This window comes from Rhamphochromis sp. 'chilingali', assembly GCF_963969265.1.
Source record: "Rhamphochromis sp. 'chilingali' genome assembly, chromosome: 2".
In the NCBI taxonomy this organism is placed as follows: domain Eukaryota; kingdom Metazoa; phylum Chordata; class Actinopteri; order Cichliformes; family Cichlidae; genus Rhamphochromis; species Rhamphochromis sp. 'chilingali'.
This window is the reverse complement of record NC_137930.1, coordinates 23,708,673-23,945,523: the sequence shown is the minus strand read 5'-3', so window position 1 is coordinate 23,945,523 and position 236,851 is coordinate 23,708,673. Positions and strand designations below refer to the sequence as shown.

Genomic DNA, 236,851 nt, shown 5'->3' with positions numbered 1-236,851 from the left:
TCACAGCCTATCACTGTCTGCCAGCAAAGCCACCCCATTCTTTACCTGCTCAATTCATTATCATTTAGTTTATATGCCCCCCCCCTCCCCCCCACAAAAAAAAAGAAAAAGCACACTAAAACAGCAGGTGAGGTAAATGCTGCACCTTTTTTAGGTGTCATCGCCATAAAATTTTGAGTTACTCATTGCAGATGTCCTTTGTGAATATCACAGCTGATCTGAGGCATAATCCACCACTCGACTAGATCATGATAAAGTCCTCTGTCTTACTTACTTTCTCAGATGAAAAAAAAAAAAAGCAGTCCAGGACATCTTCCAATTTTCCACCAGACCACTTGTACTGAGACAGCAGTAATTCACATAAAAAATGATTTGCTATCATCCACAGACCAGTGCTCTCCAGCTGTCTGTCTTATTGATTTATTTATTTATTTTTTATTTATTTTTTTTTTTCTTTTCTAAATGACATCAGAAACAGCAGTATGCGACATTACGTGATGGCAGAGCTTCAGTTCATCCTTTGTCATTTTTTTTTTTTTTTTTAATAAATAGGACAGGGGGAATGAATGAGAGAAAGAGGGGGAGAGAAAGAAAGAAAACCAAAGGGGAGAAGAGACGGTGAGAAGGGGGGGGAAGAGAGAGAAAAAAAAAAAGAACTCCTGGGTCACCTGTATGGAGAAAAAAAACAAACAAACAAAAAAAACAAACAGAGGAGACAGCAAACAACAAAGAGCAACATAATAATAGAGAAAACAAAGCACCATCACAATAAACTAGCTAGTCATAGATATCAATATTTACTAAATAATAAACGATATTGTGCAGCACGCAAGATAGACAGCGCACAGTGTGCTTTGAGGCAGCAGCCAAGAAAGCTTTAGTCCGCGTCTGTGAATACCCATGTGTGCATACCTGTGTGGATCAGCATGCTTGCATTCCAAAGGTTTCTCCATGTAATGATCTGCTAGGGAGTGTGGGGGGGCCACAGCCCCGTCCTCCAGGGTGTGAAGCGGGTATGGAGGAGATCAAAACTCCAGACATCCAGAGGCCCCCAGAACACAAGAGACCATGGAAGACCAACAGAGGGGCAGCCGCGCCACTGTCCCAGTAAGAGCTGAGGAGAGTCCCAGATGAGGGCTCGCCCAGCAGCCGCGGAGCAGAAGTCAGGGGGAGTTGCAGTGACGCGCCCGTGAGCTCCGCCGGCCCCCAGCTGTGCCTGAGTGACCGAGCCCCAGGCCGAGAGGCCGGGGGCACCCCACCTCCAAAGGGGCCCGAGCGAGCCCCAGGCCCCAGGCCCCGACAAGCGGCCGCCAAGGAGTGAGCCGGTGTGTACCCGGACGCCCACCCCCAGACACAAAGAACCACCAACACACCGACACCTGAGGGAGTCCGCCACCGGCAGGGGAAGTGGTGGTGGGTGGAGATAGGCCTCCAAACCTTGGAGGGCCTGAGGTGTCCCCAGAGAGGTGGCGTCTGATACCCAACCTGACATATAGACACAGACATACAGGCACACACAGACACAAACATCCATTCCCACCCTCATGCTCTCATATGCACTCACTCCACACTCAACCAACGTGGAGACAGACATAAAGAGACGTTGTACACACGATCACACTCCCCAAGCGTACTCTACAAACCGGGTCTAGGTACCCTTGCCCCTGGAGGGGGGAATTGCACCCAGACCCAGGTGGTGTTACCCTTTTCCCTGCGGTGGGGGGAGGCAGACCACCCCGACTCCGCAGCAGCAGGGAGGCCCCACACCCCAGACCGCAGTCGGACGGCCAACTCCTCCTACTAGCCCTCCCGCTCCAGCAGGCCGCAGAGAATGGGGGTGGGAGAAGACTCCAAACCTCCCTCCACCCGCTCATTGTAGTGTTGATGCATATGTGTTCTAAGGTGCAATTAAAACCCAGGAGGGCATGGAGCTACCTGCCAAGGAGCAGCAGGTAAGCGCATAGTCCCTCCTGCTAGCCCTCAATGACTAAGTGTATTTAAAATTGAGAGGTGGGCAACGACGTCAGGGGTGAGGTATACACCCTGATGGTAATTTGGACTCCGTGATTGTGCCCACCCCCAAGATCCTATATGTATGTGTAATGAGAGTGTGAATAATGTGAATGTCTAAGTTGTGGGATAAAATTGAGGCAGAGGCAGCCAGAAGGGGACGGGGGGGGGGGGGGTAGCCTCCTCTGCACCCTGGTGACATACCCCCACTCCAAGGCCCTGCATGTGTGGGTGGTTGTGGAGGAGCGGGAAGAGGGAGGCAGCTGGAGATGGGGAGGGAAGGAAGGGAGGGGCAGGTAACCCCTCCCTGGGGCCAGCTCCCCCGCTGACCCCAGTAGGCACTCCCACCCTCCGCGACCCGCCAGGGAAGGGGGGCCCAGGCCCATCAGACCGGGGCCCAGTGCAGTAGCGCCCTCCGGCTCCACAGAGCCCGGGACAGTCCACCCAACCCCACCACAGAGAAAACTGCACCCACCCCACCATCCACACATCTTCCAGACTACATAAGACGGTAAACGCCCAGGCTGAGATCTTCCTCCACCTCTCCTGTATCTCCCCCTCCTGCAGAGAGTTCCTGAAGAGAAGAAAGCTCCTGCAAGATGTGACCATCCCCCCCACCAGTTGAAGAGCCCCCCAGGCGGCTCGACGCACCGGCGGCACCCTGCTCCAGGGCCGGGCCCCCATGCACCCACCCGCCCACAACCCCGGCAACACACCAACCAGGACCCAAGCCCCCGAGGCCCGGCCCGGGCCCCAGCCCAGAGACGGAGCGCCCCCAGAACCTCACGCCCATCCCGGACCCACCCAGGGGCAGCCAGGTTGCCAGGTCAGTAACCCACGTCCGTCAGCACAGACCCTCCCCTAGCCCCGCTGCACGCAGCCACGAGGAAACAGTCACCTGAGAGCCAACAGAGCCCCCAACCGGACGTGACCGCTACCCCGGGTTGAGCCCCCCAAGGAAGATGCCTCCGGGGAACCCCCCGACGCCCTAAGCCTGTCCCTACCCCCTCACCAATCACAACAGTGAAGGCGGGACCAAACTATGACCCCCCACCCCCACTAGGTGATGGAGCTGATAAAAGGGGCCCAGAGCAATTGATCTAATGTGGTGGCAGAGGCTGTGTCAAGACTAATGTAATCTAATAGATAATTTCTATATTGGTTAGAATTAAGATTATTTTTATTTTTCCAGTTCATGAGGACTGTTTTCTTGGCTATGCATAGGGCAGTGAAGATCATATGGGCTATATTCTTTTCTGAAGTGACATTATCTAAGCTGCCCAGTAGACACACTAAGGGGGAAGTTGGAATGTTACATTTCAGACATTTTGATAAGTCTTCACATATCTCGCGCCAAAACTTTTGCACTGGTGGACAGAACCAAAGAGCGTGGATGTAATTGTCTGGTGTATTGCCTTGACAGTGTGAGCAGTTGTTGGAAGATGTAAAGCCCATCTTGAACATCCGATGACCTGTATAGTGCACTCTATGAAGTATTTTGTATTGTATTAATTGCAGACTGGGATTTTTAATTAATTTAAAAGTTTTTAAGCAAATCTGAGACCAGAAGTTTTGGTCTAGGTTGACTGATAAATCTGCTTCCCACTTTGCAGTAGGAAGGGATATTGATTCATCTAATTTAGAAAGTGTTCTGTATATTTTAGATAATAATTTGGGGGATTTAAGAGTAAGAAAATGTGCCGCACTTAGTGGTGTTTGTAATTCAACTTGACTGAGGTTAAATTTCTTTTTTACTATGGATTTAATTTGTTGATATTCTAAAAACCTTGTCTTGTTGATCCCATATTGTTCAACTAGTCTGTCAAATGGAATAAATTCTGTTCCCTCTAATATATGTTCTAAGTATTTAATTCCTTTACAACTCCATTCTGGGAAATTAATCATATTATTGTTTTGTAATATGTCAGGGTTATTCCAGATAGGTGTACGTTTGCATGGGATTAATGAAGACTCCGTTATTTTTAGAAACTCCCACCATGCTGTTAGAGAAAAGCTGATGTTGATACTTTTAAAGCATTCATGTCTTTTGATGTTTGAGCTAATAAATGGTAGGTCTGAAATCTCTAGATCCTTGCATAGTGCCTGTTCAACATCTAGCCAGGGCTCAACTAAGAAGGTATGTTTTAACCATTCTGAGATGAACTGAAGCCTGTTGGCTAAGAAGTATTGGTGAAAATTAGGCAGATCTAATCCTCCTCTATCCTTGGTTCTTTGTAGCGTTTTTAAGCTAATACGCGGGGGTTTATCTTTCCAAAGGAATTTGGAAATATATGAATATAAAATATATGAAATATATGAATATATGAATCCAGAGATCTGAACCAATCTTATTGATTTAAGAGAACCCCTCGCTATCATTGATCTTTCATATTGCATAGTCTTTCACAGTCTACAGCTTGTCCTTCTCTAATCTAACACATCTGCATCTTTGAAGTGTGTTTCTTTTAACAGTAAGGCAATCATCCTTGCCTCGTTGTCATTTCACGTAATCCTTTGTTAGTGAAAAACCTGTCGTGTGCAATTTCATTTAAAATATACACATCAGTGGAGTATCTACTGAAATCACTCATGTGGCTCTTCCAGAGGAGCCTTCGTTTTTATGTCTCAGAGATCAACAGATTATGCTTAATACAACATTTTCATGAAATTTAAAAAAAAAAAAAGCAAAAGAAAATCAAAGCAACATCCATATATATATATATATATATATATATATATATATATATATATATATATATATATATATATATATATATATATATATATATATATATATATACATATACGTACATACATATATCCCTCTCATTTTTGTAAATATCTTGTTATATCTTTTAATGGGACAATATTGAATATATGACACTTTGATACAATGTAAAGCAGTCAGTGTGCAGCTTGTTTAACAGTGTAAATTTGGTGTCCCCTCTAAATAACTCAACACACAGCCATTACTGCCTAAACCGCTGTCAACAAAAGTGAGTACACCCCTTAGTGAAAATGCCCAAATTGTGCCCAATTAGCCATTTTCCCTCCTTCGTGTCATGTGACAAGTTAGTTTTACAAGGTCTCAGGTGTAAATGGGGAACAGGTGTGTTGAATTTGGTGTTATTGCTCTCACACACTCTCATACTGGTCTCTGGAAGTCTAACATGGCACATCATGGCAAAGAATTCTCCGAGGATCTGAAAAAAACAGAATTGTTACTCTACATAAAGATGGCCTAGGCTATAAGAAGTTTGCCAACACCCTGAAACTGAGCTGCAGCACGGTGGTCGAGACCATACAGCAGTTTAACAGGACAGGTTCCACTCAGAATAAACCTCGCCATGATCGACCAAAGAAGTTGAGTGCACGTGCTCAGTGTCATATCCAGAGGTTGTGTTTTGAAAATAGATGTATGAGTGCTGCCAGCATTGCTGCAGAGGTTGAAGATGTGGAGGGTCAGCCTGTCAGTGCTCAGACCGTACGCCACTCACTGCATCACATGGCTGTCCTCCAAGAAGGAAGCCTCTTCTAAAGATAATGCATAAGAAAGCCTGCAAACAGTTTGCTGAAGACAAGCAGACTAAGGACATGGATTACCTGTGGTCTGATGAGACCAAGACAAACCTATTTGGTTCAGATGGGTCAGGGGTGTGTGGCAGCAACCAGGTGAGGAGTACAAAGACAAGTGTGTCTTGCCTACAGTCAAGCACGGTGGTAGGATGTCATTGTTTGGGCTGCATGAGTGCTGCTGGCACTGGGGAGCTACAGTAAATTGAGGGAATGGATTTGTGGATGGCAACATGTACTGTGACATATTGAAGCAGAGCATGATCCCCTCCCTTCAGAAACCTGGCCACAGGACAGTATTCCAACATGATAACGACCCGAAACATGCCTCCATAAAGACCAGTGTCTTGCTAAATAAACTGAGGGTAAAGGTACTTGACTGCCCAAGCATGTCTCCAGACTTAAACCCTATTGAGCATCTGTGGGGCATCCTCAAATGGAAAGTGGGGGAGCGCAAGGTCTCTAACATCCACCAGCTCCATGATGTCATCAGGGAGGAGTGGAAGAGGATTCCAGTGGCACCCTGTGAAACTCTAGTGAACTCCATGCCCTTGTTGCCAATTTTTTTCCCCCTAAAATAATCTTCACTATCACTATCCACTGTAGATATGAAAACTATTACAGCTGTTGAGTCTGGATAGGAGTGCAAAGAGGCAGACTGATATAAACGTACAAGTCAATCAATGTGGATTTTGCAAAATCCATGAACAAAACTAATGAAGTCCTACACACAGTTTAATAAAGTAAAGAACATAAAACCAAGTAAGCAAACAGAATGGTAACCATATGACAAGACAAATTCTCGGGGGAAGGACTATTTATACACATGAGATAATCAAGGAATTGAAATACTAAGGAATGAATGAGAATCAGAATCAAAATATTAAACAAAACTAAGAACCAAATAGTAAACAAAAATTCAAGCCATAAAAACACAAGATCCTGGTACCACGTCAGGGATCATGACAAAGAAAAGTATGGTGCAGGATTTCAGAGAGGGTTTGGTCACAAATCCAAACATGATTATTAGTCAGTTAGCAGATGGCGCAAAACTTTGTGAATGGGACGGAGATGGATTTTTTTAAAAGCTCACAAACCTAGAGAGTGCTCTTTAAACCAAACACCTATTAAATCTTAATCTTACATCTTGACCAAACCTTGTCTCAATTTGTTCCAGTTTGTTTAAAAAAAAAACATGAATATATGCAGGCCTATTTCAAGTTATAAGTGACCAGATTTAATATTTGATACTGACAGATGAATTTGAGTTAGTGTGAGAGAATGACGCTGCTGAGCTCTTTAAATGTGAATTATGATGGATGAGGCCTTTTAATGTTTAAAATGAATTTGATGACATTTATTGACATTTACAAGGTTGTGAATTTTGGGAAATTACTTTGACTTTACTACACTTAAGGGTACAGAATGCCAGCTGTATTAATCTGTGAGCCAAGACTAATGTGTCTTTTTCTGTGGGCTTCTTTCCATATTTCAGATCTTAAACTTGCAACAGATTGCACATAAGCATTAAATAAGTCTAAACCGCAAATTTCACTCAAGGAGTTTTTTCTGTATTTTGTCTACAGGCTGAATAGAGAAATTGCTTCACTGCTGAATGACAGTAAGAGCTGCTGTGGCACAAAGAGTCTGTACCCACCTGATATACACACATCTTTTCAGTGTGACAGCATGTGTTGCCTGCAGGCTCCTTCATTTTTACTGAACTGCTTTTAACTTCCAGCCGTTAACTTCAGCCTGAATTAACCCTCCTACAGTGAACTCATTACTCAGTCCGTCCACTTAAGTGGCCTTTCTGGATTCAAACCCCAAGTGACCATTTACCCTCTCTCACCCATTTGAGCCTCAGCACACCAACTACCATAGACATTTTCAGTGTTTGGAGACCTTCCTCCGCTGGGTTTGCCACATGTTTAATCATCAGGTGTCATTCATCTACCATGACATTCATTTGAAAATAAGCACCAAATAAATATCCAGTACTACAGCAAAACATAATGACAGTAGCAGCAAAAGAAAAAAAAAGAGGATGAGGATGTAATAAATAAGCCACATCAGCTAAATAAATTAGTTTTCTCTGCTTTGACCCAGACAGCAAAGTCCAGCTCAAACATGTGCAGACGTCAATACTTCAGCAGCTGTTGATAAAACAGCACGTGGGGGTGTGAAATGGTGTTGCTGAAAGATTTCATGTGTAGGAAATAAATCACCTACTTAAGAATAACATCAAAATAAAAGTATTTCCTGTAGTCCAGGTACACTGAAAAGGGACATGAATTTATTGATTCTAAAAGAAATATTACCAAATTCCTCGATAACATCAGCAAAGTCTTGATGCTGCTCTGCATTTTTATTTGTTTAATCAATTAGTGAACAGATCATAAACGCTGTAGAGTGCCATTAAATATTAGAGAGTGCGGGGGTGTGGGGACATTAACATTCAGGAATTTTCCATGATGTTGCTGCTGTAATCACTGCAAAATGCGTGCAACACACCTAAGACTGCTTGCAGATTTTTGAAGAAAATACTTTCAATTTGTCAGTTTTTAAAGAAATTTTATATTAATATTATGTTTTTTCTTGGGTACTTTTATTCAAGACTTTTATTTGTGACAAGAAAAAAAGAAATCAAGGTCTGATCAACAGGGGAACAGGTGCATGAAGATGGGGTGTGACACCATCAAAGGAGACTGTACTGTCAAAAATGACATCAAGACTTACAATTTGCTTGAAAACAGCTGGTAGAGAGAGGAGAGCAGCATTTGGCTTTAAATGGATATAAACCTGGGTGTCATCAGCATAGCAGAGCTGCCCCTAATTAGTGCCTCACTCTGGCCAGCTTGGACTGATCATTTTTTGCTTAAATAAACATTTTTCATTTAATCAGAGAGGACGTGAACCAGTTAAGCACAACCTGAATCAACAGCTTACTAGTGTTGTTTCCATTCCTGTTACTTATTTGGTATTATTTTTGAAAAGCATTAATAATATACAATCCTGCATCTCATGATTTGAGTGATGATTCATTGTTTTACTTATTATTCAATAGATATACAGTACCGTCAAGGGTTTTAAACACACCCATCAATGGGTGGGTTTGTTTTGTGTTGTGTGGTAAAACCACCGCCTGGATTTAACTAAGTAACTGAAAGTATACCACTGAATAATGACTGGAGTTATTAATATACATTGCTGACAACAGATTATTTAATTATGTTTGAATGCATACCTGGTGGGTTGAAAAAGATTTTACTCGATTTCAGGAGGGCCACATTATTAGCCTGCATCAAGTAAATGGAAAATCGAAGGAGGGTGCTGAACTAAATATTGGATTAAGAGCTTATCAGTGCATTATTAAAACTTGGAAGAATCATTTTGAACTGGCAGATTCAAAGAAGAGATGTGCTCTGGAAAAAAATCTTGAAATTGTAAAAAGTCAACTGTAAAAATCACAGCGAAGTCACAGCCAAGCGAAGAGACTCAGAGGATTGGAAATTTGAGAATATCTGGGATGTGCTGGAGAAGACTTTACACAGCGGCCCAATTCTCCAATCGCGATGGCAGATCTTGGTGAAACAAGCTTGTGACATTGCATCAGCTAATTGAAACGATGCCACAGCGAATGTGTGCCACCATGAAAGCTAAAGTCTGTCTAATGAAATATTCAAGTGTACAACTTTTATTGACAGGTCAGTGTATTTATATTAGATATTATGCAAATAAAAAGTCAAAAAAGGAGGGAAAAGTAGGTTATTGTGCCATGCTAAAATAAAATTATAAGTATAATCCCCCATTTTCCATAGACTTCCATAAACATTGCATATGCCTTACACAAGTATATATTTATATACATAAAAATTGAATACTGTGTTAGTCCATGGACTAGATATAAATTTTCACTGTCCTCCCTCGCCATATTTATTCATGTGTCTTTGGTACTTTGCAAACGCTTTTTGCATTTTTTCCCATGTTTTATGTTTATACTTCTTTATTCAGTGACCCTGATTAATGCAATAACAGCCGCATTATTTTAACGTTCATCAACCTGTCTCGCAGTATCCCCTCAGGGTCTGTGGATCATGGTGGAAAACTGCACCATGCATCTAGACAAGAATTCAGCTATCAGTGTGGTTTTGTATTCAGTGACTCTACTTTAGTTTCCAAGGGATACACTGCTCTTAAACCTGAAGCACATCTCAGATCATAATAGCAAGACTACAGTACATTTATGAGAGTTTAAATAATCCATAATTTTGCTGTGTTGTTTAGAAATACGAGAACTGACTTTCTGAGATAAATAGGAGATTTCTCTCTTCTTTGTTTCCATGGTCTCCAATATTTCTTTATTCAATGAGTGCAATTGGGAACAGAATGTAAAACTGGACTCTATCGTTGCTAAAAATACAACAGCCAGCACTATATGCAGAAATTTGTATCCAGTTTGCACATCTATCAGACAAAGACAAATCACTGAAAACTGGGGCAATCTGTGTTTATAGGTAAATGCGTTATTTTACATACTCGGGTCAGATAAATAGATGTTTCTACTGAGCTGCATTGTTTTATAACACTACCACTGCACTATGACAAATCAGAAACCTTTTTAATTCTACCCGTTGCAGCTTTGTGCACAAACAGGCCATTCAAACAAGTCCCTCTTTGAGAATCGCAACATGAAAAAGGGTTAAAACTTTCCACAGATTCAAGGTTTAACGATTTTTTTTCACGCCTTTTATGATAGTTTAATAGTCTAACAAGTGCAATTTATTCTTTTGTCACAAACTGATGAATTACAAGACTTTCCTTGAAACTCAGAAAGCCGGGACCCTTTGTGGCGAATACAAAGTATCAGTTAAGGTCATTGTTGAGTGCTTAGAATCTATTTAATATATGAGCATTTGCCAAGACTCTGACCAACTGTTATACCAGGAAATATCTTCATCTCATAGATTTTCTCACATCTTTTATTAATTTCCCACACCTTTACACAAATATGCACATGAAACTATGTTTTCTAAAGTAAAGAGTGAATAGTAACCCTGTTCTGCACTGTTTATTACTTCATCTGAAACACACACGCACACTTCTGCGGTCACACACACCACCTTTAAGTGCATGTGATGAAGGCTACTAAATTGCTTCTACAGTATGGCAGAGATGAATGTAATTATTGCTGCCCATAATCTATACACACAAACACACTGAGGCTGAGCAGTACAGTGCAGCAAGAAGGGTCTGCTGACAAACACCCACAGAGAAGAAAACATATTACATTACATTGTGTATTGTGATACATTAATTGCAATGAAATGCCCACACAGTCTTTGGTGCTCAGCGGGGCATTTCACAACCTTTTCCTGCAGCCGCACAGAGGCACACGTTCAACGCAGACTTCTGTCCTAATTAAACCCCCGCACTACCCACCTCTGCTCTGTTCAGCTGGCATGTGCAGCTGAGGCTAATTCATTTCAATACCGAGACAAAACATCTATAAGAGTTTACAAAAAAGAAAAAAAAAAAGCACAGGAAATTGGTGCCAGCAGTGTTGAATGCTGCTCATATTTCAGATGGTGGTGCCACCCAGAGCGCATAATAACGCTGGAAATACCAGAAAAGGTCACCGATTCGGCTCCAGGAGAGAAAGGTCAGCTTTCATATTCAAATATTTAAAGATGATCTACACATTTATTTTCAGCGAGTGAAACTTAAGAAGAAGAAAAAATCTGTGCAAATCCTGCTGCTTCTAGAGGGGCTCCTGTCAGACTGAGAGTCTGTCTTCAGACTATAGATGGCAAAGCTTTACCTTGTGTCCTGACTTTTCACTTTGACTAAATGCTGCGCCCCGTTGGCAGCCTGTAGAAACAGCAATAGCTGCCTCCCAGCATCACCTGCACGGAGAGCAACTTTGCTTCAAGCGGTGCTACGTGGCATCCCCTTCCCAGTGACTTTATAAATAATGTAAATATTATAAAATGTGCCCCCGTCTGACAAAGAAAAAGAGCAAGTGCTGCTATTAATCCAAATCCTCCTTGTCGAGTGTCACTGCAGCGACTTCTTAATCACACCAACAGAGAGCCCGGGGAGGGAAATGAAATGCATCAGTGCCACTGCAGCTGAAAATGACAATCAGCTAGTTCAGCGATGCCTCTGATCATCAGGCATATCAATGAGGTGGAAAGAAATAGAGAGAGAGGGAGGAAGATACCGCTCCACAGTCATTGGCACGAATGTAGGTCAGTCAGCTGCAATTGAAGAAGTTTCATCAAAGATTTAGGCGACTTCCGGATTGATTGGGATCAAATCAGATCATGTAAAGAGGTTAGCACGAGTCCCCATAACATGTATGTGAGAAGACCAGCAGCATTGCAGAAAAGAAGCATTTATCCAGAGGCACAAAGCATATATTACAGAGTACAGCTCAATAGTTTAAGTACTGAATATTAATTGTTATATAATTAGGGTTTTTCTTTTGATTAACACAGAAGCGGTGCTCGGGACACTAAAAAGTGAAGCTACTGCTGCTTTGACTGACACAAAAATAAGACCGAAACATTTCTGATAAGAAAGCCGAGGAAGCACAAAGGAGAAAAAGCCTGCGCTCAAAAACCCGGCGTGGTGGGTTGTGCGTCTCTTCACTCTACAGGGGAAACAATTACAGAAACAAATAACTCTTTCAACGCGCACACAAACCCTTTAATGACTGTTTAAAGTTGGATGTGTCATTTAAATCCGCCAGCATGCATATTTGGGGTTTATGTTTTTATTTTTTTGCACAGCAACCAAGCTGCAATAGTTTCGCACTTTGAGATTAAAGCTGAGACAATGTAGATTAGACAGACATGTTTGTAATGGACGGTAAAAATAGCATGATGTAAGATGGAGGGCTTTCCAGACAACACAGCCTGCACAGAATACTTTTGATCCCTTTCCTCTAACTCAACAACCTGCAATCCCGTCTTTGCACAGCATCCCTGTCATTACCGTCATTATCACTTTACCCCCGGCTAGAAAAAAAAAGGAGGCTGGAGATGGGGAGACGGGGGAGGAGGGCGAGACAGCAAGAAAACAACAGAGCGAAGGAGGAAAAAACATCACATCATGGCATCCAAATGCATTTCATTAAAGTGAGTGATTTCTACAGCACACGCATGAGTAAGATTTGAAGTCGAAAGGGTGAAAAGTGGAAAATATGAAAACCACAAGAATGATGTATGCTTCTGGATATGTAGCCTCAAATGAAATGCATAGCACATGCATGTGATGTGATGTGTGGGTTTCTGCTACTGTGTTGTGTGCTCATCTGTCACAATGGGATTGTGATGCTTCATTGTGTCCCTGATGTACATTTGAACAAGTACAAGGCATTAGCGCTTTAAATTAAACCACCCTTAAGAAGAAAACCTGACCAAGTGTGAAAATCGTCGCCGAGATTTGTTCGTGTGTTGATTGATGCCATTGTTTTAAGTTTCAATGGAGCAGAAACAGAAACGTTTTCTCCCTTTTAAGCCCGTGGCATCCGTCTCAGCGCTGAGCTGTCTTATTTTTTAAAAACATGTGATGTTTGCCCACGCTGTTTCCCAGACATTTTCATAACGACATCTGTCCAGAGTGGAAAGAAAAATCTCAATTCAGCCACAAAAAATTTATTTGTTTTCTTTTTCATCTTCTTTGCATTTGGCAAACAAAACTATGCATCACAGCCTACATCTGCCGAGTGGAACAGACAAGGCAGCAACTCAATTACTGTCATTTTAAAAATCTTGACATTATCCAATTAAAGTCTACACTCACTGGCCACTTTATTAGGTACAACTTGTACCTTACTTTTTGGCTAATTTTTCATGGGACCGATTCAACAAGGTGCTAAAAACATTCCTCAACCAACTGTTGTCATAAAAGGATGGACGTGGTCAGCAACAACACTCAGGTAGGCTGTGCATGGCATTAAAACGAGGCTCAGTTGGGCCCAAAGTGTTACAAGAAACTATCCTCCGTACCATTACGCCACCAGCAACCTGAAATTTGTGTGGTTGATACAAGGCAGGATGGATCCATGCTTTGATGTTGTTTACACCAGATTCTGGCCCTATGATCCAAATATCACAGCAGAAACCAAGTCTTAGCTGAACAATTGTCCAATTTTGGTGAACCGGCGCAAATTGTAGCCTCTGTTTCCTGTTCTTAGCTGACATCAGTGGGATCTGTGTGGTCTTTGCTTGCTGTAGCCTTCAAGATGCTTCAAGAGATGCTCTTCTGCATGCTGTGATTGTAACACGTGGTTACCTGATTTACTGCTCCCTTCCTTACGCTCAAAGCAGTCTGATCGTTTTCCTCTGCTATCAGCAAGACATTTTCACCCAGAGGACTGCTGCTCGCTGGATATTTTCTCTTTTTCAGATCATTCTCTGTAAACCCTAGAGGTGGTTGTGTGGTGAAAATCTGAAACACTCACACCAGCCCGTCTGACATCAACAACTATGCTATGTTCAAAATCACTTAAACCATATTTCTTCCCCATTCTGATGCTCTGTTTGAACTTCAGCAGGTCGTCTTGATCATGTCTGCATCTTTAACTGCTTTGAGGTGCTGCCAAGGAAGCTCTTTTTTTCCTACTGCTACACATCCAACCAGTCCTCACTGGGTTGTTTTACTTTACGTACTCTGAAGCTTCACCTTTTTAAACTTTAGCCAGCTCAGTGTTTACATATTAAAAGAGCGCTGCCTACTAGCTCTTACATTAGTAGCCAAGGAAACAGCAAGTATAAACCTGAATCAGAGCTTTAGAGAAGAAATGTGCCTGTTATCTTAAAAAAGTGATATTTAATAACCCGATCCTTTTACATTTAAGCTGAAAAGGCTTTTAAAGAGGAATTGGAAATGCCTCGTCACGATTGACCTGATTGAGTCTTTTATGGCTTTTTACGACTGTAGTGTTGGGCTTTGCAACGTTTCACTGCTGCACATTTGTTGCTACTGCAAATAAATAAAAGCGCACTTCTAAAAAAGTGGCATGGAGCACTGGTTCGCAGCTCCTTGACAAGAATATGTCAGTGACTCGTATAATTTGCAGCTTATTCATATTCCTCCTGGATTCTCGCATTGCTTTTAAGGTCCCGACATTGTCTGTCATCCTCCCCCCTCTGAGTTTCTCACTGTCATCTTCACAGTCTTCACAGAAAAGGCTGTGTAATGCAATCTGTAAACGTGTTAGACATTTTTGCCAATAACAAGCACTCTGATGACTGCCTAACAATGTTGTTTACATTTTAATTGTTGCACTCTGGCACCGTAATGGAGAGGCTTCCTTTTTGTGTGTGTATGTGTCATGTTTCACGTCTTTTGTTGTCAGGTCTTTAACTAAGCTGCGAAGCGTGAGCTTTTTTGAATTTACCACACTGGTGAGAGATCTGTCAGCAGTGCTGGAAGTTCCTGCCAGCACTTTAAATCATTCAAGCCTTTCAAGACTTTCTGTCATCTTTGCACTTCTGTCCGCCCTGAGGTCAAACGCAACAATAACTCACCTGCAAACTTGGCCTCAGAGCGTTGAATCTTGTCATTTATTGCCTAAACAAAGACAGTCTATCCGGGCTCGACGTAGTAAAAGTTCCTGTTATCAGAAATATTTCTGCCAGAAACACTGAGTTAGTCATAAGTTTGCTCTGGCGCTGAAGGTCGACCAGAAGAACGGACCCGTTTAAGCTGTCGGAAGCAGAAAAAAATAGAAAAATCTGTCACTTGATTCTTCATCTGATGCTTGTGAAGCATTAACACCACCTCTTGTAGATGAATGAAGTCTTGGTGACATTTCTTTTTTCTTTCTAATTAACTTAATGTGACCCACTCGTACTATGTAATAAAACTGCATTTGAGCTAGAGCCTCCTATGGTCTTTTCCATTACTCGTAGCCCCTGACATAGACATCATCATGCTGTTTTCTGGCATTTTACCCAAAACTGCATCATCTGCTGGATCATGCTGCTCTAGCTGAACATTATGCCTCCTTCTGAAATTGTTCACTAGAGGGTGCCGTGCACAAATTTGGTGCAGAGAGTGGCAGTATGGAGCCACTACCCTAATATACCTATCGCACTCCTTACGGACTCATGATATAAATATTTTTATCCACTTGTATTATCATCATTGCTAAACAAATATGTGTTCTAGCAATTTCTATTAAAGCCTGAGGTTTTTTATTATTATTATCTTTATTTATTTTGCCTTTTTCAGTTTTATTACACACTCTGCAGGCTTTCATTTATAGCAGGTGTGGTTAAACTTTACATAGAAGGGAAGTAAAGCACTTTATTCTCACGTCCTGCTGGAAATACTGTTATTTTGCTTGTGACGTGATGTGTCGCAGTCATATCAGAGTTTCGATTGGCCCAAACATGGCTGGCAGTAGAGACACAACTGCTCATTTTATAGGTTCCTATGAGTATATCCACAGTTTGTTTGTTTTTTGGTATTATAGAAGAATTTTATAATTTATAGCGAAATATTATTGTGAGACCCTTTATACTGAATGAACTGCTGGAACCCTGGATGGTGTTTTAGTGGCAATTCACATCACAAATAAATAACATAAGTGGAAATTACAAAATAGGTTTATTCATATAAACAGCTACAAAATTCTACTAAACAGGGAGTTTTCTTTTTTTGTTGTTCAGGAGGAGGCAAAGTGTATTGTTACACTGTTTCACAAAAGTATTATCAAATGACATACAAACAAATAAGTTAATCTGTATTCTTCACAAAGCTCTTCTGAGTTTATAGAGCTCCCTCTGTCTGTAAGAGGAGGCACAGCTATCCTGAGATTCACAGGGTTGTTTTTTTTTTATTTGTTCAAACTTACATGACCTTCCAAGAATATAGTTTCTATGTGTATCCATCATTGTGTATTTATTTGTCCCACACCCTCCTACAAAGGGAAGTCCCAAATGGCTTCTTATTTACACGCTGCGGAGCTGTGAAGACTGAGACTAACGCTGCATAGATGAGTCATTCACACCACCAGAAACATGACTCTTTTCTTCTTTTCTTTTTTCATTTCAGGGCTCCCAAAGTGACAGAGTCTTTCCCCTCGCCGGAGTATGGGAGAGAGGAACGTTTCGTGTTGGCATAGGAGGCGTACAGGGGGGCAGAGGAGGTTGAGGAAGAGGAAAAGCGGGGCAGGGTGGACGTAGAGGAAGGGAAGCCTGGGGCCGGCCTCTCGGGAGGGTAACAGGCCGGAGAGGAAGACCTGCCCCTGCTTTGTAGGCTGCTGCTGCTATTCTGCAGAGGAGAGCTGGAGGTTTTTGGACCATGTGTGAGAGAAGATGTTGACGAGCTGGAGAGAGGTGAGGTCCTGATGTTGTAACCTAGGACGCCCGTACTCATGAGAAACTCCCTGGAGCCGTAGGCTGGCGGAGTTGGTCCCCGGGAGCCCAGAGGTCGAATGTTGTCCGGTGGTAAACTTCTCCTGCTTGGGATGTCATAGATCCCCATATCAGGGCTGAAGAGCGCCTGGGTCCTCACCTGGCGACGGAGCATCCTCTCCCGCTCCTCCAGCTCCCGTCTCTCATGAATAGAAGCCATGATGGCTTTTGAAAAGTTATCATAGCGCGCAGCAGCAGACAGCGGAGGTGTCATGTCTGGAGGAATGAGATCCCGAAGACTACCTCGAGGACTCTGAGAAGCAGCATCTCGCATCGCCAAACCCAAAGGTGGGACATCTCGCGACATTACGCTTTGGGATGCAAGGTCTCTTGGCAACAGCCCTTGGAAAGCAGGAGAAGGGACTCTTTGAATAAAACCTTGGAAAGAAGGCGAGGCATCCCTGGAGGTTAGACCCTGCAAAGAAGGTGAGGGATCTCGAGGCTGAGGAGACTGTCTGCTGATGCCCATAAACACGGGACTGTATGTGCGAGGATGCGACCGCTGCAGGTTCCCGTCTGTGCCCAGGGTCATAAAGTGATGGGGGTAGCTGACTGGAGGGGCCCCTCTCTGAGCCATGGCCTGAGGGTCTGTAGGAATGACATTATCATAGGAGATGCTGCTGCTGCTGGTGTTGTGGTTGGCCAGCAGGCTGGAAGAGGACAGGATGCCAGGCCGGGGACTGGATTCCAAATTGTCAGCATGCATGGCTGGCAGCTGGGATTTGCTGCCACTGCGACTGGTGTGTTTCAGGGTGAGAGAACGGGAGTTCAGCGGCAGAGAGTTGAGCTGCAGCGAGCTGGAGACAGCGCTGGTCTGGAGGGAAGGCTGGACAGGCAGGCTGGCCTGTTGGCTGCATCTCACAGGGCTTCCTTTAGACTCAGAGTGGAGGTCAGGACCTTTGTTGCTCCCTTGCTGATCTGACGTCTTCAGCAACTTAAGCACAACAATACAAAACAGACAGCAGAGTCTTTCAGACACAAATCAAAACCAAAACTTATATACTGAGGAATAAACTCTGAAAGTCACCTGTTCTGGAGGAACAGGCGATGATCCTCTGGATATAGCCTCAAGGACAGGTCGTAGCTGTGGCACGGTGGGAATAGATGCAGGAAGGACGGTTTTATTATGATGCCCCGGATCTAAACAAGAAGTCAGCTTCAGATTAATGGCATGCAACAGCAAACGTATGGAATAAAACCGCCAATGCATCTGAGCAAAGATGGCTTAAAGGAGTTCTTGGTTTTTCATCATCAACAAATCCCATGGAAAAAAATAAAAAACAAACCAACAGTGCATTAGTTTGTCTCTAAATACTTTCCATAATCTCTCTAAAGCACACACGCCAAAAGCCCTCTGATAGATAATATAGATGTAAACCTATGAAAAGTGGGTCACAAGTTTCCATTTTACCGATTTCGAAAACCAAAAGTACTTCCAATAACAGAAGATGTATCTTTTTAAAAAAGACTTGATAAAAAAAAAACCTTTTAAGATGTAATTATTGCACATTTGGTGCAGTAATCATTGCAGTTTGCACAGGAAGAAGAGTATGAGCCCACAATCCAACAGTACATGTTTATTTATCAAATTATAATTAAGTCCTCAAAGTGTCCCTCTTTTCTCTTACTTAATTAAAAAAAATGTTACAAAAAATGTGGCCGCTTCACTTTACAGATGCATGCTTATCACAGGATATAAGCATATGTGTCATTTTAAATTACCATCCATGGCAGCTACTTGGCTCTTCAACAGACCGTGGTCTGGTTTCGGAGGCAGCGGCGGTGGAGTTTTCGGTTGTTTGATGTCTGACAGCTTGACAGCTCCGGTTGAGGTTTGCTGGCAGAAGAAAAAAAAAGCCAGAGACATGAGAGATATAGCTCATACATCATATATCACTTGATAAGTGTGTGAAAATATTAAGCTCTTCGTGCTTACCTTATTCTGGAGACTCTGTATCCCGTTGCCTCTGACTTTCACTGGCATCTGCCTTTCAATTTCTGGCCTCAAAAACGGAGGCTGAATGTGGATGACTGCTTTCCTACAGGGCCTTGCTGTGTACCTGGTGTCCCAGGACAAAGACAGACAGCAAAACAAAGTTAGTTTAAAGGTTTAAATTAAGCAGAAGATGTAGGAGGAGAACGTTTCTTACTTTGGAGAAATGGGACTGCAAACTAGATGCTCCAAGTTGTTACAGCAGCCACGTGTAAAAGGGTTTACTCCTCCCTGAAACTTTCCAGTTACCTGTGAAAATATGAGGAAGTATATTAGAGTTTTTACGTGTATACATACAGTACTGTGCAAAAGTCATACATTTTGCTATGAAAATGGGAAATAGCTGCAGTGATTTATTGAAATGTGCAAACCTACATGGAAGCACAGTCTTCAGTAATAGTTCCCCAGGACTCTGAAGGACATCAAAGCTTTTGTTCTGCTCTCTGTCAACATGATCCCACACTGCTTCAGTAATGTTGAGGTCCACTGAAGAGGCCGATCCATAACTGATAGCGTTCAGTTGTGTGCTTTTATATCAAGCTATACTTTTATAGTAATAGCAGTGTGTTTTTGTCATGCTGAACAGTAAAGATTATTCCCAACACCAGCAACTGAAATACAGCCCAAACCACGACAGAGCCTCCACCGTGTTTTGCAGACAGCTGTAGACACTCAGTCTTGTTCCTCTCTCCTGACCTCCACACATATTGACAATTTAAACAACTTCTCATGTGGATTCATCACTCCATCAGCCACTGATTTCTAGTCTAGTTCTTGTGTAATTTGGCATACCTCAGCCTTTTCACCTTGTTTCTCTTCCTTAAGAATGGCTTCTTGAAAGCCAGCCTTGCACTGAGACCATTTCTGATGAGGCTTCAGTGAACAGCAAATGGATCAGCTGAAGGGTCAGATGCATCTCTCAGGTCCTGTGTCAGTGCTTTGCTATATTTTCACCTATTTCATACGGACCTGACTTTATGATACTTAATACTCCATCTGCTGTAAGTAGTTTTTAGACTTGCCTCTTCTGTACTTCTATACTATTTTATGCTTGTCAAACTGTGTTATCTTTGGCATTTTTCATAGACTCGGCTAAAGAAATGGGAACAAATGATGTGCATTTGCCACAAGCTGCTAGTAACAAAGCACAGATACAGTTTAAAACTGATTCTTTGCCAAGTTGTCTGTCTTATGTAGATAGTTAGGTGCTTTTTTACACTTGGACAATTTATAGGTCATTGTTCAGTGGCTTAACAATATTTTTTAAAAGAAACATTCCTCTGGAAATAGTCAGTTAAAAGCCCTGGACTGAAAATAATTGAAGACAATCAGCCCTTGTCCAAAGGGAAAGTTTGAAAGACCCTCAGAAAACATGGAGAACTATTGCTTCAAGACAACTTTAAAAATTAAAATTCTGGCTCCTTGGAAGTAAATGACTTTTGCACAGAATTGTACAATACAACATCATTAAGTCCTTCAGTTTCATTCATATGCTTCTATGTTCCCAACAGTAATGTACATGTATGGAAAAAACTGACTTGTTCATTGGTGGTTCGTCCTCTGGATACCAGATACAAGTGGAATCCAGTGAGACCGAGGACAGGGATCAGAAACAGCCCCGATATACTGATCACTACCAAACTGGGAAAAGCAATGATAAGGAAAACTACTTCTAGTTAGAATCAGTTAGACAAAATAGTCAAAATATGCAAGCAAAGATAGCTGCACACATATATTGAGTGTGCATAAGGATACGTGACAGTGCAGTGCAGCTTCCATAATTCATCCATGTGGTGCAGCACGTATATGAGGCCAAAAGTGAAGACACCAATCATGTGAAAAGTCAGTGACAAGAGAAACAGAAAGAAGTAGCGGTAGTTTCGCCTCCCGATGCAGTTGTTCACCCAGGGACAGTGATGATCAAAGTCCTGAAAGATTGAGAAAGGGGGAAAAATACTAAAAATCAGTTTTTCGCTGGTATGGTGTAGAACAGTTTGTATGTATGTAGCATGAAACAGTATCCCGTACTGCAGCATTTATGGCTTAAGCTAATTTGCGATGCTGATTCAAAACAGGGCCTTTAAAATGCAAAAAGCACACAAGTACACCGAAAATTCTATAAAACACGAGCTACACAACAGAAATATAAAGACACAAAGCTCACAGCACAATAAAAACACAGAAAATGAGAGAAAAAATAAAAAAGGCAGCTATAGAACAGTAATACCTGCTGTGCTTTGTAAACACATACTTTTCAGTAGATGCTGTCTGAGCCCGTTTTTCAAATTGTATTTCTACTGAGTCCACAAAGGATCTGAGGAAAGGATTAACCTGATTAATGAGATCTCTCCCTCTCTCTCTCCAACACCCTCTGCCCATCATTCACCCTGCAGAAATCCCCCTTATTGACTTTCCTCCTGACACACTGCTACACTCACTCAGAAGCAACAACTCATTTTCCCTCTTGATCTGTCCCTCCGTGCCTTCCACACCCTTATCACACAATTCCTCCATTTCAATTTCCCACCGCATTTGTTTTTGTGTTTTTTGGTTTTTTACCCTCTCAATCATCTAGTTTTTCTTCCGCTCACCTCCACACAGTGATCACAGATGCTGCAGTGGGAGCAGCGTGGAGGTCTGTAGAAATGGCAGGACGCGCACCACTTCATCCGCACCTGGACGCCCTTCACGTTCACGTTCTTGTACAGCGGAGCGCGGAACTCATCATCCTTGTCTTCATCCTCGCTGGCTGGGAAACAAGATGTGAAGTTGCTAAAATAAAACTCCCAAATAAACTAGTGATCTAGTCTGCTGTAAACATAATAAACATGACCCCTTCGCTTTGATTACTAACCCACTGGGAGCACGCCGGCATCCATAAAGGTTGCCATGGTAAAGTTGGCCAGCACGAAAAGGAAAAGGACGGCACAGCATGGCGGCACCGCAGGGCAGATGGTCAGAGCCAGCCACGGGCACCTGAACACAAACACACACATGAGAATATTCATAAACACAATTTCCTGCAGTTGCACTTATGCAAATCCAAATTCCAGCTGTAATAACTGGATGGGTGTTTTTGAGCCCTGCAAGCATGCAACACTTAGAGGTTAATTTTAACGCAGCTATCAAAATTTAAAAAAAAAGAAAACGATTGTAAGGGATCATCTTCATCCCATTTATTGTGATGAGAGCTGTGGATTCCAAAAGTAATTGTTTACAGTGACAGATAAGCATGTATTAGCGTGTGCTCAGCAGTGCCCACAACAGGAGATTAAACGATGGAGGTCTCTCCTTGCACAGAATCCTTCTGCACCTTGTGCCTCGTTACACAGCAGGGTTTGAACGATAGATAACTTTAATTACCGAATAATCTGTCGATGACTTTTGAATCGTTTACTCTTTAAAAAGTCAGAAAATAGAACGACAGCCACCGCGACATCCCTGATCCCAGCACAATGATGTGAAAGTTAGTGTCTATGTGATGAGGCAAAACAAAAAAAGCTGCAGATAATTACCCTACTAACTCATTAAATGTTCAGCCCTCTAACAACAGCCTGCACACTGCTACTAGACAGAGAACTACAATAAAGGGTGGCTCATATGGATATAACTATTAATATTATAACTATAATAAGCAATTAAATGGACAGAAAAAATGTCAAAAGAAGATTTGGCGGATTTAACGTTAAGTTGGATTTTGATCTGTTTAATTGCATAAAATGTTGCAAACTATGAGCGCTACTAACTAATTAAAACCGTTGTGAATGATTCTACTCTACTGCATGAGATTAGAGCGAGAGAGAGACTAATATCCACTGGATTATGTTAGCAGTGTTTGATTGAACATCAGTTGATTGGACTATCTACTCTATGAGTCTTTTGCTTATGGATTTATCAGTATGGGTTCAGATCAATAATAAAATACTATAACATGATGTATCTTTTAGGACTGAAAGGGAAAACGTGTCAAAACAGGTTACGTGATTTATTTATTTATTTCGAACATGACTTCATGGAACATAGTTGATTAAAAACGAAGTCTGATTTAAAGTGAAAACGCCACAAAATTAAGAGTCCTCCAATCCCCAAACCCCCCTCTCAAACCTACCCACCAAACCCACACCCAGGCTGGTTTTAGGGCAGGGGTGGGGGAGGGGTCTCACCCCGCAGGAGGAATGCCTGCTGATGCCATGCCAGCTGCAAACACAGTAATCCCTGGATTATGAACTCTGGATTACAGACAATTTCTGTCAGTCCAGTTCATTGTGGATTCCTCACATCAGATGCTTAACACACAGAATACGCAGTCAAGGCGACCATATATCACACAACATGATACTATATATTCTATAACATGGCATAAAGCCACTACATTTATTGTTGTGAGGGAACTTCTCACAAAACTTGCAATCCTTGTTCAGCGCTTTCAGAGCAAAACACGTCTTTTGAGATATGAAAAAATGCCGCACAATGAAAAGATTTGAATCTTAAAATATAAAAATATGTGAGAAAAACATTAAGGAGCAGAATACGAGCCTCCAGCCCACATAGTTTTTTAGGGATTTGTGTCCAAGTTCTTCTCACATAGTGTGGTCATGTTTCACGTCCTTAAACTGTCATAGTTTATTGGTTACGTTAAGCAGAGTAACACTGCTCATTGTCATTTGCAGTTATCTCTTAAATTACAAGCACAAACCACGTTTTAACCGAAGAGAAGCTAGATATGGACCAGACTGTAATGTGGATGCATCCACCAATTGATCTGAGACCATCTGGACCGCAGGGAGGGACAGTTCATTACGCCGCAGGCCCTACCTAATGAAACAGTCTGGGCAGGGGCGCTATTAAATCACGCAGAACAGTAAGCTGCTCTGCAATCTGCACACTGCGCTCATCCCTGCAGTGGGTCAGTGGCACGGCACTACTGCCAGTAGCCAGGGCTCCTTTTGTGAGCGCTGCAGTTACATAAATGACATCATAATCTGTCAGATTTCTAGAGACAATAGCCGTGCAGAAAATGCCGCTCGTGAATACATTCTCCACACGCAGTGTGAATGCATTTTTGCACCTTTAGCTTGGTGTTTTGAATTTCAGTGAAAAACTTAAAATAGCAATTTATCAATAAAATGTCAGATTAATGGGATCAGTACACTCAAAGGTTTTGGTAGTGCAGCATAAACTTGGTCTAGTATGACCGTGAGAGGCTGAAGGTGATCAGCCAACTTTGAAAAGTCTTTACTGTGTAAGTTATTTAAGCGTTAAGCATATTATAACTGTCTTCGTTTGACTATTGTGAAATAGTCAACTGCTGCTAATAAGCAGATCACATGCAAGATCTTGAGAAATTTAAAACCAGGATTTTTGGAGTTAGGGGCCCATTTAAGCAACTGTAGCTTTTTTAAATGTCAGTATTTGTCAATGCAAAAATGCTTGCATCCTAGCAGACTGGAACACAGCACAAGGGGGATTTCTGCTGCTCTTTCTCATTTCTGCTCTTTGTTGGTGGTCTGGCAGTGTTCAACAATGCACCACACCTTAAACACTGACCCAAACAAAAGTTCACGGTCAGAGGAACAAAAGCAGGAAACCGGTTAACTGGTGAATTTTATCAGGCAAAGGAAGACAAAGGAGCCGCCACGGATATAAAGGTCGTCCTCTGACACTCCCAAAGCCCGACTGGAACCAGAAATGAATGTATGCATGCTGGTACTGCTAATGCTCATAGAGAGCTGCTGACGCTGATAATTGCATGAATATTAGCAGATGAAAGGAGATGTGGCTGCAGGGTAACTGCGATTTCTGGAGAGGAATTTTCATGTCACCTTGCTCTGGTTTAAAAGCTAAAAACACTTTAAAAACATGAACAATGATACTGTGAATGTGCACGTGAGCACACACAAAGGACATAACTTCAAGGGTGCAAGGCCGTCCTGGCTGGTATTCTCTAACTACTGTGTGTTTCCATGATTCACAGGAACCAAAACGATGATGTTATGGCAGATGACAACGATGTCCCTTTGATTCAGTGTTACAGGGGACGGGCTGAACAGAGTGCAGCACCTGTCCATCTCTGCTTTTCGAGGAAAAAATATATGATAAACAAGCTATTTAACCGGCAGTCCACAAAACTCAGTGTCTGCTGTTTATTCCTCAAACAAGAGGTTTCTGCTTAAGGCAGTTGTGAGTGACCTTTAAGTCTGCTTTAGCTGCATGCAGTATGTACGACCGCACAGCTAGAAGAGCATTTTAGACACTTACATTAAATTGCACAAATAATAACAAAATGTTATACTGTTGGTCGGTAAGACAGACATATTGTTTTGTTGTTTATCTAAAGATTGGGATACAGTCTGTGGGATTCAGAGGTCCTGTGGTCAGAATATGTCGATCTCTGTTCTGCAGAAATGTGATAATTAATTAAAAGTGTATGTTATAAGGTCGCTTCAGCTGACTTGCACTCACTTTCAATCACTTGCAGTGTCCTAGTTTTGCTGGTTTGGCATTGCAGTCCCAATTAAGCAGTCTCTTTTCAATCTATCATGTCAGGAGTTCATCGACTTCTTTTTTCTCTCATAGGATATAGATGGTCTGCAGGGATGCTCAAGAGTTTCTGGCCTATGAGCTCTATGTCTCTATACGTCTCAGGCCTGAAGAGTTTTCCCCGTTTGCAACATCTCTGTATTCTAACATTTAAAAACTTCTGAATAAAGGAAATCATTCCACATTAAAACACTCCATAATAAGAATGCAATACAGAGACAATGATCAGCCCCAGCATCAAAAAACACTGAGCATTGCAGTTGATTTTACTTTGATATGCAGCACCCACTTAAACACTGTTGCACCCCACCCACCAATGGGAATGATGCTCCAACAGCACCAACCTCACACAGCTGTACAATGTGACCATAGACTGTATATAAAAGAAGGACATGGCTTCCGTGTGTGAGAGGTGAAGCCAATGCATTTCCCACATCCCATGATGCACTGAATGTTTCTTCTTCACTCAGCTCTTTTCACTGTGTGTGTGTTAATAAAAAACTTTGCATTTAATCATTAGTTATTATTAATCTCTGACTCTCTTCCACAGTGTGTCTTTTGTCCTGTTTTCCTCCCCTCACCCCCAGATGGGAGAGTTGAGGCTGAAATTTATGGTTTTCGGGGGGGTTTTATGGTTAACTCAGTCTTTTCCCGTGTTGTAGTTGTGTGTCTTATTTTGAAAGAAATATTTACGCGTTACCATAGCGACCAGAGAGCATTAAGGGGCAGAGAGGAGGATGTTACTCTCAATGTTGTTGGTGCATTTCAGGAGGATGCTGCTAATAAAGTTACACAATTACACAGTGAATTTGCATTTACTATTATATTTACAAAATACCACAGTGTTTGTCTAGGTCGTATCATTTTATTTAGTTCTATTTATCCGCGACACCTTAATCACCAGTCCGTGAAAATTTTGTCGGACATTAAACCACTCCACGGTGCAAAAAAGGTTGGGGACCGCTGCTTTAAAGAGGGCCTAACTTGTGGGTGACATGGTGCCACTGTATGCCCCTTGTTTTTTAAGTTAGATCTGAGCTAACACACCAAGGCCAAAATGCTCGGCTTGAGGCTTAAAAGCTGGACTTCACAAACCAGTGGGTGGCCTAATGGCAGCTGTGTCTATGTATGTGTATAGACAAATCTCAAAAATTACTCAAGAGCAGAGCCCAGTCTCCTCAACCTCCAACAATCCCAAATCCAATCCAACTGACCATCCACAAGGTGTACCAAAACAAACCAGAGACTCCACTCCTCAACACACATGACCCAAAGGTTCAGCTGTCAATGTTCTGGTGCCAGCACCACAGGATACCCCTAAAGGTCACTTATTCATGCCCTAAATAATTAGATCTCCTTCAGAAGTACAGGAAGAACCGAAAATATTAGGCAGATGGTTTTAATGTTGTGGCTGATCCACCCACACGGATTTCTACAGCTACATCTCTGCAGATTAACCAGATTAAAGGTGCATAGTTTTAAACAGGAGAGCAAGAATTTAATTTTCACATTCTTCTAAAGCAGGGATATTTAAAACATTTCAGTCACATACACAGGAAAAATATTGCAGGAAACTATCAAAGAAAAAGGAATTGCAAAACTATCCCTTCGCATTTACAGTAAACATTTTCACTTATTCGGACTCTTATCTCCAAATAACCTATTGTGAACTCAAAGATTGCAGACTTGGTTTTCCCAGATGGGGGATGACATGACATCAACCAGAGGAATCTAATCTCATACCCCCAATCTGGTGTCAGATTCCAGTGGAAACAGTGCACAGCCTGAGAATAGAGAGAAAAACTAGGGCAGATATGGCTACAGAGATTGAGGGGTCAGAAGGCTGACATATAGCCTATGATGTGGGAGCCTGCAGAAAGTCAATGATGAATATGGAAAAGCTTTATTATTTAGTGCATTAGTATTACTTTGTAGTTCTCTGTGTAGCTTTGAAATGTTTGAACAAATTACACAAATTTATAGTCATCGTTTAAATTGGATTCTCAGGGTATTATAGAATATTATATTCAAATTTGGCTTGGGTGGAGTCTTTTCAGTCTTGGACATAACCTCAATTTCCTCACAAATAGGTCAAAGCCAGTATGACTGAAACATCATCTCTAACATCTCTATTGCATATTTAAAACTATATTTTCTTTAGTTTGTCACATATTGCGAGAAACCTTGCAGTGAATTTCCAGGGCTTTTGCAAGAGGGGTAGCCTCTTTTGATTTCCTTTAGCTAAATTTATGACACATATGGGTCACGGTGACACACTGAGACATGCTGATTGTGGGTGGCTTATCCCGTAAAGTAACTGTGCTCACACTTGGGTCCTTAGGGTGCACCGGGCAGGCGCCCAGACCCAAGTCCAAACTGCCAGCTAACCAGGTCAGATGTTAGCAGCCCCGGCGGGTCTGCCAGCAGAGTGAAGACAGTGCAAAGGAGAGGAAATTTTGCTCTTTTTTTAACAGCTTCTTGGATTTTCAAAATAAAATGTTAATTTAAAAACGGGAGAATAAAAGTGGAGTAAATTGCATTCAGTTTAATAATCTTTAGCTGTGCCAGAGAGGACACTGGGGGTATGTGTGATATTTTTCTAACGCTTAAACAGATCTATTTGATATTTAGTAGCTGTGGATGACAGGTGTCTGAATGCATGGCTCAGCTGAATGATCCGTGCAGTAAAACACCAGTTTCCCGTGACTCTTTCGTACTTACGTGAAGACGAAGAACAGGGAGGAAGAGCCGACCAGGAGGCAGGCGGCCGTGCACACCGGGATGAAGGCGCTGGGTTTCAGCGAGTCGGCGCCGCTGGCGGGCATCCTGTCCTCTCCACGCTCATCAGTGTCTCATACCGACGAAACGCACGGCGAATACACCGCAAAAGTCCCTGCTGGTTTGTTTGCAAAGCCCTTCATAAATCGCAAAACGCCGAGAAACGACAATCATAGTTAAGGGGTGAGGAAGAAGAAAAAAAGCCCGAAAGCTCAAAAAAACAAAATACAAATAAAAGCCCGCAGAGCCGCTCCTCACTCCTGCGTCCCGGTTGGTCTGTCCCGGCCGCCAGCAGCGCACAGATGCCGCCTCTCGTCTGTCCCAAAGGTGGTGCTTTTACTCATCAATGACGTGAAGCACTACTACACTTGGCCGACTGAGACCCCCTGCTGTGATCTCATGAACTACTTCTTTTCCTCCAGTTCTCCCACCATTGTTGCACATGACCACTGCTGCTCATACCAGTGCTTAATAACACCACTGAAATAAGATCGGTGAAGGGTTTGCAGTGATGAAGTTAGTAAGTTATTTACTGGTGCGTGTAAGAAATTCGTTCATTTTCACTTAAAAAATTCACTAAAAAATTCTTTGCCTTGTCTTGAAGGCTTTTCAGGGGTGTTTCCACTAGGCAGGAGAGGGCGTGAGGGAGGGGGTCCCGGAAATCGCAATAATCAGAAATTAATTGTGCCCTGTGTCCTTTTACAGATTTATTACGTTAAAGTGGCAATCATTTTGTATTGATTTGTAAAGTGAAAAAAACAGCATTTAGTCGTTATATCTACGATAAAAATTTGTTTAAAGGACCACATGCGCAAAAGTGTCATTCCACATAATGAGTATGTGTAGGGGCAATTTTCAAAATCGTGCACACTGTATTATTTTAGCTTTGTAACCAATTATCTTAGTTTCTTGCTGAGTAATTTGAGCTATAATAATGCAATTTATCAGCAGATTAATAAAAAAAATACATCTTTAAAAACTGGGGGGAGGGGCTGGTGCCACCTCTACCCCACCAGACACGCCCCTGCTGTGGTTTAACCAGGAAGACCAAGGGATTAGAAGATTTAAGGATGCACAACAGTTATATTTTCAAGATTTAGCAGGCAGAGGCAGAAACTTTGTAAAATTAAAAGGACAATGTTCCTTCTCTAATCGTTAAAAAAAATCATGGAGAAAATCACAAAGTCTAGCTACAGTACAAAAGATGATAATTAGGACACTTTTGTCATGATTTCCTACGCACCAAAGATTAGTGCCGATAAACTCTCAACTGCTGGCAGGAATTCGTTCGGTCAGAGCTCCATTCACATGTCTTTGAACAAGCTTTACTTGGATTGTTGGGAAATTATGCATTTGGTGCCCGGGGATGACTGAGTGTTTCTGTTCTTTGTCTCCATACATGTCAATTATCAGAGGACTCACAGCTTTGGCTGCTGGCCCTTTAATCTCACTGTTTGTTCACTGAACTTTCAGATTTGGCTTTGGATTTACCTCTTTCTGTGTTTTACTCAGATGGCAGTTTCTATAATCTACCAGGGGAAGTTTCCTGGGAAGGCATGACATGAGAAACACACGTCCATCTCAGTGGGACTGCACAATGAAAGCTCCATGGGGTTGGGCCATTTCTCCCCTCCTCTATAAATGTCTAAAGCTAACAGCATCCTCCTCAGATTATATAAAGGTTGTGAAGCTCCCACACTGATCTAAAGGCTGACAAGTTGTTGCCTGATCTTGTGAAACAATGGAAGGGTTGATTGAAGCCATCATCAGAGCACTCATGTTTATTGCAGGGATCCTGGGAAACAACTGGCTGGCTATATGCTCCCTGCCCAGGCACAAATCCAGCATCCGCACAAACGAGGTCCTTTTCATCAATCTGGCCATCTCCAACCTCATCACCAACTACCTGGTGGACCTGCCTGACACCATGGCAGATTTTGCTGGGCGGTGGTTCCTGGGGAAGACCTACTGTGGAGTGTTTTGCTTCTGTGCTGGCCTCTCTGAAACCAGCAGCATCTTTACAACCTTCTTCATCAGTGTTTTCTGGCACCAGAAGCTGGTCGGCTCCCTGAAACGAGGCGGCGCACCGGTGCAGATGGACAGCCTGTGTCTCGTGGGCTGTCTGCTTGCTGGGAGCTGGATGGTGGCTGTGGTCTTCAGCGTCCCACACTTCTTCTTCTTCACACTGGAGGTGGCAAATGACAGCCACGAAGATTGCATAGAGATCCTCCCTAATCCAAATGCTAGGCAAATATATGAAGCAATTTATTTAACCCTGGCTAACGCTTTACCTATGGCTGGGATTGTATTCGCCAGTGCCCAGATTGTCATCACTCTGCTTCAAAACCACCAACGTATAAGGAGTCATAACTCTGATCAAACCAAGGAGATGGTTAAAGAGGAACGAAAGAGATTTGAGAGCAAACGCAACAAGGCATCGGTCAGCATCATCTCTGGTCCAACCACCTCAAAAGATCTCAGAAATTCTACATCTACAAACCACATTTATACAGGTGTGCCTGCTCCTTCCTCTCCAAACCGACAGCCATCGGGCCATAGTCTCCACAATGCTCCCCAGAACTGCAGCGTTGGAGCTCAGCCAAATCTCTCGAGGCCCTCTCAGATACCATCTAAACCCCATCCGAACTCAAGCACTCAGGTGAGAGCGGCCAAGAGCGTGGTGGCTGTAGCCAGCGTGGTGCTGGTATGCTGGCTGACTCATTTGCTTCTGCACATTACTAACAACATCCACACTTCATCAATAGTAGTGGAGGTGTCCAGCTACATCGCAGCCTCCTACACGTGCATCATTCCCTACATCTTCCTGCACGGAGTGAAAAAACTCACTTGCTCATCCAAAAGATAAAAAGACACCCAGCTCTTTCTCTTGAGCCTCAGTGTACTCTCTTTTTACTCAGCTGTCCAACACATTATATCAAACCGCTTCACTGTTTATTCATCTGCATTTATTTATACATTTTATTTCTCCTGCACTATAAAAGGCTAGATCCAAATCGGTCAGCACACCGTTTTACAAAGAGGACAGAGGAGTCAGAACTCAGACCTATTTTAAGCAAATTTTTCGAAGGCTTTGCAATGCCCACAGTTAGAACAAGCTCTCTGGTCATTTCAGAGTGACAGAGTGTGAATAGTTTCACTGTGACTGGTTGTACGCTTAACAGAAGGTACTGTCATCTTTATTGTATCTGAGATTACATCGTCACAAATAAAAGATGGCTTTTTGCTTGTACCAACAGTTTGCCATATGTTCAGTTTGCTACTTTTCAGCTATAAAAACACATATCTGACAATCATGGGTCTAAAACAATCAAATGGAAAATGTTTACACATACTCCAGGAAAACCCTGTATTTGTTCTGGCTTAGGTTTCTACAAAAACATTCAAGCATTAGGAAAACAGATGCAAACCTTCAGACATTTTCCCTCACAGACATTATGCATGGCTTACTATACTGGAGCGTGTGCAAGTATACCAACAAAAATAAACCCAACATCAGGTCAAAATCTGTTTATTTCTCATGAGGCTAAGAATCAAAACACAATTGTGTACTCCAACACACAGCTAATTGTAATTTAGCAATTACTGCCTTGTAGGGTTGATGTTTCTAAGAAAGCATGAGTGAGGGAGTCAATTAAAGATAATTATGTAAACAGTGTCACATCCACCCAAAGCAATTAAATGCCCCTTTCTGCTGATCATTTGTAGAGTTTCACACAGATATATCTCAACCAAGAACACGTGTGTGTCTAGTTCACAGACAACACCTAGTTTCTGTGTAGTGTTTTGAAAACATCCTCAAAAGTTCTGTTTTATTTCATTAAAAATGAGTTTTATTTATTTTTCTTCCAAGTGGGCCAAAGTTTGCAGAGTTAAAAAATCGTTCTGCTTTCAAAACAATCACAAAAAAAGCACTCACACACAATGGCACCGTTAAATCTAACGCCCAAGCAGACAAAACATTCATTGTAAATAATAAAATGAAATGTGTAAATGACTCGTGGCAGAAACGACGGCATTATGGCCAAGTTATGTACATAATTACAACATATAAAACTAAACTGTTTGCAGACAGGCAATAGAACAATCAAAATCATTCCCCTGTGAAGAAATGGCTTCAGTTGGGGACATTTTACCAGAAAAATCAACCATCACATAACTGCATTTCCACTATAACCAATAAGCTGTAAAATTTAAAGGGATTTCATATTTGTGATGAAAAAAGTGTCTTCTCATCTTTAGATATATGACTGTTATTTGCACACAATGCAAATAACAGTCATTCTTTCCAAGGTTGTATTTCTGCATAATGTTTAAACTAACAAAATGTATCAAATAAGTTATAAAAACCTGTCTCTCCAAGCTGCAAAACAAACTGGAGGGGAAAAAAGAGCCAAACTCTACTTTGTAATACAAACGTCATCATCATATTGTCCTTTGCTGACAATGTAAACACACTTTAAATCAGCAGTTTTCACTTAAGGCCAACAGGGCAACACCCACAAGTCACCCGTCTCTTGACCACAGTTACATCAGTGGAGTTTCTCCAGCTTTGCCTGCAGGGACTTGAAGTTGCCGATGGTTTGTTGAAGGACAGAGTTTGGGCTCAGGGACTGCAGCTCCACGAGGTAACCGCAGATGTTGTCAAGACACACGTTAGTGAAGCGACGTCTGCAAAAAACAAAACAAAAACAACTTTGCAATGTTTGGAAATGGGATGCTTCATATAGTCTTAGTGAACTCTGACCTGAATAAATCACAGAGAAATGATCAAAGTGCAAACTAAACATCACACGTGGCCAAACGAGGTGAGGTTTTACATGTTTGTCCACGGTATCTGACTGCCTGCTGGGAGCTGGCATGATGGGCATGATCTGTTGCTTAGAAACAGCAAAAATGCATCACACTGAAGAGGGGGGGGGGGGGGAGGGGGGGGGGGGGTACAAAAAACACTAGTGTGATCAAGATAAGACCTGTATTTAAAGCGTGATCATTTTGCTCCTTTTATGGAACATTTAATACATTTTCTATTTTTGGTGTAAAATTAGAAAATGTATTCACTTACTTAAAAAAAAAAGTTCAGCGTCATTACTCTCTGTTACGCTTTTTAAGTACTTTCTTCCTGTGCTCACAGCATTTAAAATTTAGCTTAAGATTTTATCTAAAGTCTTGAAAATAAACCAAGATCATACTTTCCGGTGTAAATGTCTCGCCAGACTCGTCCCTGGAGAATTTATATTTTAACGTACCAACTACACATGTGCATAGCCAGCCTGCTCGTGCATTGGATCTGCAGCTGTCCTTGTCCAAAATGGAGAATAATCTGGGCCTGAGAGGTTCTCAGTTCTGATCTTCACCCCCAATGAGTAAACAAAAGCATGCCTCTTATGACTTCTTTGTATGTAATCTCGGTTAAAGTTTCACAGGTTCATCTGTAGTACAAGAGAGATTAAGGGATTGTGTTTTAACTGCCTCTGCGCAAACTTAAACTCCCTATTCCAGTACTATTTAATATTAGTGGTTTTTATTGTATATGGTTCATTTTCATGGACTTTTAAATGGCTTTAAACAGTGTGCTTTTTTTCCTTTCAACATCTGTCCAGGGGACAAAAGTTCAACAGAGATTTAACCAACACTGGCACATGTACAGTAATGTTGATGAATGTGTATCGTCTCTAAAAGAAATAAAATAATCAGCTTACACACTGACTGATGGCAACAGTTGTGATAGTAATGCTCACTGGGGACCTTAGGTTAATGCTGTGAACACTACCGCAGCCACTACAGGCCAGGAGCTGAACAGACCGTAATTACCTGTCATAAGTTGGTACCCTGCTGGGGTCTTCTACATATCCTGAGAGAAGTACATGGATACACTCCACTAAATGAAGCGGTTTCCTCAGACGTTGCCAGCAAGGATCCTATGAAAAATTTAGAAACAAACAAACAAAGGGTTGGTTTTTTTGATTCATTGAGATAGGTGGATCATTACTGAACAGACTAAAAGAAAGTTCAGCTTAAAAAGTCACAGGGTACTGCATGTACCCGAGTTTTGAAGAGCTGGTCATAGACTTCCAACAGACGTGGCAACTGCACTCCAATCTCCTGCATAGTGGATGTAACGAATCCCACATCCCAGTTGAGCCGGCAAACCTCCTGCTCCAGGAACTTTACTAGAAACTCTGCAATCACAGGACACATCAGCTCCTTAGCATCGCATACTCAGCAATATGTTCACTCCCGGGTACGTAATTGATTATGTGCATGCATGCAAGTACCGATGATTTATATAAAATTAATAAATGCCTCCATAGGCATGACAAGCTTGAACATGCTGGTTATAAAAAGGAGGATAATTAAACAATTGCCTTAATCACCAACATGACCCTACAGACCTGCACACCAGAGACATGCTGACATAAATGATGCTAAAGGGAACTCCAATTATATTACTGTTGACAAAATTTTAAAGTGCAAGCTGGCAAATTTTAATCAGACTAAAACTCAATGTAATTACAGCTTACCCAAAGGGAAATATCTCGGTGTCCCAGCATAAATCTTTCCAAGCGATACCAGCTTCAGATTAAGAGACCTCATTCTATCTACTGGACTCATGGCCACAGTATCTTCCAGTTCTGAAAGAGAGAAGAGGCATAAGTGAGATATAAAGCATGCAAAAAAATACATAAATATAAAGCAGAAAGGGTGTGTGTGGGTGTGAGAGGGGGGGGGGGGGTGGGGGTGTCCCAGGTTGCATTTTTGCAGGATCTTGACATTTCGCTCACCTTTCTCCAAAATCTCCTGCCACAGCGAGTGCACCAGGATCGGGTCAGAGTGTCCAGCGCAGTGAATGATGGCCAGTTTGCATTCAGACAATTTGAAATGATCGGCAAACTCTCCATAGAGCTATGCAACAAAAACAGTTCCACAAACAAATTTCTATTCACTGTAAAAACAAAACTCTTTATCCATCACCTTTAAATTAGGGCTAGCGTGTTAAAATACTCCTAAAAACACTCTTCTCTGTTCCACAGTTGCACGTTACCTTTGTGATGTCCATTAGTTCCGAGTCCAACTGAGAGATGACATTTTTCACAGAGGGATGATGGGAGTACTGTCTGATCAAGGTTTCCTGTATCTGTACTTGGATACGCACAAGCTATGGCAGACAGGAAGTAGACAGAGCGTGAGCAGAATGTGCTGAATTTCAGGCTAGGATTTCTTTCACTGTAAGCGTTACAACGTCAGGGTTACCTCCATCTTCTCCTCCAGCTCATGGAGGAACTCTCCGTCAGATGCCTGAGCTGAGATAGAGGATGAACTCTTCGCAGACAGGATGGCTCGAGCGATGTACTCCAAACGCTGCTTCAGTGAGATCTCCGTGCTACATGATCAGAGTGCAAACATCAAGGTACTTTTTCTAAATTGTTTTTTAATAAGTTGAATATAACGTATACACTTGCTGAAGGAGGTGGCCAATTTTCCATGTAAATGTGTTGCATGTTGTGGCGTTGGCATTGTACTGCTGTGTCCGAACCTGTGCATGTCGGCGAGGCGGGCCAGTACGTGGGCAGCTTTGCCAAAGTTACGATTCTTCTCGTAGTAGCGCCACAGGAGGTCCATATTATGAACTTTACTCTGGTCCTGCTTGATCATATGCATCAGATGTTCTTCCAAGTATGGAGAATTCACCTGGACCGCAGAGCACAGGGACAAACACGGGTATCATATACTGGTGTGCAATCACCATGACAATGCCAAAAGGCATCTTCAATTTGTTCATACACAAATGTGTGGAGGTGTAAAAAATAAAACTGCAAGAATCAGAGTAAAACAACACTGAATATGCAGTAAAATGTTAGATTTAAACATTTTTCTATTCATTTTTTTTATTATTTTAGGGGAGTTTTTACGTCAAGTGAAAGACATTTTAGGAATCAAACATTTTTTATTTTTTTAAAAAAAAATGTAGTTTCAACTTGCCTTGATAAGTATTTAAATCGGTTTTAATTCTCCTAGTTTTTTTATACACCAGTTGATTTTTATACATCTTCATTTATATATTTTTTTCATAAAACAATTTCTTTGAATGAAATTGAGGTGCAAAAGCTTTGGATGAATCAATAAAAAGGAGATGTGAAACATTCATGAATAAATAGAAAGGTCATTTGGGAAAGCAAATAAATGAGGAGCTTTATTTAAAAATCTAAATAATAATCTACAAACAAATTAAAACTAGAAATTAATTCATTACTTGATTAATTTGAATTTAAAGAAACTATTTTTTCCTTTCATTTGTTCCCTTATAAATTTCAGATTTTCTCAGCACCTGTCTTCCATGTATATTAGCTGTTATGTTTGGGGCAATAAAATCTGGTTGAAAATAGAATCTAAACCATGGGTGGGCAACTCCAGGCCTCGAGGGCCGGTGTCCCAGCAGGTTTTAGATGTGTCCTTGAACCAACACAGCTGATTTAAATGGCTAAATTAGCTCCTGAGGTTCTCCAGAGGCCTGGTAATGAACTAATCATGTGATTCAGGTGTGTTGACCCAAGGTGAGATCTAAAACCTGCAGGACACCGGCCCTCGAGGCCTGGAATTGCCCACCCCTGATCTAAACTGATGTAAGAACCGATGTCTGCCAACTAAAAAGAGAAAGAAAAATGAAAAGGTAAAACAAGCTTTACTGAAACAAAACATTTACGAGCAAGCAGACAGTACCTCGAGCAGCTTGTCAGTCAGGTCGGCCTGAATCAGCCAGTTGTAGAGCGCGATGTGAAACAGCTCGTCCTGAGACCTCTGGGCCAAACCCAGCATCTGCTCAAACTACACAGGAACAGATTTTTTATTAGAAATGAAGATGATACACAGTGCAGCAGAAAGAAATGAGAGAAACTCCTACTCACATGAGCTGTCGCTTCCTCATTGCTGAGCATGTTGGGGTCCGAGGTCATGACAGGAGGACCGGGCTGTTTAGGGACACTGGGGGACTGTGGGGCAGCTTTGCTCTGGTTCACCAGCTCCTGCATGGTGTCTGTGATGCACTTATAACATGAAAGTCTGGAGGTTTAAAAAGCAAAGATAAAGAACGGTGATGACTACATCTCTGATGTGGGTGATTTGTTTAAGGCTTCTTCTACCTTTCCTGGAAGGCCTGCTGTCCCACTCTGTCCTGCTCAGGTTCTCCATTCTTGTAGAAATGAGGCCCTAGCCTCTGTGGATCCTTCTTCTCTGCCGCAGTGAGACACAACTCCAGGATTCCCTCGTAGAAACGCACTGAGAAGATAAGCAGCGTTAGAAAATAAATCTCACGAACAGTATATATATATATATATATATATAAACAGAGATAGTGGAGATGTCTTGCATCTCCTTACCCTGTCTGTACTGGGAGCAAACAAGTGGGAGGTCTGTGTGCTGGCTGATCTGTTGGTAGAGCCGTAAAGACTCTCTCAGTGTTCTCTCTTTATCTGCTTTATTCTGGATCTGCTTGGAGCTCTGCAGCAACTCATTAGCCTGAGTGGGGGACAAGAGCAAATTCAGTGCTGAGACACATGAATCGATGTGGATAAATCAATAACCTCTTAGTACAAGACCTCATTGCCTTAAAAAATACCATGATTATAAGAAATGTGAAAACAAGACGCACACATCAATAAAGTAAGAATGTGATACCCCTGAAGCAGCAATAATCGTAACTATACTTAACACAGAGGTGGAAAAAAAAGGTGTGTGTATGAACCTTGGAGCAAACGCTGTCATCGCTGCTGTACAGCAGCGGACAGATGTCACGCAGGTGATTGCTGATAGCATCCACGGAGGCGTTATCTTTGATATAGACATTAATGAGTCCTGTGATGAGCGCTCCAGATAACTCCTTGCCCCTTATCACAACATCTTTAAAACTTGCTCCCTTCATCTGCTCTTGAAACTCCTGCAAATAACAAGAAATGGCAGAATGACAAAGGAGCACTCCAAAAACAACGGGGAGCTTCAATTGAATACCAGGTTTTACTGCAGGGGTATGAGCATCTGTTTGCAGTGCACATATGCACCTTTGGCAGCTCAGACATAATGAGGCTGAACTGATGATCACAGAGAAGCTTCCAGAGGGCCAGAGTCTGATATGAGCGATGCACTAACTGCTGGATGGCCTGCAGGGACACTTTCTCATAGACTTGAGCCTTGGCTGGAAACGGAAATGACAAAGGAAAAAAAAAAAAAAACTTACACTGTGTTTCCTTTCCCACATTTATATATAGTGTAATAAAAAAAATATTCAGGGGAAAAAATGAAGCCTGTATTCATGACTCACTGTGATATTTCCTCTGGAGTTCCTGCTGAACCTGCTGAGAGCTGGCTCCATCAGGACGCATGAATCCCAGCAGCCTTTGCTGCAGGTTGGCAGGGGAGCTGAAGATAAGAGGAAACAACACAGATGTTATACAAGAGAGATAGGAAACAAGAGTCTGTTGAAGTATATTTTTATCTTTTTAGCATCTACAGATCCTGTTTTGTGCATTAACATCAAAAAGGAAAGTGTCTTGGTTTTTTGAGGGTTTTGAACAGAAGCTAGTTTGAGGGGACGTCTCATCTAAACAGAACTTCATTTGATACCTTTTTCAGTCCTTAATCACCTGAGCTGAACTGTTCTCCGCAGACTAAAACATTCAGCAAAGTTAAACCATCTGTTCATATCCCAGCTGGTGTTACATCATGTATTCTGCTCACTGAACTGAAGGAAATCTTTAATTCTTTTTACATTTATATTATTCTACTCCTTTAATTTGAAGGCAATGTTGCAAAAGATCTAACAACTTTCTGAGGTATCAATACAGCTATTAACTCAAAATAAGAATAAACAAATCTGTAAGGAGCTTCACCTTGCAGCACCGAGAGAGGAGGGACTGAACTGAGAGTTTTTATCCAGAAACTCCTGCAAGCCGCAGAGCTCGTGAAGGACTGACTCCACATCAAATGAATTAACACTGCTTTCCAACTGTGGGGGTAAAGGATGAAAGCTAGTGTTAATTATTAACAACATGTAAGAGATAGGAATAGTTTTATTTACTTAGCGCCATTCAAAATAAAAATCACAAGGAGCTTCACATCAAATAAAAACCACAAAAGAAGGACAATAAGGACAAATAAAATGCTAAATGAATCCACTGAGCTCACAGATTGAATTCTAAACTTGATTGGGAGCAATGAGATCAGTAGAGGTATGACATGGGAACGTTTGGGAGGATCTTCTGTAGATCATCCAAACTGCAGACGATCTACCTGCCTCAGTAAAAGCTCGTTAAAGAGTGAATTACAGGACAGATTTAGAAATAAAACTAATATTTCTCAGCTGACGAAAGCAAGAACAAACCAGGTCCTTAACATGCAAATCCAGTGGCAAGCACCAATCAAGTGTCAAAGACAAGATCTCTAATAAAAGGAAAGCTAATCCAGATTTCGAATGAACCAGGGGGACGGGCTGACAGGGGCACAAATTTTATTTCCATTCAACCGGAGAAAATTATCTTGACATCCAAGATTTTTTTTACAATCCAAACAATTCTGCTGTGAGTAAATGTAACTGTAATGTTACTTACAATACTGACAGTCTGATTCCCTTTGCTGATAGTTTTCTCGACAGCAAGGCTGCCATCCCAAATATTTCTGTTCAGAGTCAGCAGGAAAACAGGAGAGGAAGACATGTGACTCAGCAGTTTAAGGACAACATCAACACACATCAGCAACCAAAGCTTTGAATCAGAGGCTGAGTATTTAAGCTGTGACCCAGAAAAATGTGACAAATGATGACAGGCTTTACTAACCCGAGAATGCGTGCAAAGTAGATGCAAATGCCGTTGTGCTTCCCGGAGAAAATCACCTCAGGGCCAGCTGACATAGGTGTGATGGGGGCAGAGCCAGACTGCATTGATGCAAAGGGTGTGGCCAGTGCTGGGGGTATAATACCTGAAGGGGGCATTAATAATGCACGATGGTAAATATTATAGTTAGCGATTAAAATGATTGTTTTCTTCACGTACAGATCTTGTTTTGCATGATTTGGTCACATCCCACCAGCCAGGTGGACACAGCAAAATGTTTGTTCATTTACCCGGTGCTGGAGAGCTCATCACAGGCCCAACAGTACTGGGTGACGCCAAGGCTGCAGGAAATCTCATCTGTGCTTCTCCTCCATATCTGATCAAAATAGTAAAAAACAGCACTGACTTTAGTTTGTGCACACTGTGAACGACTGGAAATATTTACATATATCAAACCATTAACTGACCTGAAGAAGGCTCTGGTAGCCCATTGTGAAACCTCTCTGTCGCAAGCAGCACTGGAGCAAGCGAGGATTAAGGCTGTGGCACAAGCCTGCTCCTCCTGTACAGAAAACAGTAATGATTCAAAAATATGTTGCATGTGATGAAGGTGTCTGTTTGTCACAAAGGCTGCTAGCTAGTCACATGCATAGGCTTACTGCTACATGGTATGATAAGGGGATTATAAAACATTACACAGTGATTGTCATTGTGATTTTACCCGGTGGAGCTTGAAGAAGCGTTCAATTTCTTCACTTTCCCCTCCAGCACAGCTCACCAGGAGGTGACGGAGCTGATCTACTGGTCTCAGCTTTTGAAAAATATGACTCCCCTGAAGGAGATTTGACACTTTTAGTTGTACAGTTATGATAATGTCTTGTCACACTGTAACAAGATTAAGTTTACGTATGCAACATGAAGCATCATGACAACAATTTTAACCTTTGCAGAGAGGAGGACAAACTTCTGTGGAGGGATGTTGTGCTGCTGGACCACCACAGGAGAACTGGTGATGGGGATATGGTCCTTGTTCAGCGGAGTAAAAAAATTGGCCGGTCGCTCCTCATTAATGGCACAAAGAGCCCAAGAGTGTCCATCTACATTAGACATCATCTGCAATGCAACATGTGCAGCGAACATGACAGATAAACTGATCAGTATCTAACAAAGTGCCAAAGAAAGGGAAAACATACATTTAATTTATTCATTGCATGACTTTTTTTGTGCTAACCTGCGTCTCCATTAAGGGCTTCTTGAATGGAAAGGAGTCGTGATTGATGCACCACAGAATGTCACTGTCCTCTGTCTCAGAAGCAGCCATAAGAAGAACACCTGATAGATTTCAAATGTATTAAAGACAGATGTGGTTCCTTGCCAACGAAGCCCCGGTACGTTACTGAACGAACAAATAAATGATTCAGGATCTGAGTGCCATTTGCTTATTACCTTTGCTGTGTAGTGCCTTATGTACTTTGGAGGGTTTCTGGAGGGTAGAGGAGGCAGAAAAACCTGGAGGAAGGCGAACGTGTACCATAGCTAGTAGGCTAGGTCGCACTGCAACGTTCTTCTGGTGCGGAGGTGCAAAAGGTGTAGTGCTGAAGTAGAGACGCACACCTGCAGAAACACAGTATCAGTACAGACCGATACATAATGCACGTATTCTAGTATTTCATCTCATACTGATTAATATTTCATAACATACCTGCGTGGGTGACGGCAAGAAGATGGCAATCTGAGGACTCTGATCTGTCAATCACAGAGATCTGTACGATGGGTTTGAAGACCGAACGATCTATTGTCCTGAAAATGGAAAAACTGAATTTTTCAAATAGGCAGAGAAAAAAAAAGAAATACTCTCCTCTGAGCGGATAACAACACAAAAAGAAGCTTGATTGATGTTTATTAAACTAAAACATGCCTCGCAATGTTTCCAGCAGCCGCAACAATTGAACTCTGTGACATTGTTGCCACGCGACTCATTCCTTGCCCGTCAGCACCCAGGTCATACACCTGAAAAATATGAAAGTATTTCATTATTTAAAACGACAGGTGATTACTGCACATTTATTGCTTTCCGGGCCGATCAGAAAGATATGTACGCACAAAATGTGCCTCATACCTGAAGGACACCTTTTTCTGAGCGTGTGAAAAGTGTGTTACGAGAGTTATCTATTGCAATCTGCACAATGGGATCTGTGGAGAGAAGCAACAAAATGTTCCAGTCAGCTTTAATCAGGCAGATATATTTCACTCCACCTGGAAACGTGAACCTGCTCCTTACCATCTTCAGAGAAGGAGAACTGAAGAACAGAAGGGATTAGGAAGGACAGAGAGCTCTTAGAGTGGTTGATTTTTCTGCAGCGTTGGCTCAGCCAGCCTGCCTCAGCCTGGTAAGCGATCTCATAGAGGCAGCCGTCCTTCCCCGCCATAAAGATGCGTCCCAGATCTGTGGAGGTGATGGATAGGATGTAGGTGTTGTCTGTGGGGATTGAAAACAGAGGGTCTGGTAGCAGCTGCATCCCACCAGACATGCTGTCATTCAACCCTGAAACAAGAGAGAGACACAAATATGACCCAGATAAACCAGCGTAAGCACATCATGATATCATAGGCACTACTCCCATTACCCAACTCTGACATCCATACAAATATCCTCACACCGATTCTTAAAAGTGTGCTTGTCTGGCATTTGTTGTTATATAGCTGACAATGTAAATGGTAACAAACTGAATACATGCCTTTAAAACAGCTGGATATAATTTAATGTACTGCTGCTTAATACCAGGGTTGCTGCAGGATTTGAGATGGAATGTGTAACTATTAATGTTAAAAGGAAAACCTTTTCTTTTACCTACAAAATATTACAAAAATTCTGATGAGGAATCACTTACCAGCTTGACCTTTGGGGAAACTGAGCCCAAGGATGACCACGTCCACAGAAGTGGCCAATACTAAGAGGTAGTGAATGTGTGGCTGTAAAATCCCTGAGAAAAGAAAAACAGAACCCATAAGAATTACTCAAACAAAAGATGACAAATGCTTTGCGAGTGCCTAGGCGTACCTTGTTTTGGTTTTACTAGGCCGACTGCCAAAATAGTTTCAATCAGGCCATCAAAATAGGCCACGTCTCCTCTGCAAGGAATAAAAAAAGAGAAAAAAAAATGCCTCAACTCCTGGTTTTATCATCAATAAAGACTCAACAAAAATATTATTACTAATAATATTAGCAGAGTTTGTGCACTCGACTTGGTTTGTAAAAGTCAGTCAGTCCTGTTTTATCCAAGAGGTACGCACCCATCTTCGTAATTCCACATAAAGATGTCATTGTCGATTGTAAGCCACGCTCGAGAAATTTCAGGGAAAACTCCCATCATGCAGTTGAACTGCATGTCTACAAGTTGGTTAAGCTGAAACTCGTATTACTTGTGGAACAAACACAAGTGCAATGAACATATTTTCTACTCGATATGTCAGATGAAAATCATTGCATTTGTTTTTCCTGAATGAACGAAAGGATACGGCTGAATTGCTCCACGAGCTCAGGTGGCAGAGGGACTCGGCGGACTGCACTGAGCTCTGGCAGGTTAGGCACACTGAGTAAACCAGGCCCCTGGAGTGGGTAGTCCATATCTGACACCCCGGAGAGGGACGGCATATCTGTGAAGAACAACAGGAAGTCTGTTTATAGTATTAAGTTTTTCTCCATCACTGTAAAATAAGGTAAGCAATATAGTTGTTGAAATATATAAAGATGTTACACTGAAAGGTGTTAAGACAATAATTCATTCTATATCAACTGACCAAATGCATCAAGCTTGGCCGTCTCTGGTTTTCCTGAAGAAAATTCCAGGACTACACTTCCAAATAAGGAAGCTGACAGGCTTTAGCTTTTAGCCTAGTGCATGACACTCACATTGTGAAATTTAAGCTCTCTTAAATACCATCTGTAAAAATATATATTTTTTAAAAGTCATGCTGAGAAAGTGAGGCTGAAGTTATAAACAAAGACACCAAATCTTTGCAAAAAAAAGAAAAAAGAAGAAGAAGTAACAATTAAGTTGTTACGGTGATGTTTTGGCGGGTTTTCTGGGGGGGCGGGTCTGGAATATCAACGAACCATTCATCTGATATGAGTAATTTGGTAGTACAGAAAACACCTCATATACGGAAATCTGTGTTCCAAAAACTATTAAAATTTTCATCAAAATTCACGCTGTCAGAAATATATGTTGAACTTCAGCTACACTTTTGAAATTCCATATTCCTTCAGTCACATCAGCAGATATTTGGCCTAAAATATTTGAACGACTACTTAGCTACTAGGAGAACTACCTACAATATATGAAAATGGCTCCACAGAAAATGGTGTCTTAAAAATGCCCCCTAAACACAAAAACAAACTGATAATAAGGAGCGCAGTTAGCACTGTTGTCTCACAGCAAGAAGGCACCGGGTTCAAATCCAGTGTGGCGTTTGCATGTTCTCCCAGTGTCCCCTGGTACTCCAGCTTCCTCCCACAGTCCAAAGACATGCATGGGGTTAGGTTAATAGGTGATTGCCTAAACTTCTAAAGGTGTAAATGTGAGAGTTAATGGTTGCCTGTCACTATCTGCTAGCCCTTCAACAGACTGGAAACATGTCAAAGGTGTACCCTGGCTTTCGAATTTTTGTCAGGAAGATCAGAGATGGTTAGGCTGAGAATTTTATCCAAAACTTGGTCAAGTGATATGAAATAATTCCAATGTGAACTTTGCATTTCCCTTATCTATCTTTTTAACTACTGAGCAACAGAATAATTTAGCCCCTTAAAATAAAATACCATGATGCAAGCGTAACATAGAGATGCTTCATTTGCTTATAAATCTGTGGAGCAGATTTCGCTTTCCTCCTTTTACAGTTAAATAAAATAATAATAATAACCAAACAAAAAAAGAATCACATATGGAGAATACATTCTTACAATGAGATGATCTACGGGAGTTTAACCAAATATTTTGATAAAGCTTTTTGCCTTAAATCATTTAATTAAAAAAAAAAAACCCTAAGTGCTAAACCTTCACATTTTCATGCTTTTCAACACATCACCCTGAACTTTTTAAACTGTCTCTCTTCACCCAAACACATCCATATTTCCCACAGTCACTCCTGAAATCTGTATTTTACACACACATGAGCAACAACTGCTGCTCAGATCCTCTGTAGGAAAGTTTTGTCCAAAACCTCCTGCAACATTTGCTTTCACCGACATTATCCATCCCAGTTTTTCCTCTACTCTTAGTGTTGCATGAGCTGTAAACAAACAGCTATCATTAGGTCTTTCCTTCGCCTTAGCTTACTGTGTGAGGGGACTCCGAGCAGTTCTGACAGGTCGGGAAAGCATCGGTCATCCTGCAGGTGTCTGTCGATGAGCCGTGAGGAGTTCTCCAGGGCTTCAGCGAGCGCAGCGGCGGGGCTGCTGGGTCCAGCGGGGGACGGCATGGCTGGGCAACCACCGCTCACCTATCCTATCTGCACAAAAAGCAGTTCACAATTAATCGACTGCACAATTTGGCCAGATGCCCTCCGTAAATACCCGAGAGAAATAATCAAGCGATACACCAAAAACTTTAACTTTTTTTTTTCCAGTTGCTGCTAGCTAATGTTAGCTAGTTGACAGAACACCGGTTAGCTTTCTGCTGCCACTATGAACCTATTATTTAGCATACAGCTAACTGCCAGCTAAGAGTGAAATAAAGCATTTAAAAGTGCGGTCATTGCTTTACCCAAATGAAACGATTCCGCGTGTTTCTGGTGTGTTAGGTCAACGAGTTGAGTTGATCAGTTGAGCAGCAAAATTCAAAGAATTACCCCCAATACACATATACAGCTAGCAGCCCGCCAACCTCATGCACAGGAGTAGAGAAAGGGTTATTTCCGGTGTAACTTCTTCTTCGTCTCCTTCAGAGTGTGTTGTACTGCCATCCACCAAAGATACACAAGAAGAGCTGTAAAATATTCCGCAAAATAACCACTTAAACCATTGAAAGACGTGCTGTATTCTGTTTCATCTGCAGTGCTGTTTCAAATAACGATGTTTTCAAATCTACGTATTCAATTGTTCTTGTAAATTTGATTTTTTTTAAACGTGAGACGCTCATTCTACAAAGGTCAGCAGTTTTAGTTTCTCAAGCAGAAACGCAACTTTTATGTTTTATTATGCATTCAAAAAAGGTTTGCAATCAAAAATTAAACCTTCGAGTGTAACATAATGTTTTATTGCAAAAAATAGTGATTAATTATGAATATGTGTAATGTGTGCTGAATCTCATGATACAACGATAAACTAATGACAGATACTAAGTATGGTTTTATTTCAAACAGATCAACATCACTGGCATTATTAAACTAAACACGTCACAAACTCCCTAGACAAAACAAACAAACAAAAAAAAACCCAGTGTGTTTGGGCTATCAAGAAAGGCGTTTTATACAATAGATCATGATATTTTAATAACAAATAATTGATTCAGTGGCATCACGGTGTAGTTTTAAATTTGGTTGGGAGTTAGTTAAGAAACAAACAATAGTTTGTGAAGTTAAATGATTGTTACTCCGTATGTATGGACATTGCTTGTGGCCTCCCCCAGGGGTCAGTGTTGGGCCCCAATTGTTGTTCAAAAGTTACACAGTACATCAATGTGAGGTGTCCACCGTGTTAAAAATGCTAGTTTTTGTTGATGACACTAATATGTTCTTCTCTTGTATTGATTTGTAATATGTACTGGATGAGATGATGATAAATATTTGATCTGAAGATCTGGCTTGATAAAAACAAATTATCATTCAATTTGATCAAAACTAAATTAATGTGATTTGGAAATAGTAGATTCAATACAAATGTAAAGATTCAGAAAAATTGGGCTGATTGTAAGAGTCAAAAACAGATTGCTTGGGATAACAATGTTATTGTACAGTACGATCTACTGTACAATATAAAGCGCCTTGAGGCGACTGCTGTTGTGATTTGGCGCTATATAAATAAAATTGAATTGAATTGAATTGACACATGGCATGTATCTCATGCATGGATTTTGTGGGATTTTCCCACACAACCATCTCTAGGGTTTACAGAGAATGGTCCAAAAAAGACAAAAAAAATCCAGCAAGCGGCAGTTCTCGGGGCAAAAATGCCTTGTTGATCCCAGAGGTCAGATGACAGGCTAGACTGCTTTGAGTCGAAAACAAGGCAACAGTCACCGTAATAGCAACTCCTTACAACCAAGCTGTGCAGAAGAAGATCTCTGAATTCACTGAAATCTGAAGCAGATGAACAGTGGCAGAAGATCACACCAGGTGCCACTCCTGCCAGCTAAACACAGAAAACTGATACTACACTTCACCACAACTCGACAAAAGAAGACTGAAAACATGTTACCTGGTCTGATTAGTTTCAATTTCTTATGGTAAGAATTTAGGGTAAACAACATAAATAAACACCCATCCTGCACTGTATCAACAGTTCAGCCTGCTGGTGCTGTAATGGTGTGAGGGATATTTTCTTGGTACACTTTAGGTCCCTTAGTATCAACTGAGCATAATTTAAGCACCACAGCCTACCTGATTATTGTTGCTGACCATCTATCTCTTTATTATCACAGTGTACCCATCTTTTGATGGCTGCTTTCGCCAGAATAACACAACAGGCCACAAAGCTCAAATAATCTCAAACTGGTTTCTTGAACATGACAGTGAGTTTACTGTACTAAAACGGCCTTCACAGTCACCAGATCTCAATCCAATAGGGCACCTTTGGGATGCAGTGCCAAGAAATCTTCAGCAACTGTGTGACACTGTCAATACGGATCAAAATATCTGAGGAATGTTTCCAGCTCCTTGTTGAATCTTTGCCCCCCCCCCCAAATTAAAGCACTTCTGAAGGCAAAAAGGGGGTAAACTCAGTGGTAGAAAGGTGTACGTAAAAAAACTGCATATACCTATTAGTATGATTATATTTACACTAATACTTATAAAACACACAAGCTTGTTAGACAGGAACAAAGTGCCCACAGCAGATTAAAAATTCGTACCTTTTATGACAAATTTTGCTCAATAAATTGAACGCGGTAACATATTATGAATCATTGACAGATGAGTTTAATCTTTCTGTCACATGGGCTTATGTGCCTTTTTGAAATTAACTTCATAGAATCACTTCTATTTATCTGTGTCAAACACACGGTGGGAAAATAAAAACCAAGCACATTACACGGTCTGATGCCTGCAGGAGAAAAAAACGCAAACAAGGAACAAAGATGTAAGAAAAATTTATTGCAGTATTTATTCCATCAGAAGAGCAGGCGCTCACTCTTTTTTGTTCCTCTGTGCTCTATAACATCAAAAATCTATATTAAAAACAATAATGGCACAGATACTGCACTTGTCTGAACATAAATAAATTATATCAAAGATAGTCCATTATAGAATGAAGGTAATAAACAAAAATGTCTAAACAGGAGAAAAACGAAAGTTAGAAGTTGTGGAAGTTCAGGTCAAGTGAATAAATCCATCTGGTGCTAGTTTAAATTCAAAAACCACTTTATTAAGAACATCATCAATACACTAATTTCCAACATTCACTTTGTTTTTTTTTTTTTACAGAATTATGTTCAGATATAAACACGTTTTTTTTAGTTCATCTATAATACAGTGGGAGTAAAAATCAAACAACCAAGTTGCTGCACAACAGCGAAGGAACTCCCACACAATGTTTTCCTAAACATTTCCTTCTTGTCTTTTTCTTGCCTTTGAACACGTGTGTATTTAGACAGACGTGTTTACAACACTCTTCCACCACCAGGACGTTAATCTAACTTCTGTGTATGTAACATATTGGATCCATAGTGTTGAGCTGTGCAAGATGTTTCACTAATCTCTTTGATTAACTCTTAGTCCCCTCCTTGGCAGCATACAGCGCCCGTAACGTCTGTGCCACTTTGTTCGTGAGCTTCTGTCCGCTTGTCAAAGAGATTTTCTTGCAAATAATGTCCGACTCCTTGATATTGTCAACCCAAGGCACCTTTTTGCGGCCGTCCCGTTTCTTTGCGACAGCCCAGGATCCAGAGTAAGATCCAGTCATCCAGTGTATACTGTAGCCATTTCTGGTCTTCTGGACAACCCTGGCAATCTGCGGTCTGTCTTTGTATTTGCGACAGTAGATGGCTACGATGTCCATTACCTCTACTGTCTCGTTCATGTTACCTGAATCCTCTGCACAGTCTCCACCTTTCCTTGGCTTTCGCTGTGAATGACAGGCAGTGTCAGAAACTCTTATTTATGTGGGGATAATACGTTAATGGATATGCTGTAGATACAATGCACTGTTAAACACTGAAAATCATTCTTCACGTCTGTTGTTTGTAAACATTAATATAAATGTACAGTACAACTTTGTAATATTGGCGGTGTTGAAGTAATCTACTGTAATTTATTTGGTTATGCTTTGCAGGGTTTAAGTACAGTGATCTGCCCTGTGGCTAAGTTCCTGCTGTATAAGTATGCTGCTAATCGAATGCACTTTAAAGCTGATCGTCAGCAAATTTGAGCACCTTTGTAAAAGCAGAGGTTTTAGCTGTTTTCTGCTCTAGAGCATTCAGATGTGTGTTAACATAGCGTCACATAGTGCCATGGACATTCCAGCAAAATCACCCCAAGGTCAGATTGTGCAATCCTTAAGAGAAACTGCAAAAAAATCCAAAAGCTACATCTCAGACTCTACAGGCCAGTAGAAAGTTAAATGTTAAAGTTCATTAGCCAAAAGACTAAACAAGTACTGCTTGTTTAGAAGGGTTCCCAGAAGAAAGCCTCATCTCTCTAAAAAGAACACGGCCGCAGGGCTTAGATTTGCAAAACTGCATCTGAACAAACCACAAGACTCCTGGAACAATGTCCTTTGGACAGATGATGCCAAAGTGGAGATATTTGTTCATAATGCACAGCACCATGTTTGATGAAAACTAAGTGAGGATTTAGGTTTTGCAGCTACAGGATCTGGACACCTTGCCGTCGACAATGAACTCTTCTTTATAACAAAGTATTCTAGAGTCAAATGTGAGGTTGTCTGTCTGGCAGCTGACAGCAGCTTGGCTCAAACTGGGTCATACAACAGGGCGATGATCCTGAGCACATTAGTAGAAAAAGAATGAAAAAGAAAAGAATTGCGGTGCTGTAACGGTCCAGTCAAATTGCAGACCTCAGCCTGACTGAAATGCTGTGCCGGGACCTTAAAAGAGCTGCGTCTAAATGAATGCCTGCAAACCTCAATGAACTGAAGTAATGTTTGGGCCAAAACTCTTTCATAAAAATGTAAGAGGCTGATAAAATCACACAGAGTTATTGCTGTGTTATTGCTAAGTTATTGCTGCTAAAGGTGGTTCTACAAGGTGTTGAATCATGGGGTGTTTTTCACAGGACTCCAGTCTGCTGAAAGCCCTCTTTTACACATGATTTTTATATCTATAATATTTGTCTGACCTCTGTAGAAGTGCTCAAATCATAACACTGTACATACTAACATTACCATAAGCCCCTCTCTACAGAGGAAAATCCAATAAATGTTCAATGGTGTGGGCGTCTTTATGTGTATGCATGCAATAAAAGTCAGTTTGCTTCAATCTGTCATTTTCTGGCACTTTTAACCCAGCATAACAAACACCACCACATATTTCCAGCATTGTAGCAGATACCATGAGGAAAACAAATAAAGTTCTTACAGCAGGGGGATCTTCATCCTCGCTCTCCTCATCATCTGTCTCCACTGGAGCTGCATGATTACTGTGGTTGTGGTTTCGGGGTTTTGGACCCCTCAGCAGTGAAGTAATGGCTTTGTTTCTGGCATTGGCATTTGCTTCACCGTCCTCGTCCTCTTCATCCCGATCCAAATGATCCATTAGAACCTTGAACTAAGAAATTGAAGGCAGAAAAAATGTAATAATGATCATTTCTACCCTGCACGTGTTTTACAAACAAGGACAAACAGTTTCTCGGACAGAAAACCAATAAGACTTCCCGTCATTATTACATGCAGACTAACGGACACAGCTACTGCTTATGTTTCCAAACGGAGACACGAGTATATTGAAAGCTTACATCCAAATACTGTTTTGCAATGTTCTTCTTGGCCTCGTAGCTGAGATCTGTGTTGGCCAGATCACTCCTTAGGTAATCCAGTGTCTGACTAGGGTTGAAGTGCACCTTAGATTTCCTGTTCACTGTCTTGTCATATACTTTGGCAGACTCTGTCGGTGAATACTTCTGGATTTTGCTGTAACACAAACAAAATTGCTCAGTAAAGTGATTTGCATTGCTCACAAAGAGATAATAAAAGATTAACATTTTCTCCGAGGCCCACCTGTCCGAGAAGCCGTACAGATTCTTCAAATGCTGTTTGAGCACCAGCAGCAGCAAAATGCCCTGTGACGCACTAGCAAACTCCAGCAGAGGTTTGGTGTTTTCAGGCAGACGGTCCATCACTGCGTCCTCATCGTCCAGGTCAGAGTCGGAATCGGAACCCTTTTTCCTCTGCACTACATCTTCCTCCTCGTCACTGCTGCTGGATGTGCTGCTGCTTTCATCATCCTTTTCATCATCGTCGTCGTCATCAGAGCTGTAGCTCTTCCTGCGAGAATGCTTCTTCTTTTTCTTTTTCTTATTCATCTTCATCTTCTTTTCATGCCTTATAGGCTCTTTCTGTAAACACTGCACAAATGACAAAAGAAAGGTCAGATATGCATCTTCTCTTGAGCACAGCGACCAAGCATAACAACTGATAAACAAAACTAGACAAAGCTTTGCACCTCTTTAAATGACTGGAGCAAGTTGCTACCAGAGACAGACAGGGTAATGTCTATATGATGCATGATGAAAAGAGGTTCCTCCTGGGTCTGATAAGGGAAGCAGGCCAAGTTATCTGCTATGAACAGCAGCATGTTCACCTCTGTTTTCTGCAGGAGACAAAGTCAAAAACGCACATTTTTAAATAACAAACAGGTGTAATTGCTCTTCTGAGGGCAAATACAGCAACCTAAATATCTCCTGACAAAGGCCAATCGTGCCAAAGTAAAGAGATGAACTTACAGAGCTGTCGTCAAACAGGTTGAGCAGGGAAATTAGAAAAGCCCGTCTATGTTGGCGGTTCCCACGGACCATGGTGTAGAGATGAGAGCAGAGAGCCGAGTCGGAGTCGTCGTGACGGAAACCACGAATGACAGCGTGTTTGGATCCATTTATGGCCTGTTGCACCTGATAAGACATCTTCAGCCCTGCGACAGCCTTCATCTGCAAACCCCCCCCCCAAAAAACAGTGAGATAACTCATTAGGTGGGCACGTTAAATGATGACATTTGAAATACAATTTATTTTTAAAGCCTGAGTTTTTTAAGCAAGGTGTGAGTTAAAAAAACAAAAACAAATTGCAGAATGTAATAATAATATAAAAGTATTAGATGTAAATACATTTATTACACAGAAAGTTCTATTTTCCCACCTTTTTTTACACTTTCACATTTTTCCAGTTGTCAAAAACCACAAGCCAACTCACATGAATAAAGCCTGAGTATTTTTTGTCGATCTCCACCAGCTGCTGATCGGCCTTGTTCTTCATTGTTGGCTCCGGGTCTGTTCCCATAGCGATCAAGTAGGGCACACACTGAAACAACAATTTACAATTTACGAGTATGCAAACTGCAAAACATAAAAAATAAATTTCAAAAACCCACCTAAAAAAATATTCAGAAAATGTAAATAAACCTTATCAGGCTATACTGATGTAAGACTGTGAACACACCTGTACAGGGTGAATGAGGCCCTGACTAAGAGTCAGGGTGATGACACTCAAGGCAAAGTGCCGAACTGTGGACTGCGAGTGGAAGAAGGACTCCAGAACCTGCTTTAAATAAATCTGCATTATGGAGCTGCTCATGCCTGATGAGATGTCCCCCATTTCCTTGAGATCCTCTTGCTTGGCTTTATTCTTCCCTGAAGAAGCAAAAACATCAGCCTGGTGAGTGCGCAGGTGTCACGTTAAGTGGCTGCCATGTTTCACTGCATGTGCATGGATAACAATGGACGTGAGCTGGAACTGTTAAACTCACATTCACGGTCAGCCTCCTGCATTCGAGAGTCCTCCTCCTGCAGGTATGTCTGCAGGTTTTTGAGGACCTGGATCTTCAAATTGACTGAACTGTTCTCGTCCGACAGGATGCTGTTATAAAGAACCTTCAACTCCTGCACAAACATGAGCTCTGGGTGCATGATGAACTGAAACCCTTGGAAGAGAGGAATTGATTTAAAATACAGATTTACAAAGAAAACAAAAGTCAAAGTTAAAAGAAAGCTGTAAACATTAAGTGACACTATAAACACATCTATACGAGCCTTTTCTGAGGTGTAGGATATATACCTAAACCTATGATTGCCTTGATCTGGACCTCCTCCTCTTCGTGAGTAGTGAAATACAGCAGAAGCTCCAACACTTTGTCCTTGATGACAATCTAAGAAACAAAGAGACCCAGCAATCAAAATAGCTCTTGCAGTCTTCATTCACATTCATTCATGCTGGGTACCCTTCATGCTGAAACTCTGCCTCCCAGTCTCAAAACAGGTCGATCTTTCATGAGTTAAGAGAATTTCTTAACAACAACTCCATGGAGCCACTACAACATTCAAGCGAAGGGCCAGGGTTTACCTTGTTAGCACCTTTGAACTCTTCTTGATCGAAATCAAAGTGTCGACACAGAGCCCCCACAGTGAAGAGCGAGCGCAGAAGAGTGGGTTTGTTAGCAGCCAGGGTGGAGCTGGTGGGATCCTCTTGGTGCTGTGTCTTGAGTTTTGCTAACGCTCCTATAAGATAACACAAACAGTCAAGTGAGCTTTAATGTGAAGTAATAAGTCGAACGACTGCATTTCCTTATATAGTTTAGGTTTTCACAGAGCTTTTCATTTCAGGAGAATTTTTATTATCCACCAATTTGTACCTTTTCTGCTTTATTTCACAGTAGAAATGCCTTTGAAACAAAAAACTCAAGCATTAAGTGACAGTTCAGCATAAAGTGGAACACATCACGGTGAGGTTCTCAGAGACAAAAACAAAGACATGAAACAAGTAGGCAACGATTCCTTAGTAACAGTTCACAGACTAGCAACAACCCTTTTAAACCTGTAAAAAGGAGCTCACAACTAACTAGCTTTTGAGAGGAGAAAAAAAATCATAATATCAGCCATCATCCTTTTTCTTTCTGGCTGCTTATGGATCCACAGCAACAGAGGAAAGGCTGTGATCTACTGACTGAAATCATAACATTGTGTTTTGTGCATCAGCTTGGCACAAACTCATAACTGGCTTAAAGTACTGGCTCTATTAATACCTGATATTGATAATTTGTCGATATTTTGTTACTAACATTTATAACAGCCGATGACTGACAATTTAAAAGCAAGCAGGAGAGAGAACAAACACATTTTAACCATGTTGATGTTGGATAGTTTGCCCACCAGAGGGCACTCTGCAACTTCCCTATTGGCAAAGGTTTTCTGAGTCACAAAGAAAACAACCAGCTCGTCTGAGAGTGTGTGTTTGTTTTTAAACTCCACTGTCATATTAGATTAGTAAGGACTCTTAAATAACTAAACACAACAAATGTTTGGGAAATGTGGTTGTGTTTTGTCTTAAAAAAAGAAAAAATCCTTACCATAGTACCGATTAAAACAAGCCCAAACAAACTTGTAGTTGTGTGTGACCTTGTTCACGATAGCACCAAGACAGCTCACACAGTGTTGCACAACCTGGGGAGCACAAAAGGATGTATCAGAACAACTGTCTCACACGCTGTTTGTGGTTTTTAAAGCTACCTCTGAAAGCAGCGAGTTGCAAACGAGACCTACCGTCATGCCGTATTTGATGATAAGCTTCATTAGGTCTTCTTCGATGGTAGTGAGGAAAGTCGCACTCGGGTGTTCCATCAGAGGCACGACCAGCTCCAGGATCTTAGCCACGTTGCATATCACCATGAAGTCGTTCTGACTCTGACAGATGACAGCACAAAAACACATGGCAGCTTCACTGTCCAGGTCCATGTTTAGCTTGCCTGTGAGTATCTCAAACATTCGAAAAATAAAAAAAAACTATCACAGTACTTACATTGCACTTGGTGGTCAGGTAGGGCTGCATAGTCATGGCATGCTTAACCATTAACTCTGCCCTGATTTTACTAAACAGGTAGAGAGTGGTGATGCACGCTACCAGACGACCTGAGCTGACCCCTTTGTCCTCACAATCTGAGACACAAACACAACAGGGTTATTATCTGTAATAAGACTTTTAGAAGCAAATACACACCTATGTTTGTTCTTTTTTTAGCAAAATACATTTACCCGCAAGAGACTCCTCATATTTTAGTATATGTTCCACTAGATTGTCCACTAGCTGAACACAAGCCTTCCCTGCAGGTTTGTACGAAGCATCCTCCTCTGATTTCAGCAGCTAAAAAGAAAAAAAAAAAAGAAAAATGACCCAACACAGTAATTAAAAAGAGTGCCAAATGAAAAAATGCAGACAAGCAGCTTCTGAGACAGCAACAAAGTCAACTAACATTTTGGAGAAGCTGCTCAAACCAGTCGTAGCCTGAGTCTTTACATGCCAACACCTGGAATAAAAAACAAAAAAAACCAAACACACAAGTTAGTTCATTTTACTTATTTAAATAAGATCACTTTTTGTTTTTTTGTTTCTCCCTTTTGTCCTGATAATACACACCACGTCTGTGATGTTCAGGATCTTTCTGGTCATGGCTTCTTTGTCGTGGCTCGGCGTCGGGGAGAACCAGAGTTTCTGGAATGTCTCATTCACCAGTTTCTGCAGAGGAAAAGATGTTTAGTTAGACACACTGTATATGAACGCTACTTCCAACAGTCGACTGTAAAAATGTACATTAAACAAAAACAACAACAAAAACACCAGCCTTGATCCCTTCCTCATCGTTGACCCTCCGGATCATCTTCACGCACATCTCGGTGATCTTGTGGAAGTCTGGCTGCTCTAGACAAATATCCCTCATGATCTTAATGACTCTTTTTCTCACACTGATGCCTGTGTCCTGACAAAGACGAAGGAACAACTGAACATTAGTTTCCTTTTGTTGTGACTTATGGAGTAAATCCAAAAGTATTACCTATCCAGTGTGTGTGTGTGTGTGTGTGTGTGTGTGTGTGTGTGTGTGTGTGTGTGTGTGTGTGTGTGTGTGTGTGTGTATATATATATATATATATATATATATATAAATATATAAAACACTGAAAATGATAGATAAATATAATGGCAAACAGGAAGAATAAGAGAAAATAATAACAGAAATATATTCCTGCAGTTCTTCACTTGATCTTTAGGTGGCACTGTAGGAAAAAAATGTTTTAAACTCTTATGAACTTTTGTATTTTGAATTAAACTTTCCAGGACAAATTTCTCTTTACAAACCCATAAAAGAACACATGTTGTGATTAAAGTAAATCTAGACTTTAGCACATCAATAGGTTAACACTCATGTAGTTAAAGGACTGGAGGAAAGAAGAAGAAGTTACCAGTATCCTTTCAATGAGCATGTCATAGTACTGCTCAATGAGCTCAGGTCGACTTAGCACAAAACGGCCGAGGAGCTCCACAGCAGCCTCTCGCACACTGGTGGAGTTGTCCATGAGGCGACAATGAACCCCACGTTGCATGTCCAGCTTAAAAAAATAAAGAAGGAAAATTAGTTTAGGACAGTGACAGGACAGAACTATAGCTATCAATCTCTGTGGCATCGAGCCATGAGCAGCACGTTAGCAAGGCAGCATTTACAGCTCTGGTGCTCAGTTGCGGACAAATCTGCACAGTCACAACAGCTGAAACACGTTCTGTGTCAGACAAGCTGCAAGAGCCAAGTAGCAGTCGATACTGAATGACCTACCCGTGCCAGGATACTTGGATCTACAGCCACTACTTCAGAGAGACACTTCATAGCTTTAGTTCTGACTGCAATAGCACTCTCTCCCAGCACTCTCAGGATCTAGTTTGAAGCCATAGAGAGAAAAAAATTAATGACAGCTGACACAATATAAACAGTCACTGGTGTTTAAGCTAATTCAAGCTAATGATCATCTTACCTGTGATAAATAAATATCAAAGCTTTGTGCAAACGGCCTCATGGAGGCCAGATATCTAACAATCAGACAGGAGTCGTTGTAGTTTATTGTGTCAGAGTTCATCCTGAAAGAAAAGTCGAGAGGATCGTTTACTATAAGGATGAGAGGACAAACGAGCAATGTGGCGAAGTAGTGTCGTGAGTGAAGCACTATTTACCTCAGGGAACTGAAATGCGATGTTGACGTCTTGACGGCCTTGCGGAGGAATTTCTTCCTTGCCTCCGCCTTCTGCATGATCTCGGCGGTCGAGTCAACATCCCTGGAATGATGGTGACCTTTCAAGTCCTCGTCGTCCTCACTTTGAGACTTCATTGCCTTTTCTGCCTCACTTGTAATGTCCCTGAACCACTGGGCAATATAAAACTTCCTAGCAAACTGGATGAAACAAACACATAAATATATAAGGGCAGAGTATAATACATCTTTTTAAAACACGAAAGCAGTTCCGTAGATTTTAGTTCATGAAAAATCAAGTTAAAAACACACCACCAATGATGGATCCGTCTCAATGTTCTCATCTAGGTAGCCGAGCAAAGCCTTCTGTAGTTTTGGTATCTCGTTGCTGCCTTCAGTCTGTGAAAAAATGCCAAAAGCATTTTAAAAGCAGATCGACATCTTGGTTGGTTTTTTATCTGTTAAACAAATTCTGTTAGTCTACCTCTCTGAGGATGCGGTCAATAGCCTTTTGGTCCATCTTGCTAGTGACAGCATCTTTACGCAGACGGGAAGCGACAGTGCCAAGGTAGTCCAGCGATGCCACCCTAAGTGCCATTTCTGTCTGCTTGTTACTGAACTGGTGCACCTGGAACACAAGACAAGGAGGAGAAATGTCATAAGAAAACCAAACATCTGCAACTTTTTCCTAGTGGGCAGATGACGAGTGGTGACACTCACCAGCAACCGGCCCAGTAAACTCAGGAGCAGCTCAGCAGCAGGCCACTCAGGCTTGTTAACTGTAGACAGCAGGTCATGAACAAAGTTCTCAAACAGCGGCCTGTAATCCTCCTCTCCCTGTTTACTGCCACACCTGAAACATGCAGAGTACTTACAGAATAGCAACACATGCAGTGCAGCTTATTCCACAGAAAAAGATACAACATATAAGGAGTCACAGTCACACAGACATGACAGGTTATAGCAAGAGTAGGAACAATGACTTACTTCTTGAGGAACACAGATAAGAAGTTCTGAGCTGTCCTCATGGCAGTTTCATAAGAGTTTGTAATAAGAACATCTTTATCCACCTAGACAATAAATACCCAATAAAAAACAGTTTTAGCATTTCTTAAAATACATGTTTTGGGTATTTATTGAAGGCAAATATGGTTTTAAAAAATCTATTAAAACCTTAATGTCACCTTCTTATTGTGCTCATCCTCTGTCTCTTTCTCAGAGGGAAGGTGGACCACACACTGGATGAGCTGAAGAACAAGGGCTGTGACCATCTGGATATACAAAGGTTCTCCATCTGAGTCACTGCTGTTCAGCCTGGGGAGTATGAGACATCAGTGTCCTTATGTTACACTGGGGGCCTCAATAAACATCTGATATTGAGCAAATATTTACTCTGGTTGTAGTTACCTGAAATTCCTCAGGCTGCGTTTACTAGTCGGCAGTCTGGCCAGGGAGGTGAAAATCTCTTCAAGAATGAGCTGCCTGTGCTTCTTGTAATGAGAAAACACCTACACGAGAGTCAAACAAGAAACAACCGCATCAAAATACACCAGTCCAGACGTCACACTGAAGCATCCCATCAAAAACTTAATCCAAATCAATTTCAGAAGCACCTATAGTAATACTCACCGCAGTCACTAGTGTGATGGCACATAACTGCAGTTCACTAACATTCTCCACAAAAAATGGTGTAATGCCAAGGGTGGACACCTAAAAGATGGGCACAAAAGCAGTGAGATATGAGTTAACTCAACAGCCAAGGTGACATGAGGACACAAATCTGAGTGATGTGAAGGCAGATTCAAAACTGCACCTGCAGAATTGTGGTGTCAGTAAGCAGCTGGATTTCAAGGAGCTCAGAGATGCTGCTGATGATATCGCACACTTTGTTGTAGAGCAGGACTACCACCTTCTGTTTGTGGGTAGAACATTTGGCTCTCTTGGACTTTGAAGTATGCATGCCACCTGGGTGAGGAAGATCCGATAAATAAACAAGAATAAATTATTTAAACAAAAAACCCCAGAAGTAATATGTTAGAATTTCTCAGATATTCTGACACAATCTTTAGATTCAAATCCAGGGTCTTAACATCAGCTGATAAGAAATACTTGATGTTACAGCCCACAATGTACCGTATGTTACATGGGAGGAACTTTGGTAAAGGTAAATGCATTAGTTTTAGATTTAAAATGATTTGTGGCCAAAAGGAGGACAAGAGAATTTGAAATGTATAAAAAAACTTCTATTAGTCACACCAAAAGTCACTGGCTTTATTATCAAGCACTACCAAAATACCGTAAGAAATTCAAGTAAGTAAAGTTTTAAAAACTCCTAAATGCTAAAATACACACATTTTTTTAATCTCTTGGAAATCATGATTATTGCTGTACGTGTTAAAACAGCTAAAAAGAACGTAATAAAACTGTGGCTGACCTCCGTGGGGATCCACTCTGTAGACTGGGTCATACTGAGGGTACAAAGAGTTTTGCAGATGGAACTTGGTGTACTGCAGCACCCTCTCAATCACATCTTCTATATAAACAGCCTTTGGCATGTGCGGAGACGTCATTATGTTGAGTGCAGTCAAACAAGCATCGGCCGACTTGGTCACTCGCTCCATGATGAGGTTGCGCCACAACCGCTCCTCATCCATGGAGTCATTACCCTATGATTCAGTTTTTTAAAAAAGGAAATAAATTTCACATTTTGTGCCTGAACAGCATAACTAAGATCAGGCTGAGAACTTACATGGTTCATTAGTGTAGAAAGTTTGACGCTGTCCTGAATGTTCCTCTCCAAAATATTCAAAAACTTCACCAGTTTACTAGAAGAAAACTGCAGAAAAAAATAATTGGTTACTTTAACCGTACAGTAGGTGTCATTTAAGGTTGTTTACAATGACAAAATGCTGTCACCATGAGTGTAACAATTTAACACTGCAAGAACATGTCCTTCTCACCTTGTTAGAGATGCCCATAGCTTTAATCTTAGCAGAATCGCTGCCCAGCTCACTCAGCTGCTGCTTTCCAAGTAAGAGCTCTTGAGGTATTTCATCATCATCTGGCACAGAGTTACAATGTCACTATTTTTTAATGTGACACTCGATAAATGTCAAAGAGTCTGAAAACAGCAGAGTAAATCATAACTACCTGCGGCAGTGAGGTCCACATCTTCGAGATTCTCAAGAACGCTGTCAATATTCGATGCAAATCTCTTAAATGTGGAGGAGTCCATCATCTCTGTTAGATTAACGTCATTGAGAACTGATTAATACAAATACATTATGTTTTAATAAAATTAATTATGAATTAATTATAAAAGAATTCAAAGTGCCAGGTCAATACCCTCTGGTGTCAACTTGGAATCATAAATCTTCCTGTTTTTCAGTTTATCCTTTTTCTTCTGCTTTCTGGCAACTAAACACACACACACACAATAGTACCCAAATCAGCAGCAGCAACAACCAACCCTCAAGCCATCAACAGAGAAACAAATTGATGTTGTATTCTACACACCCCAGGAACTGGAATGACCAATTATTTTAAATAACGATAATCTGAATGACAGGACAGCTGTAATCTAATCAAAAAGTGAAAGCACGGGCTTCACTGGCCACCACATTATTTGATTATCCACTTATCCACTGGTAAGCGTATGCAAAAAAAATAAAAATAAAAATCTGACCATCACTCAGGCTCGGTGGGAGAGAGCCTTCATCTGAATCTTCATCTCTCCAGTCGCGCTGACGGCTACCAGACCCTCGGCGAGCGTTATGAAAACCTCCACTTCGACGGTGTTCTCCAGAACCTCTTCTCTCTTCATGCTTCCACGTCTTATCGTGGTCTTTCTTTTTCTTTTTCCTTGCATCTAAAAAAACAACAACAGAGAAGAGTACACGTTGAGACAGCATCTGCATTGTAAAGTTACTGCTTTACATGCAATTAGGGCTATAATTTATAATTAGGTCTAATTTTTAGGAAAAAGTTACATTTTTGTAATTTTGCTTTTGCACACCAACACTGGTGACTTTAACTCAAACAGTCAAGGTGTGACTGAAGTGCACACTTTGAGCTGTAATCCAAGAGGTTTTGTAAAAGTACTGCATTAACTCCATTGTTAGAGGGTCAAAAGTTATTGGACAAACTAATACAAATGTAAAAATAAGGATTGTTTTTAATACTTGAAAAGACTCTGCAGTCTAAAGGTTTTATTGTCATTCTGACAGGTTTTGTTTTGTTTTTCCCGCCTAATGATGGCGTCTTTCTCTCATTACTCTTTGGACCTCATGCTAAGTTCCAATTAAAAGCTACCAAATTCAAGTTAAGTACTTGGGAGTTAGACATTTTATCTGATTCATCTGTCATTAAATAACAAGGGAACGGGCTTCTTCTGGCCACGAACCTGCTTTTATTTCAACTGTCCACTTGCTTTTGAGCCTCTGAAAATAGAGGACTATGTATAAAAATGGCCATAATTCCTAAAAAATTCATGTAATACTTTTGTTAAATACTGGTTTGACTTAAAATGCACAATAGTGGTGCACAAAGAAAACAAAAAAAATGCATCACTGTCAAAATACTGTAAATAAATAAAAGGAAATTCCATCAGAAGTAGAGACAGTAAAGCACTTTGGTAGATTTTACAGAATTCCCATGTGCTCTTCTAAAAACTTGCAATTTTTAAGGCCTAACATTATCACTAATTTAACTGTAATTGAGATTAAACATGCTTCAATAGTGGCCTGGACAAGTGGGCAGCAGACACTTTAACAATATTAAACAAAAACAGATAGAAAAGCAAGTGTAACACACTACAAAGGGATGAACACAATTGCCAGAACACATGCAATGCTCAAGGTCAAAACAGGAACAATTTCAATTAAATTTCTGTGCAACTTTAAGAGGAAGCACATCCACCAGGAGTAATATTTTCTCTTGAACTGAACCATAGCAACAGGTACTGACTATTTCAGGTCCTTATGCAGATCGTGGAAAAAATGAGCAGCATTTTTAGAAGCTACTGTGGGAGCAGAGGCGATACATGATTTCAGTTTTTACACGACTGAGAACATGAGATTATAAAAGGCAGCGATACTCACGCTCATTGTCAGAGTCTTCATCGTCATCCTTGTCTTGGTCATCATCCGAGGCCAACTCAGCATATTTGGATCTCTTGCTAATCATACTGTGGCTTCGCTTGTTTGTCCTCTCACAAAATGACCAGTTCCTGGATCTGGAGCCGTGCGCGTTCCTGCTTTCCTTAATGATCTTTTTCACCTCATCAACGCTGAGTTTTTTAACCACGACAACGGGTTTAGCTCCTTTGTTTAAGTTATCTACCAATGAGACTCTCTCCAGCCTTACTCGCGGTTCGCTCCAGCCTTCTACTAGTTTATTTGGGGGATCTTTATCTTTTCCATCTCGTTTCAATTTAGGAATCACAAAGTTCTTCAGGGTCCCTGACTTGCCACCCAGCAGGTACGAGGGGAATTCGCTCGGTTTGGCCTCAAAGGACTGACGTTTGTCTCCAGCTTGGCACTTAATGTTGCCGTCCTCGCTTGTCTTTTGGTCCTTATTTTGGGGATTTTTAAGGCTGGAATTGCCTGTCCTCTGTCGACTATTGGGGTCAGCTGATTTTTTGCTTCCATCGTGCTTTAGTCTGGTGCTGTCAGGTTTAGTATGCGGGTCAGCTAAGTTTCGACTGCAGTTTTCTCTTAACATCTTCTGTTTCCTGTCCCTGTCCTTGGCTTTGTCTCTCTCTTTCTCTTTTTCTATGTGTCTGTCTTTGTCCCTGTCTCTCTCTTTTTCTATGTTTTTTTCTTTGTCCCTGTCTCTCTCTTTTTCTATGTTTTTTTCTTTGTCCCTGTCTCTCTCTTTCTCTTTGTGTCTGTCTTTGTCCCTGTCTCTCTCCTTCTCTTTTTCTATGTTTCTCTCTTTGTCCCTGTCTCTTGCTCTATCTCTATCCTTGTGTCTTTCTCTGTCCTTATCCCTGTCTCTATCCCTGCCTTTGTCTTCTCCATGTCTCGAGCGCTCTGTCTTGCTCGTGTTTTTTGGGGTGTCGGGTCGGTTTTCAAGCATTCGGTGGCTGTTGTGATTCTTTTCCTCTTTGTGGCGTGACTTTGAATGCTTGTCAAGTTTCTGCCGTGAGGGGTCTGGCCTTCTGTCATCTGACGGTCCCTTGCTGCTGTCACTTTTGTCGTCATGTCTGTGTTTTGATTCACGCTGGCTTTCCTGCTTCTGTTTATACATTTCCGGTTGTCCATCTGAGCCAGACTTCTGGAGAGTGTCAGCATGCTGCTTGATGATCCCAGGTCTGTCATCACCAACCCTTTTGACCTTTCCATCGGGGTTTGACTTCAGACGACGTAGGTGATCCTCACACAGCGGCTGTGATTCCAAGACCACTACAGGCTGTCCTATTACTCTGCCAGCTTGCTGTAGATCGATACTGACCATCAAAGCAGGCCGACTGGCACCATTACTTGCAGCATTCGTCTTCTTGGGTGTCATCTTGCTGACACTGTTGCCCCCATGAATGGCAGCCCCATCATTTGACTCTGTCCCGGGTTCCTGGGGATAGGAGTCTTGTTTCCGTTTCTTCAGCGGCTTGTCTGAAAGAAAGAACACTACAACTTAGCACCTCTACACAAACAACCTAACAGATGAGAAAAACATGCTAAGAAGCACAGGGGAAAAACAAACACAGATTTTCACCTTTGTCCTGAACTTCTTTAGACCATCGTTCTCGGTCACTGGCTGACTCGCGTTCTATCCTCTCAATCTCTGCAAGTGTGTCTATCTCTGTATCATCAAAGGAAACTCTGCCAGTGACACCAGTTTCAATGGTATTTGACCGCACAGCAGCCTGTTGACAGTTTGCTTGATCGTCAGCTCCTAACTTGTTTGGAACTTCCTGGGCAGGTTTTGATAACTGGTTATTATTATTATTATTGATCATAACTGTTTCATGGTCCAATTCCATATGTGCCTCAGGGGGAAGCTCCTCAGATTGATCCACGTCTTGAACCTTTACTCTGGACAGTTTTAAGGTCAGCTTGGTCGAGTCTTTTGGTGAACTAACTATATCGTACAAGGCATTTTTTTCCATCGGATCACTTTCTTCTTTACTCCTCTCCTTATGTTTCTTCTTGCGATCAGACGAGGTGAGGATTTGGTCAGGCGGTGCACCTTGTGGCACATCAGCTGGAGGCGACTGCATTATGAGGGAAGGCCTAGACCCTGCAGAAACACAAAGTATTTGATGGAATTGTGAAGACCACAGATTTAAGCCAAACGTGATTTCTGTAGCAGTGTATTAGGTTTTTTTGCGAAGACACAAAAATGAAGAATTAACTTGTTGCTAAGGCAGCATACTTTGTACAGTCTCTTCACTCCCAGCTGGAGAACATGCCGACTGTGGGGATCTCACTGAAAATGCAGCAGCCTTCATTGGAGAATCATGCTCCTATTGAAACACAAGACATTTCTTATTATTTTAACAGTCAGCTAGATGTAAGAGTCACCAGACACGATACAATATTTTTCTGATTTTTTATATTTTGGGATATCCCGAGTATTGCAATAACACATATTGTGATTTATCACCTTTTTCAACTGCAAATTACATCCTCAAAGTTAACCTTTGTCAATATCTGCTTTATCCAATAATTTACCTTACTTTAGTTGTGACAAAATTAGATTGTTAAGCACACACTGCCATAAATGTTGCCATAAGATGGGCTCAGTCTGCTTTCAGTCTGTGACTGAATGGGATCAAGTTAACTGTCCTGTTTTTACTCATTAGTTGACCCATTAGCTTGCTCTGAATTAGTCGGTAGCATTGTCAAGCTAAATGTGTCTAGTGCTGGGTAGTTTTTTGGTTGAGCTGATTTAATCGAAGTTTGCTCAGCTAGCATCATCTCATCTGCATGAGACGAACCATTTTGTTTATAGTATTTCCAGAGTATTTTAATTTATTAAGTCAAATATCAATATTTGGTCTCCCTGTATTGATGCAATAATGCCATGTAAAATATCCCAACACTGTGCTCTATTTATTTTTTCACCCACGCCTAGTTTGAGCTGAGGTCCAGTTCATGATATCTTGAATTTCCACATTACCTCATTTCCCAGTCTGTGAGCCACGTTCATGTAGTCTTCATCTGAGCCCAGTCTTGCATTGTGATTCGATAAATCAGTTGATAGATGTCCAGAGACTTTGCTGTCATGGATATTTCTCAAGCCACTCGTAACTGAAACGAAAATGAAATTAAAATTCTAGTTAGATATTTGCTCATTTTCTCACCACTTAACGGTGTATATAAGTTAATAATGTTATTAGGGATCAGTTAAGTAATTTGCATACAACCAGCTAGGTCTATCCAAGTCACCATGTGCACTGTTACTGGTTGCTGAAGTACACAAATGCACATAAAACTTCAGTTTGCTATTTTCTGTCGTTACTAAAAGCAATTCGACATGCAGCTTATGTGATACTTTTCTCTTGACCAAACATTACACTCACCTTGCTGAGCGTGTTGGTGTTGGGAATAACTGGGTGGATTGTACTGCATGTAGTCCGCGGGACTCTGGGGTGTGTAGGGACTAGGTATAGGGCTGTTCTGCTGGGGTACAAAGCGTGGCCCTGAACCAGACTGCGGTGATGTAAAGCATCTGCAGATGAGGAAAGCAAAGGAAAAGAAGCCTTAGCTGAGGAATACATGCCTCTGATTTTCATCATCAGACAATACGGTGGCACTGCTTTACCCAGAGGGGCTCTGAGGGACAGTGGTTTGCTGATAGTTTGAGGCTGGACTCCCATGGACCTGATTCTGAGTAATCTTATACTGCTGCACTATTGGCTGCAGCATTACACCTATGAGATAAAGACAACAACAAAAGTTAGACACATATCAAACAAGAAGCTCAGCATGTGCATTTCTCCAGCTAAACCAAGCCTGCCTACTGAGTAGGAATACTGGGTTCACTATATTATAATATAAAGCAGGTTATTTTTCTCATTCCAGGATATTAAGTCTATAATAAGTCTTAGCAAATAAGTATTTTATAAATTATCCTGATCCTGTTTAAACATAATAATATATATTTTCTCTACCACTGAGGCATGAGGAAGAAAGTTGCAACATTAAATATGCAGGATGAAAAACTGTGTTAAAGACAACATTTCAGATGCAAAATAAAGTGAACACTTAATACAACAGGTCTGCTACAATCTTGCCCATCCTTTTCCATTAACCATGCAGGAAAGGTGTCCATTCCAGTCTGCGATCATTTTGAGGGCATGTTTAGTGATGGTGGTTGCATTACACAAAACATGGTTTCACAGTCCTAACAGTGGGGTGATCGTCTCATAATGCAAGTTTGTTTGCAATGTCAGAGCGTTTGGTACTAAACTGCAGGAGCAGCATTATATTTTCAAGTAATGAAAATCAAATCTGACAAAGTGAATTTCAGAGTGACGAAGAAAGAGGTTAGTATGGCGAGAATAAACCAAAGCGGGAGGCTATGTACATTATCATCCATTAGCATTAAATGATGCTTGACTCCACATTTTTACGGGCTGTGAGTGTGGTCATTACCACAAACACTTGTTTACTTTTTCTTGTTTTCATTTTGCATTTGCCACTGTCCTCAATAATGATGCCTAAATGTTTGCTTTAATATTATTATAATATTATTAATAATTGCTACAATTACCACCTGTGACTGTGAGATATTGCGGCTGTTCCTATAATAATAAAACTTTCCCAAGCTAAAGCCAAAGCCAAATATGAAAATGTCTATGGCAATGAGCAATCTAGCCGATGACAACAAAACAAACAGAGCTAGGCTGTTTCTCTCTCTGGCTGTAAATTTTTTTGACAGATCCTATTTATTATTAATTCCAGAGACCCGAATTATATTAGGGTGAATAAACATCAACAGGTATTTTTTAACCTAATGAAGACATCAAAAAATAGTGTTCTGTTTTTGTTTGTTTTTTTAATTATCTGAGTTTATAACCAATATGAAGATAGATTTAAAGGGCTTTTTCACACAAGTCCCAACGAAGAGCTTAACCTCTAATGGGAAGCCAGATTTTGAGACATTTGTCTACCAGATTTATACAGCTACTGCAATCCACTAGAAACAAATGAAAAGATAAAAATTCCCTACTTTAAATAATCAACAGACCTGGATAGAAGAAACAGTCTCTGTAAAAAAAAAAAACTAATTAAAGGATGTGCTAAACAATAAAATTGTATAAAAGATATTTCTTTGGTCCTATAGCTTAGACCTTTAATGTAGTTTCACTTGACAAGCTAAAGATTCCTGGTTTGACCCCAGAAGGAGACACAAAACCCTTTGAGGTTTGCATCTGGCAAATAAAAACAATCAAAAAATTCTGCCAAATTAAACATCCGGAGCTACCCACTGTGGTGAGCCCTTGCAAATAAGGGAACATAGCTTCATTTAAAGACTAGGACTTTAAAGACTAAAGTCTTTAAAGACTTTAAAGACTAGGAGATAAAAGAGCCAGGATCTGTCCAAACAACTAGGTGAAGATGCCTTGTGACTGCCGAAACTGATTTAAGACAATTATTTTATGCACGCTGTAGGCAATTGACTAGAAAGCTGGTCACCAAAACAAAGAATAGCCCTGTTTTTGTTGTTAGTTACGAGACAGCGCAAACCTGGCCATCCCACGACAAACACAAAACTTACTGGACCATTACTGTTGTTGATCAAGTGATTAAGATAACTTCTTCAAATTCCATACAGGGGCTGTTTTTCACTTTCTACAGGCTGATCTATCGGTGCAAAGGGCAAATACACAAGTATCTGTAGTTAACATTAGCATTTGTCCTCACCTTTTGTGCTGAAACAATGTAACCGCCAATGCTCACCCATTAAAACTAAACCTGCATTTATACAAAAACTCGGCAACACACTTGCCAGTGGTTTCCATATTTGTCTTGCCACTCCCTAGTATGTCTTACAAGGGGGGAAAAAACAAAACAAAAAACATCAATGACAGCTCAGTTCTTGTAATCAGCGCGATGCAATCCAGCAGTAACAGTGTGAATAGTTGCACTTTCCTGTAACAGGCTAAAATGCTTATTCTGTGTGGTGTGGTGATTCCAGAGTTTCCTCCTGTGGTGACAATGACTGCAGTGTGGGAATCACACAGGATGAAACAAGGCCTAAGTAGCACATCCAGCAAAAGATATGCTCAGGTGAATAATTAAGCTAAACTAAGGTACCCGCAGAGAGAAAGCATGCAGCAAGATCAACTGCAGAGTCAACAGCAATGTCTCAGTGTCTCCTCCTTACCACCCAGAACCTTGTGCTGGGTTTGCATACTTTTGTCCCTGAAGATTTTGGGATTCCTGGACAGCAAAGTTTGTAGGAGCATTGGCATGTCGCCCTCGGGTTCATCGTTGCCCAAGTTGTCCTTCAACTCTCTGGAAAATAAACATAAGAACAATCTATGTTACAGGTAAGAGCCACCTATTCCCAAAAGCCAGCTACTGTAATGTGCTCACTGGCATTAAATTGGCAATACCCGACTATAGTACTGAGCTAAACAGTCATTACTCTGAAATAACACACTGTCAGGGCAATAGTTTATGTGCAATTCAAAAATAATTTAAGAGTTAAAAAAACAAAAAAACAAAACAGTACTGCAGCGAGGTATGAAAGATCAGCGAGTGAAACTTACATGTGTTCGGTGGAAACCTGGTTAAGGCTATGCGCCAGCTGAGTCACTAGACTCTCGTCTCGACACACCAGCAGGCTGCTGACCTCTTCTGAGATCCTTCCATTGTAGAGGAGGCTCTTAGCAGTGGTGGCAGGTAGGGGAGAAGGCAAAGGAAGCTGGTTCAACACTGAAAGGACAGTTAAAAGAAAATCATGGCATAAAACTGTACAGGGAAACGCCTGTAAGGATGCCCAACTTACATGCACTATGTAGAAGTAATGTAAAAGTAACACTTTGTTTGGCAATGCACTATTTAAATTTGCAGCAACATTCTAATCTGGATAAACAATCCAAAGGTTTCAGAATGTGTATTAAATGCAATGATGCACACAATATATTTTACATATGTTTCTTTTTTTCATTTCTGAAACTGATATAGGGCACATAAATCTATAACCTCTGAATTGACAATAACTAGTATTCAGGCGTTCTTATAACTACATGCCCAGTTAATTTCGGCCTGCTTGGCATTCAAGTAATCACTAGTCTTGCCTCATTTTAGTCTGAATTCTAGTGTTTAAGCTGTGATGATGTTGCACTTACAGTCTGTTAGGCTAGCAATTCCAGCAAGAGTAGTGATGGGAACATGAGGCATGTCACCATTCATGCTGAAGATGAGGTCAAGAGGTCGTGTCAATGCACAGGTTGGTCAATATCACCAATCGTCCTATATGTCACATCGCCAAAGTGCTGCAAAAGACAGAAAAAAAAGTGGCAACAAGACTGAATTAAGAAATGGCCCATTATTTTTACAGACAGCTATAGTGTACTTGCTCTGGGATGGGGATTAGAAATGGTATGAGTTCACGAGTGGGCATTATTACAGTGCCAGCATAACTGAATCTCTGAGGTACACGAGTCACACAGGCCCCACAACAAGCCTGGGCATGGCTTTATCAGTTATTGATTTAAGGCTCTGTTGGAAATGCTACCTTGCTCCCCGGTACAATTTCCCCTTATATATATACACAACTTGAGGATATGCAATCCAGTTGCGAAATTTCAACCTGCTCTAAATCGAAAATACAGTGAGAGCGGAAACACACCGGCAATCAACTACATTAGATCTCAAACGCACGTCGTGCACTGGCAAGTAGACTCGAGTGGTGACAGCTCTCATTTAATCACTCATTTAAAAAAAACACAATAAAGTGACACCGATTGTGTTTCTGTGTGTTGTTTTTGTGTCTCTGGCATCTTGAGCTTGCTTGTCCGTGTTTATACTTTCAGTTTCGCCGACGGAACATACAAAACAAAATCCAAAGGCGATTTAAAAAGAAAAAGCCACTGTTAGCTAATTATGTCTCAAAATTCTTCTTTTGTTTCAGAGCCAGTTAAGATTCCCGGGACTGCCCGGAAACAAAACAGAGACATTAGCTCGTCTTGACAACACTTATAACTACATTAATACTCTGTTGTTATTATTTTTGTTGTTTCATACCCTTGCTATGAGGAAGAGCGGAGCGACGACGTCTGTGAAAGTGACAAAAATGAACTCGCGGTTAGCCGGCTAGCAACAACTGAAGATGTAGCTAATGTATGCTAACTGGCTAGGTGTAGCCTTATCTGTAACTTGCATTAGCTAGCATCACCGGGAGTGCATCAAACCCGGTTAGCCGTGTGCTGCTTATTCGATATCGCTCTTTTTACCGCACGGGTCGCGTATCGCTTTAGATTAGCACTTCGCACTTGCTGTGGCCTTCATCGTCGCATCTCCAGCTATGAAAGTGGACCTCGGACTTGCCTAAGGAAGCGTAACCCCGACCCGACGCCAAGGAGGCAGGGGTACAAAGCACAGACCCCCCATCACAAATCAGAATTACCCCCTCGGCTGATTTCTGTAACGGCTCCCGGTGGCTGTCTGACGGCGGAAAACGCGCAGGGAGGTAAACAATCTGCCCGAAAAGAGGCTGTAACAGTTGAACCTAGCTTATTTACCTCTGGATGTGATGAGAAAGAGAAGTGGTTCTGGTGGAGAGAGGAGGAGGAGGAGGGGGAGGAGCAGGAGTAGGATGGCAGCTGGAGCAGGAGAAGAGTCTCTAGCTCCCTCTCCGTCCCACTGTTCAAACAGCTCCCTCGGAACTGACACATAATCCCTGGCTGGCTTTTCTTTTTTTTTTTACCCCTTCTTTCTCACGGCGGACATATCTGCCGTGAGGGGAGAGGAGCTTGGTTAGAGGCGATGCTAACGAGTATCAGGTCATTTTTCAGGACAAAAAATAAAAAAGGCTGATGGAGGGGAAATCAACAATTTACCCCCTACAGAGTGACCCTTAAGAAAAAGCCTTGAACTAACGCACTGTGTAACCTGTGTTTCATTATTGCTATCACAGAGCTTGTTATAATAATAATAATGTCTAGAGTTTTTTTTAAGCTTTCCCCATTATGCTGCACTTGTTTAAATAAAATGATGTGCTTTTCTGATGACTTTTTATTTTATTTTATATATATATATATATATATATATATATATATATATATATATATATATATATATATATATATATATATATATATATATATTAGGGGTGCAACGATATTCGTATCGATATTGAACCGTTCGATACAGTGCTTTCGGTTCGGTACGCATATGTATCAACAATACAACATTTGTAATTTATTTTATCAACTTTCCTTCCGACGATGCTGTCTGTGTTGAGCGCTCAGTGAATCTGCGTTCGACTACTCCGCCTAGGCTGCACTGTCGAGCGCAGATCCACTGAGCGCTCAACACAGACAGCATAGTCAGAAGGAAGAGCGCAGGGCAAGCTAGCAAGACACATGGACCTCCCCCACCCTCATTCAGATCTGGCGTTTGGAATTATTTTGGTTTTCATGTGACGTATGACCCTGAAGGTAAGCGAGTCATGGACTAAAGTAAAACAGTATGTTGGATGTGCCATGCAATGCTCAATTACATGGGTGGGAGCTAGTGTGTTAGCGCAGTTAGCTCGTTAACGTGTTGGCTGTCTAGCCCCACACACGGGGCGATCGGCGGTAGCTCGTTAACGGAGATTTGCCGTGTTGTGGCGTTAAGGTCATTTCAACGAGATTAACCTGAAAGCACTAGTGGGAACACAACGAATATGACTGCACATTTACACCGACATCATCCTAGTGCAAAGACCAAAACAACAAGCATGCTACTAACTTTAGCGAGTCATTTAGACAGCTGTTAGCACATGATTCTCCTTAGTATAGCTTTTATTTTGGAAAGAGACATTTCTCTGTAATAAACTCTCTTTTCCAAAGATGAGTGATTCCTCAATCAGATACAGGGCTTGCAATATCGCTAGCCCGACGTCCTGGAGCTAGCGATTTTTTTCAGTCGGGCTACCAAAATCTATCTCTGCCCTGCCCGTCGGGCTATTGTAGGAAGGAAAAATATATGTCAATGCTTTTGCATTCTTTCAGAAATGTAGCTGGGTAATTATGTCATTGGCATCTGTGAGCCACTGTCAATATGTGACATATTGAAATCGCGTTTGAATTTGCGCTTGTTTTTTTGCTTTCACTTTGCAATCGTGCGAACTGTGTATAGAGAGCGACAGCACTGATCTGTGAGTGATGATAATTTGCGCACCAATTCCTCTGACATCGTCTTATTAATCGTTAGTTTACTATGCAAACATGACAAGTGAAATCTCCCACAGCAAGCTTAAACATGTGAGAGGTTGATTGCGCAGAGAATCGCTGAGCTTATGTGAGTGCGTGTGTAAAAGCAGCAGGATATATATTTTAGTTCTGCTGAGCCAAATAAGACAGGTCAGGGTGAAGAAGTGACAGCCAGAGAAAAGCTTACCACAAAACGGAGAAGTTATGACAAATCAGACTATAAGGCAAAAAGAAAGTGCAGCTTTATGGTTTCATGGACAAAATAATTTCTGTGGCTGCAATATGACGAACTATATAACCAGGGCTGCACATAAGTGGTCCGCAGGTGCGCATTCGCTGTCAAAATAAAAAAAACAGGCACAAGGGTTAGGGTTAAATTTAAAAACTGTACTTTTGAGTTAAAATATAAATTTATAATTTTAATAAATGAAAAATTAAAAAGGCATGAACATTTTTTTGTATTGAAAAAATATCGAACCGTGACACCAAAGTATCGAACCGAACCGAACCGTGAATTTTGTGTATCGTTGCACCCCTAATATATATATATATATATATATATATATATATATATATATATATATATATATATATATATATCAGTCAATCAACTGACTGCCTCCCACTAAAAATTTAACCACAGCTTGCCCAGAGCTACAAAACTCACCGCCCCCTCTTTAAAATGTTCTCACATGACCCAAACTAATTAGGACTGTAGCGGTTTGGGGACACGTGAGTATATTAAAACATTTATTCACACTACATTACAACGCTACATAATAGGCCAGCAGTAAACCATTTAGCTTCGGTTTGAGACACATTAAGATTTCGTTTCATAAACAGGATTTGGTCTCCCTCTTGTGGAGGAAAAGTCAAGTTATCCCAGATTAAAACAAACAGCCTCCCCTGCGACACTCCCCACAACCTCTCTGTCTCTCTCTAAAACTATCAAAGTTTCTGTTTTCATTTAGTGAGACAAAAAAAAAGATCCCTCCAGCAGCAGTTTGACTTATGAAAACAAACCCAAAACAGTAACAACTACTGTATAATTGAGAATGGGCCAGTGGAATGAGTCCTCTTTTATTTTCCATCTTCTTTTCTGTAAAAACAATAAGAAAAAAAGAAGTTTTAAAATACATTTTATCATAATTACAAAGCAGGAAGAACATATTTACTATCCATCCATCTATTTATTCCACTCCAGGGACAAGTGTGCCAGTCAGACAACCATTCACACTCACATTTGCACCCATATGAGCAATTTAGGATCACCATTTAGCCTAACCCCACTTTGGACTGTGGGAGGAAGCCAGAATACCCAGAGAGAACTCACACAGACACAGAAAGAACGTAGAAAACACAGAAAGCGTTTAGCTCACATTTTACCTTTAATTATATATCTTTAAAAAAATTACTTTTTAGATTTAAACTGTGAAGGGGTTTTTTTTTAGCCAACCATCATTTCTTTATATTTTGTTAGGAAAATTTGATATATTTTCACCAGTTTATTGAAATATGCTAACATATATTAGGCAAAATTAATTCACCACTGGCCAAAATGCAGACCTAAACCATGACAGAGCATCCACTGTGTTTTACAGATGGCTGCAAACACTCACTATTGTACCTCTCTTCTAACCTTACATATTGATGACTATTTGAAACAAAGGTTTCACATTTGGATTCATCACTCCATGAGACCTGCTGTCACTGATTTTTCAGTCCTGTTCTTGTGTAATTTGGCATACTTCAGCCTTTTCTCCCTAGCTCACTTCTTGAATGCCTTCTTGACAGCCACCCTTCACCTGAGACCATTTCTGATGAGGTTTCAGTGAACAGTAGATGGGTCAACTGAAGGACCAGATGCATCATCAGGTCCTGTCTCAAGTCTTTGCTGGATTTTTCCCATTTCTCAAGGACATACCTTTCAAATACTGCTCATCTGCTGTAGATAGCTTTTCAGGCCGATCAATTCTTCATTTGTCCTGCACACCACACTGAGATGTGCCAAGCTTTTAGCTAAGAGCTCTTTGGGAGTCCCCTTTTTAATGCAAAAATGCTGTTTTGCGGCTGTCACACTGTGTTATCTTTGGTGTTTGTTTGGGGTTTTTTTTTTAGATTCATTTGTTTTTAGAAATGAGAACAAGTTATGTGCTTTTGTGACAAGCTGCAAGTAAAAAAGTGCACAAAAAGGTACAATTTAAAATTGGTTGTCTGTAACATGTCCACACAAAATTGGTTCATTGGCGTAGGTGCCTTTTTTACACTTGATGATTTGTAGGTTAAAGAAAAAAACATTCCTATTTAAATTGTTAGGTACAAAGACTAAACTAAAAATAAGTCAAAACACCTTCAGAAAACTGGAGAACTATTCTTTAAGAGTACTTCTTTGAAAATCGCAAGAAAGTCTGGAAGCAAAACATTAAAAAGAAAAAGAAAAGAGTAATAGCTCAAGACTTTTGCATAATATTGTATCTTTGCACTACAGCAGATGAAGAAATTACTTGAGCAGAAGTTTTGTTTTGTTTAGGAGCTGAGATAATCCAGGCAAATACTCCTCACAAATCTAAAACAGTGATACTGGGATCAGAAATGTTTCCTTTTGTTGTTTGTTTGTTTGTTTGTTAGACTTTATGACTGAAATTACTGTTTAGGTTTATAGTATTTATGAAATTCTTATATTACATTGTGGTAATTTGAAGGTATTTTATCTTTTATGATAAAGGCGTGATATCATTGAGATACTTAGCCTGGTATTGTATTGAATTTTTGTATTCCTTTCCTTATATCTATATAATTTCATTAGGATATTTATCAATAATAATGAAGTTGGTATACACACACAAACACACACACAGTCATATGAAAGGCCAGCAGCTGACGCCTGTAGTTTCACGAGTGGATAATAATGTTGCCGTAGGGTTTCACGGTAATTACTCCGCTTCAATGGGTTTAACCATGAGTCTCTAACCCGTGACGGTCATGAGGGGTTTTTGCCCCTCTCTGCTCTCCAGCACACTGAGTTAAGATATTTGAGGAGTGAAGAAACACAGCGCTCTGTGGACCCAATCTTTCTGAGAAGCCAAACCGACCAGAAGAGCTGCTTTCTGAATCCTTTCTCTCAAACTCGGTAAGGTAGCTGGTTTTTCTGTTTGTCTTACTTTTCTATAAAAAGAAGGCTTGTTAAAGGCATGTGGGGCATTGCGCTTTTATGAAAGGCTCAATTTGACATGACATTAATGTGAACTAGAAAAATTTGCATTTCCTGCGAAAATGCAGTGTGGATGCCTTAACGGCTGAAGATATCTGCTGAAAAAAGCTGAAAAAGTTGAAACAAAAAAAAAAAAAAAATGCCCTGAGCAGGATTCGAACCTGGCCCTCCTGATCAAAGGGCAGCTATTTAGCTCACTGAGCCAAACACTTTCTCACAAAGAAAAGGTGGAGAGATTGACAATTGTGCTAGCAGAATTTGGGCAAAAAAAAAAGGGGTGAAAATTCTGCTGAAAAGAGTTCCATCAGCAGAATTTCTGCTGAAAAGAGGTGAATGAGCAGAATTCTGCTGAAAAGAGTTTTTTTCTGAAAACAGCAGAAAAAACTGAAAATTTTGCTGAAAAGAGTTGAATGAGCAGAATTCTGCTGAAAAGAGGTTTTTGCTGAAAAAGAGCTGATAAAGTTTGGATTTGTGCTGAAAAGGGGTTAAAAAAACTGAAAATTGTGCTGAAAAGGGGTGAATAAAATGAAATTTGTGTTGAAAAGAGTTTAAAAAAAGTTTAACTGTTAAGTGAAAGAAATGTTGCCATAAGCTGGATTTGAACCCAGGCCTCCCAGTCTGAGAACGGATGCTTATCTCACTGAGGTAAAGCACAGCTCAGCCCATCATGCAAAATCAGTGACCACATTGATAATGTGTTCCATTCATTTCAATGGTCAAAAGTCATAACACACATCAGCAGAAATAGCAGAATTTTTTAAAGTTTAAACATAGCATTTCTGCTAAAACTTAGTATTTATACTAAATAATATTTTTTTCCTGCCAAATCATAGCATTTGTGCTGGAACACAGAAAGTTCCACCAAATCATACAATTTGTACTAAAACATTATTTATGATTTAGCAGAAACATTGGGACTTGGTAGAAATACTATGATTTACATGAAATACTTTGACTTAGCAGAAGTACTACAATCTAGGAAAAAAGTACTAAAGCATAGCAGAAATTCTATCATTGAGCAGAATTACTAGGATTTAGAAGAAATACTAAGATTTGGCACAAACACTGATGTGGCTCAAGAACCTTTATTGTGCAGTTATACTATGATTTGGAAGAAATACTATACTTTGGCACAAATACTATGATTTGGAAGAAATACTATGTTTTAGCACAAATACTATGATTTGGCTCAAATACTATAACTATCCTCGGTCAGAAGGAGAGGCTGACATCCAGGGATTAGATTACCACAGGTGGAGTTTATTGCGGTCAGATGGATGGTACAGGGAGGTATGGCATACAGTAGGAGGATGTGGAGAGGTGATATGGTGTGGTTTCTATGATTAAGAACAGGGTATGCATTACAACATGCATACAGATTAAAGATTAAGAAAACTGGTAACAAATTCCTCCACTACAAATCAGTCTGATGCCACTTTTTACAGGGTTCCCGTTTACTAAGGCACTACCCAAAAGGCGCCACAAGAGGGCACTCCAACACAAGAGATGACCTATTTACACTGATGCACTTAGTAAACAGCCCCTACTTAGCCACTACATAATACAGTGATATTACAGTATACAAATTCACACGAATACTATGATTTGGCAGAAATACTATGACTGAGTAGTAATACTATAACATAACAGATTTCCTAAAAAAAACTATTAAATTGCAGTAATTCTATGACTTGGCAGAGATACTACGTTTTAGCACAAATACTATAACAACGCAGAAATACTATGACTTAGTAGTAATACTATAACATAACAGTTCAATGTTCTTGCACAAATACCACAATATGGCAGAAATACTATGTTTTAGCACAAATACTGTGATTTGGTATAAATACTATGATTTGGCACACATACTATATTCCGCAGATACACTATAACATAACAGATATGCTACAACTTAGTAGTAATACTATAACATAACAGAATTATTATTTGGGCACAAATACCACGATTTGGCAAAAATACTATGATTGGGTACAAATACTATGATTTGGCAATAATACTGCATTTTAACACAACTACTGAGATTTAATTGAAATACTATGATTTAGAAGAAATACTATTACTCCATACAAATACGATACTTTGGGACAAATACTATGTTTTGGTTCTAATACTATGATGTGCAACAAATACTATGATTTGGCACAAGTACTATGATTTAGTACAAATACTATGATTTGGCAGAAATACTATGCCTTAGTAGTAATACTATGACATAAAAGATATACTATGGTTTTGCAGACATACTATGATTTTGCACAAATACCATGATTTGGCACAAATGCTATGATTTAGCAGAAATACTATGATTGGGTACAAATACTATGATTTGGCAATAATACTGCGTTTTAACAACAACTACTGAGATTTGATTGAAATACTATGATTTAGAAGAAATACTATGACTCCATACAAATACGATGCTTTGGCACAAATACTGTGATTTGGCAGAAATACTATGACTTAGTAGTAATACTATAACATAACAGATTTCCTAAAAAAAAACTCTGAAATTGCAGTAATTCTATGACTTGGCAGAGATACTACGTTTTAGTACAAATACTATAACAATGCAGAAATACTATGACTTAGTAGTAATACTATAACATAACAGTTCAATGTTCTTGCACAAATACCACAATATGGCAGAAATACTATGTTTTACCACAAATACTGTGATTTGGTATAAATACTGCGATTTGGCACACATACTATGATTTGGCAGAAATACTATGCCTTAGTAGTAATACTATAACATAAGAGATATACTATGGTTTTGCAGACATACTATGTTTTTGCACAAATACCATGATTTGGCACAAATGCTATGATTTAGCAGAAATACTATGATTGGGTATAAATACTATGATTGGGCAGAAGTACCATGTTTCAGTACAAATACTATGATTTGGCAGGAATACTCTGGTTTAGCAGAAATACTCTGATTTAGCAGAAGTACTATCTTTTGGTAGAAATTCCTGCTAAAAGGTACTATTTCTGCGTTTTAGCAGAAATACTGTAATTTGGCATAAATACTATAATTTGGGATAAATACTATGATTTGGCACATATAATATATTCAGCACATATATTATAAAATAACAGAAATATTTGGCCCCAAAACCATGATTTTGCACAAATACCATGATTTTGCAAAAATACTATGAATTGGCAGAAATACTATGATTTAGCAGCAATACTATGATTTGGCAAAAGTACTTAGATGTAGTAGAAGTACTTTGCTTTAGCAGAAATACTATGATTGAGGAGTAATACCTAAACATAGGAGAAATATTGATACACAGACACACATACACAGACAGTAAAGGGAACAGGAGCTGTGGAGAGTCTGGGCTTGGTATATGTAGGTCAGTTAAATTAGCTGCACCTGCTGTAGTCAGCCCTTACACACACAGACACAGAGAGAGGTGTGAGTTTTCTTCAGTGTATTTCTGACATTCAGGATTCCCCTCGAACAAATGGCCATAATTTCCTAACCGTAGAGGCTAGAACGGTCATTCAGGCATCGTTTTATTCAGAAGAGATGGGGGAATCTTCAGGTTTTCATAATTCAGAGATAAAACATAAATTCTTAAAGATATATGACTTGTAATACACTGTAACTGAGTAGAGGCGAAGCAAAAACTGCCTTGACTTGCGCTCAAACAACCTTTGGTAACTCTAAATCTATATGGAGCATCAAAATCATTCTTTCACCGTAAGAAACAGCAGGCTTTGGTGAACAGTCATGGAAATTTTCAGGGCTCTGTGGAAATCCATCAAAAAGATATGACGAGAGAAAAAAGTGGTTCATTTCCAGAGATTGAAATCTGATGAAATCTGAGCGAGGGACAAATTTCCTACCCTCAAACAAGTCCAACTCATTTCAGAACGGTAATAGGTGAGAAAGAAATTCTTGAATTGTGAGCGTCAGGAGTGTCTGAACATATACGGGGACAAGCCTCATGTCTTAACTTCGCTTCGTTAAGGAGATATGACAATTTGAAAATGCCTCTCATTAGAGAAATCAAGCGGTGATTTTGAACAAACTCTCCATTGAGTTTATATGGAGAGTTTTCTGACTTTGTGTTACTCTGAGGAGATTTGCAAAATATCTATGAGTCCCACAACAATGATAGTGACATTTTCTGAAAGCCAGCAAAAATACCTACGTTTTGGTGTATAATTTGTGGGGCTTGAGTGGAAATTGAGCGAGTAGCAAGAAGTTGTTTGGACATGAAGAGAAAATTCAAACAGTTTCACTGTCCCCTCTGAGTTAATTGCATAGCAACCATAGCAACGCATGTATTTTCTGAAAAATCACAATTTTGCAACTGAAAACTCAAAGAGGGATAAGATTAAAACGGTAGAAGATCTGAAAAAGCTGAATCATACAGGAATAGCCAAATCATTTGAGAACATTTTAAAGTTTGAATGAAGTTTCTAGGTGAAAGTATGAGGCAGTAGTTAAGTTTCAAAGACAAGAAAGTTTTAGCAGAATTGTGGAAGTTTCCCATTCATTTCAATGGGACAAATTAAAGGAAAAAAGTGTAATATTTTAAAAAGTATAATAGTAATAAACACCAAAAGTCATAGCCGGCATTAGCAGAAAGAGCAGAACAGTTTAGAGTTTGAACGGTGAAAATAGCACAAAAATTGTGGAAGTAGATCCACGGCAAAAAGTGTACGGAAACACCCGGAATAATAAAGAATAAAGAGAAACAGGAACTCAATAGTGTGGATGCCTATTAAGGCATCCACACAATTAAGGAAATGCTAATTAGGGTCTTCTTGATAAGGTTCATTTCACTGCACAGATGTAGGATGCTCAAAGACAACCTTAGTAGCAGTCGATTTCCATTGTATCTACATAATATATATGTGATTTGTATTGATGTGCACTTGAAGTCTGTAAGATAGCATCAGTCAACACAAAGACAGAGAGAATAGACAGATAGAAGAGATGCAGCTAAGTCCGGTGTATACACTGGACAGACACAGAGTGGAAAAAGTAAGTGGTCCAAAGCTTGGAACCCCTACACAGTTACACTTTTGTGTTATTTTAAAAGTTTTAATAATTGTATCAAGACATACTGGCTTTACATTACAGGCTATTAAAGAGTGAGGACTATCTGAACTTAATTTTACCTTATCAAGATTAGGTACAATATAATATTTTCACTTAAAAAATTTGCATGCGGGTAGATAATAATGATTTCACAGTGCAGAGCTAAGCTTTATGGCATTTAATTGTGTCCAGACTATTTGTTTGGCAGTTTATGGACCTCCCTCTGGGATAATATTAGACTACTGCAATTCATTGTATTATGGTCTAGATCAGGCCACCATCCATCGTCTTCAGATGGTTCAAACTGCAGCTGCTCGCCTGCTAACTGGTACCAAACGGAGAGAGCATATAACCCCAGTTTTAGCTTCTTTACACTGGCTTCCTGTCTCCTACAGGATCCAATTTAAACTTTTACTTTTTGTTTTTAAGTCACTTCATGCCCGAGCCCCTCCTTACCTGTCTGAGCTCCTCTCTGCCTATGCTCCAGGAAAAACCACGAGGTCTAGCTCAAAACTAATGTTGGCCATCCCACGGACTAATCTCAAATCCCGTGGTAATAGATCCTTCTCTGTGGCAGGTCCCAGACTTTGGAATAGTCTCCCCTTAAATATTAGATCTGCACAAACACTTGAGCAATTTAAATCATTACTAAAGACACATTTCTATGCCCTGGCTTTTAACACACTATGACCCAAGCATTTTGGTCTTATTTGAATTAGTTTAGTTATTGTTTTAATTCTTTTATTGTCCTATTATTGTTTTTTATTGTTATTATTGTATTACATTGTTGCTTTTTAATGCCATTTTTATATTGTTAAGCACTTTGTGCAGCATCGGCTGTTTGAAACGTGCTATATAAATAAATTTGACCTTGACCTTGACCTTAATATCAAAGCAGTACCTCACATCATAGTCCATTTTCAATTATTATATGGCTATATAGGCTACAATGGGTTTAAATAGTTAGTCATGTGAGCGTATTGTCTATTTGTTCCTTATAAAATTATCCCTTGTTGACTTTCAGCTTGATGTTGTGTAATCGTACACACGGCATGCCTCGTGGGGACTTCAACGTTTATTTTGCCAGCAGCAGGCGAGGAAACGTCAGAGCTGAGGAGTATGTGTCTATTGTCATCTTAAAATCATTGCTATTAAGCTACTGCTGTGCCCAAATTTGTATTGTTGTGAACACTTTAAAACCCATGTGCAAAGAAAAGTTTTTCTCAATTTGAATTGTGTTGTGGACCACAGGGCAGTGGGCATAGCTCTGCTGGTTGTCATCCTTGCAGCACTTCTCATCCTGGGCTGCTGGTACTTCAAGAAAAGGAGTGGCTACAAACTTATCAGAGTGAGACCATCACACTTTATAACTGATTTATGTTATTCTGATTTGTTGTTGGTGAACATCTGTAAAATGTCAAAATGAAAATTCAGTTCACCCTATTTCAAAGAGCATCATGTGTTCAGTTTGTACCCATCTTTTCCCAGCCTGTATCACTATGTTCTCATTTTGTTTCATCACAATGTTCTCATTTTGTTTCATCACAAACCCTCGTACACATTTCTGTAACTTGCAGAGCCCCAGATCAGGATCATCAGGTTATACAGGAAGCCAGTACTCGGAGGCAGGATCTCCAGCAGAAAACAAGATGGCTCTTACTGATTTTGGCAGCTTCCGATCTGTGGTGAGACAATTACTTCAGGAATAATAGCCACATATACAGGATATAGTAATGCCCCGCCCAAAAAAAAAAAATCACAAATCAGTAGGTATTTCATTTAAATTTTGTGCAACCTGATATTCCACACAGAGCCTCAGAGCTTTGAAACATGATGTAGAGCACGTGAAAGCAAAAGCTGTGGATGCCTGAAGCAAGGATTATGTCACCAGACTGGAGGGAGGTATAAAAATGTTTAGTTCCCAGAGATGATGTGTGTATGGTGGAAAAGTGAAAGGAGGATCAGAGCAGCAGTCTTTCAAATATCATGTGGAATCCCGTGTGTGAAAAATTGACATTTTGCATTTGTTGTTATGACACGTCCCTAGGGAAATAAACTTTGGCTTCACTTTTCAACGCTGCATAAACATGTTATTCACATATAACTGAACTGTAGCTTTCATTTTTGTTGTTGTTCCACTTCTCTACAGGTTCCTAATGCACCTCCAGCCTATGAGAAGATTTCCTCTGGGCCTTTGCCACCTCCGTATTCCCCCTGAAGCACTGTGGCTGAAGATGGAAGAGGCAAAGAAAGACAATGAAGAAGGAACTCCAAGCTCACCTTGCTGTTTGAAAATATATAATCTTATGTCCCTAGCAATATAGTGCATTGTAGCCAAATATAGGTGAAACTACTGTATCTCCCACTTTGTAAAATTAAAAACGACAAAAATGAACACAGCTTTAATACTATAGCTTGTTTCAATAAACAGTAAAACACTATTATTGCACATTTCTGAGGATAAGAAAGCAGACACGCTTGTTTGGGACAGTTGCATTGTTTATTTCCATGCAGTATCGTCCAGAATTGTTCCATGAAAATGTACCTAGTAATTTTTTTTATTTTTTGGGGGGGAAAAAAAATCTATATGGTAAAAATAAATAAATGTGACTTTAAAACATTTATATTGGCTCAAATATGTAGTACAAATTTCTCTAGTAGTTTATTTCTAAAAAGTAAAATGCCTCTTTCAAATAGTTACTAGTTGAAAATAAGGACATGACAGACTGGATGCTGATGGATTTTTCCTTTCTTTTCTTTCCAACCTGACAGACAAAAGTAGAGCAAGTTGTAATGATAAATCATAAACAATACTGGGACTGAAATGCTAAACTGCTAAAGCTCAACTTGAAATCTATTTCATCTACCTTCCTGTTGTATCAATTGGTTATAACACTTGCAATTACTCAAGGAAGGGTCTACACATTTGAAATCAGGGCAACCTTAGTAGTGTCCCCCTCCAGAAACTCTTCACAGTATACATTTTTCACCATGTCTGACTGAGCAGGTTTACATGTAAGACAATTAAATCAGAGGATGAAACCTAATGTAGCATAAGTTTAAGTTAGGAGTCAAACTAAAGCTGAAAATGTAGTTCTTTAACCAGGATTAAAACAAGCAAAAATATGTGAACCCTGCTAAAACTAAGCAGCTGAAAAGTGGTGTCTGAGCTTTCACACTCCACTTTAATTGGTTCACTTTGTGTCTGCCGTTGAAGGCTGTAAAGAGGAATCATGTGTTTGTAGTGCTCCAGTGGAACTGTTGGTACAAATCACCAGTGCATCCCGAGGTTCAGTCAGCTCTGCTGAACTGACCGGCCGCTGAACAGTGCTCAAAACAGCCCCATCGGGACTAATGAGCATCTTGGAAGCTACACTTGTATGCAGACCCAGGGCTGAGGTCTCCACAGAGTGTTTTCCAAGTGTCTGATTGGTCAGTACAACAGGTGGATGGATGGTGGTGTTCGTTTTACTCGATGGGATTGTTTGACCTGGAGTGATTATTACAGTTGTGCTGGATGAAGATGTGGTCTCCACAGTTGCTGTTTCAAATGTGTTGACAGTGCTTCCGATGGGTGGAACAGTAGCAACAGGCAGTGCCTGCATTCTAGAGACTCCACTGATGATTGGTGGAACAGCCACAGTTGGCAAAACCTGTGTCCGTGTGCCAGCAGGCACTGTTTGCACGAGTGGGGTCTGTTTTTTGATTGATGTGTTGCTCAGCCCTGAATGCATTAAAACCTGTGGTTGAGCGGTGGTCGGTGCTGCAAATCGGACAGCTGTCTGCTGAGGCTGTATGCCTAGGGTTGTCACTGCAATCACATGCTGGGTAGGAAGAGAACCATGCAAAGCTGGTGTGTCTGCTATTACTGGTGCTACTGGCGAAGAGAGGGGTGCAGGAACTGGTATAACAGGGCTGGGTAGGGTAACAGCTGATGGCCTGGGTACTACAGGCAATGACAGAGGTCCCGACAATCTGGCCAAGGGGGGTGCTACTACAGGTGAAATGGTTGATAAACATTTTGCTTGTGTAGTGGCAGCTAGTCTGACTGTGCCCTGTGCTGATCCAAGACAAGGGGCACTTGTTAACACTGGTACAGTTGGTACACTGTCTAACCTTGCTGTAGGGGAGACCAGAGTGGATGTACCTACTGGAGGTAACGCAAAGTTACCCACGTGTGCAGTTGGCAACCTAGGAAGTGCCGATACTACATTTGTTTTACTGGGTAACAAATTTGAGCCCAGGCCAGGTGTTCCTGTTAGTTTTAGTGACAAGACATTAGGAGTGGTTGCCAGCAACGGTGGAACGACAGCAGGGGTGCTTGCCACAAAGGGAGAACTTACAGCTGTGACACCAGGCAGCCTGGCTGGGGGTTGGGGTAAAACTGGCGCCCTGGGGGCTACCATGGCATGGCTTGCACCTTGAGAAGGTACTGATGGTCCAGTGCTTGTAGGACTGGCAGGAGGCACTTGTTGTGCAGGGCTAGAGATGATAAGGACGTGGCTGCCTGGAGCCAAACCCTGGGGAGGGACTACAAAGCGTGCATTGTTGAGGAGAATTTGTGTGCCAGCAGCAAGTGGCGTAGAGGTGTTAATGACTATTCTCTGCTGGATTGTGCTGGTTGCAGAGGTGGTGAATGGGGTACAGGTGGTTGTTGCAGAGGAGAGAGGGAGTTGGGTTTTATTGCGAGCAAACTGAGATGAAGAGAAGGAGGAGGAGGAAGTGGTTTCTTCACAGATACTCCTCTGACAATCAAGAGTGAGTGTGGAAGTTCGGTCTGGCCTACTCTCCACAGTAGTAGCTGTCTGAACAGGAGTGGTGATGGACACTACGCTTCCTGGGATATTAACATCATTCTTTATCATGTTTCCCTTTGGCTGAGCAGCAGCAGTGTTTATGGATGTATAACAGCCTGTTTGTGACATCAAGGAGGATGCTGGGATTCCCTGGAGGTGAGAGCTGGTGCTGACTGATCCATGAGAGACAAGCTGGGAAGAACTAGTGATGGCATTTAAACTTGTTGCTGGGACCAGTCCAGTGGTAGTGGTGAAGGTTGTTGGACCACATGCATTTGAAACAGACCCTGGTGTGAACTTGGAAGCAGACTGTGACAGGGCATAAGTAGTCTGTCCAGTAGTTGCTTTCCCTGGTAACTGGATTTGAACACCTGGTGAAACATAAAGATGAGAAAAATATTTATTAAATTTGTGGTGGAAAAGGTTTCTTTGATTCCAGCAAATCAAGCACTACAGCAAAGTAGTCAACAATGCGAGTCCAACACATCAGTCTTTTTTCCAAGCCAAACCAACTGTGAAGATGACATCATCATATAGCCATGCTGTCTCTCTCTCTCTCTCTCTCTCTCTCTCTCTCTCTCTCCCTCCCTCTCTCACTCACTCACTCACTCACTCTGAGTAAGAAGGCAGCATGACCAAGACGTGTTGTCCTCAGTTGTTCTGCAAGATAATGCTTTCTACAGAAGACAAGAGCAGCACACATTCCTGTAATCACTATCAAAATCACAGGTAAGTCATTTATCAAACCATCTTCTCTTCTTCTTTTGCCTGCATCCTTTTAAGGCTGCCATAACGAATTATCTTCTTCCCATTCTTTCAAATCAACCCTCTCCGTGCCCTTCTTCACTGCATACATGAACCTTCTCTGTGGTCTTCCTTGTTTTCTCCTGTCCACATGGCAACTCAATCTTGAACATCCTTCGTCCAGTAAATCCACTATCCCTCCTTTGCACATGTCCAAACCATGACCTCAAGTTAATCTGTCTATCACCACTGCAACCAAGAAGGGGTTCAGAGCAGATCCCTGCTCACCAACTTCACTGCTTAAAAAGCTTCACCTGCTCTGCTACATTCGATTTACTTATATGCCAACATTGGATAGTGTGGCATTTCTCCCACTATGAGATACACGTTATACACATAAACTTTACAAAGTTTTCAAAATTGAGCCAACCCAAGACAAACAACAAATAATAATAATAATAAAAAAACAAAAACTCACCTTGGGGCAGGGTGATGTTTTTGCCCTTGGACAATGGCTCCAAGCTGATACTTCTAGCAGGTTTTCCTGGTTTTAATCCCACCTTCAGAGTCTGACTTGATAATGAAGTGGTTGCTCCCTGTCCACTTGCACACGTTGCCATCGCCGGTGCTGAAAGGCTTCCAATGACGGTGGCTGATGATGTCAATGCGGGCTGAGTGACAAACATGAGTCTTGAACTAGGACCTGGCTTCGGGGAGGAGGGTGTCCCTTTGGATGCAGCTACATTTGAGGATGAGGATGAAGATGGAGTAACCAGGATGAATTTGGTAACTTGGGATCCTTCATCTGTAGTGGTGCGTTTCATACCAGTCTTGCTGGTGGCTGCTTGGGAAAACCCTGAGCCACTTTGTAGTGGCACGGCAACACTGCTATTAGCTACTGAAGCTTGAAAATGAGAACCAGCAGCAGGTGTGTGGACTGGCTGAGAAATGTTTGTCACAACTGTAGAACCAGTTGAGCTACTGAGGCCCTGACTTACAGCAACAGCACTGGCTGTAGTTTGACTTTTTGGGCATGTTATACCACTACCAGTGGTTGCAGTGAGCATGGTATTTTTGAGAGAGGAAGGGGTTTTTAACACAGGATGGATCTGCTGCTGGGGTTGGGAAATTGTCATTGCTTGGACAACAGAAGGTGCGGTCTGAGTGGGAGCAGAAGTAGACTGTGTGGCCTTGGACAGAAGGAAGGCTTTAAACTGAGGCGAGATAGTGATGACTGGACTGGTATGTACAGAGCCAAGTGTGTTTTGGTCCGAGGATGTCTGGACCTTGACAATGCCCGTGTTGCCACATCTAGTTGTTACCAGGATTGACTGTGAGTCACGGATGCACACAGTCTTCAGCTCCTGTTTTGGGTCTGTAGGTTTCTCAGGCTCAGTACAAACTGCATTTGAAACTGCTGTGATGGAGGTTGTGTTTGGTGTGGTATCGTGTGAAGCACTAGCTTGGACACTGCATAACTGTGTCTCTTTAGATCCTGCTCTGTTTAGAGCCCCGTGTTGAAGACGAGGTGAAACCGAAGGAGAAGGGGTCTTCACTGTCCTGGCATCTTTTAGGGGCGCCACTTGTTGAACAGGAATTCTGTTTTCAGGAATCCTGAACCCAGGCACATCGGTAGACATACAAAAAGAGCTGGCCACTTTGGAAACTATTGCCTGAAAGCCTTTAGTCTGTTGTTGAGCTAAAGAGCAAGACTTTGCTTCAGTTTTATGAACGAGAAGGTTAGAAGGCAGAATCACTACTTGCTGGACAGTCTTTTCTCCAGTGTCTTGGCCCAGGACGGGCTGAACTGAGATCTTTATTGGGCTATTGTTGTCTTTCCTTACAAGGTGACCCAGTCCCTCAGGCACCTTGTACACCACTTGGACTGGATTTTTAAGTGCAGTCTGTGTTGGTTTGCCTTGTGGAGATTTAGGAAGAACTGCTGCCACAGTGGCCACTTCTGACTGCTCAGGGGCTTTTGTCTGCTGTGGTCCTCGTACCTCAATCTGTTGCTTGTTCTGTTGGGAACTGGATGGAGAACTTTGTGCTTTTGAAAGTTTGGTGTTAGCTACTGCAGTTGTAGGCAGCGAGACCAAAGACCTCTTGCTCGGTTCATCTTCACTGATAACACCTGGGCAATCAGCAGGTCGATTCATTAAGGTCACTTTGTTTCCCACACTCTTAGCCAGCAGGGTGGGGATGGGCGTGTAGCCCTTAGGTAGTCCAATGGTTGGGTGAAGGATGGGGGATCTGGGAGGTGCTGAAGCATGGGCTGTTACCCTTTCTGCCCATGCTGAATCCCTGGATTTATTTGCTGGGTTCAGGTCAGATCTCGACTGTGACCTGGAGTCGGCATAAGCAATTATGCTGCTTACAGTCTGATCTTTTTGCCACAGACCAATTCCTTTCTCTGTACTGGCTTGAGGGTGTTTTAGGTGGTTTGGAGGTACACATGTCACCGTGTTTTCTCCAGTAGACTCAGCCTTAATGTCTCTAGTGCTTTCTGAGAAGAAAATAGAAAAGTCTATTAGAGATATATTGATTTATAAGCTTTACAATTGCCTATGAAGGTTCAATAGGCAGTGACTTTCATGTAGTACAGTCAAATAAGCTAAGAACAGTGTAAACTGACTGCACTACTGCCTACAGAATGAGGAAAATCTTACATTTCAGTAAACAAAACAACGTTAGATTCAAGCGCAATTACCTCCACTCCAGAGACCTCTGGGAACTCTGTTTTCCATGTCTTCCTCTTCTGATCTCCCATAATGATCTGACAGTGAAGGAACCTCCTTCCCTAAATCCCTTTCTTCATCATCATCAGATGATGATGATGATAAATTGCTCTCTTCGCGCTCAAAGTTACTGTACTCTGGGTGCTTCTTGAAATCATCAAATTCCTTCTTCAAACGAAGCCTGACAATAGAAAAACAATGAAAAAAATCAAGACTTCAGTAATGATGCTATATTACAATGAGCTGTTTAAATAAAGTTGTCATCACTATACTTTGTTCTGGACAGACGACCACCAAATGAGCAAACATACCATTAAGACCAGCAATACAAATTAAACAGAAGACAACACCAACAAAACTCAATCATGGTAAACCTTAAATTCAATTTGAATGTATTTGAATAAACACTCACTGGCCAATTTATTAATTGCAGTAGGTTAACTGCTTGTCATCATAAATGGCTAACAAGCCTATCACATGCTTCCAACTCAAAGCATTTAGGCACGTAGACTGAGACAAGATGACCTCTTGAAGTTCAAAAGGAGCATCAGCATAAAGATAAGTCAGGTAAGATTTTTCAGCACAACCCTCTCTAGGGCTTACAAAGAACAGACTAAAAAAGACAAGAGAAAATATCCAGTGAGCAGCAGCTTTCTGATTAATAATGCCTTGTTAATACCAGAAGTCAGAAAACAATTTCCAGATTACTTCAAGATGATAGAAAGGCAACAGTACCTCAAATGGCCATGCCTTACAGCCGAAGTATGAAAAAAAGCATATCTGACTGTAGGGTTTTGCGATATGACGAAATATATTCGACGACGAAATTAAAACATTTATCGTTTCATATTATACCCTACTGTTTGTTTCATGGTGTCGCAAAATACACTGTTTACAGCAATCTGTTTTCATCGTTTGGATGGTCACCGTGTGGATGCAGGCACAGAGAATACCAGCATGGCCAGTCAAGATGGGGCAGAACCAGGCAGCTCCAAACAGAAGGACCTCTGTAGCATGGACATGGTTTGGTTATGAAAAGTCTGACACGGACCAGAAAACTGTACTATTCAAATTATGCCCCACCACAGGCTCAAACACGACAAACCTCTTCTACCACCTACGCAAGAATCATGTGAAAGAGTACGGAGAGAGTTTACGGATGAGAAGCCTACAAATGATACAGGCTCACCAAAATCGACAATAGGTGATTGGAAAAACATTGCCTGATCTGACAATTATTGATTTCTGCTATAAAATATATTATTTCTTATATTATTTTCCTGACACACTTTGAGCCCCTCAGTATCAGTTGAGCATCATTTTAACACCACAGCCCACCTGAATATTATTGCAAACCATCCTTGTATGACCACAGTGATGGTGATGGTTGACAACTGCTTTCAGAAGAATAACACACCAACTACAGAATTCAAATGATCTAACACTGGTTTCCTGAACATGACAGTGAGTTCTCTCTGTACTCAAATGCTTCCACAGTCACCAGATCTCAATCCAACAGAGCACCTGTGGGATGTGGCGGAAAGCGAGATTCACACCATGGACGTGCAACCAACAAGTGTGCAGCAACCGTGTGATGCTATTTCGTCAAAACGCCCAAAATCTCTGAGCAATGTTTATAGCACCTTGTTGCCTTGTTGAAGCTGTGCGATGAAGAATTAAGGAAGCTCTAAAGACAAAAGGGGGTCAAACCTACCTACTGTTGTACCTAATAAAGTGTCCAGTGAGCTTGCATAAATATGAATGAAGAATAAATCCAATTATTGTGTAAGCGTCAAACCTGTTCCTTTGGTGTGCTTTGACAAGCTTGGGTTCCCAGGGTGAGAGCTCATTCAGTAGTCTGATTAGTGTGCTATGGAGGTCTTTCACTGCTTCTCTCCTATAGTACCACCGACCCTGCGAGTTCAAACGTGTAAAGGAAAACTTAAGTGAGTGGGCAACACTGAAATGTGAGGAAACAAACTTTTTTCCCTCTGCTTAATAAAAATGACTGTGACCTACCAATCTCTTTTTAGTGCTCTCCAGGTCATCAAGCTCATCTTCAGTCTTACCGATCAGCTCGCGTAATTCCTCGAGACTGGTGCAGACCAACTATACAAGAGGAAAAAAAGGGCACAGAAAACTGTCAAGGACTAAATCAGGTTTAAAATTAAAATAGGAAAAAACAGACTAACAAAGGAACAAGATCAGAGTGTACAGTGAATCTGACTACCTTGAATGAGGGCTCAGCTGAAAGTTCCTCTTTGATTTTCTTTGAACATTCAGGTTTTTTACCTGTCAGAAATAATTAATACACAAATGATTTTGATGTAATACTGACAGAAGCCACAGGAGCGACATCATTACCAATCTTTTTTCCCCTCACCTGTTTTATGTTTCTTTTTCTTGTCTTTTCTCTTGATTGTTGTGCCAACTTTCCGCAGTGTAGACTTGGCAGCCTCAGCTGGGGACAGCCTCATCCTGTCCACATGCGGTAGCTGCTTGTGCTCTCCTTTTACCCTCAGCAGCTGTTCCCTCCCTCGCTTTTTCTTCCGCTTTTTTTTTTTAGTCCATATTTTGTCATTCGCCCTCTCTTCAGTCGAGTTTTGAGTGCTCTCAGAAGACAGCTGTGTGGCCAGCTCTGATGGACCACAACAGAAGCCACACTCCTCAGATTTAACACTGCTAGTTTTCTTTTTACAACATTCAAAACACGAAGATCTTTGGTGTCCCTGAGTGGGACTTCCTCCCTCCATTTTGACTCCCAACGGTTTAGTTGGAGAGGCCAGATTCACAGATCGAGCTGGAGACCTGCCTGTGTAGCTGTGCTCCCCTACATTCAGACAAGGCTCTTGTGTTTCTGCTTTAATAGTGCGAACCGCACCCAGTGTCAAGCCCGGCTCCTGTTTTATTGTGATTCTCTTTGCTTGTTGCTCCACATCTAAAGTCTCTTGCTTTAAATGAATTCTTACACTACCTCCTTCACTGGGACTGATGTGTGTGTGGCGCAGTGAGTTTGTGTGTATTTTTAAGTCCAGTTTAGAGTCTTCACAAGAGTCTCCATCAGAGGACGCTAATTCAGAAATCTGCTCCAGCGACCACAACTTTAACTTTTTTTGATCTTCTTCTTTCTCGTTTTCCTTTTTGAAAACACTAAATGTCTCTCTTTTCCGTTTTCCCAAATTACCGGTCTCTACAGTGTCCATGGAGACTCCAAAACACCCCCTATCACTTTTATTGCCCTCATCCCGCATGCCATCTGACTCATCCTCCGTACCTGGCTTAAAATCAACTTTTTTCACCCATACCGAAGGAAATGGGAATGCTGGGGGTGTGCTGGGGCTCTGGCGATAGATCCTCAGGTCTGCGCCACAGAAATGTGGGAAATGTATATAGGTATTCTCCTTGCTGTCATAGCCCAAGATAGACTCCCTACATTCGTGGATGGGCTGGGCGAGCACAGCATCCTGTACATCCTTCTGTGTTTCATACACATGATCACATAGCCCCTTCAGAAGCCATACTCGCTGATAGAAGGGCAACAAGTGGAAGGGTTTCTCTTCTAAAGGGCTAACCTCCCCTAGGGTGCTAAAAAACTGGTGGCAAAGTCCCAGCTGTTCAGCGCGACCTGGCTGATCACGGGAGGCACCAATGGTTCGATACCAGCCTAAAACACGCTGCCTTAGCTCCGACTCCCATCGCCTGTAAGGCAACGTAGGCCGGCGGTGCAGTGTGGCCCTCCTCTGTGGAGGCGAGAGCAGGGAAGACATTATTTTGGAGAGGAGCAGGCTGCAACGGGGCATCAGCAAACAACGTTCCAGCTCAAAAAATATGATCTCAGGGAGGTTGAGGGCAGTCTGAGCTAGGCAGAGAAAGTGTCCTATAGCAGGGAGTTCCCAGAGGGTCTGCACAGTGTGGGGAAAAGCCAGTGAAAGCAAGCTCTGCTCCCACTCTTCCACCTCCTTAGCTGACATTTCTTCAGCCTCTTTCTTCTCAAGCTCACGTTGCCTGCAAATGCAAAGGTATAGTTGTGGTTTTAAACTCTGCTTTACCTTTGCACTAAATCATCACAAAACTCAACACGCAACGGAGACTTTTAGTCTTTCCTTTCAGCAATTCACTCACCTCTTCTCCTCCTTGGCCCTCTGTTGCTCCTCTAGCCGCAGGGTCTGCACCATGATCGACTCGTGCCCACCGACAGTGATCGTAGCAAGGCTACGAGGTGTGGATCGCCGCCGCGTGGAGGTGCCCCCCGTGCCCCGTTCCTCCTCTGCCCCAAAACGTCCTTTAGAAGTAACTGCCAAAGTTGTTTTCTCTCGCAGCGTTCTAGTTTGACAAATGGAGAAAGAAAAAAGGAAAACAAAAAGCCGGGTACACCAAAACGAATAAAGTTACTTTGTAAAACCAAATGAACATGGAGTATAATGACACTACTAATGTGATCAAACAGACAAATAATTATTTAAAATGGGATAACTGTAACATGCAAGTACATTTTGTTATTAATAAGCAAATAAATACTAAATAAGATGGTTGAGACATAATTTGCTGTCTCGTTACTTTATAAACATTACTTTTTATTATTATTATTAATTTTAGTTTAGTTTAGTTTAAAATAATATAAACATTACTATTATTATAAATTACTGACTGGAAACTTGTGAAACACCAACTTGTTGAGAATCCAAGTGACAGAAAACACCTTTGGTATGATCGTGATTGCAACTTTACAATACTTTGGACATTTCTCTCCGCAGCAATCTGTTCAAGAGTGTAGTTTCATTATCTTTACCTGGACAGCAGCGTCAGCTTCTGCTCCAGCATAATTTCCAGCTTTTGTGCCTGTTTGGAGATCCAGTGGTCCACACCATGGTAGCGATAACAGTTCTCCAACATCAGTCTGAAGTCCGCAACAAACTCTGTTATGGTCTCGTATTCCTGGCTGACAAACTTCTCCTCCATCCTCCGCAAGCACATCGACTGCCTGAGCTGTGACTGCACCCGACCCTTGACCCCTCCGATACCATGCTGGGCCTCCTGGTGGCCAATGGGATAGAGGAATGGGCTGGTGATCCCTTTGTGCTTATCCAAAAGAAAGCCAGTAAATATCCTATAAGCTTGCTGGACCTCATAGTTCATGTCCTCTTCGAAGGTATTGCTGTTGGTGGAAATGCAGACTTCAGGCAGTGAGAGGTCACTGTTGGAAAACTCTGACATACCATCATTGCTCAGAGCCAGGTGGTCACCTTCTGCAGTGAGATCTCCACTGTCACCAGGGCAGCACAACGCCACCACTGTATCAACGTCACAGGTGCCATTACTGAGCCCCGCTTCTGTTATAACCAAGCCGGTGTTTTCAGCGTTGCTGCACACCCATTTTTGACTTTGTGAAGACATGACGATGTCAGAGGCGAGCTGCTGAGGTGCGGAGTCTCGGTCAGTCACATCTGCTGTGATTTCCTCGGTCATGTCCTCCTGATCCATAGCACTGACGCCTGAAGAGGGTGACAGGTGTCACCTATGGCGACTTCTTATTTTACAAATAACACTCAGTGATGAAAGAATAGACTTGGTCAAATATACAATGCATTTATACAGCCCCCAAAAACCGCAAAATGGGAAAACTGTAAATTAATTTGATGCCCAACATCGCTGAGCTAAGTTTGCTTTCATTTTAAGCGATGTCATGAACAGTGAACACATTATCAGAGACACATGATAAAACGCGGGGGTGTTTACCTCGTAGAATTAGCGGGGTGACTTATCTTACCCTAAATGCCCCATCTTTCAAAACTTTCCCTGCATCAGTGTCTAGCTAACTCGAAGTTAGCTGTTCACACGCTAGCGCAAAATCAAGTCAGAATAACGGTAAGCAAACAAAAGTTTGCTCTGCCTGTTCTTCAACAAAAACTAAAGGGCACCCCCTTATCGCTCCTCGCATCCTGACCACGTGCAAAATAACAACAAAACGAAGTGACCACAGACAGAATTTGGTTGGTTCAACGACATACCTCGCCGTTTTCAGCTCGGCTCCTCAGACGCACCAGGCAGGGCAAGCTTAGCAGCCACGAAGGCTTGCTAGTTCTGCTAGCTTTGCTATTGTTTCCAGCCTAGGGCCTGCAATTGCTGCGTTTGCTCTCCATGGTGAAAATGTTGCAGCGGTTACATGTCCAGGTAAAAAAGTTAAGCGGGCGTATCATGTCGCCATTGCACGGAATGATGTCAGTGACAACTGGACGGCTAACGGAGCATTAGCCGATTGTTTCAAAACGCATAACAGTTCATTGTCACTAGCTACCCAGCTAACCAGCTAGGTTTTCAACTTGACAGCTACTTTATGGCGGGTAAAAATGTACACATTCACTTCAGAGTCAAATATACACCGTGTGGCAGGTATACTATGAACGCTGAGCGCTTACAAAAAGCTAGTAACTGACTCCTCTGGGTTGTTTGAAGACAACTGAAGTCTCCAGTTCGCTTCCACCCTGCGTGCCCTCGATGCAAATGTGCGCAGCTTGACGCAGCTAGCATGTTCCGTGTCACGCCGAACCGTTGTTTTGTTTTGTTTATTTCTTACGAGGGGGGGGAAGGCGGGCACACACATACATTACACACACTCGATGCTGTATCATTGAGCTTTTTAAAAGTATGTCTCTTATCGTCGTGCAAAATGCGAACGCGCTGAGACACTTATCATTACACAAATTAATACACGCGTAAAAATCCACCAACTGATAAAGCCACAATGCACAGAATGACACTGTTTAAAGTTCATTTACACTTAAGGGCTTAAGCGCCTTAAAATAAGTTAGATGAGATATAAAAGAATGTTCGTGTACGACGTAAAGTTCTGCAACGCACACGTCTCACGTTTGGCCGGTAGATGTCGCTAGAGATCAATGTACGGCAGATGAGCGTCACACGCCTGTGATTAGAGTAAATTTCCCTTCTTTTAATCTCTCAGGTCGTCCCTTAACCTCTTTATTAATTACCCCAAATCACATTGTGGCTATACTTGTAATTAGAGTGTGATTTAGCACAACATGTAATACAACTCATAGGTTTACATTAACAAAGCACGTGACATGGAGCCGCAGTAAAATGAGCAACTCTGACAACGAGGAGGTCTCCTGCTGGGACAACTGTTAATTAAGCAATTATGCCACCAGGGAACCGTGCTGCACAGAGACTTCAGCGCAGCTAAAAGGTGGGTTTTCAGTCCAGTATGGGCCCTCATTTTGGCGCAAAATAATGGATGATTATGAGTTATATGACACTTAAGAAATACATTAAGAAAATCCGACTAATATATAAAGCACAAAATACGAAAATATGTGTACTTTCTCCAGTAAATCGTAAAAGGGATATCCAGAAGGTTGGAAATACTGAAGATGGTCAAGAAATTGCTTCCATATGTCTGCAGCATAGTTGCGATACTATGACTGCATTTTAAGTGCCCCGCATGCTTTTGTAGAACATAATGCATGTATTTGATCCCATGTGTCATTAAGTGAAAATATAAATGAAACAAGAAGAGCAATTGGTTTCCTTGCTGGAGCAAGAGCAGCATCTTTCTCAAAGTGATGCAGCTGTAGGCCTTCTTGTGAGAAGGTGGAAGGTTTGACTAAAATTCAATACTGTGAAAAACTCTTGAGTCACCCTTATTTCTTTATATTTTTAAGATGAAACTTAGAATAGGTGCCAAAGTTAACTGATACATATGCAAACATTAATGGAAATTCAGTATGCAAGACAAAAACAGTTGATACAATTCTAAAGAGCTTGAAAGTCAGTATTTTCGTATGACCACCTTTGTTCTTCAGCACAGCAAGAAGCTTTCTTGTCATTTCTTTAAATATTCTTCAGGAATAGTTCTCTAGATTTTTTGAAGACATCTAAAACTCTGTTCTGTCAAGATGGTCCCACTGCTTCAATAATGTTAAAGTCTGGCCTCTGGGGAGGCCAATCTATGACTGATATCGTACCACTGTTTGTTTTTCCAAATATGCTTTTACTGCATTGCTAGTCTGTTTGAGATCATTGTTATGCTCTTGTCAGTCAGTCTTTCTAGACAATATTGTATTGTGGATCAAAATCTGATGGTACTTTTCTGGCTTAATAAATCCATATTAACAAGATCCCCCAAGACTACTGACTGAACTGTGGGCCCAAACACGATAGAACCTCTGCTGTGTTTTAGGTCTTTCCTAATATTGACAACAATTTAAACCACAAATGTCAAATTTGGATTCATCACTCCATGAAACCTGTTGCCACTGACTTTCAGTGCAGTTATTGTGTAATTTGGCATACCTCATCCTTTTCTCCCTGTTTTCCTTATGTAAGAATCATTTCTTGACAGCCACCCTTCCACTGAAATAATTTCTGATGAAACTTTGGCAAACATGGATCAATTGAAGAGCAAAATGTATACTGCACTGCACAAAGTCTGTGCAGGCCAGTCAAGTTCTTCCAGAACTCGCTCATCTCTGTCTTTATGGACCTTGCTTTGTGTGCAACACGAAGAGGCCATCTTCAAACTGTTCTGTCGGCATTGTTTTGGCACAATGCAGAGAGACAAGTACCGCTCTCCTGGCAACTGCCAAACCCAGACTTTTCCATCGGCATGCCAGATGAAGAACCAGGATTTGTCACCCCAGAACATACTGAACAAAAAGAACACACTGTTCTTGAGCCAATCTGAAGGCCATGTGAAGTTTGGAGCTCTGACTCTGCAGAAAGTTGTTGACCTCTGTGCACTATATGCCTCAACATGCACTGACCCCGCTCTGTGATTTTTCATGGCCTACCACGTCATGACTCAGTTGCTGTAGTTCCCAATTGCTTCCGCTTTGTTACATTACCACTAACAGTTGTCTGTGAAATATTCAGATAGAGGAAATTTCATGACTGGACTTGTTGCACAGGTGGCGTCCTATCACAGTGCCATGCTGGAATTCACTGAGCTCTTGAGAGCGACCCATTCTTTCACAAGAAACAGTAGAAGCAGTCTGCATGCCTACGTGCTTCATTATATACACCCGTGACCGTGGAAGTGATTGGAACACCTGAACTCAATGATTTGGATGAGTGAATACTTTTGGGAATTGAATGTATCTCTCAGGTCCTGTGTCAGGTCTTTGCTGGATTTTTTCCCGTTTTTATGGACATGACTTTCATATACTGCTTACCCGCTTTAGATAGTTTCTCACACCTGCTACATCTTCTTTTGTCCTGCACACCATGCTGAGATATGTCAAATTTTCAGCTAATAGCACTCTGGCAAACCCCTTGTTGGTGCAAAAATATAAATTTATGTCTGTCAAGCTGTGCTGTCTTTAGTATTTGTTAATACTTACTAAAAAAGTACAAACAAATGGTGTGTTTTTGTGATAGTCTCCTAGTAACAAAGTGCCTAAAAATTTAAAAAGGGTTCTTTGGTAAGTTGTCTGTTATGTGTAGACACAACACTGGTTCAGCCCTTAAACTAGGCTCAGTATATATAGGGCCTTGGTGGTCGGCACACTGAACGGCATCCAGAGGACGGTCTGTTTATTCAGCCTCACCTCTGGTGCCGGTGCCCACTTCTCAATTTTAAATCGCACATAGACATTGAGGGTTCCTGGGAGGGGCCGAGCTGTCACCAGCTGAAATCAAGAGAGGGTTGTTGGGACCGTGCCTCTCTTTTAAATGCACTCAAGAACAGCACCCATCAAGACCACACATGAGCGGAGTGAGGCATGGAGTCTTCTCACACCCACTTCTCTGTTTGCCGTCTGGGGCAGGGGGCTGGGAAGAGGAACTGGCCGTCTGGTTGGGGTCTGGGCTTCAGGTCTCTGGGCCTGGGTCTGCTCTGGCTTAGCCAGCTGCTGATGGAACCTGTGGGCTCATCACCGGCTGCTGAGTGACCCCCGTTCCAGGGCTCTCCTCACCTTTTTTCTAGGCGTTTGCCCCTGCAGTGGTCCTGCAGACACACGCAGGTGCGCACACAATATTGTATGCTGCTCAATAAAATTTAATATTTCTTATTTACTGTTAGCAATGCATATGTTGGTTGTTGCTGTGGTTTCCAAACTGTGTTTTTGCTTGTTTTTTTCAGCAGGTGGTGAAGCAGATTTTCAGTGTTTTTTCTCTCTCTATCCCTCTTCTTCTCTATTTTCTCTCCCTTTCCTCTGTTAACTTTCTCCCCCCCACTTCTCTTTCTTCTTCTTTTTCTTTTCTGTCCCCCGGTCTTGTCTGGTCTGATTGTAAAAACTCAAAATAAAAACAAACAAACAATATATTTATTAAGCTTTATATTACAGAACAAGCAAACGATAATCGTACAGTTAACATAAGATTTACATTAAACAACATAGTCCCCAAAATAAACAAATATAGATAAAAATAAAATAAAATAAAACCAAATCAAGCATGGGTAAAACAAACAAAACAAGAGCAAATAATAAATACAAAAAAAATACAAAACAACTCAGCACCAAGTATCATTTTCTAAGTTAATTCCCTTCATAATGTCTCAGAAACTCAATTAAAGGTAACCATATTTCTTCAAATATACTCCCTTTGCTCTGACAATATGAGTAAGTCGTTCCAAATCAACACTTGATGCCATCTCCTTCACCCAATCTAATAAAAATCTAATAAAATATGACTATCAAATGGACCAGTATAGCAAAAGCTATAATGGTCCACTTGGAAATATAAATATGTTGGACATCAGTTGTGACTGCTAAAAAAGAAAGAAAAAGAAAACAAAATTAGGCTAAGTTTTTAATTTTTAGATTGGTGTTAAGTGGTTTACTGGGTCATTATAGTTAAATTAAAAAAAATAGAGAGGTAATATGCTAAAATTCTATTACAGCCTGCCCGATGTGGTATTGATGAGCATACTTCTTGAGACTTTGGCTGTCTAAAAATCTTCGAGTAAACTGTTTTCAAAAAGTTCAGTGTTTTTATGGTAATATCTGCACTGATTTGCCCAAATCTTTTCTCTGATATATGCCCTCCATACACCAAAAAAGAAAAAGATGAAAACAAACTATGAAACTAACTAAAACAAAACCTTTTGAATAAAAACTAAACTGAATTTAAAAAAAAAAAAAAAAGTCAAAACAACCTACAAACACATCCCTATGAAAATGGTCAGGTACAAGGAGTGGACTGAAAATGAGTGGAAAAAGCACCGAGTGGCCTCAAGAAAGACCTCTAGACAGCCTGAAGAACTCTTTGCAGTATGGCTCATTGAAGTCTTCAGCGCTGTAGACTTCTTTATAGGACCCTGGTTTAGGCCGAGGAGCATACGTCACACATAGTAACATATAGCCCCCACGTGTTGTTGCTAAACATACCATAAGCTTGTTCGGTGGTCTGTACTTGTGTTATACTGCAAAGGGCCTTTTATGTCACTCCTAAGTCCCTGCTGCGTTATTACGTATTTAAGCCTTTCACGCAAACCCCGCAGTATTATTGTAAGACAGCCAACTTGACCTCGTAAGTACACAATAAGAAGTCAAATTCAAATGGTCCCCCCATTATTTTTAGACTAAAAGGGGGAGCTGTGCCTTTAAAACTGCACACTGTGCTTAACGTTATTTCGCGAGATTTGCTTGGCGCCGCGACCTCATGTGAGGCACCTCCTGCGCGAGCCAGTCAGACGTTACCTCTGCAGAGGAAAACGCAATGAAGCCCTAAAAAACACTGACCATTTAAAAAAAAATCTTTAACCCTGGGGCGGGGGAAAACAATTTGTTGCCCCGAATTACCGTTGTAACTTGTTTATCTGAGGCGTAAGACGGCGGCGCAACGATGTGGATCCAGGTTCGTACTATAGACGGGAAGGAGACACGAACCGTTGATGATCTTTCTAGATTGACAAAAATTGAGTCCTTACGCCTGAAAATACAAGACATCTTCAATGTAAGCCCGCAACAGCAGCGCCTCTTCTACCGAGGGAAACAGGTAAAGCCGTGTTTTTGTTTCACCCCGTCACGCAACAGTCAGTTTTTTGACGCTTGGCGAGAGGGTTACGGGTTGCTCGTTGGAGAGTGAGCGGTCCTCCTCTGAGTGTTGTAGCCGTTTCGGACCCTTGCGAGCTTCCTGTTTTGATAGGAATTCGCCAATAGTTCTTGCGCAAGAGAACCGGGGGTACACCGTGTGCAGCAGTCCTCTGGGACGGCACGGATGCGTGTGCCTCCCCATTTTTGTCCCCCCTCCCCACATTGTTTAGGTTGGTGCTGTGGAGAGCTGCATGCAACAAATGTCCCACCACAGTAGACATGTTTGTTTACATTGCCGCGCGAGAGAATAGGGAAGCTCGCGCTCTGTATCCACATGTAGAACGAAAGTAGTGCTGTGCAAACAAAACAGCCCACATCCCTCACAGATGTGCACCCCATTAACAGTTTTTTTCTTCTTTCTTTCTTTTTTGTACATTTAAGTATCCTGAAAACACGCTCACGTATATCTGCACTGTATTTCTAACTTGGGTGAGTCGTTTTTTCAAGCTTTTATTGATCCTGTGTTGTGTTTGCGCTCGTGGTGGGTTTTAAGGAAGTACAACACGTGCCCTGACATCTAAAAGCAAGTGTAGTGTTTACAATGTGGCGTCACCACGGTACTCTCACTGTACAGTTAGGACAGTGAGGGCTGTCTACTGTAAACATGCCTGCCTGCCTGCCCTGTCTGCCTTGCCTGACACTGTTGTGCACACACTGCGCTCTGTAACATCCAGATTCACACGGAATACAGGCATGTTTTGCATTAGACACAGAACTGGGGTCCAGACTCTGAGCCTGTCCTCAATGCCATATGATTCTGCTTTGCAAGGCATTGATCCAGTATTTATTTAGCCGCTATAAAAGTCTAATACTTATATTATAAATGCACAGTTAATATGGTATATATAGAAATCTGTGTTGGAGTTCATATTAAACAAAGTCTCTTTTATGTGCCCCTTATTACTTCAGCAGTCCAGGCTCTAGAACAAGAGTTTATACCTAAGCTACTAAAATGTTATCTTTTATTATAATTGCACCATTACTTATTTATTACATTAAGACTTTGCTAAATGAATGATAGTAACTGTTTTCTGTAGCGCATGATATGTCAAATGTTAAAGAAAAGCATTAATGTGTATTCTTAAATATTCTCAGGTAAATAAATATGACTTTAACCTTTTAGTGTGTGCTTTTAAATACTATTACAAGTATTATGTAAACAATCTAACATTTACATTGTATGTAATTTAATCTGCCCGCATAGACCACTTTGGCTTTTTATATTGCTTTCATAAAAAAAGGCAAAATGTAACATTTTTTGAGATATAAGTGGAAGCATGGTAATGTAGTATGTCACACCTGATAGCAGCAGTGTTCAAGGGGAAGTGTTACAAAAATAAAGAGCTCAAGACTAATTTGAGATTAAGACAATATCTGATTGGTTTTCAGGCTAGAATATGGCAAGAATATGTGGTAATTGGCTTCGGCTTGCAAGATTTTAGTGCACAATTTATCTATCTTTCATATTAATGAAAAAAAAAGCTCATCATCATCATCACTAGCTTTCCATGAAGACGATCGTGAAAGCTGTAATCAGCTTCCATGAGACAGGCGTGCACATTTGTGTGTGTCATGGCGGACGGTCGCATGCAGCTAGCAGCCTCACAGCCTCACAGCCTGTGCTTATTTCTTTATTTTAATGCATGCTGGCGCATTTTACAATCTACCACACACGCATGCATGCAGACTTTTTGTAGCTGTTGAAGGAGTCTATGCAAAAAGCATTAGGAAAATCTATGACTATCACCTGCGTTTCAAGTCCTGCACGTTTGAGTTCAGGGTCTTAATTATTCTGTCTTGCTTCAAATATATGTGCATAAGACATGAAAGAATCCAAATATAACAGCGTGACCTGCGATATCTGAAGGTGTGTAATGCGTGAAAGATCACTGGCTGTAACTATCAGTAATAAGCAGAGGATGCTTGCTGCTGGCAGGACACTGGTGCCTTGATTTATACTGAGTTTTAGCATAACATTACAAAGCTGATATTAACACAGTGTGAGTCAGCCAGCCGAAAAAGCCCCGAGGAAGCAGGCAGCCTACATGATATGTTGATCTCACTTTGTTTACATTCGTTTTTGCTTCCTTCTTCACATGTGTCAGGCTGTATTATAGGCCGAGGCATTCCTCTGCAAAATGGTCCTCTGTAGTTTCAAGCGGGCCTAACTTTCTTCTTCTTTGTCTAATTAAATGATAACAGGCGCTCGATTCTGACTCATGCGTGTCACAATGGGTTGATTTTATTGTGTCTTTTTTTTGTTGCCGCATATACTGCACGACAGAGTGAAAGGAAACTTCGAGAACTGTAGGCAGATTTTTACAGCCTAGCTCGCCGTTGCGCACTCATTACGGCAGATCAAAGAAGAACAAACTGTTGTGATGGAAAGCGATGGTTGAGTAGTTGCTTTTACACCTCTGCGCCTCTCTGGCTAGTAAACTAATTTCAGTGCTCTTAGCACCTTTTTTCTTTATAAAATCCATAATAGCTACCAAGCACAAAGCAAACTGCTCCTCTTTAAACTGTTTGTGATTTAATCAGGGGTAGTAGATAAAGTATAGTAGTGCTATTTGCTCGATGAACAATTAATGAGCTGTTACATTGCAGTTGTTATGTACTGTCGTAGCTGTGGCTGCAAAAGCTAGGCCTGTGTATTAAATCTGATGCTATGCTTCCTTTATTTCACTGGAAAATAAGTGGAGAGCGTTGATTGGGGGATTTCCATGTGTTAAGTAATGCATGGAATGAGCCAGTGACACGCAACATGCACTGGCTAGTGCCCTTACACGCACAGTGGTGCCTGCGCTCTGTGTTAGGATTTAGACTTGTAGCAGAGCAACTCGGTCTAATTCTCTTTTCAAAATGGCGTCTTGTTTTTCCCTCCAGCTCAGTGCTCACGCTGCCTCACCAGTTCAGACTCAAGCTTGCCCTTGAGTCGGAAGGGTCTCAAGCCAGAAGCTGTGCAACTTTGCCACGGTGTTTTGATGTTTCTTTGTTTGTTTGCATTTTCGCCGAGCGGTCCTAGTGTCTCTGTTTCACTTTGAACGTCTCTAGTCAGTCACATTCGCGAGCAGGCTCACACACACCTTCCACTGGCCGTGCGGCCTTTCTGCTCAGCGCCTACACTCATTTTGCAGCAGGCTTCACATTTACTTAGAGGTTTGACTTTTTCCTCAAGTGGTTTCAAGCTCAGCTTGCATTGCACTTATTTGATTTAAGTATGAAGCTTGTTTTATTTTTTTTCAAAATTTAATACCAAAGCAGCAACATGTTTTATGCGCAAAGAGTCGGGATGTCTTCCACTGTTGCTCTTGCCCTGTTGTCGGGCTATGGTTATTGGCTTGCTCCCATTCACACAGGCGCTCGCCGTGACCTAGATATGGTTACTCTTTGATTACACATGGATTGATGTTTTGCCTGCTCACTTGATGGGTTTTCTTTTGTTATTATTAAGTTGTAGATTTCATAGAAAATTTCAAGGGAAGCTGAGTTTTCTGCAGCCTTGAGTGCACACAGTCACACCCTTCTCCAACTGATAGACTGGACAAAGGGCAAATACAAAGGGAGCCATTAAACTACAACCATAGGCTTGCATGTTTTCACAGCTCTACATCTCCACCTCATGGCACTAAAAAAAGCCTGCTTGGTGAGATCAGATTTCCTACCTGTTTAACGCTGCAATGCAAGCTCTGTTACTTTCAAATAGAGTAATACGTTATTTGAATATGTAGACTAATTTAAAGGCCATTAAACTCTTAACTATGCACAGATGCTTTCTGATAACCACAAAAGATTGTTTTAAAAATGTTTGAAAACACAGAAAAGGCAAAAAACCCCAACAACTTTTGAATTGTAATCAAAGGAGCAACAAGCAAAGAGATTTTCATGTTTATGCAAACTTGTTTAATTTGAATGAATGTGGCCAAAGAGGACTGGTCCTCTTTATAATTTAATGATTAAGTAATTGACCTGCTTTATATAAACGATGCAAAACAGCACAGTGTGACATCTGTTACCTTGCCGGCACACTTCTCGTTAAAACCCGCCGTGCGAGCAGTCACCAGGTTATGAAAAGAGCTGCAAGTGGAAGTAACCTTTGTCACCTTTCTAGGTAATTTGTGCTGGCGAGCAGGGGATTTTTGGTAAATAGATTGGATGACTGTGGGCGGCTTGAAGAATATAAAAGAGCCAAGATGGAAGCCTTTATGTTGCAGGGAAGCAGACACACCCCGTGTCATTGTTTTTGGTAATTTGACCTATTTTGCTCAACTCCTTGCCATCATGGGGCGTGGGTGAAGAAAAAGAAGAAATTGTGCCGGAGCAGGGTGGTCTGCCCGAGCAAGGAGGCTATTTTCTGCCTCATTCTCACCGTCACTTCAGACCTTCTGGTGCTGGTATTAAATGCGCTGCGTTGCTTTCTTGGTCTGTTTATTTGATTCCACCTTTTCATCGTTACACTAAGCAGGTTGCCTAGTTACTTTAATGGCAGAGTGATTCGTGTATTAAAAGCCTTTAAAGTCATACATTGTGATACTGTGTGACAGTACGCTGGTAGAAAAGCGAACGATGGAGTTACCAAATCACTCTCCACCACCACCCCCACACACACCCCGGTTTTTGCTCTTTTATAGGTATTATTGGGTGTATATTCAAAACAATATAAACAGATTAGTTTCACAATGGGAGGTCTGAAACAGAAAAGGGATTGTGGTTTAATATCTCAAGAGTAATGTGAAGAGTGTAGATGTTCAGCATGTTTTTACAGCAGCTACAGGTCTTTGTCTTATCTCGGTTTGATTTTTTCTTTCTTTCTGACATTATACTTTGTGTTTTCTTTGGTATGATAAGCCATTAGTCTTTTAAAGGGCTGTCGAAATTCAGCAGAGAATTTAGCCTTGTTCGTTCGTAGCTGTTAATTTTATTCCATTCGACATTGTGATACACTCACAGGCGAGGGCGCGCGCACGTACACACACACTCTCGTGCAACATCGCCATGCCAAGGATATTTATTATTTTCGACTCTTCGAGCCTTTTGAGAAATCTTCAAGTCAAATGTTTCGGGTTAATCTAAAGCTTTGCCGTGATGTGCGGTCGTGACTAAAGTCAGTCTCCCCCTGGAACAGTAAATGACATTTCAGTGAGTCACACAATGAAGATATCAGAAGCAAGTGTTTTTAAATACTGCCGCGGTTATTGTGGGGAATAAAATGTCATGTCCTTAGTCAACGTTAACGGCATGCTGTCAAATACATCTCGTCCTCCTTGAATGTATAAAGCCCTTTTTCTTTCACCCCCAACATTTGCTGGGTTAGTTGCTTGTTCTTTGTTTTGGGGATTATTCATGTGAGTATGACTGAAGTCAGGACTGTAACATCTCGCAGCGAGAGGCTGATCACACTAATAGTAATGAAGCCGCTGTGGAAAGCAGGTAGAAGCAGCCCAGATATCATTTGTGCGTTTGGTGCAGTGCAATTCTGCTGTATGTTGTTCTCCTTCTCTGTCTGTCTGTCTGTCTGGGTGATTTTCCATCTCTCTGCCCCGCACTTCTCAGCAGTGAGGCTGCCTCTTTGCAGGTTCTGCCTGCAGTCCTAATGCATATTTTTTGGGGGGAGGTTTTTCTGTTTGTTTTGTGTACTTTTCTTGGTTTAATGCAGTATCAAGTCGCAAAAGATGGACAGACAGACAGACAAGGCAGCGGACGATAGGCAATTACTGAGGCTAAATCGAAGACCGAGCTTAGGCAGGGAGACAGAGAAAATGCTGATATAGACTACCACAGAAAGATAGACAGGTAAGCATAACAACCACTGTATGGCTGTATTTGCACCACTGCTTCTCTGATCTAAATTTCATGAGACTATTAAAAAAAAAACCACACAAAAAAAAAAAGCATGCACGGATGGGGAAATTGTGATTGCTCCCTCTACTGCTCGGCTGCTACACGTCCAAGCGTTCTCCACCTCATTGTCAAATAACGAAAACGAGAGAGCAAAGGAGAGAGAGAGTGGCGGCCATGCTTGTCTCCCCGGCACAATGGGCTTGTGGGGTTGAGCGCTGAAATGAATAGCTGATGTCTGCAATGAGTTGGCGTGTCCACCATAAGCTTCACTCCTAAGGCAGTGGCTGCACTGTATGCTTAACAGTAGATCGTATGTGGTAGAAGAGTGTATTTGGATTTGTAATGGGCCCTCATGTGTTTTTTTTTGTTACTTGTGTTTTTTTGTTTCTTGTCCCCCCTCCCAGAGGGGAGGGAAAAACATTTGCTGAAGCTCATATGCCACATTGCCTGTTAGGGCCATGCTGGTGATGATGATGATGATGGTGGTGGCGCTAGTTGTAGGTTGGTTGACAGTGATTTTATATATGATTCAGAGTCATCGGGGTGGGGTGGGGTAGGGGGTGCTCTCTTTCGGTTGTCATGGCAACCCAGTCATTTCTTTCCCCCCAGCTACATCTGCTATCACTTTAATTCATGCACCCAGATCTCTTATTTATTTTTTCTTGAGAAAAACTGCTGCGGATGCTAGAGAGCGGCGCCCGCATTTCAGCACATATCCCATTGTCATCGTCAGCAGCGATAGGTGCTAATTGTTACAAATGTTTTTTTTTTTTTCCTTTTCCTCTACGCTCAGAACAATCAGTGAAACACTTAACTTGTACGTGTAGCTAATTGCATTCAATCAGTAGCAGAAAATTGCCCAATTTAAGAACAGAGAGTAAATGTTGTTGCTGCGTCTTTGAGCACCGCGTGCTTTTTGAATTTAAAAGCACGTGAACGTATCGGAAGTGCCGCGTGTGTTTTAATTTCCTCTCTCGAGTGCCGTAACAGTGTGTGTTCTACTCACTGTGCTCAGTGTTGTATTCTGGTGTTGTTTGTCCTTGACAAGCAGCCTCTTGTATTTGTCTGAGGGCACTCTGCAGTGCAGCGGTGGTTATTTCATTTTACACAGATGTCCATTTAGAAAGAAATGTAGAACAAAAGTAAAAAAGTGATGGTTTGTTATGGATTTAAAATGAGCTACAGTATTGCTAATGCACAGTTTAGTAGTGGTTGGAATAATCCTATTTATAAAAGTTAAAATATGTTGGTAAACTATTATTATTTCAAATGTATTATTGTCTTAGCAACATTTTAATAGCTTGTGTTTATTTATAGGCAGTGAAAATGATTGATTGCAGTGTTGTATACAGCAGTGGTTTTCTGCGTCTGTACATCTTTGCCTGTTAATGTTAAAGAGTGAGATTTTCATTTGTATTCATTTAGATGGAGGATGGCCAGACACTGTTTGACTACAACGTGGGTCTCAATGACATTGTTCAGCTGCTGATTCGCTCACAGACCGACCATCCAGACAGCCCTGCCACCAAGGACTCCTCGGGTGTTGGATGTAGTTCCATTTCTCCCCCCGATTCTAAGTGTGAAAGCCACAACTCCTCGGCTCTCGTCTCCCCCGCTGCTATGGAAACCACCAGTATAGACAATGACAGCAGCTTCAGTACCAGCACTGTTAATGAAACCAAGCCAGACGCCAGCATTACCAGTAACGCAACCAAAAATGGGTTCAAGTCCTGCAGCCCTGCGCAGGACACTCAGTCACCCACGTCCAGCAGGAACACACTAGTCGATCCAGGAATTGGCATGTACAAGGTGAGGATGACGGATGTAAATATTTTGGAAATGTTTGCATGGTTTTGTATTTGAGTGGCTGTTCTGGCTCTAGGCCAGCTTACAGAGAGTTTAGTGCCCTATAAGCTAACTCACTGCCAGAGACACTTGGGCAGGTTCTCCTGTTTATGTGGTTGTCAAATCAAATTAGAGACTAAATGTGTCTCTGCTCTTTCACTGCTGCTGAAAACGTCAGATTGCATGGCAATGATGACGTCAGTGTCATTTTGAGCATTAAATGTTGGCCGGTTGCAGTCATGTAATTAAGCCTGCCTGATGAAAGTAACCTGAAGAAAAATGGGTAGAAACATTTGATTTAAGCACTCCTTTTTTCTTACCAGTCATCTTTTACATTCCCTATTGTCTTATGTATTAGCACATCTGCTTAGATATAATATTCCAGCCACAAATTACCCTAAACTTTCTCATATGTAACCATATTCTGGTGTGTTGACACTTAGTTTTTTCCTCGCTCTTCAAGTGTTTGTAGGTCTGATACCCTAATTGCTTTGGGTATAAGCTTCACGTTGCTTACCTTGTCAGGATAGCAACCACACATAAGAAACAGGTTTATACAACTGGGTCACTAACCAGCTTAAAAATTATAAATAGAAAGTCAAAGCCCATACTGGGTATGGATGAGTCTGGCTGAGAATTATATCTGTGGGACTGGACTCAGTTTGATGCGTACAGTCCCGTCCAGCATGCAGGAAAATCAATAATCAAGTAGATGAGCTGCAAATTGTGCTACTGACTTGACTGGATTTTAAGGCCACGTGCATTCACAGTCTCTAAGCATTCAGCACAGACATGGTGTTGACAAATAAACACGAGTAGAATAAATTAATGAATACTTGTGAAATATTTCTGCACAAAAGCATTAAAAATAAACAAAATTAGCACGAACGTGACACACAGGTATAAGTGGTTTGCATGTTTAAACTCATTCAATATGGAAAATTTCAAATCTTTTGTCTTCTTGGACTGTTGTGCAATTTTAAGGTTTAATATGTGACATTTCCAGATTAAGATATCAAGTAATTACTAGACCAGAGTTTTTTCAATTCAACATAGTCAGGTTTTCTTTGTGTTAGCTGGCTTGACAGACCCTAAAACCCCAGTTTAATGGGTATCACAATGATAGTTATCAACTTTCTTTGTTAAACCAGGCTTTCTGCTTCAAGCTCCCATTTTTTTCAGTGTATTTGGATCAACTAAGCACTGCCTAGTCCAATCACAGATGTCATCAGAGGAATAGGTGATAGAGATCTATGAAGAATATAAAAAATATGACAGTAAAATGCAAGATTGGTGCTGTAACTGAGGCATGATGGTAGGCCTAATACTGCAGAAAATTGTTTATTTGATCATTACAAGCTTACATAGTGGTGAAATAAATATATTAATATATTCATTTTTCCACTCATGGAACTCATGAGTGCTGTTTATTTCTAACGTGACAGCTGCACATTAAACTGCAAACTAAGGTTGGGCGATTGGACGAATATATTGAATATCGATCGTTTTTACAAGCGCGGTTTATTTATTTATTTATCCATGGGTAAGTTTGCTAATGATGTCGGTTGAAGCTAACAGAAGCATTCAACAGAAATAATGTTTTAATGGCACCCTCCTTCAGCTGCGAGCAGATGCACACCTCAGAGTGCACCCAAATGCAGCAGCGATTCGTTTACTCAAACTCATAAGAAAAAGAAAGCACGGCAGTAGCCCATGTTCAGAAAAAAGAAAAGCATTTTATTTAAATAGAAAAACAGATTGGTGGGGAGAGAAACAAAGAGAAAATGGCTTCTTTTTTCCACTATAACCGTGTTTACAGGCTGTTCCAGTGTTTATCTGTCTTACATACTTGACCAAACAACATATAAGTTAAAAATCAAAATGTCTCTTCCAGTGAACAAAAAAACCCCTCAGACGTAAAGTTAAGTCTTTTGTGCGATTTGACGCATCTCAAATAAATAAATAAATACATGAATAATCTAAAAAGTAGCTATATTAATACTGAAATAAACAAGAAAAGAAGGTAAAATATTCCCTCCAAACAAAACTTATAAATTCTTTGACAGGAAAACAAGCATGTTTACTTTATCAGGTTTTAGCAGCGGTTAACAATATTACCAGCAGTGTTGAAGACAGTGCTTGTGGCTGGTATACACAGATATTTCCGTGTCATGTGTGATATCAATGGGAAACGTATTTCATGCATTTTCCACCAAGCCAGTGGATCGTCTTCGACTTCCTCGCTGAGGTAACAGTCCGTTATCTGCGCCTTCTCCTCCAGTGTGCAATTTGGCAATTAGCTTGTCCATGTTTGGTCTTCTTCTGTGTTCTAAACGCGCAAATCAAAAAGTCTGCACATGCGCGAATATATCACCTATCGTTGGTTATTGAACTGACGATTGTTGGTTGGAAAATTTGTACATATCGTCCAACCTTACTGCTTACAATTAATAGTTACGTAGCGTAATGAAAAGGAGACATGGGAATTGCTTCATTTTTTCCTAGATAAAATAAATTTTATTTGACTGAAAGGCCACCAGTCAAATAAAATTGGAGATAAATAGCCTAAAAATATAATTAATCAACTCCAGTAGTGTTCTAAAAAAGCCAGACACAGTTTGTACCACTCTTAACTTTACTGCTGGACGTTATTCCATGGTGCTAAATGTGTGATACAGCCACTAGGAAAAATGTATATTCCCCCAACTGGTTGGTGAATGGTTGTTAGCGGTTGCTGGCTGTCGCCACACGAAATTCGTTGCAGAGGTTGCTGCATAAACAGCCTTCATCTGACTGCTTTGGCACTGTGAGGGACCAAGCAGCCAAGGCATAGAGGACACAGGCAAAAAATATCTTCAAAAAGGGTTTTCTTTAATTTAACCTAGAGCTGGGCGATATGAGATTTTTTCATATCACGATATGTTTTTTTCATTTCAGGCGATAACGATATCTATCACGATATAAGCCAAATAACTATATTTGTAAGATTTAAATGTGCCGTTGCTCACAAGTAAAATGTGAAATAATCAGCAGCTTGTTTTTAAATATTTATTTCCCATAATAAGTTCAACAGGGTAGATGTACTTAAGGAACATGAGACTTTTTCAGATAAATAAAGGCAAATATTGCAAACTACACAAAAGGCAGCCGCTAAAGCGTTTAAGTTTCAAAATAGAACAAATGAAACAGACTAAATTGTCAATTCCACTTAGAAACAAAATATTAATTCTAAAAATAAATCTTAGTTTGTTTTACAGAAGAACAGACAAAACTGACTAACTTTTGTCAATATCAAATAAACTGAGAACTAAAAGGAAATTCTCAATCTCTCCTTGTTGTATAGCTTAGCTTTTCAAACAGTTTTAACAGTTACTTTAGTCTGACAAAAGCCGAATGACGAATTAGCGCTTCCAGTCAGAGACTGAGGCTACGTCCACACGTACACGGGTATTTTTGAAAACGGAGATTTTCCGTTTTCGTTTTAAAAAATAATCCGTCCACACATAAAGGCAGAAATGAAGGAAAACGCTGCTATGAACATGCCAAAGCAGCAGGTGGCGCTAGATTCCTAACCGTGCAGAAATGTTGGCCAATCAGAAGTCTAGAAGCCTCGGTGGGAAAAAGTAAACAAAGCTGCGGCATAGAAGCAGAACCGAGTCGTATGTGTGGAGGGACAGTAACTGTGTGTATATGTAAGCATTTAAACACTGCAGAGAGTAGAATTAACAGTAACAGTATTGTAGAAATTCATTTCACCGAAACAATAACGTGGCGCACAGTGTGACGCATGCACCAGTTTATTGTATTTCCAGACTTGCTTTCGGCACAATTTACAGTGCACGCTACTCTGTTTTTTGTCAGACTTGAAATAGCCGAAATACCTTCACACTACGGAACTTCTATGGCTCTTCCGTTCGACAATCTCTCCGGCGTTGGAACCATCATCGGTTTTCTCTTCGGTCACGCTCGGTTGATTTTTCTAGTCGGCACACTCATTTCCTCCATTATGCGCTGGCTCCATTACCCGCTGGCTGCTTCCCAAACAAACACACGTGCAGCTTGGCACTTGTTCTGTACTTAGCAAGTCACGCGACATGACTGCGGCTGTGATTGGTTCAGCTCTGCGCTACTGAATTTGGATCGGCTGACCTTTTTTTTTTTTTTTTTTTTTTTTTTTAAGAGGACAAGAGCGGCGAGGTCTATCGCGATAGCTTAATTTCTCTATCGAGTAAAAGTTATATCGCGATACATATCGTTATCGTTCTATCGCCCAGCTCTAATTTAACCCTCAAAAAAGTTAAAAAATGACAAAATTCAAAAACATAATTAGCAGGCCCATAAAAGAGGTCAACTAAATATAACTCCACGAAAAGTAATTTCCAGAAACTTAAACAAACAAAGTGAGACACAACTTAACTCGCAAACTGACCTAATTACAAAGACACATGAGGGTAGCTTTTATAATGGTTTGGCAAAACCATTTACACATAGTAGGGGGAAACAAAAACACACACTAATATTAACTAAGCACAGAATAACCTAACTAAACCTAAAACACCCCTACTCCTGGTAAGCCCATGGTTGGTCCTGCTGAGCAGGCATTTTGTTCCCGGAGTCCTCAGCCACGCCTTTTGCCCAGACAGGAAACAGCCACCGCCCAAACCCAGGGAACTCAAAGAAAGAGAAACATAATTAATATAACAAAACATTTTAGAAAAACCACACAATGCTACTATGTGCGCGCCTCGTAATATCAGTGTTAGGTTTAACCAAATGATTAATGAATTATATTAATGAAGAAAACTGCAAAGCAAACTAATAAAGTGAACAAATGGACTAATTTACCCCTGTGTGGCTGATGCCATCACAGGCACACAAGTAAACATCACATGGTAAGCAGCCAAGTGTCTGCATATCTCAATTGTAAGGTAAAGATCCCTACAATCTTAGAAGAACAACCCCACAGACTTGGCGACAGTGGGCAGGAAAAAGTCCCTTTTATAGCTGGAAGAGATCGGAACTAGGCAGCAATCTGCCTCAGACAGTTGGGGAGTGAGGGGAAAGAGAAGAGAAAAAAGTGAGCTTAGAGATATATGACAAAAAAGAGACGTTGAAACAATCATGCAATCATTCAGTGTGGTTATACTTGTTTTAATGTAAATGTTTTGACAGCAAAGCTAGGCTAATCCAGAGTTGGATTTGCAATGAAGGAGTGGTTGAGTCTTATTACGTTTCATTTTCAGTTAATTAGCTTGGCATATATTAGCATTATGCTGTTTCTGGCTATTCTTTTAGCCTAAAAACTGTAAAAACATTTAAATTCAGCCCATGAAAACCTCAAAATACATTAGCAAACATGCATGTGCTTTTACAGAGGATATCCCAAAAGAGTCATCACTTTTGAAATATTTTTTTTCTTTCACTAAAAGCTACTTTCAGCTGCTTCTTTATTCATAAGGGATTTCCACAGTGGGTAGCTCCGTATGTTTGATTTGGCAGATTTTATTTATTTATTTATTTTTTACGCTGGATGCTCTTTAGGGCTGAACGATATATCGCATTTGCGATAATATCGCGACATGATCAAGTGCAATTTTCTAACCGCAAAGGCTGCGATTATACTGCGATTATATTATACAATTCATGGGCTGCATCCTCCTGAGGCCGCATTTGTAGACCGATTACGTCACAGCGACGCGCCGAAGGCTGTCCAAATTACTACCATATCCCAGAATTCATAGCGCGGCCCAGCCAAACTCCAGTTTCCAGCAATGGCGGCCGCTACTAAGTTTTAAAATTACTCATACTAATCTTTCTGGGTCACAAAATAAACTTTTAACATATTTTCAGGCGAGAAAGTAGTTGTGTAAACATCAAATATCTGCTCGGTTTATCAAGATATCCCATATTTGCAAAAGTGCTTCGACGTTTTCAGAGGCGTCTGCTACCCACCAGCTCGACAGCTAGCCGGGAGCTCGAGGGTTACTGATGCGGCCGAGAACGGCACAACTCCCGGCACATCATTTTCAGATCACCGCGGAGTTTCGCTGCTCGGGTTAAACGTAATATATAAGTCACTTAGACAACCTAAAAATGTTATTGTTGGGCTTTTTTCAGTGTTTTGTTTGTTCGTGAGTAAATCGGTTTGGCTGAGATTAAAGTTATTAGATTAGATAAAATAAAACTTTATTAATCCCCCGGGTGGGTTCCTCCTTGGTTTTCACACAGCTGACTAAACGTCAAACAGAAAACTTATTAAACAGAAGTATGAGACAGTCGAGAATTTACACCAGTGTCTGGTTATATTTTAGATAGCAAGAAGCAGACGGCCGAGTTTATTAAACTCCACCGAGACAGCGGTGACGCTAATCAGAAGGCTAGACCGTCCAATTTCACGCCTTTAAATTTTAAAGGCGTGTTTGTGTGTGTGTTTATACAATTGCTATTATGTTTGCACTTTATGTGTAATGTTACTGACTGCAGAGATCAGTAAGATGTGTGTATTTTTTATTTATTAGTTTTATTTATTTAATATTATTTTTTAATTGAATGACTGTCTAGTAGTTCACAGATGTCGAAAAACTGAGTGTGGTAAAGCCACTGATTTTTTTTATGTATATTTCTGCAATCTGCACATTGTACTGACTTTCATTTTAATGTTTACACCAGGGTTCCTTGTCAGCACTTTATGCTCAGATGTTTGTAAGCTAAAAATAAACTATTGTGTATGTTCAAATATACTGTTGTGATTGAAGAAGTTAAATAAAAATGTCAGTCATCAATTCATGCATCACCTCATGTCATCATAACAGAGGTCTGTCTTCCAGGAAAGAACAGTTTAAAATTAATGTAATATAGTATTGGCCATACTATATGATGTATTGCTTGTCTTTGTTTAATAATACAGAAGACAAATACCTTAAAAAATAATCGCATATCGCATCGCAATCGCAATATTGGGGCAAAAAATCGCAATTAGATTATTTTCCATAATCGTTCAGCCCTAATGCTCTTCCTGATGCAACCCCAAAAGGATTTGTGTCTTTTTTTGTCTTTCAATATATAATGTTATTCTTTCCAATCAAAGGTTTTGTTTTTTATCCGTTCCACTGAATAACATTCACTCTGTGATGGTTTGTTTTTTGTATTTACTAAGTGAAAAAGATAATAACAGGGTTATTGCTGTTTTAGAATTTTGACTCTGGCATGTGCTGTATTAGTCTTTGACACTGGATGTTATAATCCCCCTACACATCAGCTCCTCAAAAAAAAAAAGACGATATTTGTGTGCGGGGTTCGAACAGGACCGGGTGTTAATTTAGTCATTTTCTCTCCTCAGATTAACGAGCTGGTGGACTGCAGAGACGTCAGCATCGGTGCCTGGTTTGAGGCCTGCATTGAAAATGTGACACGCGCTCCCAAAGGACAGATAACGCCCACAAAGGGCAAGGTGGGCCGGCCCCCAAAAAGGACTAATGGAAAACTGGAGGCCGAGCAGGGACAGGCCCACGGCCACGGTCAAAACACGGACAGTAACAGGACTAATGTTGTGTTAAACTCTGAGAGTAACGGAGCCTCCACCTCTCAGACAGACTCTACAGCAGCGTCGGAGAGCAAGGAGAGAGAAGAGGACGTAATTTACCACATTAAATATGAAGAGTAAGTAGTGGCCCATTCTACTGATGCAGCCTAGCAGTGATAACAAACGCGGCACATCGGTGCGGCGGCATTTTGTTCTGGTGAAAGAAAATCATTCTAGACGCTCAAATCCTGCCCGATCGAAATTTTTTAGCGCCAATGCAAAATGTTTGACTTCCTCACAGCAGAAAGTACGGTTTCATATCCCAGGTATTAAAAACATTTTTGTTCATGCAGCCAGTGCGTTCACCACTAAACATAAATGTGCTGTGTGCTTGTTTATGGTACTGCTGGCTGCAAGCATCACTAACCGCTGGGAATAGCAGCCTGTTTTCTCCTGGCAGTCCGGGGGATGGAGAAAGGGGGTTTGTGTAGTTGATACTACAATTTGGACTCTATCTCGCGCATACCCCTTTTCCAGCAAATTCATTCAAAAGCCGATGTTTCCATGGCAACTCATGAGTTCTCAGGAGCATTACCTCTTTGCTTGCCTTCTTCAGCTTTGTCTGTAATTGCTGTGAACATGCCACCGGTGAGACATAGCCTCCTCGCCGTGTCTATCGTAGTGTGCATGTGTTTCTGTCAAGGGCTGCTGCGCCAGAGAAATGGTATCGGGGGTTTGTTGAGCAGTCATTGCGTTTTCTTTTATGTGGGCTTCATTCCCATTTGGCATCTCCCAGTTTCCCAAATCTCCAGTATTCAGCTTTGATTCAGTTTTGTATCATTTGCAGCGGGATAAGAATGCTCCTGTAAGGGGAATTAACAAATCTACATCGTTTTTTCCCCCCTTTTCATTAAAACATATAAAATATCATTCTTATGAATCACATATGCTTCTGTTTATTTAGTTTGCTTTAGTCTCAGGTTCCTTATTTGGATTATTCCATTGTTGAAAGTCAGGAGAGACAGAAAAGGGAGAGAAAGGGAGAAACCAGTTAGAACAGCTTTAAACGCAGGATGTTACCATAATATTTGATTTGCATCTTTACCAGCCAAGAATATGATCGCAGTTAATGTTCTTCCCACTATCCGCAATTATTAGCTTTCGTTTTCAGTACGAGCTTATCCAGTATATTCTTTTGCCTCCTACTAAGTGCATATTTACCTCTCTGTCCTGAGCACCATTCCAGGTTTTTTCCATCATTTTGTTTGCCAGAGAAAATTCGAGGGTGGTTAAGATTCCTCTTCCTTCCCACGCACACGCACTCCCCCTCAAACTCCTGCCTGTACAGTCTGAGAAAGACAACCAGCCCTACGAAATGAACCGCCATGTTTTTGCATGCAATGTTTGGGGCAGTATTGCGACAGAACATAATGAGCCGCAAAAATGGAAACGGGGCTAAATGTTGGGACAATCTCCTCTTGGCTGCTCTGAGGAACTGAGCGTGTGCGCTAGACTGTTACATTTTTGCTGAACCCGACATAAGTGTAAGATTCTCGTAATCATTAAGGACATCACAGGCAAATCTAAATTACAGTTGGAGGTTTTCTGCATTGACTACCCCCTAAATTTTGGGCTGATATTTATCTAAACTACAATTAGGCTATTCATAGGCAATTCATAGTAAGTGAACTTCTCCAAAACATGCCTGGAGAATTTAACCAATAAAAATCACTTATATAGTTTATTCAATCCTCTTCTTAAGAAGGATTGGATCTTCTTAAGAAGTGTGGACCACTTGAATTGAGCTTTGAATATAAATTAAACTTTTAATTCATCTTGCCTTTGACCTTAGAAGAAGCTGTATAGTTACGTGTTACATTAAAGACCCAGATGTTATTCAGTCCATTGTAAGATAAAGTTAATACAAATAGAGAAAAATTCAGGGGTCTTCCGAGGAGTAAGAGAATTCCCTACAAGTTGATAAAATCTTTGTTAGATGTCTAAAAGACTATAAGAAAAAATAAACATGAAAACTGAAGATTTATTTATAAGAATAGGAAAGCCACTTTCAAAAGATTTCAAAGCGACCAGTTAGGCTACGTCTACACTTAGCTGGATAAATTTGAAAACGGCGTTTTCGTCTAAAAACGCTCCGCGTCCACACTATTGTTTTCAAACTGTACGTTTCTGTACTGCACATGCATGAAATGTAAGACGATTCGACATGCGTCATTCCCATCTGCCGTTTATTTACTTTCCGGCTCTTTGAAACGTTGCAGCAAAGCGTCGACTTTTACAAGTTTTATCTGGAGCTATCTGGAGCACGTACAAACTGATATTAATCTTTAATAGGGCTGTCAAAATTGAGAGCAAACAAAACAACTGCTGGACAACGCCGTCCGCCATCTTAGTTGAATTGGCCACATGACTGCATAATATGACTAAAATGCGTTTTCGAAAGCCAGCGTTTTCACAGTCCACACTGTGACGCGAAAACGGCATTTTCCATTTTATCCACTTTGGAGAGCGTTTTCAAAAAGCTCAGTTTTCCTTGACCATAAGCGCCGTCTCAGTGTGGATGGAAGGCCAAAACGGAGAGAAAAAGATGTGTCTTCAAACCAAAATGTATTAGTGTGGACATGGCCTTAGATCAGGGCTGCCCAATCCCGGTCCTCGAGAGCTACCGTCCTGCAGCTTTTAGATGCATCCTTGTTCCCACACACCTGAATCAAATGAATGGCTTGTTATCAGGCCTTTGCCAAACATGATGGCATGCTGAAGAGGTAATCAAACCATTTGATTCAGCTGTGTTGGAGTAGGGATGCATCTAAAAGCTGCAGGACGGTAGCTCTCGAGGACCGGGATTGGGCAGCCCTGCCTTAGATACTTGACAAAAGCCCAAAATAAAACCCTGCATACCAACATCCAGACCTCATGTGTAAAGCATGGTGGAGGTGGCATCATGATTTCAAGTTGCTTTGCTACACTATGGTCAGGTCATCCTAAATAACCCTGTAGAAAAGAACAAATTCAAAATTAGGGCTGTGCGATATGACCAAAATCTCATATCCCGCTATGAGACATTTATCGTCCTGACAACGATATATATCACAAAAATCTTCTGTAAATTCTGTGAATCTCGGGCATTTTTCAGGGCAGCCATTTTTTTGTGAGTATTTATTACACGACGTGCTGCGGGGAAAAGCCTGTTCTAACGTTTGAGTCTAAGGTTTGTTTTGAGCACCTGACGGCTCTTCTTTTGCTTCTCGTCCCTAAACTCTCTCCATACTCTTTCATGTGATTCTTGCATAGGTGGTAGAAGAGGTTTGCCATGTTTGAGTCTGTGGTGGGGTTATTTTAAATATAAGAGAAAGAGAGAACTTTAAGAAATGAATAAACAGTTTATTTTGTAAAACCACGAAAACAAACGATAGCGTAATATGAAACGATAGACATTTTCATATCGTCGTCCGATATATATTGTTATATCGAACAGCCCTATTCAAAATTGTGTAAGGAAACATTATAGGGGAATTTTGGGGCAGCAGTCCATGATCTGAACCTTGGGTCATGTAACAAGACAATGACACAAAATCCACAAATTGAAAACAGGTTTTAGGATGACCTGGACATAACTTGAAGTGGGGTGGTATGACATTTAAAGTGCTTTTCAGTCAGTATATCGACGTGTTATTAATGATTAATTATTATTCTTTGGTCTTTTAAGTGCCACAAGAAGCTACAGAAAATAGCTTAAGGAAATTTTGTTTAAAGAATAGCGATATATAACGATATTACAAGGAAATGTGGAATGGAGGCAACAGCATTCAATGCAAACAAAATCAAAGGCATTTTCCAGCCTTCTATTTCAATCAGCTACTCTCATTGGTGACACATACCTCATTCAAAGTGTGAATCAGTTGCCATAATGTGCCAGGAGTAATATTGTAGTGGAATAGTAGTGACACAGTGTAAGTAAAACATGAGCACAAAAGTAGCACAAATGTTGTTTTCTGCCCTGAAAGGCAATGGCTGTACTAAAACTATGATGTTTTATGATGTTTTTATTACAATGTGATGAGGTCAGCCTGTTAGGACGTCATTGTGACGTCATAGGGTGTCATATCGAAAAAAAATCCCAACATGTTTTTTCATATGATGATTACTTGATGTGGTTTCTTGACATTTTTTTCAACATCAACTTAATCAAAATTAAATCAGCTCGAGTTGTTTGTGCTATCTACTAGGGCTGCCACAAACGATTATTTTGATAGTCGACTAGTCACCGATTATTTTTGCGATTAGTTGACTAATCAGATCATCATCCATTGGACGTAAAACGTACAGCTTATTGCACCAGCATGAATCTGCTCTTATATAACTATCATTAGCTTACAGCTTTAAGTGTTTAAAGTATGTGCTAACTAAAAATAAAGACTAGATGGTAGTTTATTAAATTTTAATGAAATTTGCAGATTGTTTCGGTGAAGTTTAATAAACTCCTTGCTATCTAAAATATAACAGGACACAGGAGTATATTCTCCAGCATCTCACACTTCTGATGATCAGCTGTCTGCTTGACGTTTATTCAGCTGTGTAAAAACTATAACTTTAATCTCAGCCAAACCGATTTACTCAGGAACAAATAAAATACTAAAAAAGCCAAACAATAACATTTTTAAGTTATCTAAGTGACTTATATATGTTTAACCTGAGTAGTGAAAGACAGCGGTGGGTTTGAAAACGATTTGCCGGGAGTCTGGGATTCTCACGGGCTCTAGTTAGCTTTGCCCCCGGCTAACTATCGAGCTAGTGGGGAACAGATATCGGAGCGCTTTTCAAAATATGTGGTGTCTTGATAAACTAAGCAGATATTTGAGGTTTACACATTCTCGCCTGAAAATATGTTAAACATTTATTTTGTGACCCAGAAAGAATAATAAGAGTAATATTAAAACTAACTAGCTGCCGCCATTGTTGGAAACTGAGCAGGGCTGCGCTATGAATTCTGGGACAAAGCTACTTCTTCGTCTTCGGGGTTTAACGGCAGCTGGCATCCTTGTACATGCAGTGCTGCCATCTTCTGTTTCAGTCCGTTATTACACTCTTAAATCCTACTACTTATTCTTGCGTCTTTTGTGATCTTACAAAGCTTCAAACGACGCATCGACTATTAAATCAGTTGTCGACGTAATCGTGACTAGTCGACGTAATCGTGACTAGGCGACTAATCGTGGCAGCCCTACTATCTATCATCAGGCAAAATTTGAAAAATATTTTGAAAACTGGCTGCTAGTCTGGTAACAAACAAACAGAACCAGTTACATACTCCCTCCCTTTGAAGGAGAGATATTTAATACTTTAGTTGAATAAAAAAGTAATTAAAGTAAATTGTAACTCTTCAGGAGCCTGCACACATAATAAAATAGGACTTGAAAAATATTTCCTGCCTGAGATGTTATGAGATGCTAGCTAACACTTGCATTTTTTGCAAAGTATTGTGCTTTTCTGGAGATCTGGCGTTTAGTAGGCAAGCCACTTCTTGCTATTGAATTATCTCCCTCTTTAGGTGTTAAATTGTCATCTGAGACTGACACGCTGCTTTCGCTTTCAGACATGCTTGGGCTTCTGTCATTATTATGCGAGCTGGGGAACATATACCTACGGTGTCACTGTGTCATTCATATTGTGAGAGAATACTTTTTATGATATGGCATAGGAGCTCAAAGAAGTGTTTTAATTTTAGTATCCTGTTATTTAGCATCCTGGCTCTCTTTTTTGTATTCTTTACTGGGGCACTTATTTATCATTGCAGATACTTTACCTGCAATGAGAAGTCAAAACTTCTGTTGTAAAAAGTTTCTGCTACTATCAGGAGTTCTGCACCTCATGTGAGGAACTGAGATGTGTTTTTAATCCCACTCGATATTTACGTTTTTAAGCTAAAAGGGGTGTTTTTTTGGTCAGTTTAACTCAAAGTGAAGCTTTAGTGGGTCTCGTCTTCTAATTAACGTAGATCCATGTATGCTGAAGAGAAGGGCTTATTAATATCTAAAGTGCTGGCGGTTAGCCTGCCATTATCTGAGCACGAGAGTATCGCTAAGGAAGTTTTATCTCCTTTCATTCCTAGTTTAGTAAGTGCCAAGGAAATAAGGATGAAACAAAGTTTAGTTTCAGTTCTCTTTCTCACTCTTCACCCACTCTGTTTCCTTTTCTGCAACAGAGCCGTTATTGTTTAACTTTTGAGTTGCAGCACCATATTACTACATGGCTTTTATTGGCTTTGTACAGTTGTAGTGAGAATATCCACCGGCATTATGTAGCTTACTAAATTTAAGATCATGTTTAGTATGACCATGAGCTCTGACAGGCTGGTTTATGGCCTCTTTTCCTATTTTATATTACACACATATAAATTATAATCTAATTCAGTTTAGCTATGTCAGTTGTAGTGCCTGCATGCATGCTGTGGCTGTCCCATGGCTTAGTGGGATACCAGAGTAGGTCAAAACCATTACCATTACCATGTCTGTACCTTAGCATGCTACTCATTTGGTCAAATTATTCAATCACTGTAGTCACTATTTCAGTGTTTTTCTTTTAGAAGTTAAACAGTGTTGCTTTAACATTTTATAGTTGTCCAGACATTTGTGAGCCATGCAGGTAAAATGGGAGCATTAGAGTGGCTGCAAGACAGTACTCTGTTGGATTGTACTTGAAAGCAGAATCTAAAGAGAATAGCCTCCACCCATTAACCATGCCTGTTGTATGGAGTACTGATGTCTTTGCTGAATAGCTGCCAAAAAGTCTGGCAGCTGTTGTCGGTGCTTAAACGGTCCAACAAAACAATGCCTACGATTTTCTGTTCTTTGGGTCATTGTTCTGTATCCCCAAACAAAAATGATTGCTGTAAGTTTTAAGAGGTATTAGAAGATGTTTTGTTTGCAGCTGTAGCGGTGCAGTTTTAAAGAGTTTGTAATTGTACAGTGTGCACCAGTAATGGCAGCAGAACCTATGATTTCTGCAACTGTGAGGGTCAGTGTGACCCCCGTGCAGACGTCTGAGCAGCCTGAAATATGTAACTATGCGGTTACATCACAAATCACTCTGAGACCAAACTGAACAGAATCACACAAAAAATGAATTCATATATCTAAAAAAAATGCATCTGCTGTCCATATACAAATCTGGAGCTGTCTGCATTTGTGCACCATCTTCAGTCTGTGTGAATAAACTTAATAACCAATCCTGTCTGACCCCAGAAATAGAAAAACAAACAAACAAACAAAAATAATAGCAAAGTCTTTCTGAAGCTTTTAACACAATGGAATGCAGAGACAGTGGCCTTGTTTTAATTCATCTGAGGCAGCGTGCAGTCATGTTTCCCATTAAATTAATTGTAGTGCACCCATGATGTAATTCTGCTACCGTTTACAAGCGTATGAAAATAACTGAATCGTATTAGACTGTTGACGTCACTGTTAATCAGATTGTCTGTCCTCAAAAGTTGTTGTTGTTTATATTTACATGCAGAGGACTGAGTTACAATTTATAGTACTTCTGCCTCTGCTTCCTGTTTAAACCCCATTGAGAGCCAAAGCCGATATTCCTCTCTCACATGTGTGTTTGTAACGCATGTGCATGTTGATGTTTGTCTGGGGGTGGGTGTTATTGCTTGTATTCACCCCACTCTTTCTAAAACCACAGTAATCCCCTGGGCCTAAAAGAGGAAATCCCATAAATGAGCCTCAGCCTCCACTTCCTGGGAGCACACTAGCTGTGCCACAGCTTACATTTTGGTCTCTGTGGGCTCTCTCCAGTCAGTTTAAAATGCCTTCAAATAGGCCCCAAAGGCTTATCAATAGACAGTAAAGCAAGAAGTAAGTAAAGCAGCATAAAATCTTCCACAATAAATTTGTAATATGTTGGGTGTTCTTGGCATTTTTAGCTGAGCACAACGGGGCATTGTTGATTTCTGAGTCAGTGGTCAGTTTTAGGCTCAGCTTTCCAGAGAAACACACGCATGCACTGCTCGTTCATGCACACAATTCTCTACTTCTTCCAACATGAGCCCCCCCACACACACACAGTTTGTGAACGGACCGAGTCTGTGGGCCATTATGCCGTTAAACACATTGTTCATCTGTACGCATAATCCCAGCTATTGGCAAGCAAGCAAACAAGCTGTCAGTTTATCCTGAGTTAGGTCTGATCCTTACAGCTTGATGATGATTGGCATGCAGAGAACCTGCACAATTAACCTCCCTATAGTCACCGGGAGTTTGCTAGACAAGAAGCCATTTCTCACTTGTTTAAATCGCCATTTGGCAACAGAGGTAGATTTAAAATTATACAGGCTGTGCTAATGTTTTTCCTCTTGGCCAAAAATGGTTTTCACCACAAGCACATCTGGAAAGAAATATATATATAATAAATATAAAACTGTTGTATTCGACTTAAGCGTTTTTTGTGTTCAGTCGTCCATTTTGAGGATTTTAAATGAACATTTAAACACAACCCTAAAGAAAATATTTGATTAAGTTAATTTTAAATACTTTGTAAAGACTACTTTGCAGACAATGACCGTCTAAAATTCAAAGACGTCCATATTAAGTTAAATAATTAATCCAAGTATACAGCGAATAAAGCACTGATTACCTTAGCTTTCAAACTGTAAGGTGCACTTAAAATCTTTTAATTTTCTCAAAATCGACAGTGCGCCTTATGTATCAATTCTGGTTGTGCTTACTGATCTCGAACCGATTTCATGTGGTACACGGCGCTCAAAAATTTGTCAAAATGTTTTTGCGCGACTTTGGTAAGCTACGAACCCGCGCCGCTTGATGGATTGTTGGAGCATTACGGCTACCGTAGCCATAATGCCGTTCAGGAGCCTCGCGGAGTAACACGTACTGTGATTCAACATAAAGGTGTGTGGACCCCAAAATGGCACGTGTTAAGAGATATGCTTACGAAGCGAGTTTAAAACTCAAGGCTATCAGTCGCGCAATTCAACTTGGGAATAGAGCAGCTTCAAGAGAATTCCGAATTAATGAATCAATGGTACGGAAATGGAGGAAGCAAGAAGATGAACTGCGCCAAGTAGAGGAGACCAGACAGAGTTTCCGAGGGAACAAAGAGAGATGGCCACAATTAGAGGACACGATTGAACAGTGGGTTATTGAACAGAGAACAGCAGGTAGACACGTCTCTACAGCCTCTATTCGACAAAAGGCAACAGCAATAGCACGAGACATGAAGCTCGACGACTTTCAAGGAGGTCCTTCTTGGTGCTTCCGTTTTATGAAAAGGCGTAATTTCTCCATCTCCACAAATACTACTATCTCGCAGCAACTGCCAGAGGATCACGACGAACAGCGGGTCATTTCTCGCGTCTGCTGCAAGAACAAGATCACTGAAAAGAAGATCCAGAAGAATTTGGATTCGCGGAAGAGGAATGAACGGGAAAAGTGAGTGCATTGTTCTGTATTTTATGTGTTACAACTTTTGAGAGTTATTGTGAATGGGTTGAATAAAGTTTGACTTATCTATTTTGTTTCGCTTAATGCCCCTTCTAATCCGGTGCGCTTTATGTATAAAAATATTGAATAATACAGAACGTATTAACTGGCCACTTCATTAGTACACATGTTCAGGGCAAATCTGGCAGCAAATTAGTGAATGTAGGTATGATCAAGGCAAATTGCTAGAGATCAAAATACACATACACTGGGACTATGTGCACGTTAGCATATGCTACTTCCGGTGCGGGAACTCCTGTGGGGAGCTTTGTTTCCGGTGTCCTATTCGCGCCTTGTTTACGGTCCAAAACAAGTTAAGCAAATGAATGAATCAGCAGCGATTTACATTTCTATAGATGTCTTGGGCATTTACCCAATATATCTGTAAATGATGTTCATCGACTTTTCGATATTTTCCCCCGCCTCAGAGCAAAGGAGAAAAGGGATTCAAATGTTATAGTTCTCAGTATCTGTAAACAGTGGTCCCTCGTTTATCGCGGGTGTTATGTTCTAAAAATAACCAGCGATAGGTGAAATCAAGTAGCCAATTTTATTTTTTGACGGTGCAAAAGTTTCGTGGACATCATGGACATACAGTACTGCTCGTCAGAGTCACACTGCTAGCATCGATGCAGCGATTCCGTACTGTACAGGAGAGACGTCAGGGAGGAGATCGTCTGCAGCGATCAGGACGCAGGACACAATGTGACGTAAAAATAAGCATGCAAACTTGCACTACAAAATCCGCGAAAAAGCGAGGTGAAAGGTGAACCGCGTTATAGCGAGGGACCACTGTAATTTTGAAGGTAAGTCACAACATACCCTTCGTAAATACTAATGTATAGAAACCCTTATCAGCAATCATTCATTTTTTCTGTGGCTTTTTCCAGAGGTGGGACCAAGTCATTGTTTTGCAAGTCTCAAGTAAGTCTCAAGTCTTTATCCTCAAGTCTCAAGTCAAGTCTCAAGTAATGTCAGGCAAGTCAGAGTCGAGTCTCAAGTCACTGGTGTAAAAGTCCGAGTCAAGTCACAAGTCTGAAACTTTGAATTTCAAGTCCTTTCGAATCTTTAAAAAAATATGAAAAAAGCATGTTGCAGTTATATGCTAAATGTAAATATTAGACCATGTAATTTTAAAATCTGTGTTTTTCTCAACACGTGACAAAATAGTGAACTTAGAAAATATACACAAATTGTGAAATTGCACCTCTTTAAAATGCAGCTCAATTAAACCTAGCTCCAAGAATAATTTTCACCGACAGTTCTGAGATAAGCTGCATGTTATTCTTGGATGCGGTTGTAGGACCGGCTTTAAAATCGCATGACAAAAATATCATACACATTAAAAAAAAACTGCATCACCAACGTAGCCTGGACAACATTTGCTAGTTAGATGAAGTCAGGTATCTCATCGTAGCATATTTATATGCATATTTATAATCATACGGTTCTTGGAGTGAGTGCATACACTCATGAAGTTTAGTAACTTCAGGTCACTGCAACAAGCCCAGGTACAGTTTACCGCCGGATGGGTGCAGGACCTTGAAATGTACCGTGTAGAACGAAAGACCATCGTACGTATCATAAGTTTACCAGTCTCACAAATTGTCTTCATAAATACACATTCGTTAACCGTTTATTAATAGGACCTTTGAGCTCAACGGTAATTAATTAGTAGTGGAAATAATTTCTGGTACGCGTTACAGAAATGTAGCAGTGACAATAATACTGTATGCTGTAATCGTACTGGGCAATTAGTGATACAAAAAACCTGTTTTATCCTGTGAATAAAAGTATATGTTTTTGTCAATGTACCATGGTAATAACAGAAGCGAAACGCAATATTGTGTCAGGACAATTCACTATTTATGCACAATAAATAAAGGAGCATAGTGCAACAATTTCTGTTCAGCGCCAGACTTGCTTGTAACCTATATCACCAATTATGTTATGAAAATGACGTATTAACTACTAAAAAACACTGACCTTCGTGTAAATGCTTGGAGCAGACTAACCTGTGAGCTGGAGTGTTCTGGGACGTTATATTTGATCTTTGAATGGCTGCAATCCAGGCCACCCGTCGCCTCTTTGTTACTTCGGAAACATGGCTCGAACAATTTCTCTTCAACGACGTAATCCGATAACAACCGATCTCTTTACCCGTCGGCTTCCCGTGGCTGTCATGCGACCGGCTATTGCAGTTAATAATACAACAGCTTCTTGACATTTTTGTGTTTCTTTTTATCGCTGTGTGACTGATTTCAATTGAAAGCCTGCTTGCGCTAGTACCTCTTGCCACGAGTTCCCAGAATCCTTTGCGGTTTACCCCTGAATGACGTCACATTTTCAATCTCTATATAATATGCATGTTAAATTTTATATTTGGGGTGAAATATCAAGTCTTTTCAAGTAAACCGGTTCAAGTCCCAGGTCATTGGTGTAAAAGTCCAAGTCAAGTCACAAGTCTTAGAACATTTTTTCAAGTCAAGTCTTACAGAAGGCATACATTTGTTCCCAAAGTTAACAAATTAAAAAAAGCTGAGGAATTAGTTAGAAAAAAGAAGAAATAAAAACATTTTCTATAGTGGGTCTTTATTCTTAGTCAACATGTTTTGTTTTTTTTTCCTCACAACATGAAAAATGTTTGTAGAGCCACTGTATCACCAACAGTTATTAGTGTCAGTCAGAAGAAAAAAAGGAAGACTGATGTTAAATTATTGTTATTTTGCTAAAAAGCCTGAAAACCAACCAAGTTGTCAGCCACTGTTTTTTGAGTTTAGATGTGCTGTTGCTAGTTTCCTCAGGTCTAGAGATTGCCTACCAACCACCAGTCACCATGGAAGAGTATCCCCCAACTGGTTGCAAGTGGTTGTTAGGTGAAATCGGTCACAAAGAAGATTACAGTATGTCAATGAAAACATCTTTGCCATCGCTTTGATTGCCAGCAGTTTGCCACGGTTGCAGGTAATTTGTCTGGAATGCGCCAACTTGTCTGCAGACATTTGCCAACTACTCTGTAAGCAGTAGTGAAACTTTGAAGAGTGCAACACAGCTCAAAGTAAAAGTTGTGCCTTTTAGAACTCGGTTTCAGTGGTAATGAGCCATTTTTTACCTTGAAAGGGAACATTCTGTGTTCCTGGTTTGTTGCACTTTTTTTTTCAGGTTTCACGCACAGTGGTCAGTTAGCAAGTGTTTGCAGACAGCCTCTGTGCAGAAGCCTCTTTGTGATAACAACCGATCTCTTTACCTGTCGGCTTCCCGTGGCTGTCATGCGACCGGCTATTGCAGTTAATAATACAACAGCTTCTTGACATTTTTGTGTTTCTTTTTATCGCTGTGTGACTGATTTCAATTGAAAGCCTGCTTGCGCTAGTACCTCTTGCCACGAGTTCCCAGAATCCTTTGCGGTTTACCCCTGAATGACGTCACATTTTCAATCTCTATATAATATGCATGTTAAATTTTATATTTGGGGTAAAATATCAAGTCTTTTCAAGTAAACCGGTTCAAGTCCAATTCAAGTCCCAGGTCATTGGTGTAAAAGTCCAAGTCAAGTCACAAGTCTTAGAACATTTTTTCAAGTCAAGTCTAAAGTCATAAAATTAATGACTCGAGTCTGACTCGAGTCCAAGTCATGTGACTCGAGTCCACACCTCTGGCTTTTTCTCACGGTTTGTTAACATGCTGTGCGGGTCTGCACTTGACTAGCTGATATCGAGATAACGGGAAACATCTAGTTTGACTATTCTTCACCTGTAGTTTGAATGCTGAACATTTGCCTGTTTAAATCATAAGACCAGTTACTATACAGAGATGTGCTTCTGAATGTGGACGATGTGTCTTCTGCATGCAGTAATGCAGTTCTGCTTGTGTTGAGTGATGAAAAAAACTGATCAATCTAAACTCTTTAAACGTCAAAATTGATCATTAGATTTTTTTTATGACACAACAGTGGTGAGTGTTTCCACCTTCTGCTCTTCTGCTCTCGGTCTGATTGACCGCAAAGTAAAGCTACCGGAAATGTACAACCCCACATCCGGTCTCAAACCAGGAAGTTAGCATTTTCTCGTGCACGAGGTCTATTAGCTCAAGAGTAGTGTTTAGAGAGCTTCATGGAATGGTTTCAGTGGCTGAGCACTTGCATTACCTTACATCCCCAAATGAGATGCAGTGGTTTAAAGTGTGCCGCCACTGGACTGCTGATTTGTCACTCTCTAGAGTGATGTATCACACTTCTCCAGCTGGCTAGCTGATGGACAGATTTGGTTTGGTAGTTGCCAGGTGAACGGTACTTGTCTGACTGCATTTCAGACAAGTGTAGTTTGGTGGAGGGGGAATATGGTGTAGGTTTCTTCTTCAAGAGTTGGCGTTTGAAGCAGGAACTCTCAATGTTTCAGCATACCGAGCAATTTTGGACAATTTCATTCTCCCAACTTTGTGGCAAGAGTTTGGGAATGGTGTCTTCCTGTTCCAACATGACTGCATACCAGTTTACAAACCAAGGTCCAAAATACATGGATGAGTAAGTTTTGTGTGGAAGAACTTGACTGGCCTGCACAGGGTCCTGAACTCAACACGATAGAAGACCTTTGGGATGAATTAGAGCGGAGATTACGAGCCAGGCCTTCTCTCACAATTGCGCTTCTGGAAGAATGGTCAAAAATCCCCATAAACACACTCCTACACCTTTGTACCAACTTGGATTGGTTGTGGTTGAGGCACCACAGCCTACAGGAGTATCAATGCTGACCATCCCTTTATGACCACAGTATATCCGTCATCCTCCACCAATATAGCGCGCCATGTCATAAAATTCACATCATTTTAAACTGGTTTATTGATCATGACCATGAGTTTACAGTTGAAGTTGGCTGCATAAAATATTGCAGGGAAGTCAACCATCACGGTCCTGACGGACATGGGCATTCAAGGCAAGCTCAGTGGCAAGTTCTTAAAGCTCTGACTAGCACTGCAGAACAGGCTAGTCGTTGACTTTGAATCAACATTAGAGACACTATTTTAACTCTAAAGTAAAAGCGGTAACTGCAGCAATGAGGTAAATTAAGGGAGGTAATGCAGAGGGACACACACCCGAGATGGCAGATGTTGCTGGTAACACTTAGCTCCACATTCATACCATGAATGTGGCTAACAAATCTGCAGCATCTGTGTGACGCTATCATGTCAATACGGACCAAAATCTCTGAGGAATGTTTCCAGCCGCTTGTTGAAACTGTGCCATGAAGAATTAAAACAGTTCTGAAGGCAAAAGCAGTTCTAATCCAGCACAACTGAGATTTATCTAATGAAGTGGCTGATGAGAGTATGTCAAAGGGTAAAATCTGCAAAGTGCTTTGAGTGGTGAGTAGCAAAAGAAAAGTGCTATATAAATGCCAGTCTATTCCATCTCATGAATCGGTGTGTGCTTGTGTCTATTCCAAAAATGTGGTCCTGGAAACTTCTCGTACCTGGAACTAACACAAAGACGGGTTTAAGAATTTTGGTAGATGTTTATCACCTTGTGAGGTAGCTGGATTCTCCTCAGAATCGTGATAATGAGCAAACCTTTTTTGCCAAATTTCTAGCTTTGCGCTTGTAGCCTAACCACAGTTGGCTTGAAAAGGTCAGTGTCTTGCGAGGATCTATTGGACGTGTTTAAGATGCGACAAAGTGTTTATATTGCTTGGTAAAATAAATGTAGTTTAATAAAGTATTCTGATTCTGATTGATTCTGTTTTATTTAGCCTAATCCTGCCATAACTATGAATTTTGCTTTTGTCTGCTGTTGCTGACTGTAGCAAAAGGTGGAGTGCTTCCCAGAAACTGTGCTGTGTTGATAGATGACTAAAGCTCAGTCCAACCACACTAGTTTTCTTGTTTTGTTAAGTGTATGACTTGGTTAAATGAGCCCAGAGAATATAATAAAGCTGCTGTAGAGAGTAATGGACATTTTCTTTTCTGAAAACAACACGTCAAGTGGAGGTCTTCTGAAAATATCTGAAAAGTATAATGTGTAATTTGTCAGTCACACATGAGCTCTTGGAAATAAAACAGTCCAGTTGTTAAGTGGTAAGAGGTTATTCCAATTGCAGTTCCAAGGTTGCTGAATTGAATTGATTTTCTGTGCAGATGTGCCACGAGATCATGGTGGTAAGAATCTATTATGATCCTTCTCTCAAATCACCAGTCAGAAAGATGTTGTGGGCAAATGTCTCCTATAGAAATGTTTCTCTGAAAAGCTACAATATATGAATAGATTTGATTTTAAATTAGTAGACCTGTGGTGTCACAAGGACATCATAAATTACAAAAACTGCACAATTTGTGACTACTGTATTTTCTCCCTGGACACAAAGACGGTTAAATTCACATGTAAAGAAAAAAGTAGAATTAAGATTTTCTGCAACAAAAAAGAATGTGAATTGTGCAGTATTATCCGTATTTGACTTTCAGTATTCGGAGGCTCATGTAGACTTTAGATCTGCGCGTTCTTTCATAGGAATAGTTTTATTTGTTATCAGTGGAGCAGTCTGTGACTTAACCCATTGTGCTTTGAAATACTTGGAGTGCTTGTCCATCAGCTTGTACCAAAAACATGGCTGCATATTCCATCTTTTCTTTCCTCTGGGGATTCTACGTTTTTCTCAAAGGTACATCACAACTGTGATTATTTTAAGTTTAAGATTTCAAGTGAAGACCTTTTCTGTTTGTATAGAGAAGTTTCCCATTTTAATTTAACCTATGGGTTTATATTGTAGTTGTACGTTAACTGCTCACTTCACAAGAACTATATTCAGTATTTGTAGTAGCTTACATACAGCATTGAGACAAATTGGGTTATATAACTGTTACAAAGATTCCATGCTCTTAATCTGTCTCTCCTCAGCTACCCAGAGAATGGTGTGGTGGAAATGCGACCGGTGGATGTGCGACCACGTGCCAGGACACTGCTGCGGTGGGACCAGCTTGAGGTGGGCATGCATGTGATGGTCAACTACAACATGGAGACACCAGATGAAAGGGGCTTCTGGTTCGACGCAGAGATTGTGTCCCTCAAGCAAACCTCCCGCACTAATAAAGAGCTCAGAGTCAATATCCTCCTCGGGTGAGCATCTTCCTTCAAGATTTCAGGGTGATGCTTTCAGGTGTGAAGGCATTAGTGCTAGTTTTATTTTCTTTATCAGAATATCAGTTTGGCAAATCTTGTGTTTTTTCTCTCTCTCTCTCTCTCTCTCTCTCTCTCTTTTTTTTTTTTTTTTTTCCTTTCCATGTCACATGCTCTCCATTTAGGGGTCCTGGAGATGTGATTGGGGATTGTAAAATTCACTTTCTGGATGAAATCTACCAAGTTGAGAAACCAGGAGCTCGTGCACTATCGGCTGCAGACGGACAGTTTAAACGTATGAACGAGCTCAATCCTGAGCACTGAAAACTTGCCGTTAATAGTTTGCGCACCAGTATTCAGAAGGCATACATTTGTTCCCAAAGTTAACAAATTAAAAAAAGCTGAGGAATTAGTTAGAAAAAAGAAGAAATAAAAACATTTTCTATAGTGGGTCTTTATTCTTAGTCAACATGTTTTGTTTTTTTTTCCTCACAACATGAAAAATGTTTGTAGAGCCACTGTATCACCAACAGTTATTAGTGTCAGTCAGAAGAAAAAAAAGGAAGACTGATGTTAAATTATTGTTATTTTGCTAAAAAGCCTGAAAACCAACCAAGTTGTCAGCCACTGTTTTTTGAGTTTAGATGTGCTGTTGCTAGTTTCCTCAGGTCTAGAGATTGCCTACCAACCACCAGTCACCATGGAAGAGTATCCCCCAACTGGTTGCAAGTGGTTGTTAGGTGAAATCGGTCACAAAGAAGATTACAGTATGTCAATGAAAACATCTTTGCCATCGCTTTGATTGCCAGCAGTTTGCCACGGTTGCCTGTAATTTGTCTGGAATGCGCCAACTTGTCTGCAGACATTTGCCAACTACTCTGTAAGCAGTAGTGAAACTTTGAAGAGTGCAACACAGCTCAAAGTAAAAGTTGTGCCTTTTAGAACTCGGTTTCAGTGGTAATGAGCCATTTTTTACCTTGAAAGGGAACATTCTGTGTTCCTGGTTTGTTGCACTTTTTTTTCAGGTTTCACGCACAGTGGTCAGTTAGCAAGTGTTTGCAGACAGCCTCTGTGCAGAAGCCTCTTTGTGACCGATTTCACCCACCGACAGTTAGTAAACTCTTACCAGCCAGCCAAGGAATACATACATATTTTTCGACCAGAGGTTGCCAGGTGGTTGCTGACTGTGTGATTGATGCCCAACTCGTCTTATAACAGTGCAGCCCATCCTTCTTGTTTTCAGTCTGCTTCAATAGCACAGTTGGCATAAAAAAACGTCCCAGAAAACAAATTCTCGTTTGGGAAATGAGCAGATATCAAGCTGAAACACTAATAGCTGTTATTCAAAATAAATGAATGTATTATTGATTTGAACATGTGACAAATACACATTATAGATAGGTTACTTGAACAAAATGAAGTCTGACAACTTAAGACTGAAGAGTAAATTATGTCTGTGTGTGGATTGACCTAGCATTTGTAATATTAAATAAAAACAGTTGGGAATAAGTTGCCCTAATAACCATAATGCAGAAAATCATGTGTCTCATGCTTAACATGTCCCCTTGCAGTGCTCCTACAAAACCTACGCCTGCCAATCCTTTGTCGTTATGTAGTGCAGGAATACCATGATATTATCATTCTGTTCATACATGTGTTTGCATTTATGAATGCTGCAGGAAAGAGTGGTCCGGAGTGTAAGCACTGCAAGGCCGACCCTGACGCAGAGTGCCGTTTCTGCTCCTGCTGCGTGTGCGGGGGGAAGCAGGACGCTCACATGCAGCTGCTGTGTGATGAGTGCAACATGGCGTTCCACATCTACTGCCTCAACCCACCGCTGGCCACTATCCCAGATGACGAGGACTGGTGAGAGAGAGCGCCACTCGACATTTTGCTGCGAGATTTTGAGCCTCGCAGTCATTTAACCAGGAAAAAAGGCTGATGAGTGCTGTTTAAATGTGGGCTGAAATGTATTAGTGTAGTAATTAAGCGGTGATTGAGGGTAAAATCAATATATAGTAATGAAACCATGCGCTCACAGGTGGGAGTTAATCTAATCTTTGAAAGACTTTCTGCCAAACAGATCTCCACGCCTTCTTGGCATCATTTTCTAAAACGGCGCAAAGCTTCATTATCTTGCGTTCTGGGTTCTGTCTGTTTCTCCCACAGTATTGCAACGAAGTCAGAGAGATTATTGGAAAAACAGTTCAGGTACTGATTGTATCTGGTGCGGAGAGAAGATAATACTAATGGCTTTGAAAATAAACATTTTTAATTTTTTGTCAGTGTGGGAATTTAGAAAAAAGCTTAAGAAAGATTAAATCATGGAAATTCTTAATAATTAAGGTTTACAAAGAGCTCTGGTAAGGCATGCTTTGAGAACAGCTCGGCCTGCTTTTCTGTTGTTCTTTGTATAAGTAAACGACAATAAAACAAGACCCCTTCATCTATCGTTTTTAACTTTTTGATGCATTTTCGTAACGTCCACAAAAATTTCATTCTTTTACGTTATGTTTCCTAAACCTAAAAAAAACTTGTAGCTCAGGGATGTCAAACGCATTTTACATTATGGGCCACATACAGTTCACTTGGATGTTTGTAGGTCAGATCAGTGATTAGATCAGATCCCTGAGATACCACAATATAAGAAAGAAAAGTGCAATTTCAACAATATATCTGTTTTTATACATGATAAAGAAATGCTGCTTTAGTTAATGAAAGAAATGTCAGTACGACTCTTGTGCTTAAATTTTAAGAAATAAAATATGTAAATAATTTTATAACTGGAAAAAGATCTGGTAACCATTGCTTATTGACCGTCCTGTAGTTATGAAACATGAACTTTGTGTTCAATAACAGAAAATGTCCCCTTTTTTGTGTGTGTGGACCCATTGTTTAAAAACACAACAAAACAAAAAAATCAGAATTTTTTTCATTATTAGCACCTTTTTTTTTTTTTAATTTTACATGACTGTCAAATTCTGTTCATATAATTCAGGGCTCTCTCTCTCATTTTAGATCCCGGGGAGCATAAAGGCTAATTTGATCTTAAATTGGCTGGGCCACTAAATCTATGGGATTAAAGTCCTAAAAAAAACCCACCCCAATATTGTTGCTTTTTCTTTTAGTGTAAAACTGTTCAAGGAAATTTTGTTCGCATATCACGAACTACTTATGTCTGTTTTTTTTCTTCTCTACATTACAAAGCAGTGCTGCTGTTGTAAATCAAAGAAACCCATTAGTACTGCTTCTTGGGCTCACACTTTGAGAAATTAAGTGCTGGCAGCTCATTATCCAGACATTTTCTTATAATTAGAAAACAGAAATTATGTTGTTTTTATTTTTTCTGTAGGAGGAAGACATACTAACAGTACATTAAAAAAAAAAACACCTTGTTTTAAGTCAGATAATCAGCCAATAGTAGCTATTTGTGGATATATTGGTATTAATATTTACAGCAGCTGATCAATTATAATTTTATAAGTAAAGAAGAGGCGGGACAGATATTCTTTAACTGTGTTGTAAGTGTTGATGATGCATACTTTCCTCATCAGAGGGCACAGTTTCCATGTTGGCAACACTTGTTGAAGCTGATCAAAGCAGAGTTGGGCAGAACGTGAATGTGTAAGCCACGCATATATCATAAAATAATATCAATGACAAATGTTATGAAAATCTAATTAAGTTTTGCGTGTCTGAAAGACAAAAATATCGGCGGATATATCACAATTTTAAAATCCCCAAATATTGGTGTTGCTATCAGTCTTAAAAATCCCATATATGTTAAGTTGTAACATTGTTGCTGCAGTTTTTTGATTTTACAAAGCCAGAGTAGAGGCATTTGTAGGCTGGCCTAAAATTTTAGGAAGCACTGACGGAAATTGTTTCCTTCTTATTTTGCCAGGTACTGTCCAACCTGTAAGAATGACACCAGTGAGGTTGTCAAGGCAGGCGAGAAGCTTAAAGCCAGCAAGAAGAAAGCCAAAATGCCTTCTGCAACCACCGAGAGTCAAAGAGACTGGGGAAAGGTGAGACCCAAGGGCACCCTAAAGCACACATACAGCAAAGGTGGACTGACAGCTGCTCTGTAAGAATGAAAGTGAATTTCAATAGAAAGCTGGAGGGAAGAGTTCATATTGTCCTGAAGAAGCAAAGGCCATGTAGACAAATACAAATAAAACAATAACAAAGCAGGGGGTTTTTTTCTCGAAGGGCTTTTCTCTGTTTTATTATCAAAACACTAAAAAGTGCTTCACTCCATCATATTGGCTATGAGAGACAGAAGAGGCGTTTTACATCTCAAAACCTGAATAACCAGATCACTGAAGGAACTAACTGTAGAGGCTAAGCCTACGCTTGAAGCCACTGAGGTGGTCGTTAACGGGGGTGACGCGATGTCACTGGTATGCATGAATTAAGTTCACAGTCCAATAAATCCAGCAGTATGTATCTTGTCCTTTTTGGTCTTTATTCTGTATCGACTTAGCATAACAGCGCAACGGTCACAAACTGTTTGCCTTCTCAATGACACACCTGACGCCGATTACGTGCGTCTACCTTAAATACCTTTACATTACATAATCAAAACAGAAAAAGGTGACCTCTAGTGACCACATAAGGTATTAACCCAAGAATGGCTCCTACACTAACGGTGAACATTTATGCTTCCAGTGTAGTACATTTTATAATGGAAACAGTATATTTACATAGAAATGTTCATAATGTTTTAACATGACTTACTTTAATGTTTGTTTCCTTACAGTTCATTTCTGTTGTGAGTTTGATAGTTTGTTTAGTCTTTGAAGTCTGAAAAAAAATTAGTTTTAGTTTAGTAGCTTCGGTGTTAGCTTAAATTTTTTATTCATTATTATAATAGCTGTGATCTTTGTCATAAGTGAGATAGAAGAAATTAACAAAGCAAAACACTTTAGACACTCTGAGTTTCTGTAAGCATGTGCATGAAAGTCTCACCAGACAGGCCATGAGGTCTGCGGCGCTCCAGACTAAAATTAAATATATTTACAGTATAGTTTTATGTTGTTTTACGTAGTTTTGTGCAGTAGCTTTCACGTTTTTAAGGTGAAGGTTTTATTTTTGTTTTAGTGAGACACAATTGTTTTTTTTCTTCACACCGTTTCAGTTTACTCAATGACCTTACGACAAACTGCTATAAGAAGAAAGCTAAGGCCATGCAAGCAAACATCGTTGTATTTCATTCACTTAATCCAAGCTGCCTTTTCTTCAGTTTACTTTTTACATGTTTGCTGTCAGTTATTGTCTGTTGTGTATGTTGCATTATGTTTGATCAGAGACAAAGTAGCTTGTTTCAAATTAAGTTTTCACGTAACAGACATACTCCATTTATAAGGTTTTATTGAACGTCTCATACATGTGGCTCCATAGTGTTGTGGTTAACACAATCACCTTACACACCAAAGATTCCTGGTTTGAGACACACACATAGCCTCAGTGGGGCTCACAAGCTAGCTTACACAGTGCTGTTCCTACGCCCGGATAAATGGGAGCATTTCATCGGGAAGAACATCCGGTGTAAAACCTGTGCCAAATCAAACATGCAGATTCATCTGCTGGGGGAGACCCCTTGGGATAAAAGGGAGCAGCCAAAAGTAGCCTTTTAATAAGCAGTAGATATAATGTATTATAAGTTAAGCATTTATTAAGCTTTATGCCGCCATCCCAAAGTGACTTTATAAATTCAGTCTTTCAGTCACAATATACTGATTTTGTCTCTAATATTGAATTTAAAATTTATTGTCATGTCAAAAACAGGCAGATGATAATACTGTAAATGGCCAAGCGGTCTAAACAGACATGATTGGTTTCACTTGAAAGTTTATCACAGCTTTTTCACTATTAGCAACAACTACACTGCAGCGTGGTTACACACTTTACAGCTGAGAAAATAAAGGTTACTGCTGCTAAAGGCATTAATTTTTATGCTACTGTGGTTACTCCTCTCGTACACCAAAAGACTCGCATTCCACACCAAACCCGCTGAGTTGGGGTGAGTCACTGATGCAACAATAGTCACACTCTTCAAAGATGGGGACCGGGTCTGCCACCACTCACGGACGGTCAGCTACCGTCTTCAAAGCAACTTCGGTGCAAAGCAGCAATGAAACGACAATAACATGGTGTCAGGCAATTTTGAATGGGGTTAAATTGCACGCAATCTGTTTGTGGTAATGTGATTAGTAACTGAGAGAAACTGGTGAAAATTTCAAGTCTGTTACTGTCAACATAGACAGAACTGTGCATTAAGCAGAAATTCACATTCATTATTTACAATCTGAGACTCTCTCAGACTGTGTGTTGGCTAGGGCTGAACGATTATGGAAAATAATCTAATTGCGATTTTTTGCCCCAATATTGCGATTGCGATGCGATATGCGATTATTTTTTAAGGTCTTTGTCTTCTGTATTATTAAACAAAGACAAGCAATACATCATATAGTATGGCCAATACTATATTACATTAATTTTAAACTGTTCTTTCCTGGAAGACAGACCTCTGTTATGATGACATGAGGTGATGCATGAATTGATGACTGACATTTTTATTTAACTTCTTCAATCACAACAGTATATTTGAACATACACAATAGTTTATTTTTAGCTTACAAACATCTGAGCATAAAGTGCTGACAAGGAACCCTGGTGTAAACATTAAAATGAAAGTCAGTACAATGTGCAGATTGCAGAAATATACATAAAAAAAATCAGTGGCTTTACCACACTCAGTTTTTCGACATCTGTGAACTACTAGACAGTCATTCAATTAAAAAATAATATTAAATAAATAAAACTAATAAATAAAAAATGCACACATCTTACTGATCTCTGCAGTCAGTAACATTACACATAAAGTGCAAACATAATAGCAATTGTATAAACACACACACAAACACGCCTTTAAAGTTTAAAGGCGTGAAATTGGACGGTCTAGTTCTGATTAGCGTCACCGCTGTCTCGGTGGAGTTTAATAAACTCGGCCGTCTGCTTCTTGCTATCTAAAATATAACCAGACACTGGTGTAAATTCTCGACTGTCTCATACTTCTGTTTAATAAGTTTTCTGTTTGACGTTTAGTCAGCTGTGTGAAAACCAAGGAGGAACCCACCCGGGGGATTAATAGTTTTATTTTATCTAATCTAATAACTTTAATCTCAGCCAAACCGATTTACTCACGAACAAACAAAACACTGAAAAAAGCCCAACAATAACATTTTTAGGTTGTCTAAGTGACTTATATATTACGTTTAACCCGAGCAGCGAAACTCCGCGGTGATCTGAAAATGATGTGCCGGGAGTTGTGCCGTTCTCGGCCGCATCAGTAACCCTCGAGCTCCCGGCTAGCTGTCGAGCTGGTGGGTAGCAGACGCCTCTGAAAACGTCGAAGCACTTTTGCAAATATGGGATATCTTGATAAACCGAGCAGATATTTGATGTTTACACAACTACTTTCTCACCTGAAAATATGTTAAAAGTTTATTTTGTGACCCAGAAAGATTAGTATGAGTAATTTTAAAACTTAGTAGCGGCCGCCATTGCTGGAAACTGGAGTTTGGCTGGGCCGCGCTATGAATTTTGGGATATGGTAGTAATTTGGACAGCCTTCGGCGCGTCGCTGTGACGTAATCGGTCTACAAATGCGGCCTCAGGAGGATGCAGCCCATGAATTTGGACATGTCCAGAGTATAATCGCAGCCTTTGCGGTTAGAAAATTGCACTTGATCATGTCGCGATATTATCGCAAATGCGATATATCGTTCAGCCCTAGTGTTGGCAGTCTGTCTTTGTGTAGAAATGACAATTACTTGTAAACCTTCGCAGATCTGTGTGAGAGTGATTTTAGTCAATCCAACAGAATAGAAATTCAATCCAATCACAGAGCAGTCACTGACTTTTTAGTAGTGGCAAGGAGGTCTTATTTCTACTCTGGTGTGACGGAGCACAGGTGCAGATACGCTGTGGTTACCTTACAGACGGTGAACTGTTGAACGTTTAATCCTCAATCCTAATCAACGATCTGTTTGTTTTTTGCCGCTGCTCCTCCACACTCTGTGATTTACCGGCGCTCTGAGCTAACGCTAGCTGTTGTTTGGCTGGTCTGATGAGTCACTGCAGTTTGGTGCACTGCATATATCAGCGACATTTGTTCATGTTTTTGTCTTTTTTTTAAATATTTGCCTATTAGTCAGTTGTTATTAGTCAATTATTAGTATTTTTGGATGCCTTAATGTCCTGGTTTATAATGCCACTTTGTCAAAGGTGTTGATTCACAAAACACTTCAATAAATAAAGTGAAGGATCTTTTTTTTTTTTTTTTACAATATGGCCAATTGAGTTGTGTATATAGTCAACTTGCACATTAGTATATATGCACAAATTTGGCTTCATAGTCAGAAAATAATAATCTGCTTTACTATATTTTTGCTTTTTTTTTTTAGTGCAGTAAATTTGTATATGCAACCAGAACTACATATATAATATCTAAAATATATTAATTTATCATATGTCAGCTAAAACTAGCATTTTGATTAAAAGGTTTGCACATTCTGGTGCATTAACCATTACAGAAACATTAAAAAGAAATTTTTTTTGGTAATTACCAGTAGGCCTACTGTTAAATTTAGGGCAGCTGTGGCACAAACCTTACACTATGTGAAGGTCTAATAAATTTGTTAAGTGCTGTGGATATATAAATATGTATGAGTAGAATATGTAATTATATATTCTGAGCAGCGTTTGGTAGCTGCGGCTCAAGTGAAGGGCAAAAAGTTAGCAGTGATGCTCTGTGCTATAGATTTATTTTCCAAATCACACCGCTTTGCTTCACAATTTAATCTAAAACAACAGAAAAAAATGGCACCATTGTGTAAATGAGAGGTAAAAAAAAAAAGTGAATGAAGTGTCAGACATTTTCTCATCACAGGCTAGACGATCGCCTATTGATGTGTTATTGATTATGAAGGGTTTTGATTATTATAATGAGTGTGAATTTGCTCCATTCACTTTTTCAAGGCGTTAGAAGGTCGCATTTAAACTTCCTACTTGGCAAAGCAACAACTGCATCCTTGTATCTGCTGAAACAGAAAATGAGACAGGGAGACTTCTCCCGCTCACTTAGTTGCTTATTTAATTTGAATCTGATCTAAGCATGCTGTTAAATATTTTCCTCAAAATCCCTTCAGATTCTTCTCATGGCCTGTTTCCATCCTGGCCTTGCTGTCTCTCTGACGCTCTGCTCCGCGGTGTGTGTAATGTGAACAATGCCATTAAGCATGACTTAGCCACTTTCCTGGAACTGCCAGTGGAAAATAACTCCTTTCTTTACCAGAATGCTCCCTTTCTCGGTGGACTAATTGAAAACAGCCTGGCTTGTGTGTTTGGGCACATTTATGCGCCCTGAGTCATGCAGCATTTATACTTGACTTTTCTTATTAACACGATTTTAGAACCCTTAAAATAAAACGCTTTTCCTCGCAAAAGCTGTCTTGCATTCTGACTTTCAAGAACCGTATATGCCACCTAAATGGGATGCTGATCGCTGTTAAAATATAACTGCTGATTAAGCTACTGTACATTTGATATTTGCATGACCGCTGTGCTAAACGAATGCAATATAAAGGCATTTGTGCTCATTTTGGTATTTTTTTGTGCACATCTTTGTTCTTTCTTCATATAATTGCAGGGTATGGCCTGTGTGGGGCGTACTAAAGAATGCACTATTGTTCCTTCAAACCACTATGGACCCATTCCTGGTGTTCCTGTTGGTACCACTTGGAAGTTTAGAGTTCAGGTTAGCTGGCGTTATTGTTTTTTTAACATTGCATGATAATCAGATATATTTTGAACATTTAAAGAAAAATCATGCCTCACTCTGCACTTCTGTTTCTCCTTCCGTGTATCCCCCTCAGGTGAGCGAGGCAGGGGTTCACAGGCCACATGTCGGCGGCATCCACGGGCGCAGTAACGATGGCTCCTATTCGCTGGTGCTGGCTGGAGGCTTTGAAGATGAAGTGGTGGGTCCTATAATGTTTCTCTCCCCGTGCTAGTTTATTGTGAATCTTGCACATTTGCCTGCTGTTCGTGATGTTATGGTCACTGTGATCTGTGGTAGGACCGGGGAGACGAGTTCACCTACACGGGCAGCGGGGGTCGTGACCTCTCAGGAAACAAACGGATCGGAGAGCACTCTTTTGACCAGACGCTGACTCACATGAACAGGTGGGGCACTTGGTTGTTTCTGATGTCCATGCTTCTTAATATGAAAGCTGCCTCGCTTCAGGTTTATTTGCTTTAATCTCTTGATTTAAATAACAACATGAAGTATAGCCTTCACATTCATTGTCTCGATTTTTAATTAGTAAATAAATCCTTATTTCTGTACTGAAATAAGGATTTCTCAACCATTAAGCCATCATTTCTTGTAATTCTCACATGTAATAAAGATAATTCTGTTTTGCCCGACCCCTTCAGGGCACTGGCCTTAAACTGCGATGCACCTCTGAATGACAAAGACGGAGCAGAGTCCAGGAACTGGCGAGCAGGAAAACCTGTACGAGTGGTCCGCAGCTCCAAAGGTCGCCGCATTAGCAAGTATGCTCCCGAAGAAGGAAACCGCTACGATGGCATTTACAAGGTATCGCCAAATCTTGTCCACCAGAAATACATCTGCTTACTGCAAGCAGCACTGCATAAAATAGTGTCGATATAGAGTGCAGGTTGTGTACAAACTTACAGAATGATTGAAGTTTTAAAAGCTGCCTTTCAAGCTATATGGGATCCTATTACAGCCGTGTTTCTATAACTAACACTGCGCTTCTAAATCTTCATCTTCTTCTGTCTTAGAAACCGTTTGTCACCCGTCTTAAGTCAGAGCTGCTTCAAAACTTCAGTTCACTTTTTTTTTGAATGAAATTTGCTGTGGTTGATGGCGGCTCGTAGGTGGTAAAGTACTGGCCAGAGATCGGGAAGTGCGGTTACTTGGTGTGGAGGTACCTGCTGAGACGAGATGATCAGGAGCCAGCGCCTTGGACCCCTGAAGGTGTGGAGAGGATCAAGAAACTGGGCCTTGCTGTTCAGGTTAGATATGTGTCTTAAATCAGGCACGTGTGCCTTTGTTGGTGCACTTCATTTCTACTTTTCAAAATTAGGTTCAATCTTCTTTGTCTCTCCTTGTGCGTCTGCAGTACCCCCCAGGCTACTTGGCGGCCATGGCCAACAAATCAAAGAAGGAGGCTTGTGCTCGACCCGGTCGGGGCGGCCGCAGTAAGCACTATCCCGGGAGGGGGCGGCCACGGAGGCAACGCAAGATTAAGGAGAAAGAGGAGAGCGATGACAAGGAGGAGGAGGACGAGCATCCAGTGGCCAATGTGGAAGAGGAGTCTCCACAAAGTAATGGAGTGCAGAAGACAACAAGAGATAGTGGTGGGTGCTTTTAGAAGCTCAAAGCAGGTCAGACAAGGTATTGTGAGACGAGGACAGGTGAGACCAGTGTGATCACTGAAACAGTTTTGAAGATGGGAAATGAATATTTAAAAGCACAAACTCCACTAGGATATTTTTTTTACCTAGCCATACACCACTGTAAATATATATATATATATTTTTAGTCTCCGAGGATAGATCCTTCTGTTTCTGAAGTCTTAGTTTGTTTTCTCAGCAGAGTCAAAACCGGTGGAAGAGCCTCCTTCTAAACGGGTGAAGATAGAGGAAACCTTCCAGCTGTCAGAGCAGCAGCAGCAGTTGATCCAAGAGGACACAGCCAACAAGAAACTCTGGGATGAAGCCATGGAGCACCTTAAAGAGGGACCGGTATAAAATTTAGTATACCACAATACACATCTCTGGTTTATGTTTATAAAAAATGTTAAGTATCTCACAGCAACTCGCTCCATGTGCTCTAAATAATAAATCTTCTCGATGTAAGAAGATTTACTGACTGAGATTTACAGCCTGTCTGTTGCTGTTGATTTATAAGTAAAGCAGGTTAAAAAGGCAGCAACATCGCCATAATTCAAAATTGCTACAACTTTAGTGTGTTTGTTTCTTTCCCACCTTCATTCCTTTGACGTTTCTTTTTGAAGAATTTCCTTCGCAAGATGGAGCAGATCTTCATGTGTGTGTGCTGCCAGGAGTTGGCCTTCCAGCCCATCACCACTGTCTGCTCACACAATGTTTGCAAGGTATAGGATTTGTTTTCTAACTATTATGTGGACATGCTGCGGTTATTGTTTGTTGATTATTATTTCATTTTGACTTTTTGTTTCACTAGGTTTCCACATTAGGTGTGCTTGTTTCAGTTTAGCTTTTTATTGTTTGAAATGTTTAGTTTGTTTAAGTCTGTGTTTTAATCTTTTTAAGTATTATGCCAGAGGGAATGATTTTAGCAAGTACGTCAGTACAGGTATAAACATGTTGATCAAAGCTTCATCGGACTTCAAGTATTAAACAAATACTTAAAATAAGAAAATGTTACCTGTATTTTATATTGTATATTTTAGTTTTTTGTCCACATTCACAAAATCACATATTACTTTTAATATTTTTCAAGAATCTAGTTTATTACTTTATTATTTTTGTTAAAAAATTGTTTGGTTTTTTTTTCACATTTTGTTTCAGTTTTTTGTTTGTGATGCCCATTATATGGTGTTTTAGGGTGTGTGAAAGCAAAAAAAAAAAAGTTCGTTTTAGCCTGTTGTTAGGTGGTTGCCAGGCAACTTGACAGCATAATATGTCACGCACAATTGAAGTCTTGCGAATATAAATTAGATTTTATTTTTGAGAAATAAAAATGTTTGATGCAGTGTTATAGGTGCATAATTTTAAAAAACAGTTTATTTAAGCCTGTTGCTCTGTGGTTGCTTGGCAACATGATCACATCAGAATATATGATGAGGATGAGAACCTTCAGGGGCTCAGGTGTACATGTGTATCAAGTTTGCTTAGTCAGCTCCTGATTGTGTAGGGGAGAACAAACACACAGTCTTCATGTATTACAGTAACGTTCACCCTTCTCTTCACAGACCTGTCTCCAACGGTCGTTTCGGGCAAAGGTGTACACCTGCCCCGCCTGCCGCCACGACTTGGGCAAGGACTACGTTATGACCCAAAACAAGACGCTTCAGATGCTGCTCGACCAGTTCTTTCCCGGCTACAGCAAGGGCCGATGAGGTCGAAATCATGTTTATAAGTAGGATACACGCACATAAGCACCCATTCTGTGCACCCTCGTATACTGTCAAGTACCTAGAGCTCCACTTTAAAATGCATTGCACACTCATAATGTACTTACCCACGGGCTAATGTATATTGCATATACAGCCATTTATGTATACAATCATTCATACACAAACAACCTCAGTAGGGACTGACCTCATCTGTTGAACTTGGACTGTCTCCATCAGCATCACCAGCCTGAAAAATCAACCGAGGACATTTTTTAAAACTTCCTGCCACACGAACGCACACGAAAACCAATGCACAAAAAAAAAAAAAAAAGAGTCCCCAAACTCACGCTCACACTAGCCATCTCAACAGTTTTTCCCTTTCCACCGTGTTGTCCACCGGTTCAATTAATTGCGTTATGCCGTCAGAGTGCAAATTCTCCCCCGGCAACATCACAAGCGCAGCAGTTAAGAGTTTAGTTTCCTGCCACCCTGTTTGCATTTTGTGTACCATGCATGCAGCTTTACACCAAAGCACTGAGCCAATCGGAGCCGTTTCTGAGCTGGCTAATAAAAAGTGGCCGGTGCTAGGAGGCGGCGGAGGTGAGTAGGTCGTTTGACTGAGAGAGTGCCCACAGAGTTGATCTGTTGTTAACGTGCATTTATAATGAAGCACACTATGTCTTATTCCCATGAAGCACTTTATTACCGACATGTGGAGCAGGCTTGTTTTGTAGGTTAATCAGGAGCAAGTGCTAACATCCTGCTCCTAATGTCACTTGGAATAATGCCATTGCTTTGCCTTGAGCTAACGGGAATAGCAGATGTCTCACCAGGGGTAACTTTCCTTGTATTGGCAGGGAACACAAATTGGCAACTGCATCCAGTTTGTTTAGAGTGCTGGAAAATTTATGGTTCCAACAAAGCTGCAAATTTTACATACTGATGAGACGCACCAGTGAGTCCCCTCTTTACGTTTTACGTCGAGTCAGAAAAGCCATTTGCTTTAATAAAGACACAAGGCCACAGGGCCGATTATGGGCAAAGATTGCAGGAGTCTGCTTTTAAAAAGTAACCTCGGCTGGTGATTTGTGCCTGAACACGAGATAGAACAAACACACTGTTGAAACTTCTTCAGAAGCACCAAAAAGTCCAGCAGTGTCAGAAATGTGTTAAACGTCACACGCGGAGGATTATAAATATAGTTCTGGTTCACGGTTGTACTTATTAAGTCAGATGACATCGACAAAACTGTCCTGGTATGTCAGGTCCATATGTTCTGGTGTTTTTCAACGAATGCTTTGATGTTACAGGAATAAAAGACTAAAGAGTTTTTAGATGCACTTCTGTTTCAGTGACTGGTGTCCCTGCACTCAAGAAGGCCTTCACATAAAGCTGGCTGGTCTTTATTGTTCATCTGCTGCTGTTCTACCTGTTAGTTAATGGTCGGTGGAGAGCTCTGGAGGTGTCCAGCATGATGTTATTCTCCTCTATTTTGGAAAACTACTTTTTTAAAATGCTTTTTTTAAATAAAAAAAAAAAAGTTTTGTTTTTTTTTAAATATATATTTAGCGACCCATCCCTGATGTTAAACTAGACTACTAAAAGCACTTGGAGTGCACTGCATAAATCATTAGCTTCTTTGAGTTTGAGACACTATAACAATACCTAGTCCAGGATACTACTGACACTCAAAAATATTCTTACTTATAAGTTGTTTGGGTTTTTTTCTTTCTTTCAATGTTTGACCATAAATCACATTAATCCCCAATTGTTATTGAACTTCTTGTTCTTTATTTGTATGTTTGGCTGCATAGTAACACGTGGTAACAGTCCTGTCATCACCTGTTGGACCCAAAAACAGCACATCCTCACCCCCATGTTCACTTACCTTGTGTTATTTTTTTCTGCTGTTGCCTTTCATCAGATATTTTGTTGACATTGAATTCAGAAGCCTCTGTGCCCTCTGACAGTATCATACTTTAAAAAGGTGTTGCTTTAATTGTGAGCGCAGGAGGCAGATTCGCACCTCTTTCCAGTGCTGATATGGTACTTTAAAATGTCCAGGGTTGGCAGGTCTGATAGCAGCTTTAACAAACGCCTCACGGAGAGCAGCAGCGGCGCAGTCTCGGACAGAGGTCACCTGGAGCACTGACGTTCGGTTCGTGCATCCGAGTCGGCTTTGTGGGAAAGATGTAGCCCTTAAGGTGCAAAGGCCTTCGAGGCACAGACGTGTTTTGCGTAAAGCTGAGACGAGGGCAGCCTCAGCTTTTTTCTTTTTTTAAAACTCTGCTGACATTCAGATCAGAGGTGAACGCTGTCTTCTTGTCTGACCCCTCCCCCTCGAACCCCCCCTTCATTGGCAGGCTGTTTGTATGTGGTGATGTCCTTGTTTCTGCTCAATCATTCAGGATTTTCTTTTTTTGTTGGGTTTTTTTTTGTTTATTTTTTTCTCTTTTTTATTAACATGCAAGTACAGATGCTACTATGGTCTTTAAAGCTAACTGTGATGTGCATTACTTCCACTGTTGCTTAATATTGTTCAGATTTATTTCTTCTTGCATTGACTGGCAAGCTGATACCCCTCCTTTCTTTCTCTGCCGTGACCTTTGCTTCCTCCTCCTCTCACTCCACTGTCTCCTGCCCTCCGTGAACCTACAGTACTAACAACTTTTAGACGTCTTGTGGACGCTTTGCTTCAGTGCTGTGTTTTTTTTTGTTTCGTTTCTTTATTGCACTCTGTTGAAGAGAAAAAAAGTTTAAGAAGTCACATTTGATTTTCCTAGAATGCTTACTATTATCTGTGTCTGCACACCTTTTTTTTTTTTTTTTTTTTTTTTTTACTCAGCCATTTTAGTTGCTTCTGTTTTAATCATTAGTCATTTTTTTTATGTTGGCGACTTCAAACATTTGCAGCAAACGCCAGTCTGAGGAGTTTTATTGCTTCATATTGTGATCTGAAATTTTATACATGTCATGATATTACTTGATATGTACCTATTAAATATTTGGATTCAAGAAAGCAATGCTTTGTAATAGTATTTTTTTTTTTTTGTATTAACGAGGTAGGATAAACACAGTGTAAACTTCATCCTATTCTTCTTCAAGCTCTGCTTTTTACTGCTTATAATGTATTTTGTTATTATAGTTAGATTTATATATTCAAAATAAAACAGTCAGTAAATCCATCTGACTGTTTTGCAGGTAAAACAAATATCCAATCAGTCTCCTTGTTGAGGTCAGAGGAAAATGGCCAGATTGCTTTGAGCTGAAGGCTCGAAGCTCAACAGTAACTCAAATAATTAGTCATTACAACCAAGGTAAGGAGACCAGCATCTCTGAATGCATGTCAAACCTTGAAGCAGATGAGCTACAGCAGCAGAAAAGTCACAGCAGGTGCCATTCCTGTCAGGTAAGAACAGGAAACTGAGGGTACAGTTCACACATGCTCACCAAAATTGGAAAAATGTTGCAGGTCTGATGATTTTCTATCTCTGCTGCCACAGACAGTAGGGTCAGAAATTTTCAGTAACTAAATAAAAGTATGGATCTGTTCTGCTTTTGTGTAAACAGTTCAGGCTGGTGGTGATGATGTAATGAATTGGGGGATATTTTCTCAGCTTTGGGCCCCTTAGTATCAGCTCGATTCAGTTCAGTTTTGTTTTTATAACACCAAATCACAACAACAGTCGTCTCAAGGTGCTTTCTATATTATAAAGCAGAATCTCTATAATAATACAGAGAAAACTCCAAGAATCAGATGAACTCCTTTGAACAAGCACTTGGTGACAGCGGGAAAGAAAAACTCCCTTTTAACAGGAAGAAAGCTCCAGCAGAACCAGGCTCAGGGAGAGGTGGCTGTCTGGCGTGCCTGTTGGGGCTGAGGAGAGGAGGACTGGACAACAGACACACTGTGGAAGAGAGCCAGAGATTAATAACTAATGATTAAATGCAGAGTGGTGTGTAAACAGAAAAGCTGAGCCTCGTTTAAACCACAGCATTTCTGAGTACTCTTACTGGCCGTGCCCATCCCTTTATGACCACAGTGTACCCACTGTCTGATGGCTGCTCTCAGCAGGATCATAGTTTCTTAAACATTACAGTGAAATTTCCTCTACAGTCATAAGATCTCAATGCATATGAGCACCTTTGGGATGTGGAGGAATGGGAGATCTTTGCCACAGAGAATTAAAGCAGTTCTGAAGTCAAAGGGAGTCCATTTTAGTACATAATAAAGTGGCAAGTGAGTGTAAATCCCATGACACTCTATAGATGTCTTGACAACCGAATGTATTTAATTATTTAACAATGTAGGGCACCAATAGAGGAAATTACTGGTTTCCTGTCAAATTGAAGATTATACTAGAGTTCAAAAGCTCTAATACAGATAAGACTTGAAATTTCACTACAGCATTTCATACTTGATACAATTCCAATTAATGCAAGCTACCCTTAGGAAGACTGGCCATCTGAATATTAGCACCTACTCCCATTTGAGCCATTTTTGCCACATTTCAGGGGTTAAAATGTAGTTTAGTCATTTCTGATTTTAGAAATGTTTGCTGTGATCACTTAATGGGTCTTCATCAAAATTGTGCTTGTCAGTTTATGGGCAATAATCTGTAAATTGTGATTGATTGTCAGCTGGATGAGGTACTATGTCACCTGGTTATTTTTCTTTCTTTCTTTCTTTCTTTCTTCCAGAATAAAATCTGAAAAGGCAGACTTCTCTTTGCCATATTGAAAAGGAATTATGTAACTTAAATCAACACTTTATCACCATTTTCTACTGTTAACAAGAAACAGGAAAAAGAGATGATTTAAGCTTTGTGTCTACAAATTTTTAGCACTAAATCTTTAAGTTTGCCTTTAAGTGATGGTTTGGTCCAGATCTGAGCCAGGGCATCACTGAGCTCCTGGACAGTCTAGAGGTGCAGCCTGGTGCGTCAGGTGGACCAAAACATAACCTCCCAGATGTGTTCTGTTGGGTTTAGGTCAGGTGAGTGTGGGGGGCCAGTCAATGGTATCTGTTCTTTTATCCTCTGGGAACTGCCTGCATAATCTCACCACATGAGAGCGGTCATTGTCGTGCATCAGGAGGAACCCAGGACACAATGCACTGGCAGGGACTGGCAGTGGGTAACGTTAACGTTTTCCACAACTTCTGCAGACAAGTTCACACTTATCACACGTGCTCAGGGTGAACCTGCACTCATCAGTGAAAAGCACATGGCACCAGTGATGGAACTGCCAATTCTGGTATTCTATGGCAAATCCCAATCAGACTCCGCGGTGCCGGGCAGTGAGCACAGGGCCCACTAGAGGACATCGTGAAGTCTGTTTCACACCAGTTGTGTGCTGGAGGTCATTTTATGGGGCTCTGGCTTTGCTTGTCCTGTTGTTCCTTGGATAAAGGGGCAGATAGCAGTACTGCTGATGGGTTCAGGGCCTTCTACAGCCCCATCTAGCTCTTTTAGAGTAACTGGCTGATTCCTGGAATCTGCTCCATGATCTTGAGACTGTGCTGGGAGACAGCAAACCTTCTGCCAATCTGCACATGTTATTGTGCCATCCTGGAGGAGTGCGACTATGTACAACATCTGTAGGGTCCTGGTATCACCTCATGCCACCAGTAGTGATACTGACCCTAGTCAAATGCAAAATATGTGGGGAAAAAAAACAAAAGGTGAAGAGTGTGAGTAGCTTCCACCTTTAAAATGATTCCTGTTTTGGAGGTTGTCTCATTGTTAGCCCTTTAGTGCACCTGTTGTTAACTTCATTAACCCTAAAGCGGCTGAATCTGATTAAGAACCAGCAGACCAGATCAATATCCTACAAGTTTAATTGACTTGATGCTGTACTCTGACTAAAACGTTTTTAATTTTTTAGCAGTATATATTTTACAATTTGCCATTTAAAAACAGATTACACCTTTGTAGAAATTTTATTCTATAGTACTGAAAGGATTTGTAAATGCAAACATTTACAAATTCCATTAGTTTGTCTCGTTCACGACTAAGGGTCATAAATGATAAGTTTTTTTTTTATCCATACCTTTTATACATGCATTCAGAAAAACAATGGTAGGCCTGCAGGGTCCTGTTTTTGCACTCCAAGTAGAGTCACACAAATAAAAGAGAATTCAAGTGAAATATCCAACAATAAAATACATTACAGACCACAAACCTGAGATTACAGGTATGATAATGTTAATCAAGAGCAGTGCAATCACCTGTGGGTGTACCATGGGAGTCCATGGCCTTGAAGCTAATTTTAGTAAACCACACACTGTGAACACTTAACATGCAAATGGTTCCTCTGCAAGGTAACAGTACAGAGTACACACGTGTGAGTCAACCCAAGTTCATCACACCATCTTACTGAAATGAAGGTGTGACGGAAATAAAGGCGATAAGGACGTAACCTTCAGAAGGGTTTAGCAACTGCACGTCTCACACGTGCAATTGCTAAACTTTAAAATTACTGTTGACTAAGATTAAAACTCAGACGGAAAGTGCATCATTACAGGGTTACAGAAGAAATACACAATTCAGTATAATAATTGTCATAGGAAACTTACATAATAGATACATAATAGAAACCCAACTTATGAAACGCAAACTACTTGAAGGCCGTTCTACAAAATTGTAAGGAAAACCTGGCTGATCTGTGGAGCCATCTAACGGGCTAAAAATCACATCGAGTGCCGTGGAGCCTCCTGGTGGTACAAGTGTATTTCACAGTCTCAATGTCTTCATCGCTGCATATATATTTGTGCGAGCAGCACAAATTGCATTATGATGTAGCCTAGTTTTAACATGACTAGGTCAAACAAAGGTATATGATATTTAAAATGTACAGAAACATTAAAGTATCTCCCACAATCATATTTGGCATAAAAATTAGCTACAAAATACAGCTGCTAAAAACTCAAGACACCACAGCTGAATTTAAAAGCATTGGATAAACAAATACAAAGGCCAATGATCAGTTTTGTTGTTTTATTATCACAGAAGCACAACAGGTACCACTATGCAGGTGAACAACAAATTCAATACTATCATGAAAATAAAGTAGTTAAAAAGGAATGCTTATCTGAGAAAAAGAAAAATCCAAACATTACATCCTTCAAAAACAAACTTTCACAATATTGTCAGATCTACATGGCAGAAAGAAGCAAAAGCACTTTGGATTATTCACTTTCCTTTTTGCGTTTTGTACCAATATGCTCCACAAGATGTTTAACTTGAAACTGAAGCACTTACATCAGACACATGCAGTAGCTTTCATCTTTTTTCGCTCCACTTCTACTTGAAATGGATTCATTATCCAGCTCTAAAGTACCAATTATCAGGAGTGTGGCTTAAAAGTTTCCAAATCCACAATATTACCAGAAGGATATTGGTGCTGCAAAATGAAACTGGTCCTGCTGAAAGGTGGTTTTTTTTTTTCAAATCAATTCAGAGAGGGGGGGTGGACATAGAGTTATGGGGAGAAGTTTAATGTCTTTTTTTTTTAGCCAATCAAAAGAAAGCTGGAGTACCCGAGTGTAAACCTGATGACTTTTTTTGTTGTACATTCAACAAAAGACTGCTCCAACTCAATTGTGAAAGGAAATAAAGACTTTAACCTAAAAGCCATGACAACTGCATTAAGTCAAAAAAGAAAATCCCTCCTTTTAAAACGACTAAATGGAAAACACTATGAAAAAACATAAAACAAAAAAACCCCTCAAAGGATAGATGCTGAAAACAGAAGACACACAGCTTCCCTTAAACACAAAAAGCATGGGGAGGTGAGTACTTGCATACAGAGCTACAGCCCAGGGTTTAACACAGACAGTATGTGAGTAAGCTGCGACTGAATGGGGGAAACCATACAATAGTAAGGAAAACAAAAGACGTAAGCAGGGGAGGTTGTCCGGCGGGCTACTCCTCGTCTGAGGAGTCCCTGTCAAAGTTGTAGGCCATGAAGAAAACGTCGGGTCGAGGTGGGACGAGGGCATGGCCTGGTTTCACAATCTCAAAGCCCAGGAAACTGAAGGTACGCACCAGTTTAGCTGGAATGAGAAGGTGGACACATTAAAATGATTGAAAATACATAAGTCCAAATTAACATTGTCTTACAGGGTGGACACAGAGTCAAATAGGTGAAGAAAAAGAAAAAACGCTGTTGGCACATACCACGATCATCTCTGTTCTTGTAAAAGCAGACAAACACGCTAACGACTTTCAGATGTTCTTCAGCATACTCCAAGAGAGCTGCGAAACTGCAGGGAGAAAATAGGGCAGCTTAGCTTAGAAAATGGAAAACAAGCCTGCAAGAAGCACGCTCAACCACAATTGACTTTCTCACTGAATCTGGAGCTTATCCTCAGAGGATTAGATGAGTTTTCCTGATTTCTGTATACGCTGTGCTTTTGGTTTCGCCTGCTATGTTTCATGGTCAGCAAAAATGTGATTTTACAACAGATCAAAGTTTAAAGCGTGCAAAGGCGCCAGGGTCCAATCATAATCATAAAATGCACACACCAATTATTCTAACTTTAATTGCTTGTGACTGCTCATGAGGCACCTCACATCTGCCAACCTGGAGATCTGCAGGTATTTTCTGCATATTGCTGCTAATCAGGCCTCACCTCTCCTTGCTGCCATCAGGAAGAGGGTCCAGAGGTATCTCCACGTAGAGTGCACTGCTGCTTAGGACAGCATCCCACTGTATTGTCTTGGTAACGGTAGGATGACTTTGGAAGTGGAGTATCCCAGGGCGACCGTTCCCTGGCGGTTCCTCCGTTACAGTCAACTTTCGATCCTGGAATTTAGAAACACCACACGTGAAAACAGCAGTCTGTGACATCACATTATTATATTAACCCCTGAAAACACTGCACAAAGTGGCATTTCTTCCAACTTACTGAGTAGAGCAGTCGAGCTGAAGGAGTGTGATCCCGTGTGCCATTCCCTCGCCCACCTGGGATCTTCAGGGGTGGGAGAGGGGCATCAGGAGCACCACAGAGGCCCCGGGCCGCGGGTACTACTACAGTGCAGGGAAAGGCTGCAGGCAGAGCAGACAAAGAAAATGTAGTCACACAAACTGCACCCTTACTTTGTGAGGGATCTTTCGTGCAAGTACAGGCACATACATGTCACAGGACTGCAGAAAAACACATACTCGGCCTGTGTGTTCAAAGAAGAGGAGCAGAAATTCATTTCCTGGAATTTTTTCTTTTTGAGGATTTTGTGAAGCATTTCACATTGTGCGCTACTGAAAACTACCTGCAGGCTCTTATTCCTACCAATGAATTATAGAGGATGTTTATGGCACACAGCGGAGCCAACAAAACCCCGATGGGTCACGTGCAACTCTTTTGTTTGAACTGTGAAGCAGCTGCTGTGTCTACACCTTAACACCCTAGGATACAGATAACCCAAACCACTGTTGCACTGGGCACACTCATCTCAAAGGAAGTTCTTGTTCTTACAGTGTTTGATCACACTGATATGCTGATTTTTTTTTTTTTTAATATTGTGAAGTTTAATTATCTTAAAAACAAACACAAGATTAGAAATTATGCTTACCAAAAAGGTTTTGACAAACTAAACTAGCAAAGGCTACAAACAAACACCAGCAGGTCTGGTCTTTTAAATAATTTACAGTTTCAGTTCCCACAACAATGGCACTATGTTTACAAAGCATCTAAAGGAGCCAGCACACCAAAGCAGAAGGATGAAGTGGGAGGCAAACAGCCACAAGCGTTTGCTTTTAAAAGTGCAAACGTGGATTTGTACTCTCAAGCTCCAGTTTGAGTGTGGTTAATTCACCTAGTTTAAATTAACAGCTTAATACAGTCAAACGGCCAAATCCACAAACTAAACCTTTACGTGCTGTGATGCAAACTCATAGATTAACACCATCTTGTGGTGTGTTACACTGACAGGTCAAACTTCTTTGAGAACAAAGCATTGATCAAAGTAGGCCTTTTGTTATAGATGATTGTGTAACATGACTGCCTATCAATACAATAACTTAGTGATCACTAGTAAGCTGAGCCTGATTACTTTTCACAATATTGATTAAATCATCTGCTCCTTATTATTTGTTCCCCCCAATTAAATAGCACTTTTCTACCAACTTTGAACACAGTAAGGGCTTTCCTATAACAAGCATCTTTGTCTAGCTCACACTACAATACAGGCACCATGGGAAACTGGTGTTCGGGATCTTGCCCAAGGACACTTCAACATGTAAGACTAGAGGAGCAGAGGGCTGACCTCCTGACCTTGTGGCTAAACTTAAATCTGATGTTAGATAAAGCACTGCTTTATTCACACTCTACTCTGCTTAGTGTGAATACAAAAGTAGCATCACATCCACACAATTAAGGAGCAGGAACTGAAGAAAAACTTAGGAAATTCTGACTCTTTATTTTACTTAAAAAAAAAAAAAAAGTAAAAGAACAATCTCAAATTGAGAGTGATTAGACAAAAAGGAACGATTTAATAAGAATTTTAAATATTTCAGAGATATTTCAGTAGTACGTACAGTAGCTGTGACATAAATTAATACTCTAATGACTACTTAATAGAACTTCTATCCTATATTTTGTCTGTCATTTAGAAATTTGACACCAAATGATAAAAACCACCCCAAAAAGTCTTTAGTATTGAGCGTCCTCTTCGGTTACAGTGTTATACGCGTGCGCATTTATAATGGTACGTCCATCATTGTGTACAGTAATCTTCTCACGTCACCTTCAGTAAAATGGCAGTTGCGTAATAATTTACCGAGTCAGCTCACGATGGCAAAGTCAGCAAAACGTGTTCACCTTTTTAAAATCAGTCTAGTGGTATCATACCTCTCGCTTCCGTCCTTTATTTATCTGGGGCCACCAAATGTTTACGGGAACAGCGGGACTAGCGTTGTTTCCCTGTTTCAATGCGCACAGCCCGATGAGGCGAGTTTTAAGCATTAACAATGTCACACGACAGCTGCCGTATAAAGATCTGCTTCATTCAAGAAGGATATCAGTTTACGTTGTCGGCACGTATTTCACAACATGATGTATTAAATTGCGTGTTTTCTTTTTACTTTCTTTGACAAAGCGATTAACTGTTAAATGCTGCCTACTTGCTAACTGCAGTGACGCAACTCAAGTTCAACGACGTCTGCGGCTAACGTTAACTAATGCTGGTTAAACTGCTTCTCGGGGTCACACAACAAGCCTACGTACTTTCAATATAAGAGTTTTTAAAAGAATATTAAAAACACAACAGACAAAAAAGTGTGACCTAAAGGGTATTTGATGATACTGCGTTCTACTTAAATGCTATTTACTTCCGCTTTTCTGGTGGGCCGCTAGCTTAGCCACCCCTCCCCCCACATCGCGATTAGCCGTTAGCTTAGGCGAGGTGATGGTACTTACTTCCCAATCATGTCACAAATACCGCTACTCAAATTCGCCATGATAGTAAGAGGCTGCGTTTTTCCTTCTTTCTCGCGAGCAAAGCAATGACTGTTTAGGATCCGCTGGAGGTTGGATTTTACCATCCGGCCTCGGGTAGAGACACGACGGGCTGACTGCTCTCTGCTGCGCTCCACTCGGTAGTGAACGTTCACGGAGCTGAGAGCTGGTTAAAAAAAAGAAAATCAAGCGACACAAAACGACACAAAACACCACTTCCTATTTTCAAAAGAGTTGTGAGGACGTTGCGTCTTATGCAACACATTATTTACACGATATTTTTCTTTTAGCATTTGGAAAAACACTTTATTACATGTTCTTCTTATTTACAAAATAAACTAAACTGATCTGGACTAAGATTACATTGCTGCCCGCAACAATGAGAAAGTCGAAACAGATTATTTTTAATATAACAAGAATTTAGTATTCTAGCAATACATCAATGATTTGTCTTAATAACTATATGTCATAAATTTACCTTATTCTCTGTATATTTTATTAATTTCAAATTAAAAATATTAACGGGGACTATTACTGTGAAAGAGGAAAACGCATTAAAACAGCTATGCCTATTTAGAGCTAACTTTACATTACTAAGCTAATGCTAACCGTGTTAAAAATGCTAACGGAAAAGATATTTTAGGGTGCTAATGTAAAATCTCACATTTACCAATATCTGAGAAAACTGACTCTCCCTGATATGTGACTGGAAAATAGTAAATGTGATCTATGACAATGTCTCCTCAAAGCATAGAAACATTTATTTAAAACTGCGATTTCTTCTGTTTATATTCTTTAGCTTGTTTTATGCTAGCACACACCAGTAGAGGGGGGGGCTGTGTTTACTGGGCCCGGAGGCACCTAGAGAGAAAAACTTAGAACAAAGGACTGTATATGAGGCCTATATGGTATCTGAACTCGTACATGAAAAATACCACCTTTAAACTTGTGCTTATACGTTTCTTGCTAGATTTAGATAGATGTTAGGTGGTTTGGTTTACAGCATTTTTTATCTAAGTTTAATCAGATCTATGAAAATTACATCTAAGTTAATATAACAAAAAGAGTCAATTTTCATTGGAAAATGAACACATTCTGTGCTAGTGACGGCTAGTGACGTCAGACTGAACAACCGGACCACCGAGAACACTCACGTTAACTTTTATCGAGTGAAAAAAAAGTTAGCTTGTTTATATTATGCTAACATAGCTGTGTCGCTAGTGGTCACGTAGCACATCATTATATACAAGCTCGCCAAACTTCAGTAACCCTACAAACATCACTGCTGTTTAGTTTTCTGTCTTCATTTATGTTGGAAGTGATAAGAAAGCTGTACGTTTTAATTTGTTTCCAAAACCCGCAGTCAGGACATGCTATATTGTATTTAGATGGAAGCTAGCGAGCTAACTCCCTGCTAACTTCTAACTCCGTTAAATGTCATAAATTCCGTTTTCATGGATGCCTGGATGTTAAACTCAATTGTTACACCTGGTAGAGGAGAAGGCTGATCATTTTATTAAAGATGAAAGACTTTAGACAGTTTTTCAACTCTCAGTAATGCCATAGTGATCGTTTGATATATGGACCTGCAGCGGAGTTTAGACCCAGACACGGCTAGTGACGTCAGACTGAACAACCGGATAGCAATCACATGATGGCAAGAATGGCATTCAGTGACTTCGTGCGACGCTCCCTCTGTCCACCAGGTGGCGACAACATTCTAAAATTTCGTTTTAGTTCAATGATAATTGTTATAGGTTGAAATAAAAAAAAAGTTCATTGTAAGCTGCATGGAGAAGACCCCACTGATGTTGTAGTGGTAGTAGTAGTAGTAGTAGTAGGTGAGACAGCATAATCAAGTGTATCTTTTCAGATGAAAAAAATAAATTGTGTTTGTGAATCTTCTTTCAGTTCCATCTGCACTACAACACGCCTCATAACAGCCTCAAAAACACAGTGAAGCTATACTCCCAAAACACAAGAATGACCACACCTAATTTTCACACACTGAACTTAGTTATAAAACATATTTGCAGCACTTAGGAAATTTATTAGAACACCTGTTAAAAACATGAATTTTTATCATAATGTTGTGAACTTTCAACCACTAAAAACAAAGTTTTCTGTTCATGAAGTATACAACTTCAATTTATAATCTTAAAATTAGAAAATTCACGGGTGACAATCAAAATATTTTAGCAATAAAATAGAAATATTAATATTTAAATAGAGATCTAGTGCATACTTGTGTATTAACCATTACAGAAACATAAAATATGATTTTAGTGATTAGCAATACTGTTAATATTAGGGCAACTCTCACGTAAACTTTACTCTGGGTGGTATAGTCTAATAAATCTGTTAACCACTGTAGTTTATTGTAAGGGTAATCCCCTTACAATAAACTACAATGGTAAGAGAGACAATGTATTTAATTGACACTTTTTTATTTTCAGTATTTTATGGAATAATATTTTAGATTAAAAAACAGAAAACAACAACAATTAAACAGAAAAATGAACTGAAAATAAATCTGGTCTACGTCAGAGGTCTACGTCTACGTATCTATCTATCTGTCTATCTATTTTTTTTCTTCAGGAAATTATACTTAAATATTTTAGTCTCATAAATGTTAACTGAACTGAAGTGTATATAAAGCTTTACCTTGCACAGGGGGTTCATTGAGTTCATTTTAAAGGAATAATTCACGTTTTTTTGTCTTTCCCCGATATCTCTTTTATATTAGTAATTTTAAGAAAAAGATATGGTACTCTGAGAATCTTTAATCGAATCCTGGGAAATTTAAACAACCGAGATGGAGGTGGTAGAAGCATAACTTCAAAGGGGGGAATAAAAGCTTTATGAAACCTTATTTTCGGACGAAGTCAGTAAAAAAAGAAAACGTTTTTAAATCAAATATAAATAAATATATATTTATGTGGTTTTTAAGTCCTAGTAAGCACAGAAATGTAACTTAATTTGCATAACGTTTCGACAAATCTCTTCTGATTTCCCTCCTCCTCCCGCCCTCTCATTCAAGTTTGTCCCTCTGCGCGATCCGTTTGTCGTCCGAAGAGAGGAGGAAAAAAAGAAAAAGAAAAAGGCGAAGACCGAGAGCGACGCTTGCAGCTGATGTACCGCTGGCTTAGAAATGGAGGGCGACACCACTGTCCGGAGAATAAAACCCTTCGGGACTCAACAATACGTCGCTCAGGATAATAACGGAGCCCAGGACCGCTGCGAGAACAACGGCTACAACGGTGAGCCGAAGAGGAAGCCCGAAGTGAACCTTTACCTGCTGCGAGAAGGGCTCGCAGCTTCCCTGGTCTCTGTGTTTATTTTGGTGTTGTGGGCACTCGTTCACTTGTCTTTGCAGCAGCTTGTCATTGGAAAACCGACGGGCGAGTTCAACGCAGTGAGAGCCAGGTGAGTTTTACGATAAGACCAGTTTTATTCTCTAGGTGTTGGCCCGGTTAATCTTTCTTTTGTTGAGAAAGAGACCTGCCCAGAAACCACTGCCTGTTCCGCTCCATCTCCACCTTTACCTTCAACCTAAGCCGCGAAGTGGACAGGTGCCAGTCTCAGGAGAGGATAGGTGCAGCGACTATTAGGACTAATCTGATGTAGTTAACCATTATTCCTCCCCTAAGCCTTTTAAAACCATCCCTGGGTAGATGAATAACAAATTTACTGTCTAAGTCCTAATTCTGAAAGCCGTCAGATGTTAAAAAAGTAGGTGTTTATTTATATACGGTAGCACACAGTAAGTTTTTTATTTGGTGCATTTCCAATGCAAATACACGACAAAGGGTTTTAAAGGACCGGTTGAGAAACAGGAAATGCGGATTTAAAGCACGTGAGCATAGCGGTAGCATGTACATGTACATGTAGTTAGTTCTCTTATTGTAGTGGGAGACAGAAAAGACACCTTTGGGAGCAGGGCTTTTGTTAGATTACATTATTAACAAACAGGAGGAGGAGAAGAAGAAGAAATCACCATATTGATCAGTGACAGTAAGCATCAGGAGCTATCCTACTTATCAACCCTGACATTTTATAAAACACAGAAAAAAATCGAATAAATGTTCAAATACAGTAAGAGGGATCATAATAAACATCACACATCTTGTCCCTGTAAAAGACTGTAGAAATTTCAGATTAAAAGTTCATTCAGTTTCATGGCGTAACAGAGGGCTGCAGGGATTATAGCATTGAATCTGAGGTCTGCTGAGCTGCTGAAAGTGCAGAGCAGCTGGATTTGCCATCTTTTGGCTCATTGCTCTATAAATGAGTGAGACAAGCTGCATTTGAACTGATTAGAGCTCTGAGCTCTGTGTCTGTCGCCCACAAATCCAGATTTTGCAGTAGGTCATTGAAAAATTGAGTGAAAGCAGCACTTTAGATTTCTGAAATATCATGTGGTGCCACACTGGCTACAAGAAAACCAAATTGAGCAGGAGATTGGTTTTTAATCTATACGGATAACAGCTGGACTACAACACATGACTTTAGAGGTCGTGGTTTGATATCAGGCACAGTTCATTTGTTTTAAGTATCAGTAACCACTGCTGTATTTTAGTATCTCTAAAAGCAAACAGCAGTTTTCTTCTAAAGAGAAAGAAAGGGAGTAAGCACCTCCTAAGGCAATATCACTGTTCTCCAATCCCCAGACCTCACTCTTAAGCTTTGATCAATTGTTTTGCTTCCTTAAAAATGTCTTGTGTACAATGCTTCAGGAAATACTGAAGATTGCTCAGTTCAGTTTCCAAGTCTTGTTCTGCATGTATTCAATCACTTTTCAGTAGAAAGCAAGACAAGAAGGGTGAAACTTGTAATCTTTTACAGTTAAATTTGTAGGTTTAAAGCAGTTCCCCCCCCCCCCCCCCCCCCCCCCCCCCCATATATATGTTATGAAAAGCTGCCTCTTTGGAGACACAATTACAGTAAAGTATGATCTAACATTGTTTGTCATATACAACCTTGTTTAGCCCCACAACACTTGGGTTAAGGTACTTGTACAAATATTTTGTTAATCATCAAAGCCAGCAGCCAGTTCACTGTCTAACACAAAAAAGTTTAAGCCTCGTTGTTTCTCTTACAGGCCATGTCAGTGAGTTCACTCATGTCTTCAGGACATGCATTTAATATATTTTAAGTTTTTTGAAACTTTGTTGATGCTTTGTCTACACATGCACAGTGGCATTCAATCAGACTCTGTAATTACATGACTGAACTGTTAAATTGATGAGCTATGCTCAGATCTGTTGGGACAAGTCACCTTGATTTACTGATGTTTCACAGTAAACATGGCAGGTTATTTTTCTTTCTCTCTTTGTCCTTTTCTCTCACCTCTCAATCTAGGCAGCACTTGGAGCAGATTACTAGTGCTGGCCCTCGGCCTGTGGGCAGCCAGGAGAATGAGGTCCTGACAGTGGGATACCTGTTGAAGCAAATCGAGGACATCCAGGTCGAGACCGCCGCAGGCCCTCATCAACTCTCGATTGATATTCAGCGTCCCACTGGGACCTTCTCCATTGATTTCCTCGGAGGCTTCACTAGCTTCTATGATCACATCACCAACATTGCCGTTAGGCTGGAGCCCAAGGGTGGCGCGCAGCACCTCATGCTCGCCAACTGCCACTTTGACACAGTGGCCAACAGTCCAGGTAAAAACAAATTAATTACTCATTTGAACAGACATGCCTCCGTGAGGGTGAAACCCTGAGTGTGGTGGTGTTTGTTTTATTTATAGTCCACACCTTGCAAATTAACACCTGGAGACCATGTCAACAGCAAATTCTGTGCATTTTATAAAAACATCTTCTTAAATCTGTTGTTGTACTGCAAGTGCTCTTTTGTACTATTTATGGTCTCCAGAGGATGGAGCTCATCAGACTGACTTTGATCACCTTGATTTGCTGTCATTTGTAGTTAGAGTGACACATTTAGAAAACCACTTGGTGTTTTTAATTTTTTTGAGTGACATTTGGTTAAAAAAACCAGTCATTGCAGTGGAGCTTTTGCACGCCTGAGTTGCATGCAAGAACATGTGCATGAGAGCTTTATTTCTACTCCGTTTTAAAACTGTGTCATAAAATAGTTTCTTTGATACTTAAAATTTAGTTAAACACCCCCTCCCCCTCCCCGCCCCAATTGTAAAAGTGGCACAGATATATCTATAAAGAATCTGATCTATAAACACATTAAATAATGTCGCTGATGTACATAAACTCTTAACAACAATCATCATTATTTATAGTCCCTACAGGATGAATTGTAAACTTTTCTTTTCCCTGCTTGGTTTAAATATGTAGCACATTGCAGTGTGCAGCCATTGTGCTTTAGTCTGGTTTTAATTCAGCAGTTTTTTTTGTTGTTGTTTTTTTTTTTAACTCTACACCCTCGAGCCTTGTGGGTAGGCATGTTTTCCCAGCTCTCATTCTCACACACACATATGCGTTACACACAGCTACACTGGTAAAAGGAAATTGATCCAAAAGGTGTGGACCAGGAAGATACACATATATTTTCACATCCCCCGGTGCTTGCCAAGCCTTTGATTTCTTGGAATTCTTAACGTTTGTTTATGGAAAAACAAAGAATAAAAGCAGGCAGGACTTGGTAAGAAACTCATAAGTTAATTCAAAATACTTTTTTCCTGTTTAAAGCTAACCTGCACAGATGCATGCATTCTGAAGTCTTATGGTGAGAGAAAACTATTAATATGCTACTGTCATATGTGGATGGTATGCAGACACAGGGTGAACAAGCCCCCACCCCTACCTCATGAACTCACTGAGTGTAGAAAGCCAGAGCACATGATGTCTGAGTTTGCCCCTCTGATCTGCAGGTCATATTTTCCTTACTTTGGTATATTTTCACTGCTGAGCTGTGTAATCTTTCTGTATCACATGCTCCTTTCTTTTTGTCTCATTGGTGCCCCTTTTTCTTTATTCTCTCACCAGGAGTGGTGGAAGTTTTTTTTTTTTTTGGTAATCAAGTAGTCACATGTTCCTTCACACAGGGCCTATTCTCTACACTTCATAATTTAGAGCTTTATTTCTACCATCTGTGTTTTGTTATCTCGCATTATTTTGCTAGGTAAGGACAGATGGATGTTAATTGCATTTCTCTGAATGTAAATAGCAGGTTAAGACTGATTTCTGTTGCTCTCACTAATGTTTTAGTAAACTAGAAGCCCACGATTGGTATTCGTGACACACTGCTCTCTGTCTAAGACAGTTTCTCTGTCTTAGGTGCCAGTGATGATGCAGTGAGCTGTGCAGTGATGCTGGAAGTCCTCCATTCTCTGGCCAACCAGTCAACTCCTCTTAACCACGGCGTCATCTTCCTGTTTAACGGGGCAGAGGAAAATGTACTGCAGGTAAAAAGAACATTTGGTGGGATGTTAAACTAGCCTGTAAGGAGAATTGGTGTCATTTTGTTTAATTTGTATCTCTTTTTGTTGTTTCTCTCTTTGTCTCTCTGGATCCCCACGCTCTCCTTTAGGCCAGTCATGGTTTCATTACCCAGCACCCATGGGCCAAGCAGGTGCGAGCCTTCATTAATTTGGAGGCTGCAGGTGTTGGTGGCAAGGAGGTTGTTTTCCAGACAGGTACTGTAACGTACTACTTTGAGGAATTAGCCTTGTTTGTTTGTTATGATGCCTTTTTTTTGGTGTTTGTGTGTGCAGCCTACCATCTATAGCATGCAAAAAAGCATTGCAGGTTCTCCAGTTAAAGCAGTCAACTACTGTTCCTTTGTTTAGTACTTTAAAGAGACTTAAATGTTTACAATACCAAAATACAAGCAGGCAGGTTTAAAAATGGTGGAGGCGAGGGGATAAATAACTTTGATGATATATCTTTGTCTACAAAAGGATGAATCTGTATGACAAAATTTAGGAATCAAGGCTAATTGTCAGGTATCTAAAATATTTCAGCAGCCTCTTCTCCCTTAAAGGTCCAGAGAACCCGTGGCTGGTCCAAGCCTACGTGCATGCAGCCAAACACCCCTTCGCCTCTGTGGTCGGCCAGGAGGTCTTTCAGAGTGGTGTCATTCCCTCAGATACGGACTTCCGCATATTTAGGGACTTTGGTAACATCCCAGGTAAGTCCACCGATTCTTACACTACATAACAGAAGCCAATAAGGAAAATATGCAAGTTTTCTTTGCAGAATATGTTTATAGCTAAACATTACTTTATTATGCTTTTTTAAAAGAATGTTAGGAAGGATGTGCTTCCTGACCCGCTGCTCTGGTCAGAATTTAGTGTAGCTTGCACACAATGATCCACTCAATTGGTCTTCACCTAAATTATGCTTAAGGTCATATTTCCTGTGTTATGAGTTTTCAAAAGAATCCCTATTCTTCTTGAAATCAGATTTTTGGGATGTGAGTTTTCGAGCCTCCTTGACTTCTCTGAGAATTTTAATACTTGCTAGTTTGCGTAGTAGAACCACTGACAATGAAATGTATCACTTTTTTTTCTGTGCTTCACACGTTACAGTAACCTGTGAATTGGATGAGCTTTTCCATTACTGGCGTTCTGGTTTAATATATTTTTTTGCAGGCATTGATCTGGCTTTCATTGAAAACGGCTTCATCTACCACACCAAGTACGATACAGCTAACAGGATCCTAACAGACTCGATACAGAGAGCGGGTAAGCAGCGGACCTCATATGCTTCCATGCTCAAATATTTATTACGCTTTTATTCAAGACTCATTGCAAATATGTGAGAGCTGTCACTCCAGCACCATTTTTCTGTTACAGACACCTGCTGTGCATTTGTCCTTTGTCCACCAGTCTGTCTGAGGACTTAAATATGCACACATACAGCGGCAGTCACAGACTGTTGCCCCTTGTGCTTCTGCGTTGCTGAATAATTTTGCTTAGCTTAGCAGAGAATCCAGTCAGACAGCACTAAAAACCTTGGCATCAGTTGGCATCTTTCCTCGCTCCCTCAGGAACTACTGGACATCACCCTTCTGTTCTTCTGTGTGCAGCAACTCCCCATGAAAGGCATGAATTATTAGAGAGAGAAAGTGAGATTTCAGATGGAGGCAGAAGGTATTTTTAGCCTGTAAAGAAGAGGGCAGAAAAGTGCTGTAAGGTGGAGAGTAGGACACAGCACGGAAGGCGAGGATCTATCAGCAGTTCTGCTCTTTTGAAGCTTGTGATGAATACACCCTTTGGCCTCTGCGTAAAAATCTGTCTCTCGGTTTGGTCTAAGCGGAGCAAGCGATTCACTTTTGTTAAAAGCAAACGCAGCGTGGATCTCTTGTAGAGATTATATGTGAAATGTTTTTCTAAAAAGAGCATGTTGCCATGTTTATAAAATGGATCTTATCATTACCATCAGTGTTGGCTTTGTGATAGAAACAGAAAATAGAAAGATGTGAGCAAATTGCAAGCAGTGAACTTTGTACAAAATCTTGATTGTGCAGTGTTGTTTTGGCCACAGCAAAGCTACCAGGCGGAAGAACAATGGAGCTTTGTCTTGCCTTGTGTTTTTGTGCCATTAACTGTGCAGATATGGAGGTAGTATAGTACAGTAGTACAGAGGAAAAAAAACAAAACTGTTTTTGTTTTTTTGTTTTGCTGCAGTGGATTGAAAACAAGTTTACACACCCCTGTAAAAATGCCAAGTTTTTGTGATGTTAAAATACGGGACGACAGTGAGTCATTTCAAAACGTTTCCCGCTTTTTATGTGACCTACAACCTGTGAAAATGAGTGCATTCAGTATTCTTGAGTAGGACTCTACTAGCAGAATAGAATAATCCTTTAATTGTCCACAAGGGGAGATTTGGGTAGCATGGCACATCTTGACTTGATTTGCCCACTCTTCCTCAGACAAGTGCTGCAAATCTATCAGATAGCACTTGTGCACAGCTCCCTTCAGGTCATCCCACACATTTTTAAGGATTTACATCTGGACTCTTGTTGGGCCATTCCAGATTGAACTGGGGCTTTCGTAAAGGTGGAGGGACAAGCATACATCCAAATCAACAAAATAATGGATTCAACAGAAGCAAATTAAAGTTTGGGGTTTTTTAGGTTTTCAGTAGAATATTTGTGGGGTGACCTGAAGAGGGCTGTGTAGAACAACTCAGATCTGACACATTTGGAGTGTGTTTGCAAGGAAGCATAGGCAACTGTTCCCAAGTCAAGACATGCCATGTTGACGAATGGTATGCTGTGATAAAATCAAAAGGTGCTTCAATAAAGTCTTAGTTTAAGGCTGTGCTCATAAGGCAACAGGATTTTTAAATTGATACCATAGGTGTATCTACTACGAGGCTGATGGGTAGCGCTGGCAGTATTTTTTTTATATCCACTGTATAGCTCGCTCTTGCTGTTCCTTCCTGTAATCAGATTTCTGATCTGAGCTGAACTTCATATTTGGAGTCAATTTAAACAGAAAGCCCTTGGTGCCCCGTAAACTTGTGTACAGCTGTAAATAAGATTTGTACACACACACACACACACACACCACTGAGTACTGTCCTTATCTGTCAGATCCTATCATCCTCTCTTACATGTCCTGTCATGGGGGGAAAACTCTTCTGTGAGTAAAACAGTATATGTGTGTTTAATAGGTTTTTACAATATTATTGTTTGTGTAAGAGGTCGCAGTAGTCATCTGCATGTGTTGGGGGCTGTAATTTACCAATATAGTGCCATTTAACAGGCCACCCTCTTTGTAGCCTTTTCTGCTCAGTCAACAGTAACAGGTGTAATGCATGTGACATGTCAGCTCTGTAAAGGATGATCCTTTTAGTCATATGAGGTTATCACTTTCATATTCAGTCATATAATCTGTTTACTTCCCCGTATGTAGGATAAAATCACAAGTGGTGGAAACTCTAAACCTCTATTGACTAAACCTCCCAGTTCCTCTTATTCTGTTGTCATTTACTGTCTGGATAACTTGATTGTATATGGCAGGCTGCCCAGATGATGCACACTGTTCTTTATGGAGTAAATGCACTGAAGCTTTGACTGTCTTTAACTCCTTATTTACGTCCTGTTTTCAGGTGACAACATCCTGGCCGTTCTGAAGTATCTGGCAATGTCAGAAAAGTTGGCTGATTCCTCAGAGTACCGCCATGGCAATATGGTGTTTTTTGACCTGCTAGGTGTAATTGTGGTAGCTTACCCAGCTCGTGTTGGCACTATCCTCAACTACATGGTGGCCACAGCTACGTTCCTCTACCTGGCCAAGAAAGCCTCAATGCCTGGCCATGGAGGTAGGTCACCATTTCCTGCACTTAATCCTTGTTACTGATTGGTCTTTAAATCAAGGATTCTGACTAGGGGGCAAGGTAGTCCTTGAAGAGGTCATTTTCTAAGAAATTGATCATTAAGGTTTGGGGTTACATCACTTACCAGAAAAGTAATGAACATGAAATGCTTTCATTCATTTGCATTAATGGCCCCAAGCTGCGTATATTTTAATGATATGTTGCAGTTTTAATATTTAGAACAAATAGCTTTGATGAGCTCTTGTGGATCTGCAGAATAAATTGGTAAAATCCTAATTTATTGGCTTAATTGGTCACTTGTCTCTGTGTCTCCAAGGTGGGCGCTATGTTCGAGACCTGGCCTGCGCCACAGGTGTAGCATTGCTCAGCTGGTTTGTCACCCTGTTGTCGGTGCTGATTGTGGCCCTGCTTGTCACTCTGTTGGGCCGCTCCATGTTTTGGTACAACCACTTCTATGCCTCAGTCTGCCTGTATGGAGCTGCAGCCACTGGCAAGATGATACTTATACACACACTGGCCAAGAACCTGTACTACGGGGTGAGTGAGTGGAGTTTTAAATATAGAGCTTCCAGTAAATTTCAAGCAGAGACCGAGTGGCCGGACATGATTAACAGTAGCAGTAACACTGAATGTGAAATGTACTGTTAAACCTTTTAGGAGCATTGTCTGATTGTATGGTAAAAGTGACTTTATGCATCACTGTCAAAGATGTGGCTTCTTTCTAAAACCCACTTATATTTGATGAATAGGAAAAATGAATTGTCACAGACAAATTTTGGACTATTTGTTGTGTTAAAGTTGGAAAAAGTATCTTTATTCTTTAAATTTGTTAGTTGCACCTGTTCAACTGCTTATTAAGGCAAATGTCTAATCAGCCAACCATATTGCAGACAACATGCTAATGTTCAAAGTGAGCCTCAGAATGGGGAAGAAGGGTGATTTATGTGACCTTGGATGTGGCACAGTTGCCGGCAGTCTGATCTACTGGGATCTCCAGAGTTTAGAGAGAATGGTCAGAAGTCACTCCTCTCAGTTTAGAACAGAAAACTGAGGCTACAGTTCAAAACTGGACAGCAGAAGGTTGGAAAAAATGTTGAATAGGCTGATTAGCCTAAATTTCCCATGTAACTTTCAGATAGTAGAGTTTGAATTTGGTATGAAAGCATCCATCTAGTCTTGGATGAACATTTCAGGCAGGTGGCAGTGAAATTGTCTGGAGTATATTTTATTGGCACACTATGTGCTCCTTAGTACCAACTGAGCACATGCGGGGTATGGTGGAATGGGAGATTGACATTATGGATGAAAGGCTGACTAATCTGCAGCAACTGTGTGATGCTGTCATGTCAGTATGGACCAAAATCTGTGTTTCCAGCACATTGTTCAATTTGTTCTACAAAGAATTAAGAGAAAAGGGTCTAACCCAGTCCTAGCAAAGTCTACCTAAAAATTGGACGGTGATTGTAGAGTTCAAATCGGTCTTAAATTATTCTTATTGATTGTTTTCTGATTGTAGTAAAGTGGATATTACAGTATTTCACTGTGACTGATGCGTCATGATGGCTCGGTAAACTGCTGACAGTCGCCTGTGTGTGGTTATAAAACTGTAGAAATGTGAGACAGACTGTCCTTTGTGCCTCACATGTACATTTACCAGATTTGATCTCTCTCACTGTGGTTTTCAATAGGCTTTCATTCAGCTCTTAGATGTTAGCACCTCTGTCATAAAAGCAAAATCCATTTCTCACATGCTTTAAAAGAGAGTGTTATAGGTTTCTTTGGTAAGTCGTTGAATACTTTGTAGAAACAGATGGTTGAAATTGAATGGGCGTATTGTATGTGTGATATTTATAAAATACGAGCACTAATTTAAAGCTGAAAGAGCTGCACTGAATTGATTTAGATCTGGAGCCTCAGCTTACCACAATGTGAACTGCATCTTATCATGGCCATTTTCCAGTAAGGACACAGACTAACCTTTGTCCCAGATTACATAACGCTTCAGTGAAACAACATGACTATTGAGAGAACGGCATGTTTCCTTACTCTAATCCTGAATGGTATATTCTGCAAGAAAAATGTCTTGCTCCAAGGACAGAGAGTAAAGAAATTATTAGTCCTCAAATTAAACTTATACAAGTTATAGTTGTAGTGATTGTCATTTTCTTAAGTTGTTTTATCCTCCTTTTAGTTTACAGTTGTGATTTCGGGATAAAGCCGTGGAAGTTATTTCTTGTTTTTTATCCACATAGATGAGTTGATGATCTTATTTGCAGTTTATGTAAGAAGAGCCCAGCACTCACATTTCACCCAAATAAGAACCCCTATGTACTATTTCACCATTAAATCGTGTGAACTGAAACTTGACAGCAGACCAAAAGCCTCGGCAGTCAGTTGTTTGCAGTTTGAAAGTTTGACACTTTTAAATGAATCCATTGATTGTTATGCCTAATCTATGGGGCAGGTGAGTATATTAGTGACATTAATTTGTTACTGATATCCCCCCAAAAGTTCTGATTAGTATGATGAACTTCTCTGTATTTGTTTTGCTGTTGTTGTGGTTGTTTTGCAAAACAACAATTAGATTTTCATACTTACAGGTTAAATCCTCATCTGTCAAAGCATCACACACCTTCCCCTGCACATTTCCTGTATGTTGAGTATGTATGTTTTCCTCACAGGGCGTCCGCCTGGTAGAGCTGGGTGACCTTTACTTTGACGTGAGCTTGCTGCTGTGGTGTTGCAGCCTGGTGTGGTTGACCCAACATGGCCTGTGTTCGGCCTACGCGCCCATGCTAATGGTGGCTTTCCCCCTGGCCACCAGACTGCTGCTGGCAAAAGAATTCAAACACAGAGGTAAAGACTTGATCTCAAAGTCGACCTTGTTTACCATGATTGAATGAAGCACAGGGTACTAAAAACTGTTGAAAGTAAGGACGGTTGGTTAATTATTAATACTTTTTCTAGAGTCACAAGAGTAAATTATGTATATGCTCATACCTGCTCTTTATAAGCTCTCTTAGCAGTAAGATGAAGCTAGCATCCTCTCATTGTACTCTAATCTTATCAGGCTATTTTAGACGATTGTGTTATCACAGAAATAGTCAAAGTAACTCCAAGTAACTGCATGAAATAAAGGTGAACCCTCTTCCTTTCTAGCTCCTATTGTGCTCTTGACCAAAGGCCTGTGTATGCTTAAAGTTCTTATCAGACTATCTTATGTCTTTTGAAAAATACACACAAAAGATAGATATGTATCAAAGAGGTGTTTTTTGTTGTTGTTGTTGTTGTTGTTGTTTTTTTGCCCCCAAGTGATCAAAAGGGTTCCGGATTGGATCCTAAATGATTAAGTCGCTGGATAAATAGTAACAATATGATGGATGGATCATGCAGCAACAGACAAATCTTAAGTAGCAGCAGCAGAGTTCAGCGAAATGTTTTTCTAAATATATTGTAGGCAGGAAATAAGGCACACATTCACTGAATCTGCAAAACTCACTGCAAAGCATGTTGTTTTCTTCTGCTTGCACAGCAGAAAACAGGACTGGAATCACATTTGAGTTGTAGTGTTTAGATGTTAAACTTTGAAGACTGTATAAACGCTTTTCTCTTTAAGATGGATTTGGGGGCAGCTACGAGAATCCAGTGTGTGTGTGTGTCTCTGGCTCAGTTATACCTGACAAAGATTTCTTTTTTTCTCCAGGAGCATCAGCGAAGTACTGCGTGCTGTACCTGCTGGGCCTGGCGTTGCCATATGTGCACTTCATGTTTCTCATCTGGGTGGTGTTTGAGATTTTCACTCCCATCATGGGGCGGAGTGGCACAGAGATACCCCCCGAGGTGGTGCTGGCCTCCTTAGTCACTCTGGCAACCATCTTCCTCTCCTCCTTTTTTGTGAGTATTTCTACATTATATATAGGAGTGAGAAGAAAATCAGGATTTTTATTAAGCAGAAGAAACAGAGAAATCCCATTTTGAATTAGACAGAATATACTTGACTAAAGAATTGTTTTGATTAATCTGGTAGTAGTAGTGAGTTTATTTTCAAACCAGATACAGAAGGAAATATACGTATAGTATGGAGTATAATTGGCAGAAGTGAATTTAATTTAGAAAATGTGTTGGAGAATCAGGTATTTTGTGCCACCTTAGTTGTATTTTCAAATGCCCGTTCCTTCTGCTGTTTAGTAACACATGCTCATGTCTTTGTCAGCTGCATTTTATCTACTTGGTGCGTAGCACTAAGCGGATCATGGCAGGTCTTGGGTTCGTCTTCACCATCATGTTCCTGTTGGTGTCCTGTGGCCTCTTCTTTCCTTACTCGGGCGATCTAGACAGTCCGCGACCAAAGAGAGTTTTCCTGCAGGTTGAAATTCATAACATGCACACAAAAACACAAATATACACAAAAATGATACAGATACAGTATGTAAGAAAAAGAGAAACTGGATCTGCAAGAAGTCAAAACCAGTAAATGTATTCATAACGGCCAAAACCTAAAGCTCTGGCCTGTCCATTGCATGACGTTTGAGGTCTGAGTGACTCGGTTTGAAATGAAAATGATGCGAGAAGACATTTCTAAATGAGTGGCAGGAGCTTGAAACCCTTGAATTAAAGTACGGTCTGATCAGTTTTGCAGCATTTGGCTGAATCTGAGCTGAGCTCATAGTCCCGTACACTGCACAATTCATTCTGCTGCTTCTATCAGCAGTCACACCCTCAAGAAACCAATGTCCACTGGCTGCAATACCTGCTTATGCCATAGTGTTACCTCCACCACAGTTAAATGATAACGTGGTATGATTCAGATCATGAGCTGTTTCTCTTCTCCATAATATTCTCCGCTATTCATTCCAGCACATGTCCATTTTGGTTTCATCTGTCCCAATAATTTTTCCAGAACTGTGCAGCCTCTTTTAGATCTTGTATGACAGTCTAATCTGGCCTTCCTGTTCTTGAGTGCAACCTGCCCGTTTGCACCTCGGTGTAAATCCTTCGAGTTGTAAACAGTCTCGAGGAGCCTAACTCCTCGAGTGTTCTTGACGTGTTAAATTGTGTTTCTTAAACATGAAAATAATTCTGTCATCTTTTATTATTATATTTCCCTCCTTGATGTGCTCACGTATGTAATTTACATTGAGTCATTCCAGCTAAACAGATGTAGCACAAAGCACGTGAAAGAAAAGAGAACATGTTAACATCAAAGAACTTCGTTGTTTTTCTTTTCCTGTTACTCTCCCTGCAGCATACAACACGGACCTTCCACAATCTCCAGGGAGAAGTGGAGAGCCGAGACTCAGGTCTGTGGATAAACAGCTTTGACTACACGGGCATGCAGCACATCACACCCCACATCCCCGAGATCAACGAAACGGTTCGGACCCGCTGCAGAGAGGACCGACCTTTCTGTGGTTATCCCTGGTTCCTGCCTGTCAAGTTCCTCAGCAGGTCAGCCTTGTAGCTTTGATGCCTCTGGTGTCATAATAAATGCTTGTTTCAGTCATGCTTTGAACTTCACAAGTGCTCCCGTGTGTTTGCAGGAAGAACTGGTACCTCCCCGCTCCGGAAGTGTCTCCGAGCTCTCCGGTGGAGTTCAGCCTGCTGTCCAAAGAAGAGACGAGCTGGGGAACGATCAAGATGACATTCAGTGTGAAAGGTCAGGAGCAGCTAATAGAGGGTTAAGATTTTGGGGATCTAAAGAAGTACCAAGTGATAGCAGAAGGAGCAAACCCAAAACATGGACCAGGTGTAAATCAGAAAATTGATGACCATTTTTAAAGAGCATGTGATCACATGTGCAGGATGTGTGAAGAATGTGAGAGTGTTGTGCGTTGATTTGTAGCTGTAGGTATCACTTTGTGTTTCACCCTTGACCTTCCTGTCTCATGCAGGCCCGAGCCACATGTCTTTGTATCTAATGCCTCATCGAGGAGCCAGCCTCTCTACCTGGTCCTTCGGTGACGGGACGCCTCGATTTGACCTGAGCGGAGAATATTTTATCTTCTATTCACATGGCCTTGACGCCCCCACATGGACCTTCTGGTTTGAAATACAGGTACTGACCTTTTCTTCTTATTTACATTTCCTATTTCCATCTTCATAGTGACTTTGGCGCATCAAGCAGCCTGTACCGAAAATTACCTGCAATAGTTTTGCAAATTACAGTAATTAACTGTGATAAACAGGCAAATATCATGTATCTGTTGCCATCTACACACACAGGAATTCACATTAACTTGTTAGATTCAGAGTCCAGCCACAGCCACATGGATTTGACACAGAAATGTCTCCACGAATAGTTGCTGCAGGATGGCAATTTGAGTGCAAAATAACACATGACTGGAAACTTTATTTTTAGTAAAGTTTAATACAAGCACAATATAACCAGTTGAGCCAATCCCAGGATTGCAAATAAATTTGTCACAGATGACTAACTGTTTAATTGCAACATGTTGTCAATTTGTCTTCATTTATAAATTCGATGGTAATTATTTGTAAACCTGAGTGACTGCAGTCAGTCCAGCAGTGAGACCCATGATTATTTGGAGACAACCTGTGCAGTTGCCATCTGAAGCTGGTCACCCCACTACTTGCAGTTGTTTGCTGAAAGTGAAAAACACTGCTGGGAAACCACAGATTTTTCCTAGTCACGAGGTTTTTGTCCTATTATTACGGCCAAACATAAGGTCTGGGGGCCAGAATCAGAAAAATGTAGAATTTTGGACTTTGAACTATGTTTTCATCAGTTTTACTTTTGCAGCTATAACGAGCTCCCCTGCTTTACTGATCAGCTTCACGTGGCCCATGTTTTAAAATGAGTGGGACTGAGCCACGATTTGCAATGAATGCTGCACGTAACCCCTCGTGGCTCAGACAAACTCCTCATGCAGCATAATCAGACTTAATACATTGCTAATCTTATTTGGTTCTTCTGCTGTTTTATTTCTGTCCCTCTGTTTGTCAGCCTCCCGCAGACCCTGACCCATCTGGCCCCGAGGGGATCGTCTCAGTCGCCATCTCCTCCCACTATTTCTTTGGGAAAGACCAGAGGACTGCTCGGTTGGAGGAAATGCTTCACAGGTTCCCCACGTGGGCTTTTCCCTCTTCCTGGGTCAGTACCTATGACATGTACCGATACTGAGGATGTCACACATCCCACGAGGCTGCTGCAGAGGAGAGCTTTGGCCTACAGGGCTCCACAAGACAGATGTAGAAGAGATTACAAGGAAGAATACAGAGGAGTGACCCCACTGCCTTTTCACTCAAACTGTAACACACACAACACATGCGAGCTCCACCCCAGCCAGCCTGAGAGACCCCCACCACTGTGTCAATAGGCACTGTAGTTAACCAAGGAGAGATGCTTGGTGCTGTGCTCACTCCCGGCTTAGTGAAAGGAAGGGGTTAGTTTTTTTTTTTTCTTCTGTTCTCTACTTGTTCGATCGTGCCTTTTGCTTTACTTGCTGTAACTCGCTTTTCCTTTCGCTCACATCCACCCTCGCTCTTCCTCACTAACGCCAGTGTTCCTCCCGAACAACTAACACCGCACGGCTACCTCCACTGCTCTTTATCAGCAAAACCACTCTGAACGTTGTCATATTAAATGTGTCTGTGCATCGCAGGGTGCAATAACACATGATGGATGAGTTCAACCTGTTCTCTCCTCCTCTGAATTTAACCGGATACTTTGAAAGTCACTTGTCATTAACCTGCACTTGTTTTAATAGTTTGATTTACTGACTTGCCCTTCTTTACTAAGACCACTCATTTTTATTTTTTTTTATTTTTGGAGCCACGCGTTTTAACGAGGAATGTAACGCCTGCTTAAACTATCGGAGGACATGGCGTGCAGACAGAAAACTGTTAAATGAAAACAGATGTCTGAATTCAAGCTGTTCTGGAAGTGGTGGTTAAATCCGGAGGGCAGTGTAATTTCACTTCACGTGTTTATGCAGTTTAATTTTGTTTTAGGGTTTAAAATTGTTCAGGATTACCCCCCCAGTCCACAGGGGGGTGTACCTTTGCATCCGTTTCACATTTGTTCCTACTGTAGTAATAACTGCACTTTTTTTCTTCTTCTTCTTTTTTAAGAGCAAGGGGGGAAAAAAAGGAAAACTTGACTATGCTTCCAGCCGTCTCCAGCAGTGACTTTAACAAATGTGATCCTCTGCTTTTGTTTATTGCATCTGTAAGCAAAAGAAATGCCTTCCCGGGTCGTGGGTCAGACAATATAAGGCGTCTGAAAACCTCGGGAATCTGGGATTGGCTTTTATTCCCACTTTTTGATTTTCCCTTTCTTGAATGTAAAATCAGCTGCTGGAGAGGGCTCAGTTTTATTTGTGCTGTTGTTTTTTCTGTAGCTCACATCCACAGTCTGCTTCACATGGTACTACCACTACCTCCGGACTGATCAAACTCAACACCGAGATAAGTTTCATATTGAATGTTACTGTGGGAAAGCTTTAGAGGAGGTTTAGCTAACAAAAGTTAACTAATGTTGAAAAGAGAGATTATTTAAATGGTTTATAAAGTGTCACCATTCTTATCTGTGGGCTACATCCATTTATAGATGTCCATATCTGTGTTTTCAGAAAGTCTGACTTCCCTGCATCCCCAGGTTTGACTCCTCTTTAAAGGAGTCAAAGGTGGAATCGGGTTGTTGACTAATGAAACAAGTCTTTCGTCTGCCTCGAGTCTACCTAGCGAGGTGTCACCGTGAACCATGTTGTCTGTTTGCCACAAAACGAGAAATCACAATGAAAGGAGGCCTTAAAGTTTTGCTTCCAAAGACGCACAAAACGTTTACTGTTGTGGACACAAACATCTCAGTGGTCTTAAAAGCTATCAAGTGCCACACTGCAAAGCGTTTTCATGCCCGTGGATTGCTAACATCCATCACAGCCTTCAGCAGATTGTCCCACTGTGCTCTTTTTTTTGAAAGTCAAACTATTTTAAAGTCATAAAATTCACATTGAGCCACTCTGTAGCTATTCTGGAGTTGTATCTCAGCACGTGAGTGGAGTTTGTGTTCGTGTCGCCTCACGGGTCAGATCAAATGATAAAGGATACTTCTTTTTACTGGTTTCATAGCAATGAAAAAAAATTTCAGTCTTAACTTTGACGACAGGCACTTGAAGCGCTTCGACTCCACCTGCTGAGGAAGCCCGTGTGATGCAGGCGAAAGCGCCTGCTTGGACTTTTTCACCTCATCAGCTGATTCCTGCAAAGATCAGCGAGACCTCGGTGCTCCTTCAAAGGACAAAGATTTAAACAAATTAGATTTTTGCTTGGTGATGATGTAGTTTTTGCTCTCACTAAAGTACCATGCCTATATACATTTAGTTTTTTTTGCCATTTACCTCATGATAACGTTCATCACCTCACCCGTGTTCACGTTTCGGGTGTCTGCAGTTTGAGTGCGGCACTAAAACCTGGGAGGAAAAAAAAAGTCCAGTCTTTTCTGATCTGTCCACTGACGGCCGACTCTGTACTTGATCCTGCTGCTCCAGACTGAAAGATGGATTTTTTTTCTTTACTAAGACCAGTAAAAAGTCTCATTCCCGAGCAGGTACTGCTGTAATAGAGGGGCAGAGCGGGGAAAGGCTGAGAAATGGCTCACCCTACACTGCTGTTACTCCCAGTGTTCGAGAGCTTCATACACACTCCTTTTCAGATGTGAGTGATTTGCATTACTAATGTGTTAGTGTGAGCTAGTGTAGGCTGAGAGGCTGACGGGCACTTCACTGAACGTTTTTGTTGAGCGTGAGTTCAGATTTTGGACTTTATCTTCTTCACACATAACAGTCTAGAAGTCCATATCAAGTCAAGAAATACGTTCTTTAACTGTGGGATACTTTTAAATATCTTAATGTGATATCTAAAAATATTACATTTGAAGTTTTGGGGTTTTTCTTTCTTTAAATTGACCTTTCATCCACATCTGTAACTGCTAGTTTTGTTCTTAGAGTTGATTTCTAACAAGACAGATTTTTTTTTTTTCTTTCTTTCTAACGACCGTCACATAACCGTTAACCTTCTTCCTTGAAGTTTTGTTTTCTTAGTTGGAACTGTTGAGCTTTGGATTATTGGGTCTGGTTAACAGGGTATCCATGTATTCAATTTACGGGATGATTTCACATTATGCAAAAAGTTTGAATTAATTTAACACTTGTACAGCAATTAAAAAGCTTCTTACGTTTAATCTTGGCAAGTGTCACTTCTTCAGACGTGGACACTAACATCATCAGCTATATCAGCTACATGGTGAGGCGGGGTTTCATGTTCACCCAGGTAACTTCAGGGTTAAGCCTGGTTTTTCTTTGATACATCGGCATGGTAACTGGCTACTGACCAATCAGTGTCACTTTATGTCGAGTGAATATGTCCATTTTCTGCCTGTAAAGTATATCACCAATACAAACAAAATCCCTGCCGTTCTGTTACAGCTGACCCTGACATGGCAACCATTTGACACTTGTTTAACTAAAAATTACATTTTGGCCATGAGAATTTTTGCATAAGTAAAATAACTCTGCTCTCTTTCTACAGGCAGAGGAAATGCAACCACTCCTGCTTGCTGATCTTACTTCAAAACTGCATGTACAGATATCAATTATGTTTTAATATAAACACTGCAAGGGCACCACAGCTCGAAGAATAAAACCCAGAACAGTCTTTTAAACGTGAATTTAACAAAACAGTCAATTTAAAGCCAGCAGATTTCCCCCGTGTGATATTCATGGAGTTGTAATGTTAATATGTCAGTTAACTCTGTTTTTTCTGGTGTCAAACATTAATATAAGAGCTCTTTTCTAGAGTATGTAAAGCCAAACACACACACGTTGCTGCTTTGTCTGCAGCTGCTGCGTTGCTTTAAAAATAAGGAGGTCAAAGAGGCAGACAAACCTTTTAAAAATAATTTATTGGTCTATATGTACAAGGGGGGGAAAATGAAGTAGAAAACCAAATATAAGTAGAAAAGGCGAATGTACAAGAGAGTATCTTTACACTGCATTGAGGATGTCTGCTGCCCCAGAAATAAATCTCGACTCTGAGGAAACGAGCAATACTTTTAAACTGTACACAGGTGGGAGGGAGCTGCTGTCCACGTTTTACTGAGCGAGCGAACGACACTCCTCCCTCACAGAGAAGGAAACCATAAAAGAGCTGAAATATTCATTTCCGTAGGAAATTGTCTCGCATACCGTCAGCATTAGTTTTGAGCGATGATGTTTCTGATGAGAGGGCTGGGATGTGCGCGAGTGAGATTCTCCTCCCTCTGCATGAGGACTTGAACGTTCAAATCGGGGTTAAAACAGAAGGCCTCTGGACGTAAAGTCTTTGGTTCATCAAGTGTCCGTGTTCAAGTAAAGCTTGTAGTGGAGCTGTAGGCTTGTTCAGAGCGGAAGGAGGGTCGAAGTAGACGATACAGAGCCGCTCGGGCCGTCTCAACCTTTTTGTGTATAGTGACGGGCAGCTCGTAGAAGAGAAACCATTCAAGAATCTAAACAGATAAACACACCCAACTATAACTTATCATTTTGGTCTAGGATGAGAAGCGCACAGCTGGGGGGGAATGAAAGAAAAAACAAACCCAAAAGCAGTAGTAAGCATAAAAAAATAAAGCTGAGTAACATTTCAATACATTGCACAATATAATACTGACGCATTGTTTTTCTTTTAGTGCTTGTAGTTGAGCCAATGCATGACTTTGATAACTAAAGAGGAGGGAGAAGGAGTTTTGTTATCAGTCATTAAAAACAAAGCAGGAATGATCTCTCAGCTAATAATCCCAATAAATAATAGTAATGACGAGGACTAATACGATAAAAATCAATTCCACGTGATCAGAGTCACCAATCATGTCAACATGGTGTGAACACGGCCCTGCACACGCGTTCAGATTTCCACTCGGAAGCACGAGAACACGGCGATCGGCCTCCCGCTCGTCTCGCGGGTGGTCCGGACGAACTGCGAGAGGGTGAGGGTCAAAAACCACACGGCGACTTATCTATTGCACAACAATCAATCCCTCAAACTAAAACAATACTAACGCGTCGCTCCTAACACTGCTGACAAGCCAACGATCCACCTGATGGCTTTTAAAAACTCACTAATGATGTGCCTTTGGCGTGATGGGAAACAAAGCCTTTTTTGAATTTATATTTAAAAAAAAAAAAAAAAGCATCTTGTGATTTTTTTTTTTTTTTTTTTGTTCAGCGCAGGAAGTGTTGAGAAGGATCAACACAGATCTGCTTTGCTTTGTGTGAAAACCCACACGGGGAAGGGCGAGGCAGCTGATTCTGTACTTTAGCATCACTAGGGAGGGGGTGGGCAGCGGGCGGGCGAGGTGCTGATCAGTGGTAAGAAACTAGTCTGCACTCAGAACAGTGGGATTCTACTCACAGATCATTTTCTTAGAAACCTTAAATTCAACTGTTTTAAAGAATCGCACAGAATCATCTGCTGAGGGTGTTTTTTCTTTTTTTTTTGGTCACAGGGTGACTGCAGAGGGATAGAAAAATAATGTCATCCTGTACACTGTTACATTATAGAAAAAAGGTATCACAAAATATTTTAAAATTATACTGAGGTATGAAAGTATGAAACACCTCTTGTGCACACAGACAGAACGGCACGCTTCACGTACTGTAGGCTCAGACGCACTTCAGCGAGTCCCGTAAAAGGTTCTCGAGCTTTTTCTTTGTTCTACGTTATGCTCCGCGGTTAGCGCAAAGATCCGGACAGACCCTTCGAACTGATTCTATCGCTCTACCCAAGCTTTCGCGTGCTGCTCTACAGCTTCCAAAACAACACAAGTGGAAAACAACTGACATGAGTAACCCTCCTCTCTAATCTACCAGCACAATCTGCTGAAATGAGCTCTGTTAAAAAGGAACCGTTTGTGCTGTGATGTCTTTGTGCCTGTCGGGCTGATAGCGATCTAAAGAGTGGGTAATACTGACTGAAGTAGGAACCGACAAAGAGGCGCACAAACGCAGGCACGCACACGCTCGCTCACACAAATGAAGTCTTTTTCCAGTCAGCCAATGCTGCAGCTTTCTCCACTCCGGCCCTTGAAGGGTTCACAGGTTAAAAAGTCCAGAAGAGGCTTCAGGACAAGGTGCAGTCGTAGGTTCCCTCCTCCTCCCCCTGCTCCTCCGTTTGTTCGGGAGGACAGTCCTCAGAGGGGGGACGGGGGAAAACTCCTGCGGGTTCGAGAGAGGGCAGGGCCAGGCCCAGCGGGGTCACCACTCCTCTGCTGTCTTCTGCCCGAGGTACCGCGGCTCCTCCCAGACCTTCAGAGCCACTGAGCTTGGAGCATTGGGTGGCAGGCTGGAAGGCTTCAGGCTGCACCTGCTCCGACGTCGACTCCATCAGCCGCTGCAGCTGCGGCTGGATCAGGCTGAGGAATGGTTTGTAACCCAGGCTACGGGAAGAAGACAAAACATTTATTGTAATAAAAAAGGTAAAGAAATCTCTCTATACGAGTTGTTATATCCATCAGTAGAGTTGGATAGGTCAATCCAAATACTGATAGCATAGTTATCAATACTGGTATCGGTATCTGATTGTTACTGATCGTGACTTTTGATAATAGGATCGATAACAACGCCGGCACTGGTATCGGCTCTATACTAGTGTATTAGGACTGATGGTACTGCTGGAAGGTGTGGTTTGTATTTATTGCGTAATATCCATCCACGCATTCGCATCCGCTTATCCTTATCCCAGCTGTCATAGGGCGAGAGGCGGGGTACGCCCTGGACAGGTCGCCAGTCTGTCGCAGGGCCAACACACAGGGAAAAACAACCAGTCGCACTCACTCCCGCATTCACACCTATGGGCAATTTAGATTTTTCAATTAACCTATCCCCACAAAGTGCATGTCTTTGGACTGTGGGAGGAAGCTGGAGTACCGTGGCTCAGGGGGTTGGGAAGCGTATCTGTAACCGGAAGGTCGCCGGTTCGATCCCCGGGCTCTCTGTCCTGGTCGTTGTGTCCTTGGGCAAGACACTTTACCCTACCGCCTACTGGTGTTGGCTAGAGGGGCCGATGGCGCGATATGGCAGCCTCGCTTCTGTCAGTCTGCCCCAGGGCAGCTGTGGCTACAACCGTAGCTGCTTCCACCAGTGTGTGAATGTGAGAGTGAATGAATAGTGGCATTGTAAAGCACTTTGGGTGCCTTGAAAAGCGCTATATCAATCCAATCCATTATTATTATTATTATTATCCGAGGAGAACCCACACAAACATGCAAACTCCACACTCCAATTCCTGATGGTGGAATTGAACTCAGGACCTTCTTGCTGTGAGGCAACAGTGCTAACCACTGTGCTGCCCTATTGTGTAATATAAAAAAAATTAAAAAAAATCACAGTGATTTAGTGGTCATTAAAAATGTGTCACAATTTCCAAACTAAAGATGACATCTCATAAATCAGAACACACTGCTCTCCCCTACATAACGTGTTTTTATAGATTAAAAATATCGGTACCAGCACAGAACTACCCACCAGTCTGTGGAGGCCCACGCATCGACTGCTAATAATCCGTTTCGGACACTCTGCACATTTTCCGCAGGAACCTCTGGGTTGTCCAGGAAACTGATCACCTGCTTGATGACATTTGCATCCCGCAGGATCAAACCAATCACCACACACCACTCCAGGCAGCCCGCCTCCATGAACACATGGAGAAGATATCTGATAGACACACAGAAGGCGCAGCTTAAATATACGTGTTGATTTTGCATTGAATTAAACGACCATAGTTTGAATGGGGTCCCACCTGAGCTGCACCTGGGACTTGTGCGGGCCTTTGTTGGCCAGCTCCATGGAGATGTGCTCCAGCTCGGCCTGACTCAGGCTCAAAGTGGACGAGTTCTCGTCCACCATTGTCCAGTCGCCATCCACCACTGAGCTGGTCTCTGTGAGGTCTGTGGCCGAGCCGATGCTGTACTCCTCGACTAGAAAGCGCAGTGAGTGAAAGATGAAGTTCGGCTTAAGCGGATGAAAACAAAAGAAGGGAATAACTGTTAAAGTTGTATTACCTTTGTTGGTGAGCAGTGACAGGAAGGCCTCATGAGTCTGTGGTGAGTGCTGGTTCGAGTGAGCAGAAGAGGCTGTGTCCATGTCTTTGGGTCTCTGCTCAAGCCCGTCCATCCAGGTGTGGTTGTCAGGAGCTGTCGGAGGCGGTGCCGTGTCCATGTCGTTGTTCAGCAGGCTGTCTGCTGACTGTGACTTCAACAACCGTGGGCTCAGCACTGAAAACAACAACGAAAAACAGCAAGAATTACAGCGATGAAGCCAGTGATGGCATGTAAGGATTAAATTGTCAGTAGTATGCAAACTGGGGCACCATACTGGATGGCTATTCAACCATCACCTTTAAATATTTAAAGTAATAATTGATTTCTCTGTAAACCTTCCTGTTCTTCACTCACCTGTACGGCACCGTCCATTCTTCAGTGGTGAGCTGAGGTTTCCCACAGGAATGACAGGGAACGGCCAGAGGAAGTCCTTATGGAGCTTCTTCAGCGCCAATACAAAATCATCAACTCGGGCCACGCGGTTTCGCTCGCGACATAACCAGCCGATGAGTTCGAAGCCCAGCTGAGCGGAAAAGCATCCCAGATCACGAAGGCGCACCTGCTCCAGGAGGTGACGGGCATGGCGCCACAGCATCATGTCGATATACATGTTCTCTGCACACTCCACATCCCGACTGGCGGGAGGATGCAACAGAGGGAAAAGACAGGAATAGTTAGATGAGCAGAGCACATTCTGAACAAACTGCAGTACTAGTGTCCACTTTTATGCAAAATAATGTGCAGGTACCCTTTAGCAGAAGATCCAGAAGGCATACTGAAGGTCTTCTGCAGGTTGAACTTTCCTGCGGTGACCGAGTCGGCCGACTGAGACAAGCTGATGCTGCGATTTCTAAAGAACTCGAAACCTCCAGTTGAGCTGGGTTCCTGAACACAGAAACACGTTTGAAGGTTACCAGTTTAAAGTTTATAAAAAGTGCTTTTCATGGGCATGTAGTCAGAAAGAGCTGTGCAATAACACAGAATAAAACAAATAAATAAAACAGGAAGAGACAATAAAAGATCATTAAAGGACAGTCAGTGAATTTAAGACAGAATAAAGATAAAACCGTACGAGGTTGGTGCCCTTGCTTGAAGCCAGACTGACAGTCACTGTAACATTTTCAGCTCCTCACCTGAGTAGTGGGTGTTGGGGGCGGAGTCTCCATCTCCCCTGAACCAATGGCTTTGAGGAATCTGATCATGTGCCGGCAAAGGTCCCACTTGCCCTGCTCGAGAGCCGTGTTGAAGAGAAGAGTGGCGTGCTGTCTGCTCACTGCTGGAACCTCCATATTCTTTATGGAGGAGGAGAAAAAGAGGAACGCCTGAGACTTTGAGGATCTTTTTAAGGATCTTGGAAAAATAAATTAGACTCTTTTCCAAAGATTTTCAAGGGTGAAAATGCAAATAATCTCTGCCATTATAAAGTTAACTGAAGTGGGGAATGTAGAATATGGTAATATGAGCTGTTGACTCCGCTCGTTACCTGCAGTATAATCAAATAGGAGGCCGCTGTGTCCAGATCCTGAGCCATGAGACACTCCTCAAACAGATCTTTGGGGTTTCCCACGGCTGCAAACAGGTAGTTCCACAGGGCGTACTCTGTCTTCCTGGCGCAGTGGACGATGGTCTGGAGGAACAGGGGGAACTCTGTGATGAACTTTGCAACGGTGGGAAGCAGCGGGTCGGGTATGGGCTCCCGCGACGTTGCCTCTTCTTCCAGCACTACATGAACCATCAGCTCCATGACATGGGGGAAGTAGGGGAGGGAGGCACATGACTGAGCCAGCATCAAAGCCTTGAAAGGAAACAGTAAAGAAAGGAATAAATTCTCTCATATACTAACATCGCACACACTATCAATATTTTCATACCTGAATTTCTTGGTAATTCAAACAAATTCATACAAATTTGAAAAGAAAGTTTCTCAGAGCTTTGTCATCATCATGCCCTGATCATCATCGTGATCAGTGCTTTTGGTCTTTATTTAAAGTTTTCCTAAACAAAATTGCAAACGGAAAAAAAGTAGGGTTTAACCTTTTCATTTAAAAGTATTCCAGTATCAAATATCTCATCTTAAATTGCCTTATGTGCTCTTAAAAATGCAGTGCTGGAAGCCTCATTTCTTTTCTGGCTTCCTCTTTGGCGACAAGTATCTCAGTTTCTTCGGACTTGGATTTCGAGGTTCTTTTTGCTCAGGGTAAGAACATTACGAGGCTAATGTGATTACAGTATGGACCTGTGTTATCGCTTACAAAGAATGTAGTCAAAACTACTCCAAGCAAAGCAAAACCCTTATAAAAATAAGCAGATATGTTGAGCCAGGCTGCTCCAAGTACCTGTTCACCCAGGTTGCGAACCAGCAGCTGTCTCAGTATGTGGTGGAGGTAGATCTGTGAGGTCCTCTCTACTGTGCAGTAGGGAAACAGTGCCTCCAGTGGCTCTGAGGATCCCTGCATCCCGTCGTAGAGCACAGTCTCATTGGTTGCCCCCAGTACGAGGGCATCCTCGAACAGCACGGCCAAAGGGTAGATGTTGATGTGGAAGGGCAGCATTATGCGTCTGGAGAGGAAGGAGTGGGGTTTGCGATGGTCTCGGGGGAAAAGTGGCAGCCACACTTTCATGCCCGCTTCTCCACAGGACAACCAAAGAGCCTCCAGCAGATGGCGCTTTTTCTTGTTGGATCGACAGGTGGTCCAAACATTCTCCACACACTGGGCCAACACGACAGGGGGACAAAATGGGAGCTAGTGGGGGAAAAAAAAGCAAAGCTGTTATGAGCGGATGCCTAAAATTTAAAAATTCAGTTTTAGTGGTGTGAGGTCTGATTTCTGTTTGCACGGACATCAGTATTATTAGAACATTTTGCATGCAAAGATATCAGTGTGAACTCACCAGCTTCTTGTTGACAGCAGCCGTGTCTTTCTCTCGCACTTGCGGTCCTGAACGGTCCCGCTGTAGCATGATCAACTGGCCAGCCAGATTTAACATAATGCTCTCTGCCATGCAGGCCTGACACACACACACACACACACACACACACACACACACACACACACACGAGGCATTATTAAAACACCTGTAGTTACAGATCGGCGGTTGCTGTATGCTACTGTGTTCCTGCACTACCTGCTGCGGGGCTTTTAATGTGATGCCAGTCTCGGTGCGCACAGACGTGAGAGTGACAGACACCACAAGGGCTGGATGAGGGATGTAACGGGACATCGACACCTCCTGCAGCAGCTCCACACTGGCTGTCGGGTTTGGACTGGAATGATAATAATAATCAGGAGCTTAATAAAAGAAGACTAATGCACGGGAAAGAAAATAATCCAAGAATGCAAAGAAAAGAGCTGAAAACCATACAACGATTCTACATTTTCTACTGTGACAGCTTCACGTTAAAAGGATTTTTCTGTTTAACCAGTTCAAGGCCGGCAGTCATGAAGTGGTCACAGGAAAGCAACATCTCAAGAATCATTCATTATAGTTTTTTGTTTCATTTGTAAGAATAATTTTCATCATATTTGACATTTTTATAAAATTTTGTTAAGACTCGCATATAATTTCCTGAATAAGAGCCGAGCAACCTTGACTCTGACCACTGTATTCCAAACAAATTCTGAAATCCAAATAAACCGACGTATCAAATCTGTGGGAATTCTCAAGGCGTTCCAGATATATAACCTTCATGAAAAGTGATGAATGAACAGCTGAAAGCAGGACCCAACAACATAAGGCCCTCCATCCATAACGGTCACTGGCACAAAAACTGATAAAACCTGCCCACCGTAACACCAACAGATGACGTTCTTCTCCGGAAACGGTTAATTTGTGATGTAAAGACTGGATTCGTGTGTGTATAGAAGCCCACCTGTCGTTCTTCCTCTCTATACTATAAAGACAGATGGAGCAGTCGGCTCTGAAGAGTATGACCATGTCTCTGAAGACATTGAGCAGCAGAGTGTCAGAATGTAGCTTAGTAACTGAAGCAAAGGCATTGTCCAGGTTGGATGAGCGTTGATAGAGTCTCAACTACAGAGAGACCACAGACGGAGACATCAAAATTAAAGACAGGCATTAGATCAGACAAAAAAACCAAAGGGATTTTTGACACGGTGGTATTATAGGTGGTGCTTCAGTCTCACCTGCTCCTGCTGGTCTATAAAATTGTAACAGGCCACCACCACAAAGTCATTCCACCAAGCCAGACCTCCTGTGACTGTCATGTTCTGCTCCTGCAGAAAAAAGCAACAACACATTTATCAGGTACTGTCCAACAAAAACACTTTTGTGCACAAATTCATTTTTTAAACAGACTGTTATTCTAATTGTATTTTCAACTGCATTTTTAGAGCTTTTGCATGGAATAGCTTTCTCCACGCACATACGCACAAACAATATATGGACAAAAGTACTGAAGCACCAATAAACACACTTATAGAAGCTGTCTGGATCTGGAAACCCACACTGTGAAGCTCCTGACACACAGTTTTTGTGGTGATGTTAATGTCAGAGGAGGTTTGCAGCTCTGCAGTTATTGAGTGAGCAGAGTGGCTTTTACACACTATGCGTCTAGGCAGCACTTAGCGACCCTGCTCTATGACTTCATGTGGTCTGTCACTTTGTGGTTGAGTTGCTGTGGTTCCTAAATGCTTCCACCTTTCAGTAACACCACTTACTGTGGATATGCGCGTTGGAGGAAATGTCACAAACTGGCTTATTACATCAGTGGCATCCTATTACAGCCCCACACTGAAATTCAGTGAACTATTTAGGACGACCCATTCTCTCACAAATGCTTGTGAAGGCAGACTGCATGGCTAGGTGTGTATTCATATTCACAAAAAAAAAATGAAGTTACAAGTTATTCCTGGCACATTTGTCTTTGTTACAGTGGTAGTATTTTCAACGTGTGGACAAAATAAAAGTATCTTAGAGCTCAGATGAGGTTTTTCCGTCATTGACCACCTATTGATCACTGCACCAAAGTCATCTATTAAGGTGTCAACATACCTGAGTGATATTCCCAAACAACTTCCATTTCCTTGTAAACAAGGAGTAGTGTGCAAAGCCTCGCCTCCCTGCTACAGCCATGCACTGGCCTGCTGTGTCTATGGCTGCAAACTTTACAAACATACACAGACGTCGGTAAGATACACCAAACACCAATTTCAAGTGTTGACACAGAAAACGAGCAACTCCATAAAACTAAAAACAGCTCTCACTGGTTTTGCTACCAGTGTGATGACATTTTTTTAAAGTTAAGTTGAGCTTGTTTATAGAGCTTTACATCATATAAAAATGAGCTTTGGAGGCCAGAGGCAACCAAGCCAAAACTTTCCACATAAAAAGAGGACTATACTTCACATTTATCTTCTTCTGCATGTAAAACAAGCTTACTTTATAAAAACTGAATGCATGCATTTATTTATCAAACATCACTGAGATCAACATTAAAGTCAAACACAAACACACACACACACTTACCCGTATAGGCCAGTTGCTCTCTAGGTATGTGCTGTGAATCTAGAGGACAAATAAAATTCAATTTTAAAAAAAATGAAATGACAATGAGCTAAATTTTAGATTTACTGACACACACAGGCCACTTCAAGCTACTCAGTTTATTTGCATCTGTCTTTCATAATCCATAATCCAGAAATGACTGCAGTTTCTGTGCACTAACTTATTCTTGATAATGACATACAGGAAGTTTGCAGAGCAGCAGGAGGAAGCACATCCTTACCTGGACCACGTGCCAGTGCTTGTGTCCCAGTAAAGTGCTGAGTCCCTGAGAGAGAGAGGAGTCGGGGTTGGGGGGCGGGTGCAGCGGGCTGCCGTCGCGCGGGTGTAAGTGTGTGTGTGGGTGTGTGTCAGAGTTGCTATGGATCTGTGTGGGGTCACCGCAGGTCAGGTAGAGGCGGTCTTCACCGTGGAGTAACACCTGCTCCTGGTTACTCTGCAACAGCCAAGAAAGGAGCAAACCGAGCATAAATGCAGGGCATGGCGCGTGTGTGCGGTGATGCTTCCATCAGCACCGTGCATCTTCTCACCGTGCAGGGGTTGACTGTGAGGGCGCTCTTAATGAAGTGGAACTGCAGTATGCCAGCCTGCAAAGCGCTGGAGTTAGGAGGTGCAACCATCTCCACATCCTGCTCCTGCTCCTCTTGTCTTCTCCTCTCCTGTTTGTGAGGGAGCACCCATAGGTGGTAGCCTTCTGCACCCCAGCTCTAGAAAGGGGCAAAGTGCAAGATTCAGCATACAAAAAAAGTTTTCACCTCTATCACAAATAAAGACTTTTATTTTGATTTTTTCACTCTTAAAACAAATGTCTACATACCATAGAGCTGATTTTAAGGGGGTCTTTCTTGGTACCATCAGATCGATGTCTAAAGGGAGCAAACACACAAAAATCATTACAAACGAACACGCTGTATGAATGTAGCAGGGCCGCATCTGTGCCTTCACTCACATGAAGTCCTCTCCCAGAGTGCAGATGAGGTGAGCTCCGAAGACGCTCCACAGCGACAGGCCGCCGCACTCCCACGTAACCATGACAACGCTGCAGTCAGGTGACCAGCAGATTAGTTTGACAGGGCCCGTCTTGTTGTAGATGTCTGAAAAGGCAAAGAGTGCACAGAAATTACAACACTTCTGTTTTACTGTTGTATTGGACTTTTTCTTTTTCTATTTTATTTATGCACCAAGTTCTGTTGTGTTTTCATTTTTATACATAATGACGAGCAAAATCTGTGAATGGCATCACGTTGGGTGACATCAAAAGAGCAATACTGTTGATTCTGCACAAACACTTTGTGCTTTTCTAGATTCACTGGGATTTTAACAAACATGTAATGACAGTCGACTGAATGTGCAGAAAGGCCACTGCAGGTAAAACTGTGCCACATTTGGCTCTTGTAGATAAAAACATTTATATAAAATCAGAATGATATTACCTAATGGTAACCTAATGAGGGCTTAGTTTGTAGAATGTGATGCAACTGGGATAATATTACAGGAGCTGCTATTTAATTAAAGAGGAGGAGAATTGCATGACACACCTTGCCTCAAACTCTGCGGGAGTTTAAAGTAAGGTGTCTTTACGCTAAGCTCTTAACTACAAAGCAAGAGGAAGACACCAGCCATTTTCATTGTTTAAACAGCCATGGGTCTATAAGGCAGTTCAGCCACTAGGGTGAGCTATGGCTTTGGACCACAAATCCAACAAAAGTGATGCAGGATATCAGATACACAAAGAGAAAGACAAAAAGCTGAAGGAATGTACATTACAACCTGTAAAAGGATGCTAAGTGGAGCTAAGCTAAGATGAAAAAGGAGTAAAAAAAAAGCAAGACACAAGAATTGAGGGTAAAATGAGGATACCTGGGTAGTGTTTTGGAGTGAGCTCCAGTTTGTGGGAGAGCTGCATCGACCCTGTTGTGGTGTCGATCATGTACACCAGCACCGAGCCGCTGCAATGACAACACACGCATTTCAACCAGCGTAACATGCTGTGTAAGATGAGAGGAACTGCATGAAACGTCACGGCCTAGCTACAATTCTGTGCTGTGAGCTTCCCCCAGCATGTTTGTGCATCTCTTTGCACGTTAACATGAGACAAACATACATGAAAACAATTAAAACAGCAACACAAGCTCAGCATCTGTACTGTATGTGAATGCCATTAAACACAGATGCTTAAAAATCGGATGTCTGCAGTTGCTCCCTGCCGATATTTTGCTTAAGCTTGTTTTCAAATATGTGAAGACTTTAGTAAAACATTTGTACTTTATACATTTCCAATGTTTTGAAAAATATAGTACAAAACAGTGTAGAAAATAGTGTCCGAAACATGGTGAAGGGGAAAAGGAAGCAGCATGGAGAGAAATTCCTGCCAACCTGGCGTTATTGCTCTGCGTGAGGAGTTCCTGACGAGTACACACTACTTAGCCTCAGCAAACACAAACTGACAGATTCTCACACTGGACACACACACACACCACACTGACAACAACCTCTCTGTACCACACACACACACATTCAACAAACACACCCAAGATCGCTTTCCAGCACTGCCCTGTAAACGATGTAGGGAGACGGCGAGAGAGGGAGACGTTTGCAGAGACATGTACCTGGCGCAGCCAAAGGCCATCAGCCTGTACTTGTTGTTGACAGCCACACAGGTGCCATCAGTCACATCCGCTGCCCAGACACCCTGCAACTGCTGGACAAACACAAGAAGCCTTCTTGAATAACAGGTAACAGTAAAATGATGCAGACTGTCAAAAAAAGAAAAGATAACAAATCTGAGAGTAAAGCACATCATCACTCGATTGGTCACAATTTGTATCTGACATTTATGTCTTGATGTTAAAAATCAACACCCACTGTCTATTTTCCAGCCAAAATATTAACTGTAAACTGAGATGCAAGAAAATGTTTTTCCTGATGGTCATTTCGGTCTTCACCGTGCCAAGAACACTAAAAGCCGCAAGCTCTGTAACTGAGTCATTACCGCAATATTATTAATAACATTTTGTTCTGGCTTTGTGTGTACTTGAACATGTTGCATTATTAGTGTGCATAATTGCTCTCTGGAAGTACTGCTGTGCATCTCCTGCATGGTGAAAAAGCAAGTATATCGGAGTTTCTGACAGTAAATCAGGAAGGGACCAATTCCTGCCACTATTAAAAATGTATATCTTGGAAAATAAATAAATAAATAACTAAAATGATAAAAATAAATGGTATTCAAAACTTTCCACACAAACAAATTAGGTCCATAATCAGACACTTTTTGTGGCTTTGCCTCTGTACATCACCACCACAATCAATATGTGATTAAAGTGCAGATTTTAAGCTTTAATTCAAAGAGTTTCACAGAAATTTTGCATTTGTTCAAAATTAGTGAAAAGCAGTTTTTAAACCAGGTTCTTATTCAAAACAAAGCAGACAAAGGAGAGAAGAGTGTGAGATGGTGATCCATCAGCTCACATCATTTTAAAAGTGGTGGCTACAGTGTTACAGCATGTATGGGAGCCAGTGGAGCGGGCTCACTATTTATTGATGATGTAACGGTTTATAGAAGTAGCAGGAAGAACTCTGAAGTGTACATGGCTATACTCTCTGCTCAGATTCAGCCAAATGCTGCAAAACAGACAAAGCTTCACAGTGCACATGGATAATGACCCAAAGAATATTGTAAAAGTTAAGGCAAAGAAATGGGATATTCTTCAATGGCCAAGTCTGTCACCTGATCTCACTCGAGTATAGCAGCTTTTCAGTTACTGAAGATAAAACTGAACGCAGGGAGCTTCACAAACACCTGAAGGTGACTGCAGAAAAGGCCAAGCAGAGCATCTCCAGGGAGCAAACAATACTTTCTATGTCCATGTTTTCGAGACTTTAGGCAGTCATTGACTGAAAATGATTTTCATCCAAGTAATAACACAACCTCTATTTAAAATTACGCTAGTTTGTCCAATAAACTCGAATGTGTAAATGTGTATAAAAAATGGCCATAATTGCTAAATAGTCAATATAAAGGTTTCGTAAAACCCTTTGAATTGAAGCTGAAAGTGTGCACTTCAATCACATAGTGACTGTCTGATTGAAAAGCTACAGAAGCAAAACTACAAAAAAAAAAAAAAAAAGAAGAAGAAATAATTCTGAACTTTATACCCTGAAACAAGCTGTTCTAGTCTACTAAAAGCCAACCAGAGCACTCAATTGATTTGCAGAATAAAAAGCATGGTTATCTTCACGAAACAGAGAAATCATTATGCTGTTAGTGATTTGGCTGCATGAAATAGGGCTTATAGTGTTCCTATCATCGTGGTGTCAGGTGTCCTGTAATAATAAATTGGCTATTTAATGCCATAACAACAGCAGTTTTCACACATGCACTGCAGCCTTGAGCATTTCTGAGTGGAACGCTATGTGAGAAAGCAAAGGTCTGACTCTGTCGTCTTGGACATTTAATGGCCCTTACGCTGCCAGCTCCCTACTATAAGGTCTGTGTAATGTGATTTTGCCCATGTGAAAATAGAGCAGGTAATTATTCAAGAATTCACTGCGGACGGCTGGATGGCATGTGGCCGGCCTGCAGCACCCTCGCTTAAACCAAACATAGTTTGAGCAGTGAGAACAGATCTGACACAAACCGCCTCCTGCTGTGTACTGCACATAAACAAAGGGCCAACTGCGCACAATGTCTCGACTACGATTATTACGCCGTTGTGGAAAATGACTAATTCAACTGTTTTGACCGTCTGTGTGCTTTAACGTGACCAGTGCGTGTCTGTGAGCATCCTTACGTCTGCAGTGATGGTGTTGCTCAGTGGGGTGATAAAGCCCAGGCGTCCGTCACTCAGTACGACAGCAAAGCCATCCAGGGTCACACAGTACTCCATACAGCGGATATGAACCCCCTCCAGGTCCAGAGAAGGGCCACCTAAATACACAGGGAGGGAGAACTTCTTTTATAAGATAACATTTTCCCGGCTGAAAAGCTACTGTAGGCTGATTTTGTTTTAATGTTACTCTGTTGTATTTGAGCAGAGTGCATTGATCTTTTAACCTCGAGCAGACTGCAGGTCCAATGAGAAGGGGATTGTAGTAAGGCAGATGGCCTTGCGTCCATTGCTGCCGAGCCCATCCCAATGCAGCACATGGAGATAACCGTCTGCGGTACACACCAGCAAATCCTCCTGGAGGGACTGCAGGCTAGTGGGAAGAAGTTTTTTAAAAAAGTAAATATTAATCAAAGGAACAGGGAAAAAAAAAAAGAAGTTAGTAAAAGAAAGCGGGGGGAGCTAGGTAGGCAGGGTAGAAACAACATAACAAGACAGAAAACAGTGGGCTATTCATCATCCAGCTGTGCCCCGTGTGAAGACTGAAAGTTTTACTGGGCAGCTGTGATGAGGCCATGTAGCTGCTAGTGCCAAGTCTCCCTATCTTTTAACACACAAGAGAACAAACAACAGTGTGTTTGTGTGGGTAAAGTACTTCATTGTATCCTAAAAATAAAAAAAAATAAAAAAGGGGTAAGAGGTTTAACACAGAGGAAGGCACGACGACAACAGCCGAGAGTGAGCAAGTGGAAAAATGAAGGGAAGCAAAGGCTTTAAGCACAGTGGACTGACACTGTGGAGGAGGCAACGTCTTTTACTGCAGCTTCACGCAGCAGGAGACACCCACTCATCTCCTGCACAATCAAGCTGTGCCTGTGAAATGCCAACAGAGCGCTCTAATTCAGATGACTACCCCGTAATCTCTGTCGAGCACAGACAGCGGAGGAGAAATGGCAGATGAACACGGAACAATACAAACAAAAACAAAAAGGCGGACAAAACGAAACAGTAAAAGTTCTTGTCACTCATTAAACGTCAAACACGTCAAGCTCCAGGACATGTGGGTTATAGCTGGAACAAAGACAGAAACTAAAACAACACAAAACTCAAACCACCATAGAGCAGAAAGCAATTGTATTAGACTGGCTCCATCGTTCTAGTGCCTCCCCTCACTTTGCGTGTCCAGGGAGCTACACTAACTATACATTTTGGAAAATAGTCTTGAGCAATATTTCTCTGCGATTTCTGAAGATCAAAGTTCTTCTTTTTACATTGGCTGCTTTTTCACTCATTTTCAGTCCACTCCTTACCTGATCAGTTTTACAGGAATGTTTCTTTATTTGTTGTTGTTCATTAAGCCGCTCAACACTGACCTATCTATCATTTAAGCATAAATGGCCTCTAACTGAAAGGATAAACCAGTGTTGTTTCTCCACAAACAACTGAGCAAAGAACTCATTTTCGATTTTAACACGTTGACACGCATAAAATCTCATTTTTCCACCAACAAGAGAATTTGCAAGCGCCATTAACCGCAAAGTTGGCATATCTTGAAGTGGTTTGCAGAACGTGCCCTTTGGTTGGTCCATCTACTGTTCACTGAAGCCTCATTGGAAATGGGTGGTTACCAGGAAAACATTCTTAAGGAAGAGAAACAGGAAGAAAGGCTGAAGTATGCCAAGTTACACAAGAACTGGACATGAACTGAAAATGAATGGCACCAGGTCTTTTTTGGGTGATTAATCCTAATTTGAAATTTTTTGGTTCAGATCATCACCAATATTTACAGATGAGGTCAGGAGAGAGTGCATCTACAGTCATGGTTTGGGGCTGCATTTCAGTCAGTGCTGTTGGAGATTTAGTCTAAATTGATAGAAGAATAAAAATACCATCAGATATTGATCCACCATGCAATTGCCATCTGGAATGCTTCTGATTAGCAACTGTTCATATGTAAAAACATACTTAAATGGAAAAAACAAACAAAAAAAAAAAAAACACACTGTGGATCATTCTAAGTCATAGGTCGGCCTCCCCAGAGCCCAGACCTTAAGATTACTGAAGTAGTGTCAGGTCATCTTGACAGAGAACAGAACAAAAAGGCAGCCAACATCCAACGAAGAGATTTGAATGTCCTTCAAGAAGCCTGGAGAACTATTCCTGAAGACAACTTAAAGAAATTACAAGAAAGCTTGACTAAGAGAGTTCAGACTACGTTGAAGAATAAAGGAGGTCACACCAAATACTGACATACAGTCTGAGGAGAACTCTACAAACCACATTTTTGTACTTGTTTTAAACAATCACAGCACCCATTTCCCCCAAGAGTTTTGCCCAGTACTCTAAACGTGCTGGCCATTTCATTAATATATACTAAAAGCTTTTACAGTAACATTGATGAAATCATGTGCTTTGGTCACTGAACTTTCACTGTATAGTGTAAATTCAGTCACACTTTTTAATCAATTAATTTGTTGATTGTTTTCTTAATTTATTCATTGCATCACAAAGTCCTGATGATTTATTGATTAGACTTTAACATTTTAAACGTGAAAGATTTACATTTGTTTTTCTACAAATATAGTGAGGTCATTAGGTAATTGTCCCTGTTATTCGAGGCTAACACAGAGTACAATGACTGGAAATGGATCCGTCTTCACACTGATATAAACATGTAAAAAATAAAAAAAATTTACAAGCCCTATTTGCCTAATTTTTACAAATGAGTTTGAGCCATTTAAATGAACTTCAGGTTGTCTGACATAATTAAAGACCTAATTAATGGAATAAAAACAGTTCACACTCGTTAAAATGCAACAGGCAAAACAGAAACGTTACATCTGGAGAGAAAGCACAGTCAACAAACCTATAATGGAAAAAACAAACCAAAAAAACTAATGATGGATTCTCATCAGACAATTTGCATCTTTAAAACACCCTGTGATGATCTGAATACAAACTATCCAGAAAACAAGAGTCTGATTTGAATTAATTAGGTCTTCTTTGCTTTAATCAGTTAGCTCATCTGTCACTCACTCCTCCCTCTCATTCATTTTTGCCAATTCATGCATTTCCTCTCTGTGGGCCTCTGCCGTTAAAAATCCACATCAGAGGACTTTAGCTTCTCTTTGCACCTGAGCTGTCTCTCACTGCCAACACTGTCTTTCCATCAGAGGAAGAGATGTTTTCGAGCCATTACCGTGAGCCAAATGGCTGACAAAGAGCTACATTTGTTAAAAAAATGTTTTAATCTTTAAATAGCTGCTGATAAACTACCTGAGAAGCATTTGTGCACAGCTTAAATCTTTAAAATGTTTCAAATCCAACACTATAGTTAGCGCTCACACAGAACAACAGTGATTCTGATTCTGTTGTGCAGGTTTTATGGAAGCTATCCTGCCTGTGTTTAATTTACGACGTTTTAAATCACTGTTTTGAAAGTAACAAGAACATTTATACCCAGGTAAATATTTGTAGGTTCAAGAAAGAGTTATTTACATGGAAACATAAACAGATAATGATGAAGCTAAGCTCAAGGGGTGGCCATAAACATTGTTGAGAGTTTACAGTGAGTGCTTGAATGGAGACAGAGTGTGAGTAAACCTTGAGTGTGTATGTTTGTGCAGGAGAATTTGCCTGTGTAAATGTGAGCTTGATGACACATCAAAGACCGAGAGGGAGTGAGCTGATGCCTGTGTGAGGCTGAGGCAGACAGGTAGACACAACAGAAAGAAAGTATGTATGAGAGAGCACCTACCTGGTGATGGGGGCCTCCAGATCCACAGGCTTCTTCATCTCCAGAGAGAGAGCGGGTGCACATTGCTCCTCCTTAAAACCAGGGGTCACCTTCACACGAGGGCTTCCTCTGTGCAACCACATCATTCCAAACACACATTTTACTCCCAGTTACGTGAAAGTAAACCCAGTGAAATGCTAAAATTGCAAAGTCACAGAGCTGACAATGAACACTGAATATGTCCTAACTTGCTCAAACGCTGCTGGTGTGCTCTAAAGGAATGTGAAGTACACGCTTTGAGCCGCATTTCAATCAAACAAATGCTTTATATGGTGAACAAACATGGGAGAATTAGCAAGAGAAGAGAGCAAACATCCCTAAGCAGACGGAAAAGTATTCACTTTGCTAAACTTCATGGATATTTTATTGTGTTTTAGATTTTGAATGTTTAAATTATCTTACGGTCCTATTAATCAACACTTCATGGCAAAAAAAGAAAGAAAAAGGAAAACGTGTTTTTTTCAGTTATAAAAAGCTAAATGCTGCAAAAAAGAAATAAATGAAAAATCTGAATGTGCTCTGAATATTTCTAATCCTCCGAGGATCAGCTATGGAGGTAATGGAGAAACTGCAGCTATAATTTCACCGCCTGCTCTAATGACGCAAATGCAATCATGAGCAAACAGAGTGTTTACTAGTAAACTGCACCTGTATACCTGCTACTGCTTTCCTCCCCCCACACATGTTGATAGTCATAATGATACCACACCCATAACATTACATAACCACCTTTCACTGTCAAAGTCTGCATCACAGACACAGTAAAAGATTAAACTGGCAACTGCAGTTGCCAGAGTGAATAAGTTAAGAGTTTTACTTCAAGGCAGCGTTTCCTGTTCTCTCTCTTATGGTTGACTGTATATGTAGACACAGGTGATGGAGACACAGCAGTTTAGCGAGGCAAACATCACTGACAGAAGAGGTAACCAGTGCAATCTGGGCCCTGTTCAACTAATCACTGCATATGTATATAAAGGATGAAAGTACCGACTGTAAAATCAAGAGAAAGGTTAGTGTCCTCCTGGTAAACACCAGCTTACACAGTGTATTTCTCAACCAGTTGCAGAGTGGTTGCAGGAGGGTACTTGCTGGTCACACAGAGGTACAGTGGGGCAAAAAAGTATTTAGTCAGCCACCGATTGTGCAAGTTCCCCCACTTAAAATGATGACAGAGGTCAGTAATTTGCACCAGAGGTACACTTCAACTGTGAGAGACAGAATGTGAAAAAAAAATCCATGAATCCACATGGTAGGTATGGAACGCCAGGACTGCCATAATGAATTAATTAAATACACCATTAAATAATTAATTAAATGTGGCAATAATTAATTAAAATTGGAATTAATTAATTAAATAAATAGTTATGACACATGTAATTAATTAATTATTGACACATTTAATTAATTATTTATGTATTTCACATTTTAATTAATTATTGACACATTTAATTAATTATTGACACATTTAATTAATTATTTAATGATATATTTATTTATTTCATTTTGGCAGTCCTGACGCCTGGCTCTCGTCATGAAATAATTTTATCTGTCAGCCTCACCCATCAAACTCAGGGGGCGGGGTTAACGCTGCCCATGCAGCTTCTCTAACATTTGATTGGTTGCCGTGCAAAGTAAGTCAAAACAGGTCGATCCTAGAAAATCGATTGCTTGTGTAGACTTGGGGCAGCCAGTTATCCCAGAATGCAGATCAAATCACAAGCAGCAATGGTGGTGGTGTAGTTTTAAAATACCCCGTTTTTCTGTCACCAGCTACACTTTTAACAGTGTTTTAGCCGCGAATGTCGCGACGTATGTCTGGTCAGGTTGTCAACATAGAACATGTTTGCAAAAGTGCTCAGATGTTTTCAGAGATTTCACTAGCTCTGCTAACAGTTAGCATGCAGAGTGCACCGAGGGGGTTACGTTAACCGGTTTGTTTACATATTCCACTCTCCGTGTTCCACATGTTGCATTCGCAGATTCTCATTTTCACCGAACGATCGTCTCTTTCCGCCTGGTCTTGTGTCTCTGTGCTTCTGTAACATAAAGAACGAGCTGACATTTTTCTCACGAAACCAGCGATCAGCTCAGCAGACCCTCAGTTTACCTGCATGCATCCTCCTCCTCATCTGTCAGCTGTTTAACACCTGCTGCTAATTCAAGAAACACGCCTAGTTACCTGGTGATAGTCACAGTTTAACTGGGCAGCCGGTGCTCGATATAACGCAATGTCAGCGCATTTTTCTGCACAAGATAAGTAAATATAGTGTTTTCCCCGAGCGCAGAGCTGCTGGAGCTCGTTTCCTTACAGAGCACTTTATAGGCGAACAGCTTTATCAGCGGCTGATGTCCAATCACCGGCACACAGCTTTCAAACCTCAGCTGAGTTTTAGCTCTCAGTGGTTAAACGCTGGACTTCATTCACTCAGGTTCTGTCTGTCGGGTCACGTTTACTTCGCTGTTTTATTTACAACTGAGCAAATCGGTTTGGCTGAGGTTAAAGTTACGTTTCATAACTGCATAGTTTCACAGACGTTTAATGGTTCACTGGCACATGTGTTAGACTGAACTATCATCTAAATATCATCTGTTTTTTAATAGTTATTCAACTGTATTCTAAGCACCAGCTGTCTGTTAGAATGTGATTTTTTTTCTCTCTCTGTTGGCAGAGGTATAAAAATGCGCAGGAAAATCTGACATGCATGGCGAACTTCACCGACGATATTTAGGGAGGAATAAACACACATCAAACATAAATGAACCATTTGTCTGTCTCCATAATTGAGAGAATTTTCTCTTCTTATGTCAACACTCTCTCTCTCTCTCTTTTTTTTTTCTTTTTTTTTTGCTTTTTCGGTCATGTTATGTTTACCTGTCAAAGGCTTGTTACAAACTATGAAACACATTGTGCAGACTTCTGGATGTTAGAAGAAAACTAATACTGCTCATGAATGAGACTAAAGGCAGGAAGGTGTCCTTTAAAACTAAACATGTTAATAGGACCTCCCTGTTTATATCATAGTTTATGATATAGCACGTGTATTTCAGTAATAGCCTGCTGAGGCCACTATACGTGCTGGCCTCATATCAAATGTGAAGGCAGACTGAGTCTATGTTTGACGTTTTTTATATCTAATCTTCCTTTTCAAACATTTAAACAGCAGCGAGTCTGCAGCTGAGGGAATACAAATTCAAATTGTCGGAACAGGTTTGCTCGTTTCTTGGATTCATTTGGTGATTTATTAAATGTATAACTGTTATTCTAATCTGCTGCCGAGTCTCTTACACTTTTCTTTATGCTGTATATTTTCACGTCTCTGGAATAGTTGGCAGTTAGATAGTCAGCTGGGAAACTTTGTGTTAACTCATGGAGCTGAGGATATCGTGGATATGCTGACCTCGCTGCGTGGTGTACAGAGCGAGGTCAGCATGATTAATATTCACAATAAAAATATTAGCCGAACATCATGAAGTCTGTATGTGTTTCATAGTGTCGAACAACCTTTGTACAGTTAAAGCCAGCAGTTACTACATGACGGAAACACCAACGTTATCTCTTTTATGTGTTTATACACAGGTCACGCTGATTACTGAACAAAAACCCAAAGATCAGATGTTAAACAGATTTATTTGCTCTCTCTCCTCCTTAAACATGTTTTTAATGTTAGTTATAATTCAGAATTGGCGACTGAAACACGTAGGACACATAAGAACATCAGGAAATAAAACATCGATAAATATAACCTCAGTAAAAGAAGTCAGCGGGGGTTACTACAGCTGTGTACCGGGGCCTGCGCTTTGTCGGTGGGATTGCTTGCGAGGCGAGCGGGTCTATCCCACGCTTTGCCGTGAGACTGGGCAGACATCTCCGAAATCATCGAAACACTTTTGCAAAGAGGCTGTATCTTGACAAACCGACCAGACACATGAAGATTAAACCACTACATTCTCGGCTAAAAAAATATTAAAACGGTATTTGGTAACACACAAACAGGGTTTTTCAAAGCTCAGTTCTGTTAGCTTCCACATGCCGGTTGTTGTGTGCTAGAAACAATGGCCACCAGGCCAAAGCAATGGTTTTGACTCGATCAGCGTTAACCCCGCCCCCTGAGTTTGATGGGTGAGGCTGACAGATAAAATTATTTCATGATGAGAGCCAGGCGTCAGGACTGCCAAAATGAAATAAATAAATATATCATTAAATAATTAATTAAATGTGTCAATAATTAATGAAATGTGTCAATAATTAATTAAAATGTGAAATACATAAATAATTAATTAAATGTGTCAATAATTAATTAATTAAATGTGTCAATAATTAATTAAAATGTGAAATACATAAATAATTAATTAAATGTGTCAATAATTAATTAATTACATGTGTCATAACTATTTATTTAATTAATTAATTCCAATTTTAATTAATTATTGCCACATTTAATTAATTATTTAATGGTGTATTTAATTAATTCATTATGGCAGTCCTGGCGTTCCATAGGTAGGATTTGTAAAGAATTTATTCGTAAATTAGGGTGGAAAATAAGTATTTGGTCACCTCAAACAAGGAAAATCTCTGGCTCTCACAGACCTGTAACGTCTTCTGTAAGAAGCTTTTCTGTCCCCCACTCGTTACCTGTATGAATGGCACCAGTTTGAACTCATCATCTGTATAAAAGACACCTGTCCACAGCCTCAAACAGTCAGACTCCAAACTCCGCCATGGCCAAGACCAAAGAGCTTTCGAAGGACACCAGGAAAAGTATTGTAGACCTGCACCAGACTGGGAAGAGTGAATCTACAATAGGCAAGCAGCTTGGTGTGAAAAAATCAACTGTGGGAGCAATCATCAGAAAATGGAAGACATACAAGACCACTGATAATCTCCCTCGATCTGGGGCTCCACGCAAGATCTCATCCCGTGGGGTCAAAATGATCATGAGAACGGTGAGCAAAGATCCCAGAACCACACGGGGGGACCTGGTGAATGACCTGCAGAGAGCTGGGACCAAAGTAACAAAGGTCACCATCAGTAACACACTACAACGGCAGGGAATCAAATCCCGCAGTGCCAGACGTGTTCCGCTGCTGAAGCCAGTGCATGTCCAGGCCCGTCTGAAGTTTGCCAGAGAGCACATGGATGATACAGCAGAGGATTGGGAGAATGTCATGTGGTCAGATGAAACCAAAGTAGAACTTTTTGGTATAAACTCAACTCGTCGTGTTTGGAGGACGAAGAATACTGAGTTGCATCCCAAGAACACCATACCTACTGTGAAGCATGGGGGTGGAAACATCATGCTATGGGGCTGTTTTTCTGCCAAGGGGACAGGACGACTGATCCGTGTTAAGGACAGAATGAATGGGGCCATGTATCGTGAGATTTTGAGCCAAAACCTCCTTCCATCAGTGAGAACTTTGAAGATGAAACGAGGCTGGGTCTTCCAACATGACAATGATCCAAAACACACCGCCCGGGCAACAAAGGAGTGGCTCCGTAAGAAGCATTTGAAAGTCCTGGAGTGGCCTAGCCAGTCTCCAGACCTCAACCCCATAGAAAATCTGTGGCAGGAGTTGAAAGTCCGTGTTGCTCGGCGACAGCCCCAAAACATCACTGCTCTCGAGAAGATCTGCATGGAGGAATGGGCCAAAATACCAGCTACTGTGTGTGCAAACCTGGTAAAGACCTATAGTAAACGTTTGACCTCTGTTATTGCCAACAAAGGTTATGTTACAAAGTATTGAGTTGTATTTTTGTTATTGACCAAATACTTATTTTCCACCCTGATTTACGAATAAATTCTTTACAAATCCTACCATGTGGATTCATGGATTTTTTTTTCACATTCTGTCTCTCACAGTTGAAGTGTACCTCTGGTGCAAATTACTGACCTCTGTCATCATTTTAGGTGGGGGAACTTGCACAATCGGTGGCTGACTAAATACTTTTTTGCCCCACTGTATATGATGATGTACTGATAATGTCCTTGTGACTGATTTGGTAGCGCCTAGTTTGCATGGAAGACACTGACATGCCTTAAAAAAACAAACAAAAAAACCCACTCCAACGACTTGCTAAACAAAAGTGAAACTGTGAAGAAACCTGAAACACAAACTGTTTGCCTTTAAACTCACAGCTGTGGCCTTTATAACATGATGCTTGAAGCAGCAAGGTACAGCTTTTTCATTGAAGCAGAGGCTCTCCGATTGTAGTTTTTACCTGGTACAAGGTACTACCACCTAATTGAAACCCCACAAAAATGAGTCGCAAAAGCAATTACAAGGAGATTTTTTGTGATCTTTGTTACAGATTTCACTCAGCAGCAGGCAGCAACCACTTGCCAACAGCGAATCAGGGAATACAGATTTGGTTAGTGACCAGTCTCTAAGGCCTGTGTGGCTCATACTTCTGTTACTGCAAACCTGTTATGAAGAGTGAGGGGTGGATCTGCCTAAAACACCTAGCACAGTTGTGCAGATGGTCATTTGTGTTTCTCATGAGTGTCTTTTGATCTCAATTTTTTCCCCGGCTTCTATTTGTTGTGAGCGTTGCTGTTGTTCCCTTTTCTTTTCTGTGTCAACAGACTGTAGACAAGCCCACAAAATTCCCACCGTTCCTCTTTCTGTGTACCCAAAGACACAAATGGAGTGATGCTGCTTAAACCGCAGCAAAATGTCAATCACAAGGTAGGCTCGTCTTCAAGCACGCACTGTTTATAACCCTCTTTGATACTAATGGGGATCTTAAACACATTTATCAAACAATGGTTCGATAGCTCTTTAAAAGTAGTCTGAATGTGTGGCGCACTCACTTTGGATAGACAGGCTCATAGAGGTACTTGTCATCCCCTCCACCAAGCACATCAAACAAAAGGATGTAGCCTTTGGCAGTCTGAAAACAGAGAGGGGGGGGAAAAGTCATTAAAACATCATAAACGTAACTGTTGACAGGAAAAATGAGGAAAAGGTGCGAGACAATAAGATGAGTGCCTTTTCAGACAACAACAGAAACTATAACAGATTAAGTCTGAAGCCCTTGTCAGTGACAGGTTTCTAATTTAGCACAGATAAAGTCTGACTAAGTAGCCTTTTTGCACATTTCTGTGAGTATATATGGACTTTACACAGTTTCTGCTCGTAATGTCTCACCATAATTTGGCTACAGTAAGAATCGAGCACTGTTGTTGTTGTTGTTACAGTGAAACTGTTTCCATAGCTGGGCGCTCCTTTTCATGTGCCATCAGATCATGTCAATTAATAAAGAACACTTTATGAAGACTAGATAATGGAAAGAACAGAGAAAGAAAAGCCCACATCACAGCAGGAGGGTGGAGGAGGAAGCAAGGAAGGGAGGAAGCTTAAAATCACAGAACGGAAAACACTGAAGCTGCAGGTCTGGAACAACAGGTCTGCAATGACAATCACTGCAGAAGTGGATAATTGTGATAAGTTTAAAGGCCTTTTATAATTAACGTTATTATGTTTTTATAATCATAGTGGTTATCTTAAGAAAAATGACGCAACTAGACCATCTGATGTGGTGTTCGGCTACAAGTATTACCTACACAAACATGCTAGAAAAAAAATTTTTTGATCAGGTTTTTCGGGTATTTAATTAATGCCCAAGTTGTTTTCCATATCTATATTTGTAACACCATCACAGACACAATAGAACAATAAACATCCAACTGCACACATCTGTGCCGCGACCCTTCATGGCACAAGCTTGAACCGTCTCAACTGTTGAGACAGTTCAAAGTTATATAGGCTAAGAAAAAACTGACAATCACAATTTTGTTAGCATTTCAAAACAGCCCATTTACACCGAAAGCTCTGTACAGCATTTTCTTGTACTTTTTCCACAACACACACGCAAAGAGCTCTGTAGGAAACGGCTGAAACTGAGAGCTTGTGGAATGAAACATGACACGAAACCTGATCTTGACTCCAGTGTCTGCGTTAACGATCCAAGGTTTGCATATAAAGACTGCTGCGGTGCTCGAATATGACCAAACTAAACTCAAATTCTTCTGCTTATGGTCTCCTGAGCTGAGCTCCAGTGTAGGGCAGTATTTTGCTCTGACTATGGCAGTAACCCTTTACGGTTTTACTAGTGTGGTGACAGTGCTGTTACTACAGCTTTAAGAAAAGCCAAGAGGAAGAAGAAAAGGTAATTTCCAGAAACCGACAAAGAGAGCCAGACTGAGGCCTGTTAAAGCCATCAGCAGCCTTGGATCTTGAAAATCTTAGTGATGGGTAAAAATAAGAAAAACTGCAAACCAACAGCACTGCAAAATGCATTAACTCTAAAAAAAGATCAGAATACAGTAACAAAAAAGGTCTGCTTCATACGCTCACTTCTCAAGACTCGCTCACAGAGACCTGAATGTGAAAACTAGAGATTTAAAGTATCATTTACAGGGTTCATTAATTAATGGATAACGTTAAAACCAGAATGTTTCATAGCTTATAACCCATAAAACAACAAATCTGACTTTGACATCAAGCACAGTTTGTGTGCAGACCTGATTAGGTAATCACGGTATGCAAGTTTGATTAATTCTAGAGGATTACCAGCTATTCCTGTGAACTTACTGTGGCATAAGCTCGCCAGTCCTGTGCCTGGATGAGTTAAAAACAGATCCCCTGGCGATGGGATTACAGCAGCCTCATCACAGGTATTTTCTTGACCTTCCTACTTCTGCAGTACTATATTCACTACTTCTTGAGCTGATAATCTGCAAGTCTTCCAACAAGTCCTTCATTTTGATCTCAACTACACAGCTGTAAAGATTCATCTTGCACAGTGGGGATGCTACCACACGGAGAATCCAGACACACAAAACACCTGCCAACGTACTCAAAACCACCACTGTGGTAGTTACCCGTAAAACAGATGTTTCTCACGGCACCACATTTACCCTTGAAGACTGATTAAGGAATGAAGTGATGCTGCATTAAACATAACCTTCATAGATTACATTTTCATGTCTAAACAGTATGAGATAATCATCACTAATAAAAGTAAAAAGGCTGCACATGTGCACATGAAATCACCACACAAAGATGTTTACTTGAATCACAAAATACTCTACAAAAATGTAATGAATTGCTGAATCACCTGCACTTCATTTCCCCTCTATCATCATGATCTTCCCTTTAAGAGTGTATCAAGAGTCTAATTTACTGTGTAAGTGAATTAAAGAGGGATGAGTGGGCTTGGAGAATTCTCTGTTAGTCTGCTGAGGAAAATCATTGTGCATTCAGGCTACAGAGACAAAACAGCCTCTTCATCATTTTCATTTTAGCACTATATATAGTTTAGATGAACAGTAGTCTCATCACAATGACCTAGTTAGTTATAATAGCCTCACATGCTTGTGTGATCCACATACAAATACAAGCATTTACAGAGTTCACCCTCCAGCAAAGGATGCACAATTCTTCACATCTACTATTGTAACAGCAGAAAATGTTTGGAATTTGTTAAACCGCTTGAGTTTTCAGACTTGTGGCAAAGCCTTCTGTTAAAGACTATAATTTTATCATCGAGAGCCATAAATTTAAATATAGTTATGTGGCTCAGTTACAAAAACCTTCTGCAGCATTGGGGAAGGCGCAAATCAAGCAGGAATAGAAACGGACAGTGTGGAGGGCAATGAGAAATATGGCACACAGCCAGTTATAACATGGAGTAAACAAACAAGGCTTTCTCCCCCCGAGGAAATTTATAAAAATGGAAATGCGAGGGACACTAGCATGTGAACTGCAGGGAATCTCGCTGAAATATCAAAGATGGGAGGGAAGCTGCAGAAGCAGAAAAACTTGGCAACTCATGATGAACTTCAGTAGTGTCCCCCACTCTTATCATCTCCTCCCTTTAACCTGTAGTTTTGATCACACTAACACATAAAAGCGCTCAGACATCCATTCATCCATTCATGGGCCTTTGATTAGCTTTATTTCAACCTGTCCTATCTGATAAGTGAGCGCTCGTGATGAAAGCAATTGCAGACGAAGGCCTCAATTGGGATGCATCCCGTGTTTCTAGGACTCTTGGTGGGTTCACACATGCACATATAACAGTACAGGAAGAGGCAGGATGCCAGTCATTCTCAGCTGAAACCCAATAAACAAGCAGGCACTGCAATTCAAAGGCAGTCAGTGACCCAGGGCAGGGGAAGTTGCTAGTCACTTTTGTTTTTTCCATCTATGCCGTCTCACTAATAGCAGTCACAAACTCAAGCTGCAGCATTTATGGACAACAGTGAGGCCCTGAAATGTTTTTAAACAGGCCTGTAAAACAGGATGCATCTAAAGAAACCTCAGAGTAACAGGTTTGGTATCCTATTGTGCTCATGTTGTGATCAGTAGAGTCTTATGAAAAAGTGAATCACATGAGAGAAATCTATCATTTATTATCAAATGACTTCAGTGCACTGGTGTGTTGCTTTCACTTTTGTCACTTAAATCGTCCTCTTCTTCAGCTTGATAGCACAAGCTGTGACTTAGCATTGTATTTAAAAAAGACAAGAAAAAGAGGAAGATCAGAAAGGACAGACTAAAGAACAAAAAAGTCAAATAAAGAGAGGAAGAAGCCCACTCAAACACTGAAATGAAAAGTGGGAAATAGCTGACTGCTAAGTGCTCCAGTTCAGTGTTGCAAGCGGAACGAAAGACTTTGAAAGTTGTTGCTGCAAAAGTAACAAGTCAGCAGAAAGAGTGTACACAGAAAGCACGATGAGCTGCTCTTCTGCATGTCTGAACAGGCTCCACAAGTACACAGGAACATAAACTCGAGGGAACACCGCAGTGTTAAGTGCATTATAACAAAAAAAGAGAAGAGAAAAAAATGGATGCAAACTATTACGATCTGCAAATATTAGATACCTTTCAGTTTGGATTACAAACAAGTATAAATAATGCAATAGCAGAGCACAGATGTGTAAAGTTGATCTACAGCTCTTGCGTGTTAAGTCTTACCGAGTGTGGTTTCAAGGTACACACAGATGTTAACAGTCCTAAATGAACCATGGCAAGTCTAGCTATCTGAACGGCAATCAGTGTGCTGCTCTTGATGAACAACCACAAGACTGGTGACGATAACAGACCTAAATCGCCATTATTTTCGTGGCAGATAAGGAAATATGTGCGGTAGGTAAATCTTGTGTATCTCTGAGTTTAACACTCAGAAGAGTAGAAGTGCCAAGTGAACGGAGGCAAAATGGGCGCTGTTTAAATGTGGAAATTCATATTGATTTAATCATTAGCATCGTAAACAGTAAGCACATTTCTTTTTTAATAAACCATTGGAAATAAATCAAAATGCAACATTTCTTTGTGATCAAGGAGTGGCCACAACAAAAAGCAAAATCTGATACAACCTGCAGTCTCAGAACAAAACATGAAGTGGCTGGAAAAACCAAAAACCAAAAAAAAAAACCTGTCCATTTCTTTCTGTCACGTTTTGTTTTGAGAGTTTTTTGTGTCAGTGAACACTGACAGCTTGAAAGGAATGCATTTCAATAGGAAGTAGATTTCATGTCAGGAGCAGGTATTTTGTCCAGAGAAAGCGGGTAGGTGTCACCATGGCAACCCAGAAAATAAAGCTTTAAAAGAAGTGGAACCTGATCTTTTTTTTCTAAGCTAAATACTGGCGTGTTTTAGAGTGATACGAACGAACGTCTGTGACGTGCATCACTCAAACCTGGGTCTTCGTGAGTGGTGGCAAAATGATTTGCTCCACCTCCACCCTCCAAATGCCTTTTAAAAGTGGAAAGCATTTCATGTCTATGGACATGAATTTGTACATATAAAAAGAGACAGATGAAAAGTCATGTTCAAGGACACAAATATAAGACTGGAAATTTGTTATGCGGAACATGAATCACTAGATTAAATGTTGTGGCAATTTCATAAACTGTCGTGAGACTGGGTTGTTACAGCAAAGAGAGCTCTCTGGTACTGGTATGATACTAAATTTTATAATCTGGTTTTTACTTAAAGAAATATGAAGATTTATTGTCTCAGAAAATTAAGATATGTTTAACAGTAGTGAGTTACTAAGGTCATACACAGGGTGCATTTCTCTAAGTCTAGACTTTCTGAATTGTATCCAGAAGTGGAAAATAAATGCGATAAATGCCATCGTTCTCCTTGTCACCTTAGCCACATGTTTTTTCTGTGTCCTGAGCTACAAGGTTTCTGGACAGGGTATTTTGCTATTATGTCAACTGTTCTTGGGGTAGCTCTTCATCCTTGTCCTCTGATTGCTGTATTTGGGATTCCTGTTCGCTCACTTACACTTGATTCCACACAAAAGGATATTATAGCTTTCACATCCCTATTAGCGAGACGTCTAATATTGTTGCATTGGAAGTCTGTTCAGTATCCTACTATTTCCCGGTGGCTTAAAGATGTCATGTTTTTTTTTTTTAAAACTTGAAAAATTAAATATACGTTGAGAGGTTGCACAGCCAAATTTTTTCACAAGTGGCAACCCTTTATCTCTTATTTTGCTAGTCTAGAGGAATTGCCTGTTTAAATGCACTTCTGTTACTGTTATATTCCTCTCACATGTTTGATGGCTGTGTTTTAGAATGCGTTGTTTTATATAAGTTTATTTACTTAGGAAAATGAAGAAGGGTTGATTGTATTTCGGTAACCGCAAGTACTGTTGTTTTCTTTTTTCAATAAAAATATTTTCAAAAAAACAGTAGTGAGTTACATCAACTTATTATGGATGTCTAAAGAAGCTAAAATCACATAATCTTAATTCACACTGCTAAAAAAATTAAAGAAACTTTGAAAACACATCAGACCTCAGGAGGAAAAAACCTGTGCTGGGATATTTACACTGATATGGACTGGTAAAGATGTCAGAAATAAGAGGATGCGCCATCGTTTGATGGTAATAAAAATGATCATCTTATAGAGGGCTGAGTTTAAAGCAACTCTAAAAATCAAAGTGACATAAATTAGGAAAAAAAAAATAATAATAATAATAAAAAATAAAAAAAACGCAAACTCTGATTGCAAAAACTCAAAATGGAATTCAGTAGTTCCCCTTCAGTCGATTCACTCGGTACAACACGTAAGAATGGGATATCATGTCCTCGCGTGTCCTGGCTGAAGAAACCTTTATTCACGCCTTTAAGGCAGATGACGTGTGATGACACGCGCACGGCCCCGCCTGCACATATAGCATCACAGTCATCCCTCAGTTCTTACGCTCTTCACCTCGCTGAATCCGCGCTTTCCAGCCACGCACGTTTGTCGGAGCACAGAGTGGCCGCGTTTCATCGCTGCCTCGCTCAGTTTAATCTCTAAGAGCCACCCATGTCCCGGGCCACCCAAACCTGGGGCCGGACCTTCTCTCCAGGGGGGGTCCTCTGGTGAGAGAACGGAGGTTACACCCTTTAATAGTGGCTCAGATTTGGGACCTAGATACCCTGGAAGCAAATAGATATTTTTGCTTCCAGGGTAAATACTCACTGCCCCCTGTTCTTCTCCATAATTGACCATGATGCACCCTTGGGCTTGGATGCGCTAGCGCACCAATGGCCAGACGTGCTCCTGTATGCATTTCCCCCAGTAGAAATTATATCTCCAGTTCTAGAGAGAGCGCGTCGGCATTCCCTCTCTCTGATTCTAGTGGCCCCTTGGTGGCCCACAAGGTCGTGGTATGCAGAGATAATCAGCCTGCTAGCAGCGAGTCCTTGGCAGCTTCCTCTCCACAGGGATCTCCCCTCTCAGGCTTGTGCAGAAGTGTTTCATCCGTGGCCAGACCTGTGGCGCCTTCATGCTTACCTGCTGAGAGGTTAAACTTGAATGCTAAGGGTTTGCCACCTAGTGTGATAGCGACAATTCAGAGCGCTAGGGCCTCATCTACTAGAGGCTTGTACGCTTACAAATGGCGAGCCTTCGAGCAATGGTGCCAGGACCGCCACACTCCCATTTCAGTGCTCTATTGTGGATGTTTTGACATTCCTGCAGGAGCTGCTGGATAAGGGCCTTTCATTTTCGACAATTAAGGTTTATTTAGCAGCTATATCTGCTTGTCATATTGGCTTTGACGGGGTGACACTAGGTGCACATCCCCTCGCCATACGTTTTCTGAAAGGAGTTCACCGGCTGAGGCCCGTGCTTAAGTCCAGTGTCCCTGCTTGGGACTTGTCTTTGGTGCTGGAGGCCCTTTGTAGCCCCCGTTTGAACCCATTGAGTCTGTGGATATGAAATTTCTTTCATATAAGACTGCATTACTTCTCGCTTTGGCTTTGGCAAAGCGAGTGGGTGACCTTCATGCGCTGTCTGTGCATCCCTCCTGCACACAGTTCTCTCCTGATGGCCACGAGGTCGTATTGCGTCCAAATGCTGCCTATTTTCCCAAGATCATGCCTGCATTTTATAGCTCAATGGAGTTTGAGTTGCTGAGCTTTTGCTCCCCTCCTTTTGCATCTGAGGAGCAGAGGAGGATGCATTCTCTTTGTCCAGTGCATGTGCTACGCACCTACATTGAGCGCACTCAGAATGTGCGTTTATGTGACCAGCTGTTTGTCTGCTTCGCTAATCCAAATAGAGGTAGAGCTCTGTCGAAACCGAGGCTGTCCCACTGGATTATAGAAGCTATCTCACTGGCATACGGCACCAGAGGTCTTGCTTTGCCCCACGGGGTGAGAGCTCATTCCACCAGGGGGATGGCGACCTCATGAGCTCTTTTTAAAGGGGTGCCTGTAGCTGATATTTGTGCGGCAGCTAGTTGGGCATCACCGCACACTTTTGTGCGGTTTTATCGGTTGGACGTTACAGCCCCTTCGGTGGCTTATGCTGTCCTTTCCGCTGGGTCTACCACTCACTAAAGATGTGGTGGTCCGATTCCGGTTCGGTGGCTGCTCTGCAGGGCATGTATATATGTCCCATACTTATGTGTTGTACCGAGTGAATCGACTGAAAGGGAACGAATAGTTATGTCTATAACTTCTGTTCCCTGAAGGAGAGAAATGAGGTACAACACAAGGTGGCCCCACTGAGCAGTTTGGCTCGGTGAAGAGCGGCTATCAAACTGAGGGATGACTGTGATGACAGCGGCTATATATGCAGGCGGGGCCGTGCGCGTGTCATCACACGTCATCTGCCTTAAAGGCGTGAATAAAGGTTTCTTCAGCCAAGACACGCGAGGGCGTGATATCCCATACTTATGTGTTGTACCTCTTTCCTCTCCTTCAGGGAACAGAAGTTATAGACATAACTATTCATTTGTATGGGGCTTATATGCTTGAGTGCTTGCTTTACAGCATCGGGGCATGCGCCTAATGAGACGATGGATGGCATCCTGGGGCATCTCCTCCCAGATCGGGACTAGAGCATAATTAAGCTCCTGGACAGTCTCACACTGAACCTGGCAGCATCAGGTGGGTCAAAACATAACAATACACAGTCCCATGCGAGCCCAACTAAACCGGTCATGCTGACCAATGTTCCAGGCAGCACAACATTCTCCACGGCTTCTCCAGACTCAAGGTTAACCTGCTCTCGTCTGTGAAAAGCGCAGAGCGTGAGTGGTGGACCTGCCAATCCTGGTATTTTATGGCAAGCTGGCTCCACAGTGCCGCACAGGGAGCACAGAAGCCACTAGAGGACGTCAGGCCCTCAGGCCACCCTCATCAAGTCTGTTTCTGATTGTTTGGTTTGTTTTTTGTTGCATTCCTGTGCCCAGTACACTTACACACTGACCCGACTGGGAAACAGTCATCGCTATGAGAGTCTCACTCTTAGGGCCTGTAACAGCCCAACACCGGAAACCACTACTTACATCCACTAGTATAAACACCTAAACAACACATAACTGAAATCAAGATCACAGCACCAGTCACATGACTCTTTGTGCAGAGGAGTTCATTACTTCAAAAATAAAGCTCAAATTATTAACTGCAACAAGTGTACCAAACTACACTTGACAAAAAGTAACAGTAACTCAATATAAGTTGTAAACTAAATGCACCAACAATATATAGTTATAGGATGTTATCATATATGATATAGTTTTATAGTTATGTAGTTATGTAATAACTACATAACGGGGCGACGGTGGCTCAGGGGGTTGGGAATCGCATCTGTAACCGGAAGGTCGCCAGTTCGATCCCTGGGCTCTCTGTCCTGGTCGTTGTGTCCTTGGGCAAGACACTTTACCCTACTTGCCTACTGGTGTTGGCCAGAGGGGCCGATGGCGCGATATGGCAGCCTCGCTTCTGTCAGTCTGCCCCAGGGCAGCTGTGGCTACAACTGTAGCTTGCCTCCACCAGTGTATGAATGTGAGAGTGAATGAATAGTGGTATTGTAAAGCACTTTGGGTGCCTAGAAAAGCGCTATATAAATCGAATCCATTATTATTATTATTATATTAATTATATAGGACATAATCACATTTATATATAGCTATATTACAGCTATATTTTAGTTATAGGACATAGTTTACGGTTACTTTTATATAGCGCTTTTCCGCATTAACTGAGCATCTAAAGCACTTTTTATAACAAGCCACATTATCCCATAGACACGAACATGCACAATCGCACACGCATTATATAAACACACAGAATGTTAAAGATAAAACAGGAATGAGCGCTGCCTGTGTTTACAAAATATGATACAGTGCTGAAACTGCTGACTCTTTACTTTTAGCTTTCAGTTCCTTCTTTAAAAACCAAAATAAAACGAAACCCTTTTGACCCTAATCCTTTTTCATTTTAGAATGTGTTTATAAATGTATGCTAGTAATATAACTATGTATGTTGTGCATCTGTGTGATAGAAAATTGCACCGTATTCTTGGTCAGTCTTTGGTGAAAACACTTTCCTGAGTGCTGCAGTGTGAGAGACTAAAATCAGAGAGGGAACACGTTGGCCTCGGAAAGATCCCAAAACACACACACGAGAAAAGCTAAATGGTAAGAAGTATTTCCCGTGTCTGAAGAACGTCATCCTTTCTTGACGCCAACCACACGCAGAAGTCCATCCCTCTCCCTGCTCTGTCAGTTGCTTTACTTATTTCTCTGTCATTCTCATACTCACAGACACACACTGAGCTAAAGATAGTCATAGCTATGGTTTAGTTAGCCTCAAGGCCTGCAGTCAAACATCTGGAAAACAGCTGGTAGCTGAATTAAGGACTACTGCCTGGGCAATGGTGGCTTTTATTGTTCTGCAGTCCAAATCTGTTCCCTCTATAATTACACTGCAGTGCTAATGAAGGTGTGAGGATTTATGGCATTGTGAATAAGCAGCTTGTCAAGACACCACAAATCCTGTGAATGCTTCAAGCAAACTTGAGACCTGTAAGCCTCGATGACTTCTTATGGTTGCATCATCTTTGCCAAACAAATGAAGTGCATGAACATAACTCCTTTCAGCAGTAAGTAAACCCAGGAAGTGAGTGGTGTGTGGGCCCTAGTATTTTTAACTTCTGCACCTGCTCCCTGTTGTGCCGACAGACCGAGCCTGGGACTTACTGCTTTCTCAGACACGTTCATAACATTCATTCATGTATACTTTGGCACTCTTGCAGCAAGGAAAAAAGGTGAGTGAGAAAGAGAGGTGAGATTATTGCACTAATATTTGTTCCACTGTCTTTTGGGTGGGGTGGGGGGGGGATTACCAGCATATTCCCCATATTTTCTAGCTCGGAAGATGTAAAAGCCAATCAGAAAATAGCATCTGCTGAATAAGCGTATCTGCTTTGCACACTGCAGTATTTGTACACTGGAGCAGCTTCTTTAACACCTGATTCTGCAGAACGGATTCAAGAACAAGAGGTAGTGTTTTGGGACAAACGAGCACACTGCCACACCTCTGAACAATGTATTGTGCCCTTGACAGTTTTTTTACATGGAAATGCAAGGGAATCTAACTAAGGTATACCAAACTCCACAAAACACAAACAGGGGATATTCTGCCATTTATAGCCAAGTGGCAAAGTGACCATACATAGCATTATTTGAGACAGATTTTACAGAAATTTTACAGACGTGAGCATCAGAATGGAGAAGAAAGAAAACTTTGAATGTGGTTGCTGGTGGACTGAGTATTTCAGAAACTGCTGGGACTTTCCTGCACAACCATCTCTAGAGCTTACAGAGAATGGTTGGAACAAGAGAAAATGTCCAGTTAGCAGCAGCTCTCTGGGTGAAAAATGTCTTGTTAACACCACAGGTCGAAGGAGAATAGCCAAACTACTTCAACATCCATCCCTACGTGACCACAATGATGGTGCCTTCCAGCAGATTAACAAACCATGTCATGATGTTCAGATCATCTCAAATTGTTTTCTTGACATCAAAACGAGTTTTCTGCACTCAAATGACCTCCACAGTCTCCACATGTCAATACAAAAGAGCACCTTTGGCATGTTGTGAAATTAGAGAATTGCATCATGTATCACCTAACAAATCTGCATCAAGCCCGTGATGCTGCGTGATGCCTTCATTTCAATGTGGACCAAAATCTCATAGGAATTTTTCCAGCACCTTCTTGAATATATGCTGTGAAGAATAAAGGCAGTTCTGAAGGCAAAAGTGGGTCCAACCCAGAACTAGCAAGGTGTAACTAATAAAGTGGCCAGTTAGTGTATATATTAAGAAAAAACTCAAAGTACATATAAAAATTACACAATTAAAACTCCTCATCCTCTGGCTGCATGCCTCTACAAGCATGGATACTAGCACACCCAAACACAAAGCAGTGGATTTTTTGGAGCAGACACTAATGATCCTAATGAATCAATGCTCTGTGTGCCGGTTGTTTTGATGCCTATCCTTTTGTTTTCTGTCTTGGCAGTCGTGCTATGTGTTGCTGATCACATGGCCTTTAGAACCCGCTTGACTCATCTTCTGACTTAGACACTTGTTTTGTGAGGTTACTCAACCTGACACTTCCATCAGACAGTTATCCCAGTAGCTCAGCTAACAATCATGACCAACTGTAACCAATGACTTCCTGTATGTACAGTAGGCATTCCTGCTCAGGTATCAAGGTAGGAAATTTTGAATGGAACTAGATGATAATATATGAGATGAGCTCCTATCAAACATTTATCCCCACAAGCTCTATCTTATCTTGCATGCAAAAAGAGAAACAGCCCGATTCCACTAACACTGCTCATCCTTCTTTATGTGCATCAGTATGTTTGATAGAACAGATGCAACGTCCGTCTGTTACGTTGCTGAAGAAGACATTAGTTCAACACAGAGAGGGGTCACAGGCAACATGTACCAGTGATTACAATTGAAAATGTATACTTTACAGCGTGCAGATGTACACGCACACACACACACACACACACACACACACACACACACACACACACACACACACACACACACACACACACACACACACACACACACACACACACACACACACACACACACACACACACACACACACACACACACACACACACACTTTTAAGATGTGGAGATGTGACAGTAAAGGAAATATCTGTCTAAACTAATATCAATAAGCATGTGTGCTTAAATGCTAACAGATGGTGGAAGAACATTTCATCTCCGCAGACATTACCATGTTTTCTACGTCCTATCTGACAGGGGAGTAACATGGTAAGATCCTCTGGACAATTATAACATCTCTACAAACGTGATATCATTTTGTACAACTTCTAATCTACTTATTAGTGCTCTTTAACATAAAATTTCTTTTTTTTTTTTTGGTCACCAAAATGATTTTTGTCCTAATAGTGAAACCCCACTCCCAAACAAATCCAAATTTGAAGGCTTGAGTGGTGGGGTGGGGGAGTGAATCACTCCACCATTCCCAAATTATCATTAAAATGGTTACATTTAAGCAACAAAAACTCACACAAAAATATGGTTTGAGTTGCCATTTCTTTAAAGCTTTATCGTCTCTGTTACCATAATAAAGCATGGCCACTGAAGAATCTAGACAACGTGCTACAGACACAAAATATACTTCCTCTTGATATACGTTAGTTATAAAGTCGTCCCTGATGTCCATAAAAAGAGTCAAATAAATAGATATTTTTTGTGACCATTTAATTTTTATTTTTATTTTTTTGCAATGAGGCCAGGCTGGTTTGGCAGGGCATTACAGTTCCACTTTGGCAGAGAACAATTTGCTTCACTTCAAGCCAACTGCATACTTAATCAGTGTTCAGCAAAGGATAAAGTATGACACTATAGATTAGGAGCAAAGTGTAACCACAGCACAGACATTGTTGCGTCACTGTAAAATCCTTTCTGTTCTTCCGCAACTAGTCCCCCTTCGACATTCCCTGTGCTTTTCAGCACGCTGAGCCCCTCTCAAGTTAATCTTGTCTAAATTATCTCTAACTGTCGACACTTTTACAATTCTTCGCGTCGTTGTTGATGTTTTGCCGTTATTTACTTAAACAGCTGCAGTAGACTTTTTGAATGCTGCAGGCTATTCCGTTCGTGCAGCATTAAACCCGGAGCTGCTTGTGGCCTTTTGAAAGTTGTAGACCTGACACAAGTCAAAGCGTGTTTAGCTTCAAACTTGCTTTTTTGAAACACGTGGACATGACAGTATGTCAAGAGTTCATGTTTTTCAATCAAAAACGCCAGAATTGTGAACACTGATGTACAAATACTCACAACAGGTACCCAAAATGATCTTTAAAATATCTATTATTGAATAGCGAGGCCATATGGTTTATGTCGCTTGTGCGATTCTGCCTTATTTTTATCCACAAAGTGTTATTTTTCTTGACTTAATGTTATATTTACTGTTATATTATAGACCTTAAACATGCAAACTTCACAGTAATATCACACCATAGTTAACGCTGCAGTATGTGTGACTGAAAGTGATGTCTGATGACGTGGACTGCTCAGCAACTGTGTTTCAGTGCTATTGCCGTCATTCACCTCCTACATCGTTCCCTCGCTCACCTGGAGACCGCTGGGAGCACTGTGAGAATCATGTTCTTTGATTTCTCCAGTGCCTTCAACACTATTCTTCCCTCGGTCCTGAAGGACAAGTTGGAGAACTCTGGAGTGGACCATCACCTCACTACCTGAATTTTGGACTACCTCACCGACCGACCACAGTATGTGAGGACTCAGGGCTGTGTGTCGGACAGAGTCGTCTGCAGTACGGGGGCCCCACAGGGAACGGTTCTGGCTCTGTTCCTCTTCACCATCTACACTGCAGACTTCTCCCACAACTCCACCCAGTGTTTTCTGCAGAAGTTCTCTGATGACTCTGCAATAGTCGGCCTCATCACTGATGGGGACGACAAGGAGTACAGAGGACTGACTCAAGACTTTGTGGACTGGTGCCAGCTGAACTACCTACAGATCAACACCAGTAAAACCAAGGAGCTGGTGGTAGACTTCCGCAGGCACAAACATCCTCCACTGCAACCACTGAACATCCAAGGTATGGACAAGCTGTGGACAGCTACAGGTACCTTGGTGTTCATCTGAACAACAAACTGGACTGGACTCATAATTCAGACGCCCTCTACAGGAAAGGTCAGAGCAGGCTGTACCTGCTGCGGAGGTCTTTTGGAGTGGAGGGCCCACTCCTGAAGACCTTCTATGACTCTGTGGTGGCCTCAGCCATCTTTTATGGTGTGGTCTGCTGGGGTGGCAACATCTCTGCTGGGGATAGGAAGAGACTGAACAGGCTGATCCGCAGGGCCATCTCTGTTCTAGGATGCCCTCTGGACCCAGTGAAGGTGGTGAGTGACAGGAGAATGGTGGCTAAGCTTTCATCCCTGTTGGACAACATCTCCCACCCCATGCAGCAGACTGTGACAGCACTGAGCAGCTCCTTCAGTGGGAGACTGAAGGAGACAGAGACGGAGAGATTTCGCAGGTCTTTCCTCCCCACTGCTGTCAGACTCCACAACAAAGACTTCAACTGATCAAACACATTATTAGTCATACTAATATTATTGTAAAAGTGCTACATCCACAAGCATCTTAGAACCACTAATTAAATCTCCATATGTAACAAATCCCAACAGTCATCATCTGTGTCTATCAAATATTGAGATTCACTGGTAAGAAAAGTGATTAATGTTGCACAAACTAACCATAATACACATAAAGATGTTATTAGCGATTTCAGACAGTCATGTAAAACACCGATCCCAGCATAAACTTTTACTTCAACCGCGCATGTACAGTGGGGCAAAAAAGTATTTAGTCAGCCACCGATTGTGCAAGTTCCCCCACCTAAAATGATGACAGAGGTCAGTAATTTGCACCAGAGGTACACTTCAACTGTGAGAGACAGAATGTGAAAAACAAATCCATGAATCCACATGGTAGGATTTGTAAAGAATTTATTCGTAAATCAGGGTGGAAAATAAGTATTTGGTCAATAACAAAAATACAACTCAATACTTTGTAACATAACCTTTGTTGGCAATAACAGAGGTCAAACGTTTACTATAGGTCTTTACCAGGTTTGCACACACAGTAGCTGGTATTTTGGCCCATTCCTCCATGCAGATCTTCTCGAGAGCAGTGATGTTTTGGGGCCGTCGCCGAGCAACACGGACTTTCAACTCCCGCCACAGATTTTCTATGGGGTTGAGGTCTGGAGACTGGCTAGGCCACTCCAGGACTTTCAAATGCTTCTTACGGAGCCACTCCTTTGTTGCCCGGGCGGTGTGTTTTGGATCATTGTCATGTTGGAAGACCCAGCCTTGTTTCATCTTCAAAGTTCTCACTGATGGAAGGTGGTTTTGGCTCAAAATCTCACGATACATGGCCCCATTCATTCTGTCCTTAACACGGATCAGTCGTCCTGTCCCCTTGGCAGAAAAACAGCCCCATAGCATGATGTTTCCACCCCCATGCTTCACAGTAGGTATGGTGTTCTTGGGATGCAACTCAGTATTCTTCTTCCTCCAAACACAACGAGTTGAGTTTATACCAAAAAGTTCTACTTTGGTTTCATCTGACCACATGACATTCTCCCAATCCTCTGCTGTATCATCCATGTGCTCTCTGGCAAACTTCAGACGGGCCTGGACATGCACTGGCTTCAGCAGCGGAACACGTCTGGCACTGCGGGATTTGATTCCCTGCCGTTGTAGTGTGTTACTGATGGTGACCTTTGTTACTTTGGTCCCAGCTCTCTGCAGGTCATTCACCAGGTCCCCCCGTGTGGTTCTGGGATCTTTGCTCACCGTTCTCATGATCATTTTGACCCCACGGGATGAGATCTTGCGTGGAGCCCCAGATCGAGGGAGATTATCAGTGGTCTTGTATGTCTTCCATTTTCTGATGATTGCTCCCACAGTTGATTTTTTCACACCAAGCTGCTTGCCTATTGTAGATTCACTCTTCCCAGTCTGGTGCAGGTCTACAATACTTTTCCTGGTGTCCTTCGAAAGCTCTTTGGTCTTGGCCATGGCGGAGTTTGGAGTCTGACTGTTTGAGGCTGTGGACAGGTGTCTTTTATACAGATGATGAGTTCAAACAGGTGCCATTCATACAGGTAACGAGTGGGGGACAGAAAAGCTTCTTACAGAAGACGTTACAGGTCTGTGAGAGCCAGAGATTTTCCTTGTTTGAGGTGACCAAATACTTATTTTCCACCCTAATTTACGAATAAATTCTTTACAAATCCTACTATGTGAATTCATGGATTTTTTTTTCACATTCTGTCTCTCACAGTTGAAGTGTACCTCTGGTGCAAATTACTGACCTCTGTCATCATTTTAAGTGGGGGAACTTGCACAATCGGTGGCTGACTAAATACTTTTTTGCCCCACTGTATGTTCCCTAGTGTGTCCAACCAGGCAAGTCTGACAGCAAGAGCCGTGTGTCAGCCTCTGATGACACTTTAGTAAACTAAAAAGGGAGCTACTTCAATAACCTCCAACAAAGCACTGCTCCCACTAAAGATGGAAACAATTAACGTGTTTCATCACTTGAGGCAAAAAACATACAGTTGAGCACAATCAGGCTGTAAATGACGAGATGCTAGCAGCTGGTGACGTGCAACCAAAAAGTAAACAAATGATCCCCCCACCATGACACGAAGAGCAAACAGTGGATGGAAATTATTGATTTGGTTACGTAGTGGAAAAGCAGGGCTTTAAGGAGCTAGTTATAAAACTCGATCGAAGACAAACCAATAGAGGAAGGAAGATACATTTCAGCATTAGTTATTTTTAAACTAAGATGTTACGCAATCATGTTATACTTTTCCTTAAATTTCAAGGAAAGATAACGAGGCTACGTTTGTGTCAACTTTTGACTTACGTTGTGTCACAACTAGAGCACCATAACGCTCCTGCTGCTGCTGGTGGCACCTTTTTCAATCGACTCGCTCTTCAAAGTAGGAAGTGGCTCAGTGCAAAAGGAGGATGGAAAACACCCATTTATTTACACTCATAAATGCTGCTACTTGTGGGCATCCAAAACAAAAACAAACAAAAAAAACCACTGTTCACAAAAAATTTTTCTATGTAGTCAAAAAAATGTATTGCACATTTCCTTTAAATATTGTGATATACTTCTGAAGCTGTATCACCCACTCCTGGGTGCAACATGTTATATCTAACACCAGCGGTCCCCAACCTTTTTTGCGCCATGCACTAGTTTTGTCTGACAATGTTTTCACAGACCGGCCTTTAAGGTGTCATGGACAAATACAACAAAATAAAACCAAGACTGGTACCAAAAAAAAGAAAAAAAGAAGGTTTATTCATAACACACGGGAAAAGACCCAGGGAAACAGAGTTAACAATAAAAATGACAAAAAAAAAAAAAAATAACGATAAAAACCTTAAATTCCACACCCAAGGCTCAACTCTCACGGCCCGGTAGCAAATGACTCACGGGCTGTGGCCCAGAGGGTTGGGGACCGCTGTCTTACACAACATGAATTTGCTTTTGACCTTTTTTAACTGGGGTTTTTTTCTGCACACTGAAGAAGTTTTGATCTTGCAACCAATTCTGACTTTTAACTTGTTTCTTAAGGTTGGGTTTAATTTACTCACACCTAAAATCAAATGGCCTATTAAAAAAAAAAAAAAAAAAAAAAAAAGGAGAAGAAGAAACAGGCAGAGTTCTTGTAAGAAGGCAGCACAGACTCTTTGCCTTAACTGCATGCGAACCAATCGTGCTTATGTGAGCAGTCAGCCCTCAAAGACATATGTTTGTGTATGCCAGAAAAGGCTGCTTAACCAGGACATAATTGTGATATATGATTGTTTGATAGCACTTGAAAAGAAAAAAAAAATCTCAAAAATATGTGTTGATGTTTACTCTAATATGCGACACAATTTGTCCCAGGGAAACTCAGTCAAAACTACATTTCTGCAGTTGGTATCAACTTTAGTGTTTTGCAGTAACAGAGCTTGGGGGAGAACGTAAGCTGATCAGTCAAACTGCAAATATGATATGACATTGCCAAAGGGTGTACTTACCGCCACAGCTATCATTGAGTCGTCTGGTTTCCATTCTGCTTTCTGGTAGAAGCCAAACTGAGCCGCTGCCTTTGCAGACTCGATATAGCTGACTATCAAAACACTGGGCTGTGGGTGGGAAACAGAAATATGGGAAAGAAAGTGAGCTCTGGAGGTCAAAATCATCTGATTTGATATTAAACAAATAACACTGGAGCTACAAAAGAAAACAGCATACCTCTTGTATCAAGTAATTAATATAGAAATATTTAAAAAATGCTTAAAAAAAACATGCTGTGTGACAGCTAGTAACTCATCTATCTACGAAAAAATAAAAATGAAATAAATCCCAGGCAGCAGCCCAGTAAACAATGTCAGTGTGATATTATGACAGCAGCTTTATTTCTAGTGTTGGTTGTGATTGACAGAGATAATCTACAAAGATATTTGTCAGCCAATGTGCTGGAAGGGGATTTGTCGGGAATGATTTATTGCCTCAAATGGTGGGTATTTGGCAAAGAAGAAATACAGATTTGATTTCAAATTCTTTTCCAAAAATGGGATGACTATAATACCTCAGTGATGCCAAAAATCTCCTACCTAGTGAGGCCCATGGACTGTGAAAAATCTATTTTTACTGAGAAAACAAAAGCATGTTGAGGCTTCTCTTTCTATCACGCAAAATGGATAAACTACAGGTGTGTTGCGAAGTTCTCATACAGCCATCATGGGCATAGATGTCATGGCAATTACCGGTATGTGGGTTTTCATGACTTTCATGAACTGTTCTTTTTCCAGGGCTGAATGACTGTACAGCATACATCTATAATGACTTTAAAAAAAACAAGAACTGGGTGCACAAGGTTCTACAATATCTTTTAAATTGGCAAGACCAAGGCCTATTAAATTCTTTTAGTGATCATGACTACAACTGGTGGTTTTTCTTTGGCAGCATAAAAATGATTTGTTTGATAGCACTCATTGGACTGACCAATACTCAGAACAATGGGGAATTCCAAGGAACTCAGTGATGACCTAACATTTACACAAGTTGACACAAGGAGCCATTGCTAAACAAATACATCTTTCAAAAAAAATGTACACAAATCCAAGTTACTTGAATGCGTCACCACTTTTCCAAAGGGACAGTTTAACCCCAATGACCTGAAAAATGCTGGAACACCAGCATCACTGTCCATAGTGAAGCAGGATTACATCAATGTGGACGACCAAGAAAGAAGCCCTTGATCCAAAATCGACACCTTCAAACTCTACTTAAATTTGCCTTCAGGAGCCAAACGCCTTCTGAAGAAAGTTTTATGTTCAGATGAGACACAATTATTTGGTTGCAATGACAACAGTTATGGTTGGAGGAGTAAAGGTGAAGCTTTCAAACCTGAGGACACTGTACCAACTATCAAAGATGGTGGTGGTAGCATCACGCTCTTGGGCTGTTTTGCTGCCCTTGGCAGATTGCACAAAGTGGATGGAATAACAAAGGAGGACTACCTCCAAATTCTTCAACTTCACTTTAACTCAAGAGTTAGACGGTCGAACTTTGGACACAGTTGGATGTTCCATTGTTCCAGGAAGACAATGATCCCAAACACACATCAAAATTGGTTTTGGAACAGATAAAAAAAGGCTAATATTAAATTTTTGGAATGGTCTTACCAAAGCCTTAACGTCGACCTTATAAACAATTTGTGAACTATGATTAAAAGCCATGGTTTGTACCTGGAAAATGATCAAATTAAATTAATTCTAGCAAATTCTGCCAAGAAGAGTGGTCAAATATCCAGCCAGAAAGATCCTAGAAGCTTGTTGATGGCTACCAAAAGCAGCTGGTCGAAGTCCAACTTGCTAAGGAATGTTTAACCAAACATAATGGGGATGTACTTACATATTTGAGCCAGTAAGTAAACCTTTAACCCTGTGTGATTTAAAGAAGATCCAAAATGACTTCATCAAAGTTCTGCATGTAATTCTTGTGTTTTAAAAGATGTATGCTGCACAATCACCCTGGGGGGGGGGGGGGGGGAATAAAAAAAACAAACAAAAAAAACAGTTCAGAGAAATCACTGCAAGCCCAAAGTTAACATGACATTCATGCCTGATATCTGCATGTATACTTATAACCACAACTGTATGCTTGAGGCTACCACCCTTAGTTTACCTCACCTTATTCTCTCTACAGCAAAATAAGAACTAGCCTACAGCTTCAAAAAGAAAACCTGTATGTCCAACCAATAAATTTTCAAGTTTTAAAACAGCTGCTGAAGAGGAAAAAAAATGTGAAAAGATTTGGTTTCTTAAGATCAAGCATCTGGCACAGTATAATTCAACATTCAACAATAACAGTACAGAGCATCAACAATAATGGAAGCTTGAGACTTGCTACAAAAGTATGACTGCCAATTGATTTTACTGCCAATTGAAGTGGTAATCAAGCTTTTTCATGTGTGGGCTTCACTCTGGTGACCTCTCTTGATTCAGTTAATCCTGTCCTTCCACTTACACAATTAGCACCACAATCATTGAAAACATTTTAAAAGTATGTATGGCATCCCAGAGTGTTAAAGTAAGGCTGTTGAATCAGTTTTCAGTGAGATATAACAAGGATCATTATTACAGTAAAAACAGGACACTGGCTATGGTGAGGTAAAGCAGTAATGTAATTCCAGCTGTGCAACTTTAATGCTGGTATCTACTCACTGTAATGAGACAACGGGCTTAACCATTCCTAACCTATTGTGTCGCTTTCGTAGAATTAAAATTTAATAATGCCAATGATACCTGAACCTGATGGAAACAGAAACCTATCTCCTCATTAGGAAAAGCAAAACTTACTTAAATAGAAGTAGCACACTGACATGTTGGAAGCTCAATAGCTTACTTTTGTCTTTCTACATCAACACACTGGATTTGAAAGGAAACCATCACAGTGAGGTTAGTCTTTACTTTTGGTACTTTCTGTCAGTCACCTGGCAAGACTGAAAACTACTAAGCCAAATTTTTGGTGCCATTTATTTGGTAGAATAATGATTCTATGAAAATGCTGACTTCTCCTTGGGACAAACCCCTAATTTGCTCATTGCTAATCACAATATTGACAACATTAACAATACCAAAAAAGGATCCAAGTTAAATTGTATGGAAATAAAAGTTTGTGAACTTTTGTTTCCTTATTTTGTTTAAAAATCAAAATTATTTCTTCCTCTGGTAGCCCTGCAGTAGCCTAATGTTAGCCATCTGATAACCCCTAAGCTATACAGAAAAGTTGAAGGACACAATGGACTTAGTAGGGGTGACCAGCACATGTCAAGAGGAAGAAGTTCCTCCAATCGACATTCCTTTTCCTGGATGCCCCACGGATACTTGCAGGCACTCAGAACTCTTAAGAAAGGAGGGGAAACAAAACAAGGTCGCATCCTGTGCAGGTCTCTGGAAATTAACTGTAACCCTGATCCATTGTTGCCACAACTCAATAATATTCAGACTGTGTGCATGTATCACAGACCGTTATAAAGAATGTACACAAGAGCAGGTTATAAAAATCAATTATATGCTCCCTTTCGATGTCACCATGGCAAAAACGTTCAAATAAACAAGGCCAACAGAGAAGAATTCAAAATACTCTGTATGATGTTGATAAAGATACTGAAGAAGTACTAAAATGGAGGCACACCAAACAATTCATGACCCATTCCGCATTTCTATGGTATTGAAAGCTGAGCTTAGTGGGTAGAGAAGTTCCCTGGAAACAGTGAAAGAGAAACCACATCTACTCTCTGCATTTTTTTTAATTTTAGATTAAAAAAAAAAAAAAAGTGTGAAAAACAGGAATTAATATGATGAAGCTGCCACCATGTCCAACATCACCTGAATCCCACATGCAGTGACTCAAAATATATATTGAAATATACGTATTTTTTCTTATGCTGTTAGACTTCTTCAATTAACCCTTGTTTCAACAACTTATCAAGAAAGTCCTTGATGTTTTTATTTGCATTTCTTGGGAAGAAGAGATTGCCAATAAAGCATTCATGTGTTTGACAAGCTACTGACCTACCACTAATTTCTACAGTCTGTCCTTCCAAGTTCCATTTTGAATGTCACATCACTGGCATCACTATCTGTTCAGCCCTGTTTATGTTGTTACCACGCACCTCAAAGTCACTGCTCCCTTGGCTCTATACCAGCAGGTTCAGGAGTCAATTAAGCCAGATGTTTTAGATGTTGCAGTGCTCAGAGTTTGGTGTTTTGTTAAGAAACCAGCTGCAGCACAGCATGTTGGCACTTTTATAAACTTATTGGACCGCACCAATAAGTTTATAAATAGACAGAATTAACATTGACTGATTGGTTTAAGTCACTGTGAAATGTTCCTGTCATGTGACGCATTTGTGGCCATGACATACAAAATAAACACCGCGATTATTGTGCTGAGATAAGTGTTGACATTTATTTTGTAACTGCGCTGCCTAAATTCCTGAAAACTACTGGTAAGCAAAACATGTCATGGCATGTTTTGAACACTATTACAAATGTTTTGTTGACAGTAACTTAACCTTTGACCTGTATGTTGCTGGGTAAAACTGATGAGTAGAGCGGATGTAGCTGTACATGGCTTAGGTGGTAGCGTAGGTGGTCTACCAATCTAAAGGTAGTGGACTGCTCCCTGACTCCTCCAAAGGTACTGACCCCCGCTATGTAGGCATCTGTATGAATGTGTGTAACACTTATAGTAAGAAAGTGTTTTGAATGCTCAACTGAGCAGAAAGGCACTATATAAGTACCAGTCCACCTACCAAAATATACAATTTACTAACATTTGGGCAACTTTAAACTGAACTGCTATAAAGCGTCTATCAGGTGAACACCAATCCACTGTGGTTGAGTTTTGCTGTCAAATTATTGTTTTAACTTATGTAATGAATGACACATCCACGTGTAATGATGTGTAACGAGTTCACCTGCCGTCTGATATCTGTGTACGTGGAACCCTCTGCCAACACATGAAGGTTTAAAAAAAAGAAAGAAGACGTAGTAGTTTGAGTTACTCATATGGGGACACCACAGTTTCTCCCCGTGTTTATTTACGGCACTTAATAAAACATGAAGGGCAGCCGGCCAGGTTATCACCCTCTGCTGCAATGCGTTTGAAATGAAAACGGCACCAGATCACATCTTAGCTAGCGTTTTTTTGTTTTTGTTTTGTCAGCTGATTTCAAGACCGATCAGAGTTTCAACTCACCCGACTAAACCAAACGCTGAGCTGCGTCTCTGACAGCAGAGCGAAGTAAAAGCGCTGGGAGCTGGGCTGGATGTAGAAGGGCTCTTCTTCGCTCCTCAGCGGACAAAGCAGCCTCCGTGGCCAGCCGGTTAGAAAATACATGACGGCAAACTCACTCCGCCTCGGCGCAGCAGTGCCAAATAGTTTGTGGCCCCCTGTTCCTCCTTAAGTGCAATATTTAATCCAGGTGACTCATGAGCGGCTCCGGAAATACAAAAAAAATTATAAGGTATATACAAGCCAGTGTTGACACCGGTTAAGGGTACCATACAGCTTCCAAACAGCCGAGTGAGGCTACACAGCTAGCCCGGGCTAGCGCTGGCTTTTCAACTTAAAGCTAATGAGAAGTCCAAGTGTAACCGAAAACAACAGCGCGCAAACCCGCAGCGTCACCATACGGCCCCAAACGGCGGGTTCAGACTCAAGAGCGGACCGATTAACTTCCACACCCGGTGCCGTGTGGGTTCTAGCGAAGTGTGGATCTGCGGTGTTTAGTAACAGCAAAGCGTCCAGTTTTCACTCCTCTGTGCCTCACCGTCGCCATCTTTCCAAGAGTCTGTCTGACCAAAAGCTGATTGGCTGCAATAGTGGAAGTTTGCGTCCTGTTGACATCTGACGTCACCGCTCCGTTGTGCGAATCCAGGTGGCGGTGTCGGCAGCTTGGCTCGATGCTGCCACCTGGTGGTGAAAATGGAAATGCCTGGGAAAAACAATTTCATAGGGGTGTGACTTAACTGCAGTCTATCTGACATCTTTTAATTGTAATACATTCTTTTTCTTCTACTTTTAATTCTTCTTTTCATTATTATTATTTGCAACCATTGCACTGAATCCTGCAACCATAATCCACATTAGATTTGCTATGTTCTTTTTAAATCAACATATATCAACACAAGCTTTTAACCTAATTATTTAGAGCCTGTGCATCAGTTTTATCTTTTATATCCAGCTCATAAATCCATCCATGAAATGGCGCGCTATTTAGCAGAATAAAAGTATTATTGAAATAACATGGAATTTTAATCATGTTAGTGTATCATTCTTCCCATAATAATAAAATAAAATAAAGTTTGTGGAACAGGACTATGCTGAAGCACTCAGTGAGTGTTGATGGACAAGTAGAGAGAAGGTCAGGAGGAGTTGCACTGGGTCTTTGTGGAGCCAGAGAAAGGGTAGGTTTACAAGATGGATATATGACCTGCTGTGTTGTATGGTTTGGAGATCACAGTGTCAACATAAAGACGGGAGACTGATCTGGAGGTGGCAGAGCTGAAGATAATGAGATTACCACTGGGAGTCCACCAAGATTAGAAATGAGTATATCAGAGAAATAGCTCAGGCTGAGTGGTTTGAAAAATAAGTCAAGAGAGGCAAGGCTGAGATGGTTTGGAGCGAAGGATAGCAGATATACGGGACAAAGGATGGAGCTGCCAGGCAGGAGGAAAACAGGAAGACCACAGAGAAGATTCATTCATGTAGTAAAGGAGGATGTGCAGTTGTTGTGACAGAGGAGGATGCTAGAGAGATGCAGGGAAGCAGCTAGATGTTGTCAGCGGCTAAAGAAGGAAAAGAAGCAGTGTTTGTGAGTTTTCCTCCCCATAAACATTTACTGTTTATATATATATATCACTAACGCCACAGATATAAGACATGTATTTAATTTTTTTTTTTACTTTATTTATTTATTTATTTACATTTTATTAGACTAGGTGCTTTTTAAAAGTAAATAAATACAACTAACGCGTCAGTAGGTGGCGGTAAAACTCTTATAAGTTCCGCAAACCGCCAAAAAAGTGAAGAGAAGAAGAAGCAAAGGAAGAAGCATGGCTGCAGATATGAGATTACCGACCATTAGAAAAACCGTGTCGCTATCAGCGTCTGCTTTTGACCGAAAAGATCTGGTCGTACCGGGGGATGTTATTACTTCAGACACTGGGTTCATGAGGTAGGTGTTGGTTTTATTTGAGTTATTATGGGAAATCAACCAAACACAGGAGTGTGCTGCTGTTCGGGTCTGTTTCAGGTATCTGGCTTGTAAAGGTAAATAAATAAAAGCTCCAGATGACAGCCAGTGCCATACTGAATTAGCAGGTGAGCATAAAGTCAGCCGGTCTCATTTGCAACCTTCTACACTGATACACAGTAAGTAAGGATAAGGACTCTAATCGGATAAACTGCCGCATTGTGTTGTGTGACCTCTGAATGCTGCACTTTACCCTTGTTTCTTTTTCTTTCTTTTTTTTGGCTGTTCTCTTCAGAACTAATGTTTGATACCGTCTGTCCGCAGGGGTCATGGCACCTACGTTGATGACGACAAGTTGACAGCTTCAGTCGCAGGAGAGGTGCAGAGGGTGGACAAACTCATCTGTGTCAGGCCACTTAAGACCAGGTGAGTGATTGAACTCTTAAACGGTCAAAGACTTAGATAGGCCTGTCATCTATATACTCATTCTTACATTGTAAAGTGTGCTTTGATTGCAGGTTTAATGGTGAGGTTGGAGATGTTGTGGTTGGCAGAATTACAGAGGTAATTCCTAGTATTTGTTCTCATATACAACCACTTTAGTTATAAGAAAAGACAGTGATTGCAGAAACTTGTTTTCATTTTGGTTCATTTTGGTTTTTTTTTAAATTTTCTTCTTCTTTAAAATGTATAGGTGCAGCAGAAAAGATGGAAGGTGCAGACAAACTCCCGACTGGACTCTGTCCTCTTGTTGTCTTCTGTAAACCTGCCAGGAGGAGAGTTGGTGAGATGGTAGAAAGTGTGATTCACTGGGAGAAGACAGCTTTGGCTGACGTATTAAAATTAATATTTGATCATCTCCTTTCTTTCTTTCTTTCTTTCTGTCTTTCTTTCTGTCTTTCTGTCTTTCTGTCTTACTTACTTAGAGGAGAAGATCAGCAGAAGATGAGCTGACCATGAGAGAATATCTTCAGGAGGGAGATCTCATCAGTGTAAGTCAGACTTCTCTATTATAATTTCTCACTGGCTTTCCAGTGATTTTATTCCCGGTTACATAATCTGTGTTGAACCTTTCTTGTGGTTTCAGGCAGAGGTGCAGTCTGTCTTCTCGGATGGAGCTCTTTCACTTCACACCCGTAGTTTAAAGTATGGAAAAGTAAGTTATTCCAGTGTACACAAAGATATGTGAAAAGGTAAAGGGCAAGTTTATTTATATAGCACATTACAAATGACCAGAGTTGATCAAAGTACTTCACAAGTAAGATGTCAGGGTTTTTTTTTAAAGGCCGGAAAGTAGAAACTGAGCAAAGAAAAGTAAAAAGATCTATTATGGCAGATCTATTATGAAATAGAAACACATTCAAGAGACTCAGGGCAACAACTGAAAAGCTCTATGACCCCTATTTTTTTTTTTTTTTTTTTTTTTTTTTTTTTTTTTTTTGATTAGCAGACCTCAGAGCTCCGAAAGGAGTGTGGACATTAATAAGAGCAGACAAATACGGGGGGGGGGCAGGCCAACCTATTTAGTATCCTAAAAACAATCAATAAAATATTCAAATTAACCCTAAAACTGACAGGATGCCAGTGAAGTCAAGCTAAAACTGGAGTAACTGTGTTAGTTCAATAATAAGAGTAACGATCGTTATTTTTATTTTCATTTAAACTAACACCCTGTCTCTGCTTCCTCTGACTATCAGTTGGGTCAAGGAGTACTGGTCCAGCTTTCCCCTTCTCTGATCAAGAGGCAGAAAACGCATTTCCACAACCTGCCGTGTGGCGCATCCATTATCCTGGGGAATAATGGCTTTGTGTGGTTGTATCCCACACCGGGCCAACAAGAGGAGGAAGCTGGGGGTTTCTACACCAGCCTTGAGGTAGGACACCACAAAAAACTGTATTCCATATTTTTATTACTGATCAATGGGCATATGAATTTGGAAAACAATTTCTTGTTGTTTTAGGAAATGTAGGAATTTCAAATTGATACAATCGGTGCATTCACTAAAAATGTTGGTTGACTTCAAATCTCAGTGGAATTGACCTCAAGGTCAAAGGTCAAGTTCTCTGAAAGGTTTGTCTACTCAGAAGCTGAGGGGTAGCACTGGTGGTTGCCCACATTTTTCCTTCTGCTTTCCCAAGTTTGGAAAAGTAATGGATACTAATTTAATGTTTGAGTATTGATTTAAGTACATTTACATCAAGATTGAAAGAACTATGTGTCAGTTTTCTCTGCACACAAATCGCAATAGTAGTTTTCAGCTTGGCTGCTAAAAGTTCACTGAGAGTATTGAGCTGTTCTTGTCTATCAGTAGGAGGATTCAACACACAGCCATGCTTATAAAGAAAGTAACAAGAGACAGAAAAGCAAAAATGTATCAAAATATAGTTAATATATTGTATGTTATATATCAAAAGGTAGTAAATTTAAAAATGTAATTTAAAATAAAGGTGTGCACTGAAAAACTAAGTAGAGAAAACATGTAGAGAACCTAAGCATTCAGCACAAGGAACATTTTTTTATTTTTTTCTAAATGGAAAGGCCTGGTTGTAGTTTGCAAAATCAGTGAGAGTTCTGGAACAAATTTTTATGGACTGATGAACTAAAACTTGGAAAGAGGCTCGGGCATGCATGGCTGTCAATGGAACGGGAACGCTGCCATCCATTAATGATTTTTACTGCTCACACAAGTAGTGTTTTGTGTGCTTAGCTTCAACCAAATGCACAAACTTTCATCATTCAACCTAAAGGCAAGGCCAGAGCAACCAACTATTCCATCAAGTTGGGGCATCCTTGACTGTTTGAGTCAATCACCTTCGTGTGCCACACTCGGCTTGGTAAAAAAGCACCTTCAGCAACACGGGCTGAAGGCAGCTTCAGTCTGAAGGAGCATTAGAAAGACGTTTAAAAAAAAAAAATGTTTGCAAGTTGAAGACTTGCAAGAGTATGTAATGATGCTCCGGATGCTTGTGGTTTACACCGTACACACAGAGCTTATTCGTTTGTGCATCTCTCATCTCTGGTTCCTCAGCCTGTCAGCCTGTCGGATCGAGAGGTCATTTCACGGTTGAGAAACTGCCTGCTGGCTTTGGCTGCGCACAAAGTCCTCCTGTATGACACCAGTGTTCTCTACTGCTACGAATCATCACTTCAGCACCAGGTAAGAATCACTCCAGTAAAAACCAGCCTTTGAAACTAAATTATTGACATTACTACAATTTACAGTCATTTTTTGTTATAATGACACCTGTTGTTTCATGTTTGTAAACAATATGATTACAAAACTATTGCAACACCAGAAAACCCCCAATTCTTTTCTGTGTCATATTGTGCCATCTAGTGGTCATACTGTAATTCTCCAGCTCCTGGGCACCACTAGTGGAAAAAATACTGTGCAGTTCTCAACTTTGACTCGGCTGTTTTTGCAGTGTGGAACAGTCACGGTTGATTTCATTGCCCTTTGGGGTGGGGAACAAATGACTTAATCGCCCATGCGTCTCGCAAACACTACTCTTGCAATGATATCAGCATATCCACTATGTGGCACATTTTTCTTCTGTATTATATTTACAATCGAGCCAACCCATATAAAGTGTTACTGTGCACTCGCGCTCAAGCTGCAACTCGATAAAAACACTTTCTGTTACCATAAACACAGACTGAAAACATGTACATCCATGGGTGTATGTGGTTATGCTTTTGATTTATGTTGTCTCTGTAGGTGAAGGACATCTTAAAACCAGAGGTGATGGAGGAGATTGTAATGTTGACACAACAGAAGCTCTTGGAACAGGAGGGTTAAAGAGCCCAAAGCCTTGTCACAAGTCAAAATCACATCAGGCCAGCTGTGGACCCGACCACTGATCTGAAAGCTGAATTAGCTTTATTTTCTTAGAGATATAATTAAATTGTCAAAGTCCAACGTGTTTTATTAAAGGAAACCAGTATTATTGTTGGGTTGTTTTTAATAGCAAACGCAAGCGAAGTGTAACTCGTTCAATGTGTGCAGCATTCCAGCTATTCTAAAGTTTTACAAAATAATAGTCAATCTTTTTTTTTTTTTTTTTTTTCATGTGAGATATATACTGTATACAATAAATTTTGTGATTTCTATAAATTTTCACTGCATCTCAGTGTGGTCTGTCTGTGAACAAGGAAAAAACGTATCTGGGAATCTTTATTGTTTGGGCTCTAGTTCTTACAGGATTTTTTTTTTTTTTTTTTTTTTAATTTAAATATCAATATTGGGCAATTTTAAAAATCTGACATAGTAGCCAATATTTTTTTGTCTTCTTTCAGATAGATGAAAAAGATTTCTTGAAATTTTCCGTGTAGTTACTAATGACCCTTTACTAAGATTATGTGACGGTGCTGTTTAAAATGATATTTTTGTATCGTTGCAACAAGTTACACATTATTTATTTACACTCTTTAAAAGTTTTGTTGGATCAGCTGGTTGTTCTGTTTGTGGTGTGCCAAACACATGTTGGCAATAGGAAAGTTTCAGAGTTGTGGAGCTCTTTCAGTCATGTTAAGGTTAATTTATTAGACATTAATCTGATATATTGGTTAAGCTGATAAGAACAAACTTCTCACGTCAGCAGTAAAGGTTACGTATAATCACCATTTTAGTGGTTTTAATGGTGTCTGGAAATTGGTAGTTTTTAGTTATTATTTTAGGTTTGAGGGTATTCTTGCATAATCCATCCACTTTAAACGGCTCAATAATGGTGAAATGGGACTTTTCTTGAATAGATTGCTCCATAACCTCCTTTTCTTCTGTTTTACACATCCTTTGGTGGATTTGCTAATGTGCTAGGGGTCACTAGCTTGTAAAAATGTTTGAGCAGCTGGAACTCTATGATAAAATTCAGAAGTCATAGTTGACTCAGTAACTGCCCAAAGTGCCCAGTCACTGAGACAGTGGAAAAGCTAAAGCAAACCCAAACCATAATGTTTCCACCACCATGATTCACAGTATGAGTATGGCTTTGGTATTTGCCACTTCACTGGTACTGTAAACTGTAGGTTTTTTTTTTTTTTTTTTTTTAACTTTCTTTTTATTGTTTTTCTTTAAACACTATACAACAAAACAACAACAACAAAAAGATAAATACAACAAGTAGGATAACAAACAAAAAAAAACATGTTGGATCTCTTTGTTTCTAGTTTGTGGTAATGAGGTATGTTTGTTCTTAATTTTGGGTGTTATAAAAAATCTAATTACATTTTCCAGCAGTGCAGTCTCCAGGCACGTGATGATGTTGTTGACTGCTGTATTTTCCAGGTTTGTGACCATTCCTCATCAGATATGTTCACTCCCACTGTAGTTTTATTCTAATTTTCCTCCTGGACAATAAATGCTTTCCCTTGACACCTCTCATGTAGGTTAGATTTGTATAATATCTTTCTTGCGGTTGCAAGAATCCCTTGCTAACCCTGTGAAGAAAGTTTTCTTTTCTCTGCTTTTAGTGTCTTTAAGTTCCCTTAAAGTGGATAATTACAACACACCAGAACACAACAATATATATGTTAGAGATTTAAATTAGGTAAATTCCTTTAGATCGTGTAAAATATATATTTATATACAATCATAGGTTCACTCCCTACAGATATCCTG

The 236,851-nt window shown here is 40.9% G+C and overlaps 11 protein-coding genes across 23 annotated transcripts; 5 read left to right on the top strand and 6 right to left on the bottom strand.

Annotated features, from left to right (window-relative positions):
• Positions 1 to 16,187: 16,187 nt before the first annotated feature.
• zdhhc8a (zDHHC palmitoyltransferase 8a) lies at positions 16,188 to 28,755 on the bottom strand. Of its 3 annotated transcripts, none has more exons than XM_080874258.1 (10): positions 28,270 to 28,755; positions 21,863 to 21,984; positions 21,600 to 21,780; positions 20,764 to 20,936; positions 20,547 to 20,649; positions 19,166 to 19,257; positions 18,952 to 19,075; positions 18,738 to 18,852; positions 18,043 to 18,155; positions 16,188 to 17,949 (listed from the first exon to the last, which is right to left on the bottom strand). In XM_080874258.1, the coding sequence occupies exons 2-10, from the start codon at positions 21,940 to 21,942 to the stop codon at positions 16,645 to 16,647; spliced, it is 2,286 nt and encodes a 761-aa protein (XP_080730384.1). In that variant the 5' UTR covers positions 21,943 to 21,984; positions 28,270 to 28,755; the 3' UTR covers positions 16,188 to 16,644. The 3 variants fall into 3 exon arrangements, with proteins under 3 accessions (XP_080730384.1, XP_080730385.1, XP_080730383.1); XM_080874259.1 differs by having other exon boundaries at positions 21,600 to 21,753; XM_080874257.1 differs by having other exon boundaries at positions 21,600 to 21,757; positions 28,270 to 28,754.
• A 1,312-nt stretch (positions 28,756 to 30,067) lies between these two features.
• Positions 30,068 to 31,192, top strand: ora5 (olfactory receptor class A related 5; the record flags this gene model as incomplete). Its single annotated transcript, XM_080861613.1, has 1 exon — positions 30,068 to 31,192. The coding sequence occupies one exon, from the start codon at positions 30,068 to 30,070 to the stop codon at positions 31,190 to 31,192; it is 1,125 nt and encodes a 374-aa protein (XP_080717739.1).
• Positions 31,193 to 32,149: 957 nt separating this feature from the next.
• nup155 (nucleoporin 155) lies at positions 32,150 to 46,087 on the bottom strand. Its single transcript, XM_080876060.1, has 34 exons — positions 45,929 to 46,087; positions 45,503 to 45,674; positions 43,686 to 43,823; positions 43,461 to 43,557; positions 43,228 to 43,298; positions 43,058 to 43,150; positions 42,448 to 42,711; positions 42,286 to 42,359; positions 42,085 to 42,176; positions 41,869 to 41,966; positions 41,613 to 41,780; positions 41,398 to 41,498; positions 41,109 to 41,279; positions 40,888 to 40,998; positions 40,634 to 40,728; positions 40,457 to 40,542; positions 40,170 to 40,311; positions 39,945 to 40,011; positions 39,228 to 39,343; positions 38,660 to 38,757; positions 38,400 to 38,533; positions 38,087 to 38,278; positions 37,722 to 37,860; positions 37,485 to 37,620; positions 37,251 to 37,404; positions 37,066 to 37,170; positions 35,882 to 36,036; positions 35,599 to 35,728; positions 35,390 to 35,503; positions 35,130 to 35,250; positions 34,869 to 34,979; positions 34,390 to 34,526; positions 34,159 to 34,265; positions 32,150 to 33,015 (listed from the first exon to the last, which is right to left on the bottom strand). Exons 2-34 carry the CDS (start codon positions 45,642 to 45,644, stop codon positions 32,877 to 32,879), a joined length of 4,098 nt encoding a protein of 1,365 aa, XP_080732186.1. The 5' UTR covers positions 45,645 to 45,674; positions 45,929 to 46,087; the 3' UTR covers positions 32,150 to 32,876.
• A 2,366-nt stretch (positions 46,088 to 48,453) lies between these two features.
• Positions 48,454 to 71,399, bottom strand: LOC308392385 (nipped-B-like protein B). Of its 3 annotated transcripts, none has more exons than XM_080875392.1 (46): positions 71,251 to 71,399; positions 69,856 to 70,002; positions 69,274 to 69,439; positions 68,886 to 69,016; positions 66,318 to 66,426; positions 66,076 to 66,224; positions 65,673 to 65,803; positions 64,926 to 65,016; positions 64,266 to 64,790; positions 62,651 to 64,162; positions 61,237 to 61,419; positions 60,897 to 60,968; positions 60,702 to 60,791; positions 60,512 to 60,612; positions 60,301 to 60,387; positions 59,986 to 60,217; positions 59,365 to 59,516; positions 59,181 to 59,261; positions 58,959 to 59,059; positions 58,736 to 58,865; positions 58,539 to 58,621; positions 58,272 to 58,404; positions 58,036 to 58,179; positions 57,864 to 57,950; positions 57,535 to 57,752; positions 57,339 to 57,441; positions 57,143 to 57,241; positions 56,775 to 56,921; positions 56,159 to 56,293; positions 55,954 to 56,052; positions 55,790 to 55,843; positions 55,572 to 55,680; positions 55,339 to 55,475; positions 55,083 to 55,223; positions 54,890 to 54,983; positions 53,887 to 54,041; positions 53,602 to 53,692; positions 53,294 to 53,467; positions 52,987 to 53,177; positions 52,741 to 52,848; positions 52,278 to 52,478; positions 51,998 to 52,144; positions 51,553 to 51,899; positions 51,291 to 51,465; positions 50,915 to 51,103; positions 48,454 to 49,443 (listed from the first exon to the last, which is right to left on the bottom strand). In XM_080875392.1, the coding sequence occupies exons 2-46, from the start codon at positions 69,917 to 69,919 to the stop codon at positions 49,084 to 49,086; spliced, it is 8,028 nt and encodes a 2,675-aa protein (XP_080731518.1). In that variant the 5' UTR covers positions 69,920 to 70,002; positions 71,251 to 71,399; the 3' UTR covers positions 48,454 to 49,083. The 3 variants fall into 3 exon arrangements, with proteins under 3 accessions (XP_080731518.1, XP_080731520.1, XP_080731519.1); XM_080875394.1 differs by having other exon boundaries at positions 68,916 to 69,016; XM_080875393.1 differs by having other exon boundaries at positions 71,136 to 71,274.
• A 742-nt stretch (positions 71,400 to 72,141) lies between these two features.
• mlana (melan-A) lies at positions 72,142 to 83,516 on the top strand. Its single transcript, XM_080874126.1, has 6 exons — positions 72,142 to 72,168; positions 75,942 to 76,057; positions 82,252 to 82,344; positions 82,479 to 82,575; positions 82,805 to 82,912; positions 83,377 to 83,516. Exons 1-6 carry the CDS (start codon positions 72,157 to 72,159, stop codon positions 83,443 to 83,445), a joined length of 495 nt encoding a protein of 164 aa, XP_080730252.1. The 5' UTR covers positions 72,142 to 72,156; the 3' UTR covers positions 83,446 to 83,516.
• Positions 83,517 to 83,654: 138 nt separating this feature from the next.
• brd10 (bromodomain containing 10) lies at positions 83,655 to 96,027 on the bottom strand. 3 transcript variants are annotated; one of them, XM_080874124.1, is made up of 10 exons: positions 95,511 to 96,027; positions 94,292 to 95,017; positions 93,625 to 93,825; positions 91,886 to 93,507; positions 91,733 to 91,794; positions 91,522 to 91,611; positions 91,301 to 91,416; positions 89,475 to 89,683; positions 87,246 to 89,270; positions 83,655 to 86,394 (listed from the first exon to the last, which is right to left on the bottom strand). In XM_080874124.1, exons 2-10 carry the CDS (start codon positions 94,981 to 94,983, stop codon positions 84,422 to 84,424), a joined length of 6,990 nt encoding a protein of 2,329 aa, XP_080730250.1. In that variant the 5' UTR covers positions 94,984 to 95,017; positions 95,511 to 96,027; the 3' UTR covers positions 83,655 to 84,421. The 3 variants fall into 3 exon arrangements, with proteins under 3 accessions (XP_080730250.1, XP_080730248.1, XP_080730249.1); XM_080874122.1 differs by having other exon boundaries at positions 94,292 to 94,994; XM_080874123.1 differs by having other exon boundaries at positions 94,292 to 96,027.
• A 3,873-nt stretch (positions 96,028 to 99,900) lies between these two features.
• Positions 99,901 to 149,420, top strand: uhrf2 (ubiquitin like with PHD and ring finger domains 2). Of its 3 annotated transcripts, none has more exons than XM_080874367.1 (16): positions 99,901 to 101,457; positions 108,822 to 109,205; positions 116,581 to 116,900; positions 133,171 to 133,389; positions 133,575 to 133,684; positions 135,069 to 135,255; positions 137,294 to 137,417; positions 143,105 to 143,212; positions 143,331 to 143,435; positions 143,534 to 143,640; positions 143,893 to 144,055; positions 144,361 to 144,498; positions 144,606 to 144,843; positions 145,082 to 145,230; positions 145,503 to 145,601; positions 146,442 to 149,420. In XM_080874367.1, exons 1-16 carry the CDS (start codon positions 101,305 to 101,307, stop codon positions 146,586 to 146,588), a joined length of 2,751 nt encoding a protein of 916 aa, XP_080730493.1. In that variant the 5' UTR covers positions 99,901 to 101,304; the 3' UTR covers positions 146,589 to 149,420. The 3 variants fall into 3 exon arrangements, with proteins under 3 accessions (XP_080730493.1, XP_080730492.1, XP_080730494.1); XM_080874366.1 differs by having other exon boundaries at positions 99,904 to 101,457; positions 145,079 to 145,230; XM_080874368.1 differs by lacking the exons at positions 99,901 to 101,457; positions 108,822 to 109,205; positions 116,581 to 116,900 and adding an exon at positions 125,640 to 126,233 and having other exon boundaries at positions 145,079 to 145,230.
• Positions 149,421 to 153,569: 4,149 nt separating this feature from the next.
• Positions 153,570 to 158,202, bottom strand: oaz1b (ornithine decarboxylase antizyme 1b). The gene is given in 6 exon segments (XM_080871459.1): positions 153,570 to 154,641; positions 154,766 to 154,851; positions 155,221 to 155,393; positions 155,497 to 155,583; positions 155,585 to 155,636; positions 158,005 to 158,202. Coding segments are annotated over 6 exon segments (654 nt in total). The 5' UTR covers positions 158,130 to 158,202; the 3' UTR covers positions 153,570 to 154,510.
• Positions 158,203 to 161,116: 2,914 nt separating this feature from the next.
• ermp1 (endoplasmic reticulum metallopeptidase 1) lies at positions 161,117 to 180,195 on the top strand. Its single transcript, XM_080875034.1, has 15 exons — positions 161,117 to 161,469; positions 163,405 to 163,709; positions 165,300 to 165,427; positions 165,553 to 165,658; positions 166,006 to 166,152; positions 166,616 to 166,708; positions 169,086 to 169,298; positions 169,630 to 169,850; positions 171,995 to 172,169; positions 173,017 to 173,207; positions 173,527 to 173,679; positions 174,559 to 174,761; positions 174,854 to 174,969; positions 175,205 to 175,368; positions 176,278 to 180,195. The coding sequence occupies exons 1-15, from the start codon at positions 161,195 to 161,197 to the stop codon at positions 176,452 to 176,454; spliced, it is 2,667 nt and encodes an 888-aa protein (XP_080731160.1). The 5' UTR covers positions 161,117 to 161,194; the 3' UTR covers positions 176,455 to 180,195.
• Positions 180,196 to 181,475: 1,280 nt separating this feature from the next.
• On the bottom strand, positions 181,476 to 229,835 carry ric1 (RIC1 homolog, RAB6A GEF complex partner 1). 5 transcript variants are annotated; one of them, XM_080875031.1, is made up of 27 exons: positions 229,232 to 229,835; positions 223,996 to 224,103; positions 205,362 to 205,441; positions 198,514 to 198,621; positions 194,984 to 195,129; positions 194,721 to 194,857; positions 192,537 to 192,628; positions 191,788 to 191,876; positions 190,877 to 191,021; positions 190,745 to 190,793; positions 190,458 to 190,634; positions 190,151 to 190,363; positions 189,892 to 189,930; positions 189,418 to 189,528; positions 188,550 to 188,639; positions 188,276 to 188,436; positions 187,531 to 187,669; positions 187,297 to 187,413; positions 186,741 to 187,148; positions 185,888 to 186,199; positions 185,538 to 185,696; positions 185,153 to 185,289; positions 184,759 to 185,039; positions 184,366 to 184,578; positions 184,104 to 184,281; positions 183,830 to 184,018; positions 181,476 to 182,742 (listed from the first exon to the last, which is right to left on the bottom strand). In XM_080875031.1, exons 1-27 carry the CDS (start codon positions 229,370 to 229,372, stop codon positions 182,427 to 182,429), a joined length of 4,335 nt encoding a protein of 1,444 aa, XP_080731157.1. In that variant the 5' UTR covers positions 229,373 to 229,835; the 3' UTR covers positions 181,476 to 182,426. The 5 variants fall into 5 exon arrangements, with proteins under 5 accessions (XP_080731157.1, XP_080731158.1, XP_080731159.1 ...); XM_080875032.1 differs by having other exon boundaries at positions 192,537 to 192,625; XM_080875033.1 differs by adding an exon at positions 225,878 to 225,996 and having other exon boundaries at positions 184,104 to 184,578; positions 229,232 to 229,370.
• A 1,234-nt stretch (positions 229,836 to 231,069) lies between these two features.
• exosc2 (exosome component 2) lies at positions 231,070 to 235,308 on the top strand. The gene is made up of 9 exons (XM_080875289.1): positions 231,070 to 231,215; positions 231,558 to 231,659; positions 231,752 to 231,797; positions 231,928 to 232,017; positions 232,160 to 232,225; positions 232,321 to 232,389; positions 232,931 to 233,107; positions 234,263 to 234,391; positions 234,953 to 235,308. The coding sequence occupies exons 1-9, from the start codon at positions 231,094 to 231,096 to the stop codon at positions 235,031 to 235,033; spliced, it is 882 nt and encodes a 293-aa protein (XP_080731415.1). The 5' UTR covers positions 231,070 to 231,093; the 3' UTR covers positions 235,034 to 235,308.
• The last annotated feature ends 1,543 nt before the right edge of the window (positions 235,309 to 236,851 follow it).

Excerpts from the sequence above, each read along its gene's own strand:
- zdhhc8a (XM_080874257.1), bottom strand. The coding sequence starts at position 28,373 with ATGCCCGCCAGCGGCGCCGACTCGCTGAAACCCAGCGCCTTCATCCCG. Across the intron at positions 18,156-18,737 it reads CCAAGTAGCTGCCATGGATG|ATCCGGGGCATCATAATAAA; the intron begins GTAATTTAAAAT and ends CTTCTTGTTTAG. Across the intron at positions 17,950-18,042 it reads CGCCTGTTCCTCCAGAACAG|TTGCTGAAGACGTCAGATCA; the intron begins GTGACTTTCAGA and ends GTTGTGCTTAAG.
- nup155 (XM_080876060.1), bottom strand. The coding sequence starts at position 45,644 with ATGCCGTCCCCCGCTGGACCCAGCAGCCCCGCCGCTGCGCTCGCTGAA. Across the intron at positions 40,999-41,108 it reads TTGTCCTCCTCTCTGCAAAG|GGGAGTCATATTTTTCAAAA; the intron begins GTTAAAATTGTT and ends AATCTCCTTCAG. Across the intron at positions 34,980-35,129 it reads GCAGGAGATTTTGGAGAAAG|AACTGGAAGATACTGTGGCC; the intron begins GTGAGCGAAATG and ends TCTCTCTTTCAG.
- LOC308392385 (XM_080875392.1), bottom strand. The coding sequence starts at position 69,919 with ATGAATGGTGACATGCCTCATGTTCCCATCACTACTCTTGCTGGAATT. Across the intron at positions 52,145-52,277 it reads ACCTGTTTGACGACAGCTCT|AAAACAGAGGTGAACATGCT; the intron begins GTAAGTTCATCT and ends TGTCTCCTGCAG. Across the intron at positions 51,900-51,997 it reads TGCTCCAGTCATTTAAAGAG|TGTTTACAGAAAGAGCCTAT; the intron begins GTGCAAAGCTTT and ends TCATTTGTGCAG.
- mlana (XM_080874126.1), top strand. Across the intron at positions 82,576-82,804 it reads GTGGCTACAAACTTATCAGA|AGCCCCAGATCAGGATCATC; the intron begins GTGAGACCATCA and ends TGTAACTTGCAG. Across the intron at positions 82,913-83,376 it reads TTGGCAGCTTCCGATCTGTG|GTTCCTAATGCACCTCCAGC; the intron begins GTGAGACAATTA and ends ACTTCTCTACAG.
- brd10 (XM_080874123.1), bottom strand. The coding sequence starts at position 94,983 with ATGGATCAGGAGGACATGACCGAGGAAATCACAGCAGATGTGACTGAC. Across the intron at positions 91,612-91,732 it reads CAGCTGAGCCCTCATTCAAG|TTGGTCTGCACCAGTCTCGA; the intron begins GTAGTCAGATTC and ends CCTCTTGTATAG. Across the intron at positions 86,395-87,245 it reads AAACATCACCCTGCCCCAAG|GTGTTCAAATCCAGTTACCA; the intron begins GTGAGTTTTTGT and ends ATGTTTCACCAG.
- uhrf2 (XM_080874366.1), top strand. The coding sequence starts at position 101,305 with ATGTGGATCCAGGTTCGTACTATAGACGGGAAGGAGACACGAACCGTT. Across the intron at positions 133,390-133,574 it reads AGAGTCAATATCCTCCTCGG|GGGTCCTGGAGATGTGATTG; the intron begins GTGAGCATCTTC and ends CTCTCCATTTAG. Across the intron at positions 143,213-143,330 it reads CTTGGAAGTTTAGAGTTCAG|GTGAGCGAGGCAGGGGTTCA; the intron begins GTTAGCTGGCGT and ends TATCCCCCTCAG.
- ermp1 (XM_080875034.1), top strand. The coding sequence starts at position 161,195 with ATGGAGGGCGACACCACTGTCCGGAGAATAAAACCCTTCGGGACTCAA. Across the intron at positions 174,970-175,204 it reads GATGACATTCAGTGTGAAAG|GCCCGAGCCACATGTCTTTG; the intron begins GTCAGGAGCAGC and ends TGTCTCATGCAG. Across the intron at positions 175,369-176,277 it reads CCTTCTGGTTTGAAATACAG|CCTCCCGCAGACCCTGACCC; the intron begins GTACTGACCTTT and ends TCTGTTTGTCAG.
- ric1 (XM_080875029.1), bottom strand. The coding sequence starts at position 229,372 with ATGTATTTTCTAACCGGCTGGCCACGGAGGCTGCTTTGTCCGCTGAGG. Across the intron at positions 191,022-191,787 it reads CACTCCAAAACACTACCCAG|ACATCTACAACAAGACGGGC; the intron begins GTATCCTCATTT and ends TTGCCTTTTCAG. Across the intron at positions 188,437-188,549 it reads TTATAGACCAGCAGGAGCAG|TTGAGACTCTATCAACGCTC; the intron begins GTGAGACTGAAG and ends GTCTCTCTGTAG.
- exosc2 (XM_080875289.1), top strand. The coding sequence starts at position 231,094 with ATGGCTGCAGATATGAGATTACCGACCATTAGAAAAACCGTGTCGCTA. Across the intron at positions 231,660-231,751 it reads GTCAGGCCACTTAAGACCAG|GTTTAATGGTGAGGTTGGAG; the intron begins GTGAGTGATTGA and ends CTTTGATTGCAG. Across the intron at positions 233,108-234,262 it reads GTTTCTACACCAGCCTTGAG|CCTGTCAGCCTGTCGGATCG; the intron begins GTAGGACACCAC and ends CTGGTTCCTCAG.